Here is a 246,613-nt window from a genome sequence, read left to right as displayed (position 1 = left end):
TCATTTTTTACTTTATCATGGGCGAGTTCAACAAAGCAAATTAATTATGCATGGGCAGGAATGAGCAGAGACTGCGTGTATTCAGTGTTCAGGCGTGGCAAATTGCAAATCAGTACGCCTACAGGACGGCCCTGTTTGGTGTAGCATAGGAAAAGTCTGTATAAAAGTGCAGGAGCTCGATGCATCTGCTGCATTGCACCAGATGCAAAATGGCTGAACGCTTGTGGTGCACAAGACGCCTCCATCACAGCTGATATGAGCCGGGTACCCACACTGCTGCCGGAGCCTGGGATGGTATCCACCCGACATGCCAGCTCTCCGGCTCCCCCCACCTCCTTCTTCTTTGTCCCAGATTCGCCGCAATGATGTCATTGAGTGGGCCGATCACGTGGCTGCACGACTGCCGGTCTCCCAGCTCGGGTTCTGTCCTGTCTGAGGAACTGAAATTGCCTGAATTGCATTTTATGTGAACATAACGATCGCACCGAGACATTTTGACGTGCGCTTTAGCAAACGTTCCCTCTGCACTCACAACATTGAATCCCTGCTCTTTAATCGTGCATTTGAGAAGTGGCTCGCTTAGAACACAATGAGTGGGCCTACTTTCCATGTTTACTGCTAGCCTTGACAACAGTCCTCAAAGCAGTACGGACCCAAAACTTTGCTTATTGTGAGAACGGCCACCGCATTGTGGGAGCTATCATCATTTACTGTAATTCAGTGACGGCTGTACTCACAGTGAACTGCAGGGGATGAAAGGGAAGGACAGGAAGCTATCATGGCACTCAGCCAGCATCTCTTGAGAGAACATTCTCCACCCCTCCTGCTCCTCCTCCTCCTCCTCCTCCTCCTCCACCCCAGCAGCTGTAGGACAGGGAGGGTCTGAGCAGCTGCTCCCCAAGAGGAGCGAGGGAGGATGGGAATGCTGGAGAGATGGGAGTGGCCCGTCATGGCATCAGACTGACTGCATTGCATCCTGCAGAGAGAATATGATACCCAGCAACGATACAAAACACATTTTCCACCTGTCACAGCAGAGTCCCGCTGCTGGCTGTTTTAATGCAGATGAAGGCAGAAGCTTGTGATGGTCGTATTTACATTAATCGATGAGTTAACGCACTGAAAGATTTTGATCTTTGTGTATTTTATGTGACTGGTGTGATGTTTCATGGGTGGAGCAAGACCTTGCTGGAATAATCTCACAGTACCCCTGGTTAGTGGCCTCCTATCGTGATATGTTTTGGTTTTGCAAATCAAAGAGATTCACTTTGCTATCAGTGAAACCCAGTAAACTCCTGATTTCTTCCGTGACACGCGTATAATGGAAAACTGAAATAAAATGACTGAGTAGATTGAAATTATTCAGACTTTGGGGCATTTTCTTTCAGCTGCTGCCTTCTGGGATGATTTTCAGTTCAAACACTCAGTCAGCAGTCAAACCATTTACTAAAATGTGACAATTGCTCTGCGAGTATTGTATCATGTAGGTGTAATGGCAATGAACGCAGAAGGGAAAGAGTGAAAGAGAAAGGAGATTGGACAGGAAAAGGAAATAGCACATTATCAACCAACACAATCAAAGATTAAGCAAATGGGGAATAGAGAGAGAAGCATGAAGACAACAGCAACACACACACAAAAACAATGTTTTCAAGCAAAAACAAAACAACATTTAAACAGGTCAGTGCATCCTTCCAAAAGTTATATAGATGTATGACATGAAACTCACTTTACGTTCACTTCAGAAGCACACAAGAAAAAATGAAAATTTAATGAATTTCCTTATAGTGGGAACTGAAGCAGGTCAGGTAACACCAAGAGGAAGCAACATGAAGACAATGGAAATGTGTAGAATAAAGAAGCAGAAAACATATGGAAAAGACACATAAAGGAAAACAAGACAAAAGAGGAGAAAACTTACAAAAAAAACAGCAACTACAAAACGAAAACAGTAAACCAAGACAGCTCTTTTTTAGTTAGTTGTTCATTTGATTGTTTCCAAAATGGCTGAGCAAACAGAGGTAAACCTGAGCTGATTTCACTGTGATTGTGGCTGCTGGTGGCCTGCTGCAGCGGTCAGTAAACTTTACTTTGCATCTCAGATTCTCTCATTTTGTCCAATGGGACAACCGTAGTCATGGAGTTTCCTTTGTTGTTAACAACCAAGCAAACAACTGTGTGAGAGTTTGCTGGGCTGTTCTCTGGGCCCGCTCAAGAACAATTTATGATCTTCCCCATTACAAGAATTTTTAAGACAGACACCACCGGAGCTGCTACGCACATCCACTAACATTACCGTCTCCAGAAAGAATGAGCTTCTACGTGCCCTGATGAGCTGTGTGAACAAAGGAGCTGACCCACATGGCATTCATCTCGCCCCACAGAGGCCACACCCCATCATCTCTACACGACAATTTTTGGTTTTAGTCATCAGTTTTATAAGAACACGTGCAGTTGCAGGTAAGAGCAAGTGCATTTCTTCACGGACCCAGGACATCAGGGTGAGGAACCTTGAAAACGAGGTGGCCGAGACGCCTCACGTTCCCCCCACAGAGGCAGCTGCACTGCAGCCCGTTAATGCTGTCATTTAAGCTGGATCACGTGACTACCAGATAAAGGCGGTCCGTGTGGATACCAGGCTGTATCCAGGCAACTCCGTTATTCATTTCCTAGCAACGGTTAAATCTTGGGAGGATGGCTGGGGGTTGGGCGTCTGTGGCTGTCTGTGTGACTGGGCAGCTTGACCTCTTTTATCTTGGATAGACTGACAATAAAAGCTGAATTCTTGAAATAAAATCAATTGCTACTGCTGTTCACAGCCATCCTGTAAACAAAAAGATTTTCATAGAATACATGGCAAACTGCATGACTTATGGTGGTCCGAGCCAAAATGAAAATGCACCAGAAATATAACTTATCCAACAGAATGTACCTGGAAACAGGCTTCAAACTGGCCTCCTTCTGGCATTTTGCATGAACTGGAGGATCATATTATAGTTTACTACTAGTATATTAACCTTGGTGGAAATTTTGTTTTACTCTGCAGTGTGAAAGCATCAATGCTGGGTAATGGTAAACAATTAGTGCCAATTTGGAGGAAGATGAGAAGACTGATTGTCTAGGATAAATAGTTTTGTACTGATTTTGGCTGGTTCAGGTATCAACTGTCTGCTAAGACTAAAGAAATAATTAATGTGACTATGACTGTGCTATATTCTCAAACTGCACCCTGTCCTCATCTCTTTCGTTCTGCACTGTTCTGTTCATTCAGTTTTAATTCATAAGTCTTTACTGTGGTGGCACATGTAAACTGCTCTCTGCGGGGCTAACAGGGCCTGTCTGGTACCACCATGCTGAAAATTACGCAGCATTTTCCTCACAATGAGAGGCGCCATGCTTCCAACACAGCAGGAGGATGACGGGATTCGGGTGGGGTCTGGGAGGCGGTCCTTGGAGCGAGAGAGGCTCTCATCCAATAGAAAGCAGCGGACGGCTTCAAACTTCAAACTGACAGGTAATTGACCAATAGCGGTTCAGAAGGCACCGGCACGAGCTCTGCACTTGCATATATACCACTGACCATCCTCATGTGCGCCATTATCTCTTACATCGACCCCATAACTGTCGTATTGTAAGATTTTCCGTGTAGGAGCTTCTGAAACCTCTGTACTGACAAAATGGTAAGAACTGCTCTGAATTTTAACGAACAGCCATATTCCGGATTTACATAGTGCTTCCGCTTTTTAGGGATGCGGCTTGTTGGGATGAGGGAAGGGACCGCTGGCATTAGTGGCAAAGTGGAAATGCGGTCCAGAGGGTCAGTAAAACTGTTGCTCACTTTATTAGCTTCAGACGTGGACGTTTTAATCTGGGAGGTTATAATCTGAGAGGTTTGGTGTTGGGGCGATGTCCTCGCGTTCTGGGATGTTGGGTGGGTAAGTTAGTTTACGTGGCGGGGAGACAGAACAAAAGAGGCTTTCAACAGATTGCAATGCGGACAGACTGAATAACGGTAATGTAATGTAGGCTCCGGTCCAGCCGCCGACTCTGCGGTATTTTGTGCGCTCCCTCGGCTGCTGTCATCGCTGCTCACGATTGTGCTGCCCTGAAACGTTAATTCGACGCACTGGCATGGAGGATGCGCAAAAGTAGTCCTCTTCAGATGTCCCACACCCAGAGGAACCCTGTCCCTGGGGACAGTGGACGAAATGCGCTGTCAGCATGGCGCAGGGTATTAAAAATTCATGCTAGTAATGGACACCCAGTGATGTTCTGACAGCCGGTGTTACGACCAGTTTTATATTCTCAGATCAGACTGCAGATTTTGTGTGCGGGATGGAAGAAACCAAAGTTAATTGAATGCACGTGAATTGCGAAATAGAGTTATGAAAATGTATGTGAAATGAGAAGTAGAGTGATTATTTATTAAGTGATTTGATTATTTTAAAGCCGGTTTGGTTAAAACGGTGGTGATCAGATGAAAACCGACACATTTTTATCATTCTCCCCATCTTCGATTCATAATACATTATTGACGACACGAAAATTGCCATTCATCATTGAAGGAAAGTGGCCTCAAGGATTGAAATAAAGAAGTGGGATATGTGGGGTTTCAGCATCACTTCTTATGTCTCTCGGCAAATTTAAGGTGAGAACCAGGTAATCCATTTGCTGAATGTAGACTCATATTAGATCTACAAAACCCGATTTTAAAAAAGTTTGTTCCAACTTTGGTAAGCTGTGACCAAGTGAGCAGTTACCACAAACAAAATGTCAGTTGACACTTTGTCACTCTACGCTCACATACAATTCATCACTTTCATTAATTTATAAGAATTTTCATTACTATTTTTTTTTTCTTTTTTAAATTTTTTGTTACCTCCACCCTTGAGGACACATTCCTTAAATGATGAATGGCAGTTTTATTCTCTGAATGACGAATCCTGAATTGAAGACAGGGTAAAAGATAAAACATGACTTTGTTTTCATCTAATCACAGCTGTATTATTCAAATCATTATTTACTATCAATGAATCCAATTTATCACTCCATTTTTTCACATTCCTCTTATCCCTCTATTTCCCCACTTGTATGCAGTTTTATGACATCAGCTTTTCAGATTTTTCAGATTTTATTTTTTTTTTTACACTTCATGTTTTCACATAAAATTCAACAAACATCATTTGTTGCCAGATTGCAGGGTTTTCTGTTGGTCAGACTCTGAGTGTTGGTTGTTATTGCAACTGAAAACTGAATGAAAAAAGGAAGATAACCTTTTTTTCCCCCTTTCCACAGCGTGAGTGTATCTCCATCCACGTCGGCCAGGCTGGTGTCCAGATTGGCAATGCCTGCTGGGAGCTTTACTGCCTGGAACATGGGATCCAGCCGGACGGACAGATGCCCAGTGACAAGACCATTGGAGGAGGAGACGACTCGTTCAACACCTTCTTCAGTGAGACCGGAGCTGGAAAGCACGTCCCCAGAGCTGTTTTTGTGGACCTGGAGCCCACTGTCATCGGTAAGTGTGATTCCATGGAGCTGAACATCAGTTAAGGGAAGTTGAAGTGAGAGGTCTGCTAAACGTAAACCACAACTGATGCAATGTCTCTTCTTGTCTCCTCAGATGAGGTGCGCACTGGGACCTACCGCCAGCTGTTCCACCCTGAGCAGCTGATCACCGGCAAGGAGGACGCAGCCAACAACTACGCCCGTGGACACTACACCATCGGCAAGGAGATCATCGACCTGGTTCTGGACAGGATCCGCAAACTGGTGGGTAAATTCAGAGCCGAACAGGTTGACTGAAAGTTTTGTTTCGGAAGATCAAATGAGATGCCATAACGGTTTCTTGTATGTGATCATTGTGTATCCCTCTCTGTCCTCAGGCTGACCAGTGCACTGGTCTTCAGGGCTTCCTGGTTTTCCACAGCTTCGGAGGTGGCACCGGCTCCGGTTTCACCTCCCTGCTGATGGAGCGTCTGTCTGTCGACTACGGCAAGAAGTCCAAGCTGGAGTTCTCCATCTACCCAGCTCCCCAGGTGTCCACCGCTGTGGTGGAGCCCTACAACTCCATCCTGACCACCCACACCACCCTGGAGCACTCTGACTGTGCCTTCATGGTGGACAACGAGGCCATCTACGATATCTGCCGTAGGAACCTCGATATTGAGCGTCCCACTTACACCAACCTGAACAGGCTTATTGGTCAGATCGTGTCCTCCATCACTGCTTCCCTTCGTTTCGATGGTGCCCTCAATGTTGATCTGACAGAGTTCCAGACCAACTTGGTGCCATATCCTCGTATCCACTTCCCTCTGGCCACTTACGCCCCTGTCATCTCTGCTGAGAAGGCTTACCATGAGCAGCTCTCAGTGGCTGAGATCACCAACGCCTGCTTCGAGCCAGCCAATCAGATGGTGAAATGCGACCCTCGCCACGGCAAGTACATGGCTTGTTGCCTTTTGTATCGTGGTGATGTGGTACCCAAAGATGTAAATGCTGCCATCGCCACCATCAAAACCAAGCGCACCATCCAGTTTGTGGACTGGTGTCCCACTGGTTTCAAGGTTGGCATCAACTACCAGCCACCCACTGTAGTTCCTGGTGGAGACCTGGCCAAGGTCCAGAGGGCTGTGTGCATGCTGAGCAACACCACTGCTATCGCAGAGGCCTGGGCTCGGCTTGACCACAAGTTTGACCTGATGTACGCCAAGCGCGCCTTTGTTCACTGGTATGTGGGTGAGGGTATGGAGGAGGGAGAGTTCTCTGAGGCCAGAGAGGACATGGCAGCTCTGGAGAAGGATTATGAGGAGGTTGGTGTTGACTCCATTGAGGGTGAGGGAGAGGAGGAAGGAGAAGAATATTAAGAGGCATTAGTTAAACGAAAACTTTATGTTACGTCTTCTTTCTTAAATGCATTCCAAACAGAAATGTTTCTGTCAATAACCAGTTTGGCTCTGCCCTTAATAAAAAATGTGACCTGATTGTTTTGTCTGTTATTAAATCAGCTATGTATATTGAATACATGATCGTACAGAATTCTAACTTTTAGCTATCCCATGTAATCAAGTTGTAAACTTTACAACACCAGTCATTTATATATTTCTTTACTGAGTGACTCTGTATACAGTATATACAAGAGAAAATCTTTTACAGCTTGTCAAAGTTGAAGCTATGAATCCTCAGCTATAATGCAACGTGCATGGAAGAAACTTTCCCATTTCCCACTGTTTGTGAATGCGTCATGATGGCGCGAAAATAGTCAAAAGAGAAAACGGCAGCCAACCGGTGTTCCAGGGGAAAGCGATTCATAGTAAATACTGAGATATTGACTTTTAAAAAACAAATTCAGCTCATCGCGGCTGAAGAAAGTTATTTTGTATAGCTGAGGTTTGGGTACGTGATACAGATAACGATGTGCTGAGATTAGCAAAGTAACATTAACATCACTAATGCTTTCCGTGTTCTCATTAAATTGCTATTGACTGTAGTTTATCGATTGTAAGTAATAGAATGATTTAGACGTTTTGGGGGGCAGTATCAACCACATAATTGGGTGCAAAAACACTTGAGAGTGATTTTCAGTTATTTCAGCCGGAACTTTGAATGAGCATTTAGCTTTGTGAAAGCTGCATGCTAGCTTTTTATCCTAACTAGCTTATACAGTAGATCCGCATAGTTAGCTTCTGTTGTCCATTGGTATTACGCTTATAATATTAAGCGGCACATTCTAATATAAGCAGATCGTCAATCATAATATGACCACGTCCATGAATAGTGTGCCTCAGGGGAAACACGTTTAAAGAAAGTAAGACATTGAACCCCAAACTGACCCTGAGGCACATCGTATTTAACAGAAGACCAGAGAAGAGAGAATCAAAGCGGATAACTTCAGTCCGTCCGTGGCAGCTGAGAAGAAAACACGTCTTCTGAAGCTGAAACAAGAGCAACGTGATGCATCTGAACGGAACTAACATGGAGCAAGGCCACGACGAGCTGCAAAAAGTTATCAGCAACATCTTCAGATCTGTTTGAAACATACTGGGAGCCTGGCTGAAGAGGTCAGACTCGGAGTAACGTGATCCCCACCTGGAGTCCTGCAGTCAACTTATTGATTTCCGGGTTCAGGCAAGTAAAACGACTGTTGCGATAGTCCTGGTGTAATCAGATAAATGCATTTTGCAAAATTAAGACGAGTCTCTTTTTTGGAATTGTTTTTTAAATGGTAAAAACAAAACAGCAAAGCTTTGCACCGTGCTGCTTAAAACATGATGTTATTCAAGAGGGAACCAGCAGGTGGCAGAATGCGTTTTGCCATAAGCTGGGACCTAATGGCAAAGATCTCTAATTCGTCTAAGTTCAAGTGATGTTCAGTTTTTCACACTGCAAAGACATTCCAGGACAGGTAGGTGCTCTCCTCTGCACCTGGAAAGCCATCACACGCCCACCTCCCACCCATTTCCAAAGCACATAGAAACACCTTTGCTGCAAACGGTGGCTGTTGTCTCTCTGCAGACACCTGTTTACCTGTGGACTCTTTCTTTTCTTTGAATTTGCCACAGACAACCACGCCCGCGCTGAGTGGAGCATCTTCGACGCTGAGGCCAAAGGGCCCAGCGCCGGCACCGAAGCCGAAGCCTGCGAAGAGGCGTTGACAGCCAGCGTCTACGCCAGAGCAGAACTGGGCAGCGCTTCAGCCTCTGTTGGCCCGGCCAAGGCCACCATCGGTCTGTCCGCAGACACCGGGGTCGCCGTCAGCCTAACACAAGTCGAGGCAAAGGTGCTCGGCACCGGCATCTCCTTTGGCCGTAAAATGGGCATTTCTCTGTTTGGCAGTGGGATTGAATTCAAATTATGGTGAAATTAAAGCTCACTGTGAATGTGTGACGAGAAAAAATTAAATAAAAAATGAATTTACAAAAGTTTGCTTTTGCCTCATGGCCCACCATTAAGTTAGAGACAAAGTTTGAGTGTGGCCTGCTGTGAACCGAGTTTTCCGCTTTCTACTGCTTTTTGATAGCCGGTAGTGAACACAGAAACAGTTTTTGTCATACTGAAAGTAAAAGCATCGCCTCAGCTGTACCTGTGGACTCTTTCTTTTCTTTGAATAGTCCACAACTTTCCCCGTCTGCTGTTGCTCCAGCCCCAAGTTGTTTGAAAAATGTTTCTGGCATCAAATTCCAAATTGGCATACTTACAGAAAATCAGTGAAGTTAATAAAGTCAGACTTCTTATGTCAAGAAGGATTGGCCAAAAATGGTCACATTCTGTTTTATTAATGTGCTACACAACATCCTAACTTGTATGGAAACGAGGTTGGAGATGTCAATCTTTAGCTTGTGTAGCTCAGCTTCAGTTTCTTCAGCCAGTGAAAGACTTTGAAGATCTAGTTGCTTGATATTCTCGTGAGAATAGATGCAACTGGTATGAATGAATATTTTGTTAATATGTCGACATTCCAATTAAAACAACCTGTCATGTCTGTCCTTTGTGATGAATGATGCTTATTGCATGTATGTTTTTCTCTCTCTCTCTTTTATTCTCTCTGTCCTGTCTACCTCTTCTTCTCCTCTTTTACCCGGCCGACTATCAGCAGGATGGTTCTCCCTTGTGAGCCGGGACTGGGTTTTCCTTGCCACTGTTTGCTTGCTTGGGGGTTCAGGCTCTGGGTTTCTGTAAAGCACCTAGAGACAATTTTGATTGTAAAAGGTGCCATATAAACAAAATTGAATTGAATTCATTTGGATGGTTGTGATATTTTATGCACCATGCCAATACTTTTGCTGCCTTCTTGTTCTTCTTCTGCGTTGAAAGATCCTTGTGTCCCTGAACTTTGTATCTTGTACTGCACTCATGAATGTTTCACCTCCGTTGGACCAGTCATTGTGTCATATCTCTGTGTCGTGGAGACTAATCTTGAAAGTGAAATCGAGGAGACAGATAGCGTCAACTCATAACCTTTTATCTCAGTTTGCTATTTATACGCCACACTGGGTGGGCGACCAGCAGTTAAGCTGAGTCTACGCAGCTTAGAACATCTAGAAAGCAGGCAACCTCATTCAGGTGAGAAACCAGCATGTGACCATTTGTAGGTTTAATAAGGAGTTTCTGTCTTTATTAACACAATTATATGGGTTGACCAGTGATGAACAAATCCTTTCTTGTCTGGATGTAATCTAATATAAAATGTAATTTGCTGTAGATCAGCACTGAATATTTCCAGAGCTGTTTTTATTCCACTGGTTCTAGTCTGCTGCTGACGTTTCCTCTTTTTCCTTTCAGAATAAACGACGTGTTCTGAAGATGACAGGTAGGCAAACATCATCTCGAAATGTAAAATTAATATTGAGGACTCACGAGGACACAGATGAACTTTTAATAAACTCAGAAGTTTAATTTTAATTTAGATCACTGGGAATGTAACAAAGAGATGCCAAACTAACTAATCTAATAGACCTGTTGTTAGAACTGTGGACTGTTTGACACATTTCTTGTTTTTCCTGAATAAATAAGCAATTAACGATGTTTCCTGTCTCTGTCTTTCAGTCCCACCTGAGGGTACGTACATTAAGTTTCAGGTGTAATTTCTTTTTCACAACACAGGACTTTTGGTTATGATGAGAATTCTGGACTCAGGTGTTGTTATTTTGTGAAAAGTTGTAATGTTATGAGAAACAAAGACGAGGTATTGAGAATAAAGAAATTTACAGTGAAATACAGTAAACTGGTCTTTGCTGGTTTGATAGTTTGGTGAGGATGAACTGGGCTTTGAAGTAAGATCTGGAGAATTGTTGAATATATAACAACCTCAAAATCTTGGTCTTTAGGTTTATGTTTAAAAATATAAACACGTACATGAAAAAATTCTGCACGCTATACAAAATGAGTCGACATGTGGTCTAAAGTCTCCGTCTGAAACGCTTGTAGCCGCGAAGGGATTCTTAATGCCGCTTGCGATGGTACCCGGGATGGAGGAGCGGATTAAAAACCTGGATCAAACCGGTAAACCTTCTGTGACTTTTACAGATTTCAAAAGAATAAATAACCCCAAATAAACAAATAACAAAGTTTTCTTTTTTTTCTTTCAAACCCAGATGATGGGGGTAAGTAAATTGTTTTATAAATGTTTTTTAATCAGTTCTTTAATATTAGAAATAAACAGGAAGCGAGAGCATAAATAAAGAAATAACAACGTCCCTTGTTTCTTTCTTTCAGTCCAAATCACTGAAGGTAAGTAAATTACTTTGCTTTTTTAAAATACTATAGTAATAGTCTAATAATGTTTGTTGGAGATTTGGGGAGTTGTGTGTTGATAGTTTGGGAAAAAGTTGTGATGTTATGAGAAAAAAGGTCACGAGATGACGAGAAACAGTTTTATGAAAACAAATTGCAAATTGCAATAATTTGGAACCGAGCTGAGGTTGTCCTACACGGTCTTTGTTTGCAGTGCTGAAAACCAGTGTGACGGTCGTACCCGGGATGGGGTCGGTGGTCGACACCATTAACCGTCCCGGGAAAGCTTTTGCCACAGACAACCACGCCCGCGCTGAGTGGAGCATCTTCGACGCTGAGGCCAAAGGGCCCAGCGCCGGCACCGAAGCCGAAGCCTGCGAAGAGGCGTTGACAGCCAGCGTCTACGCCAGAGCAGAACTGGGCAGCGCTTCAGCCTCTGTTGGCCCGGCCAAGGCCACCATCGGTCTGTCCGCAGACACCGGGGTCGCCGTCAGCCCAACACAAGTCGAGGCAAAGGTGCTCGGCACCGGCATCTCCTTTGGTCGTAAAATGGGCATTTCTCTGTTTGGCAGTGGGATTGAATTCAAATTATGGTGAAATTAAAGCTCACTGTGAATGTGTGACGAGAAAAAATTAAATAAAAAATTAATTTACAAAAATTTGCTTTTGCCTCATGGCCCACCATTAAGTTAGAGACAAAGTTTGGGTGTGGCCTGCTGTGAACCGGGTTTTCCGCTTTCTACTGCTTTTTGATAGCCGGTAGCGAACACAGAAACAGTTTTTGTCATACTGAAAGTAAAAGCATCGCCTCAGCTGTTCCACGCCAGCAACTTCCTGTTTCAGCTCAGCTTCATTATGTTGCGTTGACATTAAACTTGTAAGCATTTGAGTAATGTTTACTTTCTTTTCCTTTTACAAAACATCGCGCAGCTTGCAGTGGAAGAATGAATGTTTGAAATGTATGAAGTGTTTTCAAGCTTTTTTGTTTCAATCAGTAGCCACAAATCTGAACATCTTAAATTAGTGGAATAAAACGATCTTCAGACTGTACAGCTGTTGTTTTTTGTGAGCTCTTACTCGAGTCCTTCATTCATTAACTCATTATCATTAGTTCAACCACTACATGTGGAGTAAATGTAAAGTCAAGTCAGATCCCACTCACAGCTGCCCCCTTGTGGTCAGCAGAAAACACTCACTCAGTGAAACAGCACAGACAACATGATAACAGCAGCTAAGCAGGTTGGGGGGGAATTTGCAGGAAGTCGAAGCGCATTTCGCAGGCAGGAGTGTGTGTTACCCTACAAGCCAAAAGGGAACCACGACGGGGAGTACAGCCGAGGTCCTCAAAAGTTGACATTTGTGGTTTTGAAGGGTTATCTTTAAAATGAGTGTGGTGCTCCGACCAGCAGGGGGCGCTGTCATTTAGTGATTCTCTGCTTCTCCGTTACGGACTTCCTCATAACTGCAGAGGACGTAAATACACCGGCACGCTGTTGCCCTGCCTCGTCTTTATTCTCCTGAATTTCAGGTCAGTAATGTGGCAGAAACCACATAATATCAGGTAGAGAAATGTAAACTAACTATCTGAGCGCATGGTTTGTCGCTAACGTATGGTTTTGTTTGGCTCAATGAATTTCAGTGAACTACACTTCAGAGCTAAAGCTCGTAAGTTATGCTAGCAGTTTATTTGTTTCATCAGACGCTGTGGCGCGCACGTTTCCTCCCCTGTGAAAGTATGTACGGTTAGTAAAAGCCTGTGTTTACTGGTTAGTTTAGTTTACTGTTTGGTCCCCCGTGTTAACCTAGCATGTAATGGTTGCAGTGACGTGCGGTGAGGTTCATGGCTGGTGCGGCACTGACTTCATCACAGTCAGATTTACAAACATGTAAACCCAACAGAGTAGCTTATTCACCCTTTGACTGGCAGCATTTACCGGGTTATGTTTAACATCTCATATCGGCACTCTGAAGCAACTCCTGCTTCGATTGAAAGTCCAGTTTAGAAAACTGCTTGAGTTTAGATATGTAATCCTCCATTTTGAAATTAAGGCCAGACGACAGGAAAAAAATAAACGGATGGCTGCACTTGACTTGTTAACTCTAGATTGTAGCTTGCTGTCACTTATTCTGCAGTCGATTAGTCGCAAGAAGAATCCCTGGGATCACGAGTGCCCCCTACCGTGAGGCAGGAGAACTGCGTGCCTTTTCACGGCCGTTTAATGATTGCTCAGTACAAGACACACGTTACACACATACAGTTGTTGACAAAACACTGTACATTATATACACTATGGACATTTAGTTCATATAGCAAAAGTGTTTGAACATTTTAATAGCGACATACAGAGAGACAGCGATACGGCCTCACTGCCTAGCATGCCAGCACAGTTAGCCGAGTCATTGCGCAATCCGCGGTGAGGCTCCCCGCACGTCTCTTCTCAGTATGTGAACGGTAACGTGACAACTCAGCGATTTTTAATAATAATAAAAAAAAGAATCAAAACTGGTGACGTTAAAAGGAAAATAACGTAATACTACAAATCACTGGATAAATATAACCATTTAATTTATTTTTTCATTTTCCATTTTTTTCTTTCCCTGATGACAGGTGAGGCACGGCCTCTCCTGCCTCACCTGCCTGCACGTCACTGAACGGTTGGGTGCTCGGTTAATGTTGAGATATTTGAAGTAACGGTGTTATGAGTCCGTTAAATTGAATTCTGAGCACCCTATGCAGCTAAGTGCTAAACTGTTACCGGTAATGAAAGTTTGTAAATGCATTCAAACCAATTTAATGGATATTTATACCATGAATTCTGTACTTCGTATTGATGTAAACATGTATTCTGTATATGGAGACTCAGTTTCTTATGGGTATTTGTTTGACATGGAAATTGAAATACATGTTACATGACATTGATCATAAAACACTGTCTGTAGATTCTGGAAGGGAAAATGTGCCTATTCAGGGAAATAAACTAAACTAAATAAATTTAATAAACTTAACTGCAGAGAATGCAAATACATCAGTACGCTGTTGCCCTGCCTCACCTTTGTTCTCCTGAATTTCAGGACATTTTTCTGTGCATACGGTGCCGTTTCGGCGGTACCCGCTACACGTGCAGGTATTGGACATGTGTGTAATCAGGATGATGTTGAAACTTGAAATAGCAGAGGCTTCATGGAGTAGATAAGCAAAGTTTGTGAGGTTTATTACAGTCTGGATTTGTTTACAAAACAACAAAAGTGGAGTCCATAAAGTACTGCGATGCTCTGATTTTCAGTTCCATTTTTACACACGTAGTCTCCCATGATATCACAGTACGGTACGGTACATTCACTGTATGCAGCTTTCGGCAACAGAAATACACCACGCAGCCACACACATTAAAATGTTGTCTTAATTTGTTGATCAACGCCTGTTGTTAATGTGGTCTTACACACACACACACACACACACACACATCTGTCTCAGGGCTGCATGCGAATGGCTCCGTCCAGTCTGATGACCTCTCCGTTAATCATGGGGTTCTCAGCCAGTGATGTCACCAGGTGGGCGAATTCAGCGGGGTCTCCCAGGCGTGACGGGAAGGGCACCTGGCGGGCAAGAAAGGAGCGCACCTTCTCAGGGAGGCTAGCCAGGAGAGGAGTGGAGAACAGACCTGCAGGAGCAAAGACAGCATTCAGACTTTAGACTCCGATTGTTTTCAGTCAGCGTTCAAATCTCGTCGAAATACCGTTAATGTCCACTAACCGGGCGCTATGGTGACGACCCTGATGCCCATGGGAGCCAGATCACGTGCTATGGGGAGGGTCATTCCAACGATGCCTCCTTTAGAAGCTGAATATGCTGCTTGGCCAACCTGAAGGTAAAAAAACAGGGAAGGTTAATTAAAAAAGCTAATTTAAGCGATCACAAAGTGGTGACTCTTATCTCTGACCTGTCCATCAAAGGCTGCCACGCTGGCCGTGTTGACGATGCAGCCTCTGTGCCCGTCTGCGTCGGGCTCGTTCTTCCCCATCGCGCCCACAGCGAGGCGAATCACGTTGAAGGTTCCTGCAATGTTCACCTGCAGAACAACACACGGACCACTCGCATAGCCACAGTTTTTCATTTTATTGGCTTTCTGAGCCGTATGCGTCTGTTCTTCTTACATTGATGACACGCTGGAAGTCCTCCAGGCTGTGAGGGACGTCCTTCTTAAAGTTGTAGGTTTTGAAGGCGACAGCGATGCCGGCACAATTAACCGCCAGGTCCAGCTTCCCGAACTTCTCTCTGGCCAGAGACACCGCCGACTGCACATCAGCCTCCGACGTCACCTAACAAATCACAAGGCCTCTTTTAGCCACAGGACCCTTCTGGACATCACATTAACGGGTGTCCTGGGTGATAAAACGGGTACGAATTGAGCTGCAGCTACCATTTATTTTCATTGTCGATTAAACTTAAGAAAAGCATTTTAACAGGTGGAACTTGCAAATGTTTGACATTTCTGCTCGGAAGTGACTGAAACGATTAACTGATTATCAAAATAGTTCTCAACTGATTTTCTTTCGACCGACTGCAGCTCTACAAAGGCCTCACGTGAGTAACGGGACAGGACCAGAACTTGGACTGTCAGCATAAAGCAGGTCCACAGAGGCAGTGAAAGAACTGGATGGTGTGTGAGAGAGAGAGATCTACTGACTGGGTTTACATTACACCTCCAGTTTGATCGGTATTATGGATATCTCTCTTGAACCAGGCGGGAAAGACAAGTTGTGACAATCAAACCCACAACCCTGAGGACTCAGCCCCTCAGCTCGTGAGACGCCTGCCGACACCAGCTGAGCTGTCTGGTAGCCCAAATAAGTCATCATATTTTAGTCAAGTTTCTCCTTACGCATTCAGTTATTTGTTTATGGCAGGCGTACGACATTATTTGAGTTATTAAATGTTTGAACATGTGTTTCTAATAGTAAGCTCTGCTCTGTGGCATCAACACCGCTGCTCTCTCCTTCCCACTGACGTTTGCCACAGTCCATCGGTCTAATCTACGATCGACGTAGCTTGAATTGATCTGTATGGAACTGCTTTAGCAACGACTGATTTGTCAGGGTCGTTAGTCCCCGCTTTCCTTAACGTGCAGCATTGGAACGAGGCTCTGATTTGTTATGTCTGCTGAGCTTTGGACTCACATCTGCAGGAGCGAAGGCACAGCGGTCCCCCAGACTGGCCGCCAGAGCCGCTCCATCAGACGAGGGCAGGTCCAGGATCACAGCAGACGCTCCGTTCTGCACCAGACGCTCCACGGTGGCTCGGCCCAGACCGGAGGCGCCACCTGTCACCAGGCCGACCATACCCTGCTCAGCATGTGCACATCAACAGGGGGAGGTGGGGGTGGAACAGGAAACAGAGGACAATAAAAAGAGGAAAAAACACAGGTCACTGAGAAAGATATCAATTTAAAATGCAAAGGCAAAAAAAAAAAACCAACTAATTTGAGAGTTGGACAGGAAACATTCTTACCCATGTGATATCTGTGTTTGGAGCTGAGCTATGAAGTTGTGATGGACATTTTCACTATTTTATGACATTTTATAGACCAAAGGATTGATCGATAAAGTTACTGTCAGGTGAAACAATGCAGGAAATGGCCCGAATTGTTTGTAAAGACTTCAACATTAATTTTCACTAAACTGCTTTTTATTATCTGAGGTAGAGTCATTATAAAAACACTTAACAGGGAGGTCTGTGAATTAGACTCACAGTTGAGAGTGGATAAACGTGCTGTTGCTGCGTGTTTTCAACTCTCTGAACACACGGTTTTAAATCCTCAGTGTGTCTCCGCAACATTAAACACTCCCCGTGGAAAGTCTGAACCCTGTTGTGTCTGACCAGCAGGGGGTGGTAGCGACACGCCTTGTCCGCAGCTGTGCATCGACAGATGCAGAACAAGACGACGGCTGCCGGAAAGTGTAAACTGGATTTAGCCTGTGAATATTCTCATTCATCCAGGTCATGGTTATCTCAAGGAAATTCAATCGAATGCAACTGGACTTAGTTATTTGTCTTTGAAGACTTTGAAGACTAGTCCCAGCCTAGTCAAGCGAGCATGAACTGATGAAGCCTCTTGGATGAGAGGTGAAACGTCTTCAAAGACAAATAACTAAGTCCAGTTGCATTCGATTGAATTTCCTTGAGATAAGCTGGATTTAAAGATAATATTTAATAACAGGAGGGAAAATGCACTTGACGCATCTGGTAGACTTCAAGGATACACAAAATGCGTTTTGGTGAGAAACATTCATGACTAAATAAGCAACAATTAGTATTTAGGAGGAAAGACTCTGAGTGAGTATTTATTAGGAGTGTACGAGTCAAACCTTAGCTGAATTCCTTCATCACGACTCGGTGGGATCATTTCAGATTTGAAAATGTGGCTAAATTATGACTGGTTCGGTGAAACGGCATCACGATTCGTGGTCTTTGAAGTTACGAGTACCGCGCAGGAGCTCCCACTGATCTCCACTACAGCGAATAAAGTCAAAACTAACCACCCGGAGAAGCCAGATAGCACTAACGACAGTGTAAGAAACATTATTTCAGTGTCGATGTAACCGCCACCAGAGGTTAGCAAACACGCAGTGTGTACTCATTGATTCCCAACATGCTAGCTGCACAATCGAACTTCTAAACTACGAGGAACGCAAACTAACAGGGAGGAAAATGGTGCATTTATAAAACCCTACACTCATTAAACGCGTCACATTCTCTCACAGTTGGCGTTGCAAGTGGCGCAGTGTGCTCTGCAGATACTTTTATCTCTTTCTTTCCTCACCTTGACACACCGAATGTTCGCCATGTTGGTTTGGACATCGGCCCTGACGTCACACCAAAGATCGTGTATTTGACAGAGGAGTCGGCGACTGAAGTCACCAGACGTTTTTCTTCTTCTTCGGTTTGTGAATCACCGCCACCAGCTGGTACGGAGTACGCATCGGAACTCTGAGTTTGTATCATTAATAATTCCATCATTTTCTTGTAATTTATTTACAATAAATTACCTCGTCATCTGAAACGTCCACCCTATTCTCTATATTACTGCATGTATAATTAATCTTAATAGAAAATAAAGACTCGCTACAAATATTACATTTTGTATGTAAAAACCTGCAACGTAACAGTTAAAAATAGTGAATTGTTACTAACTTACTGTTTATATTACAAATGAACACAGTATTTATACCCTGTGTTATGACAGTAACGTTGAATTAAATCTCTAAACTGTATTTGTATTTGTTTACTGTAATCTGTACAATACTGTAATCTTGGTTTTTTTCAACGATTGGTGACATCTGAAATACATAGTGTGAGAACTCCCATTTTTACTCCTCTTTGATGGTGGTAGTGGTTTGGGGGGGTAGCCCCGCCCACTTCGTTCTGATTTGACAAATCGGCGAGCCCTTCAGAGAACGCCCCCTCCAGGCATCGGCTGATTCGCAGAATCAACGTGAGGGGGTGTTGTCCAATCAGGACAGCTCTGTGGCCCACCGAGGTCAGTTCAGGCGACCAACGGATGCTTCAGGTGGCGTTTTGCGGCCCGTTCACAAGGCAGACTTACACTTCTAACAAGTAAAAGCTGGAAGCCAGTCAGTGTATGTAGTTTAGAACACGAACATATCGTATTACTGTTATCATTATCTCTACATAATGTAGAGGTTACCTTCATCTGACTCAGGCTAAAGATCACATTATGTTCAAATATAGCACATAGCAAAACACATAAAGAGTATTTACAATTATTAAAGATGTATCTTTTATTTGAAAGTGGATGGATGTAAAAAAAACAAAACAGAGCATTTAAAGAATCGAATTCTCTGACGTTTCAACTTTCAAATTAGAGGAGTTTGTGACAATGTTGCAATAAATTCAATGAAGATTCCTGGAACAACTTTACCTAAGATAAGATAAGATAATCCTTTTTTGATCCTCAGAGGGGAAATTCAAGTATTGCAGCATCTCAGGACAGAACACATACAGAAAACAAACAGGGAGCAAAAACCCTAACCCTACATACATACAGTAAGCTATAGTGTATTAAATACTACAAACAACTGTATATGCACAAGGGTAGTACTACTTCTGTCTACCTACTTCTGAGATGAGCAAAGAGAGGGAATAAAAAGTAGAGCTGCACTTAATTATGAATCTGTTCTGATGAAGCGATTCATCATCAGGTCCATCTGACAGTCTAAAACCCAAAGATGTTTGATTTAAAGCCTTTCTGCTTCATCAGTGAATCATTTCAGTCAGAAACCCCAGTCATTCTCTGGCTGCAGCTGTTCCTGTACCTATTAAAAAATGTTTGCTGCATCCCTAACTTAGTTTAACGGTACAGAAGAGGGGAAAGTAAATACTCACACTGGAAGAGCTGGAATCAGTTTAAGTTTTGCCAATCAAAATAACTGCAGATTACAGATAACTGTGCAGATGCTGCCACACTGTGAAAGGCAGTAAGTTGTATAGTTGTATCTCCAAAATAGGGGTTGCAACATCCCACACCCCACAACAACACAACTTACTACCTCACCACAGCACAGCCACAGACACACCTGCCCCGGCACACTGTATAAACATAACGGTGATCAAAAAATCTGTTCCATCCTACAGTAAGTCTGAATCTTAATTTTGAACACGTACAACTGAGCTGCTATAAGATGAATATTAATAATAATAATAAAAAAGACAAGCGCTGTCTCTGGACACGTGTCCAATTTGTCAACAGCCAGGGACACACCAGAACGGTGAGATCCACAGTGTAACCAGGGAAATGAATCCAACATGTAATATCGCAGCACTGTTGTCACCGTGGCAACTGAAAAAGATGGAGATAGGCTGGCAGTCTCCGTCATGTAGGTGATGGTTTGGTTGCCGTGAGAAAGACAGTAGGCTGTATAGTTATCTCCCAGATCTGGTGTGATCCTAAAACTATACAAACTACTACCTCATCCCACAGCTCCCCTTCATCTGTGGAGGCCAAATCACTTACATTTGTCTTTGCTGTTCTAAATTCAAAACCCATATGTGTCCCCCAAATATGCCTGCTCATTGTGGTGACACATATCTGACAGTGGAAGAACGAGTGAGTCACAGTAAGATGTGACAGAAGAGCTGCCCAGTCTTCAGAAAATGATGTTTCCTACTTCTCAAGAGGTCCCCTGTCCTTGAGGAGGGTCTCCATCTCCAGACAACCACCTAAGGCACAACAAAAAGCACACTATGAAAGGAGAAAGACATGACGAACCGGCATCAGCATCTGCACACATCAAACGAGCCAACAGCGATCACCGAGCGACGCTAACAGTTTCTGCTCATAGCCTGTACCCTAAATCAGGTGAGGCTAAAAGGCTAACCTGGACACCAGCTCAGCCTTTCAGGCTAGTTAGCTGTAAAGTTCAGCCAAAAAGCCCTTACGACAATATCTATTATATGAGAAAACACGTAAAGTAACTTCTGCAGCTGCAGCGTAGTTAATTAAGCTTCTCACTGCAGCACCAGCAGCCCGCTTTGGAAGCCAGCTAGTCGGCTAACCAACAGTGTTACCACGCTAGCTGACAGCTAGCTGGAATTGGCGGTTCTCGACCTCTCACTCAGTCAGGCTGTTGTCACATCCGCCGTCCGACACGTCCTCACAGGCCCGCCGCTGTCAGCGTCCCTCTGTGTACGGTGCTGTTGTGGCCGCAGGAGCAGACTACTCGTACACACTATCGACCTTTCAGAGCAAAAGTATCGCAGCAAGATGTTTCGATGCCTCGCTTCACCACACCAAAAATCACGTGACCCCCCGCCTCCACCCCCCCACACACAAAAAGGCCTGGCCACCCCACGCTCGTGTCACAGAGCTGTCGCGCCGATTTTGAATGCGATATCGTGTTGATCTTAGCCTGTTTTCATGAAAAGGGCTGCACACTGTGTTTACTTGTGGTTTGGTTTATAATACAATACAATCCACTGAACAAAACAACTATAGTTCAAGCAGTAAAACCAGTTAAATTCGGACTGTTTCAACACGGACTCAACATTTAATCCACACGAATACAACCGCTTTGCCAGCAGATGTCGCCATTTTGACATCTTCGAAAACATTTCCAGAACAGTTGCTTCAAGGCGATTCCGTGATTTCTTATTGTATAGCGACGTGCTTTCCCCTAAAGCCGTCGTCTGTTTGGCTGGCAGAGCGAAGCAGCGCGGTTTACCTCAATCCTTTATGGGGCCCCGCGTATCATCCTCGCTATCTTTCCATGGAGGGGAAGCGGGTTTGTGCTAGTTAGTGGTTGGCGCAAATATCTCGAGATTTACGGGCCCACAACGAGACTTCAAGCGCAACCTGACAGAAAATTTGACGTTATAAAGTCAGGGAACGTTGAAACCAGGTTGAAAGCTGATGTTGTCACACTTTTTACGTATCTAAACAAAAATAAAATTTTCTTGTACATTAATCGATTTCCTCAGCCAAATAATTAGAACAATTATGGTGTCCAATCTGCCCTTTACCTTTCCAAAAGAAAGCCACGGTAAATCTAAAAAAACAAAAAACAAAAACTGCACTTCTTTTTTTACTAAAAGAATAAATTTTATTTCAGCACTGTAAGTCATTTCCCAACCAGTACAAACATGACTGCCATCTTTGTCTCTTTCTGAACCTTTCCTCCCCTCCCTCTGTGAGATCAGACCACCAACAGCCAGACATTTTTTTCCTAAAAAAATAAACAAAAACAAAATAAAACAAAAAAAAAAGCTTTCTTTTTCTCGTCTTTCCACAAACAGTCTGGTGCTTCCATAATGCTAACAATGATGACAAATTATACCAACCATAATTTTAACAGCAATAATGATGATGATAATATTTCTATAATATTATGGATAAATTTGAACCCTTTTCGCTGCACAGGTAGTTTGGGGGTGGCCCTGGGTACTGAAGTACATGTAGGGGGTACACATGTGGGTTTAGGGCGTGATTGACCAACTTGCCCACAAAGATCAACATGAGCCCTTTACTGGGACTCAACCATGGGGGTCTGGGGGGAAGAAATTATACTGGAGCTTGGGGGGGGGGGAGTGGCAGTGTAGAGAGAGACAGACAGAATAGGGACCTTTATTCAAACTGGACAAAATGCTCTGAGAATCCTGCTAATAGATCAGAACACAACTGATGCCTTTCTACATTCTGTATGACAGACAATAACACTGTTTAACATGTACAACACTTCATAGTACATTTCCGATCTGGGACTTTTGGGTCTCTTTACATCGTCGAGCCCTTTGTGCAGGCAGTGAGACAGGATACTCTTATTTCAGCAGTCACAGAGAGGCTGAATTTTCCTCATGTCAGTCTCAGCTTTTTCTTTTTCGTTTTCATATAGACACTGGAAATGATTTTTTATTTATTACAAAAGAAAGCTCGGAAACACAAGTGTTTGAGGCCGCAATGATTATTTTCAGGACAGATTAACAGTTTTGACTGTAACATGTCAAGAAATAATGAAAAATATTTGAAAACTTGAATAATATTCAAGTTTTCAGTGCTGCAAAGTGATGCCCTTAAATAACGTATTTTGTCTTACAATCCAAAGATATCAAATTTACTGTCAAATAAATGAACTTAGTTATTTTCATTTTTGATTATTCGTTTGGCTTTTTTTTTTAAATGTCAATTTCCTGAAGCCTGGTGTGCTGGATTCAACTTTGTTTTATTCACACCATGCAATATATTCAGTTTATCATCACACTGGACAAAGAAAAATCTAGGATTTAAAATGACAATCAAAATTGTTGCAGATTAATTTTCTGTCAATCGCAGCAGCTCTGATTTGCAGTCAACCCGAAAAACTCTTCAACAAAAAGGCTGTAGTTACAGACTGACCAATATTTTTTTAATCCATTTAAAGACTGTTTCAAGTCTTTCTTTTGTTTTTGATTTTTTCCCAAACCATTTTCTCCATTTTACAGATCAATTTTTTCTTGCTTGCACTCCAGTAATGTGAAATGCGAACAAGAAAATCCACACTTTGTCAGATCTGAGGAAAATTCTGCCACTTTCGACGGCCTCCGTGCCCACATAGAGAAGAGACTCAGCGTAGCAATAAGTTTCTCTATCAATCAGAAAAATTAAAGGCAAGTTTGATAGAGCACAACAGGTAGGTGTAAAGAAAACTGCAAAAGAGGGCGCCAAAACCCCAGCACGACTGAAAACAAGTCTGTCTGTGTCCATCCTTCCTTCCTTCCTTCCTGTGTGTTCGTTCGCAAGCTAAATTCTGTCAACGGAGAATTTACATGTGAGCGCGAGAGCGAGGAAATGTGACGGTGAATTTACCCACAATGCCTCGACCCGGCCTCCTGGCTCCACAAAAACACACTTCCTTCCTTCTTCCCTGTCTGTCTGCATCTCCACAACAGCCAGTGTTTTAAGAAAACAAAACAAAAAAAACACCTGTACCTCACAGACTTGTCAGATAAATCACATGTGCTGCAATGTCAAAATATATATAATCATACTCATCAGAAAACTTTACTCGAGGAGGGGGGGAAACCATCGACATCAGGGGCGGGGGGGCTGTAGGGACTTTTAAAGGGGAAGGGGGGGCTGTTAGGTGTACTTTGGTTCTCAGGTGTTTACAAGAGATATTTTGCTGCTTTGTGCAAGGGCGCGGAGTTCATCTTAGACTGAGAAGTCCACCACGAAATCGTTATCAGGGATATTATGGGAAACGTAATACTTAGTGCAGACGATGATTTTTCAATTCGGAAAACGGGCAATATTTACTTACGTACATAATAAACGGTGGTCTAAAGATGCCATATAACATACAGGTAAGGAAAATCGCAATCATTACAGTTCAAATCTCTAGGTTGGCTAAGCGTATTTCAGTACTAACTGAAGCAATGGTAGAAGGATTAGATTAGAAGATGTAATAACATTAAAAATAGTAAGAAAAAACACATTTGCACAATTGAATAAAACCGTTTTGATTTTTTTTTCTGATTTTTTTTTTCCAGACTCTGGCTAGATACATACAGAACGTTAATATAACCTTTACTGTTAGTTGGGTTGATTAAGGGGCGGGGCAGCCCACAGAGAAAAGAGAAAACGGCCAATAGATACGGTCCTAAGGGCTAAAGGAGAGGCGGAGAGGGAGGGTGGCGAGAGTGAAAGAGAGAACTGAAATCCAGAGGGGGAGGGGGGGGTGTAAAATATCTGAGTGTGCTTGTGTGTGATTGCTTTTCATGAAAATCAGTGGGCATGGTTGGTGTGTGTGCGTGTGATTGTGAAAGTGGCTGCATGTACGCTGTGAGGAAGATTGGAGGGCAGAGAAAAGAAGCGAATGAACAGTTTTGGGGGGTGCAGAGAGAAAGGGGGGGGGGGGGGGGGTAAGAAAAGGTGTCATAGCAGGAGGAGGGGGGGGTTAGGATAACAAGCATAAAAATCACTGATCAAATATCTATCAAACTAAAACAGACAAGGACAAGAGAGGGACACTACATCATGTATTGTGTTGACTTTTTTTTATCCCATACTAGCTACTGTGTAACTCAGGGTTTAACATCTATGCATCTGTGTGTGTGTGTGTGTGTTAATGCGTGTGTGTGTGCGTGTAAATGGTTGATTGTGTGCCTACCTGACACTTCTAACATGTACTTTTGAATCCGTCCATGCAAACTTGTGGGATCTGAAGAGTCAGTAGAGTTGTGTTACCAAATGATCTCTGATGAACTGACGAGCACTCCACTGGGAACTGAAACTGCACAAAATCACTTCAGCACAAAAGCAGAGAGAATGCTGCTGGTAACAAATGCAACTGAATACCTGTCTGTCGTGTGTGTGTGTGTGTGTGTGTGTGTGTGTGTTAGGCGAGCGAATCAAGAGAGGGCATCGTATACCAGATCACGCTCTGGCTCGCCGCAGAAAAGCCATCTTCTAACAATGTACTGTTGCGATACATATATTTGTACTAATGTCAAAAGTTGAAAGCAGTTAAGTATATGACTCCTAGTAATTCTAGACTTAGTATTTCGGCCAGTGGAGCTATATTCTCTAGCCTAGTCTTGGTGTCCTGTGTATTACAGTCCTGTGTTAAGCCCGACGCTGTTCCCTACTCTTAACCTATGAACACCTACAGCATACGTATGCTCAACCCTACCAATAGCGGCTAACGAGTCCAAACCCCTGGTTTCATTTGCTGTTGGTGTAAGAGACGGCGGCACGGCCCAGCCCCGTGACGAGGGGCGTAGGCCTGCGCTCGTGGCTGGGTGAACTGTCGGCATTTCACTGTTAATGGTTGAGTTCATAACTGAGGGGATGTCTGACGTGACTACATTAACACTTACATACATAGTCAGGGTTTTGTCTTTCAAAAATGGCATTTCAGAAGAGCTTTTTCCATGTCAATTTTGTGGCACAAGATAGAGCACAAGTCATCAACATAGTAAGAAAATAAGGTGCTTCTTGTTGACTTGCCTTTTGTTTTTTACACAGTGAGCTCATTTCGACCTCTCTTGGTAGGTTTATAGAGATTATTACAATGTTCATGGCCAGCATCTCTCAGCCAGTTATCTGTCAGTTTACTGCTTTTACATTTGCAGTTGTGCTACCAGTAAATGGTAAGTTGTATTTCCGTAGTCAGATGAAATCTACTATGGGGGACACATCTCATTCTCTACAAACGTAAGTGCTCTAATAAAACAATTCATTCTCTTAGAAGTCTCAGATTGTGAGCGGTACACTCAGGTCCGCCATGAGGCCTCTCTCTCTCTCTCTCTCGCTCTCTCTCCTGTCATGTGATCCAACCCATAAAGCCTCTGCCATGTCGGGCTGAGGTGCTTCAGGGCAGGGAAGTGCTTCCTGCTGGTCTAAAGTGACACACCGGAGCTCTGCGGGGCAACAGCTCTTTGTGTTGTTCAATCACCACCAGAGGGTGGAGGGATCTTTGAGGCTTTGTTGCCACACCCCTTTTCTATCACTGGCTGCCTCGGCAGGCTAGCCTTATTAAAATACACTTTGGATATAACTTTGTAGAAATCTAAACTGATTCCTAGGAATCCTTGACGTGGAGAATCAGGAGTCCTTACAGCTTCATTGCAAAGTTCTCGACTGAACGTGAGGCCGGTCTGTGGGGAACTCTGCTGCGCAGCAGTTACCCAAACCCTCAACATTCATTTCACTCAATTCAATTCTCTTTTCTTTTTGGCCTTAACTCCAGAAGGTGCCTCAGAGATTTTCGTTTCTTTATCACCTGGTAGAGGACTGTCCAGTGTGGTTCAACATTTTTTAAAACAAAGTGCTTCTTTGTCTGAAACCACTCTGTTCACATTCTGACGTCTCTCGAATAGATCTCTACCTTTAAATGTAGTTCTACAAGTCATAATGATTTACTTATGCGCAGGGGGACACCCCTCACAGACTGTCAATTCACCTGTATAGGGGCTTGTTCAAATTCATTATATTTAAATACAATATTAAGTGCTTCTGTTGGGATAGTACAATCAAAGCTTTGGGACAAAGGGACAAGGGGGGGTGGGAGTATAATATAATAATGCACTTTCTTTTGGAGGAGCGGGGTAATATCTTGCATACGTTGGGGTTTAAGGTGCATAAATTCATGGGGTCTCTTAGCACAGCTAAGCACTAGGCTATGCTACAAACGTCAAAGTAAGATAGCGCGCTAATATCATGGTGGTGCAGAAGTGCTCCTGTGGATAAAAAGCCAATCAATAAAAGGGTTTGTTGCTAGTAAGTATACTAACACCGTGTGTTTAGCAGTGCTGCTAGCCTGCAGACTTTGGGGGACGAGGGTCACTGCACAAATCCAGAGTCAAGCTCTGAACAACTCTCAGAATTCATGTAAGACACAAACCTCACACAAGATGGCTATGGCAACAAACCACATCAACACACAACTACCGACCATGGTGACCAGGCCTAGATGCTGTAACCATGGAAACCACATCCCATCTGTCACCGTAACCGCAAGTTTAACATCTGTGTGCAGAGTTTCAAACAATGGGACCATTAAAAACACAAAATAGGAAATTCAAACTGTACAGATACCCATACATACTAGGGGGCTCTTTAAAGTGGTGGGTCGTAATGGTGGGGGGGGGTTAAGCTTATTTAACTCTGAGTGCGGGAGGGAGGCGTTTAGGATTTTTGAGGGGTGGGGCGCTTACAGACTCATGGAGAAAACCTCTTTTCATAAAACAATGTAAAACCACATGAGAAAACTAAAAAGGAAGTAACAGCTAGCTGCTTTAACCTATCACATGGAGCAGCAGGGCAGAGGAGGAGGAGCCTCACTCCACTTCCTGCTCCGTGTGATGATGTGTACAGCTAGCAGACGGGGCTACAAAAACAGGGAAAGGCAGTCGAACACAGAGAACTCTCTCAGAGCAGCGCATCCTGGGAGGGATGCCATCACTCCTCCTTCTGTAGTGCTCCGTCTGACGGGCAGTCGTCAAGGCAACAGGGGGCCTCTACTTCTACCCCCTCTGATTGGTTGTCTCTGCTGGCTAAGGCACACGGGATTGGCTGGGCCAGGGGGGCCAGCTCCAAGGGCTGGCCGATGGCGGAGGCTGCTGAGCTGCCGTTCAGCTGCTGAGTCGCGACCTCTGGCATGGAGCCCGCCTCCTCTGAGGGCTTTGGGGGAGTGCTGGGTGGGGGCGGTGACGACGTCTGGAAGAGGACAGCAAGAATTTTAACAGAACAGCAGGAGACACGATGGCAAGCAGGGACGTGACAGAGAGGAAATTTATAGCTGTGATGTTCTCTGGTGATCATGCACTGACCAAACTGTGTGAAAGTTTGCTGCTCATGTTGTACCTGTGTTCTGTTGGCAGGTGTCTTCTTCACTCCCCTCGCTTTTGCTGGAATCTCTTTGCCCCTCCTGCAGTGAAGAAACAGAAAGATGTGTGGATGTGGAACATGACCAGTGTCCTGCTAACCTACGTGAAGTGAACACATGCAGGATGTTCACTTCAAGTTCAGCAAGCAGCAAATCCCACTTTACTTTGTGACAGCCTGTCCAAAAGTCAACTCCAAAATGTAGTAATCAGTCAGTCTTTTCCCTGCTTCTTCTACGATTCTGTTGCAATTCACAAAGTCTAAAAACAGGTTTCTGTAATTAAGTTGTGTATTTATGTAATTTTGATGGAAGATGTAAGGTGGAACTGTAAGGTGGACGAAGACAAAGCATTTTGTCAGTGGGCATTATTGAGCAGCCGATTAAATAATAAACATAAAACATAGAGACCACATCAGACGAAATTAACACAGGCACAGGGTAATGACAGCGGGTGTGTAATGAGATCTGCTGTATATGACATTTGAAATGAGGGACAGCAGAAAAAGTTTGAAATAACAATATTATGTCATATTCATGTTATCTAAACCAGCTGCAACTGTGCACTATTGCTCGTAAAATGGGAAAATGTCATAATGTGATAAAAATGTGGCTCCTGTGTACATTTGGCACAAGATGCCTACAAATTGATTAACTTTTACCCACCTTTTTGTACATCAAGCTGTGAGTTAAATACAGATGAGTCAGTTTAACCTCAGGACGTTCCCACCTCTACAAAAATACAACGCAAAAGCCCTGTGGTGTGCCGTCAATACTGATACTTAATCAAGTGGAAGGTTTTCTCAAATGTACTTTGTTAGCTTGCTAGTTAATGTTGGTTGTTTGATAAAGTATAAAGTATTCATTTTAAGGTACTGCCAGTAACTGCAATGACCTCCAGGCATAATTTGCTCTGCCACTCGCTGATCTGAGAGTGAGGAAATCTTTTCTTTGAGCTCACTGCCTCAAGCAGTAATAAACAACAACGTATTTGCCACTGAAGAAATCCAAATTAATATTAATGCACGCTAATGCTAATTGCTATGACTAAACAGTGTTTCAGTGTTTTGAGTGTGTGTATTTGGATTTGTGCTCAGTGGATCATTGTCACAGTGACAGCATGTGTAGTGTGTTTACAGCTGTGGAAATCTGGTGGTTTGAAAGGCAAACATGTCATTAGCTGTAATCGATTAAAAGCAGCTTACTCACCCTCTCCCTGCTCCCACTGACACCACCTGCATGTTGAACCCCCCTCTCCCACGGACTGGTTTGTTCCCAGCCCACTGGCCAACGACCATGCCAGCGATCTCCAGTTTCCCTCCCTGAGGGGGGATGGACTGGATGCCTGAAGAAAGAAGAAAAGAGGCAACGACTGACATCAACACAACACCAAAAAATGTTTGTTTAGGTTTAGAATGCAAAGCGAGCACATTACATGCTGAAATGCTGCTTTCACCTAGTGTGTAGTATAGAATTAGGACAAAGAGGACAGAGTCTACATCCAGTTTAAACTTTTTTAAACATCTAAAATATAAAAATATGCAAGAGAGTGACAAGCGAAACTAGAGAATCACTATACCTGGAAAGGCTCTGGGTCTGTGCTGTGCAGGGTGATGTGGATGATGTGGGTGATGATGAGGGGGCATGCCGCCCATGGGCCGAGGTGGGTAGAGTGGAGGCATGGGGTAGAAAGGGGGCACCATGGCAGGAGGGAGGAAGGCAGGAGGTGGAAGAGGAGGGGGAGGAGGAGGAGGGCGGGACAGGTTGATGCCTTCGAGGATTGCCTGACGCATCTTCTCCACCTTGGACACCAGCTCCTCCTGCAGAGCAGAAAGACAACAGAGACTGAGCCTTTCAGCTATAAAGTTAACGATATGAACGTACCACACAGACCTTCAGGTCAAAGACATCCACGTTAGGTTAACAGGCAGTAAATGTGATCGTGAATGGCTGTCTGTCTTTATGTGTCAGCCCTGTCAGTGACTGGCTACCTGCCCCGAGAACCACGGACGGGTAGAGCTAATAGGTGGATGGATGACTGTTACTTACTTACTCATTTCTGTCACATGATTACTCACACTCACACACACACACTCCATACCTGCCCCTCACACATGTCCAGCAGGGCAGCCCGGTCGCGTGCAGCCCGGGCCAGTTTGCTCTGGAACAGCTTGCCGTCAAAAAAGCCCCAGGGACAGCAGTGTTCCCATGGTAACGGCTGGCCGCACACATCATTGATGAACAGCGCTGTGTCAACGCCGGCCATAAAGAGAGAAGCCAGCTGCACGCCGCGGGCATCCACCTTCTCTACCTAACAGACGCATACAAACATGAAATTACAGCACATTTAAAGTGTAGGCAGCACACAGATATGAGTAGTAGAAAAGCTAAAGGAAGTGAAAGAAATAAAGAATAGTGAGTGAATCATGAGATCCCGAACACAAGGTGTGTGGGCGCACACCTTAGATCTTGTCTCACGGGAGATGTGTGCAACTCCTTGTTGGTTGTAAATCAAAGAATTTTGCTTGTAAAACCAAAATAAGAGTGCAGTAAAATTAGAATATCCAGCAGCTGTACCACAGAGCTTGAGGATACATTAGTCTGTGCAAGCAAAATTGAATAGGAACCACAAAAAAACTGAAAAAAAGTACAAAAACATAATAATTGTGCATAACACCTGTTATCTGTAGGGGGAAAAATACAAACGATGAATGATTATCCAACATTGAGGGAGTCTAACCTTGAGCTCCTGTAGCTGGTCAGGTTCGTAGAGCTGGCTGGAAACAGCCTGAGCCAGAAAGGCATCTAGCTCATGTCTCTGGAGGATCCTTCCCCCAGGCCACTGCATCATATACCTGTGAGAGAAGGAAGACAAAACTCAATTTAGAACAGGAACACAGAGCTTAAGTATACTGCACAAACACGGGTGTCCACGCTGTGACTCTCTCCAAGGGCCACAAATGTGGTTCTGAATGGCTGTCAATGCAGAGTGTGATAGCAGCTTCTCATGGCAGGTGAAGTCTTACTGCTGGCTCTGTGATGCTCTCCGTGCTACGCTGAGCAGTGGTCAGTCAGCATCCCCTGAGCCTCCATATCACACAGGAAGGAGTAGCTAAAGCTTCCTCATTGTTCTCTTTTTAAATGGCAGAGAGGGTTCAAGCTGAATTTAAGGGCGTAGCTGCCCTTTAAAATTAGTTGTTAGACCTGTGCATTTCCTGCTGTGACAGTGCAAAATGCCTGCTGTGAAAAAGGTCAGTTAGATGAGATATGCTTGAAACAAAGCCTAACCAAGTTTTGTCCTAAAATAAAGACACCGCTGATTAAACAAATCAAAAAGTGTACAAAGTGACAGTTTTCTGTGGATTGACAGAAAGACTAACAGATCTCCATATAAGAATTTGCATCCACCATCTCTAAACCTCCATGTGAAAACCCCACACTTTACAATTTTTCATATCATATATTCATATCATATCATTTTTCAATATCATAAAGCAGCAAGTCTGTATATTTGAGAAGCTGGAAAATTCTAGAATTTTTGTCTGTAAAGTGGTTCAAGTGATTAGTCAATGTAAACTTAACTAAAGCGAGCAGTGGTGTAGAGCACCATCATACCTGAGCACGCAGCACATGAGCAGCAGATGCTGTGGGACCTGTGCTGGGTTAAGGAGGGCTGGGCAGTCAGAGCGCAGGCAGGCCAGGAAGGCCCTGGTTCTCCTGGAGCGGTCCTCACTGGCACGGCCCAGCCACAGCCGCCGAAGGTTGGGGCACGTCCACTCCCGGAAACACAGGGCCGGAACCAGCTCTGGAGTCAGGGCCGACTTGGCCTTACCGCTGCTCCACTCTTTGATAATCACTGGAGGAACTGCAACACAGAGGCAAGAGACGCGTGTCAGTATAAAAACGGCTGGACAATCTAAGAATAAATGTGAATATTTTTACAGTCCTTATACACTCAGGAATGATGACTCCGTCTCCCACATCATCCTAGTCAGTCCCCTCTACTAAGTCCCAGGACCTACCTTCCAGGGGAGCCCTCTTGCGGAGAGCAAGCCTCTCCAGGCGGCGGTGCGTTTCAGCCAGGCTGAAGAGGACGCCGTATGCATACTGTCTGGCAGCACGGAACAGCAGAGAGGCAGGAGGCAGCTCAGAGTTACACTCATCCTCTATACACACTGGCATCTTCATCTCTCCCTGAGGGGTGTGACGGGTAGAGGAGTCGGGACAGAGGGAAGCGATTAAAGAGAGGACCAAGAGCTCTGACGTGGTTGCTATATCACCTCCATCGCCATTTTAATAATTTCGTAAATGAAGAAAATGTTTTACCTTGGTCAATATGTGGAAAATCTGAGGGTACATCAGTCCTCTTCTGTGTCTGTGCTCGGCTACACGAAGAACCTCAGCACTGACCTAAAACCAACAAACAAACACGGTGACCAAATGCAGCTTTTCTACATGTACTACAGCTGTGTTGTTTAGTCTAAAAACGCTTTTTCTTTTCTCACGGACACATACCTGAGGCAGAGGGGGTGTGGTTATGTCCATGTGACTCCGTGTCGCCATAGACAACAGTGACGGAATGTTTGACCCGCTCCCGTTGCCTTGGGAACCGTCTCCAGAGGCTGAGCCCCCCCTTCCAGCAGGATCCTCCCATCGAGAGGGCTTGTCCGTCAAATGGCTGAAAGAAAGGGTTCATGGGAGTGTTTAGTCATCCTGGAGCAGGCATTTGTCGAGTGTACGTGTGCGTGTGTGTGTGTACACAGAGTTTCTGCAGAGAAAGGATTCACTCAAACACACTTTGCACAGATGCTCACTTTGTTTCAAAGGTTCACAGAAACATAACACACTCTACCACAAGTCCAAAGCGTCCCTTTCCTGACTTTTAAACCTTATTTTTGAATCACTGACATGTCAACAAAACACGTAAAAAGTCACTCTTATCTTCAGTAAATAGCTTTCTCTGCTGCTCCTCGAGTACATGAACCCCTACTGGAGGAGGCTGTAGTCCACGTCCTTTAATATCCAAGTCCAATCTGATACTTTAATTTGCCTGAATGTGGACTAAAGTTGTATGCACATGTAAGGTGTAACCTAAATTTAGCTCCACATTTTACAAGCTACTTGTTTCAAATACAGGATTAATTGATTGGTCAAAATCAGCTCCATGTCCATCTTGTTTGTATCAATTTGAAACCAGCCATGCATGTAATCTTTCTCTCTGTGCATTTAACCTCACACTGCCGATGTGACAGCATTTAATTTGGATTTGTACTGTGTTGAAAAGGTTTTGGAAATGTTACTGGATGACTTTTGTTTTGAGGTGCCTATTTAGACATGTCACCAACATCACTGAAAAGCACATCTGTATATATCACAAAAGTCTCTGTTTCCCAGAAATATGATGAACCAGAGTGTAAAAGCTAACCTCTCTGTTTGCACTTACATCTAAATAAGGAGCTAACAGTTTCTGTGGTGTAAACAGAACATTTCTCTCTCTGTCTTACTTTGTGTTGCTGTCGTTGGGTTCATCTCCATCTGATGATGAGGAAGGAGACGGAGAGGGACCAGACTGAGTGCTGGTGTGATGATTGGGTAATCGACTTCCCCCCTGAGTGGAATCATATGGAGCTGACCAATCAGAAAAGCCCATCTTGCCTGTCAGTGAGTCGTTGCAGTCCTGGGACGGCGGCGGCGGGTTCTGGAACAGAGGGGTGGAGCCAGGTCCATATGGAGCATTTTGATAGGGTGGCTTTAGCCCAGGAACCTGGGGGAGAGGGAACTGTAGGAGGAGGAGTGAGAGGAGAGGAGAGGAAAACGGATTGGCAAAGGAAGAAAAGAAGCATAGGAACAGACAAGAGAAGAAGCAGCACAGGAGAGAAAGAGGGGAGGGAGGACAAGATGTCTCAGGGACGGGTTCTAATACTGTCCTATTTTATTTCAGATCAAACTAGAAGCATCCAATCAAGAGCGGTGAGAGGATTTAGGATGGACAGAAGTGCATCCCCCTCTCCCTCCCTTTGGCCAGTTTTCCCCTAAATGAGCACATGCCACAAAGGGATTCCAAAGAGCAAAAAACTTAATCCACATTGCTGCATGCACATTCATGCAGAGCAGAGAACAAATTACACACACACACACACCAAAGAGGACAAAGGATCACCAAGAAATCTACCTGATTCTTTCCAGGCTGCATCGGTCCCATGTGGCCAGGTGGTCCCCCAAACGGATTGGGTCCAAACCCAGGTACTAAACAGGGACACACACACACAAAAAAACAAGGATGTAAATAGATTTTCTTCATAAATGCATATCCACTAAGCCAAAAATGATTATATAATGATGTCGGCTATTGGTTCTATTTTCTTAACGTGTTCCCTAAGCAGTTCGCTACTCACAGATGAACGAGGAAGGCCCCATGTTGGGCGAGCGTGGTTTGGAGGCAGCTGAGAAATACTCCACCGCTTTCTTGAATCGCTCCACCTTGTCTTCCATTCGAGACTGGAAATGAAGCAAAGAAAGCATTATGTTGTCTGCAAGTCGATTTAATTTGGTGACACTGGCTAAATAGTAAATTAATATCATGGACTTCATCTTCAAATTGTCTCTTTTATCTAGCAATCAGTCCAACACCAAGAAGGATATTCAGTTTAGTTTCATACAGAGCTGCCACGATCAGCTGATTAACTGAGTAGTTGATCAAAAGAAAATCACTCCTTGCTTATTTTTATGATAGTAAATGAAGAGTCTTTGGGTTTTGGGCTGCCGGTTGGACAAAGAAAAAAATTTTGTCGACTAAATGATTAATTGATTAGCTGTGAAAATAACCAACACATGAATTAATAATGAAAATAACCACTAGTGGCAGCCCTACTGTGAAACGCGACAAAAAAAGACACAAAATCCTTACCATAACAAAGAGGAATTACTATGATACTTTCCCTCACAAGGAAGAGGACAAAAAAGATGAAACAACTACGAGACTACGGTTGCAGTCGTATTAAGTTCCGCCTTGTTAGTGTTATCTAAAAAAATTACAGTTCATGTCATGTTTCATCTTTCTCTGGACAAAGTATTTTGTGAAATGATAATGAAGCATGACTTGAGACTATTATACATGTGCAAACACACATTTTAATGTGTAAACCAGTGTAATCACTGCAGCAGCTGCTTCTGATGAAGTGAAACTCGATAACCACGTTAAGTACATGGATTTATATAAGGTGTGGTGTAATTCACTGGTTTAGCCCTGATGTGTGAGGAAGTGCACATGCTGACTCAGGTCTTGTGTCAACAGTAAAGACTAAGGCTGAACGCTGATCGCTGGAAGCAGTATCAGCAGATCCTGATCACCAATTAAAATGTTCTTTCTTTACTGTAAACTGCAAAAAAACCCAAAAAACAGAATTAAGACAATAAACGGTCACAGAATTTCTTAAGACAGAACTTGTTAAAAATTTTGGGCCTCAGTCTTTGTCTTGAAGCCGAGACTCGACGACTTGGCCACTGCTTCTGTCTGCTTACTTTCATCTCTGACATGTTTGGTCAAATGTACACACTTTACACACTGTAAAGTGTCTGCAACTCCAAGCTCAAAGTACTTTTACATCCAAACTATAGCACCTCAGTACATTTACTGTTAACTTTTTGTGTTGGCACATTAAAATACAGTTCAGTGTTTAATGCTTCATGTTCCTCTGAATACAAACTCTCATTCCTGCTGTGTGTTTAGCTCTGCTGTAAGCAGTTAGCTCCCTTAGCCAAACACACTGCAAGGCTCTGCTGCTCACCAGCTGCTAACAGCTAACTAGCTCTCCTCCTGCTGACTTCAACATAGATTTGTCCCCTCGGATTGACTAGCACAACATATTAGCGAGGTCCTGACAGGAGCCATTTGTGACTGAGGGAATAGATGGAGAATGCCACAAAAACATTTCACAACTCTCATATGTTTTGTAGGGCTCATGCAGAGCAGCAGATCAGAGATGATAGATAGAGAAACAACATGAGAAGATGTGCGCTGATGTGGTCAACACTCAGTTCAGTTTGTCATTTGATGATAGTGAGTTTGTCCCATTCACATATTCTGTAGTCCGGTTGGCTCAGGATTCTGTCGGAGATAATGGGGTCAAACCCTGCAGTCTGCTGTGGCATTTTACCAACGCAAAGAGAAACTGCCTTGCATGGTCATCTGATCTTCATAGAGACCATTAATCAAATTATTTCTAATGAATATCAACCATTAAGGTTCTATGGTTGATCAACCGAAGTGCCCTTAGTACCGACCTATTTATCCATCAGCAACAGGTATACAAGGTCGAAAGTATGCTACTAGCATATCCTTTATGGTAATCCAATAAAGCGGTTGACAAAATCTAAACAGTAGAAATCACTGAAAAAAAAGTCAGCGTGTAGTTATATCCTACCTGTGACTGTTTGAAGACATCTCTGGCGATGGCGTCGAGGTTTCCCAGGTCTTTGATGGAGGAGACGTACTCTGAGACGGCTTTGATCACCACCTCACAGGGCGGCAGCACCAACTGATGGGCTCGCACCTGAAACAGCAACCGTACAAAAGGTCCTTTTAATCCACATATACCCGGCTGGCTGAGGAGCACCACTATGAAAGAGATGTTTATCTGTACCACTTAGCATTTAATTGAATGGAAGTAAAATAAACAGATTACTAACTATTGTACCGTTCAATTAGACTACAAGCAAAAAGGACTGGCTATCTTGTCTTCCTTACGGGATTGGATCAAAGCTCCAATAGTCACATGACACGTTCTATTAAACTGCAGGATCCATCTAGGTGGGGGTGTAACGGTACATAAATTCCTCTCAAATTGTTCACTGCGGGGCCTTCAGTATGCGACTTTCTTGGTTTGCTGAACCCTGTGACCCAAACAGTTGGTGTCAAAATAGTCTATTTATGCCCATGTACTCACATATGAGGAAAAGAAATGTTTAGAGCTTTACCCAGAACATTTTCACAATGTATATCAGCTGTTGCATGTTAGTTAGCTCACCACAGTAAGTATGGCAGCTCCACTGTATGACTGCGCAACAGTTTAACAGTTTTTTTACAATGAAAATGGACAAAAATTTACGTCAAACTCAATGCCGTCAATGTTCAATTGATGTCGGTTTTGTCTTCGCAAGCACTGCAAGCACTGCAAGCACGTTGTTTAAAACGGGACCACTCAAATGTGCTGATAAGCTGAGAAAGACAAAAACAAACTGGAAGTCGAGTCCTCCTCCACATGCTGTTCAGCCTATCACGGCAGATTCAGATCAAAGCAATAACTAAGGCCATGAGAGCGTTTATCTCTATTGATATATGACTATAGACACTATAAAAAATAGAGGATTTAAATACATCACAACAACAGCTTGTGATGCCACTTGATAGTATCATGATCGGTTATGAAAAGGGCATCCTCAAAAGGCTCAGTCGCTCACAAGTTCACCACTTTGTGAAACACCTGATTGTATAAAGGATATTACTACAAGGGCTTTCTCAGTATTAGAGTATGCTACACTTTGCAGAACACTCTGGACTGGGACATATATGGTACCTTGAGAGAGGCCAAAGGGTGCTCTGGTCCCAGCAGACTCCAGTGAAAGGCAGCCAGGTCCTCATCAGGCAGAATATGATTTCCTGCATGAGAAAAACTCTTTCAAATGTTTGCTGTGTCACTGAACAAGGACGAGACACAAAGAGATGCCAAAAATACGCCTCATGGGGGTAGGTAGTGTGCTTCAGTGACAAAGCATCAATAAGAAAGGTGGAATACATGTTGGATTTGGAGCCCCATGTTTGTGTGTGTGCAGGCTGATGGTTTTGAGAGTGAGCTGCTCCTTACCCAGCAGAGCAGCAAAGCATGGCAGGTGCTGTGTCTTGAGCCCGAGCTGCCTGGCGGCCTCAGACAGCAGGTACTGGTGTGTGGTCAGGTTCTTGCCATTCCAACTCAGTTTGAGCGCATGTGAGGAGAAATAGGCGGGTACGTTGCAGAGGGCAAACTCAGAATCCTGAGCAATCAGGCCAGCAAATCCAAAGTCCCTGTAGAGAGACAGCACTTCCTGGTGGTGGTCCTCCAAAGTCTGTACAACCTGTGGCATGCAGAGTGGACAAACTCAGCCTGCTGTGTCAGAAAAACACAAACTCTAAATGGAGTTTTGAACACAGCACCTCCTTTAGAAAAAGTTTACATCCTGGCAGGTCATTAGTCTGAATTGGCGCATGTCAGATTCTGACTTTAAAGAGGCACTGATCAGTAAATAAATTGATAAGTATATAGACAGAAAATAAATCTGCGACTATTTTGTGAATTGTTTAAACATTCGTTTATATTAAAAAGTTGAGGAAAAATGCACAAATGTATCAAATGGCTAGGAAAATAACTGACACATCAACCAATAGTAAAGATATTCATTAGTAGCAATTCAAATGAGTAAAATATGTGCTGGCATCAGTGAAACTGATGAGCATTCACACGTTAGCATTCACTCAAGTAAACTCAATTTACAATGAATATAGGAATCAGAGATGCCCAGTGGTGCTGACAACTGACAGATTTTGTGTAGCAACAATATAATTTGTCTCCATGACCCATGAATACAATCAGTAATAAACCAATCTGCTTAAAAAAATACATCAGCGCAACAAATCACTTCCAAATGACAGGTAATGCACAGCCAACATAACTGCTTCAGAGCCCAACTGGGGGGTGGGGTGCATGTATTTGTGACGGAGGAAGAGCAGGGGGGCTTCACGATTATGCCAGAATTGTTATGTTACTATAGTTAATAAACGTTAGTATTAATCAGCGTGAAAACTAGATAATTAAGGCAAGTTACTTGATTAAAAATCTATTTAATGTCCTGGTAATCAAATCTCTGTCATCAAATGAATGTAAAACAGGGCACAGAAGGCAAGTTTGATTATGAGAAAACTGTTTTGTGACAGAAATGTTATTTTTCTCTATTTTTCCTCACCCATAACAAGCCTGAAACTATTAACCAATTTGAACAAGAATACAGACAATCACTGCAGACAGACAGACTTAGTGTTTGTGTTTGCGCAGCTGCACAAACAGGAAAACCAACGACTTGATCTGTCTGATAGTTGCCTTATAGACTTATCACATATGAACATAACTTTTATAAATTTTAACTTTCCTCCATGCAATTTTTTTTTAATTTCCATGCAATTTTTTGCCAGCTAGTCCATTTCATTTATTGTTATGTTGTGTCGTCTTCTTTTATGTTTTATTTAGGTTATTTTAATATGTGTTTCATATTCCAATTCCAATGTGTGAGTATTCTTCACAATCAAGAATCCATTGCTCTTGAAAGGAGGTACTTGCATTATTATGCTATAACATGATCACTATACTGATAGCACAAGATGGTGATTGATCTTTAAATGACAATATGTATAATAATTATTTCTGGAACAATACATGACCCCACAACAGTAGCTAATGCCACCAGCCCGGCAACGACTTCAGCAAAAGTGTGATTCAAGCAGAGGTGAGATACTTGAAGTTGCAGAAAAAGGACTGTTTTTCAGAGTACAGGTAGGCCAAACAAGTAAGTACACATGGGAGCTGTGAGTAATGATGCTGTACATGCACAAGGAGCATCAGAATGTGTTGTACTGTACCGTGGGTGGGATTTTTCAATCCTAACAAGCACATTCTTGTACACTTTGGCATTGTGGGGTTTTTAAATACTAGCATGCAAGCAGATGGAAAGATAAATCAAAGGCAAAAAAGAGAGACAGCTAGCTTAAACTGACAACATTGAGTCACATTTCCTTTCAGATCAACAGATCATTTGAAGTTACAAGATGTCTGCTTTGGAGATTTAGATGACAGGTGACAGGTGACGTCTTGTTCACCTGACCACATTCTATATAACAGGCTAAAAATAGAGAAAGCCAGACGTGATGAATAATAGAAAATACTACATTTTATATCAGAGCAAATAGTCAATAGATTAGTGATAAATGTTTCCAATTAGCAAACAACTGAGATGCACAAAATAAGTCATTACCAATGCACCACTGTCAGTGGCTGGGGAACTATAAATAGTCCATCCACTGAGCAGTTGTTCAACAATGCATGACAGGTTCATTGGGTTCATGTTATGTAATATATAGGCTAGACTGGGTCATGTTTTACAATAAGTGATTCTAACCTATCTTGAATAAGGATGCACGCAGTGGTTTAGCCAGCAGCCCGTGCTTCATACATCTAAAAAAAGGTGTTGCACTGGATATACTCCTCCTCCCAGTAGACCATCCCAATTACATCCAGGAGAGCAGAGCAGGCCCGCTACAGGAATCAACTAGACACAAATATCTGCTGCTAGAGACAGGCAAAGCAAAACAGCCCACTTGTCAGCTCAGGTCTGTGTTTGGGTATATCACTTAACAATACACAAATTCCAGATGCACTCATTCCAGTGGTTAGGGCTGGTAGTTACACTTATTCAGCAACTGGAAGGAGTTAAAACGGCGCTGACTGATGTAAGCTACTACATGGGCGTGCAAATAAAGAAGGGGCAAGTGTTAAATGAACAGCATGCCATATGACCACAATCAAACAACTTCACACATTGCTCACCCGCACTCGGAAACGGAACATGGCGAGGCGAACACAGTGGCTGAGGCAGGCCGGGGGCAGGAACCATGCCCGTGGAGGCGGGGTGGCCTTGCTGCCGACGTGGTTGACTATCAGCTGTGCCGTCTGTCTCTGGCTCTGGGCTCGCCGCGCCCACTCGGGCCAGCGCTCCTTCCCCAACGTGCCGTTGAAAACCACGACCAGTTCCAGGCCACCCTGGTACAAGCACGCCTGTGACAGGGCAGCCAGGTAGCCTAGCATGGCGTTCCATTCGCCCCCGCACACCCAATCAGTCTGGTAGCCGCCGTAGAGGCGCTGCAGGCCGGAGTCAGCGTCGATTAGGATCCTAGCAGGCGGGGGCGGGGGAGGCATGGGCCCGGGGTGATGTGGGTGGTGGTGTGGGTGATGATGGTGAGGGGGCTGGCGGGCCGCGGTACGGGCAAGCTTCAGTAGGTCCACCGGGACTGCGGCCCCGGGACACCGCTTCTCTAAATACTCTTGAAAACCCTGCACTCCCATGACGGTGTTGTTGAGCCTGTGTGTCTGGCCGGGAGTGGGCTCTGAATACGTTCTGTACGCCGTGTTTGTAATGAGATGTGGGGCGAGACTGTAGCTAGCTATGCACTTCGGGCAAGCTAACTAGTCTCCGATGTAGTGACTAACTGTAGTTTAGTTGACCCTGCAAAACAAGTTATCCGTCACCCAGACTAGTGAAATGAGTCACCATGCACTGCTGTACAAGCGTGTCTGCTAGCGTGACTTATAGCGAGATACCGAAGTGCCCAATTTCTCAGTTTTGGTCGTGGGTGCTCAGTTTAGTGTCCATCCCTGTGGATTTTTGGTTAGATGCCAACAAGGCCAGTGTAGCTACCTAGAACCAGAAAAAGTTCAACATTTTTCCTGCTCCCATAATTTGGCTTTAACATAACCAGCTTCAAAAATGTAGTTGGCAGCAAATAACGGAAATGCAGGAAGGTGGTGGATATTGTCGTGAAATGCCTACAAAACAGTTCTGTTCTGCTGGTTTGTGCACATGAAACAGATGCAATACTGCGCATTAGTTAGCAACCCACAGGCTGGATGGCCAGTTCGCGGACATGATGTTAAACCGAGCAGCTTGCAAAACCTTTATTTCTATCTGACAGCTAAAGTATTTGACATTTATTCTGCACTATGACGGGGATATATCAGCACGTGTGTAGCGGTAGCTTGCTGGCTCGCAGGTGTCAGAGTTACAATTAAAACAAACTAAAAAAGCTCAGTGTCTGGCTGACTGGCTAGCTGAACTAACATTTGCTAACTGTGTGGCTAGCTGTTAGCTCCTGGCAGGGGTCCCCGGCGTGATTTGACGCGTCAACTCCCGAAGACAAGTCCGGGGTGGACACGACGCGGAATGAGATGGATGTTTGACGAAATAAAAGAAAAGTAACTAAAAGAAAAGAAAAATAAAAGCCCGATGGTGCCTCCCTCGCTTTCTTCCACACTCACGGCTTCATGTTGCAGAGGGGAACATTACTTCCAAGCGACATCAGCCATCTTGCGACTTCCTCGCGGCCCAGTGGAGTGGGAGGGAAGGCGGAGGGAGTGGAGGGAGGTGGCGAGACCGCGGGGGAAGCTGGGAAATGTAGTCTAATAACGTATCACGTCCGACCAAGACAGGTGTAGTGAGAAAGACATCAAAAACTACAACTACCAGCATAAGAAAACGGACGGTTGAACGTGGATAAAAAGCTGGAGAGTAAAATTTCTCCAAGTAGCCCACAAGTGATTGAGATATAAACACAGTAATTTGTCTATCACCCATCTCGAATGCTGTCACATCAACGTGTAAATATTCACAATAACGCCAGCCGACTGCTTTATGGTTGTTGTAGGCGGATGCCGATGGTACAGTCTCTGCCTTATAGAAGTGCTTACTTAACAAATATATCAGCATACGTCAACGTTGGACGTATAGGTAATAAGAAAACAATAAGTTTTAAAAAACAAACATGAATTAGTCGTTACTTGCTGAGGCATGACTGAGTGGTGTAACAGGTAGAATGTCGCTGTCCCGTTCATGTTATATCTTTGTGGGTATAGCGCCTCCCTGTGGCTCGGCTCAGTGCTCTTGCAGGAAAAAAAAGTGCTTTGGGAAAATGGGGAACAAACTAACAAGACCACCGGGCCCTGAAGACTGTCAGTGAGGGTTGCCATGGCGACATGACGCGAGCTTGAAGGACTGCGCTCGTTTTGGTGTCTCCGCATCCTCTCAGAATAAAACTGCATCAAATAAGAGTCTCTTTATGAATGAGTGAATGTGCATGTGTGTGGATGAGGGAGTTGACAGACGAAACGGGATTAACGGTGAGCGCGCAGCACGCCCCCGTGTCGCCCATCCATCCGCGGTGAGTGGAAACATGACGGCCTGGTCTGTGCGGCTCCTGTCCGGAGCCCTGAAGCCCGTGTTCAGCAGCCGGTTGGCCCGGGTAGGAGCGCTCTCTGAGTTCATCTGCAGACAGCTGACTGTTAAACAGACTTTCAGGACTTTCGAGTGGCTGAACGTTTCTAGTTATTTGACATCACAGCGGCGAGTGCTGCTAAGCTGATTAACTTTTACTTAGTTGGCTAACTGAGCTAGCTTGGTTTATGTCGCTGTCCCTTCAGCACCACTGTTGGCCACTTGTTGTCAGCTGAAAATCCCTGCAGAGAAAATTTACGACTACTTAAACAGTATTCCTCTATTTCTCCCGAGCGAGCGAGGGGAGGCTGTAAATGGACACTTAGACTGTTCCCTGCAGACTCATAAATTATTCAAAGACTAACGTTAATACAGCAGCACTTCCTCTAGTGGTTGCCAGTTAACAACGTATCCCCCATCTGAAAGGACTGATGTGAAAATTCTACAACAAAACTGCTACGTGCTCATTGAATTGATAATGAAAATAATCATTATAACCGTTAGTCGGTGCCTAAAATCACATTGTAACACTATTGTAAGCTCCTGAAAGCAGTGATAATATATGAAAGTCAAAAGAATGACAGAACTTGGAAATCTTGGCTTGTGATTTATCACTTCATTAATATCTTCTCTGTAAATAACCGCCCTTTCTCTGGATTCACAGGCTCATGGTGCAGCTCCATGTAGTCAGAGACACAAGTCCACTTACACCGTAAGTTGTTCAGGATACAACAAGAGTGGCTATGATTTAAGAGGATACACCCACACCTTCCTATAACCCAGCACCCCACTGTTACACCCCAGAGGGAATTCCAGTCATGTTTTTACTGCATGTCCACGGGAAAAGCAGCGTTGTTTTGTCTCATCTGTGTGTTTTTGATGCCTCCGGGAAGCTGCAGTTCAATTTGTGTCCTCTGTCTTTGTCCTACTAACCTCCCCTTTCCTTTTCACCCTCCCTTTTTTCTCCTCTGTTCTGATTCCCTCCTTCTTCCATCGACCCACGCCAGACCATAGTGAGTACGGCTGCCTTCGACATACACACGCCCAGCGGTGTAGCATAAGTGCTATGTTAGACATTATTAGCAAAGTAGTTTTCCTCAGTAGTTTTGTAGCGGATGCTTTGACTGGATTGTATGGAGAGGAGTTTGAATGCATATTCATTGCAGCCTCCACCGGCTCGGTACGGAGGCAGACACACCGTGACTCTGATTCCTGGAGACGGTATCGGACCCGAGCTGGCCAACCACGTTCGTGAACTGTTCCGGTGAGGATTCACACATCCTGCACATGGCACACACACACACACATGAACAGACAGACGGTGTTTGAGTAAAGACTGTAACCAGCTCCTCTCTGTCATACTGAAGTACTGATCCCCATCTGTTCTTACCACCAGGTTCTGCTGTGTGCCGGTGGATTTTGAAGTTGTCAATGTGGACTCGGCTGTCGCCTCAGAAGATGACATCAATAATGCCATAATGGCTATCAGACGCAATGGGGTTGCACTGAAAGGTAAGTATTTTTAATTGTGTGAGAAACATGTTGCTTTGCAAGGGCCCGGAGTAACTCGGCCTAACTTTTTTTTTGCTTATCCAGGTAACATTGAGACCAACCACAATTTGCCCCCGTCCTACAAGTCCAGAAACAATCTGCTCCGGTAAGTCCACCATCTTTCATCTGTCACCACTTTTTGTTTTTCTTAATCTTAATGTCACCAACGTTAAACAACAGCTGTTTCTGCGACGGCCTTGGTGATCAGCAGAGACTTCAGTCTCCATCTTTGCTCCTGTTCGTCTCTCTCTGCAGCACCACTCTGGATCTGTACGCCAACGTGATGCACTGCCAGTCCCTGCCAGGAGTGAGGACACGTCACCGAAACATCGACATCATGATCATCAGGGAGAACACAGAGGGGGAGTACAGCAGCCTGGAGCACGAGGTGTGTTATGTGCTTTACTTTGATGGTGAAACACATGCAGCACAAAAACAAATCCAGCCTCCTCGTGACTCCACGCCGTCTCGCTTTCTCTCTCGTCCCCACAGAATGTGCCAGGTGTTGTTGAATGTCTGAAGATCATCACCAAGACCAAATCTCTACGCATCGCTGACTACGCATTCAGGACCGCTCGGGCTAAAGGACGCCAACGAGTCACTGCTGTACACAAAGCTAACATCATGTGTGTTTATTGTGGCTCAAAGACTCCCGTTTTATCTCTCTTTTTATCCATTTCTCCCTCTCTCCATCAAACACATGATACATCTTAGTGCGTGTGTGTGTGTGTTTGTTGGAGCAGGAAGTTGGGTGACGGCCTCTTCCTGGAGTGCTGTAAGGAGGTTGCCAGCGGTTACCCTGAAATCACCTTCGACAGCATGATTGTGGACAACACCACCATGCAGGTAGCTACAGCATGTCTGCACCCCGCCACAGTGTCTATGTCTCCACCATCATTGTGTTCAGTGCCTTGCATTTCTGCTGCTATATTCAGTGGAATAAAAAAAATAGCCGAGCACACAAACTTCTTCATGAAAAAACGTCCTGACATGATGTTTTATGTGTGTGTGTGTCAGCTGGTTTCCAGGCCCCAGCAGTTCGATGTGATGGTCATGCCCAACCTGTATGGTAACGTTGTGAGCAATGTGTGTGCCGGGCTGGTTGGCGGACCGGGCCTGGTGCCTGGAGCCAACTACGGGGAGGACTACGCCGTGTTTGAGACGGTGAGGGGGTTCAGAGAGAGGGAGGAATGAAAGGTGACATGAGAGGGGAGGAAGGGGGAAGACTGAAAGAGTGAGGACAGCACAGAGGCCATATGATCAAAAGAAAGCAAGAAAAGACTTGGATCTCACACCTGTATTGAGTTGAGCAGCAGCAAATCAGCACTGCGGCGACGTCGCAAATAAGCCGAAATGAAAGCTGCAGCAGCCCCTCGTGTTTTCATTTAAGAACCCGACATGTTGTCCTGCGTGCAGGGCACCAGGAACACCGGGAAGAGCATCGCTAACCGTAACACGGCTAACCCCACGGCAATGCTGCTGGCCTCCTGCCTGCTGCTGGATCACCTGAAGCTCCACGCCTACGCCAGCATGATCCGCAGAGCCATCCTCTCCACCGTCACCGAGACCCGGGTGCGCACCATCACTGCCGTCTCTGTGAAACAAAGAAAGCAGATCAGAAAATCAATCGAACGTATTTCTGGTGTCTCTTGTGCAAATTTCCACCCAGTGATGAATATTTTGCTCACAGTGTTGTTTTTTGGTTCTCCAGCTGCACACCGCCGACCTGGGAGGCCAAGGCTCCACCTCTGACGTGGTCCAGTCCGTCATGAATGCCGTTCAGAGCACCGGGCCCCGGACGCTGAGCATCTAGAACAAGCACACGTGAACATGCTCTGCTCAGTGGGTCTTCTGTGCAGTTTCACACAAACAACAGCAAAGAATGAAACTGTTTACTCAAACAGTTTGTATGTCTATGCAATAGTTTTCCCCTCGTCTGAACCCAGAGGGTCTCCTCGCCTCCCGGCTGTTATTTAAAGTTTGAGCACTTTATTTTCCCTTCATACTGTCTGAGTAACACCCAGTCAAAAACCCATTTATTATTTATTATGATTATATATTACGTGTTCACTCATTTGAAATTTAACGAAGCAGGACTGTTGTTTGTCTCCTGAAACACAACCGTCCTCCCACTGAATGTATCGGGCAAAATTGACGTCAGATAAAGCTCGTAATGTTCATTTGTTTGTCTTCAGAAGTGTGTGTGTGTGTGCGCTTAAACAAACACAATGCATGAGTGCATGTTGCACTGGCTTGTGTGGACCACAGGGAGGCCTCACTGTCACAGTTAACCACCACATTCAGTGAAACTTCACTCTCTTAACAACTTCTTTGTATTAGTCGAGCCAGTTGTGTTTTTATCAGCATCAGGCATAATAATAATAAGTTTATTGCACACTTCATGCCAAGACGCAGCCCAAAGTGTTAAAAGTGTTTAACAGGGTTAAAAACTATATTTAGCAGAAGACAAGTACAAAAAATGCACAATAAATAAAATGTCTGATATCAACAAAAACATTAAACCAACAGGAAGAGTGAAATAAACAGCAAAATCACGTAAGAGCTTAAAGTGGAAGTACGCCTCATGGAAAACCAGACTCTGAGTCTTTAATTTCTTTTTAAAAAATACTGAGGAAGTTGATCCAGAGGGAGGATTTTCCACAGTTTAGGGCTATAAAAACAAAGCAGCGTAACCAGATCTCCTGCGGGCAGCGTTGGAGAAGAAAGGCAGCAGATCTGAGAGCTCTCACTGGAACGTAAATGCAGTCACTGATATGGGAAGGTGCTACTTTTCATGACGCAACATCAAGTAAAACAACGTTAAAATCAATTCTGGGCAACAGGAGAAGCCAGCGCACTGAGGCTATGATTTATTAGCTCACATTCTGGCTGCGGTTTTCTGGATTATTAAAAAAAAAGAAGCGCAGTAAAATTGTACTAAAAGCACGTATCAGATTTTTATCATCGCTCTGAGTTTTAAAGAAGGGGACCTAAATATCTAAATTTGCCAAAATGGCACAGTCCAGGTGCTAGCAGTGATAGTAAAATCAGTGGCAGCAGCAGTTTAACACAAGCAGTAGTGGTACTAGTAGTACTGGTATTCCTTGTGGTACTGGCATGAGCAATAGAGAGATTACTACCAAGAGCTGCAGTACTTTTAGCACTATTTTTACTTTTTATAACTCACTTACAAACTTAATGTCAGTAGAACTCTTTGCTTTTATTTATGTGTGTGCTGCATACATTAATCGAGTAGCTGACAGCAGAGAGGTGAACACGGGCGTGTGTGTGTGTGTTCATGGTAATGAAGGAACATGTCAGGCTCGGATATTTTACTGAAGTAACAATAGCAACAGTGTAGAAATACATTGAAAATGTTACTGAAGTACAAAAAGGTTCAAATATCAAAATACACTGACCTTACTTTTAGTAACAAAACTAAATAAATGAAAAAATGCACATTATGTTATTAATATAATTAACGATTAATGATTGATCACTGTAATGCAGCAAATAATAATTATATTAATAACATAATGTGCATTTTTTCATTTATTTAGTTTTGTTACTAAAAGTAAGGTCAGTGTATTTTGATATTTGAACCTTTTTGTACTTCAGTAACATTTTCAATGTATTTCTACACTGTTGCTATTGTTACTTCAGTAAAATATCCGAGCCTGACATGTTCCTTCATTACCATGAACACACACACACACACACACACACACACACACACACACACACACACACACACACACACACACCATCCTGCTGCCTGAGCACCAAACGTGGATTCATACGCAGGTTAAAACAGTCCCTCACAAAGGCACCACCATTTAGGAAACTGTTAAGAAAAAATATTATATATTTGCATAACCTTTTCCTTTAAAGATTAATTTCTTCAGTCAGAAGAAACACGCTCGAGTGCTGCAGACAGACTGACACTTTGCTGAGTTTGGACTTTAAACAGGATTTGTTGGAAAATAACAAACGTATCACCCCATCTTTTTCAGTACCATCTGTGCTGGAGTTTGTGTCGCCTACAACTAATTAAACCCCACTGATCAAACTTACTGGCACTCAGAAACCACTTCACAGACAGCAGAAATCTGTTTCATAATAGAAATTACAGCAACTGCAGCCGGCGTCGCGTGTGTGCGTGCGCGCTCGTGTTTTTGTGTGTATGTTTAAAGTCGCTCGGCGGGCCCCTCGATAATGAGGGTCTTCTCAAAACGAGGGAGCAATCGAGGGGAAGCAAACAGATTACCGCACCGTCAGGGAGGGAAAGACAGGAGGGCAGAGGGGTGGAATGCAGGAGGGACAGGAGGAGGGGAGGGGAGGGGAGGGGAGGGGAGGGAGGGGGGTGAGCAGGGGGTGAGGAGGAAACTCTCCTCCTGTAGCTGCCTTCTCTACATCCCATCTGTCACAGCATCTGACACTGGCTCGCCACCTGATGCAAAATCACACGTACACACATCAGTCTAACGCGCGCGCATGTGTGTGTGTGTGTGTGTGTGTGCGTGTGAGGCCTTTGATCGTTCTGGGAGGCAAGCAACAGAAATCTCATTTGATCTGCTGCTCCACGGCCCTGATGTGGAGCTCGCTTCACTTCTGCGCTGAATGTGGATCAAAGTCAGGCCGCAGACAGCAGCAGCGTGGTTAACATCTAAACAATCAGCAGGAAATTACATTTATTCAGCCCGGGCATCACTTCCTTTGATCAACACACCCACTTCCCATTCGAGTGTGCCCCTCTCTCACACTCTCTCTCTCTCTCACCCTCCTTCTTCCTCTTTTCATAAATCTGAGAGAGGAGAGAAGAGGGAGGGATGTGTTGATGAGGAGGGGGAGGAGAGTAGAAAAAGGGAGGCGATGGGGAGACAGGAGTCATGAGCTGGCAGAGGTCACCCTCAGAGCAATAAGCAAAGAGAAAACTCTCTCTCTCTCTCTCTCTCTCTCACACACACACACACACACGCACACACACACAGCATGGATGCAGCTCGTGTGTGCAACAGCAGATCAGGTTTTCCAGGCTCCTACGGATGCTTCACAGGACGCTGAGGGCGAGGACGAGGTGAGTAAGTCGTCTTGTGCTTCGCTCCTGATTTTTCCCCTCTCTGCTTTCTGCTCAAATGGGAAGTTAAAATGTGTCGAAGCAGCTGTGGAGGTTACAGGTGGAGGCTTGGAGTTGGGTGGGGGAGGATGAGCGTGTTAAAGCCGAGAGAACAGCAGCAAAGAGCGGTTAGAAATACTCTGAGAGGGAAAACAAGATCTGAGATTTTTGTTTTGTGAAAAGAAAAGCAGGTATTGATCAGCAGGTGTCCAGTCGGGTAATCGGATTAACATAACCAAGAGATGTCAACACACTCGGCCGTGCGACTGTGGACTCGAACAGCAGCTGATTCAGCTCAGGTAGATGAGGGAGATGGTTTGTCATTTTCTAAACCTTTCTATAACCTCATCAGGTTTGTTTTTTCCAATCAAAAGCAGCTTCAAGAGGACTTGTGTTTAGAGGCAGAGTTGGGGTCAGAAGTTGTTTTTCAGGATAAGAATCTGAGTGCACTGGAAAGCCTGTTTTGTGTAAACACACACGGACGATACTGTCAGCAGCTTCCTTCTGTTTCTGCTTTTCCTGATGACAGCAGTGAAATGTGTACTCTCAGTACTTCTAAAGTACTATCAGCAAGATGAACTCTATCGGAAGTAGAAGTACTTGTTCTGTAGGGAAAAGTCCCTTGTGACAAATAAATTATGATGTGTGACATGTCACCCTGCTATCACTGACGCACTGCGAGCAGCGTTTTACTGTTGAAGCTGGGCGACAAGAAACTGCTGTGAAGTTGTGCACAGTCTAGTGGTTCCCAGCCTGTGGGTCGGGGCCCTCCAAAGGGTCACAAGATGAACAGGAGAGGGAAGAGGAGAAAGTAAAGCACTGCTACACAAACTTCTATTCATATTCATATATAAGTTCTTGTTTTAGAACATAAGCTTCAAATGATGACAAGGAGCCCCGACTTGTGCTTTTCACAAGAGGTTAATATAATCATGTAATGTGAAATCTTCAGTTGCAGTGGAGTAAAAACTACAAAATCTCCTTCTAAAAGGTGGTGGAGTTTAAAGTACCACAAAAAGGAGACACTTGAGTAAAGTGCAAGTACCACAAAACTGCCCTCAAGTACAGCACTTGTGTAGATGTGCTCCGTCCTGAAGCGAGTGCAGCAGTTTGAGTGCCGCTGCTCAGCGTTGATCTCTGCAGACTGCCGGTCAAACGACCGGCTGCCCGTTGGCACTCAGTACATGATCCCACATGAGGGGCCCTCTCTGCAGGCCTCTGCAACTGTGACTCTGTGTGTGTGCTGAACTGTGAAAGTGTGTGAGGCACCGCTGTAAACATGTTTCACTGCTTCACAATTGATGTGTTCATGGAAGTTTAACCCCACACGTACGGCTGTCTTTGTACTGTGTGTGTGTGTGTGTGTGTGTGTGTGTGTGTGTGTGTGTGTGTGTGTGTGTGTGTGTGTGTGTGTGCATAGCGAGCTGGTCGTTAACACTGACGCTGTTTCATAATGACTGATGTCACGGTTTGTCCAGTCTCTCCGGCACTATGATCGAGGGACACAGACAAAAGACGTGCTTGCATTGTTGATTGGCATTCGCTAATTGGGTACAATGAGTCAACAGGGACTGGTGGAAAGCAGCTAAGTACATTTACTCAACTATTGCACCTGAGTGCATTTTTCTACCAAAGTTCTACCTTTTTTTCTACCTTTTATTCCACTGTGTTCACTGTGATAGCTGCTGGCAGTGGTGGAAGAAGTACTAAAATAGCACTTAAATACTACCTTATTGAAGTAAAGGCATGTTATTGAAATGAGCAAAATGTACTTAAAAGTACTCTCTGTATTGCTGCTGCATTAATGTGTGAGTTGCATTTTACTTCTCCCTCCAGTCCGAGCTTCAGCTTGTGGAGATGATGAATGTGCAGAACACTGTAAGGCTGTTCACTTATCTCCTCCACCTCCTCTTCTCCTCCCCCTTCTCCCCTCCCAGCCAACATGTCGGTGTCCGTGATAACAGACTCATACCCGTCCATCGACTGGTCGGTGGTCTCTGCGACCCCGGCGGGTGCAAACGTCACGGCCTGGGAGCGCGATGCCCTCCTGGCTGTGGCCGAGGTGGTGGTGCTGGCGGTCATCTTCGTGATGGCGCTGCTAGGCAACGGGCTGGTGCTGGTGGTGCTGCTGAGGCGGAGACGACACCACAACCCGCTGCACCAGTTCATGCTCAACCTCTGTGTGGCTGACCTGGTGGTGGCGCTATTCCAGGTAACACACACACACACACATAGATAACGTGCACCTCCTCCCTGCATCTCACTCCACCCTTCCTCCCCCTGCTCTTCCCTCTCGAGGTGTTGCCCCAGCTGGTGTGGGATGCTAAGGGCCGCTTTCCTGGCCCGGACTTCCTGTGTCGCCTGGTGAAATACCTGCAGGTGCTCGGGATGTTCGCCTCCTCCTACATGATTGTGGCCATGACGGTGGACCGGCACTACGCCATCTGCTGCCCCCTGCAGGCGCACCGCAGCGGGGCCACCCAGCGCTGGAACAGCTTCATACTGCTGGCCTGGGGGCTGTCGCTGCTGCTCAGCCTGCCACAGGTGGGGTGAGACAGGTGGGGGTGAGACAGGTGGGGAGACGAGGCATCATTCTGTGCGAAGGCTTCGGTATGCCGAGGGTTTGATGATTGAAGTTAAATAATGTACTTTAATGTAAACATAATAATGTTTTTCTTACATTATGGTATTTCTGTCTTTTACATATTTTTCCGCAACAAAAATCAACAAAATGTGAAAAATATAACTGTGGGGGAATGGCAGCTCACACATGTTGTTGTCCCTCCAGGTTTTTATCTTCTCCCGCTCAGAAGTGGCTCCAGGCATCTATGAGTGTTGGGGTAACTTTGCTGAGTCGTGGGGCCTTAAAGCCTACGTGACCTGGATGGCCCTGGCTGTCTTCATCCTCCCTGCCCTCATCATCACCGTCTGCCAGGTAGAGAGCAGAGAGACAGAAAATAATGTGATGTGATGTGATGGTTTATCAGGGCTTCACTGGACGTCTCCTCTCCCTTTTCGCTCAGGTGAGAATCTTTAGGGAGATCCACAACAACCTGTATCTGAAGTCAGAGCGCCGCCTGTCCCCCGCCTCCCTCCCTCCCTCCAGACAGGACAGCCACAGAGGAGGAGGAGGAGGAGGAGGCAGAGGGAGGTCCAGTCTCCCTTTGTATGTTTCACCACTCATGTTCAACAACCCTGTGAGTCACACCAGCTTTGACGCTGGATCCACCTATCAGCACCTGCCCATGGGTCCGCTCAGGTCCGGCAGCGTCACTCCACACTGTGATATTCACAGCTACGCTCCCGTTCAGCCCCGTAAGAAGCACGCAGACTCATGTTTTCCCTGTTTCTGTTGTTTATCACATGATTATCTTTCAGATTTTCTTCAGGGTCAAAGGTCAAAAGCAAGCACCCTGGACTATAAAGTCCTCTACTGGCCTGTCAGACTGCCGTGTGGCTCTGGGGATGGCAAAAACATTTTGGATTGAGAAGTTTGTCGTGAACAGTTTCGGAAAACAAGTTTATTCACGTTCACTTTCTTTCCAGGAGCCCAGGAGACGGTTAGCTTAGCGTAGCATACCCGGAGTCTTGTTGTTACTGTGAAGTTGCCAGGCAACCAGCGGGCATGCCAGGAAGTCACTGAGCCCATTGAAGAACAAGTCAGGTGTTTAACTGCCTGTAAAAACACAACTTGTCATTTTGACACTTTAGTTTTAATATGTTTTTGACAAACCAGACGTAAATCTTGAAGTTTAGAGGTGCTGGCAGGTGGATTTTGTTACATTTGGACGCGGCCTGGCGAGCTGTTAGCCTTTTGGTTCCACTTCGTGTGCCAAACTAACTTAATGGCCTTCTGGCTGTAGTTTGGGGTGCAAGAATGAAAGTCTGTGCGCAAAAGAAGCAACTGAGCGAGTTTATATGCATTAAGTTTCTATTCAAAGGGAAAGTCTGCGCATTTCAAACTGAACTTTAACTGCATCTGCCTGGCATCAGGTGGAAATCGAGACGACTCCTCCCCACAAAAAGTCACAAAGAGTCAAACTGCTGATTCTGCATGTCACATCAGTGTGACTGTGACTGTGACTGTGTGTATGAATGCATACTTTAAGCAGTTTCTAAAGCATATAACAGACGTTTTACAAAAGCTGATATTTCAACCGTGACTGAGGATTTCATGTCAAGGAAGTCTCAAGTTGATTTTCACAGGCAGGAAACAGAAGATCAGACACATCATAATTTAGTGTATGTTGGTTTGAGTACAGCTGAGCTGCAGCCTGATGTGCTGCCTGACCCTGCGGCGCCCCCTGCTGTCTGCTGCCCCGCACCCAAAGCCCCCCCTGCCCGCTGTGGAGAAGTTTCCGCCGCCATGTCAAAGACCGTGAGGATGACGCTGGTCATAGTGCTCGTCTACTCGCTGTGCTGGGCCCCGTTCTTCAGCGTCCAGCTGTGGGCTGCCTGGGACCCTGATCCGCCTCAGAACGGTGCGCGCACACACACACACACACACACACACACACACACACCTACATCAGTCACAGGAATGGCAAGCATCCAACAGAAGGGATTTGTGTTTTTGTGGCATCTCACTGTTAAGGACTTTTAAACTGGGAGCTTCTGCTGGTGACTGGGCAGCCAAAACTTATGTGACAACTATAGTTTAAAAAATGAAGAGTGAGTGAAGAGCTTTTAAAACACGGGTCAATATTAAAAGTGTCATTTTTAGGCAAAAGAAACATTTCACAGTTCCAGCATCTGAACATTTGCTGTTTTTTCTTGAACTGCAGTAAACCAAATCTTTGATATTTGAATTTGACCAGCGTTTTATCTACAAGCTGCCACCATTTCCAAACCTCTTCCTGTGTGTGTGTGTGTGTGTGTGTGTGTGTATGTAGGTGCTGTGTTCACCCTGCTGATGCTGCTGGCCAGCCTGAACTCATGCACCAACCCCTGGATCTACTCCGCCTTCTCCAGCAGCGTGTCCCCGGAGCTCCGCCTGCTGCTGCTCTGTCGCTCGCACACACAGCGTCGAGGCTCCTTACCGAGCGACTCCACCACCACACACACCTCCAACTACTGAACAGCACACGCGGCCGCAAGGCAGCCGTCGACCGCTAAGTGCGATCACGTGTCGCGTTTGCACACTTCCGAGTGGCACGCGACAGAACTGGAGGGATTACTTTTTCGCGCTGATTGTTTCGAAAAGCAAAACGCTTTCTTGCAGAGTTAGATGGGTGAAGATCGATACTGTTGATATCTGTCCATCAATCAATCACAAGAAGCTAATTACAGCCAGATGATTAAGGTAGCTTAGCATGAAGACAGGAAACGGGGAAACAGCCCCCCCTCCCCTCCTTTCTTTACGTCCCTGCTGCACCATTTCATGGCACCAAAGCCCACCTACCAGCTCTTCTAAAACCCATCAACACATTACGGAGGGTTTTGTACTGGACTATTTCTTGGCTTAGAGGTAATCAGCTGAGGCTCTGAGTGGTTACTGCTCTTATTCAAGAAATGGTTGAGCATATACAAAAGTACACCAGAAAAATTATTGTTTTTACTTTTTTTTTTTTTGCGTGAATTAAAGATGTAAGACACCTACAGCTTATTTGGCTCATGAATATCTTGTTTGTTCAGCTGTGGTTTTAGATTACATGGCAGGCCAGCAGTGGGCGCTGCAGGAAAACGTCCTTTTCTTATACATTGTGTTGGGGTCATGCGCCCAACTATTTCTTGGCTGGTGTTTGTGCTGGCAACAGCAGCAGTAAAATGGGTAATTGTCATTTTAGCACTTAGCACTGTGTTTGTTTTTGTTTACTAATTAAAACAAGATGTACCGTGTCAGTTAGCGAGCTTTTGATGGCGTACAGATTTGGCTTCCATTGGACAGTGAGATCAAACTTAACTCTGAACTAAGGTGGGTCTGGAGTAGAGGTGAGTCCTGCCTGGTCCCAGTGAGACCAGGAGCTCTGAAGGTTTTAGCCTCCCTTCACTGATTATCAGTCAGTTTTAGAAATGACTTGAAGATTAAAAGCAGAGGCAGACTCAAGCTGTCTGTTTATTTTTAATTTCATGTTTTACATTTCAGTTGCTTGTTTGATTTGTGTCACATTTTAAGCTGTTCAGCACTTTGTAACTCTGTTTTGAAAAGTGCTGTGTAAATAAATTTTTTTATTATTGTTATTATATTGATTTCACCACACAGAAGCAAATAGCAAAGACCAGGATTGTTTCCACAGTGTCAACTTACTCCTGTATGTAAAATCAGGTAGTTTAAACTGCTGTAATAAATTTTATAATATTTGAAATGAACGAGTTTGGGTGACTTTTCTGCATCCGACTGCTGATTCAAAATCATTTCCTTCTAATGTTTTTGACAGAACAGAACAAATGCAGTTCAGTTCAAGTTTTGTTTTACAAACTGTTTATTCATTCACTCACCAGTCATAAGAACACTTTAAACATACAAAACATAAAACATCTGTGACCAAGTGACCAAAATAAAAAAAAGTCCCGTTGTTTTGTTTTTTTTTCCCCCAGAAACTTAACACAAGGATTTGTTCACCTGTTTTTCTTTTTTTAAAACACAAAAGGTGCTGTGGTTATACAGCAGCATTTTCAAAAAACACCTGCACTGGAAAACACCAACATTCAGTGTTTCAATGAAACGGTTTCATCACAGTCCTTCAAAATGTCCGCCTTTCCTTTTCAAACACTCGGCTCAAAGGCAAAATAACTGAAGGTTTTAGTCGATTCTGAGCGAGAGAAAAGTGTCGGCCTGCTGAACGTCAGGATTTGTGGACAAGCTGACACAGCAGGCGCGTCTGCTTCATACATGGACGTGTCCATTAACCCGAAGAGACATTAGTTTCAAATTCATGTCCACAAGCAGGTGGACACTGAGAGTCTGACAAGGAGGAAACAATTCTCCCAATGACACCAACAATACTGTCAAAATAAAAGAAAAAAAACGTAATAATTTGTAACCGATTTGAAAACATTTGGTATGCATAATTAGCAAAAGTCCTTTCCAACACATTCATTTACATTTTCACTAAACAGGACATGACTCGGTGGTGGTGGTGGAGGTGGAGGTGCCTCTGAAGAGGGAACTCTTGCACTGAACTGCTGCTCATCAGGGAATTTAAAAAGTCAAAATTCATCCAGTTTTCTTCAGATTAGGAAAGATAAAAGTGGTCACATTCCTCACTTGTTTTATTGTCAACAAACGCCACAAAAAGATCAAAACCAACAATGTGTTCGTTCATCTCTCAACTCTCTCTGGCTTCCCTCCTTCTTCACAAACCTGAGAAAGTGACACATCCGCTGGGGACTATTTTCTGCTGTGGATGAATACACATTAGCGAGTGCTAGCAGCAGCAGGACGATGTAAGTGGTGGTATGGGTCAAAATAAACCACAGTCTGTGTGTGTGTTCATGTCACCCACAGCGAAGGTGATCTCATTGATGTGTTTATAACTGCCTGATCTGGAATCAGTCCTTGTTGTTGTATTACAAACTGAAACCCCGGTGTGAAATCGTTAAACATGGATAAGCTCCGACGTCTTCAGCTCTGCTTTCACTTACTGGAGAAATTAAGGAAAAAAAAAAGATTCCCTGTGAATCATTTCTACATAAAAGTCATCTTCCATAATTTAGAAAGATGACTGATGATGATTTAAACATAAGGATTAGGATCCATGACTGCCTGAAGGGTCAATTTAATTCTCACGACAGAGAAAGTGCGTAGTGTCTGTTATCTGTTGGTGTTGGTCTTTTCAGGGGTTTGTTGGCAAAAAGAAAAATAACCTTTGTAGTATTTGTTATAAAGCTCAGGATGGGCATTACTGCAATTTCCACAGATGATCTCAGTCTGCATCTTTCAATGAAAAATCAAAAAAAAAGGTCAACTTTCCTATAAAATGACTCACTTTCACATTTGCAAAAACGCTTTTCAACAAGTAGTATCTCCAAGAGTAAAACATTACAGCAAAAAAAAAAATGAACTGTTTAAAACCTCCATTTATCTTCCCTTAAGAGAAAATAAGGAAATTTAATTCGGGTTGACTGCGACAAACGTCAGCCGCCGGACCCGGTTTGCCCCGGCAGGAAACCCGATCGCTGATCAATGCGTCGGCGATCTTTTCTTTTGTTTTTCCACCAAAACACGGTGGATGTGATATGACACACTCTGCACAGTTTAGACACAAACACGTTGATACTGCAGTGGCTGAATTTCCAACAAGCGCAATAATGAAACCGTCTGCTGACAAACACACACAATCTCTCACTCTCACACACACCACACTTTTTTTTCCTTCTAAATACATGAAAACCCATTAAAAAGATTATTTGTTGTCAGATTGTCTTTACACGGCAAGCTAAAATAGATCTCTTTTGGAATTACAAAGGTTTGCTGATATAACTGAAAACTACAACGTGTTACGTTAGAAAATACAACACTATGGTACCGCGAGTCCTGCAATCCTCAATGTATCGTGTGTTCTTCAGAGTGAGATTTAGTCCCGTTATCCGGGCGCACGTTCACGCCCGGCAAACCCATCGATCAGGTCCAATCACAGCCTCTCATTCCCCTTAAAAACCAGCGTGTGGCGTCATTTAATACTGCGAGTGGCCTCACGCTGCTGCTTCCACAGCAGGAGGACCCGTGTGAGTGCTCGCGTTCGCGCGTTCGCGCTTCAACTGACGTGACCGCGTGCACGATGACGAGCGGCGCCGGTTGGAGGGCGTGTCATACAAAATTACACACAGAACAAGTGCACACATGTTTATGTACAAGCGGCGGCTCCTACGCTGCAGACCTGGTAACCATCTAGTCCCTCAGTTCTTCAGCTTCCCCCTTTCATGTCTTTTCTCCTTCACTAGAGGTTAAAAACTTAACACATTAAAACAAAAACAAAACACACACTCCATGTGTGCAGCAGTGAGATTCCAGAGTTCTTTTTCCCAAATTTTACAACTGATTTTTTTTTTGTTCTTCTCTGCATTAAAACCTGGAAACGTCGCCGACTCCACACTCTAACATGTGACCAGGAGCATGAAGAAGTATGAACGTGTCCAGCCCTTTAGGAGTGAAGTGTGAAAATCTCTACATAAGGTGATAAAACTAATTTGAGGCTGAGTGTGTGTGTGTGCGTGTGTGTGCGCGCACACGTGTGTGTGTGTGTGTGTGTGTGTGTGTGTGAGGCTCTGAACCTTTATGGCAGCTCAAGACCCTGAGAGCAAAGTCCTCATTAGTTAACTGGATTTTTATCTTACAGTCTGTCTGTCTGTTGTGCGTCTATCTGGTGTTTATATAAGCCGTGTGTGTGTGTGCGTGTGTGTGTTCGTGCGTGCCCCTGGAGGACTTGAGTTGACCAAAGGCACGTCAAATACCAAACCCGGAGGCCTCAAGCTGCTTGGCGAAGCAGCAGGTCTCACTTCCTGCTCACTGAAGTTTCTATGGCTCCAGGATTGTGTACCCGAGTTTTATCTTTCTACAAAGTACTGAGTAACTGCAGCTTGTGTGTGTTGATGCGGTGTGTGTATATATGTGTGTGTGTGTGTGTGTGTGTGTGTGTATGCGTGTGTCCCTTAAATTTTCTACACCGTGTCCTCGTCCATCCTGACGACTTCATCCATAGTGACGGCGGCCGGCGTGTTGTTCTCCTCCACGTCCTCGTTTGATTTTGACGGCGACGGGGGCGCCAACATGGCTGCGCGCTCCTCTTTGGGCTCCTCCCTCTCTTTCCTCTCCTCCTCTTTCCTCTCCCGCTCCAGCAGGCGGTAGTTGATGCTCATTCCCACAAAGAGGATGACGCTCGCGACCATGAGGATGATGCCGGAGGAGATGTAGGTGTAGTCGTAGTGTTGGTAGTAGTTATAGAAGCTTCCTGCAGGTGCACGAGAGAGAGACGATTTGAACTTGTTACTGTCTGGTGTTAATAATGTCCAAATGACGCAGAATCTTTTAACTCTGAATATGTTCCTATGTGTAAAATTCACTTCAGTTTTTCACTTATTAGACAAACTCAAACTACTGGATTATTTATGAGCCTCCTTTTAGAATGAGAAACACATTCTGAGTGCATAAAGAGGTTATGAACTTCTTTTTAAACAACATGTGAAACTGGTCATGAGAAGCAGGTGATTATCAGTTAAGGGCAGCGGCTGAAGAAAGATACGTGTAATCAATCCCCATCTATCTTTAACTTTGTTGTTCACAAGATGTTAATATCAGTCCTCCTGTTCTGTCAAGTTTTATAAATCATTACTTCACCAATTCAATGTTTCAAAAAAATTGTGGTGTGGGTGTTGAAGTGAGAGGAGGCAGCCCTCCCCTTCCCTCACGTCTTACCCGTCAGCGGTGGGCCCAGCAGCACTGGCCCACACTCCACTATGGTGACCAAACCCACGGCCGAGGAGAACCTCGTAGCTCCCACCAGGTCCATCAGCGTCTCGAACAGCACCGCACTCAGCCAGCCAAAAGCGAAACCAAAGAAGATGGCGTAGACCACAAATCCAGTGTAGTCGACCGACAGTGGCGCCAGAACGTGACAGACTCCGTTGTAAAGGACGGCAGCTGCGAAGAAGTACTGTACCCTTGGCCTGACCCACTTGGTGTTGGCCAGCATGCCCATGGAAGGTCGGGCAAACATATCAACAAACGCCAGAATCGAAAGAAGGAAGGCAGCTTTTTCTTTGCTGATGTCCTTACTCTTAGCATAATTGGAGAGGAAGACGAGCGGAGCAAAGAGGCCGAAGAACATGATGACGTTGCCACTCAGGTACAGCAGGAACCCGCGGTGTTTGAACAGCGTCAGGTCGATGAAGGAGTTGATGGTCTGCAGGACCGTCTTCTTAGGCGCTGAATCGCCGACCTCTGAGTCAGGCTTGGGCGGCTGCGGTTTGGGTCCGATGGGCCGCATGAGGGAGCCGGCCACGCAGCAGTTTAGCAGCAGCCCTCCCAGGATGAGGAAGCTGCCTCGCCACCCAAACTGGTCGTACAGCCAGGAGTTGAGAGGAGCCAGTGTGGACAGAAACACAGGGCTGCCCGCCATAGCGATGCCATTGGCGATGGGTCGACGCTTGTAGAAGTATTTACCGATCATGGTGAGCGCCGGATTCAAGTTGAAGGCCAGTCCCAAACCTGGAGGGAGGAGGAGCAGACAAGTTAGAGGAAAAGACCAAGACAAAGTGATGACAAACAAAACTGTGTGTTGGTCATGTAGGAATGTGGGGAGAAAAACATCACGAGAACAAACGCAACAAAGAGCAGAACATAAAAGTACAACACAATGTAGAAAATGAATTAAGAAAATGAAAATGAATTATCCTGCCTCCCTGCAGAAACAGAAGTCTCTGCATGTAAACTATTAATTAAAAATCTATTTGAGAAAAGAAAATAAAAGTCACTTTATTAACCAACAGACTGTATGAAGTGCAGACAGCAAATTAGCTTGGGTGAATAAAACAAGGTGTGCTGGTGAAGGGTCATGTGACCCATTTTAATGCTGATGAACAAATAAAACTGCTTTAAATCTGGCACAACACAACAGCTTTCAGTAAGTGCAAAATCATCTGAACGACGAACGATGGATGAAATACTGACCTCCCACTACTCCTATGAAGAAGTAGAGCTGCTCCACAGTGTTGCAGAAGGAGGCAGCGAGCAGTCCGGACCCTGCCAGACAGCCACCGACTATGATGATTGGTCGACTGCCAAACTTGTTCACGAGGATGCTGCTGATTGGACCTGGAGACGAAGAAGAGACAGTCAGGAACTGACTAATTAAATCTAGTAAATAAAGACCACAGCTGACTTAAAGTGCACAGTATGTGTTACTGCAACATGTACACTGCTGTACATGCAGAAACGAAAAATGACTGCTCGACCAACACTTTTGATCATTTCAGTCAAGTAAAAATGCCCCCACAGGTTGCTCAGATGGGATGATTTGAAAAATGCAAGTGGAAAAAAACCAAACAAACCTCAAAACATTAGCAACAGCCAGATGACTGTTAGATATCTGAAAACCAGCAAAAACATTTAGGTCTAACAAACTGAGGTACATCATGATCACATCAGCTGAGCATTTCAACAGCTGGCCACCAGGTGGTGCTACAGGGGCACAAATAAAAGTGGAACAATGACTGATTGTGTAACAGCACGGGTTACATAGATGTTGCACAGAGGAAGAAGGGAGGAAAGGAGGGGGTGAAGAGGGGAGGTGAGAATGAAAGAGGGAGGGAGGGAGGGAGTGCACGGCGGTGCGAGGTATGGCATGGCACACATGGACAACAGCAGATAAAATGTAAGGAGACACGAAACAAAAGAGACAAGAAGAAGAAAAAAGAAGGGAAGAAATGACAAGAGAGGAACAGAGGACATGAGAATAGGAAGAGGAAGAAAAAAGAGAAAAGAGAGAAGAGAAGAAGAGAAGAGAAGAGAAGAGAAGAGAAGAGAAGAGAACAAGGGTCAAGTTAGGATGGAAGAAGGGAGGAGCAGAGAGAAGAAGAGAAGCAAAGAAAAGAGAAGAAGAGTGGAGCTGAGTCAAGGCGATCCACGTGTCTCAGCTTGCGTGCCAGCCCCTGTCCATGAATGGGCCCTCACATGGACGCAGGCTGACGGACTCGGCTGGACGTGAATGCAAAGCAAAGGCCTGCAGCGACTCTGTGAGCAACTATTCTTCATGAACAGCCAGAAAGCGAACCACAGGCCGAACGACTGGATACCACGAGCAGAGACGAAGCGAATCGATTAGCCGCTCAGCAGAAAAATGACAGAGAACTACTTCAGAAATCCATTAATCAGTTCAGTGAATCGACACAAATGAAGTATTTTAAAATGAACTGAAATGAAATAGGATCAATACTCATGTCCATACGACAAATGTAAGGCTGGAGCCAGTTAGCTTAGCTTAGCATAACGATTGGAAACAGAGGGAAACGGCTAGCCTGGCTCTGCCCAAAAGCAAGTAAGAAAAATAGGCGTACTTTCCAAAACAGCTCACTATTCCTTTAGGAATCTCAACTACTTCAGTCAAGCTGCTACAGATGCCTACACGGTGAACGTTACACCTTCGTTCTTCCTCTGCGCACTAGAAAACAAACTTTGGACTCCACAGGCCACATCACATCCTACAACTCGCATTAAAAACTGCAGTAACACAAGTTCTTTTTCCACCGTCTGTTTTATTTTATTTTATTGTTTTTAAATAATCTCTGGTTTCAGCCCAACTTAAGTGTGACAGAAGCTAAGCCAGCAGATATCCAGAGGTACCGATAATACATTTATAAAATAAGACCGATCTCACAGTATCTCTTCCAGTATGTCCCCTCAACCGGCATCCGGTCCCTCACAACCTGCCAGGGCCCTGCACACAGACCACGGCAGCTTCGCCCTTGACACTTGGCAGCTGCCCACAGTGGCCAGGAGGCTCTCCGGACGCACGAGCGCTCGCTCACGTACTCTCGAAAATACCTCTCTGGGACACCTAGTTTTTGTGTTGCGTCTGTCGCTGAGGGTCTCGCTGGCTGGCACAAAACCCGCCTCGGTGGGTTTCCAGCACATCGGGCACACCAGACCACAGCAGGACTGAACCTGTTCGAGGACCGCGATGGATCTGCATCCGCTTGGCACTCACGCACACATAAATAAATCAGTCGTGACAGTCTTTGTTGCTGTCTGGCAAAACACAAAGAGGGCAGTGAGGAGTGTTCTCACAGATATTATATAAACGAATCGTTCTCCCCCTCCCTCCATCATTTGCTCTCTTTGGCTCCCTGAAAGAAAGAACAACACTGACTTGTCCTCAGTTTTACACTGACACAACATCCACAAGCGAGGCAGACATGTCAGGAGTGAACCCAGCTGTGAACAGCTACTCCTTATTCTAATTTTAGCACAGAAACTTCTGCTTCTTGCTATGCCTACATGGTGAACGTCCCCGATTCTATTCGATATAACCATCCCAAACACCCAGTGCTTTGTCTCTGTTCACGTCACTGGATGGCAAATGTTTGTGTTCAGATTTAGCGGCCAGCTGAAGTGTAAGAAGAGCATCAGCTGGTGATGAGTCAGGAGAAGAGAAGACGCACAAGAGAAACAGCTGATAGGATCTGCATCACAAACAACATCCGTCCATGTGAACTGAGCCTTTAAAGACGTGGTTTGACATTTTGAGGAATATGATTTATCACTTTCTCGCAGATCGATTGCTAAAGCCAGGAGGCCATTAGCTTAGCTTAGTGACTGGAAACGCGGAGAAGCAGCTAACCTGGTTCTGTCCAAAGGTAAAAACACCGGTGCAACAAAGCTGGACTCTTACTGGGGATGTTGCATTTCATGGCTCACATCTAAACCCCTAAACACCTCAGATCAGAAGTTCGACCAGGAAATAGTTCGGCACATGACTTCCTGTAAAACAGCAGCTTGACATCTTTATTCTTCACTTTCTGCATCAATTAAACCAGTTAAATATATCGTATTAATTGGCGAGCTTACCGAGGCAAACCGTGTGTTATGTGAAACCTTAACTATCTCCTGTAGCCCATGATTATGTCTTTCTCTACTTTAACCTTAATGTTAAAAATCCCTTTACAGTGAACACTGTGGCCTTTACCTTTATTAAGTTCAGTTCAGTTTGGGTTATGGCCCCCGAGTGCGATCTGTGTGTCTGTACTGGAAACCATATCTTTAAATGTAACTTTAACAATAAAGTCATGAATTTTTCCACTCATTTACTGAACTGCAATAAATCCAAACTCACTGGCTCACTTCAGGCTTATTCATATCAGTATCATGTAACACTGAGGACTTATTGTATTAAAGCAAGCTCATATGAGCACTCATGCAAGAAACTCTTTCATACACACACACACACACACACACACACACACACAAAGAGTCTTCCTTCAGGCTTTTCCCCCTGAAACACAAGAACAGAGAAATCCCTCAGATCACAACAAGAGTCAGAAAGTGAAGTCTTGCATTAGCACTCCCACTCTGAGGCTGAAATTAAACCCTGATAGTGAAAATAAAGTACCTCAAAAGTTGAGGAAAATGTTTGCATTTTGTTTTTGTTTTTTTTTATTTAACTACACCTTGAGCATTAAAGCAAATCAGGAGCAAATGATGGAGCAGTTTCTTAAAAACAGCCCTCTTGTTCACCCCCCCCAACCTCCGTCACAAGATATTTTTTGCTGTAGGAACTATGGCCAAGGAACCAAAATGGGAAGCAGATTTCTCATGGAAAAGAGTGGAGGAGGGGATCCATAACTCCTGCCAAAGGTGCAAACTTCAGGGAAATAAGGGAGGCCTGACCGTACGACCGAATGGTCAGGCCTTCCCTGAAATTACTCTTGTATTTCACGGCACTGTAGCTTAACTGTGAAGCAGTTTCTTCCCTTCAAAGTGTAATAATGACATTGTTCTGACAGCTCGCACAAAAGTGTTTACGCGCATGCTAAATAAAACAGCAAGATTCAGCATCCTGTTTATGTGCCACCAAGTTGTCACAAAGAACCAAATTTAACCTACTCGTAGTTGAGTTGAAAACGCTGAAGGTTCATCGAGCAAGCAGCTGAGCTGAGAGGGAGTCTCGAGTTTATTTTTTCTACTCACTAAACTCAAAGTTCCTCTGAGAAAGAGTCACAGAGTCCGTGTGCTTGCAAATGACCAAAAAGGCAAAAAGTGGTGCACAATTTGACTTTGCTCCAGCGGGTGTGGACAAAGAACATAAGTTGCTCGAAAGCACATTTACCTAACAAATGGTTGTCTTTTATCAGGTATTTAAGGGTAATAAACAGTATGAAGTATCTTTATATCTAATATATCCTTCTCTGACACACTCCTGATCCAAACCATTGACTGCATATAGAAATGGATGAAATGAGAGGCCCTGAAAGTGGAGCCAAAACATCTGGATGGCTCCCTAGTGGCTGGTTGCAGTACAGCTCATCAACCCCTCCCTCTTCATGTTAACAGATGGGACATGAAAACTAAAATTAAACTAAAAACTAAAAGCACACGTCAAAAAACACTTCTCCCAATGATGTTTCCTGTCATTTTAGGTAGTTCTTAACATACTGAATGGACTGATGTCCATTTTTCTGGTAGGAAGAGTATTGCGACACCTGCCCATCACACCAACAGGGACTTTAATGACGTCTCATTCTAAACACACAGACAGCTTTGCAGCTCTAACAGCTTCCACTCTTCTGTGAAGGCTTTCCACAACATGTTGGAGTGTTTCTGTGGGAATTTGTGCCCATTCATGCAGTAGAGCATTTGTGAGGTCACACACTGATGTTGGACCAAAAGTGCGTTGTGCACTGGGGCACAGTCATGCTGGAATAGAAAAGGGCCTTCAACAAACAGTTGCCACAAAGTTGGAAGCATAGCATTGTCCAAAATGTCTGAAGCATTAAGATTTCCCTTCACTGGAAGTTAGGGGCTGAGCCCAAACCCCTGAAAAACAGCCCTATCCCAATACTTTTGTCCACATTGTGTATTTTGCTCTTTTTACAGCTGAGTTCAAATTCACAGTAAGAGAAGTGCTTCACTTCCTGTTCCTATGTTCAGAGCATCCTGTGCATTTTCATCAGGTTCACACTGTTAGTCAGCAGCCAGTAACGTCACCTCGCCACTGTAAATAAATACGTGTGTGTGGGGTTTTTCTGTGGAGTCAGTGTGTGTACGTGCGCTACTTCATGTATAACCAGTGACTAATTATGGTAACTACTGCCCTTTAGCGTCCTACAACCTCACTCATACTCATATGGTACAAACAGGCACAATCTTGTCAGGCGTCGTAACTGGTGATTTAGCTGAATTGCGAAACAGAGGAAACAAAAAAAAAAAGAAAAAGAAAAAGAAAATGACTCCAACATCTGGGTCCTGTTACGTAATTTCACTCCTGCCCTCAGCAGTTTCCTCTCCCAAATGCACAAACCTACTGAACGAGGTTGAAGGCTGGCATGCAGCTCTGAGCAGCGTGAAGGAACAGATGCCATTTTTAGATATGAAGATATGCAAAACTGACAGAGAGACAGAGAGAGAGAGAGAGAGAGTTTGAATGAGGAAAGGCGTCACTTTGTGTCCTGAGACACAAGAAGAGAAAACATGATCCGAAACCTCACCTAACCTGAAACTGGATCAGTCTCTCTGTTTAGTCCTGCATTTCCATGTAAATGGGCAGACTCTTGTTGCAGCGGTGCAAATGAAAGGGTCACCGAGTGCACAAACTGCCTGCTTTCAAGTGATTTTACAGGCACAACTTGTTCTTTATTTCAAGCAGCACTGCAGACCTGCTCTCCACAGGAGCACAGAGTTCACATTTGTGTTGTTTTAAGTGAAATATCCTGACGATTGTCGAAATCGGGTTCAGACATTCAGCATCTCCTCTCAGGGTGAATTATACTCATCTGATCCTCAGAGATTCTGTCCAGCACCACCACCAGGTCAAAATTTCAATTTGTCTGATATTATGCCAGTGTTATGGCCAGGACAGTCCCATCAGTCTCAGCTGTGCTTCATGTTTACAGCCAATTAGCAAATGTTAGCATGCTAACAAGCTAAACTAAGGACAAGTTAAACACACCTGCTGAACATCAGCACTGAGCTGCTGCTAACAATGATTTGCAATACTGATGCATGGGCGAATTATTTCTCAATAGTAAATTAGTCATCTTTAGTAAATCAATTTAAACTTCAACTGAATGATTTATCCTAAAAAAGTCATAAAACAGTGAATGAAAAGTGTCCATCTGAGCAAAGAAAATAAAGAAAAGCTGAAACTTCCCACACTGCAGGAGCTGCACACCGTGATTGGGTGTTTTGGCTTAACAGAAACAGAAAAATAACAAAAATATACTTTGACAACACCTTTATTTTTTTGTAGAGCCTCTTTAGGTGAATTGTTGAACCTGCCTGTGTTAATAAACTAATCGTTGAAACCATTTTGTTAGCTCAAAGCAGCAGACTGCAGACTTTTAGCCTTGTTGTGGGAGTGCAGTGTGGGAATTACACATGTTGCAACAACCCAACAACTTTCATAAAAGCTGTTTGAACATGCGAATAAAATGTTTGCCAGCGGAGCGCCACAAGACCGTACGCTTGGGTCCACTGCATCCCAGCCAAGGCAGCAAGTGCAGATTCAAACTGCGCTTTTATTTTGTCATTTTTTTCCCTTTGATTTGTTCTTTGTAATTTAGAGGGACTACAGCAGCACAAACACCTTCTAAAACCTGCTTTCATAGCTCACTTGGCAGCACTTAAAGAAACCGTTTCTCCAGTTGTCCCCTGCAGCCTTTTCAGCAGCGAGTGCTGCTCAAACTGTGGCTGAAATGGAGAGATGGCAGGCTGATAGCGTAACAGGAGGCCTGTGTTTGTTTTTGTTTATCTTCAGTGATGATAAAAAGGCACAGCAACAAGAAAACCAAGAAGTTAAGCGCTCACAAAAGAAAATAAACGTGCCCTCCTGAAGCCATCCGGTACAGACACAAAACACTGAGGTCGCTCAGTGTGCAGAGTGTATAATCCACTGCAGAGAGCTCCATCGCTTCACTGATTAAAACATTCTTACATTTTCGCGCTCTTCTTGCTGTAAACTGCAGCAACGATCACAAATGCTTGGATCTCTACAGCCTCTGAGGTTGTTTTGGTGTTTTACTTACTGCAGGATCCATCGACTTAGAGCTTATGGCTGCGTTCAGGACACTCTGCACCTGCTTATGTCAGTTATTAAAAGTTAACCTTTTAAATGTTGCTGTTAAATCCTCAGACATTTTCACGTTTGAAAGAAGGTGGTGCTTAAACTAAAAGAGGATTCTTGGTACAGCTTTCTCAGAGGTTAGAAAAGGAAACGTTTTTTAAAGGAACATTCTAGATTCAATCCACCTTTGGTACACGGAGCCCGAGTTTGACTCTGGAGGCTTCGCTGGGTTTATTCACTTGATTTAACAACTTTTTGGAGCTTTTAATTGTTAAGTGCGGGCCCTTTCATTTGGAATCCAACAACTACAAGTCACGTCAAGACAACATGGGCTCAAACCAGCACCGCGACAGTCGAGCACAACAATACGACCTGATAATAAAACAACAGAAATGCACAAAGACTCTCCTGTCTGTCTGAATCTAAAATGTTGTGTTAAAGTGAAACATGACATGAATGAATGAATGTTTCCTGTAATAATGAAGAAAAAACATTTTCATACACACACACACACACACACACCACTCACCTCCAGCATACATGACAGCCAGCATGATGGAGGAGATCCAGGACACCTGACTGGGTGTGGCATCGAAGATGACCTCGATGTCTTTGAAGAACACGGTGATGGATTTGGGGAAGGCGTAGGAGAAGCCAATGGAGATGAAGGCTCCCAACACCACCGCCCAGCCCCAGCCACCCTCAGGAGGGGTGTACCCCACAGGCCCACCCAGCGCTGGAGGCATGTCTGCTCACGAAGAAGCAGAAGAAGGTGGAAAAATGAGGAGGAGAAATTAAATGGAGGACAGCTGGACCAGGCGCACTGGGATCAGGACTCAAGGTCTGTGGGAGAAACAGAGAAGCAGAGAGGGAAAAAAAATCAACATAGATGTTGCAAAATCTGCATTTTTATCTAGTTTTGTGTCAGCTGTGAGGTGAAATATGTAGAAAAAGGGGGGAGGACAGGAGTGCAGCAGTGGAGGAGAAAGATAAAAAAACCCATAACATTCACATTTGAAAACATTTCTTTCGTCGCAAAGCCAAGTGCTGTCATGGTGAGAAAGAGCATCTGTGCTGCACTGCATGCCAACAACCAGCAGCAGCTGGCTGATTTACCTCAGAGACCAACACACAAAGATTAGATCATGAGAACTAATAACAGGCTCAACTTTTGGAGAAACATAACCCGACGTCACATAACCAACTGATGAGACTGGCAACAGTCTCATCAGTTGGTTGTTGTTCAAGCCGTTTAAAAGTTTATTTTCTATCACGTGGCTTCATGCCTCAAACAACATTGTGCTGCCAGGAAACTGCACCAGCACAAATACTCTGTAAACTTGGAGCAGATGGGAAAGCTGACCTGAAAAATGGATGCGATCCAGGTGGAGTTTACAGACCAAACGATGACCCTCACCCAGTTGTGTCTTCCCACACCACTGCACAACCCAGCGGTGCTGCTGCACTATATGGAGGTGGTAAGGAGCCGTTCCTCAGGGTTTGGGCTCGGCCCCTGACTTCCAGTGAAGGGAAATCTTAATGCTTCAGCACACCAAGACATTTTGGACAATGCTATGCTTCCAACTTTGTGGCAACAGTTTGTTGAAGGCCCTTTTCTATTCCAGCATGACTGTGCCCCAGTGCACAAAGCAAAGCTCCATAAAGACATGGTTGGATGAGTTTGGTGTGGAAGAACTTGACTGGCCCACACAGAGTCCTGACCTCAACCCCATCCAACACCTTTGGGATGAACTGGAACGGAGATTGTGAGCCAGGCCTTTTGGTCCAACATCAGTGTGTGACCTCACAAATGCTCTACTGCATGAATGGGCACAAATTCCCACAGAAACACTCCAACATGTTGTGGAAAGCCTTCACAGAAGAGTGGAAGCTGTTAGAGCTGCAAACTGGGGATGGGATCAGGTGTCCTAATACCTTTGTCCATATGGTGTATTTTTCAACTTAACTGCATCATGTAAAAAAAAAAAAAAAGACATCAAAAAATGGTGTTTCCTGGTGCTGACTTTCCAGCTTGATGAACCGGTTCTTTCGCTGTAGTCTTGCTGGAACTTGGCTGAAGTTACATTTAATTTGTGCAGTTTGTGTCAAGTAAACAAACGTCCCCTGAAGACAACCAACTCACATCCTGGAAACCAAAGTGTTGACCTAATTATTTTAGTGACAATTGCTCTGACAGCTAGAAATTCCCACGTTTCCTCAATGAGTGTAGTCGACTCAATGCCCTCTTTTCCATTCAGTGCCGCACATAACCGAGCTATTTATGGACGGCTCTGACACCGGCTCTGCTGCAGATTGGGCCATTTACCTTACATGGACTCTAGGTCACAAATGTCCAAAACGCACAGGCACAGTTCACACTAAACCTGAGCAGTCATACTACATCTGAATAACTCTATGTTGGAAAACACTAACAGAGGATTCAGTTAACCTTGTGATAATTAATGAACAGCCAAGGCGGGTGTCTCCCTTACAAGACATTTAGCCTGGAACAAGCTGTAAACAGCCACGCTCTATTAGTTATTACACAGAGGGCCTGTGACTGTCACTGGTTAACTCCTCACAGCTTCTTTCCTGTCTCTTCACCACAGAGACCAGCATCTGCAACCAAAACAGACATACATGTGGCAGTTTGAACTTGACACACGTTACATATGAACTGCAGGAGGACACATGTGTAAGTAAGCTTCTGGCCCTGCTTTTGTCCAGAGAAGAAGAAGAAGAAGAACAACAACAACAACAACAGTGAGACAGACAGACGACTGATTAAAGAGTCTTTGGATGCTGTCCTGTGGTTTTTGCTAATGCTGAACTTTCAGTTACTGCCTTCCTTCCAGGAAGTTTCGGTTCATTCCTGTGAACTGTGAAAATCGACGTGCAGCTGAGGATGATGTTTTTTTAATTTCCTGTTCCACTGAAATGTGCGAAATGACTTGAGAAAACATCTGTTTTCACAGGACGGCTGAAGATCCCTCGTTTGCTTTGGCCGTCTGCAGGTGATACGTTCAGTTCGCTCTTTAAGGACGAGACCCTCCTCTGAGCTGGATTCATAGGAAACAGATGGCAGTGAAGACCAAACTAAGGGTCGATTCAAAGGCCAACACAATAAGGACAGTTTGGAGCAGGAACAAACTGATGGTGAATTAATCAGCCGAACAAAAAAGGTTCAACGCTGCCAGTAATGAGCGATCTTTATCACAAACTGGATAACCGTTCATCTAAAGGAAAAACACAAACCTCCAACTCCAACCTACTCCAAAGATCTAGAGGCAAGTAGTTTTTACTTTTTGACCTACCATTATCCCTTGGAGGTCGGTGGAGGCTGCAGAGCGATCAGCCACCATCAGAACCGAGTACCACCGATACCGGTAGTTTACGTCTCCGTCCACCTCGACGGAGAACACCATGTCCAACATGATGAGATGTTTTCTGTCATCGAAACTGAATGTCTTAAAATGTTTCTGAATTTGTTGAACTGTGATACTGCATGTCCTCATGTCATTTCAAGTCCATATGAACTGGACACCGTTTGGTGCAGGACTCGAGAACAAATCAGTCATGCAGACTTTGACCTGCACTCAGTGATGTTTTTGCTATTAACAATGAATTAAGTGATTGGTCAATAAGGAAGGGCTTTCAGTAGTATCCCACTCAGAGAGATCACCTGACTCTGTAGCTCTACACAGCCCTCAGATGTTTTCCAGCCAACACACAAACTGTGTGTCCCATGACTCTGCCAATGACTCCCATACAAAACCATAGGCAGCTTATTACAGCAAACGAGGTCTGACTGTATTCTGGTTGCTAAACAAGGCGGATTTTACTCTTTCACAACTCACTTCTCATAAGATTGCACAGCACAACGTCCGCCTGAGCGAGACTTTCCAGTTAAACAAAAAAGGATTTTACTCTCTTAACAAAAAGGTCTGACTCTGTAGGGGTTTGCTTCTTTAATGTTGTCAGACACTCAGAGTACCAGTCTCAGCCTGTCATAGTCAGCGTTGCCCCAGAGGATTACGTCGCAACCACTGCATTCGGATGACGTGGACCAATCATTCACACACCAAAAAGTGCAGACACCTCAGCTTTAAAAATACCAGAATTCCCATTTAATTTGCATGCTGCTTTGCCATGTTGGTTTGGGTGATTTAAGTCCGACACCTACATGTCGTTAGTGCGTAAGAGTTATCAGATCAGTACTTAGTCTTGTCCTCAGGTAAAGAAAAGACAGAGTCTGAACACGTCCCTGTTAGTCTGCACCCTGCAGAGGACCAACTGAGACAAGTTACATTACTACACACACACTCAAACAGTGCTGTGAAATGAGCACGTGCCACCATTCCTGAAAAGGAAGCCTTCATGTAAAGGCCAGTACAGTCCAATCTCATCTGGTTAAAAACAATTTGATCTCATAACACTGTTGTACAGCTAAACACGAACTCTTGAGTGCACACACACACACACACACACACACACTAACCCGCAGACACATGGTGAAAGTGAAAGTGACATATTTTGTCATTGGAGGGAACTCACTCCAACGAAATTCGTGCTCTGCATTTAACCCACCCAAGTGACGTGCACACACACACAGCAAACCCGGGGCAGTGGGCGACCGCGTGCAGCGCCCGGGGAGCAGTGGGGGTTAGGTACCTTGCTCAAGGGTACCTCAGCCATGGACACCGGTACGGGGAATCGAACCAGCGATCCACCGGTTACGGGTCCGACACCCTAATCGCTGATCCACGACTGCCCCTGAAACACTGCAGATGTGAACCCAGTCAACTCAGAGCGAGTACTCTTCAGCACTCATCTTTCCCCCCTTTTTAAAAACAACCCAAAGTTTTTCTTCCTTCTTTTCATTTCGTGTGTATTACTTGTATGCTGTATTTCATTTACAGTGCATTACAGAGAAGGCTTCTCTACAGGGTACACTGTGCACCCAGAACTCCAGGTCAGAGACGCCAGACTGTACTGAGCAAATGCAGACATCAGTTTCTGTTGCACTTAGGACCGACAAACAGTCAAAACACATGATGTCAGAAACCACACAGCTGGCAAACACCGCAACATGCACGAGCATCCGGGCGGTTGCGCTTCCCCAGACTCGTCTGTTCTGCTGGTGTCAGTAAACACCCTTCTGCATTAGCAACTACAGAGTTGACAAACACACGGCACAGACTTGTGCATGAGCCCCGACAGCCCTTTGAGTTGGCCAGCCTTCAGCATATGTTTGGATGGATCCTGCACCTGCACAGAGATCGACAGATAGAGCAAATAACGTCATGTCAGATGGGGAATCATCATTTTCTGTTTAACCTTCCTCTCAAACACCAGATAAGCAGCTGACCGCCCTTGAATTTTTAAGAGGGTGGTGATTAAATCCAGCCAATTGTCACACTGATCAAACACTACGGCTCTGAACTCTGATTATTAGAAGATAATGAGATAATGACAGGACATCCAGCGGCCACAGACGACCGGCAAACACTTGCCGGCCCTCTCAGGTTGCTCACAGATTGTTTGCCACACAGTCGCTCCTCTAGTGACCCCACAACCATGCATGCTATCCCAAGCTTGTGCAAACACTCATCCATTTCTCCCTCCAGCTGTCACCAAACCTTTGATCTGCTCCACTGAAGCTGGAGGAACAAATATATTAATGCGCGACTGACAAAAATAAGTCCCAAACCTGCTAAGCGAACCATTCGGACGCTAAGCGTCGGGTCCTGACCTCTGCTGCAGCGTGTCCTTCCTGTCCTGAGGAGGAATGTGATGACTACAGGATTAATGCCGCAGCGAGTCCTCCTTTAGCTCGGACCCGACCTGCTCAGGACGAGGTCCAGGCTGTTTTAACTGAAACATGGAGTACACATCTGGCTGCCCAAATCGATCACCCCAATTGATCAGTTAGGCCAGGGATGCACATGTATTTAGATTTAAAGCCTGTTGTACCCCCAGGTGTGCATGAACTACAGAGGTGCTGACTTTCTTTTTTAAAATACAGAACACTGTTATCTCATTGGTATTGACCTTTAAAAAAAAAAAAACATAGTCTATGAACAGAAAAATAATCAGAATATATGCTTATTTTAGATGCATGATGCCGCAGTTTAATAAATGACAAAATCAAATAAACCAGGATGCTGGATTAGACCATAATATTCGAGTTCCTCTCTTTGTTATGACCAGTAAACAATGCGCATGCTGTACCTACAACACAGCGAAGCAGCAGATTCACTGCTGGGCTCAGCGGTCTGATCGCGCATGTTCACGTGACCTCTTTTTAGGTCACGCAAGAAAACAGGGCAAACACACAAAGTCGCCCATGCAGGCGTTGAATGAACTTTTCATGTAATTTGTTTAGAAGCCCTGGCTGCAGTCATGTGTGCAGGTGTAGCAGAACAGGTGAGCTTGGAAAGACTCAAGATGTGATCCTGAAATCAAGTTAATGAATGTTAATAAAAACTCAAAACGTGAACTATGAGAAGAAATATAGTAGTGACAAAGCGGTGCTGAAAGCTCTAACAAAAGCCGGTACTGAGGCTGTAACATGAGCTGTCGTAAAGAGAACCTTAATATCTGATTTTAGCTTGGCACACAAACACACCAGCCACTTCAGATCATTTTCAAGCAAGCACAAAAAAGGCAGCTTGTCAAACCAACCGAAACTCATAAATGAATCCAATCTCCTCATATACCTGGCTTTAGGTCATCTGACCAACCTGCAACCTCGTGAGAGACTGACCCAGGACCAGGCGTCTGTCTGAATGAACCGAGAAGTCATCCAAGGCTGAAGCTGGCACACAAAAACCAGCCTTCTTGATTAGTCACGAGACGGGGAAGGAAGTAAAGGCGCAGGCTCAGGGTGCACGGCGAATCAGAATTTAGCAGAATTCACCAGACAAGATAAAGTTATGCTTCCAAGGAGACGACCAAAACACAACGTGACAACAAGGTGAGAAGTAATTTATTATCAGACTGGTCCAGAATGGCAAGTGTCCAATCATAAGTGAGTAAACATAACCACAGGAATGGAAGGCCTGTCTGCACCTTAGCAGCTTAATAGCCTACCACTAGCAGAACTGCAGTAATCCAGCAGTACTTGTACTTCTAGGCCCACGTAGTAGCACGTGATTAGCCAAATACACGCCTCATTCACTGCAGTACAGTTTAGGGATGTGCATTGATGTTTGGCTGTATGGAGATTTATGTATTTCGTTGCTTTACCCCTTGATGACTAAGTTAAAAACCTCCCATTTAAACACCGGGGACACTGGAAGGGCAGGTCTTAGCGGCGGGTCAACTTCTGTGCTTCAAAAGCGTCCGGTCCAGGAGTTTTTACACAGAACTGGCACCGCGGAGCGCAGCACGGGCTCGAAAACTGTTTAAGAGTTTTGCATGTCAGACGCAGACAGGACCCACATCAGTCTGACCGGCGGTTAAAATGGAAAAAAGACAGAGATGGAATGTGATATGGTGTTTGGTCTTAATGTGAAGCAGGCTTCACCAGTGGGAATGGATTTATGTTTCCACCAGTCTGTGCTGGAGCTCAGCGCGGCGTGTGTGTGTGTGTGTGTGTGTGTGTGTGTGAGAGTGAGTGAGGGCCCCACCAAAGCAGGACAACTCCTGAAGGAGTTTATCAATGAGGCCATTCATTCTTCACCAACAGACGCTCCCTTTACCAAAGTGGGTCGGTTACCTGAATCCCTTGAACAACACATAACAGCTTCAACAGACGAAAACGTATAAATTTTACAGCAAATGTGCCTGAGGTTTGTTCTGCAGTTTTTACTGTTTCTGGAATGACTGCTGGACCTGCTCATTACGGGGTTCAGCTCCAGGGTAAATACTGTCACAACAATGATTAACGGGCGCTTTGTTTACGTCTGTCTGGCCTGCTGGATTTCCCATAATCACCAACGTAGTGCATGTGAAAGACAGGATACTGAAGGCACTCTTAGAAAACCTGTGATGAGAGTGCAGGGAAGGAAGAAGCAGAGCAGGGCTTTTCATTCCTCCCATGAATGAAGGGGTGTGATTTTACAGTCATCATGACTCTATAATTTTTTCCTGATCGCTAATACAACACACACACAAAAACCCCATGAGGAACGATTACAGGACCTATCATAAAACCTGTTTCTGCACACTCACTTTGCTTCTGTTTGGCTTAACGCCTCACCACTCATCCAGTTAAAGCCCTATTACTGAGCTTTATAAATTTGCTCTCAACAGCTGAATGGCTGCGTAAAACTTCCCAGTTTAGCACCATGGACCACTCAGAGTCATGAGCTAATGTTAACGCCGCTTCGTATAGCCTTCTCACACACACACACACTCCTGTAATCCTGTATCATAGTCATACATTGCTCAGATATGTGCAGCTATGCCTTTGGTGCACGCACACACAGCGACACGCGTGGAGACCAGCTGCGGGCCACTGAACTCGGGCTTCAACACAGCGTTCCTCTTAACGTCCAGACTTTGACAAGCTCAGCGGGTGTGTTCAAGTCTGCTCAGTCGAGTCAAAATTGCCCCCGACTCGTTTTAATCTCGGTGAGATGTGGCGGGTTGCGTTTGGGATTTAATACAAATGAATGAGCAGCAGCGTAGAGCAACAACTTCAGACTCAAACTCGCCCCACATCTGGTTCCACTTGTGGCTTTCCCTCGTAATCATTCCCACACATCTTTTCACCTACATACAGTAAGACTGAACACACACACACACTCATTTGCTGCTCCTTCCTCTAAGCTTACAAAATCTACAAACCACACCCACTCATTCACCGACTGTGTCCATGTGGGTTAAATCATTAACTCTAAAGCTGCTTGTCTGATCATTAATTCCAGATTGCACAGTTTTCACCGCTGCCCACATTTACACACATATCACTGATGCCCGTCACTCAAACATCAGTGGGATGCAACGAACAGAAAAGCCAGCCTTGGTGAAGGTGCATTCGTGTCAAGAAGCATTTGAACTTCCCTCAATGGCAAGCCAACAATGAGGCAAAAACAATAAAAGGTTGCACAATATGGCGTACATTTACTGCAAAGTGAAAACCAGATAAGTTTGTTCAGGAGCAGCAACTGGACCCTCTTAAACCTTATTCTGCTAACATAAAACCCTTAGAAGTAAATGTTTTTACACATTTAACTACTCTTCTTTCCACAAATGATGTTTTAGTGACACCCAGAGGGAAATATTCAGCTGTCAGTCCTCCACACAGGTCGGAGTTCAGAAGCCAACCCTCCCACTCCTGGATGTGCTGCATTCAGGCACCAGCCAAAGTAAACTTCAGCAGGGTGAGCGTTTTCGTGGCACCGGGTCCTGTACTCGTCTTTCCACACGTCGCCCTGTCACTGTAAAAGAGAAAACGGCAATCGCTCACTTTCTGCATCCCGACTGCAGAACAGATACTGAAGCGGCTCTGGCCCCTTTTCGAGACGACGGGGACCGCACGGGAGGCAGAGCGTGTGGCTGTCGTGCGGTCATTTCCACTGAGCCCTGACCCTCCGAGAGCCACCGTGTGAGACTCATTCAGCTCTGCGCTCCGAGCAGACAACACGTTACAGGCCGCGGTCACATGGACTGGACCACACCGAGTGGCTTGATGACCATCTCCTCTCCCCGGGGGTGTCCGTAAACTGACGGGTTTGACCACACGTGAGCGACCTTGTCCTTGTGAGACAGGACAGCACCGGCCTGTCAGTCAGATGTGGACGGGACCAGCTTCACTTCACATGACATGTGCACAGCCAGCGCCAGCATCACGCCACGGCCGGCTCAAAACTGATCCCTAAAACCTGTTTTCTTAAATCAAGCGCGCCCTGTCGCGGTTAGAAGAGTTAAAAGCGGAAGCGGAGAAGATAAACTGAACACGAAGCTAATGGAGTGAGCTAATTAAAAGTTAGCTGCTCATTCAGCCCAAGTTCGGATGTGAAGACCCAAAAACAGAGCCGTTTTATTCAGCCGCAGCCTCTTTGTGTCGACATGCCGCTCCGGGGCGGTTAGTCCACCAGCCAGTCACTCACCGTGTGTGTGTGTGTGTGTGTGCGGCGGGTCGCCTGCGTCCGCTGCTGGGGTTCGGTTAGGTTCGGTTCGCTCCGGTCCGGTGTGCGCGACAGTCTCCCGGCGCGTCCTTGCTCCTGACAATGGCTCCACGCGGATCCACCAGCCGCTCGGGGTACCACAGACTGGACAACTTCTGGGATGTGAGGATGATGACACTACAACCAACGCGCATGCGTACGACAGTGGAAGAATCTGACTAAACGCACGAGCGGGGGCGCGGGGGCGGGAGAGACCAGAAAGTGAGGCGTTCACATCCAGAAACCGCTAAACGAGTGTCGAGGAAGCATCCAGGTGGGTAGAAATACTCACAGGAAACATGTAAATACAGTTACAGTCTTGTCTTATTTTGTCACAAAAGTAGTTTTGAAGCTGAAGCCGTGAAATGTCTCAGTCATTTCCACGTGAAAAAATCATTTAAATCAGTCGCTGTTTCTATGTATTGATGGATACTTCAGAGGGTTTTTTATGTTTTAAAATTTATTAAAAGTTCTCAATATGTCTTGTATGTCAAATACCGGTATTTATTTGAAGTGAAAGTAAAAAGTAATAATACTTCTGTCTGAGATGTAAGCAGGGCATTTACATTAGGCTACGTGATACATTTTTTGTAGGCCTAACAAATAGATAAACAAAATGGTGATTTTGTAATTCTGATCAGGAATTATTATGAAAAAGCAGAGATTCACCTCCAGACACACGACAGCCTCGGCCATTTTATAAAACCACTGTTGCAACATGTGTTTTAGCTGTCGTACAGCTTGTCAGGACATGAAGCTGCGATCTTACTTTGCTGCGCTTACGTCAAATAACTATTGAGGTGAAAACAATTTGTACAATATAATCTGTAGTATACACCACTGCAACAGGCCACTGCGACAGGTCACTGCGACAGGCCACTGCGACAGGCCACTGCGACAGGCCACTGCGACAGGCCACTGCGACAGCTCTGTGGATTTGCATTGTGCTCTTCAGTTCTCCTCTCCGACCAATCCATCAGTCAATCACCTTTCCTCAGCATTTACAAGATCAAACCAGCTCTTAGCATGGCTGCCACATATACTTCCGGGTCATTTCACTCAGGTAGGTGCAACTCATTCCCTAATCAGCCCTCACTGCACACACTGTTTCACTTCCTCTGTGTCCTGGCACGTAACTAAGTTGGGCTTCTGTGACTTCTTTCCAGCCTCATGTCTGTTGCCTGTATTCTGCTTATCTGAACATGTGGAACCAGCCAGTGTTTGACCTTTGGCTCTTTATGGATTTGTTTGCCTGTGTTGGACTGCTGCCCTCTGGATTTGACCCTCGCCTGCTTCACAAGCTTGTGTACCTCCAGCTTTTGAACATTAAACCACCGAACTGCACTGTCTGTCTCCGTCGTCCACCTTGCTGCTAGCTTGTGCTCACCGCCTGAGACACAATGCACATTTTCTCTGTTCTTTATGAATGCAAACAAATAATAATTTGCCTTAATCATGTAGCGTTTTTTTTTTGTTTGTTTTTTTTTGCTCAATGAGCTTCTCAAAATCAAGAGTGCTTCCTCATTTCCACAAGAATATACATGTGGAAGATCCTTCTCTCTCGAGTAAAAATAGACTTCGATATAATTTGTCCTGCCGTTGCCCTCGTTGTACACTCTCACAGCATACAAGTCTTTCTCAAACGAAAGCACAGTTCACTGAATTAACATTCCTCCTCCTCCTCCTCCACTAAAAAAAAGAGAAAATTTAATAAATCACATTACTCTTGACCCTGTAACTGTAGGAATGTGATCGACCCGCCCTTGTAAGACATGCAATACCCTCAGCGAGAAGACGAACGCTTTGTCCCGCACTTGGGAGGTGATGCAAGCGCCTGGAACGGCTCTGTGCTTCTGCTTAATTACTGCAGCCATCGCCATCTTCTGTCCAATGTTTCCAGCTGACGGGCTATGAGGTTGCTTTTGGCACGGCGGGGTGACTGTCCTTAATTGGGATATTCACTCTGTTCCTGCTAATGAGGAAGAGGAGGAGGAACAAAAGGGTCCGACAGCAGCAAAAAAAAAGTTTGGATGAGGACACTTGTGTCTGTCTGTGAGCAGTCCGAACCGTCCTTATGTCCCATGTCACAACCAAATAGCCACAGTTCAGCTCTGAGAGGCTCCTGTCAGGTCCGTTGGACGCCCTCCAGCGGATTTCACTTAAATATTTATCTGCCCCGGTGTCCCGCAACAAGCAGGACGTCTGAGACAGTTTGCCTAATGGGTGTCTCTGTCCCTTCACGGGGCTCACTAAGACAATAAACAGTTTAAGGGAGATGTTTTGTTTCTTCATTCCAGCGGGGGAAGAGGAAAAACAAAGAAACGGGGGAGGCCTTTCAGAGAAGAAAAAGTGAGGGGGATGGGAACTACGGTGAAAAGTGATAATGAGAAACAGATTTTGTTTTGGGGAGGATTCAGCAGGACGTTTTGGGGTGTTAGGGATGCCATTTTAGCACCCTGAGAACAATGTCTCCGTTGCAAGTATTATATTTTGTTTGTTTTTTAAAATCAAAACCAGACAAACTTTTAGGCCATAAAAAAAATAAACCTGCTGGTGCACAGAGTTCATTTTGTCACAACACACATTAAAGCAACAGACAGACACATGCAGATAAGGAGAACAAGTATGTGTCAGTCTGGTCCACACCTATCACAGGTGCAGTGTTTGTTTAATTACGTAAGTACATTTCACTGAGTTCATAATGGCCTCCGTGTTTATTTGAGGTTATAAGAAGTTTTTGTGCAGAACAACAGAAATACCAGCAGGTCTGTGAAGCTAAATGCTGACAGTGACAAACAAAATGCCAAAGTTTAGTGCTACCATTTTGGTTTTGCATGCTAGCTCGTTTTTGCTTTTAATTAACAGTAAATTCAAAGTAGAGCTGAGTCAGACATGTTGCCAGAAGATTGGACAGACGGAAGTTACGACCTGATGACGAAAGACGCTTTAAGCTAAATGTATATGCTAACCTTCTTAAAGTGACGGTGCTAACGTGCTAATGTTTAGCAGATGCAAACGTTAATATGTTCACACTTTGGAGTTAATGGACGTTATCATTAGTTTTGTGGACATTTGGTCATCAGCTGTCGTAGTTGTACTGTTTGTTTGTGTGTGTACGAATTCAGTCGTTTTTCTTGCATTGTCCCAACGCGTCCTGACGTCCACAGAGTGAAAGATTAGAGTTTTTTATGGTCAGTGCTGAAAACTGGTCAAACTCCCAGTATTGACCTGTTTATCTTACTCACTGTGCCGCTGAACTCTTTGGCTTCCCTCGCTTTCATCCTACCGATAGTCTACGTACATTTTCAAAGGCCCTCTTACCTTTGTCCCACTTACGTCTGTCCACCTCACCTTTACGAGGGACTCTCAGTTTAATATCTCTCAAACATAAGATAGCTTTTCAGAATGCACTCTAGAGTTTTATCTCTCTGGGGTCGAGGCCTGATTCTCTCACCGTACGTGTCCTGCAGATTTTACTTCCTGTCATCAACTGCCTTCCCTTTTAAATTTTAAATACAGACAAATTCAGCTTGAGCTGAAGTGCTGAGACACAGAAAGAGTAAATCCCTGCACACTGGTCCTGCAGTGTTTAGTTTTCAGCAGGTTTGACCACGTGTCAACTGTGCCGTATATTTTAAGAGCAAATAATGACTTTGGACGTCCTAGTGATGGAGTCATTAACCAACATGATTTTTAAAAGTATGTCACATGTCATCGCCCCAGCTCTCTTCCTGTCTTTCTTCTCTATATACTCTCATGTTATCAAAAAAGATAAAAAACAAGGATAACACCTTGCATTTCAGGCATCTAATCATAATATATTTGAAGTTTACTTCTCAGAGTACATGGAAATGAGCAAGTAAATTACACAGTTCTTAAAATATTAATATCCATTAAAAAAGCTAAAATAGTTTAAAAAAATAAAGGAGCTGATTCACAGCAGGAGCTTTGTCATCCTCAGCGAATGGGTGGGAACGGTGGTGGAACGTGAAGAAGCTCGAGTGATGCACTTTGTACTTTACTTTCTTTATTGCTTACTTTATTTTCCTTTCATGCTGCTTTATGCTTCTTCTTTACAACATTTCAGCGAGAAATGCGGCCTACATTTTACCCGACTACACTCATTTTGCTGCTGATTTTATTTTGCTATTCTTTAATTAATCATTTATTTCAACAGGTTGTCTCACTAAAATCTTGTTCACAAACATTTACAGTGTAAACATGGACAAAGAAAATTCACATACCTCTGAAAAGTCAAATCAAGATTAGTGCATTTTTCAGCTAATCCGTGACAGATTTTATGTAACAGTTTATTTAACTCAACACATACAGAAACTCTTTAAATCCTCCAGCTTATCAGAAGCACCAAATCTGGAGATACAGTTTTTCCACTCACTGAGATTTTGGAAACACTCAAGTCAAGCACACCTACCTTTAATTTGTACTGCGGTACTTGAGACAATGCTCTTAGTTAGATTCCACCACAGCTTAAAATAAACACGATTGACTTACAGAGACAAGTGGCTCCGAGACATTTCAGTGTCTCAAAATGCTCTTAGTGGACATTATACATTCAGGCATGAAACCACGCTGTCATTACTGCACCATACAAGGCGATGAAGAACTATAGTTACCGAACGCAGCACAATTACCCCTGCATTCCTGGTTTTTACCCAACACTGGTTTCATGTGTTTTGTATCTGCCCTTGAAAAGAGCCAAGAAAAACTGAAAAAAGCAGCCTGTTCATCACACATTCCTCCAGTTACTCCAAGTACGACAGATCGTGTCATAAAACTGACAAGATGTTCGTTATTTGAAGCAGTTTGGTGAAGAGTGTGACCTGTGCTCAACCAAAGACATGCGAAGGGATTTCTGAGGAGGATGGGAGGCTGAGTGTTAAAAAACAAAAAAAGGAGGTGGGGGAGATGAAGAGGGTCTCTGGTCTCTGGTCTCTGCTGGGTCTTAACTCTGAGCTGAGCTGCTGTTTGACACATAAGTGAAATGAGAGACTTGGACTGAGGAACTGAAGAAGAGACAGCGTTTTCCTCCTGAGCTCAGGTTGCTGGTCTCACTGTTAAAACACATCAGTCACACCTCTCACGTCTGATCAGTGGCTGAATACTGCATCCAGCAGCTGCTGAGATGATGCAAAAACAGGACGCACATTTAACAAGCACAAAGTAGATGTGCAGAGTCATATGACGAACAAAGTATGTGGCCTTCTCGGCGTGCGCGATTGTGCAATGCAACAAATTAGTGAAAAACAAATAAGACTTGATCCAAGGCAGACGAAACGGGTTGCCCGGGACAGTTTGTCCAGATGAGACCACGATTATTCACAAGCGATCAATCTTAGACTTCTGTGGATCAAACCCTTGGACAGACAGGCTTTCCTGTTTTTTATTTACAATCAACTTTATATGCCCTGAAAAAAGAAGGGCCCCCCACATTAAAACCATATGCAAACTCCAGGCATGTTTTTTTTTTCACCAATCACAGCAGAGGTGGAGCCATAAAGTCCTACTCCTCCAAAACTAGGTCATCAGTGTGAAAAACGAGCCTGCTTTTAATTTTTTTTCGTTCCAGGCTTTTTCCACTCGAGAACATGTGTGCACGCATGTGAGTTGGTCGCCTGTCCTCCGTGTCTTTATGTGGACACAACCTTTTACTCTTTGATGTCAAGGTCCTCAACCCCACATGCGTGATAAAACTGCAAAACACACACACACACACACACATACATGTAGATGCACATAACAGCCCACGCATGCATTTCCACACAGACAAAAGCCCACATGTGCAAACCAGATTTGCTTATGTGTTCTCACGCAAAGCACATTCATTCTCCATCATGTAATGTGCCGCAGAGAGTGTATATAGTCAAAGTTGGGTTAACTATGCAAAAACTCACTTCCAGTACAAATGTTATTTTTGGATGACTGTGGCATATTTGAGAGTTCAGAAATGTAGTTTAAGTTTGCAAAACAGAAGAGGAAAAAAAACCTCCTTTCTGCTACATGTTATATGTGCATATCTGGACAAACAATTTTAACTTACAGAATACATTTGTTTTTAGGGGGAGTGCAATGTTAACAATGACAGGAAACTTTGAATCAACAGCTCCATCGACAGTGAATGGGGTATTTAAAGTACGATAATTTAAAAATACGATAATACTTTATATGTCCTTTCCATTCTTATTTGCTTCTCATCCCTTGAATTAAGTTATGACCAACATACTGTATGTCCTGACCGGGTCATTCTGCAGCTGAAATATACTGCTCTCTGGTGGACAATATGTGACACATCTTTTTATCGTTACTGAGCTGGCATACTGTATACAGATACACTATATAGACAAAAGTACTGGGACACCTGACCATCACACCAACAGGGACTTTAATGACGTCTCATTCTAAACACACAGACAGCTTTGCAGCTCTAACAGCTTCCACTCTTCTGTGAAGGGTTTCCACAACATGTTGGAGTGTTTCTGTGGGAATTTGTGCCCATTCATGCAGTAGAGCATTTGTGAGGTCACACACTGATGTTGGACCAAAAGGCCTGGCTCACAATCTCCGTCCAGTTCATCCCAAAGGTGTTGGATGGGGTTGAGGTCAGGGCTCTGTGTGGGCCAGTCAAGTTCTTCCACACCAAACTCATCCAACCATGTCTTTATGGCGCTTTGCTTTGTGCACTGGGGCACAGTCATGCTGGAATAGAAAAAGGCCTTCAACAAACTGTTGCCACAAAGTTGGAAGCATAGCATTGTCCAAAATGTCTTGGTATGCTGAAGCATTAAGATTTCCCTTCACTGGAAGTCAGGGGCTGAGCCCAAACCCTGAGGAACAGCTCCATACCACACCTGAATTGAATGATAAAGAGATGTGTCCCAGTACTTTTGTCCATATAGTGTATGTCTGACTGGGACATTCTGCAGTTGAAATATACTGCTCTCTAGTGGACAAAATGTGAAACATCTTTTTATTGTTATTGAGCTGACATGTACAGATATCTTTAAGATGGTGTAAAATTTGGCTGACAGTATAACCTTTATGATGCACCTCCCCACTGAAACTGTGAATATTTTGTTAGCTGTTGCTGCTGTATGAACATCAGCAGTCTAAAGTCCTCATGTTGTTTTTGTCTCGCTGCAAAGTGAAATTTATAAGCAGAGAGGAAAGAAGAGGTGGGGGCTGTTGGGAGGTAAAAACACTATAAAGGAAGGTCAGCCATTTTCTGTGTGAAGGGCGAAGGGGTGATGTGTGTTAGGCATGCCTCAGATGTCTTTTCCCAACACAGGAATTTCATACATGTGTGGAGGACAGGACACACCACCGTCCTGATTATGAGGCCGTTGGATTCTCATCATGCCTGCACAGGAAGCTGAAAATCACTTCTCTTCTTCATCGTCAAATTTCTGTCCATGTTGTACACCACGTGTCATTTTGTTTAAGGAATAAACCTTACTGAAAAGAGAAGGAACAAAAGATGCTAATGATGACTCCGTCCTCTTCAAATGTCCCAGTCAGCCATGAAAGTGTTGCTGTGTCCTGAATCCACTCAACAGCCTAAAGCCAATGTCTGATTGACAAAGCTGGTGACAGTGCGCCGGTTTGCACACCTCCGGGATCCCTCAGACCAAACTGAATGGAATGCAGCCAATAGCCATCATAGGGGGCAAAGTGATTTATTCTCTGCCAGGCTTATGAAAACATTGCCGCATGCTCTCTTATCTGCCTCTGTGTGAATGTAACCCAAGTGACCAAGCAGACTAAATATAACAGTGAAGACTGGAACTGCAGGATGCATACTTATGTAAGTATGTAGGAAGGCTAGCAGGTATGTGGAATGACAGAGACGGTCAGAGGTCGCTGTCTGCACTGAAATATCCTGATATACACTATACTGACACTAATGTGAGCCTTTCTAAGCTAAGAGACTGCTCTTTGTTGACGCTCCCTTATAGCTGAAGGCCGTATACTCCTCATGTATTCATCTCTGCAGTGCTTATTTTTGCACTGTGTATTTCATGTCATATTGTTAATAATTACTGGTATTTCCCGTTAATGTGATTTGGCTATCCAGAATCTGTGTGTAGAGATTAATATGCACCAGTCCGACTGGGACACCAAATCTCCGGAAGATCCTACGTGCTAAACCTGGCTGTTTTGATAACCGTGAGGTTTGTGTCTTAAAAAGCTGCTTAAGGGGGAGGTTTGGTCATGAGTTTTTCTTTTTTAGTAATTTGATCTTGACACACCTTTAAGACTGACGTCAATGCGTTTGAGGCCGTAATTTATATGTTTAATCTGTAAATAAAAAAAAAGAGCTGTAAAAACAACAGTGTTATCAGCTAAATGTCTTTAAAGAATGAAAGTGTCTGTTTTACTATCGTATCCAGTGAGTTTGTATTAATATTACTGTGTGTCTGTTGCACTTTACTGCAGTAGATCATTTCAGCTACTTTATACAGCACACTGTTGGCTGCAATGCATTGTATTCTATGAGATCATCATATGTTTGTAGTGTGGCTGTCATGTGACGATGCAGCTTCCAGCTAACCCAAGAAGATTTTTGAGGATTTATTTAGTGTAAGGATTAGGAGACAATGCTAGCAGCCAACATGGAAAAAAAAAGACACAAGGACGACAGAAGGGGGCCCTCCTACACAGGAGTACAACCCTGCTGAGGGTCTACAACAGGGTATGAGTCAGTGTTAAAATGCTGGGTTCCTAATAAAACACAACGTACCCATACAATAAACAAATTATCGTGGGAGAGAAAATAATATGTGGTTTTGTTTTCTACAGCTGAGGGGAAAACATTAAGTGTTGCTAAGACCACCCACTCACACATACAGATGCAACAGTGAAGGCAGCCCCTTCAAGGTTCTCGACCTCGTGTAACTTAAGACCCACTTTGGATTCAGAGGAACATTCAGAAGAAAACATTCACAACATAAACACACAATAAAGGATAAACTTGGAACACCTGCTCAAGTCCATCTAATTTAAAAGTCAATACAGCCTACACTGACTGTTCGAGGTGCTGTGAAAGGTCCATGTGGATGCAGATCTTTAAATCAGAGAAAGTAAAGCATTTAGTCGAGTGGCGTGTGCACACATGCAGATTCAGATGAGTTTCAGGCCGATGTGCATATGTTACTCAGCCCCTGAGTTTGTTCACATCTGCACAGGAAAAAACTGGCTTGGATGGGAAGTAAATTATTTATGTTCTGTGATGGTTGTGGAGTTTTATCCTCAGTCAGGAGGGTTGGGAGCTAAAGTCAAAAAACATTCCAGGCTAAAGGCTGTATGTCGAACATTATGTGAAAACTCATGAATGAGGATGATTATGGTGCAACTGAAAACAGTAAAAACTGATGCTTAGTCCAAGGTTTTCAAAGTGTGTTAGCGTTAAGTGGGTAATGTTAGCTTGTTAGCTTGTTAACTTGTTAGCTAGTTAGTTTGTACCTGAGGACAGGACTCGACACGCAGTTTGAAAACCACTGTGAGGTAGAGTAACGCTGACCTAGCCAACATGATTGAGGAACATATTTTGAGCTAATTTAAATTTAAATTCTGGGAGGGTAAAAAAATAGCATTAGCCCATTGTGGTACTGCTATGTAATGTTGCTCTTCAACGCTGAATAAACTTTAAATTGCATTTGCATTTCATTTTACACTGCACACAATTTGGCGGTCAGTTATTTTATAACCTTTTTAGCAACTGGATGAATATATGACACTAGTGACTGTCAGGCAGTGCTCTTTAAAATCATTCTTTGTAATGTTAATAACCCCCAGGCATGGAATTTATGTTCACTACATGTGCTGTTGTGGCCCCTGAAGGTTCTTTCTTAAAGTCACAGCAGTGTGAGTCTCTGACAAACTACCTGTCGCTGCTCAGGTGAGTATGAGCCACAATGAAAGACAAAAGAAGCAAGTGTGTGACAAGGAATCAAGCATTTGCAAGACCAATCATCGTTAAGCACTTTGTGTGTCGAGACAAGACGGTGAGTCAGTATGGTTCACCTGAGCTGTACCTGTCTTACAGCCTGGTGGGACCACCTGTTTGCGGTCTGCTCCCTCCTTTCAGGTTTATCTATGTTTAAAAACACTGTAAAATGACTAGAAGAAGAAAATGACATCTGCTGTTTTCACATCTTTCAGCTAGTTTTATCCTCGACGAGTAAAGTCTGTACTCCCCTCTAAGTCATACCCAGGCTGAAGATGTTACAACACTGACTGAGCATTACAAAAGTCTTTGAGCTCCTGAACATGTTTACCTTCTCGCCATCTAAACTGTGATTTTCTCCGTGTTGTTTGGGATATTGTTTGATTAAATGACAGGCTGATTGTATTTTTCTGTTTGAACATGTCGTGTGTATCCTCTGGCAGGAGATGAACGCTGAAACCGGTTTCTGTGCTTGAGAAGATGACCGCATGCTTATGGTTTGGTAAGAGAAGACTCATCCTTCCTCTTTCCTAATGACGCTGTGAGTCACGGCCCGGACGCTCGTCTGTGCTGATGACTGTGTCCCTGATCGAACTGTGACATTTCTGTATTTATCTTCATCTTTAAAAACCTGCTGGTCCATGCAGAAACTTCCAGCTTCGGTTGACAGCTTAAGTTGCACTAAGAAAGGTGAGTCGAGGATTTGAACTGGACTGTGATACTGACAGCACAGATGGAACTGATCATTATTTCCATGATTGATTTATCCACAAATTATTTCATGTGAGAAAACACAACACAGTTTCCCAGAGCCCAATGTGATCTTCATGCGTCATGTGTTGTCCAGCAGCCCACAGTTTTCAAAGATATTCAGTGTATTTACGTACATGAGGAACAAATCCACTCATGAAATTTAACCTCTGCGCCGTCCACTGTCATATGCTCAAGTGCTTATGTTTGAAAAAGAAAGAGAAAGAAAACTCCTCCAAACTTTCCAGCACAGCAGCTAAAACAATCAAGGTGAAATAGAAACTTACTTTTGTTTTTAGTTGGAAATTGTCGGGAATTTTCTGAGGTGAGATGAGGAAGCCCAGCAAACTGATGGAGGTGATGGAGCTGAAAGCCTTTAGGGATACCACAGAGCTGGAGGCTAACGATCCCAGAGGGCGTCATTGTTCCCCCCCTCGAACATGGTGGGAAAGTGAAGAACACAGGCAGAATATGTTTAATGATGATGATGATGATGGAAGTGAAACAATCAGCAACTGTTTGTTCATTCATTTAAATAACTTTTCAAGTAAAACTGTCAAACAGGTGACAGTTTTTGCTTCTCTATGTGACAACTTACAGCTTAATTTCTCTTCTCTTAAGTTGAATATTTTAGTGTTTTGAACTGTTGGTCAGAAAAGATGAGATACATGAAGATGTCACTTTGGACGGCAGGATGTCGTGCTTTCAGCATTTTCTGATGATTTATGCATTAAGATCCATTAACTCAGTCAATTAATGGAGAAAATAATCAACAAATTACAAATGAAAATAGATTAGACCGGCGAAACACGTCGCGTCAGATGCATTTTCATCTGCAGTGGTTGCTGTTTAACGATGAAATTCAGGTGCCAAAATGTACTTTACAAAAGGGTTTTATAAGTGACCCTTGGTAAAATCTGTAAAAGTTGTAAAGTGTGAAATTGAAACTATTTTCTAAAGATAACACGAGGCTTAAGCAGTCTGGAGTTTGTCCAATAAAAGTTTCTTCCAAAGTTGCTGTGTTTTTAGGACAACATTTCCTCTTAGCCAGATGAAGAAGAAGGACAATCTGTGCCAAAAACAACTCGAGTTTGGCTGATGCTCATTTGATCTGTGCAGGTCAGACTGCTGAAATCTCGTTTTAGTTTCTGAAAAACCAGATCTTTTAACGATTACAGTTTAGGTGAAGATTCCTCTTTTATAAACAAAACTATCTCATCTTTAATTACATCTTTCTCTCTTTAACCCGCCCACACCTTCTTCTTCTTCTTCTTCTCCTCCTCCTCCTTTCAGCCAAGATTGTGAATGAGTCACATCCTCTGAAGTCTTGACCTTGTGAGAAAAGTAAGCAGTCAGCAGTCTGCAGTTCACTCAGCTTCCAGGAATCCGGCGTGGGATTCCCCACACCCCTCTCCTCCCCCTCTCCTCCCCCTCTGTCCCTGCTGTTCGTCTGCCATGCTGTTCAACACTGGGCCCTACAGGCTGCTTGTCTCACATACCTTCAGGTTCACGCTGGGCCCTGCTGATTGGACAGCGGGACAGAGAGCTCATACCTGCCAGGTGGAGGTGAAGGCTGCTTCACGATTGGCTGACAGGAATTAAATGGAAGCCCTGGGGCTCCTCCTACTTCCCGGTCTGCTCAAAAGCACAGGAGGCAGCAGCTGAGGAGTGAAAAGAGCAGGAAATAGAGCAGCAGCAGCAGCAGCAGCAGACGACATCTGAAACACACCAACGTCAGGGACTGAATCGGCTCGCACACTCACGGGTAGGTGGTTCTTGTTTTGTACAAATGACAGGTTTAGTTTGGGTGGAGAAACTGAGCTTCTTTACAGTGTGTTACTCCAAACTTTGAAATCAAGCATCCGAGTGGTCTTTTCATCTTCAACATTTATAATCAGGCACCTGAGGCACCTCGTCGGCTTCTCCTGATGTCGGGGAAGCTTGTTGATACCGTGACACAGGACTGTAAAACCTGGCTTTGCATGGCCTGCACCAGTTTTACATGCTGCTTTGTTTGTAATCTAAACCTTGTGACAGTGAAGATGTGAATCGAAGTCTGGAGAGAGTCTCCGTTTGTTCTTTGTTTGACAGTTGTGAGATGCGAGTTTGGAATAACTGATGGATGTTTTTAGTCATTTGTCAAGCAAAATGTGAGGATGTGCTGCTTTTCTCTGTTTAACAGCTCTGTAAACTGAATATCTTTGGGTTTTGGACTTTTTATTGCATAAAACAAGACAATCGAAGACCTTCAGGAAATTTTGATGGGCATTTTCAGTCTTCTTGACATGTTATATGCTCATTTGTCAGCATCCTACAGTGTGTGTGATGATCATGTAAGCCATTTTTTTTGTCTTCTTACATGACAGAATTTGCTGATCCTGGACTCTAATAGATTTGGGGTATTTTTCAGTATTTTTTTTAATATATGTATTTTTAGGCCAAAAGATGAATCACTCATGAAAATAATCAGCAGATCCATCAATGCTGAAAAGGTACAAATACTGTATCAAACTGCCAGTTGTGAATCTCACTTTGACCATCTCAGTGCACTTAACACAAAAGTGCTGTAGAATTTAACAAGTTCGAACTCGGCAACGTCCAACAATACATCCACCTGCTGAGTGACGTCGAGCCGATGAGTCGGGACCCTGGAGGCTCTTGTCGTCACGTCACCAACTGGCTCATCGACCTCATTGTTAAATTCACCCGGAGCGTGTAACTCACAGATGACAGTTATTTGCTGTAAGCTGACGGCGGCGCTGCATGCGTCTGCTTGTCCTCGGCCTCGAGGCTGTGAAGTTGCAGAAGAGGCGAGCAGGTAGAGGCTTGTGTGTGTTGTAAGAGTGTTTTTTTGGGGTTTTTTTTTTTTTTTTTGTGATGCAGGCCTATCAGTTGTCTTGTGTGCTGGTACTCGCCCTGGAGGCTCAGTTAGAGCAGAGTCACACAGGGAACAGATGGTCAATGGCTGTGTGACGCGCTCTATTGACTTTCTGGCCCACTCAGTCGGGGAGCCAGTCCATCCTGCAGTGGTGACACAAAGTCAAATGTGTAGTCTGCCTTAAAACGTATTGATTTCTGGGTGAGGTTTTGTACTGATAGACCAGTCTGCCTGACATGTCTGATGTGAAGCCTGTTTAGTGAAGAAGACAACAGTGTGGCATTTATTTAGCAGCGTGAGAAGGGCGTAATAGAAATTTAAATCTACAGGAAAGGTTTTTCTTCTCAAGGTTAAATCAACCAGCTGAATTTTATTTGCATTTCTGCTTTCGTTTGTCTCAACAGCCTCCTTCTCTCCACATCCTGTCCTGTCTCTGATATTCGACTGGTGTTCCTGGCAAGCTGACAAGACCGATTGATCTCTCAGACGTGCAGCAAAGATGGCCTCCGTCGCTCCGTTCAGCCGCAGGCAGTGGGCGTCCCAGTCGCTGAGGGTCACCGCCAAGGAGCTGTCCATCGTCTCCACCCGGGGTAAAAACAACGCCATCGCAGAGCGCTTCTCCAAGTAAGTCTGAGCTCGGTGTGTCTCTGTGCCTCTGGTTTCCACCATGACTTTAATAATTCACCAACAGCCACTCAGCAGATAAGCCTTTCGTGTTAACCTGTCGGCTCACCCTGTCGTCTCCTCTGCGCTTCATCAGAAATGAGATCATGAGTCTTCATCAGAAAACCTTCTCCCAGCTCCTTTGACTTTCGTTTTGCTCTTTTCTGTGATTATCACCCCATCAGCCCCAGCCGGTTATTCCAGATGTGCTTGTGGCGTATGCAGTTCAGACTTTACTGTGGTGACTATGGAAGTGCACCACCGACCAGTGCTTCCCCTCTTTTACCTGCTCAACACAACATATCAAGTTACTCATTTGTGAATGGAGAAGGTGGTTCTGCGTTAGGAGGTTTAATCTCTGTACTTCCTCCATGTGGCCACTAGGAGTTAGTGCTGCTCTGCTTGTGGGCAGTGTGTGTTAGGCTTCCGGGGTGTAAGAAATGGTCTTTCATAATGAATAATTTTTCGGAACAGGAGCTCACTGAGACTTTTGTCACAGATCTGGAGAAGACAATCTCGCAACATGCAAACATTAAACGGAAGAGAAATTTCTCTCCGTGTCTCTTTAAACTCTTCCTTTAAGCAGTCCGAGCAGCAACTGTCATATCGAACATGATGAATCCATTGGGACCCACTGATCTAAAGCTGAGGAACAGCAAGTCATTGATCTTAAGCTGGAGTCATCTTTAATTCACAAGTGGTCTTGCTTTTGGCAACCAATAATGTGAATTTCCAGTCTATTCTTCTTCTAATCCCAGTGTCTACATACGTACACATTTCTAAGCTGAGCTAAGAATGATTTAATAAAAATTCTTCTTAAAAACTACTTTCTCCCTCCTCTGACAGACACAAACGAGTTGATGTAACTGCATGCTTGTCAATATCCACTCATCATCAACCACTTCCTGCCAGATCCTAAAGCCACAGGCTCACAAAAGGAAGAAGAAAAGTATAGCAGTTTCTGAGTGTGTGCAGGCATCTTATGTATTTTGTACCAAAAATGTAGATTTTTTTTTACTTTTTTACTAAAGGTTTACCATATTCTACAAACTCTCTTATTAAAAGCTAAATTGGAGCGTAAAATCCGTAAATAAACTGTCCTCTGAACTGGAGTCCATCCGGCGTCTTCACGTGAGGCCCAGCAGAAACACTCCCAGTTAGGAACAGAGAGACAAAACCCGACAACAGAGTCTGGATAGAAGCTGAGATGGACAGAAGACTGGATCCGCTCTTCACTTCCTGTGTCCTCTGTGTGACCTGACGTGGGCTGAAGATCTTCCATCCAGATTTACTGGAAAACATGAAATCATCCAATGTTTTTGAAGAGGAGCAGGAATATTCCATATTAACTCCCTGGGTGTGGACCAGCTGCTCCTGCTTCTTACTTTGTCACAGTATGTGATGGTGGTTTGACCCTCAATTTTACTGTCTGTCCCCCAATTTGTCCCCACCAGGTACCAGATGGCAGCAGAGGAAGGCAATGCAGAGAAGAAGAAAGCGGTGGGTACCACACTCAGTATGAAACATGTCCGGTATCCACACACACAGAAGTATTCATGTCCTTTACACAAGTAAAAGTATCAGTAATGAAATACTTCATCAAAAGTAACAGTAAAATGTACTTAAGATATTAAATTGAATTTTTTCTTTTTTGTTCGTGCAAGAAAATAAAGGTACCTGACTTGTGGGTCTCCACGGTAACTTCACTGCATTAGCGGATTTTCATCGTTGTGTCTTCAAAATGTATTCAGTGTGTTACTGCAGCTGGTTGAGGAGCTCCACCTGCCCAGACGTTACCTGATGAGATGTTTTGTCTCAGGGCTGTGTGGGAAAACACACACACACACACACACACACACACACACAGGACTTGGCTGCTCATCAATCAGGGTCATCATCACAGGGTTTGGTGACTTCGTTTAAATCCCAGCATGTCTTCACAGAGATTCAGGGTGATGCCAGTGTGGGAATGCAGTGCCAGACCTGCAGTCTTTATAATAATGTGATCAAATCCTTCATGTAAAATCAAAGCAACCGTAGCTGTCAGATAAAAGTAGTGGAGTAAAAAGTAGAAATCTCGCTTGTACTTCTGCACAGTACTTCTCCTTCCTTTCATGCTGTACAGACCCTGCTGGTCCACTCGTTATTGTTACATCTTTAATGAGTTGAAGGAGACCAGTCGGGGTTAAGAGCTTTTTAGCCTTGTGGGTGCGTTCAGTGTGTTGTGATCGTTCAGTTGATGTTTCAGTGTGCTGGAGACTTTGTTTGCCAGTGGGAGTTTAACATTTTTCTGCTGTTTTAGTAGAGCTGAATGCTGTGTTGGATGGGATTTTCTGTTATGTTGTGCTCCTTCAGTCCACCACTTTGGTCCCGACTGAAATGTCTCAACAACTGCTCGATGAATTGCCTTGAAATTTTGCTCAGACTTTCATGGTCCCCAGATGATGAATCTTATAGTGATCCTCGGGCCTTTCCTGTCGCACCAGCGTGAGGTGGCACCTTTGACTAAAATATCTTAACTGTTGGATGCACTGCCGAGAAACTTGTATAACGTCACTCTGATGAATCTCTGCAAACGGATATCCGTTTGAAGGCAGATAAATCTCTAAAAAGCTAAATCATCATCAGACGATAGCCGACTCCGCTTCTTTCACTCTCCATGTGATCTGCTTACCTGCATGCAACCAAAGCCCGCTCACCTGTGATTGGTCAACGCCACTCCACACACACACACACACATATTTCTGTTCATAGACAGAGTATTTCCCAGTCTTTTGGGGTTTTTCTTTCCAAGGCTTTTCTTTGTTGTCCCTCCTGTCAATATATGATTGATCTGTAGCCTTTTTTTTCTGGCATCCAGCAGACGGGAGATGAGAGTGGAGACGGCCTATCAGGAGATTAGTTTATCCAGGCTTTGTCTTTGGGAAAAGTTCAGGCTTCCAGCACTCTCTCTCTCTCTCTTTCCCTCTTTACTGGACTTATTTTCCCTCGTTCGCTCACTGATGGTCTCTGTTTCTGATTTTCTGTCCCTCCCCCGCCCCTCACCCCTCACCCCCCTCTTCACTCCCTCTGCGTTTCCTTCCCTCTGTGTTGTAGGGGGTGGGCTACTTAACTTCATGCTGCTCTGATCACTTCTCAAGACTCACACATCTGGGACAGCTCGAAGCATTTCCAGCCGGCCGTTGGACACACTCCACACACTTTAACACACACACACACACGAACGCCAACTGGACGGTCGGGTCTTCAGCCTCTTTTCTCAGGTTTTTAACTCACTGCTTTGGAAGTTTTTCCCCCAAGTCTTTCCTGCTGTGTTGCTTTCTGTTGTGTATCCAGCAGATCCAGGTTCAGTTGTGCATGCTGAGCAGCTCTTTGTCTTGTTGTGCTGTGGGTTGTGTTTCCTCGCTTCACAGTCTTTTCTCCATCTCTTGTAGCTGAAGGTGTTTGCTAGCATGAATGCTGACATGTAGTTTAGCCTGAGAGTGTGTGTGTGTGTGGACAGTGTTGTATTTTTTACCTTCATTCAGCAGTTGGAGGATCAGTTGGTGGCGAGAGTCCAGCACTGGTGGAATTCACTGAGTAAACTAAAAACAGATTTGGAGAGCAGCTAGCATCCCTCAGTGTTTGTCTTTAGAAATAGTGAATCATGTTCATATTTTGTGTGTGTGTGTGTAGTTTGCACAGTAAGCGTCAGACTTCAGCTGTGAAGTCAGTTAAGAATGAGTCGATTGACAGGAAATCAATCAGCAGCTGTTTCAGTGCAGCATGTGAAAGACAAAACACATATGGAGTTTGAGAAGCTCGACTCGAGTTTCAGGGATTTTGTAAAAGATGTTTTTCACTTTTTTTTCTGGCATTTCTCTGACAAAATAATCAATTAACCGTTTTTCATTCTTACTTCAATGTCTTATTTAGTCATTAATTCAAAAATGAACTTCCACAAAATGTCAGTTAAAGGTCTCTTTGTCTTGTAGATCCACAACCTTCTGGCTTAAACGCTTAGTTGTGCTTGTTTTTGTGAGTGACAAACAATTAATTGGCAACTATTGAGGTAACTGATCCTTAGTTTGATCACTTTGGAAACTAAAATGACAAATGTTTTATGGTTCTCTAATTTGATGTTTTGTCTTAACATGATAGTTATTTCAAGGATTCAAGGATTCAAGGAGCTTTGTCATTTCACACATTAAAAACGAGATGGAACGAAATTAGTTTTCCTGGTATAAGCCCAATAACCTACATATCTTCAGGCTTTTTAATTTAAAAGGAGCAATTTCAAGATGCAGATGACAATTTTCTGCTCTTTCCTGACATTTTATAAACAAACGACATGATTAATTGAGAAAATATCAGCAGATTTATTGACAATGAAATAATTTGTCAATAAATCTGCTGAGTTCTAGTCCTGCATCTGATCTGGGGCCAACTGCACATGCAAATGTTTGTAGAATGAATTTAAACAAGTGGAATTGTTAAATTGTTTGATTTATCTGAAATTCTACGACATTTTCACCGTGTGTGCATTTATTTTTTAGGTCTTAAACCCACCTTAAATCAGTCAGGGGTCCTTGTCTTGTGGATCTACAGCATGATGAGTGTAGAGCTGAAACAATTAGTTAATTAGTCAGTTGGCTGATAAATATAAAATAAATAAACTACTTGGGGCTGATGGTTCTGATTAACACTTTGTTGGTGTTGGCTTTCATGAGACAATTTAATCAATAGTGATGATTTCCGGCCTCATCGTTTAACCAAGCCGGGACCTCTTATTCAAATGCATTTTGGGACTCAGCTTGTCATAAATAACAGCCGAGTGTTTACTTTCTTCTGCAGGTTGTGGAGCCTCTACCCTCCACAGTGCGCAGCGGGAATCTGAGTGTTTTAAAGAAACGCTGGGAACAACAACAACAGACCCAATCGACAGGCCCCAAACCTGCACCCACAACACAGATCAACAACCAGTCCGACTGCCCGAAAACCACCACCTCTCGAGACCTGGACACTGAGCCGGAGACGCAGGCTCCCTCTGAGACCGGCTGCTACCAGCTGACTCGACCCGAGGATCTGACCGACATGGAGACGAAACCCAGCCCAGAACCGGAGGGGCAGGAGGGAGCCGCGGCAGCAGCTGAAGTTCCTGACTCCGAGAAGCCCAGCGTTCCTCTCAACAGCCTCAAGATGATGTTTGAGAAGGGGGAGAACCTGACCAACAAGGCAAGTCATGTCAGCATCTCGTCATGTGTCCACAGGGTCATTAGAGCCCATCAGGTGTTTTCTCTTCCACGTCTTTGGGGCCAAAAGGCTGAGTTAGCGGTCTGAAATGAAACTGAAGACCGTTTCAGATTCTTCAGACAGAAAAACTCACAAGTAGCTTCGGTTGTTTAAGTAAAAAGTCTGCTTGTTCTGAAAGAGGTCACATCCCTCCAGAGCCGTCATGCTGCGAGTCACATGGTGCTGCCTCACTCGTTCATCCTTCACCCCAACACACACACACACACACTCAGCTGACTGACTTGCACATCCTTTTGGACAAGCATCATTGACTGGAGTTCATTGGCCCCGGGCAGCTGATTGTTTTCGTTCAGCATAAAAGTGGAGGCATTTAATGTCCAGTCATGCATTTGCTCGAGGCGTGTAAAATGTAAAGTGCTCACAGCCGAAGTGTGACACGCTAACAACGGCCACGCTGTGTTTCCTCAACACAGAGCAGCTATTTATGACAGGAAGAGAACATTACAAAACAATATGAAGCTTAAGCTACACTATAAATAATTGATCAGAAAAATGGCAGCATGGTCTTTAAAGCTGCTATAATCTAGACTTTAATATGAACACTGCATCACATGACTTCATGTGTCTGAAAGGGCTCACTTGTACTGATGAGCACTTTTTAAAAAAATAAAATAAAATAAAATAAAAAATCCCCATTTAACTCTGCTGCTCCCTTCAGCTCAGTGGAACTTTTTTGCATCTACTAACTCATTGTTCTGGTCGCAATGTTTAGACTTTAGACTTTTAGCCCCCAAAGGTGGCCAGAAAAATCAGTTATTGCAGGTTGGAGCTGTTGGTTAAAGGTTTTGACTGTGGCAAATTAAGTATGCATGGTTTTTCTCTTTTTATGCAGAACTAGAATGCTGCAGGGTAGGACAAGTCTGGTGATGTTCTGTATTTGTGTTATTGGCAACAAATACAATGGAGAGACCAAAAAAACAACAACGAGTGAGTTCGTGTCTCAATACTTGCCCAGTTCCCTACCCTGTTGCTTTCAGCACCAAACCTATTGGTTTCTCTCAAAATTTCAAGTTTAAGTCGGATATTTTCCAAGCCGGGTTTCTTTGAATGCCTCCTTCTGTTTCTTTGAGAATCTGCCTGAGTGGACGTTATGAGCGGCAGGTACGAACAGCCTCATTAGAGAAGTTCAGTGAGCCGCTTCACTGCCGAGCCAATTCCCCAGGCAAACTGCCACTCCTTAACAATTTCTGCTCGTCTATTCCTGTAAATCTTGTGAGCAAGAGCGAGTCTTCCAGGCAAACAGACCCAAACGCTATCCGTCACCAGTCATGCAAAATGCAAAATGCTCATGAATTAACATGTTGAGTTTTGTTTATTTGTTCTGTACCAAAACCCAAGTGTAAAAATATTAAATTGAGGTTTTGCTAATTCATCATGTGCTAAGCTTTATATTTACTGTGCAGCTAATACACCTTCAGATGACGACTTATGTGGGACATGTCACCCTTAGCAACAGTCACTGATGTGTTTTTAATAGAATCAAGTTTGAGCTGTCAATAAGATATCAGGCTCTGAATGAACAGGTATCTCGGCTGCCTTCACATTGTACGAAATTTGCACTTCGCGACGCAGGGAGTCATGCAGAGGCAAAGCACAACGAACGAACACGTCGTCATCTTTAACCTTAATGTTTCTTACATTCTTCTGCTGCAAAAACAAACCAGAATTTCTCTGGAACAACCTGAGGAGGTTTGCTGTTGCTGAGCTGCCGCTGAGCTTGGGATCACATCCCCCCGTCGCTGTGCACGCCTATGTACGTAAAGAGCTACCTTTAGCTGCGGCTTTAGCTAGCTTGTAATCTGTATGTCTGTTCACAAACCTGGTAGCTCCATCAGACTTTCCATTTTGCATTATTTTTCTAATCCCATCACTCTCTTCCTTCCCTGCTCCCTTTTGGCTAACTTCTCGTCAAACCCCTTTATTATTTGTAGGATTTGGTTTTGGTCTTTTTTTCATACGACTTGTTGTGAATAAGATAAACACAAACCAGCACCAGACTTATTCTTTGTCCCTGTGATGTTTTTATGTTGAGATTTGATGAGATCCAGTATCAACAATTGAGTGGCGCTTGGCAAAAGAGCGAGTCTTAACCAGAAAACACAAAAAAAAAAAAAAAGGTTCTGTTATAACAAAGACTTTGTTTTTTTTCCTCGCTCTTAACTCAACGCTGACCTCCTGTGTGGGCTGTGTGAGATCAAGGAGAGCAGCAGGGAGTTGGAGGGATCTGGAGAGACTTTTACTGCATGTTGCATAGCTGACTTACCAAAGGAGGGATTGTTTTAGAGAAATCCTGGAACAGCACTCCAGGATCTGTACAATTCTGAAGACACAGAATCCAGAGGCCTTTACAATGGCGTCCACTGTAGGGCTGAGGCCGGGCCTTCTGCTCCTCCTTTTGTTGAGCTCCTCTTCACAGGGTGGATGATGTCATGGTGCAGGCTGGTGGGCTCATGACTGCAGACAGCTGATCTGCACTCTGCTCCTCTTCAGACCATCTCCCCTCGGGCCGTCAGAGCTCTCCTCCTCCCCTCCCCGCCTCATCAATCATCCCTGTTGTCCACTTCTCTGCTCTCTTCAGCCCTCCGTCCTTCTCATCTGCTTTCCCTCTCAACCCCTCCTTCCTTTTCCACACATCATCAAAGACCTCCACCTCCACACTCTGCATAGGAGGGGCTCCATCTAGACTGAAATATCTCAACAACTGCTTACTTGGTTTCAATTAAATTTTCTTCAGACATGCATGCACCCTGGAGCATGAATCCTAAAGACTTTTGCTGATCTCCTGACTTTTCCTCTAGCGCCACCAAAAGGTTTCTATTTGTTGTCCTGGGTGAAATTAAACCCTTGGATGGATTACCAGGAAATTTGGTTCAGTCATTCGCATCCCCGTCAGGATGAACGCACGCTAAGACGCTGAACCAACTCAGCCATCACATTAATATGTTGACGTTCTTACAGTGACAAAGCTATTTTAGCCTGTAGCTCAAAGCCCCGCTGTGCAGCCTCACAGGGCTGCGAGCATGGCGGCAGACTCCCCCAGCCCATAAATAACCCCCACCCTCTCCATCCACCCCCCTCCTGGCTGGGTGAAGCGTGCAGTCATGAGCCACTCTGAAATTAATTGACCCTCACTGTGCCTGCAAACCAAGCCCTCCCTCCCACACACACACACTCACACACACTCCCACACACTCGGCCCCAGCTCGGCCCCACCTATCCCCCCCGTCCCTGCTTTACTCCCACCCCCTGCACCAGCTGCTCCTCCACCACCACCCTCCTGTCTCTGCCTAATGACTCCACCCCATATGCCTGCCACCCCATTCTGAGGCTGGGGGGACAGCAACAAAAAAACAAATGCAAATACACAGATGGGTGAGGGAGTAACGGCACGGCACACTTTGCCTCCCTTCCTGTCATCATCCCCACCTCCATCCGGCCGCACCCCCTGTTGAACAGCCTCCTTTGGAACACCTGCTCCATGTCGCCTGTCCTTTTCCCACCCAGCCTAATGTTCCCTCCTCCTCCTCCTCCTTCCTCTAAACCATCTCCAGAGGCCCTACCCCACATCTCCCTTGTCATAAGCCAGATTGGGCTGCTCTGCTCAGTCTGTGCGTCTCCCCTCCAGAGCTCACTGCTGGATTCATTCTGAACTCCCTCCGAACTGGCTTCACCTTCCGGTCTCTCCGCCGACTCCTTTTCTCCGCTCGCCTGCACAAGAGGTAGCTATGAAGTTTCATTCAGACGTTCACATGGTGCTCCTTGTTTTCTTTGTTTAGCCCCTGAACGGGCTCCCGGCTTCACTGCTCGGCCACACACCGTCTACTTTTACTTTGTTCTGTTTTTGTTGACGTCTGTTTGATTCACTGAAGCTGAAAGAGGTCTTTCATTAAAGTGCCTGCAATGAGAGCGGCTTCTCAAGGCCCACTTCACGGGCTAACTTTATCAGTGGCTCCTTTCATCTGTGTCGGGTCACTTTCAGGGGTGTTACTGTGTGACACGGGTCGGGTGTATTACCTTATTTAAAGGGCTTCTAACTTGTGCTGTATGTACCGTCGTCTCCCGTCTTTGCTTTGTTTTGGTTGGCCTTAAGGTAAGAGGAGGGTTTTGTCTTTGTGTGTGTGTGTGTGTGTGTGGTGAGTTCAGGGACAGGGTGGAGTCATGAGAGGAATTGTCAGTCTGAATGAGAGCTTTAATAGTATCAGGATTAGTGGCAGATTCTTTGTCTGGCCCACTGATCAAGCCTCCTGAGACCCAGCCTGGCCTCGTATGGCCCGGCTGCTTGTTTACACCCCTTCCTCATGTACACACACACACACCAGTCTCAGACACCCCCTCCCCTTCAAAGCTGCAACTCCGGTTCCTAGGAAGATAATCCCCCCCCTCAGGGATATATGATGATGATGATGAAGGTTTCTTTTGTTGGGCTTTTTCTCTGTTCTCCAACGCCAGACACAAGCCCACTTCCACTCTGAGTGCAGAGTCAGACTCGCTGTGTGTATGTGGTCATACATGTGTGTGTTATTAATGAGTGACTAACTCAACACTGGCTCAGACTTGAATTTGGCAAAGACTTGCGCTCAGGTGAACTCATCTGTGATAGTCTGGCTCATCATCCTCTCCTGACAAGAGTGAAAGTTTAGCACAGGGCTGCAAGACTTAGAAAGATTAAAGCTGTTTTTCTGATATTTTCATATCAGTTTTTATGACTGATCAAATGACTGCACGTCTATGAAAGCTCTCACTTGTACGTTAATCCACAGTGAAACAGCACAGTCCTGCGTAGTTCCCCTCAGCCTGCCGAACTGTTTTAGCCTCTTTGAGCTCATTTTTTGTTTTTTGTTTTTTTTCCCCAGGTTTTGGTTGACTCTCAATACGTTTGTGTTTGGCCACGGTCCACTGTACACTATGTGAGCAACACCAAACAGTGTGAAATGTTGGCGACCAGCTGAACGTAGAACAAAACAGCTTACGAGACGGGTATTTTTCTCAGGTTGGTGGAGACACTTTGGTCAGACAGAGCAAAACCATAAAGATGGACGACATGAGAGCCCCTCAAAAGTGAAGCCAAAACATCTGGATGGCCCCCTGGTGGTCAGCTGCAGTACAGCATCTTTACGTATGCCAATGACCAAAACCAACGATACTTTAGTCCATCTTTCTGTATTTTTCCCCTGTGGCTCAGCTCCAACCTCGCTGGTTCCTGATGACAACACGTCTTTAAGAGTGGGTCACAAAAAGGGCAAAATGATTTTCTGAAACAGCCGGTGAAGAGTTTAGCTAACATTATCAGACAGGAGGAAATTCTGCATTTGTTGGGGACTATTTTCAGCGGCAGATTAATACACTTTGGTGTTCGACTGAGTTTTTCTGGCAGCAGAACAGTGCGCAGGTCCTCAAATTTCTTTCTTTTCCATCTTCTTCTCCAGTGGCAACTGATGAGTACAAACTTGTCCGAACCACACATGTTTGTTTTTCAGTATGCACCTCAATTTCTGCTGCGTGTTCTCTTGCGAAACCTGCTGAAGTTAGTCAGTCAGGGCGCAGCTTCATCAGGCGTGTGAGCCAGAAAACGACCTGAATCCACAGCACGCACAGAAGGAGCAGTACATGTAAATCACCTGAGTGATCAGCGTTGGGCCGAAGACGTGGGCCAGTCCTCTGCGGCTCTTACAGGCCAAAAGCTAAACGTGTAGAAGCTTCACAGTCTGACCTGTTGTGTAATCTGTACTTTAATTGACCGGAGGAGACTGGAGAGTCGAGACTTGTCAACTGACGTGACTTCACCAGATCCACCAGAAGTGTAGAAGCGTTTTTGTTATTTTTTATTTTAAATAACAAAAGCTCCTGCGATGTTGGAGGGGTGACGGCGACACAATTGATTGTTTCTTTAGTGTCTGACACACATCAGATTTCTGAGGCCAAGTTTTAAGAGGAGATCCTGGCTGAATGGATTCTCGGGTGTTTAAAAGGAAGACGAGACGTTTTAGTGTGAAGCCACAACACAGAAATGATCAGTTAGTTTTGTTTTGGCTGGCGGCTGAGGACAGACGGGGTGTCTGTCTGAGGCTCCGTCTCTCTGAGCTCATAAGGGGATTAAAGTGGTTTGGACTGGACGACCACACACACACACGCACACACACACACACACACACACACACACACACACACACACACACACACACACAGACTTTATCTGTGATTCTCTCCCGTCTTTGCATCTCGCTCGTCTCTCCGCACTTTGATGTTCCTGATTGACTTCCAGCCTGTTTGCTCTCCTGGTTGAAACATGTGACCATCAGATGGCCAAGTGAGTGTGTGTTTTCATGTTAAGCAGAACACACTGAGGCTGGTGTGTGTGTGTGTGTGTGTGTGTTTTGAATTGTTTTATTTCCTGCATGTCTGACAGTCGCTATGTTTGTTTTGTTGCAGGTGTCCAGAGAGCAGACAAGTAGAGGACACAACAGTAACGCTGCCAACATGGACCAGCTGCTGGGAGGTACACAGTCTTTCTTTTACACATTTACTAGAGGGATGAAAGGAAATATCTTAAATTAACCATTATAACCATGTTAATGTTGCTATGAATCAGACATCGGCAGTTTGCGCTTGTCATGTCAGCTTCTATATGTCAGTTTCAATGATATTTACTTGTAGTTGAATAAATAAAGTTGCAGTTTGGAGTGATGTTCGTGTCCACCTGGTGAATGCAGTATTCACTGCGGGTCTCCACCAGCTCCTGAGGGAAATGTCCCTTTAGTAAGGAAATGTTCACCAGCTAGTCTTGAAAGCCTCATTCAGACAGTCGGATGTTGTGGTGACGAGCGCAGGGCCGTGCAGCAGTGGGAGAGTGACTGGGTGGAGTCACCGTTTGGTCAGTAAACTCCACTTGATTAGCGTCCAGTTCGTAATCAGCTTGACCAACAACACCGTTGACCAGCTGGTCTGATTGCTGGTGTATGTGATTGGCCAACGCAGCGTGATGTGAGGTTACGTTTCTCCAAAAGCTGACCCTGTTCGAAATTTTTGCGCCGCAGCCTAAACGCACCACCCACACTCAAAATGACTGGGATTACTGGTGTTTTTGCCGTGACGCCTGATTGGGTGTGAAAGAGGCCTGACCGAGTCTGGCTGCTGTTTGAGCAGGTAGAGCGCAGAGGCTTTGGTCACTGACAACAGCTGCCTGGAAACAAGAGTAAACCAGTCACAGCGCTCTGTGGTTTCACTGCTACGAAAGACCCCCCCTTTCAAATTGCAGTCCTACTTTCCTTTGAAAAACAAACGTGCTGTCCAGCCTTCCTCCTGATGGATGACATCCTGCTCAGAAGTGACTAAGTCACCCACTGCTGGAGAACCCCTGTGATCAGCAGACAGGAAGAGACAAACCTCTGCTTCCCCTCCACGCTGCACATGACTCCTGACCTCGTGTTCCTGTCCACAGCCTGCATGACCAACCAGCACATTCTGCACTCCGTCTGAACTCGGATGGGTGGAAAAACAGGATCCGTGATCCTCATCGGGGTCGGCCGTCGTGTGATGCCGAACTCACAGAACGCTCTCAACAATAAACGGCCTGTAAGGGAAAAATGCCGATGAGCGCGTTCTGCATGCGTAGATTTGAAAGCTGCATCAAACATTTAAAGAAAAAAGAAAAAAACAAAACATCTCCGACAAACCTCAACTGTGATGTGCTTCCACATGCAGGCTCAGCTGTGCTAATGAAGATCTGTGGTGGAGGTTTAATTTTGACATTTTGTGTGTGTTTGTGTTGTACCAGATGGAAGTCTTGCAGAGTCCACTCCTCTCCGGGACAGGATGGCCCTCTACCAAGCAGCCATCTCCAAGCAGGAAGTCCCTCCCTCCTCAGTCAGTGTGAGTCTTCACCCTCCAAGACAACATATTTCATTCCAGCAGTTTTCTCCTGACACGTGGCCTCCAGTTTGACCAGTGCTAAACGCTAAACCGCTTTAACTGCCAATATCCGACTTTGCCATCGCAACTGAGACTTCTTTAGCGTTACGCCACTTCTCTGCCTGGCACTGAAGCCTCCGAGGTGACGTCTTTGTCCTGCAGTCAAATCCAATCACCCAAACTAACTCTGGAGCGAAGACGGCCAGGAGGCATCTCATCGCGGTGACATCCGCAAATAAACAGGCCACAGGCAGCTGAGACTGTCAGTGATGATGATGATGATGATGATGATGGGTTAATTATCACTGAACTTCCTGTTTTGTTTCTCGTCCGTCCATCAGAGTGATCAGCTGGACAGTTTCAGTGGGAAGCAGCAGAAGGAGAACGTCCCTCCCTGCACTCTGGACATGGTGAGGACAAAACTGCTTATTCATGTTTTCTCTTGTAAACTCGATATTCCACGTGATGGGTGTTTGTTTGTCAAGCCCGTAGCCACGTAGGAATATGTGACAGTTTAGTAGAAACGTCCTTCGTCCTTCACGTCCTCTCTTCTTCTGTCACAGAGTCCAGACTCCGAGCCAAACAGCAGGAAAGTTTTCACCTCCGAGAGCAACGGTAATTTACTTTTCCACATCTTCATATGACTCTAGACAAAAGGAATTTTCCCCTCTAATGAGAACTTGGCCGTCATTAGAGTGGATGCTTGGGTGTAGGTAATGGAAAACACCTGAAGCAGATTATTCTAAATCCATTTTAAAAGAGTTTTTACAGTTACAGAAATCTTCAGTTTGTAAACTCTATCGTTTAGTTTGTGGTTTGTTTCTGTAAACATGGAAACGGCTCCATCTAGTGTTCAGAGCACGTCACAACCTGTTCTCAAACTGGTCTCTTTGTGATCCCACAGGCTCTGCTGCCAGCAGCCCTGCATCCTCCAATCAGAGGGAGTCTTCTCAGCCCAAGACCTCCAAGGTGAGTCCCCACAGAAACACAGAAGGTGCCCAGTAATGCTGACGTGCGAGTTCATGAGTTTTACTGTGTGTGCGCAGAGCTTCCGCCTGCCCGTCAGGGAGACCTGTGTGTCGTGCACAAAGACTGTCTATCCTCTGGAGAGGCTGGTGGCCAACCAGCACGTCTACCACAGCTCCTGCTTCCGCTGCTCACACTGCAACACCAAACTCAGGTGAGGACGACACAAAATGTAAACATTATGTTTTAAAACACTGGAGGTTCCATCTAAAGAGGGTAAAAGTAAACTGAGGATCACTTGTGTCTCTGACGCAACTTGTTTGAAACAAGTTCAGAATAAGCATGTATTTACAAAAATCAGTTGATGAGGTAAGACATTAAATACAGTCTTCAATCATTGCTCACCTTGTTATAGGATTTTAATTACATCTTCATTTCTCTTCCCCTACTGGCCAGCTTGGCAAACTACGCCTCCCTGCACAACAGCGTCTACTGCAAGCCGCACTTCTGCCAGCTCTTCAAGGCCAAAGGCAACTACGACGAGGGCTTCGGCCACCGGCCCCACAAAGAGCTGTGGGAGAGCAAAGGGGAGAGTGGTGAGAACTCGCCTCAGACCAAGCCCAAGACCCAGAGCCCAGTCCCGGGCTCAGACATGGACAGCCCCACTGTGGAGGACTCCCCGCTGGCTAAAGTCAATGTGCTGACAGCCACTATGGAGGCTCTGGGACAGGGATCATCAGAGAAGGCTGACAGACCCGCTGAGACCCGCAGGCTAAAGATCTCCTGGCCGCCACGAGCAGAGCTGGAGGACACGACCAGTCGTGGCGGAGGCCAAGCCATCACAGATGGGGGCTCTGCCAGCAAGCCCATCAGGCCCAAGTGGCCCCCAGAGGAGGACTCCCCCTTCTCAGCCCCTGAAGAGGCCAGAGAGACGGCCTGCCTGCGCCGGAGCTCCTCCCTGAAGGAGCGCAGCTTGCCCTTCACACTGGCAGAACCAGCCAGCAGCTCTCCTGCTCCTGAGGCCAGAAAACCGAGTCCGCCTCCTCCTGCGGACGACCGAGAGCTCAGTCCCGAACCCTCCAGCATGGAGCTGCAGCATGGTGGCCAGTCGTCAGACAGCCAGACACCCACTGAGGACAGCTGCGTGGACGTTCACACCAGCTCGGGAGAGGAGGAACAGGAAGGGGAGATGAAGGGTGAAATCATGTCAGACCATCAGCTCACCAAAGAGGAGGACGACACTCCGGATGTACAGGAGGAGGAGGAGGAGGAGGAGGAGGAGAAGATGGAGGAGGAAGATGTAGGTGTGCTGGAGAAGGAGACGCCAACAGACATCTCGTCTGCTGAAGGAGAGGTGGAGGCCAGCCGGTCGTCTCAGGATGTGGGCTTCTGGGACAGCGAGGAGGTGGATGATAAGGAGGAGGAGCAGCAACAGGAGGAGCAGGTGCTGTCTGTGGAGGAAATGATCAAACGAAACCGATACTACGAGGAGGAGGAAGAGGAGGAGGAGGAGGATGTATAGACTGACTGATATACAACGGACACTTTAGAAGACTTCTTGCCATTAACTCTCTTTTAGCTGTTTTCTTCTTCGTAGCAGAGTTGCTGCAGTGTGAACTCTTTGTGCCTCTTCGAACACTTTTTGAAACTTCTGAAGCCATTCCCACGAGACCTTTGTACAAGACGTTTGGAGAACGTGTCGCTCTGACATCAAATGGCAGGAAATGAATATTTTTTTGAACAGGAATGTCTGAAGACTTTCGTAATTTTCTATCAGTTACATGTTTCCTCTTACAGCTAATGTAGCTCTCGTCACCGGAGTCACGTTTAGTAAGAAGAGACGAGATGTGCTGACGGAGTTTAAGAAGGCGAAGGCCAGCGCTTTGTTCTGTCACTGTTATTCCAAAATAATGGCTTTGCTTAGTTTTCAACAGTTTCTGTCACTTTTCTTTTCAGTTGCCATTCTGTATGTATCTTCAACTAAAAAAAAAAAAAAGACTTTTGTTCCTTTGTTTTATATATAATAACTGGAAAATGTTGTTTTTTTAAATCAGGGGACCAAATATCTTAGATTGCTACTGTTTAAATAAATTGTTATATACAAAACATTTTGTACATTTTATGTATTTTATGTGGGTTTGATTATACTGAACAACACGGTCTTAGCTGATGTGAGGCGTCAAAACATTCGTTTGTGCCAAGTCAGATATATCAGAGCAGGTGGAAAAGGCAGTTTGAACGCTACACAGAAATCCAAAACCTTTAATTACCATAATTTGAATACAAAAGTTAAATCGGTTACTTCATCGCAAGACGGAACACGAACGCCTGGATCAAACTTCATGTCAATCCACCCAAAAGTTTCAGTCACGTTTCAGTCGGTCAGGCGTTCAGCCGAGATGTTCAATGTGCCGACTTTTACAATAAAGGAAACCAAAACAGTTGGAAAAAGTGGCACCAAAGTCAGTCAGACCAAAACTGGTTGAAAAGGTCCAAACAAAACATCCCATTACTCTGTTAAATTACTGAAACTTTTATTTATGATCATACATGAACTGAACAAGGCCGTTATAGTGCAAGTCAACAAGGTGAGGAATAATTACAGGAGTCCCTGGTGAGGAAAGTCTCTACAAACATTTTAAATCACATTTAGCTCTAATTTGGTTGAACTGTGAAACGTGGTGTAAACTTCAATGTAAGTGACTTTAATACCCTGAACTTAAGACGTGGCCCGAATGTCCACATCAGTGTCTCGTTAGCATCTTTGCACTGTCTAGCATCAGTTTTTACAGTCCAGGCTCTAACAACCTGAACTTAAGTCTCTATCCAGCCCTGCAGGAGAAGAAAGACACGACAGATTCACAGATTTTCACACGTCCTGCAGACCTGCTCAGGCCACCTTCACTGTCTCTGAAACAAACGCACGAGCGACAGCTAAAAATCTCCAGCGGATATGTGATTTAAAGGACCAGTTCACCCAAACGTGTAAATTCAGTTGACGCATGAGCGACGCGGTTCATCTTACAGAAAGCTGAAGTGTGCACCTGATAGGACCTCACAGGGCTGCTCATGTTGGAATGGAGTCGTACAGATGTGGGAACTCGATGATCGTTGTTTAACCGATTCAACTGATACGGTATAACAACGCAGATATCAGCATTCCCTTTAGACAAACAGAAGAAGAAGAAGAAAAATAATCATCACTGTGAACGGTCTGTGTGGGAACCAGCTCCCACCGACACGAGGCGACAAACATCGACACGGTCTGTTTGGGTCAGCGGACTTCACTGAGTCTTCAGAGGATCCGGATCCTTCGCTTCCTTATACGAGTAAAATCAGAAAAATAAAAGACGTAAACGCAGAAAAATGTCTACTGTGACTGTACTACATCTGACCTCTGATCAACACGATTCTGACTCCTGCATTCACGTAGAAGCAGGAGTTTAATGTTGGAGTTGGTTGAGCTTTTTCTGAAATATTTGATATGCACCTTTTGATTATTTTCTGGATTATTCTCCGCTGATCGATTTCTCCATCAATCAATCGATTGTTTGATCTGTAAAGATTTTGAAAACAGTGAGAAACGCCGTCACAAATAACCAGAGCCCAAAGTTTGTTTTGTCCAACCAAAAGCCCAAAGCTCAACATTCAGCTCAAGTCAGCAAAAACAAAACGAGTCACAGGATAATCACAACAGTTTCCAGTTAATCCTCTGTCAATCAATGAATCCACTTGAACAATAAAAGGGTACTTCAGTACACAACCGGAGTAAATGTACACAGTTACAGTCGCGTCTCTTAAACTGAGCTTAAACAAGTGGACAAGCGGACCAGGAAGCACCAAGCCTGTGGTCAGCTGGTGATGTTCATCTGATCGAAATGTTGCCGTTTATGATTTACTGAGGTTGCTTACGAGGTGCACAAATCAAAAGGCAGAAACAATTCAAACATCACGGAGAGCTGAAAGAGAGAAACAGACGGTCAACTATTAACGAATCAATTTATCCTTCTAAGCAAATTCTCAAATTCCACTTTCTGAGTTGTGATGATTTGCTGTTAGCTTTCTGTTGCGGACTGTTGATTGGACAAAAGAGACAACCTGAAGACATTTAACAGCTGTTTTTCACAATTTTCTGACTTTCAAGACCAAACAACCAACTGTGACATCATCAACAAAGTAAACAACCCACGGGGGTCTCTAAAAACGAGTAAAACCCTGACAAATGATGGATGACTCAGGGTTTCCAGTGATCTGATTGGCCAGTGGCCTTTGTGCTGCAGGCCTCTGATGCTGCTGTGCACACACACAAACACATCACTCAGCGTTTTCTAAACACGCAGCACACGCAGCAACCACACACACATCACTGTTTTCATCCTCACAAAGCATCCAGCGGTTAAATCTACATCACATATGGCGTCGCAGAGCAGAACTTTTCTTCTGACCACAAAAGGAGGTTTGGGGTTTTTTTGTCTCTTTTGACTTTTGGCTCGTTTTAACTTTCTGGTTTAAAAGTGAGGGAAAAGAAAATTAGGAAGAGAAATAATCCTTCATATTGAGGGCAAACATGCACAGCGAGAACAAAGTACTAAAACACAGTACGAAGCAGCCGATGCTTCGCTGTGATGTTGGCTGAGTAAAACTTTCAGTCCAGATGTTATTATAATCAATATATTTCAATTAGTTGAGTCTTTTTATATATATATATATAGAAATCTTAATGTCACACACTTTTAAACCAGTGTTAGTTGTAATTTTTCATTTCGTTTCAGTTATCTATCATAACCTTGCATCAGACTGCATTAAACCAGAAAGTGTCTCTTTGATTTTGTCCGCCTGCTGTACTCATGTTTGCCCTGAAAGTCTCCCAGCCGGCCTTTCACGGGACCATCTCACGTTCTCAAAGTGCAAAAACGAATCATTCCCTGAAGATAAATTTAAATGCGTGTTTACCAGATCCCGTGTAGAAAATACGGCGTACATATTTCATCTGTGGGCTGGCTCCAACATCAAACTACAAAACACTCAGGAAATATATTCATCCACTCTTTAGGAAATATCTGATCTGATGTGAGGCTGTGATTACCAAACCTGTAAAATAACATCATACAAAATGATGCATTTCTGGAATAGTGAAACAGATCCACTGATCACTTCCAGCCAGCTGTGTGAGAGCAGCGAGTGAGGTGGGGCAACAGCAAGTCCCCGATCGCTCACAGGAGGGCAGCTTCGCCCAGAGAGAGGACAGGGAGAGGGAGGACGAGAGGAAACGAGAGAGGCGAGGGTGAGTGAGGGTGTTTTCCCTGAAACATAAACCGCCAACCAACTCAGCTGGCCTCGCTCTGCTTTGCTTGGGGTCGTGACAAATGAAATTAACAAAGTGTGCCAGCCCTGTTGAGAGGGATCTGACGGCTCAGAGTTCCAGAGAGACGCTGCATGCAGGAGGAGGTTAGACGTGACGATGATAGCAGTACAGATTGCATAGAATTAACAGTTAAATATCATTTTAGCCTCGAGGTGCGGCGGTCTACTCCTGCACTTTGCATGCTGTGGCCCACACAGCCCACGTAGGATCCTCTCTGTCTCTCTGCTACTGTGCACAACCAGGACGACAATCTGGCTGTGACTCTGTGATAAAATGCACAAGTCTTATAAATTAAAGCCGAGGCAGTGTCGAGGAAGACGGCGTGCATGTGTGCGGCTGAGCTGAATGTGTTCTGGCGACTGTTAGCTGCATGCTAGGCTACCGTGGGTGAGCTCTACAGCGCAGCCAGCAGTCTGCAGGGCGTCACAGTCCACGCTCGCAGCTCATCCACTGAGGGGGTGCAGATCCACCTTCACCTTCTCTCCGCTGCTCAGCATCCCCACGGTGGGGTAGAGGCCTCCAGGCGGGACCACCATCTCTCTCCGGCCCATCAGCTTCCCGTTCCTCGTGAAGAACACCTGCAGGACCACCGGGGGGCGACAGTGAGTTACAACACATACGCACAGGCAAGCATTTCACTGTAAATCCACTGATGGAGCATTGGAGCAATTAGTCATGAAAGAAAAGTCTTTTCATAATGACTAAATGGAGTACAAACTTCATTTGAGAGCACTCAGCGTGCCGGTTGTAAACAGGAATTATGTGCAGTTAAGAAATATTGTTAAACAAACAGGTGGCAGAGTAATGTCTGTCTTTTTGCAGGGGAAAAAGTCAATGTTTACAGTACATGTCTCTACTAAATCAGCGAGTGATCAAACATTATCCAGCTGTTCTCAAAAGAACATCAACAAACTTTTCAATGCTAATACCGAGGGCTTCTTTCCAAGTCTGAGAGCAAATATGGACACACTAAAACAACAAGCGAAGTACTATGGAGTGTGTTTCTTCAATAAATCAGGCTGAGTCACATTTCAAACATTTACTGTACCACCCACTCGAAAAAAGAAAGGCTTAACCGCTATTCAGTTACAGATGAAGGGTGAGTGAAATGGCAACAGGCTTCGTTGGCTCGGACGCCAACAGCCGCCGACACCCGCGCACACGTGCGGGATGAGCAGTGCGCTCGGGGTTAATGTGTCCTGCTGAATAAATATCCACAGACCTCTGGATTACGACTCGGCCTCACCTACCGCCACCCACTTGGGTTTCAGTGCTGCACGCTCTCACACCCGCTCAGTGACCCCCCCGTCCCCCCACCCCCTGCAATGACGCGCCCATTAATCGAGCAGCTGCGGGAAGAAAACCGCAGACAGGATCGATAATCTGTTAATTGTGAATGTCTTTTTTGTTTTTTTAAGAAAAAATGGCAGAGATTCATTTCTTTTCAGGTTTTCATACTCCAGTTAGAGGAAATGAAGCATCTGAAGACGTCACCTTGGACTTTTGGTGGGCTTGTTTTTTAATGAAGACAATAACCTGTAGAAGAATCAATAATGACGATAATTTACAACTGCGACGCATTTTCTATGTGTTGTTTTTATGGTCGACAAAATCCCTGGATAAACGAACACTGAATGTGTTTTCACTTCCTCCATTACCACAAACACAAACACTGTTGTTAATAAACTCATTAACGACTGCGCTTCTACAGAATAACAGCAGCTTGACCCTTCGGTAGGTGAAGCACCTGAATCGACTGAATTCGTGTTGCTACTGGATGTTATTTAGACGCGATTGGCAGCGATGGTGGCTTCTGCCGCAGGTTATTCTTCACGCCAAGTAAATTCCTGATCTTCACCCAGGAGGCTGCTTCTTGCCACTTGGATGCTCAACAACAACAACTAACAGCAGGGCTCATTATGTCAAAACTCCACTATCATCTCCCACGATCACAGACTCATGTGTTATTCTGTGACATGACACCTTCCATTAAAAACATTATCAAGTTCACTTTCAGATCCAGAACAAAAAGGCAGGAATGCAAAGCAAAAATTTAAGTAATCCCTCATCGCAACAGAGCCAGAAAGCTTTACCCTTCAAAAACACACAACCTCCTCCTGGGACACACTAACAACCACTAATTTACATTATTACATCTAAAAAATCCACCCAAACCCCACTGACCTGTGTGTGTGTGTATGTGTTTCACTTTTCTGTGTGGGTCAGTTTTGATTTTGTTTCCACACAGGACTGATTTTGTGTTTGGCACTGCTGTCCACAATGTGAGTTTGGGATGTGCTGCAGCACAGAAAACCAGTTTTCACTGACAAAACTCAGCCTGCTGAATTTATATCATGTGTTCTTTTACTGTTTGAAGCTGCACTAATCGATATTTTCAGAAATGGACTGACCGCATGTGATGTGAAGGGAGTTTCTCCCTCAGCTCTACCAAACACTGCAGTGTTTTTCAGCTCGGTGCTTTGGTTTAAAGATTGGCTCATTGCTCTCATTAATCCAGTTTTCACCAACTGCAGCAGGCAGTGGGGAAAAAGTTTTCCTTATCCAAGTGCGCACAACCCACACAGCAACAAACGAAAGGGGGGTAACTCTGAGAGGGCAGCTACCACCTGCTGGGAAGCTAATCTGTTAGCATCTTTGCTCACCACTGCCAGCCGGGAACAGCCAACACTATTGTACAGATTATACTGGCTGAGTGCTTGAGACTTTTCGACAGAATTTTTATGATAAATGTCAGAACATTTCGGTACAACCTGGTAGTGGCGTCTAGAGGTGTTGCTGCAGACATGCAACAGACAAACATCCCTCATCTCACCCGCCCCTACGGTGGCCGCTGAGAATGCAAAAGGCTCCATGGCCAGCATTTGGTTTGACCATCCTGGGCTATTGTAGAAACATGACGATGCACGTGGAATGCACTGCTCTCTGTAGATATGGAGGGCTCATTCCAAGAACTCTGAGTTTCAGGAGGTTACACGCAATCCGAAAACATTTCAGCCCCTAAATCCTACACACTGAACCTTTAAAGAGTTTAACAAAAAATTCTGCAATGGTAGAAATGTAATGCAGAAACTGGAAAATAAAAAATGTAGTTTTCACAATCTGTTTACCTAGAAGCTGTGTTTGCGTACATGTTCCTGGTGGATTAAGTCACATTTTGGTGGGAGGTTCGCTTCGGTCTTCATTCAAAGCGTCGCTAATCAATATTTTCATAGTAAAAATGTATCATATGACGGCACGTAAACAATATGAAAGGTGATGCTGGTACAGAAGCTACAGAGAATAACGAGCTGAATGTGCAGCTCCACTTGCCCTCAGTGGCTTTCAGATCATCGCTCTCGTAGTGGTGAACACATCGACGGCCGTCAGGAGTTAATGGAGACCAAATCGGAGCCAAAGGGAAACTACATGCTATTACACTCATCATGTAGACACAAATGCGACTATGGTTATTGGGGGGGTTGGGCTCGTTACGCCGCCCCCAAGTGGCCAAAGAAAATCAGTCAATGTTCAAATCATAAAAAGCTAATGAACCTAAAACATGCACAGTTTAAACTTGTGCAGCAACAGTTAACACCGCTGTGTTGTGCTTCTGAACGCTCCTCACCGTGACCTTCCTGCCCTCTTGTCCCTGCTCTACTTCTTCCCCATCCTCCTCTTCCTCCTCTTCCTCATTGAGGTACAGAATGTTCTGGATGCCTGCGTGACCCGAATGGACCTCCAGCCGATCCCAGTCGTCCATGTCACCTGAGGAAAAAAAGGAAAAAACCAGAGCTGAGCGCATTTCGGTTTACTCGCTGATGAAATACCAATCCACAGAACTCAGTGCAGAGACAGCGAAACAAGTGAATTAATGCCACAATCCACCATGTTTTGTTTCGTTTGAGGAAGTCAAGATGCGCTGTCTTATTCCGTCTTTTTTGAGGGTTTTTTAACCCTCCTATAAATTCTTAGGTCTTTTAAATTACAAAATTGGATTTTAGACAGCTATTATTTCCCCCTCTCTTCTTGTAATTTTCCCCGAAACATCACATCACCCCCTGAGCTTGTGTCACCTGGCGCATTCAGAGAATTTCTTCAAAATTCACAGAACCAAATTCACTAAATAAATAAACTGACTTGGCAATTAAATACCAAGAAAGACAGTGCAAAGAAGTGAGTTGGCAAACAACCCAACACGTTTAGTCCTGTTAATGGCCTAACACAGTTAGATCTGCTGTCTGAGCTGCTGCCTTATTCCGCCTGTAAGTACGTAAAAATCACAGGTTTATTATTTGAAACGGATGTAATGAAACCACCTGAGAACAGGAAAGCCTATATTTGTCTCTCCTGGAAAAAAGGGGGGATTGTGGGGGGGGGCAAGAATCTCCCTTTTAAGTGGCTGCTGTGTTTTCCGTGTGGGGGATCTTGGTTTACATCCAGTTTTCTTTCCCACAGGCAACACAATGGACTCGGTTAAGACTGAATCTTGCCGCAACCGCCTCATGCTAAACCACGATAAGCAGGTTTAAGAGCGAAACCTCCCACAGACACACCAACCACTTTAATGAGTGACAGTGTAATCACAGTACCTGAACCCTGAGCCCTCACCTTCTCCGTCCAGGATGTAGTCTCGTGGGAACATGATGCCGCAGCCCATGATGTCACCTTTGAAGCAGCGAGGACCAAAAGCGTCTCCAACCCCGCTGCCGTGAAAGAGCTTGCCGTCATCTGTCAGCGGAGCGACAAAGAAATACTTCAGCTATCATTTCATTGACTGGCGACCAGTCCAGTGTGGACTCCGCCTCTCGCCCGCTGTCAGCTGAGAGAGGCTCCAGCCCCCCACCCCCACCCCGCGAACCCGATGGATAAAGCAGTATAGAAAATGGATGCATGGATTATTTCATTCATTAGTTAACAAAGCATTTGTGCCCAATACCCTGTGAACAGGGTTTTCTCCATGACCAATGAAACCTCTTCAAAAGCACACAGAATGCAATTTAAGACCCATTTCAAGAGCATGTATGACTGAAAACGAGTCCAGTCCTTCCCAGCTGTGCATAACAATAGTTGATGTGATGTCAACCAGATAAGCAGCAGAAAATGAATGGACGGATGAATTATTACGAACTGATCAAGTTTTTCCTAGAAATCAATCACTTGCCCATTAAGAAACTGCTGTAGCTAGCAGTACTAACAGTTTGTTGTTGCTAACCGAAGCTTCACATAAAAAGACTCAACGGTCTCCAGCACAGGCGACCCTCACAACGAGCCCAGCTTCAGTGTCTAAGTGTGTGATGTCTGACAACCCACGATGAAAAATATTTTAGAACCAACACTGCTGCCTGCCGCAAGCAGGAGAAAATATTTCAGACTTTTGTAAATCAAATTTCAGACTTCTTAATGCCTTCTACGGCCTTCTTCTGAGGAAGGCTGCAGGACTAGAGAAAAGGTCTATTTGGCGTCTCATTGCTGAAGTTCCAAGAAGTTGCCTAAACTTTGTCTCTTAATGTGTTTACCACAGCGAGCTACATGTGTACATACAACACTGTGCTAACATTCAGGACATCCTGACATTCCAATCAGATGATGATGTGTAAAGGTGAAAGCAGCGCTAGTAAAAACACTTCTCACAAAAAAAAGAGACATCAGCATCCCAAGGAAATCATCAAAACAACACACACTACACTCGCGAGAGACAACAATGGAAAAAAAGGGCAAAAGAAAAACACCGCAGAGGTAGCTTGCAGACGAGCTCTCCTCAAGCGAAGCGGCGTGCCTGCTGCTGGTAAATATTTATGGAGTTGTCATGGGACCCGTCCCCGGCTCAGGATACTGTTTAAACAATCTCTATCTGAGCACCGGGAGGGAGACGGAGACACTGTATCATTACGGCTCCCATGCGGGCCCTTGTCACAACACCACACACAAGGCAAACAGAGGAGCTACGCTGGAACAGGCACAGCACGACTAAAAATAGCAGGACAGGACTTTGGAGAGTGACAAGGGCTGGCACTGGAGGTGAGCGGGGGGAGGAAGTCCAGGTTTGGGCCTAAGGATGGAGCTAGTTCACAGGGACAGGAAAGTTAGGACAAGTCCGGCGAAGCGTCGAGAGCCAGAGGGAATCATCAGAAGAATCTCACACAGCTGTTTGCAGTTTTTATTTAGATTATTTTATGGGTTAACCGACTCCAACTACCCGAAAAGCTTCTGATTATCATGAGAACAGATCTGTTTCCTTAAGACGTGTGTCAAAGTGCAAAAAAAAAAATTATTTTCTGTTTACGACTGTCACCCTTAATGAGAACTAGAACTAGGCGGCACTTAATTTGAAAAACTCAACAGCAATGTCCCTTTCCAGAAATCATGATATTCTCTCAAAGGTATCATGTTGATGAGAACAGGATGGACAGACAACCTGAAAACACAAAGACTTGCCACCAGCATGGAGGAATAAAAAGAAGGAAAAAAAAAAAGGACAAGCAAGAAAGTCGAGATATGCTGATGGTCCGTCCCATGTTAAGAAAAAAAACTTTTAAAGTTTAATAAATTATTTGGAACAGTGACTAATAGGTGATAAAAAATTATTGGTTACACAGTTGCACAGTAAACATTTAAATGCTAGTTATATTAAACTGGATTTTGCCTGGCAGTTATGCAAGGCTATTTTAGTTTTTCTGCATACAATAACATGTTCTGTTGCTTCTCTCAAGTGAGCTTTGCTGTTTAAAAGGCTGGAAGTCAAGACACAGGAAGTAGGGTCAATTTGGATCTCAGCTGTGGCGGAAAATGTTAAAGTTTGTGTTGGAGGCTAAGAAGTTTTAAAATTAGCACGGAGGTGTCGACCAAGGTTGGGCTCTGCGACTGGTGAGAGTGTACGCAGCAGAACACGAGTGCTGGTGTTAATGCAAATGTCAAGATCATAAACTGAGGCTGTCGTTGGTAAAGCCAACAATGTTAACTACCGTGACCCGCGGGATCCAAATGTAATTCCTAGCAGCAAGAAGAAGGTGAAAACCGGAGCCGAGTTTAGGGTTTGGAGCTGGGCCCACAGGAGGAGAGGGCAAGGCTCTGTGACTGAGCGACCAGCTTTGTCTTAACATGAGCTTTTGTCTGGAAAAAACTGGGATTCCCTGCCCAGGGAACAATGACTTCACAGACTCCTAAAACATGAAAAATTAAAACAAAAATATTTATGTTCTTCCATGATTTCACCCACTCACACACACACACACACACACACACGTGAGTTTGCACATGTTCCTAAACGTTTACTATGTATTCCAAACAATATGTTGAGCTGTTGATATATAATGTACAATATACTTCTTGGCCACGTTTGCTCCATTTGAGACTCCAGCTTATAAAGAATGTGAACAATAAATTTAACCTCCAGTTAGACCAAGTCCAGAATGAAGACAGGCTGCATGAGGAACATTTAGGGGGTCCATGAGGAGGAACAGAGTGCACGAAACGGGTTACAGTCTTCTCTTTTAACTCGAGGGTGAATGGTGGCGCTTGCATGATCTGTGATTTTGTGTTTGTTTGAGAAGCTGAAATTATAACACAGATGGACAAATAAAAGTATTCTGATAATCAGTTTTTAAGTGGCTTTCCCAAACATTCTCTGGTTCCGACTCCTCCAGTTTGAGGATTTGGTCCTTTGTCTTCACGCGATCATAAACAGATTTTCTCTTGAGGGAAAATAAAAGTGCTGTGAAAACATCTCTTACAGGCTTTGGGAAAGTGTTAAAGACACTCAATATTTGTTCCCTCTATTATGAGATTTTATAGACAAAACAATCAAGTAAAACACTAACTGATGACACAGACAAAGAATGGGAATGGATGAATCATGACTAATGAAAACAAAGTAGTTTGATCACCAAACACGCTAGTATGAAGGTGATGAACATACACCAAATGTATGTACACAGAGTGATGGATGCATTCCCTTTAGAGCTGAAGCTATCAGTCGATCAGCAGAAAATTAACCAACAATTTTGGTAACTGATTGATAGTTTTAATCATTTTTCATGTAATAAAACACCACAAAGTCCAGTTCTAGCTGCTCCAATGCCAAGAGCTGCTGCCTCACTTTGCTTTCTATGGCAGTTAAATCTTTGTGTCTTTGTATCTTTGTGTTTTGGATAAAGCATAAGAAAATGCCAGCTTTTGCTTTGGGAGAATTGTAATGCATTTTCTTCTACACACCAAACACTCAATTAATTTAGTGAATAATTGAGAAACTAATCTACAAATTAATCAATAATGTAAATAATCTCTAGCTGTGGCCATAGTTGTGTGATGACATCTACTGTAACGCTACACATGGTCTGGGTACATTCCTGGGTACATGCTAAATTGAGATAGTGGTCAGCACATTCAACAGACACTCTTTGTGTTTGTTACAGACACTATGTCATCCAAGCCCATTTTTGTTCCATTAGGTAAGAAGGTAATATAATGCCCCTGCACAACAAGTCCGTATTGAATATTTGTTTTCACAGAACCTGAGCTGGAATCAGATTAAACCCCATCACTGATATAGAACACATGAATATATAAACTGAGCCCCATTACCTCAGGCTGGCTTGTTGGTGATGGACAGATAGGGATGGCGGTGCTGGTGGGGCACCACCTTCAGCTGCGAGTGTTGAGTCATAGCACGTGTGCGTCACTAATGGGGGGTTTGGAGGGGGTGACAGGGTTAATGAGGCTTACTGAGGAGCACTTACTGGTTGGATGGCTGCTTGCTCCTGATAGGGCCCATAGGGGCTCGCAGCGCCCCACGGCCCATTAACTTGCGGAGCCAACCCGAGCCAAAACGCAGGATGGAGGTCCGCGCAGGGCCAACGCAAACACACGCGGTAACACCAGCTCAGGCCAACAAACTCTCAAACTATACAAGCTATACAAAGGAGCGGCGATATGGTTGGCAGGCTTTTTTGTATATATAACTGGAATATATCGGGAGTAAAATCACAACCTTTAAAGTCAATAATACACATCACATGTGATCCACATCAACACTTGTCGCGTGCCCAATACAGTGCACCATAAATCAGTGTGACAGAAATAGAACTCAGTTGTCAAACTGCAAAGAATAACTCAGAAAAGGAGGGCTGTGGCGCTGAATCATAATGTAATTTATCTATTTGCCTCCAGGCTGCATAGTTTAACTCCAAAATCTATCTACAGCCACTGACAGCTAAAGCATTACAAACACTCACAGTGTGTTGAGGAACAGCATGAGGTTCAATAAAAATATTACAAAGAGCTTCAACAGTCTATAGAAAGCTGAGGCCTGCCAACAATATCCATTGGCCCTTTGGATACTGAGGTCAAATACAAAAACAAACAAATTTAATAAACAGAGGTACCATGTGTCACAGAAACACCTCTTCACAGCACTCTTGGCTCACACTGAGCAGGAAAACCAAGGTAACAAAGCAAGCCATTCCTTATTTAAGCAATTTCTGCTGTGGTTATATGACCCAGGGTATATAATACTGTGTATACATTAAGTCTGTCACTCCGCCAAATAGCGTCCGCATGCAATACTTGAGGCTCCCGAGCTGTTCAGCGAGAATCTTGGATGCGTGGAGGAGCAAGGGGAGTCATGAAGAAGAGGCCCCGGCTGTTGATTTTAAGTAGCTGGATCAGAGCCTGCACCTTAACCCAAGCATGAGAAGGCAAACCTCATACGCACAGCGTGGAAAACCACATACATCATTTTAGTCTCTAACAAATAAGATTAATGGGAGCTGTGCTGGGGCGTGCACATTTCTGTGGTGTCCATCGCACAGCAGCCAAACCAGGCAGACCGCAGCGCTGGACCTCTGGGACTGGCATGGTGAGCCCCTGCGAAGGACTGGCCTCGTCTGTCACTCAGCAATGAGGCATCGTCCACAGACCCCGGCAGGATGCGCAACATTAACTGTTATTATTATTATTAATGCACCCTAAGTATAAATGGAATCTGCAAAGGGATATGGGGATTTAGGACTGTAAACATCAGCTCGAAACATGAATGGAATGTGCGGAGTGAACAAGAAAACGTGTTTTGATAGCTGATTGGAGGTCAACTGGAAGAAAGTATATAAACCTTCACATACACATTTCCTGGTGGCAGCACATATGACACAAAGTGGCGCATGAGTCACCCAGAGCAGCTGAAATCCCCTGTGAGAGAGATGAACAATGGGATGCTTCAGACCAAAATAATGCAGATAAAAGCCAGCGAGCTCCTAACTGCTTCGGTCTGATAACGACTAACAAGATCTTGACTGTGACAGTGGATTGTCACATAAAAGAGCCGGCTACCTACTGTAGCTTGTACGGTGTAACAACAACGACCTACCAAGCTGCAGCTTTTCTTATATCACGGCAGCAGCGGTTGATAGCTAATCTCTTAGCACTGATAGTGAGGGGTGCTGAGGCCTGGAATGGAAGCTATGGGTTTTGTGCAGATGCCTGTAAAGATAATGTTCACAGGCCTGTCGTCACAAAGAGCCAAGACCGAACGTGTGTGTGTAAGCAAGGGAAAAAAAAGATAACTAAACTCAGATATTGAGATGACCAAAAGAGAAAGAGAAAGAAAGAGATGGAGATGTGATCCTTCTCCTCTTTCTGATGTTGTTACTGTCTGTTTAATCTGCTTTTTGTGCCTTTTATCTGCCCACAATCCCCCTTGATCTCTGTCGAGCTAGGCACCTTAACATCCAGCTGAGACGGTGCCCTGTGATGTTTGCATCTAAAAAGGCAGCAGATACAGTAGATGCTTTAGAGGAAGTCTATCAGATTTATTTATTTCAGTCAACCAAGACCACAGGGGGAATTCCAAACTCACAAAGGAAATAACACACCATCTTCCGTGTGAGACTGGACAAAAAGAGGAAAGGGGCTTGAAATCTCACCTGCATGGTACGCCACTGACCCTCTGCTCCATCCTGGGTGCCTGTTCCTGGGGTAGTCCTGCACAAACACAGACATTACAAGGGTCACAAATACACATTTCAGGGTCGTGAATGTAATTGGTTTTAACCTACACATCATGAAGAGTCCAGAGTCTGCAGGTTTTGTTCAAATAAAGAAAATCCGCACCAGTTAGTTACCAGACTTATGGCCCACGTCGAGGCAGTGTTTGTTTCATAGGTTTTATATTTGTGAATCTTCCTTTGAGCAGAGAAGAGCAATTTAAAAAAAAGAAAAGTTTTGTAGAAAACATTTTTGGTGGATGTGCCGGCTGAAAAATTCTCGTTGGACTGAATCGTTGGGTCTGACAACACAGATGTACAACAGCTTAGAACTGGAATGCTTGGTAACTATCTTAGGTTAGCTGGCTAACAGGCTAGCTGGGCTTTCTAACAGCTGCAGCTTACATTAGAGCAGATAAACCAAGGCTTCTCAAAGTGCTGCTGTGAGCCAGTGGCGACCTTCAGCAACATTTTGTGAGACCCCCTCGAACATGACATGAAGTTCACAAATTCTATTATAATTATTCCTTTTCAATACTTTCTGTCTCAACTGTGAATACCCTTCTCAATTAGTGGCGCCAAACTGTGTCCCCCGACAAACATCTGTTGGGCCACAAATGACATTCTGTGAAACTACTGGTCACATGGCAACTTGCGGCAGCTCACGAGTGCCCTCAGTGCTGGTGCTGTGTTTCAGTAAATGACTTGGAAGTAAAAGTCACCCATAAAAACATTGCACAGGCGAGGAGAAAAGGACGTTTCAGGAAAGATGTTTCAACTCCTCCTCTGACAGACCTCAGGGTGCAGATTAAGTGATCTGCCTTACCTGCAAACAGGTGTATTCGGTGCTCAAGGGATTTTAATATTAAATTAATATAATCAAGTGATGGGTTTTGCCCTGAATCACATGCCCACTCCCTATATCGTTCATTAATTCGTTCTTCACACATTTGCAGACGTGTTAGAGAAAAACGCTAAACCTCCGAACTCTTTAAATGCTGTGCATCAGTCTCACTACAGCCACATGCACATTGCTTCAGCACGACAAAAAGTCCAAAGTCTCTGTCAGTCAACTCTAAATTATAAGTAGAAAGCCAGTAGCAGGTTGACATCGCATTATGACCTGTGCAGTCTTAAACTGCGTTGTATTCCCGCACTGATGTTAACATGCTAATGAGTGCGAGTCTGTTTTGGACATCTGTCAGCATCAGCTACTTCTCTCGGAGCTAAGGATGAGTTTGTCTCTCCATCTGTCTGCATCTACAGTATGTATGCCTTTCTCCAGGTAGCACCACGCCAACAGAAATAACTAGAGAGCCAACTTTTGGATAAGATCAGAGTATGACTCAGAGGTAATTACCAGAGATCTTTATCTGTCTTCTAGGCTGCACCTCCATTACTGTAGAAACAAACTACTGAACAAGAGAGGGAGGAGGAAGGCAATGACATTACGCTCCTCTTTTATCTCTTGGTGGGCTACATCTTCTAAACGCTGTGCTGTTTCCTTCTCTGTTCCTCTCCCTCACTCTCATTTCTTTTCAACTAGTATTAACAGACATAAAAGGCAACCAAGAAACTTTCATTTTCATCTCGTCTCAGGTCAAAAAATTTCAAAATCTGGCCAGGATGACGTCAACAGAGGAAAAAAGAGTCAGCCTTTGGCGAGTCACAGTAAAGGGAAATGTTCTTTTATCCAAACACAAGAACAGACACTGATGACTGACGCAGAGACTGAAGAGGCAATACATTACTCACAAGCAAAATAGAGCCAATGAAACTATTACTATTAGCACGTGTGTGGAACAGAGAAATGAGCAACAGGGACAGTGCAGAAAGACAGTTTGGTCGGGTCAGGCAGATAGAGTGCAGCATTTGAGGACAGGACATCAGGGAAACATCAATGATCCTGTCTGACAACCCTACTGGGGCTTGAGGAACAGGAAATGGAGATGGATGGGTGGAAAGCGAGAGAGCGAGAGGGAGGAGGACAGAGTGAGACATCAGCAGAGGAAGACAGAGAGACATGGAGGAATGCAGCTACTGCTCCAAGCCTGAAAACCCTTATTCTGCCAAGTCTGCTCCTCTTCCCCCTCGTCTCAACCACAAACTGGAGGATTCCTCTGGCTGACTGGCATGTGGGCTGCATCTCCACGAGCAGGAGACAAGCACTTGGGTGTTTTCTCCCTGACTGATGATCCACAGGCACGGATTTGATTTTGAGATTTTGAGGGGCACTCTCAAACAGGACAACATTAGCAACGACTAAACAAATAACAGGTGGATTTATAGTGCTTTAACGTAAACCGCAGACATGTGTCTGATAAATGGATCAACTATTGACGAGTCCATCATCTCCAGTTCAGAACATCAACTCTGTGTGCTCCATTCAACAAATAAATATGGCGGGTTATTGAGAAAACTGAAGCAGAAGAAATCAAGAAATCACAAGGAAGAAAGAGGCTTTACAGACCCCCTGTCTCATCCCTACAATTAGCACAGTTTCAAGGTGGGCACCCAAGATTAGTGTTCATCAGTTCAGTTTCTGACCACTTGTGAAATCTGGTCACAACCTGCCCCTTTGAGCTTTAAGCTAAGCAGCTCAAAAGGAACAGTGGCAGAATGAAATAACGTTCTGATATTACATATTTCCTAATCATACTCACAATTTTATGAAAGCATTGCTGTTTATTTCCATGTCTTCTACATGGATCATTGGCTGGTAAGAATGCAGACTTTTAGCAAACATGCCTGTAGCCATCATGTGCATATTTAAGACAGTTTATACAACATTCTGGTCTTAATACAAGTCATCTGGAAACAATAAAAAGTCAGCTGCAACAAGCACTTTTTCAAAAAACTCATGTTAGCTTGATTAGCTAGTTAGCTATCTGCTCAAATATGGTGGTGACAGTTTTCATTTCAGTGGATATAAATCGATCGTTCCTGCTTCTAAAACTGCTCCTTTTACCTCTGAAATCATGAACGCAAGGCAGGCAACAGGTGGGCTTAGTCAACAAGCAACAAACAACACAGTTTTGTCTTCAAATGTATTTGACATCCTATCACATCTTTAGAATCAGAAAAGACTTTATTGCCATGTAAGTGAAGAGGTTTCACATTACTAGGAATTTGTCTTGGTGATTGGTGCATACATAGAACATAACAGTAACATATAATCGAAGAATAAAATAAAATAAAAAATAAAAATAAAATAGAGTAAGGTAACACAAAATAAAATAAGTGAAATAAATACTTTTCTGGAGGTAGTTCAAAAGTAAGGTAGTGCAGGGTGGAGTATAGTGCAAGTGGGTGAGGTAGACAGTGCAAATGAACAGCAGGTGGACAGTGAATGAGCAAAATCAAATTTATTTAGCATTTAGGATGTTCAGACTCTGACTGAACATACTGTTTTATTTTTCACTCAAATCTAGTTTTTGGACATAAACTCTGTAAAGCAGATTGCACTGTTTTGCGGCACTCGGAGCAGCAATCCCAAAGAGAAAACAGTTTGGGATTTTTGTTTTTCAGATCTTACCTACACCACTTCTCTATCACCACATAAAGGAATCCATTTAGGTCAGGCAGCACCGTGTTAACCAGCTGGTTTGCTCTCTGATACTGTAAACAGAGTCAACACCCCCATTGGCCTGCAGCAGTCATCAGAGAAATGTAAGCTGCTTCTAAGAACAACAAACACTGGCGTTGTGTCCACAGCACGGCGGAGCACAGGCCTGCAATATCAGATCCACAGCTGCCACACAGGTGTCATCAGAGCAGCCTGCATTTCCACACGGTGGCAGAGTAAACAAGTCTGAAATAGTACAATCCGAAAGGTGCGGGCCGAGCGGGGGAACCGTGTGGAAGCAGATACCCATCATCTGCAGCAGTTATCAGTTATCACAGTGGCATATCGCAGAGCTGTCTAAAAATATAACTTAAGCCATGAATTACAACGGATGTGACTGTGTGTGTGTGTGTGTGTTTGTAGGGAGGGAAAGTGGTGTGTTTCTGTTTGTACGTGCCCACACAACCTCCCCTATAGGGGTTGGGCAGAAACTGTGTAGGAAACTAATGCAGGTCTGTTTGTATAACCTCGTGTCATCAGGCTTAAACCTCTGGCTCCTCACACGATAACGACGACTGTTTGACATTAGCTGATGATCCGACTGGAGTGAGGAGAACAACAGCTAATCTGTGTGCATATGTTTGGACACGTTAATCATTTTTGTATGGATGCTGGTGAACATGCAAGCCCTTTCTTTACACAAACACATAAATTACTACATTTGCTTCGTTTTTGTTCGTCGGGGCGGCTGCGGCTCAGCAGGTACAGTGGTCGTCCACTGATAGGAAGGTTAAGTGGCTCGATCTTGCTCCCGGTTTCTCCAGGCCAATGCACGAGCCAGTGCATTCCTAATTTCCAGTCCCAAGCCCGGATAAATGGGAAGGGTGAAAGGCCTATGCCAAATCAAATATGCGGATCATCAGATCTCCACACTGGCCTGGGTGGAGCAGATGGAAACAGATGATCCACTGTGGTCACCCCTGCAGGGAGCAACTGAAGGACTAAGGAAGTTGTGTTTGTTTAGTTACTGAATGAGTGGCAGAAAAGATGACAGGACTGAGTGCAAACCTAGCGTTGAGCTTTGCAGTGTCCTACTCTTACACATTTTTACCCAAATGCAACCCCAAAAATCACCAGTGGTCAGATCAGATTTCCTCATCTTATTTACATGACCCCCAAAGTACCTACAGATGAACTAATCAAATGACCGAATCACTTAACTGTTGGAGCCCTAAATTTGAATCATACCAAGTTGCACATCGTATACTGTTGCTTTGCTGGTGGTTCTGAAGATTCGTTAGCCTCCCGGTTAGAGGAACAACAAGCGCAGCAGTGAAGAATTGTTAGTAGAACTGCTGCATCACAGGAGGAAGAGGAAGAGGAAGAAAGCTGTTCCCAGGACTCAGTCCCGGGGCATACCAGGACAGAGGAAACACTGCCATTCCAGTGTGCCGAGCAGTTTGACGTTTAATTTCTTGTTTGTGTGCATACTTTTAGGTTAGTGTGTACAGCTTTATGAGCGCACTTACGTACATGAATGGAGAGTGAGTCAACACAGTCAACAGAGACAGAGGGTCATGTGTGAGCTGAGAAAACCATCAATTTCATTCAGACACAGATGGCTGCTGTCCCTTCAGTCCTCCATCACATCCGTGACAGCTATCCATCCACCTTTCTCCCCTACCTGCTTCTTCACGTCCCTGTCCTCCCGCAGCATTAAGCTCTTTTTCTTTCTTCTAAGACTTTTGGTTTGTTTTTCAGGACATGAGGGTTTTCCTGCTGTTTTCCCCGTGTTTAAAACATTCTGAATAGCTTTCCTTGATTTTTCTACCTCCTGCCTTTCTACCCCAACCCCCCACGCTCCCATCTACCAGCGACACTCTTCCACCCCATAACTGAGCCTTGATCTCTCTTTGTCCCACAGCCTAGCAACCGGTGTGTGTACCGGATGAAAAACAACTGCGCTACCAAGCATATGCATGCTGTACATTCATGGAGACCCTTATCTTCAGAGGAATGAGAGAGGAAATGAGAGGTCACGACAGGTCTAGGAATTGCAGCAGGGTCAAAACAGATCTTAGATTACAAAATACACAAAACAACAAATTTACCGTACACACAAAGCAAACTTATCACATAACACAAATTCCTCAGACTTCCCTGTTAGGCAGGAAACTGCCAACAGTGGCCAGGGGGCTTCAAATATTTACTTCCACCTTTTTTTAAACCACCTGATTTGATTGTAACGTGTTGAATCTCGACTTTGTCTTTATTTGGCATCTTTGGCATTGGGAGGAGTTGGCAGTCAAGTTGGCGGCTCTGTGAGGCAGCGCTTGAGCTAACATCAGCATACCAACATTCTCAACATGCTCATGTTTGTTAACAAAATTTTTGCCATGCACACCATCTTACTGCTAGCACATTGGCAAAAACTGCAACTGAGGCTGTAGTAAAAAAAGACATTTTGACAAGATGATGGCAGAGGAGGAAAAATTAATGTCTGTCCTGTATTTAATGACAATCTCGTAGTTGCACAGACATTTCAGTCAAAACAACCAAAGATAACCTCATGGTGGCACAAGAGGGAAAAATAAGAAGATCTCCACATTTTGTACCAATCCATCCAATATTTGTTGAGAAATATCAGTCGAGACCAAAGGAGCGGATCGACCACCATTGTTAACACAAAAACCAAGCAATAAATTAAAATCCTGTTTTTCTAGTGAGGTGACCAGGTACTGCAGATGATAACACTGGAAGACAGAACAAGCTGACAACCTGGGGGAGAGAGAGTTTAAAAGTGAAAAAATTGCTTACAAAGTAGAGCATGAAGTCAGCAACCACAACAAACAAAAGAGAGACACAGACAGAGAGACAGACAGGCAGAATCCGACAGTCTGCGTTCCATAAATGAGTGGATTTGTGTTCGCATTCAGGACTTCTTTCTTTCCACAGGATGCTATGTGAAAAAGGCCAGCATGCAAACTTGTGACTGCTGTTGAGTAAACAGTCATAACCCAAGCCCTTCAATTTGCTGCTTTATCACCTCTCCTGGACCTAGGCTTAATGTCTTTATAATGAAACCCAGATGCAGAGAGAAAAGCAGTGGAGCAAAGCGAAAGGAGAGGAGAACTCCGAGGAGGGTTTGGAGTTATCACCACGCCGTGTCTTCCTCACCCGTGAGGGCAGCGTCTGTATGTGTTTAACTGAGAGCATGTGTGTGTACATGTACTCTTTATTTCTTTGCTCCATCAGAGGATATTCTTAGTTTGTATCCAAATTCACAGAGAATATTTATATGATGTACGTAACGTGGACGAATAGAGTCAGTTAATAGTTCTGCAGCAGCACTGCAACCACATGCCCCCCATTTCGAGGTCCCCACATCATGCACTGACCTATTAACTTGGCTTGCGTTCACTATGAAGTAGTGGTCACGATTTTCTTTCTGCGTGTTCTACAGACAGGATGACCACTCTTACACACTTAGTCCTATTAGAAGGATGAAAGTAGTGCAGCGTGGAAATTGATGGTGTGTCTTCTAGTAACAAGGGCTCTCAGATGTTGGTGCCATGATTACATCTAAAATCAGTTTATTCTCTTTTTATTTTACCCAAAAAGTTCAACTTTGAGGGTGAAATATGGACAATACTGCTTTTGTCAAAGGGGGTGGGTTGACAAGCAAGCATATCTGTGAAGATATTACAGGCATTACTGATTTATTGTTGTGTATTATTGTTTCAATGTCAGGCGGTTGACATCAACAAAATTTGCCTCAGTAAACAACTGTAATGAGGTGGTCCCCAAAAAGGATTTATTAATACTGCAAAATTACATGGCTTGGATGAAGACCTGTAAGTAGGGCATACACATCCAGTGTAAGTGGATTTCTCCTGCTCAGCCTCCCCCCTCTCTATGCATCTATAGCTCTCTTTGTCTAAAATGATTCAGTGAAGCTGTGCATCCCTCAGTTCCTGTTTCATATAAATTTCCTCTGAGACCTTGAAAGATGTTGTACAAGTTTCATCTTTTATTTTTGTTATTAAAAGGAGCAGAGTTTTGACCCTGGGAGAGACAGTGCTGGCAGCTCTCCACAGGCCTTGGCTTTGGCAGTCACTAATATTTCAAACTCATAACACTTTCAAGGCTAAACTTACAGGGGGTAAAAAACTCACAAATCATGAACCCATACTGTCGAAGAAATAGTTCCTGAGTCAGAAGAATAATGTAATGTGAAAAATGTAATGCAAATGAGTTTTGTGAGAGAATCCATCTCTCAGAAAGCAACAGACATTTATACAAGTTTAATCCTGTCCTTCACGAGCTTTGTAAGGAGAACAGCCCTTGTGTAACCGCTGAAAGATCCTAAAGTATTACTGCTTATACTTTATATCCTTGCATTTAACCCTTAATATGTTTCAGCCTCTCAGTGCCCAGGCATCTACAGGTTTGTCTGTTTTATCCTTCAAAGCAGAGCTCCAGTGCTAATGCAGAAATGGGAACCTCATGTGCATTCTTTGGAAAAAGAAATAAGGGCTCAAATGAGAGGTGTTAAAATTTCTCTAATTGTATTTTCCTCTGGGGGTGTTTCATCTAAAATAGGCCATTAGATCCAAAGAGAGAGGCTAAGCTGCTGGATAATGGGAGAGAAAATAAAGCTTATGACATTACCACTCTGTTTACCACTAGTAGAGTCTATTGCACAAAGTTTTTGTCCTCTAAAAAGGGCTTCAAGTGCTTCAAGCCATATCCTTTCGCCATACATTGCGATTTACATGTTCGTGGGGGATTCTTCCTCAAGAACTGAATTCAAAATTAAATGAAGAGTACTCTTGCGCTTTCATTAGGAGAAGCTTTTAACATTCCCAAGACATGGCCTGAGGAACATTTTGCATGCGCTAATTACCTGCTTTATTCCTAAATTAGCTTTTTGTCAAAATTTTCCATCATTAGTGTGTTGTTAACTCAACAAGTTGTTGACCTATAGGCACCAGAGGGGTGGTGGGGGGGTACGCATAAGCAAGCAGTATGGAAGAGTCGGCCAGTGTGTGGTTTATTTATGCAATCTATATCCCTTGAGATCATTGAGCTACATTGCCTAATATATAGTGGTGTGGAAAAACAGGAAAAGGGCCAAATGAAAAAAAAAAAACATGCTTTTCTGTTGAGCGTAGGTGTGTGTGAAGTCTTTTCTTAAAAGGCTTACCCTTCTTGCCAGTCCCAGGGCAATGTAGCACTTCTCCCCAGCATCGACGATCTCCAGTTCATAGTAGTGGCAGCGGGTGGTGAGTGGCTGGCGGGCCTGGGCCAAACCCACGTCCATGATGCTCTTTCCTTTTCCAACATACTCCAAGAGCTGAGAAAGGGGATAAACAGAGAGGGCGAAAAAAGAAGTATGGGGGTTAATGTGTTAATAAATCACCCATATAAAACAGGGACTGATCATGTTCAGATATAGACCCACCCTTGTTATTGCAAAGATATACTCCAACCATAAGGTTCATTCATCCAGAGACAGATAATGATCACTATCCAAGATGACGACATGTTGATGATCAAGCTTTCACAACACACAAAAGTATCCACGATACAAGAGTTAGTATGCCTCAGAGGAAATGAATGTCAGATTATCTGTAGCCGCCCTCCACACACACCTTTTGGCTATGAGTACTAAGATGAGTAACTCTCCCCTTACGAGTCACTTCACAGGACAGTTCTAGAGACAGCAGCGCCCATCTGTCCACCATGTTCATCCAGACTGAAATATCTCAAAAACTATGGCACACATTAGGGATGTGTGTGATTAGAGCACCAGTCGTTTAAACATCGCTATGCTCGCTAGTGGGCACCAGAAATACTAGCTGGTTATTAAACTAATTTTTATTATCCTATTAATGTCCATGTAAGAGCCATGTCTGGTGAGTATTTTCTTACTATTAGACTAGTCGACTAATGTAAGTTAAAACTTCCATTCCACTTCCCATTCAAAGGTCAGTGAAATTCCTAGTTAGGAGCATCCCTAGTATGGTGATAGTAAACTGGTATGACATTTTGTAGAGATTCACAGTCCTCTTACGATGAGTCCAACTGACTTTGTTGAACCCCTGACTTTTCCTCTAGCGCCACCAAGTGGTTTGGATTTTAGTAAAATGTCTCGACAACTGTTGGCTACTACTGGCAAATTCTGGCGTTTTAAGGAGCTTTCTTTCTATTTCTGGACATTTTTGATGGACTTCAGAGATAATGTGAAACTGTAATTGACACGGACTCTAAAAATGTGCTCATGTCTGTGTGTTATGATTTGACTGAGACATTACCAAGAGCGGGGGATAAGGGGTTTGAAATACCTTAAAATCTTCCATGAGTTATGAGTCACAGCCTCTGCCGAATGTGTTGTGTAAGAAGACCAAATCAGCAGCCAAGCTACAATAACTGACTTCCCGTTGTTTTTAGAACACCTGCATGCACCTGTCCCTTTTTCCCCAGACAGCATCTTTGCCTCACGGCTCTCCTTCTGCATCATCTAATCAACTCTCCCACGCTACCCTGGGGAAATTACACCTCACAAAACGTCCTTCACTGGATGAAACATCGAAGAGTTCATTTGTCCTGGTAAATCTTTTAACATCTACAAGCCGGATTGCCACAAAACATAGTAAAGACGTTGATGGTCAATGTATCCTACTGAATTTGGTGAGCACTCTAGGCACCATGAATATGACATTTGTGGTTTTGAGTAAAATAATTATTTGATGGATTGGCATGAAATTTCATGTTTGCCACAAGATGAATTTTAACAACTCAGTTAATCCCTTAATTTTTCATTGATCTCCATCACCAGCTCACTTTTTGTTAAAAACTTTGTCCAATACTTTGGTTGATGGCCAAATACCTGCATAACTGGTGACGATCCCGTCAGCCTCAGCTGAGCCTTGAGTTTAGTGCTTATTAGTTAATGTTAGCAGGCTAAGACAACTAAGACGGTGAACATGTTTCACATTATAAAACATATAACTTTTGTTTATTTTGATATGTACAGAAAACAGCAGCACCACGAATCTGAGAGCAACCACTCAGAACATCTATTACAGCTACAACAATTAGTTCAGTAACTGATTAACTGATCAAAAGAAAATCAGATGCTGTTAAACTGCCAAAGTTTTTCTGGTCCCAGCTTCTTAAATGTAAAAAAAATGCTGCTCAATCAATAGCAGCACTTTTGCCTTCAGGTGTGGTGGAACAACAAGCATTTGTTTCTGCCTTGACATTTTCAGTATAGACAGTTACAGTTGTCATTTAAGTATCCTGACTTTCTTTGTTTTCGCTTTAGTTTATTCGGTTATTCAGGTGACAAGGTCTGCAGGCCCAGCAGTAATGTTATTTGCAAGCGGTAAAGTCGAGACGGAGACAAAAACTGGAAGACACAACAGATCAAGCTTGGGCAGGATCCTTGGCCCATCGTTGTTGTTCCATAGTTGAGGGACTTAACCATGTAACTAGCTTTTGCAAGCGTGTCCTAAGTGAGTGGGCAACATGACAGATTGACACCCAGTGAAACCCTCACTGAACCACCCATGGTGACTATCCTACAAGTATCAACAGCTACTTGAGATTGCATGTACAGCACAGGATGACAATGCAATTACTTTCAGGTCTATTTTGGTTTTAAGCATCTAAACAGGTGAGGACGGGTGGGTACAGGTGAGTAGGTGGGCAGCTAGGCAACCACAAAGCCTTTGGGCTGAGCGGTGTTTCCATGCCACAAGTGCATGTGTGTGAATGTGTGAGCATGTGCACAGTAAGGAATACGCCCCCAGTTTGAAAGGCCAGGATGACAGACAAGGTGGGGGTGGACAAAATTACTGTGTTAAGCCTTTATGTTTGCGTGTGTGTTTTTCAGTAGCCAGCCACTTGAAGGACACACCTGGTGGGAACAGCTATTCAACACCGACATCATAAAAAGTCAAATAAAAAAAAAGTCAAGTATCTCAATCAACTTATTACCATTTCCCTTTTTGTTATTCCCTGTTGCTTAGTGATGCATCAAACTGAAAATAACTCAGAAATGAAGCTGAGCTGGTCAAAAAGTTTAATTTCAGTTTCCGAGCTTGATGACAGAACTGGCTGCTGAGAGCACTGCTTGTATAACTCAGGTGTAGATCCAGTTAAATGCCAACTCTGGTTAGTTTAAAAAGATCATAAAAATAAGTTGTTGGTAAATGCATGCAGCATTCAAACCACACCCACACAAAGGAAAATAGAGAAGCAATACCAGAGACAAGACTTTTGTACATACTGAACAACTACGATGGGTTACATACAACATATTTCACCAGGTTTAAGTCTTCCAAAACAGTGATGCATGCAAATAAATTTGTAATCCCAGATGTAATTCATTAACATAAGGCGCCCTGAAAAACCCAACAGTCCAGCCAATGACCTTTTGTTAAACGTCATTCCGGATGTCTCCTTTTACAAAAAAAGTTTGTCATATCACCTCATTTAAATCAGGTGTTCCTGTTTCTCCATCAAATACTGGAGGTCTCGGTTCAAAAGTAAAACATTAATAAGCTTAAATTATTGATTAATTATTGATATGATTTGAATGAAAGGGAGGTTCTGATTCCTATAAGTGTGCAATCCATCTGAGAGAAGACGTATGGAGACGTCTGGAGATGTTGGAACTACATGAACACTCATGGTTGCAGGTCTGGCATCACATTACTCACAGAATTATAATTAATTAGCAACTATATCTGGACGAATGATGTATGGCCAAAAGCTCTTGTAAGGTCACAGCAACCTTTGACCACCAAATCTCTTCTTGAGTCCAAGTGGATATTTGAGACAAATGTAATGAGATTCACTCCAGGTGCTCCTGATATCTCGGATCATCTCCGTCTTCACTCTGACATGTGATAATCTTGACTTTTTGCTTGACTTCACTGGTTTCCAGATTCAGACAATTTCTAATCATCATGATTTATTTGATGGACCCACTTAAATGTCTCTTTGTCAATTAACCAAAAAATCCAAAATCCAAAAGCAATATATGTTTCCTGTTACCTACTTTTTCCATTACACTGTGCCAATTTCCAATCAAAGTTATTCATGCACAGAGAGGCAACCTTTCATATTAGAAGGAGGCCATTCTATAAGCTTTTCCACAGTATGCTCAAAGTGTAGGGTACAGTAGACGTCCTTCACTTAAGACAAACATGGGAAAAGAAACTTAATGTATATTACATGTGGCCAACGGGATGATGCATGGGAGAGCTTAAGCGCCTGTAACAGAATAAAAGCTATTCAACTTAAGATTTTACACAGTGCTCATATATCTCCTTCCTAACCCCATAAGTTTGTTGCCGAGTTTTCTACTCGTTGTCTCAAGTGCAGTAGGGATGGCTAGTCTCACCCTTGCCTGTGGTCTTTCTGGAAAATAGAGAGGTTTTGGCACCTTACAAAGGCAGGAAATTAATAAAATCTTAGCCATTAATCCAGAAAGTGATCTGTTATACATACTACTGGGGAGACCAACTGGCTTTATTATTGATAAATATCTTTATAAAATGCTCACAATCAGTGCAAGAAGAGTCAAACTTCTAAAATGGATAACAACTTGAATATGTTACACTACTTCACACGCATACTTCATTCGAAAGATAAGACTATGGGAGCCTTTTATAACCCCAATTAGACTGGATATTTCTACTTTTCTGGATTAAACAAAAAAATTGCATTTAAATAGTGCTAAATGGTCTTCTTTTGGTCATAATCCCACAGGATTTTTTTATACATATTTTGAAGCTTGCATCACTGACATTCATGTTTGTTAGTGTTCAGTGATCTTCTTTCCTACCTTTTCTGGCACATTGCAACTCTGATTCCTTGCTTGTGTCTTTGTGTAAACAACAAAAGAGGGACCCAGTCAATAAACATTGCTCCATTACACTCCTGGTGGTCAAAGACTTTTTGATTTTGCCATTTCCCATGTCAATGTGCCCGTGTGTGTTTTCATGACAAAACGTAGTCTGAAGACCAGACAAGACTCGTAGAGGATTCCTCACAGTGGAAACTGTCATGTAGTCATAAAAATTAATAATTCAACAAAGTTAAATTGATAACTACAGTTGGGTACCTGATGTCTGTTTATTTTTGTACTGTTAAATGTCCAATAGAGCTTGTAATTAAAACAGCAACATCCTGTAATTATAAATTACAGAACCAACTGCTTCCCATGTCCTATTGGGAGGAACTACTGCAATGTATTTTCACACTAATGGACACAAAACCTCTTGACAATCCTGACAACAAACCGTTTTCCTGTACGACTCTGCTGATTAATTGTTGAGATGGATAACAGTATTAGTCTCCACCTTCTTAGCTGCAGACTGCCCTTTGTGTTTTTGTGTCTCCTCATCCTGCTGCACTTTCATGCCTGGACAACTGCTGTTCTTTTGGGAGAGGAGGAAAGAGTTTCGGTGTGATGAGCACTCAGTCACACCTTTTTCTGCTTCTTGCTGCTGAGTAATGCAAGGAGGAGAGAGAGACGGTAGTGCAGAAAAAGAAGACACGTAGCCTTGAGCAAAGCATGCCTCACCAAGATAGCTGACAGTCTCTCTCACTCCTATAGTTCAGAGTGGTGAGAACGGCGATGGTGGTTTGCAAGACCATGTTTTGTTGAGCTGCTGCCTGGGAAACAGATGCAACGCCCAGAGAGTCCTGCCAGTTTCCTGTCAGACCTAATGGCGGAACTTAAAGAAAGGTGAAACCGAAATTAAGAGACCTTTCTTCATGGTGTGGTTCACACTTGACATCATGGAAGAGCTGTTATGTGATGACTTGTCTTTACTGAATGCATAGTTTGTTTCTTTCTTTACAATTTTCTTTTTCGTGGGTTTGCTTCTCTTGGGTGGGCTGTGGACAATTCGTTTTTCCATTGTCTGTTCGATTGTGGTTGTTGTGTTACTATTTTTGTTTTATTTCTAAAAAACTATAATACATGCATAAAGATGTGAATGATCAGAGCCAAATGCACTTCTTGGCCTCGTCCTTGTCCGGAGGCTGTGATTCCCTGCTCTAATTCAACTCTCACTTGGGTTGATGCCCTCCAGTAGTTAAGCCTGACTTGTCTATCAGTCATTTTTCATAAGGCAACAAAGATGAATGTCTTCATGGACTGAAAACCACCGTCACAATTCTACAGCTGGTTACAGCCATTCTGTCTTTGCTGTTTTTTTAATGAGCTAGCAGCTAGCAGGTGAAGTGTGTGCTGAATGCATCCACTGGTGCTGAACGATGTTAAAATTACTCTACCTAAACCACGTCACCTCTTTGTTTACATTACCCTGGAACACACTACATTAGCTTGTTCTTTTTGAGTAATAAATCACCCAAACCAAACTGCTAAAACACACTTACTGCCTATTCATTAAAAGTTGTGATATTTTTAAATATCATAATTGCACACATGTTCAAAGTCTATAGGAGGCTTAAAAGGTTCAGGCAGCATATTATCAGTACATTTTTATATGTCAACAAATTTTGTGCTATTTTAAAATAGTACATTCAAAACAAATTACTCACCCATTAAAGAGCTTAAATAACTTTCTTGTTCAAGCGTGTAATGTGTCATGTGATATCACAACTGACTACTGTGGGGCTGACCTCGTTCACCCGAGCTAGTAAGTTCAAAGAGGCACATAACATCAAAACATTATTCAAAACACAACCCCTAATTAACATAGCACTGACACAGTGAATAAGGTACAGTGAGGTGAATGAGTGTTTACTGTTATTTTTAAGGCAAGATGATGTGGGCCTGGATGCATGCAGCATGCCTTACGGCAGCATCCCCACCTGTAGCAACACTGTATTTAAAATTCTAGCGAGTGATTACCTTTATGTTCACTTAGTGACCACATATGGTATTACACACTGGCAATAAATGTTTGAATACTTGGCAACCGCCACAAGTTATTTCACAAAACAAAACCCTAGAAGAGTAGACGTACGTAGTCACTTTGCAGGTTTCATCAATCAATCGTCCCTCTGAGATTTCTGCTGAAACCTGTGAGAACCGAGGACCCGCATTGTTGCCCTTCACTGACACCTCATCACTTGCTGGCCAAGTTAAGCTTTTCATCACCTTTTAATACACTCCATTTATTATCACTATTACCACAGCTGGGAAGATGTTGCCCAAATTAACTTGCTGCCCTAATGCCAGCACATATTGCCACTAGGACTGATTTATTTCTTCAGTCGTAATAAGTTACAATCTCATAGGCAGGTTGCCACCCTCGAAAAAGCACATTACTTTTGGATGAGTGCTAAAAAACACCAGAGAGAGGATGCAATGCAAAGATGGCAAGAAAAAAGTCTATATATTATATATATATTTTCAAGTAAGAGTCTGTTTCTTTCCCTGAACACAATCCTAAAAGAGAGATTATGCAAACGTCTTACAGCCGGCCACTAGGTCCAAAGCCTTCTGGCTGTGTTAAACACTGAAACACTGTTGAAAGCACATACTACAACAAAATTATTTTTCAAAGACACAAATTAGCAGCAAGCTGAAAAACAAAGACAATGAATACATTAAATTTATTTTATTTTTCTTCTCTAAAATCCCCCAACTATAGCACACTATAGTACATATAATTCTTCCGCTCTCTCTCTCTCTCTCTCTCTCTGACAACGTTAAAAGCACAACTGCTGACAGGAAAAGCTTTGTGTCTCCCCTTCAAAGACACACATACACAAACAGTTAATCTACACACACCTCCAGGGAAACACAGCATACAATCAGCTGTATGCGACACATATGGCGCACAAATCCAGCTGTGGGCTACACCAAACGTCGCGGCTGACGTGCTTTAGGGTGCAAGTTTCGCTTCGTAATTGGGGAAGGGCATCACAAAAGTTTTTAATTTGCTGTATTCTGGTGAATTTTTATGCACAATGTCTGCATCAATTTACAGTGGAAATTTCTTTATGTATAATGAAAAAACAAAATTCAGGCATCAGATGACAATGCTTTCCCGTCCCCAAAGGCTACGCTTATACATGCACCTCCTCAAAAATGTAACTACAAGTCTGGACTACGGCATCCATGAGAACTGTGACAGGTCAGCTTGGGCAACTTGTGTTTTCTGTTTAAACTTCCTGATGCTGTCGGAGATTGAAACAAATTGGACAAAGAGTCTCAGTGGTCTTCTCCTTTTCAGTAACAAACCTCTAACAAAGCCAATGCTCTGCACACCTTCTGTTCACTGCCGATCGCCGCTCTGTACGAATGAATGAACATTATCACAGCGACCGCATGGCAGTCTCGTTCAACGAGTGGGTGTGTAGTCCATCGTCACTCTATATCAGAAAGTTGGTGAAAGAATGTAAACACAGCTGCTGTGGGGAATATAATTAAAGCATGATACAGCCTGATCATGTACAACACAGGCATCTAGTGCTGAGGTGGAGATAACGGGTGAAATCTGAGCTCGACTACCGTTAACCCCTTGGGTTGACTATAAATCCAGCTTTACTGCGGACATCTTGTGCGACTCGGGTCCACAACCTCTGGCAGAACCAGCTGGCCAGCCTCCGCTCAGTCCATCGACTTTCCTTGCATAAAGTTATTTGTAGTTTCCTCTTTTCTCACGCTGCTCAGTGCAGAAAATTGAAGCCAACTGTGATGGTGCCACTGCTAGCTCTGGGAGGCTGCAGCGACAACAACTTGATGGGAACGTTGTGAACTTTCATCCAAGAGCAGTGTCATGTTGGGATCCATGACTATTGTTCCCAGAGGAAGGAAGGAAGGAAGCAGGCAACCTTAGAGGGGCGTTGGTACTACAGCTGGCTCTGGCAATTGGAAGAGGTACAACGAGGAGCAATAACCATTATTACTTGACAATGATCGGTGTGGTTCAAACTCCCATAAACTTAAAGAGAAGAAGAGATGCTCTGGAGAGGACAGTGCAACGTGTAGCCAAGTTTAAAAAACTCTTGTGCACCTCTATGGCAAAAAGAAAAGTATTAAAAACATACATCTTGAAGAGTTTTAATCTGCACATGAAGGCGAGTGGAGGAGAGAGATGAGAGATGAGAGGAGGAAGAGGAGGAGGAGACAGCGAACGTGAGATATGTGCTGTGAGGGAACGCCAGAACACTTGGGAAAACCGATAACTGCAGACTCAGGTGCTGTCCACTTACTTGTCGGCCCGCTCATCCGCAGCTGAGGGGATTAAGTTGGTGGGCATAGCGACTGCTGTGACAACAGGAAGCAAAGGATTGGAGGTTCGTGTTCGCACTGAGCAGCACGTACGCAGTGGAAAGCCAGCCAAATGTCTCCTCTCAAGAAAAACAGCAGAGCAGGAGCATGGTGGCAAGCTACAAAACACATAACTCATGCGGATTACAATCCAACATGTTGTGTTTGCCAAAGTCACCTTCAGCTGACAGTCACAACAAAGGCGGAGAGCATAAATTTCTTAATGTATGTGCAATGAAGTAATCTTATAATATGAAGATGTCAGATCACTTGAAAAGGAACATTAAATTTATCGCCTTTAAACAAATGCCTTGAAAACTAAAGTCAATCAAATCAAATCCTTCTGAAATGATGTAATGGCCTTTTCCAGTTTGTCACTGTCATGTGATTAAAAATGTGTTCTTTCCACTAGTAACAGAGTGAATTACTAACTAAGCCTGACCTCTGATGGTTGAAAGGTACACATTGAACCTGCTGGTTGTATTCAGGTGAGGTCCCACACCCAGCTCTAAGGTACCACTAAATAATAAAGCACTGTTTAAAGCTCTAATTTGTGCAGCTTTAGTTGCTGTCAAGCACTCTGTAACATGTTTTAAAGGATAGGAGGTAAACCTATCATTTCTGTAGGTGCAATAACAGACCCGAAAAGAGGAGCACTGTTGGATAAATTCCATCCAAATGCTCCTGATGTCAAACCTTTCATTGAAGACAGCTCGAGCGATAAGTTCAAACATAACTTCAATCACAGCATGAAGTGGGCGTCTGTTTCGGAAAGTAACCTTAAACAGTCAGAGTCCCTTACCAATTTGGGTTTATGAAGCTACTCAACAATCCAGTGAGCAGTTCTGATGGAGCACACTGGCAGCTTTGTTCTTGTTAAATGCTCTCTCTTCACCAATGACAAGGCCTCCTGCTGCCCACATCATAAGGCTGCAACTTCTTTAATTAACTAACTTATCTATTTCACAATGTCATTATTTATGTCTCTGTAGCAAAAGTGTTAAATCTATGACAGTGCACCACAGCTAGCCCTGTGTAAGAAAAACACTGCATATGTATTCATTATGTCTGTTCAGACCAAGCAAAAAGCACATTTTAGGAGTAGCACGGCTGCATATGTGCTGAATGGAGAGATTCAAATGGGCACAGAATAATCCTGGTTGGCACAAACTGATTTAAAGACAAAAAATGCATCATTTGATTAATTACATGGAAGGAAACTGTGAATCTGTGAATCGAATGCCACATTAACAACAGCAAGTTAAAAAAAAAATCACTGCACTACAAGGAAGTATTTCAGTTTACTGTACTAAATGATGGGTGCAGTGGTACATAGCCTACGTTCTCATTATGTGGATTCCTTTGTTTAAGATAAATCTGTCATCGTTACAGAAGGGGAAAACAAAAAAACGGAAGCCTGGTCTTTTAATATGTCCAGAAATTCAACTTAAAAAGAGACATCTGCTGAACTTGGCAGCTTTATGTGCTTTCCAAAGTAAAATAAAGTTTTGTCATCTGGACTGACGCATCGTGGCACAGCTTTTAATATGGGTGGTGATGTGACTGCTTATGACTCAATCAGGACCTTAATACACCTGTTGGCAATGATAACAGAGTCTTTTAATCCAACCTCATTTCAAAGTGCACTGCATTCTCCATCACAAAGAGTCATAACATCAGCACATTTGAAACTGGTCCTTTATCTGTCTGACTGGCAGTTTTACTCATCATCAAGTGTGTAATTATTAAACTATAAAGCAAGGAATGTCTGTCTGTCTGTCCATCTGTTTGTCCTCTCAATAGCTCGGCAACCGTTCATCAAAGGCGTATTGCTGTGGACCGAAAGACACACAGCGTCAGCTTTGGCACATGCAACATGTTCAATATTAGTTAACAGGGAGTAACCAATCAAATATCTGCATACAGCAGTGGGGGCAGAGCTTCAAGCCTTGACTTAATTCAGTGAGTTAGATACAGAGAGATGAGACAAGGCTATTCACCATTCAATTCAAATCATTATTATACTATTATTATTGTTAGGAAGAAATAAGGTTCATCTGGATGAGGCCATTGATGGCTGAAACTAAAATAAGAACTGGGAAAAGACAAGAATGTGTTTCTGTTAGATTGTATGCAGTGCAATTAGTTTGTGTATATCAAAATGACAGCTGCACAGGCAGCTCCGTAAATTTGACAAATAAAAATACAAATGTCAAGAAAGTATAAACAATTAAGTATAGTTAAAATTTTCCTTCATGTCGTAGCAGCTGTACATATTTGACCTTTATTGTTAAATGAGACGTACAGTTATGAAACAGATACAGATACAGAGGCTGGTTAACAGACAGTGATTAAATTAACACGGAGTGAAGAGTCGTCACACTGCAGAGGTAAACTTTTATTTCAAGTGTTGCTGCTCTTTCATAGAGTTAATAAGTCAGAGTATCCGCTGCTTTGACAGGCCTCCCACATTTATGTTTACATGCTTTCATCACATGCCAGTGAAACTCTTTATGAGCAAAGCAGAGCCGGCAAGGGCACAGTCTTTAGATTAAAATTCACTCCATTTACTTCAGCTTTTCATTCGAGAACCATGAGGGCAGAGTATTCATTACCCTGAACAAATGACCTTCGAATGAGTGATTAAAAAGTTTAAAGGAACAAAAAAGCAAAATAAATGATGCTCAAAGCAAAATGAGGGAGGCCAGAGTGAAAACAGGCCCTGAAAAGGATCTTCGAAGTTTTTCAGAGCTGTTTCAAGGACAACAAAGACCAATGATGCAAATGCAAAACATATACTAATATATAATGAGAGTGTTATGAAACACATACGTAGATAGATCAGAGTAGGAATATTTGGCAAGGTAGGTGTGCGGGATCAGATACCCCCCTATCTAAACAGCAGTGCAGCACCCGTCACCCCCACCCCCAAACTATTGTACTCTGTGAAGCCTGCGGCTTTGCACTTCTAAGTTATGCTTCATCAAAAGTATACCAGTCAGAAAAGTCATCTATCTTGCAGCAATGTTTTCCATCACCATGTCACCATCCCCCCCTTAACAATCAGCAAGGACAGCAATCATCCAGAACAGTTATTATCTACACTTAGCAAATAGCAACGTATAAAACGATTACATTGTTTTGACTGAATGTTCGCAAGGTGCTATGTTGCGTGAAACAAATCACCAAGGAGCCAGAGAGGCGTAATTCATCTATTACAACCCAACGATAAATCTGTAAGTCATCAGAAAGCACCGAGACTGGAAATATCTGTTACATAGCCGTACATGTGAGAAAGAAGGAAAAATTTTCCGTGCCCATTAAAATATAGTCAACAGCTATGGCACAAGTCAAATGTCAATGAAATCTATCGGAGTTCTGTTTGGATGGTGCCAACAGTAAGGGAGCAGGGGAGTCAAGACGAGAGGAAAGGAAACCAGGAGTGAGCAGGTGAGGAGAGGAGAATAAACAAGTGTAAAGGAGATGAAAAGGATAAAGGGGTGAAAAGAAGGATAGAGGAGGAAGAGGGGACACAACAAGAGAGCAGGGGAAACAGTTAGGGATGAGAAGAAGAGAGGAAAGGAGTCAAGGACAAAAGAGAGGAAATAGAGGAGAGGCTGTGAATATTCTCATTCATCCAGGTCATGGTTATCTCAAGGAAATTCAATCGAATGCAACTGGACTTAGTTATTTGTCTTTGAAGACGTTTCACCTCTCATCCAAGAGGCTTCATCAGTTCATGGAACTGTTCATGGCATGAACTGATGAAGCCTCTTGGATGAGAGGTGAAACGTCTTCAAAGACAAATAACTAAGTCCAGTTGCATTCGATTGAATTTCCTTGAGATAAATAGAGGAGAGGGGAGTTCAGTTTTCAAAGATCCAAAGTAGACACTTGGAAAAGTTGACGCAAACTGAGACAGTTTCAGCACTGGTTAAAACCACACAATGAAATGAATTAGAAGTCAGAACCATCAGATAGATTAAGTGAGACCACCTTGTGGCTCATATAACGTTCTGCCCTTAAAGCATAATCTTACCCCATACTAATCCTGACTTCTAGCCTTCAAAACAAATCTCCTCTTTCCCTATGCTTCTCCTCCTATCTTTTCATTTCCTCTGCCTCACTTTCCTTTCTTTCTCTTGTTGCTCTGCAAACAAAATTTCCTCTGTTATTGCAGGAAGCAGCTACTGCTACCACTTTATCCCACGCCCTTCCCCGTCCTCAGAGTCTAAACCAAATCCTTGCACTTGTCCAGACTTGACAGTCTTATCAGTTTTAAGTATTAAAACCTCACAATGATGACCACATGATGGATCTAAGGCTAGATGTTAGCCTACTCAAAACCAAAGAGAGAAGGAAAAAAGAAAGAAAGAAAGAAATCACTGCTGGACTGCTGAGTGGACCGGGCACCCCAGCTGTGAAAACTTCCAACCACATGAGAAAGAGTAAAATATTCCTACAAGGCCCGTTACTACACTTAGTGAATTTTTACAACCCAATAGACTGCCAGGCACTTGGCTTCAACACATTTCATGCCAACGCCACTCTTTGGTCCAGAAAAACAGAGGGAAGAGACAGACAGAAAGACAGAGAGAGCAAGACTGCCGGTTGAATCATCCTTTTCACCCACAGCTCTTTGCTTTTATTACCTCAGTCTGCTTTCGGGAAAGCTGATATCCTCTGTGCTCAGTGTGTGTGTGGCAGATGATTGTGTGCCACTGCGGACAGACACGTTTATCACGTAACCACATATGGGACCCACACACCCTGGCATCCCTCTGTCAATGAAAGACTGTTCTTGTAGTCTTGTGGTTACTTTCTGAAGGTGGAGGAAAGGGAGGGGGGTCGATGAGAGCCTCACACCTTAACACAGAACAAAGGTGTTACAGTTCACTACAGTAAAGCGGTGAGAATACAGCATTGTGATACTGCTGATAATAGGGATGTTGCCAACAATGAATTCCATTCAAGTGGCTAACACACACTTACTGAATCATAGTTTAGTCTGTGTGTCTGAGAAAACAGCCCTGAACTTGAACTCTAACCCTACCAGGCTAAATATCAGTAAGTATTAATTACTGCATGTAACACTTGGTAAAGAAAAAGAGACTGAGAGTCTAAGAGCTCTGGGTGATTTGAGCTATCACACTAACTTTTGGCAAGAATATTGTGTACCATGTTCAGCTTAGCTTGCTAACGATTGCTAATTCACAAACTCAAAGTGTAGCTGGACAAAATTCAAATCAGAATGACGACGGCACCAGATGAAAGAGTTTCTCCTGACGGGCACGTGAACATCTGCATCAAATCTCATTTCAGTTCAATTCAATTCAGTTTATTTATATAGCGCCAATTCACAACAAAAGTTATCTCATGACACTTTCCAATTAGAGCAGGTCTAGACCAAACTCTTTAATTAAATTGTAATACAGGATTCACGCAACTGAATCCATTAGTTGTTACACATCTCACTCAGACCCTCAAATGTCAACCCTCAATGTGCAGATAAATGAAGGCAGAAGTCAAGCTATCACTAAAGTCAGTACGTTTTGTCTTCTGGGGACTGTGAATGTCTACCAAATGTCACAGAGAGACGTCCCAAAGTCCAACTGACTGTGCCATCTTAAGGTAAGGGAGATTGAAGCTACCTAAAAATTAGCAGCATCACTAAACACACCAAAGCACAGCTGTGATACGGAGACAAATCAACCTGAATCAAAGTGCGGTCAAACTAATCAAACCTCAACGCGGGTGATGCAGCAGGAGCACAACGACATTTTGTTTTAACAAAAGGAACAAAAGAAATCAAGATATACGAACAAATCTTTCCTACTTTTCTACAAATATGAAAAGCAGTTTTAGCCTCACCTTACTTGCTGCATCTCCACATCAAAAGCTGCTCCGTTCTGACACAACTCAAACTACAAACCTGATCGGGCTTGCAGGAGGTAATTACACAGAATGAACAGAAAAATTAAAAAAAAAAAACGCAGACTATAATGCAATCAAATACATTAGTCCTGTAATCCTACATTTATTGTTCTTTGATGTTTGGTGCTGTGTCACAGATGACGAGCCAACTCGATTGTAACTTTTTGAGGCTTGTGGTGCTGTTGTGCTAATCATGTTGATGTTTTCTAATTCTTCTTTCCTTCATATATTTTGATGAGCTACACGAAATATCAAGAACACCTTACGCTATAGTGCAGTTCGATATGACACTGGCAGCACATAACCGAAGCGGTGACTTCACCAACGCTGAACAAGGCGATATTCATCGTGGGGCTAAACAACCATTTCCTTTTCTCTGGTTCTTCAACCTGTTTTAAATACAGTGTAGATGAGAAACCTAACCATAGACCATAAACATGACTCTAATGGTAATGTTGTTCTATGTCAGGTGTGTCTGTCAGGATATTCTGGAGTAATTCTGTGTCTCTGAGGTCAACATTCAGCCAACAGTGCCTTAATACTTTGGGTGTGGTTGCATGTTTGATAGACAGAATATATGAGAAAACCAAAAGAACTTATTTGTGAGAAACAGCTTTAACTGAGGAATAATGACACGGCACTATTATGACTGCAATTAAAATGATTACAATGTGGAAACCACGTTGCCACATCCGGCAACGAAAAGCTAACTGAGGTTCCTTGCATCAGACCAGGCTGGCAATACCAAACCTGATTTATCTGTAGTTTTATCCATAGATAAATAAGTTGGTGTGTTACCCCGCTTGGGTGCCTAAGCTTTGCAGGTAGGGCAGATTTGCCAAACTGTTGCATAATCCCAGGTTCTGATGTAGCAAAGAGGGAATGAAACTCCTCACTGTGAGTCTGCTGTTTATCTTGATACTGAAACTGTTTTCTCCAAAACACGGAGGAAAATCCCAGAGCTCATGACATGAAGCAATCTGCAAAAACACTCTAAGGGTGACCCAAATCCAGTCACAGCAAGATCGTTCAAAGACAGAGACAAAATAATTTGAATTCAAGCAATTGCGTCTAGGGCTTTCCCTGAATGCTAGTGAGCAATAAGTACAGCTGTCAACAAAGAGGGATTTGCAAAAGAACTGGCAGTTGAAGGATCTTGTAAGAGTGCAAAACAAACACGAGGAACTGGCAACAACCACACAGAAGTGCAAGCAATGGAAAAACCACACTATAATAATAATATAATCTGTCCCATTCAAAAGGAATATCATGCTACAAAAACAAACAAAATACATGTTTGTCTTCATATACACTGTCTCCGTGATCACGACACAATAACCCTAACCCTAAATAACTAGTTGGCACTCATTTCAACCACTAATGCCCTGGTATACTTCCAACATTAAGTTTAATAGTTCTGAAAATAGTTCATTATGATTAAAGGACTAATCATTTTCTGAACAGATACTGAATTTTATGTCTAGACTTGACCTCCAAGTGGAACACCATCAAAAATTAGTGGGAGCGGGTCAGTTGTAAAATTCCTAGAGCTAAAAGGAAGCATCTCTCCGGGGCAGCTGCTGACAGCTGAAGACTCACCCCGACTGGACGGCAGGGGAGAAGGCTGTACCTGCGTCTGGCTCGAAAGAAGTTCAGCCGAACTTGCTAAAATCCAAACCAGCGAAACGAGTCGCACTGTTCTCAGTCCAGACTCGGTTTGCGAAAATGTATAATCTGTTGCGTGGTCGACTTGGGTTTTTCGTGACCAAATAATCAAGTCACTGTTGTTTAGTGAGCAGCCCTAACCGACACACTTATGATTTAACTAACTCGTATTTCATTAGACAACTTCGGCTTGCAGTTGTATTTGTACTTGGGAGTGTACATAGCCATCAGCCAGTTCACACTGGCATTTAAAAACTAGTAAGGGTGACTCTAAGGCTGAGTGTTCCTTTAGCCGTAAGCAAAACAACAGGGACCTTTTTCTCCTTCTTACCGTGCCGCTCACCCTGATGTCGTAAAGCCGCCCCCATTCATCTTCGTGGCTGTCCACCATCATCATACTGTCATCTTCGTCCAGGAGCCACTCAGCCTGCAAGTCAACCTTCACCTCCTCCCCCATGGAGTGCATCCCTACAGCTGGGAACAGTCCCTCTGCAGACACAGGAACCTCCACAGAACCAACCTACATGGGAGAGAAATGTAAGGAAACAATAGAAACACAGACAACCATGCTATACATACAGACGGTTCTGCTCATGCAGAACTGGTACTGGGGCATTTTTGTGTTTACATATTGTTGCACTGCAGACTGACATTCAGATTAAAAACACCTACCTCTTTGCCATTTTTGGTGAAAAAGACCGTTGTAAAACCTGCTTCGATATTTTCAGAGTGTATCCCACAGCCAATGCGGTCACCCCGAGCACACTTTGGCCCAAACTGTTGTCCCACAGGATTGCCATTGTAGAGCCTAGAAAGAATGAAGAGATAAAAATATTCATAACATAAAAAGCTAGCGAGTTCATGCTTTAAAAAACAATAACCATTCAATCATCATTCTTTTTACAACTTGAATGATTTGTTAGTGAAGTGACAGCATGATTCCCACGTTCAAGTAATTCAAAAACCACATATGATTGACCCTAAAGCTGAATTTATACTTAGAAGGTTGTGGCAAAGCACCAAAGCCTGTGCATGTAGGCTACACTATAGATAAAATGCACCTCCTCAGGGATATAACTGAAGTGGCTGCGGAGGGAGCACATATGGACAATATGAACCGCCGCCGGTTAGCTTTCTACTTGTGTTTTCTCCTGCAAGTTTTCCATCTTGCAGTTGGTTCATGGTTAAACCACCTTTTACACAAATTCATGTTAATCAGAATCATATCAGATTAATGCTATATGTAAATCAATTGAGCAGACCTTCTCCTCAAACCACATAAATAATTAAAAAAACATGACAGATCGTGTCTTTCTTTCCTCTTTTGCAGATGTCAATCCTCACACCCAAATTATCACAAGTTTATCTGGTTGTAAACACTTCAACCTCAAACTGGTCCAGTTTTAATGCAGGCCTGTGCATACAACTATGATACGTTAAATATGAATGTATTTATTCTCCCACTCAACATGTATTCTGTTAACAGAATAAACCTTCAAAATCAGACAAATAAACTCAAAATCTCTCTAATTCAACAAAAAAGTATGATAGATAGTCAAGAAAAGAAAGGAATGGTAAAGAGAATTACTGCTGCAGTTATGTGTGGATGCAGCATCAGAGGCCACAATCCATTTTCTCAAACCATGCAAGAAACCAGTGCTATAATGCAGAGTATAGATGACTGTGGTTTGACTTACTTGCCGTTGTCAGCGTGGTAAGCTACAGAGTATGGCAGCCAGCCAGGCTGGTGGTCCAGCCTATAGAATTTAGGCACGAGGCCCACAGCAATGGTGCCCCTCACCCCTGTGTCCACTATTGTCACCTACACAAACAGACACACAGAGACAGACAACACCAATGAGCTACATAAACCAACTGCCATAATTAGACCAGGGCTTTACAGTTATTTATGTGAGATAAATGAAATCCTTCTTAAAAAAAATAGCATGAATTTAGCAGAGAACCACCATGAAATACTCGACTCAGGAAAAGAAGTCCTCTAGTAAATCTCTTCCTTTCTTAGCCCTCAGTCTGTCTGGCAAGTGTGGTCTCCTAAACACTCTAGTCCGACTCCATGCACAGCCGTCCAGAGTGGAACAGTAGCAGTAGCAGTCGGTGCCAGTAATATACCCGTTTTACTACATACCATGGTGAAATATTCTGACAAGAATGATACTGTCGTTCATTTCTTAACACTGTTTTCCTAGGGCATCACGAACACAGCACAATGTAACTGTGCTGCAGTCCATCGCCATTTTGTTCCAACTTCCTTCCAACGTTTTAATGCAGCAGGAAACACTTGGAACAATGTTTCTGCACTCCAGAAAATCTCACAGTCAGGTAGTGATCATAATCCCATAAAAATCCCTCAAAAATCCTGCACACTGAAATTTAATTCATGAATACACCGACTACAAATCTGAAGACTGAACCATCGTAACCAAAATGAGTACAAGTGATCAACACAGTGATCAAGATTGTTGTTTTTTTTTTTGTTCAATTAACACGTACGAAAACATGGCGTGCAGGCAATCAAGGGCGTGCAATTTAAGAGACGCTGAAGTGCATTTAAACTAATTTCCTGCCAACAGTCTTGAGTTTGAAACAATCCAACTGTGCTGCTTTGTATTCGCAGAGTCCAACAAAGCTGCAACAGACAGTTACACGTGATAACACTGTAATATTTTTGGCCACAATAAAAGTACCGTGAAAATATTATAGAGGCGCATCTCTAATGAAGAACACTGGCAGCTACAGGGGAAAACCTCACACTATCACCTCCCCCTGCCAAACATAAAGCCAGCCAACTAGCTACGCACTATCAAAGCAAAATGACACACAAGAGGTGAGAAGTAATGCAACAAAACACAGGAGAACACCAGCAGACCCACCCAGTGCTGCTCTGTCAGTGACCTCTCAAAGCCATTTCTCATCTCATCTAAATCATTCCTAGCACGTCCCCCCCACCCCCACCTATCTGCCTCCCTCATTTTCTATCTCCCTCCTTAGCCCAGATCCTCAATTCACTGCTCCTGCACAGCAGCTATCAGCACATGTGAAACCAAACTTATTGGGTTTCCAAAGCTAAAAATTCCAGGCATGATTCCTTTGCAGTCTGGCACTTCAGGGATAACACTCTATACCCGTGCTTGGTTAAATAACCAAATTCTTGGCCTTCACAGGTTACCACTGCCACACTTTAAACTCTTTCAGTTTTATTTGTGTCTGTGTGATACAACAAATGGTTACAAAAACATGTGAGATGACAGGTGAGATTAAGACAGAGCAGGAATTTGCTCACTGATGAGCCGTTAAGTTATGCTGATATAAATTTTTCGAATAGATCCATTAAAACAAGTGGAACGCTGCAGATGTTCAGCTGGGCTTGAAGAAGATGACACAAAGCTGGAGAAAGTGAAGCAGCAGTGAGGGAGGTGAAACGGAGTCTTTGTGAAAAGCAGAAGGAGGAGAAAGGCAAGGATAGCAGTGACGCATACGCGGACAGAGGCCTGACCTTTGTCAGAATAAACGCTCCCAAATATTCAAGATATCTGGGAAACTGACAGCATGTGCGTCACAGTGTGGAGAATAATGTAGCATAAAACTCAGGGTAATGGCAACACTAAAATCCACTTGTTTGAATGTCAGAGAGATCCATCAGGTTCCAAATGTTTTTCTCATTTTATATAAACACTGTTATCTTGAAGTCTTTCTTGCTATGGAGGGGAGAGGAAGATCTGGGGGTCAGATGAGAGTCGACGTCACATTTAAAAGAAATGTCACATCTGGCCCAAATCTAGGACACCTCACAGCCATGATGAATAATGTCCCAGCACATAGTCCGCCTGTTTAAAGGCTTACTGAAGCAGATCTGAACTGTTTCAATGTATGCCTGAGATGGTGCTACTCATCTAAAAGAGAAAAACAATGTGAAAAGAAAAGTGGAAGAAATAAATCACTTGCAGGAGAGCTCACTAAAGCCACGAGACTCTGACGCTGTCTGGCTCTATTTGCCGCTCAGCAGGGCTACATAGGTTCCCAGGATAATGTATAGCCTAAAAACCCAGACTAGGAACTATGCCTGCCTCACCTGCCGTCTCTTAACCACACGTCACAAGGCCTGCTTTGACATGCACCATCCACAAACAAGCTGGCTCATAAATAACACACTGCAGAACTCTGCGTGCAATTTATGACTGAACTCTTCCAATGTTCCTATACTAAATCACCAAAATATTTTTTTCCTCGTACTCTTCTGAATGTATGAAAACTACTAGGTTTTGATACACAGGGGCACCTCGCATTTTCTAAACGTCCAACAGTTGTCAGTCTGCCTGCCAGCAGGCTGAAGAGCACTATGCATTGGACTAATCTTTGTGCTCAAAGATACCACCTAACCCACACCGTGTCCCTCATTCCAATGCAGCTAGGACATTTTTGAGGTAGTGGTTTTGCACTGTTGAACTGGGACTGTAGGGGGGCACACAGAATTTAATATGAAGTTGAGAAAATTGTCAGCAATGGGATTCCAGGGGATAAAATTGTTGGCTGGATGGTAAAGCAATCTTGGGCACACACAGGGACGACGGTATGTGGTAAGCCTATCATACTGTGAATAAGCCCCCACCCCCCGACATTTAAAAATGAGCGATTGTGCAAGGGATCAAGACTCTATTTGTTTTTATAATGATTACCATATAAACTGAAAAGTAGAAGAACAAAACTTGGGGCACAGCAACACAATTAAAAAAAAAAAAAAAAAAAAAAACGCTAACAGAACCCAATTACAATACTGTCAGAGGCTGACAGCATCACTATCAATGAGTCTTACCTCAAAGTAGCAATTTCCTTTTGATAAAGGATGGCCAGCCACATAGCAACCCACCTCTTCAGAGTTCCCTTGGTAACTAAAGAGAAGAAATTATAGGTTAACAATAGGTGATTTCTATTAGGTCAGATCGCTGTATGCACGATCAGAAACACATGTCGAAGAACAACCTCATCTTTTTGAAAAACTGACGAAAAACACACAACCAGTATCACATGCACCAACATGTGCAACAGAAATGAAACAAAAATATGTCCCCACTACTATGACGCAGATGAAAGCCAATGCAGAATTGCTGAAGATCAACCAAATGAATTAAACACGATCATTGGCTACTACTGTTTAATAAGACATGAGGATCACCTGCTTCATATAAGAAAACTAAACTAACAAAACTAAATTTTGTAAGGGAAGGGAGGTATGCAAGGATTTCCTGAGAAATCCAGCTCATGGTTAGGAAGCTCTGCATCAGCATGCTGAATGTTTTCCACAGCATCAAGCAGATGAATCAAATGCCGACACCTTCAGAATAAGGAACTACATTTGCAAGTTATTATTATAAAACAAAACTACATTGTAGGTTTCAGCTCTTTATTCAAACAAAAGTAGTTACCAAAACTGTGCCTGTGGATTTCATGTAATGGTGACCTTGAAACAAGCCTCTACTGACAATTAGTTGTTGTTTTGTTTTTTTAAATCCTGGTAGGGTTGCAAATTTCACACATTTTACAAAATCAACAATTACCATGTTTCAGTTAATTCATTATTAATCTGGGAAATAGTAGATAACAATTAATCAATTAATGATTAATCATTATCATCCATAGTCAGTGGTTTTGAGGAAAGAAACAAAAAAAAAGGACTTTCTTCTCATAGGTCAAACACCTTGTAGCGAGGAAGGCACTGATCTGATCCACTGTACAGTATCTTATCACTGTAGATGCTGACCTTGTTATGTTTAATGGCACTGAAACATATTTTGAGACAAATTACTGTGTTTCAACCCTACCCACAAGGTCATTAAATCACTTTAATCCCCACTCATGCAAGTTCAAGACCTAAGGCTAACCTGAGTATGTCTCCATCTTTCTGCAACCTCATATATCGCTCCTGCGCAGGACGTCCATCTCCAATATCTCTGATTCGACGCCTCAGATTCAGGAGGCACCTGTGATGTAGTACGTTGATATCATCCATCTGAACGAAGAGAAAGGGACAGTGGAAAAAATGGCTTTTACCATAAGTTTGGCAGGCTGTGCAATGTTTGTTCTGCAGTGGCTGTCTGCAACCAGAGAGACAGAAAAAAAAACAGCTGGGAGGAAATGGAAACACCGTGACATTATTATGTACCAATTAGTCAGCTCCTCTCAGGCATGTTTTCCTGATACATTTATGCAATAGTAGCTCAAAATTTCAGACCAGATCAGAGTTTTTATTTATCTTGTCTTATCAAGATGAGGTCATGATAAGAGTGCTGAGGCATGTTCAAAATATAAACAGTTGGAACCATTGCATTTTCATTGTCTTCACATTGATGTTGGTTGAGAACTTGTAAGACTACAGAAGCTTTGCTATTCATCACAGACAGGAAACTGCTCTTGTGGTTATGTCCTAAGTTTGCGTCATATTTTGACTGGAAATTACTTTACTTTGTTTACTAGATTTCCTAAATGGGCCTTTAGATAAAGCAACTCATTGATGCATTTAAGCATGCAACTAATATGTTTCTACAATTCAGGTTTGCAATACATGTTCCTAGCCTTTTTACAAGATTATTCCGCATTTGTAGCTTGTCAATTCATGTTTCTATATAGATTTATTCTTCTTTTGTACACCACTGTTACTCTAATTTTTCTTTTATACATGGTTTAATAATGAACTTAACGGCTCTGCATGTTTATGTAACTCCCATGTGACATAATTATATGCGACTTAATTCTGTGCTGCATTTCCTTTAGGCGACGAGTTGATGATTTAATTCTCTCGTGTGCCACAGAAACGCCCATTTACAAGAACATACAGGTGACTAAACGCTGAAGCTGCCGTAATGCGTTGAGAAAAATGACGGTATCCGGTTGCTTTTGGTTTGAGACGTCGTTTGTCGACGTTAAATAATGTCGTGAGGGCATAGCGAAAGCCCCATACTCACACACCATGTCTAATCTCTCTCTTAAAACCCCAATTCGAATATTTTTCCAATGGCAAGGACTAATAAATCAGTCATCAAACAAGAAAACGTGAAAAAGCCGCAACGAGGGAAAGTGGGCGTGTCGATGTTTACATCTAACGCTGTCATGGTTTGCAAGCTAGCTGTAACCACCCACCGCTACTGAGAGAGCTATTTTATGTTAAGCTAGCATGATTGTTCAGACGGTTAACTTCTGTCATGTTAACTGGAAATGGGTTACATAATGTAGTGTTTACTGAATAACTTTTAAAAATGATGGTTATTCATTCTTCAATTGGTCACGGGTAGTCAATTTACTTACAAAGCTGGGTTAACACCATTAGCTAGCGGCTAAAGTGATAGCTGCTTTGCTTGAACCCGAGGTTCGGCGCAAAGCTAGGAAATGAACAGAGAGTGTTTCTAACAGCAGAGAGCAGAACAGTGATTTACTGTAGGTTTTATTATCGATTAGCCAGTCGCTTACCTGTTATCTAGGCGGTTAATAAGACACAAACTCACTTTTGTCCATCAGCTATCCATAGCTCCACATAAAACTTTGGAAACTGGAGTTCGGCGCTTCCTAGTGACATCACACGCTCGTCACCGAAATAACCAATCACATCGAACTATGAGAAATGGTGACAAGCCATTCAGCCTATCCTAACTCTCCAACTGTGTGCTTGCTTATGCGGGTTCTATTTTGAGGGTCAATAGTGAGGAATTTACCCCCATGTAAAGTGACGATAATATTACGTTCACCGTGAAGAATCTTTTAAAAGAAAGTCAACCTTCTTTTTGAACCAACATGTGGTCAATTTCCTGATCTTAAACTGAAATATTACTTACAAAATCTTGAAGGAGGTAGGTGTTCATCTTAACAGAATGTCAAGGGAACACCACTCAACAGGGCAGAATTGAAGGTTTGTATGCGCTCCGGTTTCTATGTTAAAAGCAGAAGTAAGAGGGGAGAGACTTTCTGAGCCAGCTGGGATAGACCTGAGCAGCGAGAGCATTAGGGGATGAAGAAATTGTGTGGCTGGAGGAGGAAAAATGAAAAACCCAGGCTGGCGTGGAAAAGAGAGTTCCTGTTGGTCTGGTGTGTGTCTTGGAACATGTCTCCTGATATGTGGAAACAGACTAGCGCTGTAGCCCACTAGCTGATGGGAGCAGAAGACAGCAAGTGATTTTTGCCCTCCATGCCAAGAAGAATCAGAACCACAGGCGGCTGATGGCAAAGCAGATGTTAGCCTCTTGTATCCCTGAATTCCAGCAAGTACATGCCAGTGGGTATGTCTGTGTGCTCACTCATGTCTGTACTACTAGCACAGGAGCAAAAGACCCAGTGTCATGGAAACAACACACAGCACATTTTGTATGTGTGTCTGCAAACATCCTGCACACAGCAAGATATAGCGTTGTTAAAACAAAGTCCATGTTCTGTTTATGCTCTGTGAAATTCTCACTTGTTTCTTTTGTATCATGCAGGTGTTGCCTCTGTCCACAGTGCACCCACGGCAGCAAGGCAACGTCAGATAACGCAGGAGTGGGACTCAAGATAAGAGAGGAATTCCTCAACACGCTACCTACCACCAACCTCTACCAGGGATCTACATGCTCAGATCCTTGATTTTGCTTTCAATTTCCCTTGATATGTATACAGCTGTTCTCAGGGTGCTTACAGTAGTGCAACTAACTAAACCTACTAATTAAAGTACTTCTATTCTTTTATAAATTATTGACTTATCATAAACTAATCAGAATTGGAAGTAGGAGAATGTATCATGGCGTATGAAAGTATTTTTAACTACAGCAGTTTCAAAGTTAATTTTAACATCTTTAGCATGAGAACTGTGGAGCTCTGACAGATTTACCATGGCAGGATCATGCCTTCTGTGTTAGTAAAAGAGTGAAACACTCAGCAGTGATCTTTTGAAGATGGAAAATCCTAACCGGCTGACGGAACGATGGATTGCATTATTAGCACTTTGGCTCTGGCTTGTCGAGGTGCATTCCTGCAAAAGTGAGTCCTCCCCCCTTCTCCTAATTATCCAGATGATTACTCTTCCAATTCAAACAACTGGTGCGCAATAGCCTTCACTCCCCTCACACTTCAACATGTGATGTGGTCCGCGAATCAGTTAATGTCTGATAGCTGCTCAAACATAACCTAGAAGTCTCAGTAAAGGGTGAATTGCCCTTCTTGTACAGGCAACGCATTACATATCTGACACAGCAGTGATCATGAGGCAAAGTTTCAGTTCACGTATGCAACATAAAGTCATCTAACATCAGGATGTTACACTGCTGTTTGGAGATAAACATGTCTGAAAACTTTCAGGATATCACTGATTTAATATCTTTACTGACTGATTTGTTTTGCATTACCCCGGTACCAGCAATCTCTGAAGTTTAATATATGCCATGCATTTTTGTCACTCAACAAAAGAGTATCACAAGTATAAAACTAGCATTACACGTTTGTGCAGGGAATATTCTCTGTCTTAACCTCGTACAGAATCCGGGCAGGAGAAATCACACAACTGTGCATTTACTGTAGCGAATGGCATTGCAGTGGCGAGGCTGATGGAGGCACATATACATTTGTATTTGTTACCATGGCAAATGTTATTCCAGAAAGGTCTCTGATATGGGGAACAAAGTGCAAGAAGCTCAACATGAGCACTACATCTGTCATGTTAGAGAAGGAGGGCTACGTGTTAGTGTATGACAGGATTGGGTGGGGAAATTTTGATAATTTCTGAAAAGAACATAATCCACCCCCCACTTGCTCTTTCCCTCCCTGCCCCCCCATTCTCTGAGTCCCAGCCCCTGAAGGTGTCATAACTGTGCTCTCTCTCTCTCTTATTCTCCCTCTCTCTCCCTCTCCCTCTCTCTCTTTCTCTCTCTCTCCCTCACTCACTCACTCACTCACTCTCTATCACCGCCTTTCAGATCTTTAAAAGCTGGTGCTTTGCTGTGTCTCTTTCGATCTCCATTTGTCTCCTCTGGCACTGCAGGGGACTCAACCGGCAAAGCACCAAGGAAAGCTCCTGTATAGAAACGGGAAGAAGACTGAGGAAAGGGGAGAGAGAGAGAGAAAGAGAGAGAGAGAGAGAGAGGGAGTGAGAAGGAGAAATATACATCCAGAAATAGCATCAGCCACATTTAACTGACAGAGAGTGACAGAGTGGAAAACTGAGACCTGGACAGAAAATGCCTATCCTTTCTAACTTAACAACCATTGTTTTGTTGCTGATTGCTCACTGCGGATCTTGGACCGGGGCAAACCGCTTGGGCCCCTTCAAGGTCTGTCCCTCCTGCAGGGATCCACTGGGGGCAGGTCGGCCCCCCAGAGACCATAATGTTGCCGGCAGCACATCAGTGTTGGCCCAGGGAGAGCCCTGTGGTGTGTATACCCTGAGCTGTGCCAAGGGGCTCCGCTGTGTTCCCCCACCAAGGGAACACAGCCCCCTCCAGGCTCTGTTGCAGGGAAGGGGCATTTGCGCCAAGCACAGCAGGACTAGTCCCACTGAGAGGCCCCACCCCACAGGTAAGATACTGTATACACACACACACACACGTGCATTAAATATGCACATATGCACACTTGCATGCATGCGCCTACAGATGCACACAGACACTGCAGGTAGGCTAGATGTGTGCACCACATATGACTGTATTTACAGTGTGTCTCCTGTATTGTTGTGAATTGCATGTGATGCTGTGTCACTCACCGCAAAAAGAAAGGCCATTTAGCCTGTGACATTTAAGCCTGGATGCATTTTGTGCAGCACAGATGAATTTGCAAACCTCTAGCCTCCAATACTGCTCAGCAGTGCCTCTGGAGTCACTGTGATAAAAATGTCATTTGTCATTACACTCCTTTTGTAAAGCACTGTGATGTGTTAATCAGAAATGTTGGCAAATTTGCAAAAAAGAAGAACCTTTTATTTCGTCCTGGGGTGTTGCAACAGTGTGTAAGTGAAGAAGCACATTGCTGCATTTACATGTTTTGTGTAATCTAGTGTATCTCATGCATGTCAGTGAGGGTGCATGACAATGATCTGTCTTAGAAGTCAGCCTCTCTGTAGAGAATTAAGAATGAATTTGAAACTATCTCAGTGTCACCTACATCCTGATCAAGCTGCTTTTTGTTGTAGTGATCTCCATCTACTGTTCAAACTGAGATACTGCAATTAATATAAAGGAAATATACTGACAGAAATTAGGTCTCTCATTGAATGACCACCCCAGATAGATCTCATGTCAGTGACTGCTTAGTAATGTACTGCACAAAAAAAGATACATCAAAGTGTAAATTTTAAACATGTAGTGTATATTATAAAATGGCAAAATGTGACATTGGATGTGGTTTGAGGTGAATGGCTACGATGGTTTAATGTCACATTCTCACGCCGGTGTGTCATTTCCTCTCAGGTCCCCATCCCTCACACAGTGGTGACATTGAAAGAGTAAGTTCCTGCTCCTCTTTTACAGTCTTTAATTGGTGAAGCTAATGGATCATCACCTTAACGATCAAAATTCTGAGCTGCTTGAAGCATTTCATGTAAGAAGATTGTATTACTATACGTCATATGTGATGAACAAGGCTGTGTATCAAGCTGCTTTGTATTATTGACATTATTGCCATGGATCCTCTGCTGTTTGGGGTGTTGCAGTGGCATGTACACACACTCTGCCCTGAAGCCATGCATTATGGTGCATGATGTGTGTGCTGCTATGCGGCAGAACTAATTGAGCATGATGTGAATCAGGAAAGTTTCAAGTCAACGGCTGCCACCACAGATTTTTCACTTTTGCGAACCAGCTGATCTGCAGCATTTGAACTAATATGTATGTCATCAACAACAATAGACACATAATTGACAGGGATGAGGCAGTTGATTCCACAAAGTGACACAAAAAACGCACAGTCACTTCAAACCATTGAGTGACCTGAAAAGCCAAAGCATTGTGTAACAATATGGTTATATAATGTTATACAATATGTGACATCTGATATATAAATATACACATTCTCTGCTACTGGCTCTAATGCTGCATCCCTGTAGATAATCCTTTGCAATCACTGTAGCTGATCAAAGAGGATTTCTGCCAACACAGTCACCTGAGGGGAGATAGCAGCTTGCCACTGCCACTCTGTAGAGGAAGACGGCTTCTCTGTGTTTGCCTCTGGTGATGTGTGAAATCACACTTGGTGTTGCTGGTTTCAGGCACCCTGCCGCAAGCTGCTCAATACTGTCCTGAGGGGTCTCGAGCTGACAATCATCCAGTCTGACCGTGACATCTATATTCCCAACTGTGACACCCGCGGCTTCTACAGGAAAAAGCAGGTAGAGTCTTCACAGTCACCTGACACATCGTGAAACATGTTGTGGGAACTTTGCTGGCTGTAAGCTCTTGTGATGTGATGCTAAAATGTGTCTTCTCTGCACTGACTTGTCACTGTATGTATTTCTGGGGGAGTGAGAGCTGCACTCCACTGCAGCTTTCTGTTCAGGAGATTTGCCAGTGACCACAGGGGCTGAGGATAACTGACAGTTTTCTCTCTCTGAGCCTCTCAGCTGTGAGCTCAGAGAGTCAGTACTGCGCTATGATGACATATCATTTTCTCTCTCTCTCTCTCTCTCACCACTCTCTCTTCCACTCTCCCACTCAATCTCCGCCCTCCTTCCCTTTTAAAAATCTCCCTCTCTGTCTTTTAATCTCACACAGTGCCGCTCCTCCAAGGGCATGCAGCGTGGCCACTGCTGGTGCGTGGACGAGCTCGGCACGCCCGTGCCCTCACGTGCCAGCGAAGATGGTACCTTACCATGCGATGGGGAGTGAGGGATGAGTCTGTCCTAATGCTCTGAGCCTGGAGGAGGAGGAGGAGGAGGAGGAGGAGGAAGAGGAGGAGGAGGAGGAGCAGGAACACAGGGAGAGGGGGGTGGCTTTAGCATGTGCTAGACACTGCCTGGACAGGAGGTAGCAGGGATAAACCACTTCCTACGGATAAAAACACACCGCTATCGTTCTTTCTAGAAGCAAAACACACACACACACACACACACACTCTCTCACAGTCCAGCAGCAGCAAAAATAACATCTGCCTGAATGTTCAACAGTTGCAGCAGCGTCCTCTGCGTCGTCTGGCTGCGTGCTCACATTAACGCTCCGTGAACTGCCTCAGTGATCCAAGCGGTATTAACTCCCAATGGTCTCTGTATTCCCTCGCTCTTGTCCCGGCTTTCTGCTAGATTTTGATTTCCCTTTTTACTTTAGGATAGCTGACACTGCCTGTGTTTGTTCTGATCTCAGTGGGCTGAAATACTGTTACGCGGGTGATGTGACACAAACGTTTGACAAATGTGTCTCCCTCACCGTCCTCTCTCCCTCTCTCCAAAGATACACTGATATCAACACACCTAATTGACAGAGATTTTCTTTTCTTTTCTATTAATTTATTTTTGACTCTGTATTTCCATCAAGTTCTGCTTGAATCTTACAGTATCTTATATATATGTCAAGTCAGAAAAAGATAGTCGTATGAATATGATCCTGGATGCTTCTGTTCATTTTATTTGTCAAAATGGCGTTCTGACTGCTTATTAGTTGATTGTTTGTACATATGTTGAAATTTTGTGGTCGACTGTGTGTTCTGAAGTGGCAGACAAAAAGCTTACGGCTGTTACCCTTTTCAAAAAGTTGTAAGGCATATTTTTATACACGTCAATATAATATTTTATATATGAATTGTTGGTTTATTTAATGAACTACAGTACAATGCCATGTATTTTTATATTGTCAGCAGTTTCTTATTTAAAGACAGAGATTATTTTATTTCATGTTAGGGGAAGTGTTGTGCTTTAAAGGCACCTTTATGGCTAAACTCATCACATTCATCAGAGCTCTATTCAACTGCTGCACATCTTATGGTTATATCTCATGTTTTTAATTTACTTTTTTATTTATGCTTTGTTTGTTTGAGAATTGAGACTGTCCACTATTATGTTTTATTTGGGCACATCATACTACAAATTCTGATTTCACTAGAGGAAAAAAAAAAGATCAAATTTGTTATTGTTATGGTATGTCTTTCCCAAGTCCTTGCAAAAGTCATGAAATTGTGTGCTATTAAAGTGTGATTAGAATTTATCTATTTCTGAACAATCTCGTTGTGCCATTGTGTGTGCCGTGATGATAGGTCCATGCACAAAGGACCTGTAAGATTTGCAAATATGAAAATAAAACATAATGATAATAAAAATGGAAAAGAATTAAACATATATTAATATAACAACTGCTGTTTGGCGTCTTCTGTCTGAAGATGATGACTTTTATCAACCAGGAAAGCTTCACTGAGATGAAAAATCTCTTTTCAAAATTGCTTCAAGCAAACACAACAAACATAAGACAGAAAACCCCGAATGAGTGGTGGAAAGTAACTAAGCTGACCTACATTTGCTTATCTTGAACACATTAAACATATGCTTTACTTATACTGCACTACTGCCTTTTAGAAGGAAGTATTGTACTTTTTACTACATTACATTAATTTAACAATGATAGTTAATTTACAGATTCATGGATGATTTTATCTTATGCAAACCAAACGATAATCTGACTCATGATATCAGGGTTAAGTTCACTTTTTTGAGGCTGGTGTGTGTGTGTGTGTGTGTGTGTGTGTGTGTGTGTGTGTGACTGCAGCAAGTTCGATTGTTTGAACTAAAACTGAAGGAGGCGTCAATGACTACTGGGTCCAGTCCTTAACAAGCCTGGACTGGATCAAGGGGCCTCACAGATCAGGACCCTATCCCGTATTCAAAACAACTGCAAGACATGGCAGCACCACCACGTGCTTAATGTGATCCAGTTGACCAAGGCAGGAGCAGAGTGTGTGTCATACAACAGATGACCAAATCAAAGGGCTTATCAGGCAGAGGAGGAAGGGAGGAAGAACTTTTACTGGCAAGAGAGGCTGAGAAAGCTGAGGGGAAGGCAGATTTGAGATTTCTGAAAGATATTTTGTGTTTATGTTGGCTGATAGAGATGTGACTATCCACAATGACTGCCAGGTGGTCAGCAATATGGAAGCTGAGGCTGGGGAGTTGATGTATTGTAAGACCAAATCCAGGATGTGGCCACAGCTGTGAGCGAGGAAGTTGTGCAAAGTTGAAGCATTGTGGCAGTTCCAGGAATCCCGTGACAGATTTGCAGTCAGTGTCATCACTGTGGACACTGAAGCCAACCAAGAGGAGAATGGAAGGTGAGATGGCACACAGCTGGGGCAGAAAATCAGAGAAATCAGAGAGAAATGAGATGTTTGGTGTAGGGCAGATAAACGAGTGGGACCAGAGGGTTTGAAGGCAAGGTGTTCGAAAGAATGAGCGTCAGGGATGGAGATGGTGGCTGTTATAATGTCCTTCCTCTTCACAGCAGCAACAGCACCTGCCTGCCCCTCAAGGCCAGGCTTATCAGTGTTTGCATGAGACTTCTGCACAGTCAGAAGCCTTGGGCGCTTGTACTTCAGGTTTCTACCAATCATCGAACCAGCATATGAACAGGTTACTCTGTGTTACCGAGTAGAAAAGCCTCGTCTTGAGGCTTAATGTTCGTATCCATTTGGCTGTGCCTGTGAGAATCCCCTCTGCAGTCACAGTAACGCGTCGCCAGCAGTGAAACAGAAATTACACATTAGAGCACATTAGAGTCACGCTGCTTTCCTGCCATTACTTGGCACATAAAGGATCATTTCTCCTGCTTCGCAACACAGGGGCCCGATACATGCCTGTTTCCAAGGTAACCACATAGAATATCCCATTTGTCCATGTGTAATATGAAATGAAGGCCTTGCAGAAAATGAAGGAGGAATCATGATCCTTTGTAGAATCACACCACCACATGTCCTACTTCTCTGTGTAAGGTGGCTGCGCTTGCTATTCTTGGAGATTCTTTTCTGTGCATTGAGCATGAGATGAAGCCAGCAAGATTGTCTATCAAACACGATGTATTTTGTGTCACCAGATTGAAAATTGCACCATTATGATGTTGGTAAAGATGGAACATTTTTATTTCATAATTAAACATTTAAAAAGATGCAGATAGATCGTAGTCACTCAAGTCTCTGGGGCAAAGTTTACAAAAATGTGCAGATGTTAAAGCTGAAGCCGAAACTGTTAATTGTTAACCGTTAAGTATTTCCATAACAGATACTTCATTTTGTTCTCAAGCAGCAAGTTAAGTCCTCAAGAGGGTCAGGACCAGAGATCTGAGATGTCTTCACAAGAGATGCTCCCTTTATTTAACTTTATTCATTTATTCACTAGGGCCAACACACATCAATAAACATCAATATAATGTAAATGTTTTAGATTTTCTCCATGGGCACGCTGATGTTATAAATTAAAAGAAACAGGCAATATGTATGTAAAAAGAGCTTTTCACATAGAGAAAATGCATGTATGTTTTATGAGAAGCAGTGCTGCATTCACAGACTATTGGAAAAATTGAATTTCTAATCCAATAGAGTGACAACAGGCTTTTAGTTTGGAGCACTTGCTTTAACAGTATGTTGACACATTTACGTAGAACATTTACAAAGAAAGGGTCATGTAAGAGTAACTTGTTTTTGTTGACGTCACGTGGTTTAACTTTTCACCTTTAAAGTATCAGCCACAGAGGTTAGTGAAAGCTGGTTCTTTAACGTCTCATAGCCTCATGTCAAAATCACAGAGAGGATGAATTCATTATTTATCAAATACACAGAGTCCTTTTTCCACGCTGTAGCATATCCATATACCTGAGTAAATGATAATAATTTTTCATATTATGAATGTGGGCTGTAAAGAAGGAAAATAAGTTGAGGTAGTTAGTTGCTGAATATCACTAAAGCTGCAACGAGCAACATTTCTAACATCAACACTAAATAAAATGACTCCTGGCAATGTGCAATGTCTGCTACTGAAGCACTCTGCTGCTTTTACACACAAAGAACATCAGGTTTGCCTTACTTGGTCTGTGAAAACAGCTGCATAAAGTCTTCTGCGTCTCTAGAAAAACCCTGATAGTGTAATAGTGAAGTTATCGGGAGTTTCTCAAGTGAAGGCTGGTGATTTGAAGTATGAAAGATTTTATCAGTCAAGGGAGGGTCTGATGAAAGAAAGCATTAAATAAAGTTAAATTTAGGATCCGTGTGTTTTTGGAGATTAACACATACAGGGAGACATAAGAGTCTCCTGCACAAGTCCAACAGTTTAACACCACAACGCTGCAGCTCTAAAGACAAAACCAAAGCAATGCTGCTTCATATAAAACTGTGGGCTGCTTCTGTGAGATGTCTGTGCAGGTAGACCAAACGATAACGTTGTGGCTTTGTTTTGGAGTCATACTGCCCCCTAGAGGTTAAAAATCTCTTTGGACATTCACAATGAAAGCTCATACATGTTCATACATCTGCATTCCTTTGATTAAAGCAGGACACAAACACACTATTGAATAAATCTTCTTCGGTTACCCTGTGTGGTTCACTAACTTTAACTGCCTTATTATTGGTCTACTCATCATTAGTGTTACACTGTCAGCCTTTGTCCTTTGGTGGAAGAAGTATTCAGATCATTTGGTTTTAAAGGAGTAAATTACTGCTTTTGTGCTACTTCTGTTATTTAAAGAAAACCATCTAAAACTTTTAAATGGCCCAAACAATTCACAGGTTTTCATTAAGGGCCACAAGCCAACGAGGTCCATATGGGAGGCACGGGTTCAGTTTTTAATCTTAATCATCTTGGAACCAAGACTTATTAGTGAGCGCAGCTGCAAGATAAACTAAGTGTAGTTAAAAAACAGGCTACAAAAGTTTCTCTTAAATGAGAAGAAATACGTACTTCATAATTATGTTTAACTAGAGTACCTGAATAAATGTACTTTTGAGATACAACATCCGGTTTGTAGAAGAAAACAGTACGCTCATGTCTTGTTCAAGGGAAATTTATTCTTAAGAAAATGTTATTTGATTTATCCCCAAAGATTTGCGTAGGAACCGCAACGGTGTGTGACCAAATCACTGAGTGACTTACGCAGTGCTGATGTCACGCCGCTGATGTCTGTCGGGTAAGAAACGCTCTCTCTAACTTGAATGCACCATAAAACGGTGATTCACCCACCTGACCGGAGGTCACCTGACGCGACAGTCTTGATTTCAATTGGCTCCCACCAACTGCCAATCGCAAACTCAACACGTGGTTGATAATAACATGGGTGGGCTCGAGGGGGCGGTGGTGGACTGTCAACGATTATTTGGAAATATGAAGCTACGCACGAAGAGAAGTTAAGTAATGATTCATCCCGCAGGCTTAAACGTTAAACTAACCTTCAGAAAAATCGCGTCAGTGTAGCATAACGCAGCGAGAACTCGAGCAGAGACCCCAGACTGTCGTCGTCGCCGCCGCGTCGATGTGAGCGACCCGGGGTGGAGCAGCGAGACAAACATTAGCTGGTTTAGCTTAGTAACGTTAACGGTAGCCATCAGGAAGGAGTGTCACCGCTCGCGCCAGCTCACTGAACGGGGACGAGGAGAGCCAGTCTGTGATCATGGCTTCCCTCGGTAGCTCGGGGGCCACGTCCAGTCCCATGGTAATCCTGGCGCCCAAGACAAAGACGAAGAAGAAGCATTTTGTGCAGCAGAAGGTGAAGGTGTTTCGAGCTAGCGACCCCGTCCTGAGCGTCTTCATGTGGGGCGTCAATCACTCGGTGAGTCAGTGGAAGCTAACGTTGCTAACGTCGACGCTGAGAGTAGCCTCGGCGTATCTCTGTCGTGCAGGGTTAGTTAGCCCAGTTAGCAGCAGCGTTAGCCAGCTGGTGTTACACCAAAACCTGTGACCGGTCAGGTTCTGTGACTCCGGGTCAGCTGTAGACAAAAACCCCGGTGCTTTTAACGGACATCGACAGGTGGAGTGCTGCTAACCTATAGCCACACTTAAACGCTCATGGACAAATGTTTATGTTGTTATGATTTTCTTTTCATTTTTAAAGTTTATCTGATGGCAGGAAAATGCAGCACAACAAGTCTAACATAATTCAGCGCTGCACTGAGGTGTATCTGATGTTTGACTCCATCTGCAGTTGATCGACAGAAAATGAGTCTGCAGCAGTTTTGAATTTTGAGAATTTGCTGCTCTTTATTTTTTTGAATCATGGCCTTGTGGAATATGTTAAGTTTTTGGTCAAAACAGCAGTGAAAAGCACTCTGGAGGATCAGTAGTTTGCACATTAATTTTCTTTTGGCTAATAGTTTTAATCTTCTAATTACTTTTCCTGTGCTTTTATTAGTTGATGGTGAAAATACAGGTTTGCCGCTGTCTTAGTTTAATGTGTTAAATGATTGTCTTGTCTCAACTACCTTCGGTCTTTCAGATCAACGATCTCAACCAGGTGCCTGTCCCTGTCATGTTGCTGCCTGATGATTTCAAAGCCAACACTAAGATCAAAGTCAACAACCACCTCTTCAACAAGTAAGACACAAAACTGTGTGCAAAGTGAAGGAGGTTCGGTTGAAATGCAAAAAAATCAAGCAAATGTCTTGACGGCTTCGTATACGCTTGTGCATGTCTGACAAATTCCTGACTTGTTTGACTGCCAGTTTGCCAGATGTTTTGGTTTTCTAAGAATTTGTCAAAGGATAGGTGAAACAGCTGTTTTCATGTGTTCATTTTCCACTTTCTTTTCCCTCTACAGAGAAAATCTTCCAGGACACTTCAAGTTCAAAGAATACTGCCCTCAGGTCTTCAGAAACCTAAGGGAACGGTTTGGTATTGAGGATCTGGACTATCAGGTATTGCACTCATACTGGTTGGTGTGCAGATATCCTGCGTGCGTCTCATGTCACTTTTGTTGGCTGATAAACATAAATAAAAAAGGCTTGTATCTGGAGGAGCTCATTTTCATAAGTAACGATGATGGTCTCTGCACTTACTGATGTGTTCTTGGTTTCCTGTTCTCCAGGTTTCGTTGACCCGCAGCCCCCCGATGAGGAGTGTAGATGACCAGGGAGAAGGTCTCCTCCTCAACTCCTACGACCGTACGCTGATCATCAAGCAAATCTCTACCGAGGATGTCGCAGACATGCACAACATCCTGTCTGAGTACCACCAGGTAAGTTCTGGGTGGTTAAGGGAAAGATCTGGCAATATTCTAGGTTTGTTATTGTCAGTAAATCGCAAATCAAATCACACATCACAGTTCTGTGAATTGTGATGCCATTTAGTTACAGTAGTAGTTATTATACGCACCTGCTAAAGTTTGCGGTGCTGATGTGGTTACAGGTGGATGTCTAGTTGTGACTTTCACAGTCGCCCCTACAAGAGGAAGCAGAAAAAGGAGCTGAATGGTTTGCACTTTAGGTTTGTGTTTGCTGATGAGGGATTTGTATGTTCATAAGATTCGAAAAGTCTGCAGATGCTAATTTGTTCAGTCTGACTGCGTTCCAAATCCCAGTACTTTCAGAACTACTGCAGCTGCTTTTACAAAGTGCATACTGTTGTGTGCAGTATGCATACAATCCTGATTTTACCCTCTGGCTCATAAATCCATCACAGTCCGTATATTGAAGTATTAAAGTGGAAGTGCACACCCACCCAAAGTCTGCAAGCTTCCTCCCAGCACTTTAAAAAAAAAAATGCAGTCCTTTGCAGGACAGCCAATGCAGGGGGTGTGGCCTTGTGGCCAGGTAGTGTGTGACACAGCAGGTAAGGAGAGACTGACACTTGAGCTGTCTGACACACAGAGCCTCGTTCTGTGTATTCGAACAGCCAGCTTATGGGATTGTGGTGTCTGATGAAAGTCCGGTTGTGCATCTAAGGCCGTAAAAGCATAAGTCCAAACCACTGCACTAAAACAATAAAAGAGGGTTAGCAGAAAATTGTTAAAACTTAAATTTACACACACACAGATTATGTTTGCTTGGATTTTAATCAGGCCCAAGAACTGTGTGAAGAAATGGTGTTTATGGATCCCTGAGTAAATGACGGATGTAACTAAACCTCCACATGAGCATCTCTCAATCATGTCTCCTCCCCCTGCCTTCTATTCATTCAGTCACCAACTATGGCGCCGTGTGCCCTACTTAAAACATCATCTCTCTGACCTTTGTTTGGACCTTTTGTAGCTAAAAACTCCAGAGAGCATTTTGTCCTAAAATGAGCTCTACTTCCTGGGGGGGATGCTTTTTGTGCCTCATAGGTAAGGGACGTTGACCTAAATATGACTATTTTTAGATTTGCTGGGAGCAGCAGAGTGGTGCAGTGAGTAGGGACACGGCTCCGCACCCGAGAACGGCAAACATCAGTCCTCGTGAACTTTCTTTAAGATCCCAAGTGTGGCCTTCAGGTGCTTCCTCGTGAGCTGAACCTGACCGCTGAGCTCTCCTGTGCCTGTCGACACCAAGGTTAGCTGACCTTACAGCACTGCTGTTGGTTTATTAAAGGGATTCAAATGTGCATATCAGCACATCTGTGTTTACATAAACAGTAGATCAAATTTGCTGGAAAGATAAGAGTGAGGTTTGTTCCTATTTGGTTTTCTTTCACATTTGCTGCCCGGCCTGGTGCTCACGCTTGTGCAGTCGAGTCTCGGTGGTGCTTGAAAACTGGGTCTCACTTCGGGCTAAACATACAGAGTCATTTTTTGGCTGCTTTGAGCTCTGACTGGAATGTGAAGCCTGTGGTTCCACAGCCTACATAGAACCGGGAGGGAGATGGGGAAAATGGCAGCTCTGTTTCAGACTGTTTTTTAATTCACTTGGCCCTGAATGAAGTCTTTGTTGTCGGAGCTGCTGCGTTGGTTTCACACGGTTTCTTTCATGCATCATGACAGCTTGCAGGTTGCAGTTTGTTGTCAGTTTTCTTGCGGACATTTGGTTTCAGGGGTGCATGTTTGCCGAGCTGTTTTGCATTCAGGTGTGTAAAATGCCACCTCCTCCCATCCAAAACACAAACAGAATGTTGACTGCCATGTGCCTCCTCTAATACCCGTTTAGTCGCCAGCTTCTGCTTTTCGCTTGTCAAACACATTCAGCTGCTTCCTTCAACAAGTTGCTGGTGCAGCAACCAAAATATGATCCGGATCAGCTTACCTACTGTTTTCACTGGAGCTCCTGACTAATCCTGAAGCACCAAAGCTCAAGGATGAAGCTGGTCCTCTGAACCAGGAGGATTAGAAATGAATAAAAAGCAGTGTGTTTCAGGGCACACTGAATCATCACACTGAAGGGTCTTTATATTCAAAGTGACCTTTTAAAAGATGTCAGCCTCTGTACCTTTAAAACTGTTTACTGTCTGATAAACTTTTGCTGTATTTTGTTTGTTCAACTCAGATTTCTTGTTTCTGCACCTTCCATGCAAACTGTTTCCTCTCTGCAGCACATAGTGAAGTGTCATGGAGAAACCCTGCTGCCACAGTTTCTGGGGATGTACCGGGTGAGCGTAGATAACGAGGAGGCCTACCTGATCGTCATGAGGAACATGTTCAGCCACAGACTGGTGGTGCACAGGAAGTACGACCTGAAGGTGAGAAGGAAGTAAACGGTCTGACCTTTTAGTCACATCAGCTCTTTGTAGTTTTTATTTTGAAAGGTGCTGCTGAAATTATTTAAAAATTTTATTTATTAGAACTATCATGTAATATGCTACATTAAAACTGGTGGGTGGGGGGCACAAAATCCCCCCTGAGGTCCTGTGACCCTTCTCCTGACAAGTCAGAGCTGCTTTGGCTGCACAAACAGGTGCCTGTCCCTTTTAAAATAAAACAACAGAAAAAGGACCCACAAAATATCAAGCAGGCGGTTTTAATGTTGTGGCTGATTGATGTATGATGTATGAAGTATAACACATAATTCAGTCTAACTCACGATGGAGGGGGAGAATAGTGTGAGACACTGTTTGTAGCAACAATATCTCTAATGGTTTGTTGTTTGCAGGGCTCTCTGGTGGATCGTGAAGCGAGTGATAAAGAAAGGGTAACATTTCACCTTCTGTTATCTGTCTCATTTCATGTTACGACCAGCTGCCTCTTCCTGATCCCACATGTCATATATTTTATCCCTCCAGGGAAAAGAGCTTCCTACCTTCAAGGACATGGACTTCAGGAACAACATGCAGAAGGTGTATGTAACCGAGGAGCAGAAGGAGAAGTTCATGGAGAAGCTCAACAGAGACGTGGAGGTAGGCGACATGCTCAGTGTCTTGAGATGTGACGCCTCGCTGTTGTTGCGCTCTTCTGCCACAGAGCGGCAGCAGCACATGAAGCTCCTGTGATGCCATTTTGGCAGCAGAGGGATGGATGTGAAATTCATCTACTAATGGAGGAGGTGAATTGAGATATCAAAACATAAAATGATTAGTCGATTAAGTAATCCATGGATTAACTGGTGACTATTTGGATAACTGTTCCAGTAATTTATTGAGTGAGCTTCTCAAACCTGAATATATTCAGAATTGCTAAAACTTTATTGTCTGTTGCAAGGCGACAGAAATTTGTCTTGTTTCAAAGAATCAGCTATCAGTAAATTAACAAATAGTCCTCTCCTTTTGCCACAGTTTCTGGTGAAGCTGAAGATCATGGACTACAGCCTGCTGCTCGGCATCCACGATGTGGGTCGGGCCGAACGGGAGGAGGAGGCGGCTGAGGAGGTTTCCAACGAAGAAGAGGTGGAGGCGGAAAACGGCCTGGCGCCGGGCGCCACAGTGGGCTCTTATGGCAACTCCCCAGAGGGCATCGCTGGTTACATGTCCGCCTGCAAACCTCTGGGGCCCGGGGAGTTCGAACCGTATGTGGACGTGTACGCACTCGGGAGCTGCGCAGGTGAATACTCACACAAAATAAGGGCATCCAAGTCTGAAACTAAATTTGATTTGTGATTGATTTTGATTCACTTTCCAAGATGAGATGTCAGGAATTTGTTGTTTGCAGCTCCTGAAATGTAAGGCTGCTTTTTTCTGTTTCATATCTTTGTGAACTGAATAGTTTCACAACATTTCACAGACATAAACAATAATCAGGTAAATGGGAGAATAGGTACATTAATTGTTGATAAAGTCAAACAAAATGTCAAAAAAGTCTTCTCCATATGTCCATGTCTTATAATATGAGCTCCACTCTCATTGTCCCGGTCAGAGGGCTTCAGAGTGGGAGGCAGATATCACATTGTTAGTTATTGCATGAATTATCAGCAGGAGGTCTCTTAGAAAAGACAGAATGTTAGAGATGGTTCAGGAGAATTTTACTGTTCCTGGTGTCAGAAACTAATAAATGAGCTCAGGACAGACCTTTCATGCATTTATTGTGGTCTGATGTTATGCCGAACAGGAATATTAGGCCATCGAGGCTCGGTTATTGGGTGTCTGTGGGATCAGATGACATAATCACGATCCCATTGCCATCCAGGAAGGAGGGTGAGGAGTTGCCATTTTCCAAGGCCCACAGTCTCAGACTTTGAAAAGCCCTGAATGAGATCATCTGGAACCTGATGATATCATTTTGATATTAATTTTTTTTAGAAGCAGCTTTAATCTTTAATTTTAATAGTGTCAGTGCAGACCAAATAACACGACCCTGATCGCTCTGTTCGCCTTCCACCTCAGGGGCCCCTCAGAGGGAGGTCTACTTCATGGGCCTGATTGACGTACTCACTCAGTACGACACGAAGAAGAAAGCCGCTCATGCAGCCAAAACTGTCAAACACGGGGTGAGTGGCTGCTGTCGGGTTGTTCGAAACATCCAGTCACACCTGCGTGGAAGGCAAACATTTGATGCTGATGACCCGTCTTCTCTCTGTCTCTTTGCTGCAGGCTGGTGCTGAAATCTCCACAGTCCACCCCGAGCAGTACGCCAAACGATTTCGCGACTTCATCTTCAACATTTTCGCGTAACGCACAGCTGTGAAGGCGGCCATACGTCGATAAGTCGATCCGACTGAGCGCTAAAAGTCTATTTTACCATTGACCAAAAACAGTATGCGCACACAGATCGTTATTTAAGTGGTGGTCTGTGGCGAGACTGCTTACGTTGTAGCAATATAATATACTACTTCTTATGCATATATTTATTTTTAAGATTTAAGGAGCATTGTGTCTGACATTAAGCACTCTTAATGGGATAACAGTGATAGCAGTGGGGCACATGGAGGCAAACTGCTGGTGATCAGTTTCAAAGTGTTAAACCACATCAGTGAGAGATCAAATATTCAAATTTTGTTTTTTTCAATTTTCAGTTTTGTCTGGTACCCCAGACATGAACTAAACTTAAAGGAAGAAGTTTAAAATGTTGGGAACATATTTGCTTTCGTTCCAAAAGTTAGGAAGAAGATTCATAACACACTCACCTGTTAAAGGTACCTTGTGGAGTCTCGTTTGGCTGACCGAGGTGGGCTGATTTATCGGTCCTTGCAGACGGTCATTATCACAGTCCACAAAGCTTGTGCCTGCAGTCTGACGCTGGTTACTCTGAGCATTAACTCTGAACTCGAATTTTTATTGAACTGAAACGACTTCTTGGTAAAGCAAGAACACGGTGACGGCTTCACTTTATTGTCCGCTTTGACAGTAGGACAACTGAAAACTGACAGCATATCATACATGACCTCACTAATTAACCATCCCCTCCCATTACGTCCGGCATGTTACAAACTGGGGGGGGTTAAGTGCCTTGCTCAGGGGCACATCAGCTGGCTAATGGAGGGGGAGGAGAATTGATTAATCACTCCACCAGACCCAAATTTTCAGGGGGGATCAAACCGGCGACCCTCCTGTCACAAGCTGCTTCTCCAGTCTCTGGGCCACGGCCGCCCCTCTGCACTACATGCAAACATCAAGAATTCCACAGGAGTACTTTTTTAAATATGAAGCCACAGGGGTATCAGGAGACTAGAAACAACCCGCTTTTGGCTCAGTCCAAAATGAAGTCCACCGACCGGCACCTCTAAAAACGACAGTCTGTCGTTTGTGATAGTTCATGTGCACAATTTGTCATTTCAGTTTTTGTAGGGAGTAAATAAATGAGATATGACATGTTAATCGGTGAGCTTTAGGGGTGCTTGTAGGTGGATTTTGTCACCTTTGGACAGAGCCGGGCTAGTCTTTATGCTAAGCTAAGCTAACTGTCTGCTCACTGTGGCTTTGTGTTCGTATCGATCTTCTCTCCTAACTTAGGTAAGAAAGTGTTTCCCACATTGTTAAAACTTTTTCTGAAATCTTAGAATAAGGAATATCTCTATATAGTGTGTATTAAAATATAACGGTAGTCTACACTTGAGGGATTGAGGGTTATGTATCTACTGAAACAGGCCGTCGAAATGTTTCGAGTGCCAAATATGTGGCATCAAAGCTTTATCCTGGCAGGATTTGCACTTATCAAGTTAACTAAATTGACTCTGTTGCGACAGAGCAGGTAAATGAAACAATTTGAACGGACCAAATCCTGTTTTCCACCACAGTTTCTAAATTATAAAGGATGTGTACAGAACAGCCTCGGCAGTGGAAATGGTAAATGTGAAGCATTCACATAGAAGGAGCGCCATGTTTTTCAGCCTGTAAACCCGCCTGTAAAGAGGACGTGACCTGAGCTTCCTTCACCCGCAGGGCTGCGCCGGCGTTAATGAAGCGACTTGTCCGACTTTCGGGATCAGTCCTGCCTTATTAGTGATGTGTTTCTCTTGACATCAGGACACTTCTGAAAAAGAGCCCATCCATCATTATTCTGGACATAATCCTCTTTGAACATGGTGTGGTGTTTTGTGCTTTTGAATGTGCTTTATGTGACTCATTGTGATAGGATAAGATCTAGAGAAATATAGCAATAGATCTATGAACTGTTGTCTGTGTATTGTAATTTGACATTTAGTGATAACCAGGGTGCTGTATAAAACATTGTTGACAGTAACACTACATTTCAGTAGCTTATGCAGAGGGCCTCGACACAGTGATGTGATCCGGCTTTCCGTGTCACACTCGTAAGGCAGCGCGGACACTGTACACTGTGTGTGATGCCTCATCCACTCTGTGATTGCACATGTTGTATTTTTGCAAATCAGCTTTTGGACCAAAATATATTTTACAAAGAACTACTGAAAAGTCCCCGACTCATCATTATGTGGAACATGTCTGTGTGAGAGTCTGAGCACCAAGAGTGTCACTCAAACACAATCGGCCTGTGAGCAGATGCCTTTAACTGCTGCTCTTCTTTTATAACCGTGTGAGCATAAGTCAGTCGGTTCGGTCCACCATTTTGGTTCAAACTTAAATACCCCACAGTCTATTGGATGGATCGTCATGAAATTTCATACAGACGTTCTTGGTCTCCAGACGGTGTCTCCGCTGACTTTGATGATGAAATGACTTATACTTTAGAGTGACCAGCAGGTTGATGTTTGTGGTGCATAGAAGTGGCGTTTCTTGACAGCTGTTGGATGGATTGCCATTAAATTCGGTACACACACTTCATCACAGCACAGTCTCACATTTAGTTCATGTTTCCTGTCCTGCTTGCATGGCTGTAGAGTCTGTTGTACAGTAAATTGTACTCTGAGAGGCAGTTTAATAGTTGGGTGTTGGTGTTGGTGGGTCAGAATATCAGGTGAGCTGCAGGTGTCGGTCAGTATGGTTGTTTTAATCCAATCCTAGATAACACGTGAGGGTCAGGAACAGCTATTTGTCTCACTCTTTCCAGAAGATGTGTTTCTGCTGACCGTTTCCTTCCTGTTTGATCAGAGGAGACAGAATTTGCTGACTGGTTCCTACTCGTTTCACCAGAAGGCTGAACACTTACACAATAGGACTCAGGCAGGATGAGCAGTGAGACAGAAGAAGGCCGTCATTGAAAGGGTCATTAAGCCACAAACTGCTGATGTTCCAGAGGAACGGCACATCCAGGGAGCAGATCCCACTAATCAGTGTGACTTGCAGCCAACACAAACCTTCCTGTGTCCTCTGTGCACATCACGCTGACCTCAGTCATGACCTTAACGGTCCCCTCGAGCGAGGGCACATGGTGGGCGCGCTCACCAGGAGCGGCTCCGGGTTCCTCGATGGCATCATTTCATCATGGATAAACACTCAGTCATCACCTGCACAGGCTGAAGCGAGGCCAAACTGCAGCTCACTTTGTGTTGGAATGATGTGATAATGAGGATGTGTGTGAGTATGGCAGGGTTAAAGAGCCCCCTTCCTCAGCGAAGTTGATGCGCCTCAGGCTTCCCACCTCCCCAACACTTTGCCCATCACTCACCGAGCTTAGGGGGGCTTCCTGGCATTGTTCTCAGCTATGCGGTGCCTGTTATTACCATTTCTGCACCATTTCTTCGAGCCATTAACATGCATACAGGATCATGCAGCATAATTTGCTGAGGAAAATTTGTGGTCAGCGACTCACTGACCTGATTTGATTTGATTCAGGTTTTTATAAGCCTTAAGCAGAAATCCAATTTAAGTGGGACCCAGTTTCAGATGGCAGAAATTTGGACCGGTGGACCATCCATGCATATTTTGATGGTGGTTTTGCTGGTGGCTCCTTCAGTGACACGAGCTACCTCTCAGCTAGTAACGTTAGCATGTCAGGCTCCTGGCAATCTTGTGCCTCTTCAGCCTGACTGGGAGCAAATTGTTCATCACATTTTTTATTTGGGTCTGAGGACGTCGCCAGCTCCCTCTTTGTCTTCTGGCATCCTGATTTATGCGCAGGTCCTGCTATAGTAAGGATGTTCACTCCAACATTAGCTAGTATTTGGTTTAGATCAGTACATTTCTCACATTGACATATATAAAGATGGACAAAGCGTCATTTGTGATTAAGAACTAAATATCATCCAGTTTGAAGTAACACATTTGGAATGAGAGTGGTGATGTTGATGAAGGAACACTTGAGTTCATTAGACTGGGTAGACTGAGTATTTTGTAAGGAAAAAGTGTTTATTATGTGTCAAGACTCCTTTTTGTTTGCTTAATGAGTATTGAATAAACATTTTGGGAAACACCCACAATTAATAGACATTCACTTTAGCTGTGTGCCCAAGACTTCTGCACCACTCCCCACTACACACTGAGGATATCCTGTTAGATCTGTGTGTGTGTGTATGTGTGTTAATGACAAATGGGAGGGTAGAAACTCCAGGCTGCTTGATAGTTCAGCTATCACTCCACATCAGAGCTGGAAGGAGTCATCTGGTGTCCGCAGGCTTCACACAGAAGACGTTTTGGCCTCAGGAGGGATCTGCCCTCTTCATCTCCAGCACACTCAACATCACAGCAAGGTAAAGTCCAGTTCTCTTTTTGGAGATGTCACAAATAGTTTCTGCCTTAAATTTCTGCTGCAGGCTCCAGGCTACATTGGCCATTAACAGCATAAAACACCTGAATCTCCAACCAAACTGTTGGTGGTCGAGGTGCATTGTAGGTAATTAAAAATGCCAGGTTTTAAAAAAGGAAGAAGGAAGGGTGGAATAAACACAGACAAGATCTCCGCTTCCGCTGCATTGATTTTTATCCTTTTTAACTTCCAGTGCAAAGCCAAAATCAGCAGGGTTCTCAGTTCAGGCATCTTATTTGTACTTTCTGATCTGCATGTTTCTAGTAACTGGTTGCACTTTTAGTATCTGCCTCTCAGAATGATTTAAGTCACATTTCAGCCCAACACCTTTGCCTCCCTCCTCCTCCTCCTCCTCTCGTGTTTCTGTTATGTAACGTCTGGAGACATAATCAGATTAACCCCAAAGAAAATCTGAACTCCGTCCAGATATGAAACAGTTTTCCTCTGCTTTTCACTCTAGACCATGAGCACTCACGGACACAACCACTCGCTGGACTACCTGAATGGCACACCGTGGTTTGTCTTCGAGTGCACCATCGAGTTGGATGCAAACTATCGGCGCATCGCCCTCTTCCTGCTCTATCTTTTCATCTTCGTGGTGGGCCTGCTGGAAAACATGCTGGTCATCTGGGTCAACTGGCGTCGACGCCACTCAGCCAGTGGGGTTCTCTTCTGCATCATCAACGTGAGCCTGTCGGACCTGATGGTGATTGTGATCCTTCCTTTCTTCATGATGGAGGTGACCATGGACAAGGTTTGGCTGTGGGGCCGTTTCCTCTGCAAGGTCACCAACCTCATCTATGTGATCAACTTCTACAGCAGCTCCTTCTTCCTGGCCTTCATGACCCTGGAGCGCTACCTGTCCCTGACCAGACCCACATTTCCAGCCTTCTTCCCTGTGGTGGGCCGACGCCGCTGGGTGCTTTGTGGAGGCCTGTGGGTGTTCTCCTTGTTCCTGGCTTTGATGGAGAACGTCCATGTGGATCTTCTAGAGTGGGACGAGCCAGGCTGTTACATGATGCCGGAGTACAGCTTCACCGAATGGTTTGTCTCTGTGTCTTTCCTTTGCCTGCTCTTCCAGTTCCTTGGCCCCGCTGTAGTCATCATCACCTGTAACGTGCTGATCGCTCGTGCGGTTAAAACTGTGCCGGACGTGCAGGACCGGCGGGACGTGTGGCTGGTGCACGTGTACTCCCTGGTGTTTGTCATGTGCTGGCTGCCGTACCACTTGGTCATGTTCCTGATGATCATCGACGACCTCGACCCCTACGTCTTCAGCTGCAACACCGTAGAAGTCCTCTACTTCTCATTCAGCGTGGTGCAGAGCCTGTCGCTTTTTCACTGTGTCGCCAACCCCATCCTGTACAACTTCCTCAGCAAGAGCTTCCGTAACAACCTGATCAACACTGTGGTGAACTGCATACCCAAAGAGCCAACTGAGGTCCAGGTGGGAGCAGGGACCCAGTCCAACGCACCCAACGGCGGCGGGGGAGACCCTGCAAAGCAACGCAAGTTAAGTAATGCCAGCACCAGCGACTCTGACGTTGGCTCATAAGAAAGAAGGTGAGATAAGAAAAGAGTTGAAGAGCAAGACGATGTTTTCTAAGCAAAGAAAGATTTGACAGAACTGAACCCAGTGTTGATGCTTCAGAAAACCGGAGGCGTGGATTATACATCTCACTGTGGTCATGGACTCGCTGTGCTCTTTGTAACAGATGGGCTCACCAACACCTTCCTCGAATATCCCACCTCCTGTTTTGTTTTGTTTTGTTTTGTCATTTTTAAATCATGTATCTGATGAAAGTTTTAAACAGAGGAAGGCAGGAAATGTTTCAACTCCCACAGGAACTCATTGCAACTTCTGGGAATAATGGAGCCGCACCAGGAATGAACAAGTCTGCCGTCTGTCCACTGACAGACATACGAGCAGTCCTCTTCAACACATACACGTCTTACAAAATGTAACTACATTGTTTTATTTCATTAAAAATCTAATCATAGCTCACTAAATGCTTATTTATCTGTTTCTGGTTGCTGCTGTAGTGTGCTGTAACATGGTCACCTGTTAAAATGCAATAAAACCCCGTCAATCACTGATGAATTTCCATGAACTTCATGATGAAAAAGCTTGGGGGACATCCAAGTTTTAATGTATTTATTTTCCTGAACCAGATTACTGTTTTTTTTTTTGCACTTTAGCCATCTCTGTCCTCACACTTGCTGTTGATCTTAATGAGAGTTACTTCCATTTCTAGAGTTTTTGTCCGGGGTTTGGGTCGCCGGGATCCCCGTCCACAGCTGCCGCCCAAACCACATTGCACCACCCTTCTGAACCCTCTCGCGGGTGGTGGGCCTACGAGAGAGCGGGCCCACGTCGCTTATTCGGGCTGTACCCGACCGGGTCCCGTGGGCGGAGACCCGGCCACCAGACGCTCGCCTGCGAGCCCCTGGCTCCAGGGTGAGGCCCCGGTAACGCCAATCCGGGCGACGTACACATGCAGCAACAGCAGTAATGCGGTCGTTTTACCGGCCCGTCGTGGTGAAGAGAGAGCTGAGCCGCAAGGTGAAGGGACGCTGGAGGGACTATGTCACTCAGCTGGCCTGGGAACGCCTTGGGGTCCACCCGGAAGAGCTGGAGGAAGTGTCTGGGGAGAGGGAAGCCTGGGCATCCCTGCTCAAGCTGCTGCCCCCGCGACCCGGTCCTGGATGAAGCGGAAGAAGATGGATGGATGGATGGACTTCCATTTCTGCATCCGTCTGGTTTGTGTCATGTTGAACAATTAAAAAGATAAGCAGCCAGAGAAAGGAAAAGGGGCCGTCTGTCCACAGATGGCACAATAACAGGAAGAGACCGGGGCTTTGACAGGGCAAAGGTCACAACCCTCCGGAAGCAGGAGGTTCGCAATACTACGCACAATTCTGCAAGTTCATCACTGAAAATCTGATGATGGATGGACTTTGTGGTGCGGGACACTTGGAAAAATCATTAAGGGGCGATGATAGTTGTTTCTCGAGGCATTTATTATTCATTCTTTTCAAAAACAATATTTTAAAAAGGTCAACATTCATAGATACCTTTAGAAACAGATAAGAAAATTTTTAAAGGCATAGAAAATAATAAATAGTTGCACTGTAATCATAAATATGAGGTAAGACACAAATATTACACAGAAATGTTAACGGGCACTTAAATATGTTTTCACAGCACAACATGCTTCACATGCTCACTGCAGCATGTGACTAAACATCAGAAACACGTTTTTATGTGTGAAAATGACAGACGAGGCTGCTCATGTTGTATCTGTGGAGTGAAAACTTTAAAAAGACACATAGAAAAATCTATTAGTGATCGCAAGTATAGGAAAATAATTTCTATGCTACAATGAGGTGCTACTTTAATAACAGTTCAATTATCCATGGCTGACATAAAAACCTATACTGATATTTAAGTTATAAAGTTACAGACTTGTTCGGAGTAGACAAACACAAGCAGAGCATGACAGTCAACAATCCGCCAGCTTCTCTTCTGTCACTGACACAGAACAGGAAACGCCGCCACCAAGTGGCTGCTTTTTACTTCAGTTCAAAGAGACGAAACCTCCAAGCAGGTCGACCGTGCGAACAGCGTCGGACGGATAACATGTCCACTACACTCTAAAAGTCTAAGTCTATTACAGAGCTGACACGCTTAGTCGATTAGCTGTAATCTGGAACAATATTGTCAATCCACTCACTTGCTTCAGTCATTGATCGACAAAGAAATGCTTGCTGCAGCCTCTCAAACATGAGGATTTGCTGCTGGGACTTTTTGAACTTTGTGACGTTAATGTATTAGACTTTGTGCTGTACTTAAATTGTACAAACTAAAATTTAAATCAATTAATACAAAAAAACTCCAGAACAAACAAGCAACCAATGATGGTAATAATTGTTGGTTGCAGCCCTGGTCTTTTATATGCACTATGTGGTCCACGACAACCAGACACAGAGGAGGCGTCAGAGAGGCAAAAGGGACGAGGAGAGAAACACCAGGCCCATCAGGTGTCCACAGCGGGCAGCGGTTCTTTAGAGTGATCGTTGTACATGAAGGTCTGCTCGATGTTGAAGTCCGGGGGCAGGTGGTCCTTGTGCAGCTCCATATGTGACGACACCAGCTTCAGCGTGGAGAAGTAAAGACCGCAGACGGTGCAGCGGTACATGAGAGCGCCGGCGTGCGTCTTCAGGTGGCAGATCATGGTGGAGCGGCCTCTGAAGAAACGCAGACACACTTTGCACTGGTAGGGCTTCTCCCCGGTGTGGATGCGGAGATGGTAGGTGAACTCCCCCGAGTGGGCGAAACGTTTACCGCAGTAGCGACACCGGTACCATTTTCCACGGACGCCAGCTGCTCCCCCGTCCTGCCCTGAACTCCCATTGGTCAGGACCCCGGACGGCAGGCTGTTCACTGACCCTTGAAATAACTTATCTGGTATACTGAAGCCCATGCCGAGGCCCAAACCCAGGTTGCTCATTTTAACAAGGCCACCAGCCTCCCGTGGAGAAGAGGAGGAGCAGGAAGTCTGAGGGCACTCCAGAGACTGGTCGGCTTTACGTTTGCCCAGCCAGGCCTGGCCCCCAGCACCTCCACTGCCGCCCAGGGACTCGGCTGTGTGCAGGCTGAGGTGGTACTGAAAGGCGGAGGAGGAGCGGAAGGTCTGTGGGCACAGGAAGCAGTGCAACTCCTCCAATCCTGCCGCACCACCTTCCCCGACTCTGAGATCCCTCAGCTGCCTCTCCTTAGCGGCCGCCTCCTCGGCGTGTGCAGTCATATGTCTGTCCAGCAGGGCGCGCTCTACGAAGCAGCGGGCACAGTGTGGGCAGGTGAAGACGGGCAGAGAGAGGTGGGCGAGGCCGTGCCACAGCAGGGAGCACAAGGACAGCTGGGGGAGGTGGCAAACACCACAGCTCAGGCTCTGCGGGCACACATGGCTCAGCAGGTGGTCTTTGACAGACTGTGAAGGAGACCAGAAGCATCAAATAAGTGTGAGAATCTCATGAGAGCAGCAGGTGTTCCCAGTCGGGTAGGGAAGAACTCCATATTTGTATATTCTGTCAGAGGTCTCTGTGTGAGATCACTTTTCTGATGCTAATTATACAAGCAACAGAAGCAGCACGCTGCATGTTTTATTTTACACAGCTCAACATTTGAAACATAAAGAAACACCAACATAAGCATCCAAATTAAAGGACCATTCCGCACAGTCTGGTCTACAGGCTGTGAAATAATTTGCATCACATTCCTTATTTTTCTCGTTTTATTATTTTATTTATTTTATATTGTTGTGAATTTTATTGTGCTTCGTTCTTTGCAACTCTTCTGAGAATTGCATTGTAAATAAAGTTTATTAGGAGTTTCATTGGTTTATTATCATCAATACTGTTACCAGAGTCAGCAGTTAATGTATAATGTTTTTTGCAGCTACAAACTGGCGTACCCTGCACCAAAAAGAAACGCTAACCTGGAAGTCCCTGCTGAGGGTTTTGGTGCACACGGCACACTGCAGCTCGGGGCTCAGGCCTTGGCCGCTGTTGGTCAGCGCCCCCTGTGGTATCGTGTAACAGGAGGCCGTCTGGCGGTGGTGGCGCAGCAGCTTGTTTTGGCTGCAGAACTGCATGTGGCACATGTCGCAGGTGAAGAGTTGCACGCCGACGTGGGAGAGGATGTGGGCGACGCCGGCAGCGCGGTCCGGGAGCGAGGCCCCGCACACTCTGCAGAGCCCGAGCTCCGTCAGGTGGGTCTCGGCGTGTCGTCTGATGGCAGCCGGGTCTGCTGGGAGAGGCACTGAGCAGGCTTTACATGACAGCATGTTTCCTGTCACCTGGAGGAGGAGGAGGAGCCAAAAACATTAATTCTGTTGTTTGGACTCGCATTTACCTGAAATGTTTTGGTGCTGACAAATACAAACCTGGTTGCCGGAGTTACCTCCCTCTCCATTCTCCACACACACAAGGTCGTCTTCATCATCATCCTCATCTCCCTCCTCCATGAAGTTCTCATCATCGCTCAGCTCAATGATCTCGCCTGCCAGCTGTCTCCACTGCTCCTCCTCGGTTCCCTCCACAGCCCCATTGCCTTGCAGAGCCTCCCTCTCCTCCTCGTTCTCTCCCTCCTCCACCTCTCCAAACATCAGCCTGCCATCCCTCTGCACGTCCACCACGCCGCCCTCCACGGGTCCGACCTGCAGGCTGCCGAGAGGCTCTCCCGAGGACGACGTCGGGTTGCAGGCCTCAGGTCCGAGCTGAGCCGAGGAGTCGGGGAAGGAGCAGGAGTCAGACGGTGCAGCGTCGCCGCTCTGGGGCTGAGAGCTTCGTGTGCTCTCAGAAACCATTCGTCTGTCTCTGTCACCATCCTCACAGCTGCCCTCTGCCTCCTCCTCTTCCAGCCCCTGCTCAGTCTTCAGCTGGAGCACCGGACCCGGAGGCAGCACGCTGATACACTGACTGGAATGGCTGCTGGTTAAAAGACCGTGTCCTCCTGGTGGTTGATGATCTGCTGCCGTCTGGCCGTAGCCGATTTGAGACTGGACGTCTTCTGCCTTCAGGTCCAGAGACAGAGCCCCGGCGTGAGCTTCACGACCATCCCTGGCTGTCCTGGCTTGGAAGAGAGGTGAGGGAGGGGCAGCAGACGAAGACAGAGACGAGCAGGAGGTGGCGGAGGAACATGCAGACGATGCAGATGCAGAAGCTGCACTGACAGCAGCCACTGTGGACACAGCGGCAACAACCATGCGGGAGTCCAGGCCGAGGTCTCCAGAACTGCTGGCTTTACAGTTTGCAGACACAGAAGCTTGCAGGTCAGGGAAGGTGGCGTGACAGGCCCTCACCAGTTCGCTGACGCCCAGCCTCTCCGCCAGCTCATACAGCACCCCGACATCTATGAGATCAGTCAGGATCTCCCCCGTGTAGACAAACGTCAGCACCTTCTCAAAGTTGGCCGGGGAGATGAACTCCAGAGAGAAGGAAGCAGTGGACGGGGCTGGAGCCCGGGCGAACAGGTTGCGGAAGTACGTCCCGGCGCAGGCCAGCACCGCACGGTGGGCCGCGAATGTGCGGTTGCCAACTTGTAGGAACACATCGCAGTATCGACGTGATTGTCTGCAGCGGTTGAGCTCGGCGAGAAGGCTGGCAGCGTGTCCGGGACCCTGCAGGCGGATCCTCATCCCTGCTGCTGCAGCTCCTGGCGTCCTCCAGTCAAACTACAGCAAGAGACGAGATGGTCAGAGCAGAGGAATATGTGGGGTACATGGTCCCACCGTCAGCGGTTTTCTTTCTTTCAGAGTCTTGCAGTTCTTTAGATTTGAATCAAGGCCAGAGAAGTTTAGCTAACTCTCACTGGGGCTGCAACGAAGTTTTCATTACTGATTCATTGGTGCTTTGAGTCTGGAAGACAGTCGGTATTTGTGTCTTTTTGCGTCGCCTCTGTGACATCTTTTATTAACGTCTTCTTATCTCCGACGGGCAGCACTTTCATACACAAATAAACTTGCCTTATAACGCATCAGAACGGATGACAGAATCATCTTATTTTACGTTAAATCACCTCCACTGCACTGAAAACTCCAGTTTTCAGATCACATGACCTCGACATAATTTCGACTTCAACCACAACGCATTTTGGTCCAAGTTGAACATTCAGAAAATACACTGGCGTCAGATTTATATTTAAGAACTTTGTTGTAAAATCATTAGAGAAATGAATTGGTAAACGAAGTGTCGTCGCAGACAGGGATGGAGAAAGAAAAGAAGCTCAAACAGAAGAAATACATTTCAGCGATCAGCTTTGTGTTGCTCCTGTCTGGTTTAAAGATTTGTATTTATGTTGTTGTTTTTCTTTGCAGCAGCCCAACAAGAAGCTAACGGAGCTTCGCCAGATTTCCCGGACAGGTCAGACACATTATGGCAACTCTGTCCACTAACAGGTGAAACAAACAGATTTTTTACAGATTTAAACGTTTGAAAAATCATCCCGTTCTTGGTGTGATTGAGTTTGATTGAGTTTTTCACGACTCACCCATCGAAATGCGTCTGAGGGCGACAAATGAGCTCCTCTTGTGTTGTGCTTTCAAAACGGATCGTAAATGTTCTAATCAAAACCCCTCTGATCGTCCGTCGCGTCTTGGTGACGTATGTCAACAAAAGGACGCTGCAGGCGCCCCCTACAGTCGGCCTGCATCACTGCAATGAAAAGACTCCGACAAGCTGCGGCATCGGCAGGACTCGTCACAGAGACAAAGACACCGACTGAAACCCACACCCTCAGTCTGAGTGACACCGAGTCTACCTGTTCGTCTGGTTCAGGGTTTTTTGAATTCTCCATGCGGTCCTGATGGCCTCTTTGCGCACATGCTTAAACAAAAGATGTCACAAACCTGACCCTTGCTTCTGGCCTGTTTCTGCTCATCACTCCATAGCAGGTTTGACAGGATAGTGTTTTTGATTATGACGTGGTCTCATGTGGTCTGAAAACAAAGACAAACAATGACATTTTCCCCCGTTCTTCTGTTTTCATTTAAAAAATAAAGCTTCCACAAATCTGTCGTTGGTTTTTAAATCTTAATGCTTCAGCACACCAAGACATTTTGGACAATGCTATGCTTCCAACTTTGTGGCAACAGTTTGTTGAAGGCCCTTTTCTATTCCAGCATGACTGTGCCCCAGTGCACAAAGCAAAGCTCCATAAAGACATGGTTGGATGAGTTTGGTGTGGAAGAACTTGACTGGCCCACACAGAGCCCTGACCTCAACCCCATCCAACACCTTTGGGATGAACTGGAACGGAGATTGTGAGCCAGGCCTTTTGGTCCAACATCAGTGTGTGACCTCACAAATGCTCTACTGCATGAATGGGCACAAATTCCCACAGAAACACTCCAACATGTTGTGGAAAGCCTTCACAGAAGAGTGGAAGCTGTTAGAGCTGCAAAGCTGTCTGTGTGTTTACATTGAGACAACATTAAAGTCCCTTGTCCCAGTACTTTTGTCCACATAAGGTATTTCAGTCAGGACCAACACTGCGGGCCTCCTACAGGCTGGTGTAGCTGTGAAACAACAAGATGGGCCCAGACATGCAGACGCAATAAAACACAACAAATGATCATCATAATGCTGATTAAAAAAGTTTATTTTATACCAGTAACCATTTCTTGCAGCTCATGGGGGATTCTCACAACCCACAGAGTGTCAGAGGCAACACTGACACCTGCGGCTCTTCATACTTCACTGTAAACCCATTTGATAGACCTACACAACAGTAATATGAAGGTAAATAACGTCAGAGTCTTTACGCCGCCGTCCGGTCATCCCAATGAAGACTTTTAACAGACAGCTACATGTTTACGTACGTAAAAGCATTTGTTTACTGGCTTATGCTTTCATGACATGTAGGAGAATAAGAAATTATAAGAGACAATGAAAAAACAAACATATTTTCAAAACTACTGGTAAAAATCATTTACAAAATCGAGTCTTTCATTTTCCATCTGTGTCTTAGTTACAGTTTAACATTAAGTATGTAGTATAGTCACATTTACAGTATATTAAAACGCCATATCTTTGACCTGTGAGAGTAACACTGACATATTTCATATTCCAAACCATTCATTTCTCTAGTCTAAGCAGAATTTTCTCAGCTGATTTGTCACTGATAAACAGTTTATATTGGCTTAACTGACCTGCGACAGGCACACATAACTAACAACATGACATACTGTATTTGTAAAGCCAAAGGAAAAAATCGCCGTTTTGGTCACAACAGTTTTGAACGAAAGCAGCACCCTGTCCGTGTACTGATTCTGTCACAAACGAGACCAAACAGCCGTCCGACACTCGTCGTCGCTTTTCATCATCATCATAGCTGCATTATTGCACTTCACCTGGAGGAAGTGAAACAGAAGCCGTTTGAGCGTCTGCTCTAAAATTACAGAGGACAGCTACAAATGTCTACTTGAGTCGTTTTGAAATGAGGTCAACAACAACACAGTATTTTCAGCAATATAGATCTGTCATCGACAAATTGAGTGAATATTGCTTTTAAGTTGTTTTTGATATGTTGTTCAGTCTTCACAAACTGTTTTTGAATCCTTAGTTCTATGCTATAGTCCTGTCACCACGCCTCTCCAGAGTCAGCGCTGCCCGTGTCCACGTTTTAAAAGGCTTCTCATCTTCAGCTCGCGCTACGACACCCGCTTCCTGGAGCTGGTTCGGCCCAGGCTGGCAGTGCTGGAGCGGCGGGAGAGGACGGGCGTGGCGGTGGGAGGGGACGTCTCGTTGGGACAGCCGTGTTGGAGCAAAATGTCGATGCAGCCTTTGCTCGCTGATTTCCTGGCTATCCTCATGGCTGTCTGGCCTTGGTTATCTTTCGCTTTCACATCGATTCCGTACTGTGGGGAGGGGAGGAAGAGATAAGGTTTACAGATTCAACTCAGAGTGTGTGTGTGTGCGTGTGTGTGTGTGTGTGTGCAGTGAAATCTGCTGCTGAAAACCAACAGGATTAAGTGCACTTCCTTTCAAAATCAAACTGTTGCTACACTTGTGGGTTTTCATTTAGTTATTTACAGTTTTATTTTGAGGGGTTCTCTCCTAGTGTCCCATCTTGCTTTAAACTTTTTCTGTTTACTGTTGTCTGATGTCAAATTTATGTTATTAAAACTGTCCTTTGTTGGAGTTTTTTAGCTGGCTTGCTCTGTACTTTTGGAGCAGCACCTTTGGCCCTACAGATGGATTACAAACCGGGTTCAGCCGGTTACTCTGAGGCCTTAAGAGCCTCAGCTTCACTGCACATCGACTTCAAACTTGATAGAACATTTACCACATTTCAGTACAATATGTTTAATATTTGCACAGTAGAGGCGCATCCAACTCCTCATTTTAAGACTATTATTTGAGTTTGTATTATGCTCTGGATTATGTATCTGGACATGTGAAGCTCTTATTTATGTATTTATTTATTTTAAACAAAAAGTTAGAGGAACCACAGGAATTAAACTGAGAACTGAACTGAGAACCAAAAGTCCCTTCCCACCACCACATCTAAAGACCAGCTTAGATTGGGCAAAGTAGAGAAACAATTCATAGAATAAAGAGGAAACGACATAACAGAATTGGTATTATTCTGAGTATGTTTACTATATTTATTATCTACGCATATTTGCATGTCTCCGATGTTCTTAAGAACTATGGGGATTTTCTCAGCCCTGTTAATACTCAGAGGGCGGACTACGAAGACCCAAAATCAAACCAAACCCACCCAGACGAGCAGCTGGGTCATGACTACGTCTCCCAGCTGACAAGCAGCGTGCAGGGCCGTGCGAGGCGGCGAAGGTGAGCCGGCCGGCTGAGCGTTGATCTGGTCCTTGGTGCTGTGTGCCAGGAGGAGGAGCAGTCTGGGCAGATCTCTCTCAGTCACCGCAGACAGCAGCCACGCCGGCACGCTGTCCTCTGGAAGCTGGGGCCCCGGGGCCGGCTGGAGAGCCGCCACAAACGCCCGTTGTTCATACTTAGCACGAATCCACGACTCCCTCTCCTCCCTTGTGGAACAAGCACAGACAGGAGGTCCGGTCACATCCAGCAGCAAACACAGTCTGGATAACTGGAAGCCCTGACGTCTGACAATTTATTGTTATACAACTTCGGAGGTTGTTTGTTGAGGTTAAAAAGTCGGCTGACTGCCATATCTCATGGGTTTCCCACCAGCACTTGAATGCAGCAACAGAAACACTTTATTTTATCATCAACTGTGAACTCATCCTGTGAAGCGACTCGTTTTAAACACACGTGAATGACCTGAGCATGTGAATAAACACTGAATTAAAGTAATCATGAGGATTTATTCACGAGTGTAATCATAGAAAACTAAATAACTTCAAGTTATCAGTAATTCAGTGACTGTTAACGCCAGTTATGGATGATTTATAGAAGATCAATGGGTGACAAATACATTAATAAATAACTGATAAAGTTTGTTCAGTTTGATTTGAACACCGCAGGGGCTTGAAGTGAAATCTGTCTGGAAGTGCACCCACAGCTCTACAACAGCTGTGGTGCTGTAGTGGAACGTGGACCTGTACCCACCGGGTTGCATTGGGTGTGGGTTTGGTTCTGCCCTGAGTGCAGCTCTCCCAGATGCTGTTGGCCATGTGGTTTCCGATGGCAGCCAGGACTTGTGTGAGCTCTCCGGGCCAGTCGTCCAGGTCCAGCGAGCGAACACGAGACAGGTGAGTCCCCAGGTTTCGGTGGATCCCTGAGCACTCGATGCAGATCAGCGCACCCAGGTTGAGACTGGCCCAGGTGGGATCTGCAGGGCAAGAGAAGGAAGAGTGGTGATGAACTGGCACAGGTCACTGAGCCCAGATAAAGTGTGTGTTAACTCTGGCACCACTGCAGGCTGTGGGTGGTGCATGAAAGCAGGATCATCCTCCAGAGGAAACCGACTGCTGGGGGGAAAGACGCCAACATGTAAGAACTCACTTGGTGCTTCACAGTCCACACACAGACTGTTGCCTTTGGCATTGCGGATGGCCTGCAGTGCTACGGCTTCGCTCTGGCTGCTCCTCCGAGCCTGAAGAACACACACACACACACACACACACACACACACACACACACACACACACAAATATGCTTCAGTAAATTATTTGCCCACACAATTGCTTGTCACAAGAACAAATGCTATTTGAAATCCTCTAAGTAAAAGCTTAGATTATGGCACATAGTATAGTTACATCATATCACATGTTGTGCCCATCAACATAAGAAACACTGCACCATGTGTAGACACTTTCAAGTAAACAAAAGGGGTGTAAAAAAAAAAAAAGCTTCGTCAACATAATTCAGAGCTGTTTAATACACAGAAGCTTCTGAAAACGTCATTACAAATTTTGACGGGTCTCTATGGACAAGAGACTCGTGTTCACGTCAGGAAGGGATGTTAACGTTAACGGCGTCCTGATCTCGTGGGATCCCGTGTGTGTGTGCACCTTGTTTCTGCCACTCTCACAGGACTGCAGGCTGGCCAGGATCTGGCTCTCTATAGCCGACACCCACGAGTCCCTCTCCTCCAGGCTCTGAGCCTCAAAGTGCCAAGTCTGCCCGGTGAACGACACAATGATGAAGTCTGCGTTCTCCTCCTCTGCAAGCAAAACAAACTCAAGTCAGATCTGCAGGAGTTGGAAGACGACTAATTTGCCAGAGACTGATGTAAAGGGCGTAATGAATCCAGACGGTGGAGAAAGTACAAAATGCAAACTGCAAAACAGAGTTTGATGGAAGGTGGGAAAATGTTTTTAAAGTGAAAATAACTAAAATGAACAACCTTGATGATAATGTCGGGCACACCAAAGAGGAAAACAGAGGAAAGATATGGTTTGTAAACCAAAGCACAAGCTGAGTCAGCTCCATCGCCCCCCACCTGTTACCTGTCTTATTAATGTTTCTCAAGCTACCAAAGCTCTTTAACTTCCACATTTTGCGTTTGGCTGCAGAGCGAGAGATAAGCGTAGGAAAAGGAAACAGAGAAAACAGAGAAAGACAAGCACAAGTGTTAAGAAAAGGCTGTTAAGAAGCATTCAGAGAAAGACAAACACCTTCGCTAATCTAAATCCTCACCAACGTAGAAACGCAGAACAGGGACAAGCAGAAGGAAACGGGAATATGTAAAAAATGTAAGAATAACATGCTGTCCATCTTCAAAACAATGAAAATATTCTTTAATGTTTTAATAACGCATTCATTTTCTACTTGATTTTCCAGTTACTGTTACTCGTTGTTCACTATACTATTTGCATCCTTAATATAAGTATAATTATACAGTTACTGACAGAAACAAGTCGATAAACAAACACACTAAAAAGTCTATTTTAATCACACAAAAGCAGTCGCAGTTGAATCTCTGCGGTAATTAAGTCACCTTCAGCCTGGCCGACGGCTGCATCGCCTTTCTGATTCATACTCTTCTTCCTCCTGTTCTTCTTCCTGTCGCTCATGGGAGACGACTGGCTGGTGTCCTTTGCAGAGAACGGACTGGCTGCTCCTTCCAGGGCATCTGGATTTGGTGCAAACATGATGAATCGTACACGTTTATGACAGAAGCAGCACGCAGTCTTAGCGGAGCTACAGCCAACGTGTTTTTAGTTTGGTTTTCTGTGGTTCTGCGTACGTACCAACACTTTGTGCTTTGGTGGACAATGAGGAGGGGCAACGCTGAAGTCCTCTCTCACCCCCATGAGGTGACAAACCACCAGACCGGTCATCAACCACAGACAGGGTGGCTGGACACAACTGAGGAACTGAGAGCGAGAGGGGAAGTGAAAAGTTTATATGCTGTGTATGATAGATATATGATGCGCAAGAACAATTTCCTCGTCGACACAACACCACTGTACCATACTCAGCGGTGGAACAAATATACAGGATATTTGCTTAAGTAAAAACTGCAAAACACTGCATTACTACAGGTCAAAGTCTGCTTTCAAATTTTTACCTCAACTCAAAATCCACAAGTAGGAGCAACAATGAATATCAAAAATAAACAAACAAATAAAACAACAACAGCAACAACGGTACCTGTACTGGCGTTATCAGCGGCCGTCAGCTCTTTACCCAGCCCATTAACTCCAGGTACAGAGCCGGGGGGGACAGGTGAGGGACCCGCTGGAGCCACGGCTCTTGGAGGACGTTTCCCGGGAACTTTAACCGTCACACGCAGCAGGTCGATTTCCTTTCTGTGGATATTCTGTGTGTAGTCCTGAAACCGAAAACGTATCACACATACTGTAATACCTAAATAAAAACCAGTGTACCATAAATAACAAGTCGCTTATGCTAGCTAACGTTAGCAAACTTCACGCTGATGTAGTACGATCAAGTTCTGTGCTTAAACCGATTATTTCATACTCTTGGAACTTCATACGTCCACTCTACTGTATTTCTTATGACATAATTTAAAATATATTTTTGTTATCTTGATTTGAAAGATTCACTACTGTTTGGATGATTCGAGTCATGAGTCATTTCTAACAGGCACATTTGCGATAACCTTTGAATGACAGGACCACTTTCGCACATGTGCAGAACGGATCGGACAGCCAGAATGGACCAAGAAACTCTAACAGGAAGAATTCCCTCTCTCTTGCACTTATGTATGGGGCCCGTGCGAGGTGTTCCAAAATGAATGGGCGCTTATGCAGCTGTGGCCCCAAAATGTAACTCTAATGGTGTAAAAAAAAAAGAAAATTCTATCAGTTGTGTTTTCATTTAGCCATGCTTCCAACGTCTGCTGTAGCCATCATTAAGTAAACGCATAAGAACTATAAACACAAAACCAAAACCGTATTACTGTGGTTACGTTTACCCAACGATAGTTGAATTTAGCCTACCGTTGCTACTCATAAATCTTTAACCGACCAATCAGCATTCACTAGCAGAATGCTAGCACTTTACGGGCAAAAATGCCCTGTAAGAAACACGAACGGCCTTCAGTATTTTTTCTTTTCAGTTCTAAAATATATTTCGCTTTTGATACTATGTTTGCAAAAACTAAAACAAAGTTTGGGCGATTTTGTTCAAAAGTAGGTGTAAATAATTATTTTAGTCACGTAGCTCCATTCACTCCCATTCATTGAGGGCGACCTTTGCAAGTCACGGTCGGTGAGCTGCTGCTAAACATCCAAATGGCACAACAGTTACTGCTGTTTAGCAAAAGTTGCACGGACTCACTGTTTAGATTTTTCTTTTTGTCTAGTTGTTCTTTAAGGCAGACAAATGTCCCTGATCACTAGTCCAGAAAACAAATGTGGAATCACTCGGTGATGTTTCGAAGCAATTATAGGGCTGTTAAAGAAAAATGTGGCCTGTACTGTACACCACTGACGCTAAAAGTGTAGTCAAATCTAAAAATGTGCAGATGTTCTCCCCACAGTGAAAACTCATTTGGCCTTCCGCTGAGTCTTCGCTGTGTTTTACTGCCGTATTGATTTTGTCTCGTGGTGTTCTCTTACACTGGAGCTGGAGTGGTAAGACAGTGTGCCGTTGTTGGACAGCGTGACAAATTTCTTCTTCCACTCCTTATTCAGAGAGCTCCCACTTCTCTTCCACAGGATGCTCTGTCAAAGACAAACAAGGTCACTGCGCTCGCACAAAATGAATCTGCCTAATTTTAGAGCCCAAACACAACAGAGAGAATCTCTTCAAGGTGTAAAGAGTGGTCTGACAACAGTAGCTGAAAGCACAATATTAATAGATCACCCTTGAGAAAGGTTGAAAAAGAGGAAACAAATGCTTTTTGTGCTGTTTATGTAAGATGAAATAAATAGACAAGTACATTTCTGTTCACACCTTCTTGCTTGAAGAGGATATTGGCACAAATTGTACTGCAAGCACGTCAATACCCACATCACTGAAAATTCAGTTTATTTGTTGTTTGTAATGTTAACCAAACCTGTTTGATGGGGACACCCCGCGTGCTGCTAAGGTCTGCTTTACCATCACCGGCCTTCTTATCTGCATCGCGGTTCTGGAAACAAATTGAACAGCAGGAAAAGAACAGAGTTCAGAAAGAGCTGGGGATCTGAGCAGAGAGTCGGAGACGGAGCCAAATGGAGTGAAATGATTGTGAGAGATGACAGGTAACTAAAAGGCGTGAGACGCCGGCATCGCGGCAACAACTGACCTTGAAGAGGGAGGGCCGTCTGGGGATGTTCTTCAGAGAACGAGAGTTGACGCTGCCTCCCCCATCTCCCTGTGCAACTCGCAGGTCTCTGTGACCCACCACAGGGGTGGAGGGGAGGGAGTAGGTGTAGCCGCTACTCGGGCCATTAGTGGCCTGAGAGGAGGAGGAGCGAGGCGGGGGAGGAGAGCGGGATCGGGAGGTCAGGCAGCAGGGGCAGATGGGAATGGAGGTGTGAGGGAAGAAATGGAGAGAGTGAGAATGTGCTGAAGGATGAAAAACCGGTGAAACAGATTCATGAAAAGTGGGTGATGATCGACAGCGTGAGTTTTTCAGTCGTCGATCATCGTGAACACGGGGAATGAGACACTCATGGAGCTGAGGTGGATGTGATGCACAGTTGTGGTGTTGAAAATTACATTTCAGTTTGATGGATGATTTTGACTTTTTAATGCATGTAAGTCTTCCTCAGATGAAAGCTTAACCACCAAAACCGCCCGGACAGAGCTTCACATTCTTCCTGTCGTCTTTTCAAAGCACATATATATAATTTATTATATATAACATCATTTTGTTTTCATGCAAAGATGTAATTTTGCCTCTTTTATTCATCAGTTGTAAAAAACGCAGAGAAAAGTGGATTATTTTGGCAACAGGAGAGCATCAGGAGCAGAAACAGTTCAGAAGGTGTGGAGGTGAACGCAAAAATAAAAGTACTTTCACTCTGAAGAAAACAACAGAACGCTTTAATATGTGTCCTGTTTTCATCACGTCTTATGCAATATCTGTCTAGACTGAAGAACGACAGTGTTTACAGTTTAACAGAGGAACAATAACAAGTTTCACACCTGAAAACGCTCAGCCCTCTGATTTCAGTGCATTTGTAAAACTGAAATCTGATGGCTCTTGGTAAACAGGATTTTAAAAGCTGCATGTTTGAGCTTGAAAAATTGATTTTTTTTTCTTTTGTCCAGGCCTTAAAATAATTTCTATGAATCACAGAAACAGTTACTACAAACAGCTTTTGGATGTGAAAGGGAGTTATAGGACAGAATCTGCTGTGATATAAAAACACAGCAGGCTGAACAGAATTTATTTGGGAAAAACGAATTATTGGATTTCGGTCAATAGAAGTGATTTATGTTGTAATAATAAAAGGATTTTTTTAAGAGGTATTGTGTTTTTAGGAAGAGTGGGTCAATGGTATAAGCCTAAACTACATTCATTTAGGATGGTAAAATATTCATGCAGTACTGAGAATTAAATTGTGTGTTATTTATCTGAGAAGTGAAGCTCTTTATGAGATCAGGTAGTCTTTTACTAAATGTGTCTGTTTCATTTTGTTTTGAATTCTGTTTTGTTTTTCTGTTTTTATTTTGGCGCAAGAAGCATTCAGAACTTTTACTTGAGTTAAAGTAGAAATTCCACAGTGTACAAATACTCAGTGACAAGTAACAGCAGTTCCATGTATTACCTTCAAAATGTACGTAAAATACCAAACGTGAAATACAATTTTAATTACTTTCTATACCTCTGATGGTACATAATGATTGATTGTGTTGTTTTTAAATAATTTAGTAACTAATATTTAATAATCTAGTAACTAAGTGGCACAAAATGGAAATTAAGTACAGTGGAAGTAAAGTACGAGTACCTCAAAACTGTACTGTACAGTTATACAGTACTTGAGTAAATGTACTTAGTTCATTCCACCACTGTAGAACAGCATCAGGTGTGCAACACTGAAACCTGGTGACTGTGTTACCAGAAGATGTTTCGTGTCTTGTGATCCCATGTGGGACGGGGCTGTCAGCAGGTGGTACCTGGCCGGGGAGCGACGCCGATCCGGGGGTGGAGCCTCCAGAGTGACTGGGAGAGTTGGGAAGAGACTTGCAGGCCTGCAGCGCCGCCTGCTTCCTCTGAGCTACGATCTTCTGGGCGGCTGCAAAACGCACAGTGGCCATTAAAACCATTGGCTGTACATTACACTGGTTTTCCTCATGCTGGTGAAACACACACACGCGTGGCCGGGCGACTCACCCTCTGAAAACACTCGGTCGACGTTGAACCCGTAGGTGGCACAGGTCTCGTAAAACAGCGAGTGACGCACATCGATGCACAGCTGTCTGGCTCTTTGATCCTCGATCACACGCGGGTTGGTGCTACTGATTTTATCTGGAGAAACAAGAGCAGTGAATAGAAAAGTTACGACAAAGCGATCCTGCAAAGAGTCAATGTCACACAAGCGTGTATTCTTCTATGCTAGGCTGATTATTTTCTTTATGGATTAATATGCTGGTTGGAGGTTTTACTTGAGAAATGACTGAAATGATTATAATCAGCTGATGGACTAATCGACCAATCATTTCAGTTCGGTTTGTTTTTTAACAGAAATCTCTGGCATGATGTCCTGGTGTGAATACAACCCTCATTTCCCTCATGACCCCACCAGTTAGTTTGTTTTTATAGTTAAATGTAACCTGCTATACGCCTCAGACGTGCCGCCGCAGCATCAGTAAAACCTTTTGCCAGCTGTGACGGTAAAGCTGCTGATGTTTACACACATTCCTGACAACAGCCGATTAACCTGATTTCCTAGAGCCACTTTTCTTTCCCATCATATGAATATCCTGGAGCTTATTACATATGAACAAATTCATTTCTCTCCATCATCTCTTGATGACCCAGTAGAAGTGTGTGTTGGCGGCAGCGTCAGGATGTTTCTGAACATCGTCCATCACTCCATCACCTGTGTGTGAGCAGCCGGTTTTTGGGATTACAAACAGTATTCTACATATTATGCCTTTAAAAGACTGTTGTGCGGTTCTGTGTGTGAGTGAAAAGTTGTTGATTACACTTAAAATCATCAGTTAATTTCACTTATTTTCTCAATGGACAAGCTTAACTGGATTGGTTTTAAATTGGACAACTCATGAAACAACTTCAAACTAATTATTTAAGTTCAGTTCACTCACATTTGTGAGGCAGCGGGCAAACTGAACCACCTTAAGAGGTTTCACAGCGATTTACAGGAGCTCAGAGTGGTTTACTCCTAAAATAATCGTACATGGCTGCGATACGAGTGCTGACCTTGGGTGCCGACCACTATGATCGGGATGTCCGTGCGATATGCATTGAGCTGGCTGTAGAGCTGGTAGAGCTCCTGGAAGCTGGCCTCGTTCTCCAGACTGAAGACCAGAATCACTGCATCAACCCAGCTGCTGAACTGCAGGGGGAAGAGGATGATGGATGATCAAGTCTGCAGGCGTTTCAGTTTTGCATACTAACGACCGTCTCTCTGCCTCTCCCTCTCAGTCTGACTTTCACACACACACACACACACACACACACAAAGAAACACCTGTGCATCAGGTGATCCAGCTTCCTCTCGGATCAGTAATAAATGACTCTGTCCGTCCACCAGCACTTCCTTTTTATACCTGCCACCTGACAAGGACAATGACAGTGACAGACAGCTTATTCAGCAGCGTGACAGACAGAAGATGAAGCACATCGGGAAGCGGAAAATAAACTCTGCAATTCAGAAATAATAATAATAATAATAATAATAATAATAATAATAATAATAAAGACTCGTCAGCAAGCAGCCAGGAGTGTTTTAATTGAATTGTTATATATAAACCAAAACACAATCAATAGTTTCTTACCGTCTGGCTTCTCAAGTGCAACATAACTGCCTGTGATGTATTTGTTGACCAGTGCTGACTTGCCACTTTTTAGATTTCCCAGAATGCCCTGAGAAGGAGGAATGAAAGACAACACGGTGAACTGAGTTCAGTACAGTATGATGTATCATGTACTACAATGCCCAGACTGAATTAAAACACATTCAACCAAACTCTTAGTTTACTGAAAATGTTTTTGTTTCATTTAGTCAGAATTTCTGTCTTCATTTGCTCTGTTGTTTTATTCTTACATGTGTGGACAAAGCAGCAGCATCATATCATAAAAGTAGTCCCGCATTCAGATTTTACACAAGTAAAAAATAAATGCAAAAGTACACATAAGGGAGACTGGATTCTTGACACCATATTGTTTATCCTATTTTTATACTTTTCAGTTTTCACCTTTCTTGGTCGGGAACACGGCAAGTGTAATGTCTGTAAGAATAAGAATTTCCCTTCAGGGATAAATAAAGGAAGGTCCAAATGTTCACTTTTTGTTGACAGTGTTTTAAATGTGTGAATTAATTCTTACATTTATGATTGACGTCACAAGGCAGCGTTATGCTGGACAAGAACACAGCTGAATTGGATTGGATCAAACTGTGCAGGTGTACCTACCTGCTTCAAGAGGAAAGAACTGACCCACAACTGACACAATATGAGCACATTTTTGGGTAACTCTGACATAAAACCGAGCTGTTGGGTCATAGTTTGCACTCCGGACTTTTTAAAGCAACATCTGTGATCAGGTGACACCGTTATGGATGTTCTGCTGCAGGTGTTGGTCTCACCAGTCTCAGCTCTGGGATGGATCTGCTCAGGGTCCACTCCTGGCTGTTGGCGATATTCACTGCAGAGAGACGGACAGAGACAAACAGTCAGCGAGACACGCAGGGACGGAGACTTTTGATTGTGTACATCAAAAGAGGGACATAACTGTATCACACGACTGCTGTGTGACTGGTCGCCACACGCGCACGTGTCACCTACAGGTTGTCTTAATGAACACAACCTTTAAGTCACGGTGGGGGGTCCAACGAGGTGCAGCCACAGCACTCGTTATCCACTCTGCTCCCCTTGTGCCATAAATGATGTAGAACTGAGTGGTGAGTTAGGCCTTTGCTGAGTGATTCACTGTAGCTCAAAGACTCCTCTGTGGATTTATTTATGCTGTTCTTAAGTTGACGTCTACAGACGTAAATGTCGCCAACCAACAGTCCAATACTCAAAGATATTGAGTTGACAATGATATAAAACAGGAAAAATTCGAGACAATGTTCAGCATTTTTGTTTGAAGCAAAAATGTTATTTTTTCTGCCAATTGACTAATCGACTAATCCCATCTGATTAGTTGACGTGCCTGCAGCAGAACTGCGAGCGTTTGTGTGTGTGCTGCAAATATCACATGAACAAGCGCAAAATAAAGGGGCACGTCCCAAATGTGATGTGATGCCCACACCCAAACACCCAGCTGCAAAGCGAGAAGAGTCTGATTCTGAGAGAAAAAAGCATCCACTGAGCAGCCAGGTCGTTAGGGTTTCTGACACAACAATCCTGCAATAAATTCTGCCTTCATGAAGGTTCTAAACTTCAGTTTTAACTGTTTTAAAGAGGTGCTGATTCAACTCTATGAACATTTTGGAGGTTGCAGTTTGTTTCTATTATTTTATCCACCCCATTTAAAACAGCAAAAGTAGGCTAAATTACCGAATCGTCTCTCTATATAATGCAGCAGAGCTCAACAGCACCATCAAACTGCATCCTCCAAAGTGAACCTTCAAGACTTACTGACGGCCTTTTGTCAGAGACCACATCGGTTTTAGCCAGGTGTACCTAATAAATTGACGACTGAGGCTGCCGTTCTAGCAGCTCCATGAGGCTGCATTTGGGCACAGTGGTGCTTTGAGCTAAATGCTAACATGCTAACAGCTAACATGCTCACATGTTAAACATGCTGATGTTCAGCAGGCATAACGATTAGCATCTTCACCAGCATTCTGATGTTTTCTGATCCACAGCTGGTGGTTTTGTAGCTTCGTAGCAGTAATTAACCTTTCAGTTTTTAAAAAATATCCACAGATCATTCAGATCAGAGGAAGGTGACCAGTGCGGCGGCTTAAAGGGACAGTTCATGTGAAAATCAAAAGGGACTATTTTCTTCCTGTGTCATGGTTCAGATGGAAGCATGAATCCACACATGGAGGAGAGGACAGATAACATTACAGCTTAGCTGATCAGGCCATTAATGTTTACATCCTGCCCTCTTGTCCACGAGCAGACGTGGACAAAGAAAATAGCTCCTACACAAAACTGCTGTTTTTTGGTATTTGAGCACCATAAGTGAAATGCCATCTAGTTTCTTTTTTTAAATTATTCTTTTGGGCTTTTGCCTTTTATTCACATAGATCAGCTGAAGAAATGACAGACACACAGCAAATGAGCCACAGCAGGAGTCAAACCCATGGCCACTGCAGAGAACAGACAGCCTCGGTACATGAGTCACACACTCTACCAACTGAGCTACAGGGAAACCCATCTAGAGTCATTTTAATGAAGGGAAGACAAATACCTCTATAGCTGATATCCCCCCAAAACTCTGCAACTCTGCACCAAAACTGCCCAGACGCATAAACAGCACCACAGGTAAGAGGAGAAGTATGCATGTTTGATTACGGGGGTGAACTATCCCTTTAAGTTATGATGTAATATGATCCATCTTCCTGGTTTTACTCGTGAAAATTCTGACCCTCTGATGGTGTTTGAGGATCACCAAAGTCAGTAGCATTCAGATCAAACCTCCACCACGGCACGAACAGAACTGATTTAACAGGATTAACACGAGGAATAAAACAGAGAAACGACACCGGAGGAGAGCAGGGGGTTTTTGGCAGACTGTGCTGACAGATATAGAGCCTGCTATCCTGAGTGTGAATGTGCGACGTGTCCTTCAGCGACAGATGATGATTAAACTCGAGCCTGGTTCTAAATCTATGGAGCGTCCAGGCACAGATGCAGCCGGTGAGGATGTGCTTCAGAGGAGAGAAAAAAGGGGCTTACATATGAGCCCACCGCTGCAGGCAGCTCCCAGGGAAAAAGGGCAACCACACACACACACACACACACACTTTGTCCATCTTTGTCTTACTGACTCAAAGCTCTCTTTATGGCCCGCTCCTGTTGCCAAAAGTGATCAGACAGTGTGATCCTTCTGCTGCTGCGACACACAGATTTCTACAGAAAGCCAATTATCCACACTCCCTGCTCCAAACCAGTCACGTGTGCTCTGTTACAAACCCCCACATGTAGCCTGTAGCTCACATCCAAAACTGCCAATTCTCAAACTTAATTCTGCATTTGGAATTTTGTCAGAATCCTCTCAGAGAGTGTGTCAATGCACACGCACACACACACACACACACACACACACACACACACACACACCTCCTCCACCCCTCTGTTTCATCAGACTCTGCCTCTGTAGCAGCAGCGGCAGCAGAAGCAGCAGTCCTGCTGGTTGCCATGGCAACACTTCCTCCTGCCCAGAGTCTGTGTCAGTGTGTGTGTGTGTGTGTGTGTGTGTGTGTGCGTGTGTGTGTGTGTGTGTGGCGAGAGGCAGGGCACGTCTCACTACTCGAGTGAATCCACAGTGTGCATGTGTAACAGTGTGAATACACAATGAGTGAATGAATACATAAAACACACACTCGCTCACTCCCACTGGCTGACACTCACTCCTTCTTTGAGCAAACATGTTTGTGAAAGGGATGCACTGTTGTACGCCGCAGCCGTGGAGGAAAAAGCAGCGACGGCGGCAGCGACAATCCTAAATCTCAGAATGATCTCTTTTTGACATGATGGACTTTAAACCGAGTGTCTGACAGAGACAAGAGAGTCAGCGATGGGGGGAGAAAAGCTCCATATAGTGGCAGAACATGTAGTGGGTGGAAAATCAAAGACCGGATTAGAAATGTTCTTGATTGGCTGTGCAGCATCCATGCTTCCCCCCTTTTTTGACGCTGCTGAACAAATATCGCCTCATGTCTTTCCCTCTCTTCAGCTACAGGGAAATAAAGCCGAGGCCAAAACCAACGAGAGCGGTGCAGCTCTGAGCCACCAGCTCCTCTCCCCTTCGGCTTCATTATGGGGTTTAAACCCATGCTGGGAACGCTGCTTAAGCGTGTGTGTGTGGTGTGTGTATGTGTGTGTGTGTGTGTGTGTGAGCGCAGAGATTACCCCTCCAGAGGTGTGAAATCTGCCCGCACTCTGAGGGGGATTAGATTAAGGCTGTCCAAGATGATTCTATTGTCGGTTCTCAGATCAAAGAACTTCATCTGTCATCAGTTCGTAGTCGCACATGGCTTGGGGAAAGCGTCTATCGGCACGTGACAGTATCTTGGCCTGTAAATGTATTCTGTGTGTGGGTTCTTCCTGCCCCACCCACGCTCAGTTTAAATGGATGCCTGTGCACAGATGAAGGTTACACTCTGGTAATTGTCTGGTGAGGAACTGAAGACGAGATTGTGTGTGTGTGATTATGATTTGTTGTCATGAAGGCAGTCAACAGGAAGTGGGTGTATTTAGAGGTGAAGGGGTGACAGTGATGTTATGTGTGAGTATGTGACCTCCTACCTTCCTCCTCACTGGAGTCTCTCTGTATATAGACAGGAGGCGCCGTGGAGGATGACCCCGCTGCTCCCGAGCTGCTCTTTGTGAAAATGCCACTGATGAACTTGAGCATCTTCCTGTCTTTAGCGGAGCCTCGTTGGCCCTGCTGGCCCTGCTGGGCCTCCCTGGCCAGCCCCAGGTCTTCAGAGAGGCTGTTCAGGTCACTGTTATCCAGTGTGCGGCTTTTACCTTTGCGTGCCGGCTTCGACGCCTGGCTAGCCGGTGCAGGTAGGGAGGCCGAACCTGTCTTTAGCCTCTCCTTCCTGGGGTTTTCTCTCATCACTGCAGTCATGCCACCTCCAATCTCTAGAGGTATTCCAGCTTGGGCTTCATCCCGCAGGTCCCTCCATCCATCAGGCCTGCTCGCCTCGGCCCATGAGGCCCTGCAGGGGCCTGGCGAGCGTGTCGGCACGCGGCAGTCTTTGCGGTCCAGGCTCTGTGCCGAGGTAGGGCTGCGCTCTCTCCCCTCCCTCGAGTCGCGACCGCGGGTGGCCACACTGCTGTGAGACTTCAGCAGACTCACAGGACGCTGTCCCACCGGACGAATAGGGAGACTGGTCCGGGTCGGGGTTCGGCTGGGCTCCATCACCACCTCTGTTGGTGCCGTTGGGGTCAGTGATGGGGACAAGCATTGTTTTGCCTCAGGGGTGGGAGGTGTCTTCTCGACTCGTGCTGAATCACTCTCTGCAGACTTTGTCTTCTGAACTGTCATTCTCTCAGCGGCTAAGGGGATTGAGAGGTTGCACGGTGGCTTTTCGCTCCCCGGACTCAGGACATCAACAGAGGCGAGTGGTTTATCTTTCAGAGGGCTGCAGGGTTTTCTCTCTCCATCTTTGAGTTCATCAGTTAAGTTGCCCTTTTTCAAAGCAGCAGCATCCTGAGCCCTTAGCTGCTCTAATCCAGCTCCACTCTCAGTCTGTGCAGGAGCTTCACCTTCAAACTCCACGCTCACCCTGGCCTCTTCTCCTGCTCTTCTTCCTGTTCCGGCTTCCACCTCCTTCCCCTGGGCGCCGGGCTTGGCTTCCCCTCCATTCTCCTCCACAGCCTCTACCTTGACCAGGGTGAGGGAGATGAGGTAGGTGGTGCGTTGCTGCAGGGCGCCGCCTCCGCTCATGTGGTCAGGCTTCAGTAGACACACAGCAGGTGAATGAAACCAGACAGAGCGACATGAACAACTGACAGTCTGCCAGCGTGTTGGGATGTGAAAGAACCTGACAGCACGACTGTGACACAAAACTTACAAGTAGGGAGATTAAGTTTCTCCTTGGAAGACACAACAGCAGAGGGGCCGCTGGTTTCATCCATGCCCCGAATTTCTTTGTTTTTGGATTTTAATTTTAGTCACGAATTTCTTCTCTGACTGCAATTTTCATTTTTCTGGGATACAGAAAAGAGATCCACTCTTCCTGACAACCTTCAGCACACTGTCAGCGCAGTCCAATCAGCTCTTTTGTCCCTTGAAAACACCCAATTAAAATCCATCCACTGCATATGTGTGCAGCTACTGGGGCAAATAAATCTCCATTAACGTGTCTGATGCCTCATTCCTAATTATTTACTTGATCTTATTTTCATGCGCAGCAACTCCATCCTAGATGGTGCTCAGTCCGTCCTCTTCACTCAGAGCAGCAATCTCGATTCAACACAGAACAAACTGCCACGCATCATACGTCATCAAGCATCAACAGCAGCAGTAACCTGAAAAGGTGAAGTCATTAAAAATGCATCAGTGTCACCCTAAAGCAGCATGGCACTGTACACCCAGAGCTGCATGCAGTCCGGTCCAGATCATGGACTCTCGTTGCAAGCCACACATGTGTGATGACAGCAGCATCCACTCAGAGAGCGCGGCAGCAGGAAGGCAGGCAGCCTCATGGAGACGCACAGGAAGGACACTGATGAGGGCTGAAGGGGATCAGAAGTCCGGGCGGATATCTGGAGATGCATGACCGAGTCAGGGTGCGTCCGGCCATCACGCCCCTCTCGCCGTCTCCCGGGCAGCCTGTGTCCTCTGAGCGCATCAGGCGTCGAGCATGACAACACAGCACCGACACAGAGGAGGCGCCGAGGCGAGTCACTCCTCAAACAGCTCACCGACCGCCTCTGAAGCCCGCCGATAGAGAGACCGTCACGCAGGTTCAACGAGTCCAATCACACGCACACACACGCACACCCTCACGCATGCACAGCTCGTCTCCCTCACGCCCTGCGCTTCTCTCGAACACACTGATAGGAATCTCCAGCGTCCCTCCCTCTACATGCCCCTCCTTGTTCCAACAGGCGATCCATACAATGCAGAAGGATCCTGCTTCACTTCGTTCCTCCTTTATTTTCCCTCTCTGCTTCTCCCGCTGCTCCTCTCAGACTGCGCAGGGTCCCTGCTCTTTATTGCTCATCCCTCCCATCCCCATCGCCTCCCTCCTCCATCTTTCTGCCCGCGTGCCGGAGAGGAGACGGGCGGGGTGGGGTGGGGGTGAGGCAGCGGGTAACGGTTGGTGGTAAAGCAGCAGTGCACACACGAGCCGGACCTGCTAAGTGAGGGGCGACCGCAGGAGAAAAGATCAGCGGCAGGGAGAGGGAGGAAGAAGGGAGAGGCGAGGAGGCAGGAATGACAAAAAAAAAAGATGGATGCATGTTTGTGGAGGAGAAAAGACACCTGGGCAGGATGTTTGCTCCCTGTCTCATTTATACAGCTGCCAGAACAGTTTCATCAAGATCATCCATCTGTCTTCGGTTGTCTATTTGTGTGTGTGTGTGTGTGTGTGTGTGTGTGGCTCCTCCTCAGTAGGAGGCTTGGCTTGTTTGTTGCTAAGGTGTTACAATCTTCCTGGCTCTGGTGGCACAATCATCTCCTCCTTGTCCTTCCTCCTCCTCCTCCTTTGGTACACTCTGTGTCGCAATCTTACCCAGGATCCCTGTATCAAAATGGTGTTTCTCTGTGTGAGTGTGTCTGTGTGTGTGTGTGTGTGGCGCACATGTGACTGAATGAGATTTCCTGTGAGTGTATTGATCTGTAGTCTATTGCCTACTATGGCATGTGTTCATTAGCAGAAGTGGCTAAGCTCTGGGCTCACAGCATGAGCCCAGCAATAGCATGAGAGGATGAGGGCATATTGGACATCAATGGCTGAACCGCAGAATGAAAAAATAATGTAGTCCAAGACACACTCCAAGTCCAACACCTGCTCTGTTATGTGTGGCCAGTATGTGAAAAAATGTCTTTAAAGACGTACATGATTAAGATACAGAAACTCATCTTTCACTAAAACCTGTTTGTTACTGCTAAGGAGTCAGTTAATTGGTTGATTAATATCTGTATTAATCAGTTAATCATTTGGCCAATACATCTTCTTAGAGGCCATGTCAAAAAAACCAAGTGATACTCAGTTTGCTGTAATGAAAAGACAAAGAAAAGCAGCAAATTCTCACATTTAAAAATGTTTTTTGGCTTTTTTTTCCTGAAAATGTACTTTAAAGTCTTATCAGTATTTGAAAATTCATTTTCAGTCAGTTAATCACTTAAACGTTCCCTCAAAAATGCAACCAGCATGGACTTTTTATTTCTGAGTGAACTGTACCTTTAATCGACTGTTTTTTTTTTTTTTTAAAAAAACCAAATATGTATATATAATAAACAAAAGCACAAGAGGAGCTGCTGCAATTAGGCTTTGTGCATCAACAAAAACACTGCAGCAAACATGATTACACATCCATCGTTTGAATTATTACCAGGTGTAATTTCATGTTAATTACTCTGTGATTAAAAATAAATATCCTTGATGTGAAATCAGAGGATGCCTGTCCCCACAGTGCACCACTCTCAGCCTCCCACCATCATCTCATAATACACGATCTGACTGTCCACCTGCTCAGCCCGCTTCCCCCTCCCTTCTGCAGTCAGTGAGAGGGCAATAACTACTCCCACTGAATACAAAAGACCTCGGACAAACGCCTTTGGCTGAAGGGGGGAAAACACACGACCTGGGAGCAACGGCAGCGCAGAAGAAGAGTCATGAATTTAGAAAAAGGCCGGGGCAGGGAGAGCTTACAGAGGGAGTGATGTTACGCGTGTGGAAAAATCCCTTTTTAACAAGTGTGAGGACATGACACGGCTGTGCGAGTTAAAGCGCACGTCAGCTTGCTGTGGTTTGAAGTGCTGCACGATGAATCCAATTATGTTGAAACGGATACCCACATAAAACGCTGAAAATCAGGTTGACTTCGGGCGGATACTTTTTAGAAAACACACTCCCTCTCTCTGGGAAGAGACTCACATGCATGCAAACAAGGCTCAACACACACACACACACCGGCAGGCGCTGTCAGATGGACACTGGCCAAGGGCAGTGGTCATGCTGGGTGATTTTTCATTTCTCCTTCACTGTGAGCTGTCCCCTGTATCTTCCACCCCCCTCGATCTCTCACACTGCTGCCGTGCTGCAGCGAACACTTTACCAGATTCACATTTAAATGTCTTCATTTAGCTCCACCTCACCCTTCTGTCCCTTTCCATCTCCCCCTCTCTTTTCCTCCCATGCTCTCCTTGACGCTGCATCAGTCGACCACATCGCCCTCGCTCATTAGGTCCAAAGGAGATGTGGTTCTCTTTTTAGCACCAGTGAACCCTGCACCCGCAGATCCAGGCCCCGTGGAGGATACGCTGCTTTTGATCCTCACTACAGTGTTGAGCAGCCTAATTACACCAAAAAAAAAAAAAACCCACTTCAACCAATTTTTTTTGGGGGGGAAGCCTCTCAGGGCGTTTCAAGACCTGCCAGATCCTGAAGAGACCTCAAAGCTCACAAAAATCCATCAGGGAGCTGAGTGACCTTCAGGTCACAGGCAAACAACGGAATAACAAGCTAATGAATAAACTGATTAAATCAAAAGGTAAGCTGGTTGTTTCTTAAGGTTATTCCACCCAGTCTGAGCTCAAAGTACGTTTACATAAGTACTGTACTTTAGTGCAGTTTCGAGCAGTGTTTTCAGAGTAATAAATATGATGCATTATTATGCAGATAAAGATGTTTCTGCTGTGCCTCTCTAGACATATACATGAACATAAAAGTAAGCCATAGACATGAATTAAAAGTATAAATAAGACACAGGTGCTCCACCATGAGTCAAAGTCCTGCATTCATATTCTTACTTGAGCAGAACATGAGAACATGTCAACATGAATCCTTAACAGTTTGTTGTATTTTATAATGTTAAAATTAAAACATTAATCCAGCTGTCACATAAACGTAGTAAAAAGTACATGTAGTGGTGTACAAGTGTAAAATAGGAGGGCATAGTGAGTATTTTCACTTTTGATACGTGGAACAGATTATTTTTACACTGTGGAGAAAATATGAACACTTCTTCCACCTCCAGTATTCTGCTTCTACAGAAAAAGGTGGCAGATAATTAACAAAAAACAAACACGGTGACACATTGAGTCACATTCGTAAGAAACGCTGGGAAGTAGAGCTATGAGGAAATGCTGTAAAACTGATCGGTTTCACATGTAAGGGCCCTGTTTGTCTGAAAGGAAGTGGCTTTGAGGGCAGTTGCAGATTGGCAGACAGGAAGTAGGCCGCACAGCAGGTTTCATCCTGCTGCCATGGCGATGGCTGCTGAGGGATGTTGCCATTGGTTGTCCAGGGTCGGGCTGATAAATGAATACCACTACATACCAGAGGCCAGAGGGTAAAGTTATACTGTATGAGTGAAATGAGAATGAAGATGAACAGCAACAGACACAACTGACAGAGGAAGCACAGAGGAAGATATCAATCACCTCCGCTAACATGTCACCTCCCACAGCCCGCGACTACTGCTGACGATGAGGCTGAATGAATTCACTGTCTGAATTTACAGTTTTCATTTTAAGTTTCCTGTTTACTACATCATAAAATGCATCCCGAAACACACCTCGCACAGAATTCTGCTAACCTGTCGGTAAGAACTGAACCAGTTCAGCATAAAATTGACCAAAAAAGGAACTGCTTTCTCCCACAAATACAGCAAACAAAAGCCCATCACGAAGAGGCTCAGCGAGGATGAATGAGCTTACCTTGAATGCTGTGGAGGTAAACTTTAAGGCCCGAGCGCAGCTGCTGATCGTCGACTCTGTCAAACTGCTTGGAAAGTCTGTTGATCGCACTCTGGAGGGATTCATACCTCTTGATCTCTGCTTTTATTGCAGTGGAGGTCGCTGATTTACTGTTGCTGTTCATCCTGACACATGGATCCGTTGTAAACTGAAGCAAAGTGTTCGCTTCAGCCCATTTGAACTCCCCGCTGCTGGTTCCACAAAACGAACACGAACTCGAGACACAAGAGGAGCAGAAAAAGAAGTGATGGCGGCCACAATGGCTGCCGCTCTCTCTCTCTCTGTAGACCACAAAAACTCACGACAATGTGCGTTTCCTCTGCAGGTTAACTGAACTGAAGAGTTCACTTCCTTATTCTAAACCCTTTTCTTCTCTGCACAGCAGGTCTGACTGCTGCCGAGGCCACACAGTTGAAAAAGCGTCTGCTTTTTGCCTCGTGTGAGATGCTCTACAGCCACTGGTAAAGAGACAATAATACAAAAACATTATAATCTATAACAATATAATCATAGCAAGTGTGTTTTTGTTTCATATTGGCACACTGCGCCCTTAGCCGTGACACATCCAACTGCTGTCAGACATGACATACAGAGAGGATTACATGATTCATTGCAGTTATTATAGCACATGATGAAATGAGCCAAAAATATGGTGAGCTGAGTGATGTTCTCATCACCATCAGATAGTCTGCAGCCAGACCTTTGTGACCAGGCCCTCTGTCTCCGCCGACATCAGCAGCTAGCATCACCAAAGTCCACATTAAGGTGAGGTCACACGGACTAGAGCTTGGGCCTGTTGTTGTTGTAATACTCACACATCTGCAGGACAGGTTACAAGTGGAAGAAACACTCAGATCTTTAACAGGAATGAAAAAGGCAATACCATACTCTAAAATACTCTGCATCAACACATATGAAAGCGGTACGACTGCGTGTGTGCCATTTACTCAGCAATGACGCCAACTGGGTCAAATATACGAGTGAACAATTGACTGTTGATGACAGAACAGAACGTTTCTCAGTTTTTCTTTGCCCTGCTGTATCACACACATCTCCCTGATGTGTCACCAGGCCTATTGTGTAACGCCGTCCTGTCATCACCACAGAGAGCACACACACTGCCTGCCCATAACACCCACCACACTGACGCTGGGAATTCTCTCTTGCGTCTACATTTTTCTAAAACATATTTACTTAGAAATGTGACTCAAAACAGATAAGAAGAAGAAGAAAAGGAAATGGCAAAATGGAATAAATTTAATTTCAAATTAAACGACATGTTCGTGTTTTGGTGTGCTCAGGTAGGAGTTTATAGACATGAAGACGGTAAAGGTGGGTTTATTGATTACTGACATACATTTTCTTGACAGACAAATACCAAATGTTGAGTATTTAATTTTCTGTGGAAAAGATTATTAAGGTCATACACAATACATTTCTCAAATAGACGAGTTGTTGACACGTCTGTGTTTTGACAGGACAAACAATGAGGGTCAACAAGAGTCTCTCTGCTGCGTTTTGCTTATCGTTTACATCACTCGATTGCTCAACATTTCCTGTGCAGAGTGATGTTTGTACGACGGTCTGACAGCAGAAAGCTGTTTCATCTGCAGGCGGATGGAAAGTGTCTCTGAGCTCACCTTTCATCTGAGTTCAGCACATGCGCTGTGGAAAAACTGAACCCTCTAATGCACGGCGTTAGACGGTTCTTGTGTCGAGAAGTCAGACTTTTGAATTATTTGCGTAATCATTGATTTTATATTGTTCAGTGAGGTTGAATTGTGGCCTGGCTGTAACCTAATTTTAATAATTAATTTCAATAAATAATTTAATTCAATTCAGCTCTTTAATGGAAGCACCGAGTGCCTTTTTTGAGTCCAATCAGGGACTATTATGAGGTACAGAAACAGCTTGCGGCCCACTAATTGTTGCAGCTTCTGTTTTATCCCCAGCACGATGACGTTGGCCGACACCCTGACGTCACATGCGGCGCTGACGTCACCAGAGACGCCCTCCTCACTGACCAAAAACATTCGTGTGCAGGCGGTAGCGCTCAGGAGAGCCAGACATCGCTAATTGTTTTAGTCTTATTCATTAGCCTGACGCAGCCAACAGAGGTGTTTCGAATATGGTCTGTGGCGGTTTCACCTGTTCCAAAAATGCGCTTTGTTCCCTGAATGTGGTTTACATGGTGAGTGTACAAAATGGATCACCGGGCTAAGTTGAGCTAGCCACACTAGCTTAGGCTAACTAGCTCCTGAATGAACTAGCGTAATGTTAGCTGTCAGTTTAGCTACAGCGCAGACACATTACTAACGATTTCGCCTTTTGTTTCACATGCTTCTGTTTTCTCCTCGAGGATGACTGTTGGTATGGACTCGAATTTGTTTATTAGACATTTAAGAGTTAGACATTTTTAGTGTGCCTTAGCTAACTAGACAGAAATGTAGAAAGTAGCGTTAGCCTTTAGCCTGCTAGCTATCGCCATTATGTTTAAAGGAAGATGATTGCGCCAGCTGACCTAAAATGTGAAATGGACGTGCTTGAGTGGTTTATCTCCCACTTCGTCGGTCTTATCGGTCACCTGGACATGTCACGACTGGATTCAGTCAGCTAATGTGTTTGTTTGTTTCTCTGTGGCAATCAGGAGAGTTGTGATAGTCAACACTTTGGCTTCAGCTCAGCTAACATGAACTCACTGCAGTGGTTAATCTGATATCATACACATCAACCTTTCTATACTTTATGTGCAAGTGAGGTTAGGAACAACATTCCTAGTAAATATTAACCATCCATAAGATAAAACTGGGAACACCGAGGGGAGGTCAGACTTTATGGTGGATGTCAAGGCTGTGGTTTTGTCGTGCTGGATTGTATGAGCTTCTAACGTGAAGTGGGCATTTTCCCATTAATTCTGATAGCATCAGACCAAACAATTGATCGATTAATTGAGGAAATTAAATAGATAATTCAACAAGGGAAACAAGTGATAGTCACAGCCCTGATATTGTGGTAGGATGATTTTAATTTAGTATCTAGAGAAAACATAAATGTTACCACACCGCACTGAATTGCTGGATTACTGTTGTAAAGTCAGCTGAGTTTATAACTAAACTGAATAGCGAAGGCTTCGTAATTGCACTTCTTACCTTCGGTCTTAATACTTTACAAACGTGCCAGGTGTTGCCATTGTGACAGCCGTAGGAGTGAACCTTGCATGGCATCGCTTGCCTACCGTTGTGGCGCTCTGGGAGCCACACTGGGACAGTAAGACCGAGAGCTTGCTGGGTCAAGTTGCCTCACTGCTGAAATAAACTCATGAAACATGACCCACCCGGTCAGAAACCTTTGGAACCTGTACACCTTCCACCAGTCATGTTGACAACTGAGTCACTGAAACTGTCATCACTGTGATGTAGTGAGTGTGAGGACATTGACAGCATTGCAAGAAGACAAGTAAAGGCAAGAAGGACAAATAGTAGAGCCTCTCTGGGTCAAACATGACAATACATCTGTCATGTTTTGTCTTTTCCCCACTTCTGCATAAGTAGGGTTGCAGAATATGTATTTTTTTGTGTCAGCTGACAGTTATCTCCCTCTTATGGTAGATACTGAGATATCCAGTACTTTCACAGATTTACATTTAAAAAAGACCTGAGGGTACGAAAAGCAAAGCTGGATGATTTAATATTCTAAAGCTAAAACAAGATTTGTTGTCGTACAACTTGTAGACATTTTCAAGTTGAATAACTTGAATCATAAAGTTCCCAAAGACCTATTAAGTGGTAATCACAACTTGGTGCTGTGACATGTGATGCCTCAGTTCCATCAGACACACGCTGCCTCAGCTGACTCTGGTTAACTTCCTTCCCTCTGCTCCCTTTAGCTCGTCGGGCTGCTGCTGATTGGAGTAGCAGCATGGGGGAAGGGGTTCGGCTTGGTGTCGAGCATCCACATCATCGGCGGTGTCATCGCAGTGGGCGTCTTCCTGCTGCTCATCGCCATTGTAGGTCTCATCGGAGCAATACACCACCACCAAGTCATGCTCTTCTTTGTATCCTTTCCGCTTGTCGGTGCTGACGCACAAGTGATGCACATTTGCGTGGTTGTGTTGTTGTTGTGTGTTGCACTTTTGTTGTGTTTTTGCGCTGTTTATTTCTTTGACCTCGTGCTCGCAGTACATGGTCATTCTTTTTATCGTTTTCCTGTTCCAATTTGGAGTCTCCTGTTCCTGCTTGGCAATGAATCGTGGGCAGCAGGTGAGCAGTTTTAGTAGGTCTGTTTTAACTCTCACCCAAACATCTGTGTGTGCATAAATAATTGTATTAATATTTTGTTATCATTATTATTATATTGAGAATTTCCCCACTGCAGGACTTATAAAGGTTTATCTTATATTACTGTTGTTGTTATTTCCAAGACATTAGCTTAATTTTGTTTGTCTTATTTGCTTTTCCAGGAGACCCTTCTGAACTCCACATGGGGAATGTTGGACAACAAGACCAAGATGGATCTGGAGAGTCAGCTGAACTGCTGTGGGCTTCTCAACGTCAGTCTAACACAGTTTGATCAAGACCTGCAAAGCTGCCCTGCAGTAAGTCTTAAATATATTTTTAAATTTTCATCATTACATCCACCATGACAAATCATTTTATTTTATGACAGAAAATTAACAGCACAGGAGAATTCACGAACAGAGTTTCTGTTTCCTGGTCTGCAAATAAGTGGAAATAAAACCGTGCACTTGTATCAAAACAGACAGTGCAGTTTCATAGTGTTCAAGCATTTCCTTTAACCAAGAAAAAATAAAAGTAGGCCATCCTGTAGTCCTCAGAAAAGCTCCTCTTAGCTAACTCTGGCTTAGCTCACAAACCGTTGACTCTTACTGAAGGCTAAAGGCCTGTCCTTGTTTCTTTCACTGTAGTCATGCAAAAGCAAGGGTTCCTGTTTCACCTGTGGGGATATGATGCTGAATCATGCAACGGAGGCGCTGAAGATCCTTGGGGGCGTGGGACTCTTCTTCAGCTTCACGGAGGTGAGTGTCCAATTCGCAAACCTGGTAAACATCCACTCATTTAATCAATCAGTCTAATGTTTTTGAGAAACAAGAGAAATACACCGGCTTGAGTTTAACTTTGCACACTAACTGGACTGATGACTGTATTTAGACAAATGAATAAGTGTGTTTCCATTTGCACATGTCTCCCAAGGCCACTTCCATACCGTCATGGCCAAATGTGGGTTTATCTCTGAGATTTATGTTGAGCAAACCATACAGGAATCACAAGGGAGGCTTTTTGATTTCTTGTTCTTCCTAAAGAGTCACGTCAGCATTTAAATGGTAAAAATCGCGGCAAAATCCTTTCATTCTGAGGAAATCGTCTCAATCAGTGGACAAAGCAAACACATGCGGACATTTTGAGTTGAGTTCAGCTTGGGGGGACTTGAACTCATTCCTTGTGAAATGTTGCTTTATGAAAAAATATCTTTTGTGTCTAAGATGTGGTAGAAGAATGTGATTAAGGTTTTCTCATATTTCGTATACACAATACTGTATACAACTTTTAATATTACAGATTAAAGTGTGCTCGGTTTTGACTGTTTTCTCAGTGTTTTCTTACTTTTAGACAAGTTGCTTGATCTCAAGTTTAAACATCAATGAAATTAGTCATTGGGAACATCCACAGTCACCACGTCAGCAAGCTTTTAGTGCCACATATTTCACAATGGCATGCGGATGAATTTTGCATCTCTTGTTGTGGACGCTAATCTTTTTTTGTTTTTCTTTTTCTTTTTGTTTTTGTCAATGTTTTGTTAACAGATCCTCGGCGTGTGGCTCGCGATGCGCTACAGGAACCAGAAAGATCCACGAGCAAACCCAAGTGCTTTCCTATAGTCAGTCCCTTGCACGCAGTGCGGCGCCGTAGACACAATTTCAGACACACTGGTACACATAGCGTTACGCACATCTAGATGCAGACACTCAGGCATACAACACAGAGCCACATCAACCACAACAGCACAGAATGGACGAGCGCACGTAGCATCTGACAAACACTAAAAAACAAAACACACACTCCTTCACCTGAGTCTGAGAATCTACAACAGCCTGTCACCTGTTCAGAAATTCTACCCAAGCTCAAGCTGGAAGACCTGGATACTTATGTATGAAAGGATAACTTGTGATACCAAGAAGTGTGACTTGTTGGTATCGCGACCCAGCCTTGATTTGAGTACCAGATTTCCCGATTGCGGCCTGCTAAGTTTTCCATGTAGCAAGCGATGAGACATCTCTGCATGTGTCCCACGCCTGCACAGGCAAACAGCCTCTTTGTTGTTTTTATTCCTCACTTCAACCAAATGACTGTGCCGTGTTCGACGAGTAACCTGTATGCACCTTGGAATTTTCCTCTTGACTCTTAACGTAGTGCCACCGCTTAACGACAAATATATTCCTCTGGTCAGTGCTGTCGGTGATGTGTACACCTGTATACCCACACGTCCAGTGTGTAGGAGGTAGTTGTCAGAGTCAGCTGTGGAGAAAAAGGAGGCACAGACTGGACGTGTGTTGTAAAGTAGTTTTTGAATTGTGTTTAAAAAGTTGTTGTTTCCACATGCATCGATGCCGGGGAGGTTTAACAGGATCGGGAAGCAGGAGTAGATTTTAGGTAATGTTGTTGCTAGTCATTCGGGTTCAAATATTTATGAACTGTAACTGAGCCAACTAACTTTTCACAGTCAGAGATGTTAGTATGCCAATGGACTGCAGCCGTGATGTTGTACATAAACTTGTAGAAATCATTTTCGATGGGTTAGCCATGTAGTTGCCCCTCTCGGCGAGAGGTTTGCCTGCATATTTGAGGTCTCCGAAGGCCGCAATAATCCACCCCTCCTGTTCTTATTATCTTCCTTTGTGTCACACAGTGATGTTGCTTAGTATAGATTCTGGTAGTGGATTCAGGTACGTATCATTACCTCCTGTGTAACTGGATGAAATCACAATAATGTAACTAGTAAGTGCTGTTTGATTTGAACTAATTGGGTAAATTTGGCCAAAACTGCTTATCGCAAACTCAGTTTTGTTTTTATAGTGTTGATTGTGAAAGTGTGCTGTTGCTTGCAATTGTTTTCTTCTTTTAAATATATTTTGAAATAATTATTTTGTGGAATTATTGTTCTCTGTTGCCATCAGCTTCCTTTTGTTATGTTCATCAGTGTTAAATGCTTTGTAAAGACTTGTTAAGTATTTTCAGGATCTATTTAAGTTTAGTTTGATGATGCACATTAGGCTAACGGTTATGTTGTAATTTTGTAATGGCGAGCTCAATGTTGGACATTTCCTGTTGACAAATCTCTGCTCATTAATTCTCTCTTTTAAGATGTGTTCTCTCTTTTGAATTGCTTTTAACTTAAAGGACTAACATGAACTATAACTCCATGTCTTACTTGAGCCTCTCAACCTGGCTGATAGGGATATGCTGCTGCTGATTCTGAGTTTTTGCTGGTGTGAGCAAACACTTTCACAGATCTTAAGCATCGTTATTCCATATATTACACCTCAGTTTGAATTTGTGTGCACTTGTTCTTCAAACGTATCTTGAATTTTTGAGACTTAATTTTACAAATAATAAAACCTCAAATTGGAAACTGTTTACCTTGAGTCATTTTGAGTGGTGTAGCAATTGTGTTTGTCTGGAGGTAAATTTGAACCTTGGCAACAAACTACCTTGTGGAACAACTCTGTACAGAAGAAAAGTATCCAAACAGGGATTTATGGGGCTGTTTTTCAGTTGTTGGCCTCGGCCCCTGACTTCCAGTGAAGGGAAATCTTAATGCTTCAGCATACCAAGACATTTTGGACAATGCTATGCTTCCAACTTTGTGGCAACAGTTTGTTGAAGGCCCTTTTCTATTCCAGCATGACTGTGCCCCAGTGCACAAAGCAAAGCTCCATAAAGACATGGTTGGATGAGTTTGGTGTGGAAGAACTTGACTGGCCCACACAGAGCCCTGACCTCAACCCCATCCAACACCTTTGGGATGAACTGGAACGGAGATTGTGAGCCAGGCCTTTTGGTCCAACATCAGTGTGTGACCTCACAAATGCTCTGCTGCATGAATGGGCACAAATTCCCACAGAAACACTCCAACATGTTGTGGAAAGCCTTCACAGAAGAGCGGAAGCTGTTAGAGCTGCAAAGTTGGTGTAGATGAGATGAACTTTATTGACCCACAGCGGGGAAATTCACTTGTCATGGCAGCTCACAAGAACAATATTGAGTGCAAAAAGCAAAAGTGTGCAAAACAGTTTCAAGAATAAAAGGGGTTTTAAGTTAACAGTTTTAAACAAGTTAAAATAACAAAATGAATTAGTTATATCACAAGCAAACACTGTACAATATACTCCTATACAGACTATATACATATCAGTGTAATGGTCAGGTGCCCCAATACTTTTGTCCATGTTGTGTATGTGGTCAATGAAAATATGGTGCATTTTTTTTTTTTTAGCTCATGTTGCCAGGAAGGAGGACGGTTTAGATGTGATGGCACCAAAGATATGACACCTTTCACCACATGATGGCAGTACAGAGTTTGCAGCTGCCAATTCATTCTTCACTGTTGACTGTTAGTTCAGGGTAAATACCTGAAGACAAGCAAGGAATTTATAAACGGCAGTATTTTTTTTTTCTGGTGACTGTTATCATAAAGATTGATTGCAAGTTGAAGGTGGATGGCATCGACATGGCAGCTGTAAAATTAATTCACTCGAGCAGTAGGCTTTGATTCCCTGCGATATTCCTTCAGAAGGCCATTAATCCGTTCAGCTGGGATGGGTCCAGTAATGTGGGGGTGGGGGGGCAGTGAGGGGCGAGCAGAAGGAGAGCTCAAGTACACTCTGATAGGGAAACAGCAGCAGCAGCACACATGGAAATTATCCTGATACCTTTCAACCAAGGTTGTCCTAAATGAGGATAAACTGCTGCTCTGCCCTCATCTTAATGGCCGACGGCAGACTGTCGCCATCACCGACGTCCCCCCCGCTTTAAGCAAGGCGTGACCTAATCTCAGCTGTTGGTCCAACCTGCCAGGGAGCACCTGCAGCTTCATTTTCCTGAGGCGCAGGAACATTTATGTAAGTGAAATGTGCCTGGTAAGGGCTTTGGGTCCTGAGTGTTTCCGGGTGCTGAGAACCGGCATTTTGGGGACTGCGCCACATACTGCATCCCCTATCCTGTCAGCGTGCTCTCCTGAGGGCTCGATGCCAGTCCCTACCCTGTGATGCATGTCCATATGCCGGGTGTATTAGCTCGGAGAAGCTGTGGAGAATCGCACCAACAGGGACGGCCATCTGTCCACTTACAGATATAGCATGAAGGCAGGATCTTAAAACATTTGGTCCATTATATCGCAGCGCTGTGATGAATGGGTTTTACAAGGGCTCGTCCTATAGGCAGAACTAATTATGTATGGCCTCTCAGCACGGCGCAGGATAGAGCAGCATCCAGATCAGTAGGGACGGATAAATAGTTTCTTATAATAGTCCTATTTCCAGAGGTGACAGAAATATTCAGATCTTTTACTTTCACAAGTAAAAGTACTGCATTCAAAGCTTAGGTTCTTTACATCACCTACATCACAGCTTTACTTCCATACTGCGTTTTGCTTTTTAAAAATTGAACACGGAAAAAAAAGACAAAACGAAGATAAAAATAAGTTGGATAAACCATAAATTGATCTTGAATAGTGGAATAATGTGTGGAAGGTGTTGGTGATACCATAAGCAGGTGCAGTCACTCTAACTCAGGGCAGAGGCTTTCAGATCAGGGCTGACACAGGCTGCGTCACACATATTGTTATTACTGTAACAGGTTGTTAATACTGATGCATCAGTGCATTAATAGCACTTTACTGTTGTAGCTGGTGGAGGTGGAGTTAGTTCTAACAACTTTATAAAGAGGGACACAAGATAATTTTGTGAGGTCTGGAGATAATGAAGTTTTGTGACAAATCTGAGTAAAGTAAAAGTACCTTGAAATGGTAATTAGGCCTAATTAATTAAATGTTTAGTTGACTGCTTCTATTTGTGGTAATTAAAAGGAGCGCCCTCCGACCTTTTGCCTCGGCAGGTGAGGGTCACAACCCAAATTCACATAGGCTTGCTCGTTACATCAGGGTTCACATCGCTGCTGATGGGGTACCTCCACTAAACACAAGGACACGTACCTTTAAGATTGTTCCACACCTTTCTGAGGAAACGTCATTCAAACGGTGCTCCACTTCTCACATGGGGAATGTGTTTTTGTATTTTTTTTATTTTTTCAAGTAGCTACATCTAGCTACTTCCTCCACTGACAACGGAGGTCTCCTCTGACACGGGGAACAGGATTGAAGAGGATTGCTGAGGACGAAGCGGTGGGGTTTTAATGGGCCTATATCTGGATCTGAATTCTTCTCACAGCTCTGCGAGGACAAACAGGAAGGCAAATCATTCTCATCAGTGATGAGAGACAAACAGGTCAATATGGCCTATCAATAATGAAACAGAGCGGGGATGCATGTTGTTAGTCCTAGGATGGAAGGGCAGTACAGGTTATGTAGAGAGCTAATCAGAGCATTCAGGTCTGAGGGTGGTGTTTCACTTTAAAAGTGGGACTTCAGTTTTTCACACGGCCGCCTCCGTGGGAGTTGAAGGATGGGTTCATATTTTGTCATGTTTGCAGTAAAACTACACTCACGAGACACATGTACACTGAAACGGTTTACGTGAGTAAACCAGAATCTGGACTTGCAAAGACAGGCTCTGTTTGCACCTCAGTGATTGTTTGCCAACATTAGAAGAGTCGGACCAAACCTGATTTAGTTGAATGGTTAAAGTGAATGACGGACAAAGCCTCTGTAGTCTGGTGTCTTTTTTCTTTTTTAATGTATTTAAAAGCCTACTAAAGCCTAACATCAAGTAAATATTCCTATTACTTTATAGTGAAAATGTGTCATTTATGTTGTATGTAATATTTAAAGTGGAAAATTATTTAATATGACATCCACTTTTACAAACAAAACAAAAAAAACAAAAAGCCACTCGGGTTTAACTCCATCCTGAAGAACACATTCAGGACGTGACGGGTGGAGCTGACGAGGCCGCCGGAGCTCATCTGATGGAGTCGTTCGGGTGTGTCGACAAAAAGTGAAGCCAGGGCTGTAGATGATGAGGAAAATGAAGAAAATGTTTTCAAAAGAAGTCAGAGGAAATGGAGGAAGAAAATGGAAGCGAGAGGAACAGAACGCGTTGAGGAATTCAGGTTTACAGAACATTAAACAGAAATGTGACTTCCTGGTGAGCAGACATGAAATCTTCATCTTACGAACCTTGGAAAAAGCAGAGCGTTGAGTCTTTTGGATACAGACGGTATAACATACAGACTTTTTAAAACGATCACCTCATTAGCACTCACCACCAACCCCCACCCACCCCCACAGAGAGCCATCACAGCAAACCCCTCCCACACAATGTGCCATCATGTAATCTTACACTGCACTTGCAGAGCAGATTATTAGTTTATGCTGATGCGTGTTGGACAAATCAGATGTGTGATCAGGATGAGCTTAATGCTCTACTGTTATGACAGTCATAAGTCCATAAACAACCGATAAGGAAACTCTCACATCCCCCGTCTGATCACTACAAACAGCTGAACACTGTCCATTTATATAGGCACATATACATAATGTGTGTACTTGTATACAGGGGGACGATGCGTGATAGCTAAGGTATGGTACTGCATCTCAAATCAAGTGTTATACTTAAAATAAATCCATATCTATAAGAGGCAGAGTGTGAAAAATCAATCACGATCAATGTGACTGGGGACTCGGTGGAAAGTGTTGCTGTGGAGGGGAATGCAGAGTGTGGCGACTCAGGTAATAAGGCAGCTTCTTCTCTGGAAACTGCAGATTAAAGTGACCTCTGGACCTGCGCCTCTGATGTTCCCCTAATTACCTTGTCTCGCTGTCCTGATAAACGACACTGAGACACTTCGTTCCTCTGCTGTTTACGGCTTCGTTTACAGCTTCAAACGCTGACGTTTCGCTCAAAGTTTCCGGCGCTGTGCGAACAGTGTTTGGCTGCGTTGCTGTCTGTGTTGAGTTACTGGAACAGGAAGCTTTGCCTCAACAATGGGATTCAGTAAAAATATGAAAAGGTGGCACATCTCAAATATTTACTTGTCTATTTGTAGATGCCTTCTTTCCTCTAACATGCCTGGTTGTTGACTCTCTCGTTCCCCGTAGCCTCGTTTTCTTCCTCTGCCCTTTCATTTAGGCAGCAGCGGGAACCGGTAAGTATCTCACTGGTATGTAATTCTTTCAACACAATTAGACTGTAAATCATGGGCTCTGTTAGGAGTATAAAGTCACACTGGATTGATTTAGTAAGTTGTAATAAACCTATTTATAGAGCACCATTCAAGAGGAGACATCACAAAGTGTAAAATGTAAATCAACTTCATTGGCAGTATATATACTTCTGCATTTAACCCACCCTTGGTTGAATACACACCCAACATCCAGCGAATTACACACACACACACACACACACACACACACACACACAGGAGCAGTGGGCTGCCACTGTCAGGCACCCAGGAAGCAAATTAGGGGCTAAATGCCTTGCTCAAGGGCACATCAACTGGCTAATGAGAAGGGCGGCTAATGTGACCCTCTGGTCACAAGCCGCTTCTCCAACCTCTAGACCGCCCCCAGTTAGGGCTGGCCTAGGCCGGCCTCTACTTATGCTGCTATAGGCTTAGACTGGGATCTCCCATGATGCACATGACTTCTCTCTTCTTCTCCCTCTCTTTCTGCACACATTTATGTCCCATTAATGCATGTTACTAACTATAATAAAATACAAAAGACTAAGAAAATATAAAACACTAAAAACAAAACTAAAGTCCAGACAAGTTGGCTTTGGGAGCTGCAACCTCTGAAGCACAGACCACATCAGTCTGAAATTAAAATGTGTCACATTGTGAAAAATGTCCTGGTGTCACAATTATGACTCTAAAATAGTGAAATGTACACTGTATGTGCACATTATGTATTCACATGTGGGCTATATGAAATAAGTGTTCAGACCAGCGGAAATCCAGGCACTTTAATGACATCTCAGGATATACAGTCGTGTTTGTAGCAACCAAAACCAGGTTAGGGTTTTGATCCAGAACAGAACCCTGACCCGACCAAGTGTTTTTGTCAACTGAACATAAAGAACCGTAACGCTGAAATGTAAAGAATGTTTCCATTGTTTTTTATACTGCCTTAAACTCATTTCCTGTAGCCCAATCCAATTCTTATCCCAGTCGTGACTCAGTTTAGTGCATCGGTTCCCACCTCTAAACTGACACAATTTAGACCACAGACCCCCATCTCACATGACCGGGTCCCCCATCTGATAAGAATCCCACGAGCAAAATAGTCCCAACCCCAGTGTTATGTGTGGATGTAATCATAGTGGAAATAAATCACGTCGAGTCCCCACATTGTGTGAAAACAGACTGACGTCCCCACGACGTGGACAATGCAGGTCCGGCCTCAGTCCGGTTCGTAGTTGGCGGGCTCCCGGTGCACGTGTCCGCAGCGCACACGTCAACGCAGGGGAGATCAGCACCCCGGACAGCGGCGGCCGGTCAGTAATAAAGCAGCCGGAGCTCCTTCCCTGCCCAGCTGCTGGGAGGTCGGGAGAGCCTCATCACCCACCGGAGACGGATGGATGACCAGGGAAAAACAACGATTTGTTTACGGCATGACAGTCAGGGATTTTTCTTCTTCTTCTTCTTTTTCTCCTCCCCATTCCGGAAGTAGCTGCTGCGTCGGTTCAATCTCCAAGCCGACCATTTCGAGGAGGAAAATCAGCGCCAGCAGTATCATCACCACCATCTATCTGATCCAATAATCAATGCCATTACTGCCGTGTAATTGCTCTCGGATGCGAAGACATCTCCGCGCGTCTTCCCGTTTTTTCCTCCCCACGTCTCCGATGGGAAAAATCGCAGGGTGCCTTCATTATTCCGCCTCTCTGTGACATTTTCAGCGTACCGTGTTTTGGCTCGCGACGAAATGCTGATGGACATCGAGCGAAGACGGGAAACATGGGGGCTTTCGGGTGTTTTTGTGCTGCCGTGTTCCCAGCTGTAGTCTCCTGAAAATGCAAATGAAAAGGGATTGTGTGCCGATCTCGACGTGGATTGCCGGGACGAATGGCGCGGATTGTTCGTGGATCAAGCAGAGGCTTCACAAACAGGAGATGAAATAGCGAGAAGGGAGGGAAAAGATGATCTGACGGACGCTACAGTGAGGAACAATAAAGAAAATAAATAACAGACCTGTCGCCTATCACACCAGAATCAAACCTCCCATTTCATCTCCCGCACCTCCTTTATTTTTTTCTTTTTGGATTATGATTCTTGACAAGAGTCCCAGATGTGACTGTGTGGATGGCATGTCGTTGTATTTTACATCCCATCTCCTGTTTCCTGGCTCCGTGTCGCTCGCTCTTCCCCTCGTCCACTCTCTCGCAGTCTTCTGCTTTGGGTAGCAAAACATGTAGGCTGCTTTTTTTTGTTGTTGTTGTTGTTTTGTTTTGTTTTTCTTTTTGCTGCAAGCCCCAGTGCATCTGAAACAGAAAAAGCAAGGTGTCTTTGAGAGCAGCGCTGAAGAGAAAATGGACCGTGGAAATGAAAAACGAGGGTTTTTTTGGGGTGCGGTGTGGAGGAAGCATCTACACGGCGTTTGCTGAGTTGTTTGAGTAATGAATATTGAAAGAGTGTGTCGGCCAGCTGAAAGGGAAAATCTTTCATCCGCATTGGCTTAGACACACATGCCATCAGTGGGGCGAGAGCCTTTATTTCTCTGGATTTCCAATGAATAAGGTCGTTGTAGTGTTACTGGAAATACTACAATAAAAATGAACGCATCTGGTGTATGAATCATAATCATAATAATAACAATAATTATTATTATTATTATAATAAGAGAAAGGGAGGATAAAAGACAAAAACACTTTATTTATTTCAGTCTGACGGATTCTGTGTGTAGCCAAACATGTTCAAGTATCGGATCCGCATGTTTTTTAATGAATTGAAAGTCCTGGTGTTTATGCGATCCGATTCGAGACAGTCCGGCTCAGACACAGACAGACGGTCCACCACCATGCGAGGTCTGGGGATGGGCGGCTGCGGCTGGCCGCCTTTCGTCGACTGCCATTCCCGGGATGACGAGGAGGAGTACTACGGCAGCGACCCGCGGCCCCGGAGCCTGGCCTTTGAGGACAAGGAGCCCAAGCTGCAAGTGGGCCTGGACGCCGTGTCTCTGGCCAGCACCGCCAGCAGCATGCGGACCCCCCAGTGTCGGATCTGTTTCCAGGGTCCAGAGCAGGTAGACACGCAGCAGGGACGTGCTTCCTAATGCTGATGCCACGTCCACAGCCTGTTTGTTTGTTTGGCGTTTTCTGCGCTCTAAACGTGAGCCCTTTTGCGGTGCCGTGGAGCCATTTCAGCATGCATGCATTGTTCCAGGTCAGCAGGGTTTTTAGCAAGTTGTTTTGAACAGTCACACGGGGTTCTCTGTTGTAATCAGCCATTTTGATTTTTTTCCCTTCATACAGCAAATCACAAAGGCTCTCTGATTCAGTGGAGCTACTACAAACCTCCTGTCCTACATCTCTCTGTCTCCCACCCACCTTCTCCTCAGCTGCCTCATTTGAAAAACACAATCTAACCTGAAGCCTATAGGCTGTAACCACGTAAAAAAGAAACCCAAAAAACTCAGTTCTATTTTTATGGCCCAAAATCATAAATTCATCACAAATTTCCCCCATAGGGCTCTGCAGTCTAGACGTCTTGGGACACCTCCTGCGATTTAAAGGCAAATGCTGTGATTTTCTTCCTGAAAAGATGACTGCTCACTGATAAATGACACTGTTTTTATAGCTAAGCTAATCAGTTTGTGTGTGTATGTGTGTGTGTGTGTGTGTGTGTGTGTGTGTGTGTGTGTGTGTGTGTGGGAAATCTGAAATCCGGCCAGCATAGCAACAAAGAAAGTTAGCCAATTAGGTCTGCAGAATGACAAATGGACTGAGAGGGACTGAATATGCATGAGTCACAGTCGTTTTGTAAATGTAAATCAACTGTCCCCCGTCTGCATGTGTCATAGGACAGGATGATCGACTATTGATCATATGACGATCGCTGTTCCCGGCCAGACAATGGTGAGGGTAAACGCCAAGCTAAACAGATTTATCACCTTGTTTTTGGTTCTATTTCTGTTCCCACCAGAACCACCACCACCTCTGCGTTGCTTGACTTTTCCAGAGTCAGAACAAAACAATAAGTTGTGTGCCTCTTTGGTCTGTGGCCAAATGTGGATCTCACCAGATGTGCAGAAACCTGTGCCGCCTGGCTCGGCAGGTAGTCCTGAAGTCTGAGATAATTAGAGGCACTGTAAATCCTGCTGGAGCACAGATGGATATTACCATTTAGTCACTTCCCTAAGATAGGCGTATAGCGTTATTACAGCCCATGTGCTAATTTCTGACATCTGCCTTAGAGTTTCTATTGTGCGACACGGTGAAGTGGAGAGCCACAGGACAGGAGGATAAATCTGTTCGGGCTTCTTTTGGATAGAAAGTCATTTGATGTTACGGACAGGGATCGACCCCAGTCAAACATGTTTCTTTAATAAAAGGTTGATGTTTCGGGCTTTGGGCTCTCCGGCAAGGTGACTCATCGTGCAACATGGCTCTGAGCTGCCTCTTTTAGCTACAGACAAAGAGCAAGCAAACAAAGCACTGAGGGAAAACCCTGAGACCACACTACTACATCTGCTCCTCGCTCTGATACGAGCTGTTTTTGCCTCCACGGCACTCAGTTTTGTCGTCCATGCGAAGGTAAAGTGCCTTATACCTCCTTGGTCGCAGGGTGGGGGAGCACACGTTTGCCATTTTATTGTTATTTCATTATTCAGGCGGTCACAACAGGCGCCGGGATCATGTCGCTGTCAGCGGGCCAATTACCTACAGACATAATCACCTTGCTCTGTGGGCTGCATTCAGAATGAATCCTTATTAACTGTCTAAGGCGTCAGTGTGTGGCACGGTACAGTAGCTGGGCCACTGATTCCACTTAACGCTGTCTGCATCCACAGAAGTCGTGCCAGAGCCTGCTGGAGGGGCCGGCCGTGTTGGGTTCGCGTGGGAATCCGTGTTGGAATGAGGAGGGGCGGCGGTGGCGGTGGTGGTGGTGGTGAAGGAGGAGGAGGAGGTGGTGGTGGTGATCACCCCTGCCTGCCCTTTTCACTTGTAGTGCCCAACAGCGTGTTTCCACTGTGACACACAGTGTGGAGCTCAGGGGGCACTTCCACGCCGAATTTTTAGTCTAAAGGTTACGGCTGAGGAGGAACACCATTTTCTTAGTCATACGAGTGACACACCAAATTAACACCTTCATGCTCTGTGAAAAGGCCTCGAGGGACAAAAGAAAACACAACGGCAGAGTGTTTGTGTGCAGTGAGCAGCCTTTATGTGTGTTGGAAAATGTGCCAGTTGTTGCTGAATGATCAGTATGTTTTTCTTATTGTCAGCAAATTCCAAAAGTCTCACATATTGTCTTCCTTTGCTCCGTTGAGCTCCGTTGTTGCCGTCCAGAACCGATTAAAAGCTTGCGTTGTCGCAAATTAAATGACAAAATATTTGTTCCTGCCACCCAGAGCGGCACATGAAAGCGTTTTCTGATCTGATGTCACCATTGATGGGACGTCATCGCTTGTCTGTGCCTTCAAAAACCATTACAACTCGCAGTTAAAAATAAATCTCTTTAATGATGTGAAAACACTCTGCTTAGAGTTGAGATTAAATAAAAAAGCCTTTTCAAGCATTCGCATGTTTTAACAATATACGCAAAAAGAACAAAAAATACACATACAGTATATATGTGTTCTTATATCAAAATCTAACCATGTTTTCTTCCTGTTAAAGAAAACATGGCGGGTGCTTGAACCAACCACTTTCAACCAGCAGTATCGTAGCACCTGCCCATCAATCAATCCTCCAGTTAGCATGGAGCATCAGTGTTCGCCACCTCACATCTTGTCTCGTTGCCCCAAAAATGCTGTGGTTACAAGCCCTCTGGCTATGATTTATTCACTTTGAGGACAGTCTGTGACAGACTACTAGACGAGGCATTTTACGGTGGACTGCTTCAGCAGCTTGGCCTACACGAAGGCTTCGTCTAACCTCTCTCTCTCTCTCTCTCTCTCTCTCTCTCTCTCTCTCTGACGGATGCAGCCATCCTGCTGTAGCTACGCCCACTTTTCGACGTACCAACATTCAGACGAATGTTGACTGTCAATAGGTATCAGGAAACGAACGGCAGACTCTCATGTGAAAATCAGCCGTTCGTCCCCCTGACACCCCCCTCCTGTCGACTTCTTTAATGCTTTATAAAACCGTCACCTGATTTCATAATTTCCTCCAGTTGTAATTTCTACGGCCTTCTACTTTGTTTTTGGGACTTTGCTGAATGACTCATGGTGTTGTTCTGCTGAGGAAGGACAGCCTCTGAAGCACATTAATGGGTGGTGTGTTCCTTCACTGCACTGAACACTGTGTACTGCAAATACTCACTATTGATCCAAATGTGTATTAATCCGCGGCTGAAAATAGTTCCCAGGAAATGCGTTTGAATAATGGTTTTTGACTACTGTGACCGGCTGGTTTAGGAGATTATTTAACATTTACTCCTTCAGATCACGTTGCTGGTTTTGATTTTGTTGACAGTAACATCCATCCATCCATTTTCTATACCGCTTATCCGTCAGGGTCGCGGGGGAGCTGGAGCCTATCCCAGCTGACTACGGGCGAGAGGCGGGGTTCACCCTGGACTGGTCGCCAGTCTGTTGACAGTAACAAGTATAGAAAAACTCCGGCCGTGTCCTTTAAACTTTTTTATGTAGGTTAATTTCAAAAAGCGTCTTGTTGCTTTCAAGTCGACGCACAGTACATGTTCCAGCTTTATCTGAGTACATCCTGCTCATCCAGACGTGACCTTTTATGTCTCATTCTTACTCTCCGCGCTGCCTTCAGGTACAAAGGTTGACTCTCAAGTGGGAGAGTCTCAAAATGAAAAGGATGCCTTACATGCATTTTACACACACACACACACACACACACACACACACACACAAAACCAACTTCCATCTTCATTTAGTTAATTGCAATTGGATTCAGTCAGATTTGACTTACTTAAGTAAACTTCACAGGTTTTTGTTTGCCCCCCCAGCGTCTTCAATTTTAAGTTGTTACTATAACTTTCTATCTTTGAAAGAAAAATAACGTATCAAGTCGTTATTAAATATATTGTATTACTTAATAGTGATAATTAGATGCATTTGCAGATAAAAGTCTCTTCGGGCTGATTGTTGCAAAAATGGGCTCTTATTCATCGTTAATGGAGCAGCTCCAGAAAACGTTCCTCCTGATTTTCGGTTTAGACGAGACATAAATTTATACAATCATCACATTTTCCACTTAAACGGCTTCTGTTCGAGGTAATTGTTTAAAACCTTCGAAGGTCTTTGTGTTTATTTTGTCCTAGTGGATGACATTAGCGTTCACACACACAAGCCTGAAAATGCTCCCGCGTGATACACACACTCACACACTCCTCCAACGACAGATTGACATTTTAGACGTGTTTGCTTTCATATGGTTTTTATTTAGTTTCTCGTATACTTCTGACCTTCTCTGTGTTATCTTTATAATGTCAGCAGGCAAGTTATTTTAAAGTTTATGAGTGGCATGTGGCTCATCTGCCAAAACCAATCTTTTATGCAACGGGACACTTGAAGTCTTTTATTATAAGTGGGAAGGTCAAACGAGCCAGATGGGGAACGACAGAGTGCAGACGGACAGAATAAAAACAAATGAAGTACTGTTTATCCCGGCGCAGTACTCTGGTGCACAAGGCAAGTATTGGTGACAGTAATTCTGATTCGAGTCACCAGTTGTAAACGAAAGATTTTGACAAAGAAAAAAATGATCTGCTTCCCATTTTTTTAGATTATGTGTACAGCATCTTTATTACAGCATCAGCTGAACCTGATCCTCCTCCTTATAGTGTTTATTGCACTATTTTAAGTTATTAGTAAGCAGTGTTGGGCCGCGATGTGAGCTCTCCCACCTAACAGACAGTCAGTGATCTGTGTGGGTTAGCTGAGAGATGTAAGTTTGTTATGAGGCTGGCTGAGTTCATTCAGAGTCTGTGTGAATCTGCAGGCTTCAGCAGCTCATCTCCCCTTCACCTACAGTACCTGCCCCTGCAGCTCCATCGCTACCCGCTGAGTGCCGACCATTTCACCAACCGGGCCCCAACATCGAGTTAACCAATGGTTAACGCTGATATTCCTCCCCTTGTTGTTTTAAAAGCTTGCACAGTTTAAACACGTCAAAATTTCATCAATAAAACAAGAACTTTGCAGACATCTGATGTAAAACGTGCCGTCAGATTTCAAGCTCTTGTGACAAAATGGATGTTTGACGCTGAATGGTGATGACAGTCCGAGTGTGGTCGTCCTGATTGTGCCAAAGATGCCAACAGGCTTCAGGTGCTGTGGTGCTGAAGAGACTGTGGGTTACTAGGAGGGAATGGGGAGGTCCGAAAAGGCTGTTATTTTGATTTTTGTAAAAAGGAGAGCAATGTTTTTTTCAAGTAATTATATAATGTTTCATTTTATCCCTTGTGTGGTTTACTACAGTATAAAGAGATCAAAAGGCCTTTCATGTGTGCCACCTGTGACAGCAGCACTTTGCCATAAGCAGAGAGCAACAGTCACGTTTCTTGTGGATTTCATTTGATTTGACCTCGTGCAGAACTGCAGTAAAATGAAATGTGTCTTAGCCTATAAGGTGAGACTTTGATGCAGGTTCACACACACATTCCAGTTTTTCTGCTAATCGGTGTTGAGAGGTGAAGCTGCTTGTTTACGGTTAGCAGTGCAGTTTAAATTATTTATGCTTTGCCTGTTTAGTTATTAATGATTGAGGGAAGAGTTCATCATCGTGGGAAATGCAGTTTTTCGCCTTCTGGTGGACAGTTGGATGAGACAATTGATACCAGGCTTGTCTGTCAATATGAATCAGCTTAGCTGAGCATTAAAAACTGAAAACAACTAGCCTGACTCTCTCCAGAAGCATCTCTAAATCTAACAAAATAATATTTTATATCTTGTTTTTTTAACCTGTTCAAAAAGTGTAAAAATGTCAAGCTGGCATTTAGCTTTATTTAATGAAATAATACAAGAGAGGTATTGATTGTCACATTTAACTTTCAACCAGAAAGCGAATATGTGTTTTCACAAAAGGTCCATTTAAAGTTTTATACAATTCAGAATTGCTATATTAGCTGGAGGAAAAAGTCTAAAGAAAATATTTTTTAAAAAATAAAAGATAACACAGAAAACTGTTTTGAAAATAATCCTAAATAATATTTGTTTTCCGCTGAATTCGCTATGCTGTTTTCCTTGCCTGTCCTGCAGGGGGAGCTGTTGAGCCCCTGCCGCTGTGACGGCTCAGTGCGCTGCACTCATCAGCCCTGCCTCATCCGCTGGATCAGCGAGAGGGGCTCCTGGAGCTGCGAGCTCTGCTACTTCAAGTACCAGGTCCTGGCCATCAGCACCAAGAACCCTCTGCAGGTAACATCATCTGCAGCACACACACACACACACACACACACAGTTGTGTTTCCATCACTTCTGGGGACATTGCATTGACTTGCATTCATTTGCTGGAGGCTTAACCACCGTAACAATAAACATTACTTGCCTATTCCTAACCTCAATCCAGCCTTAAAGCAACTCTGAGTTTTGTCCCCATAAGTAAGGTGGGACCTCGCAATGTGAGTGCATAAACAGATGTTTGCCCCCAGACTACAGGAATACGCATCTCCACTGTGTGTCCCCAGTTCCTGTTTAATATGCCACACACACACACACACACACAACAACAACAACAAAGTAGTCTCACCAGGAGTTACATATTTTAACAAACTAAGGAAAACAAGCCTTCACACTCAAGAAGAAGAATTGGAGAATCTGAACTGAAAGCCCCTCCAACACTGATACTGTACCCGTTTGATGACTCAAGCTGGGATTCAACTTGCAAACTGGCCAGAACAGCATGGCTCAGTTCAGTTTGGTCTGGCTCAGGTTCCCCATCAGTGTCCTTATGAAGCACATCCAGCACTCTTTTAGGCCAGGATTCAGGGTTTTGGATAAACACCACATGAAACAGGACAGTACATGTGAATATGTAAAAGCCTTCTTGACATGCAGGTAAACACAAAAGCCGTCATGCTCCGTGAGGCGTAATTTACCGGTTTCAGTCAGGCGTGCAGATTTTATCGCATGCTGCTGACAGAGACATTTCTTAATAACATATACAACATAGAAACGCCGCGGCATCAGGCCCCTCACTCTTTGCTAGAACAAATCTTGGGCTGTCACTGCGGTGTGAGGACTGTTTACCATATTGTGCTGACACATTTTGCTTCTGCGTCACCGTCCTTCTGCCCTCCTTTTCAGGGCCGGTGCTCCAAAACCCACTGAGAGGATGGCATGTATGTGTGTGTTTGTCTGATATGAGAAGAATATAAATGATGTTAAAGTCTATTTGCGAGTGGAAATCCGTGGAAGTCAGGGCGATGAAGGGTCATAATTGAGTGATTATTGTTTTTTGTATTGAATGAAACATATAGAGAGGCGTCCACCATAGGAAATGTCAGGGGAACAAATAACCCAGGATGTGATTAGCATTGGCTGAACAGAGTGATGTGAGTGTGTCTGGGAGAGAACCAGTTTACTGACTAGCATCTGACTGAAAATCAGCCCAACAAGAGTGTTTAAAAGAAAAAAATATCAATAAGTAATATAATCTTTATTTTGAAACCATTATTTTGGTTTTGTGACATTATTTCTTTTATGACATGAAATTACTATGCTTATTTTTATGTTTGTAAATATATATATATATATATATATGTATATACAAACATATTTGTACAAATGTACAAATGTATGTATTTTTTCGATCTAAATGGGCTCCAAAATTCACACACATTGAAAGAAAACCAGAATCTTCGGGTAGAGACGGACGTGTTTTGCTAGCAGATGCAGTGACACAAGGTGTTCTTTGAAACGACCGCAGACCCTTATGACGAGAAAAAGCCGAATATTCCTCCGCGTCGTTTCTTCTTGTGTTAAGTTTGTCCTCGGAAAGTTTTTAACAATCAGAACTATGTCTTTAGTTACAAACTGCTTCTTTATAAAGTAGTAAAAACTCTACAGCGACATTAAACTTGCTTCAATAATTAATATTTTTTGTGATTTTCAATATTAAGGGACAAAAAACGTTACGAAAGTTAGGATAAAATCACTTTACGCGTACTTTTATTTCTTATATTATTCTGTTTGTGTGCATAATTAGTTAAAAATGTTTTTTTTATTTTGCATTTTTTACAGCCTTGAGCTGTTATAAGTTCTTATTTTGTGATAAGCGTGAAATAAATTCACGCTTTTATAGCAAGCTGTGTCATCTCTCATGTTTTAGGCTCCTGAGAGCTTTTGCTGAATGAATAAAATGATAAATTGAGAATTTGTGCTGAAATGAGGGTTTCCCTGCATGTCGGTCCAAGAGAAAAATGTTTCTGCAAAATTTAACCAAAATGAACCTGGACTGTGGATTCAGGACTTTTACTGGTAACCAAATGCTTATATTGTTGTATTGGTACTCACTAAAAGATGCGAGCGCTTCCTCCACCGCTGACTTCGTTTTCTCGTTTCCAGTGGCAGGCCATCTCTCTGACGGTGATAGAAAAGGTGCAGATTGCAGCCATCATTCTGGGTTCGCTTTTCCTCATTGCCAGCATCTCCTGGCTCATCTGGTCCTCCCTCAGCCCCTCGGCCAAGTGGCAGCGTCAGGACCTGCTCTTCCAGATCTGCTACGGCATGTACGGCTTCATGGACATCGTCTGCATAGGTAACGACAGACACCAAAATGCTGGTGTTTATAAAGGGCTTCAGCAGCAGCAGCAGTTACAGGCGGATGGTGTAAGAACATGACATGAAATGGCAGAAGTTCTGGTAAGAGAAGACGAAGGGGTGCGTTACGCAACAGAAAGAGTGGCAGGATGTGCTGTGCAACAACGCAAAAATATATTAATAAACATAGGTTGCATTATGCAAGGACAAACGAACGCAGTGATATAAAAACATGTATTCAGTTCACATTCTGTTGGTTGTTAAGGTCATACAAAATTAAGCAGAAACTAAACTAGAGAAGCAGATGGTGCATAGGTAGGCGGTGACAGCTACACTTAAAAACAAAGCAAATTTTGATGATGTTGCAGAGAACAAGTGATTTCTGTGTTCTATCAGCAACCTGGTTGACTGTTCTTGCGTGTTTGTGAGTTGCCAGTGGAAGGCAGCACTGTGAACAGATGGCATCAGATATCTGCACTGTGACTACTGCCAACTGTCTATTCTCATCCACAGGCGAGATGGAAAGTTCCTACCTATGATGCTGGTTGCAGAGCCTTTTAGCATAATATTTGATGTGAAGTAGTGGGAATTCGTTGGCTTTAATGCGCTGTCCTTCACCCTGTTTCTTCTTCTTCTTTCTGCCCAGGCCTCATCATCCACGAGGGGTCGTCAGTGTATCGAATCTTTAAACGATGGCAGGCCGTCAATCAGCAGTGGAAAGTACTGAACTATGAGAAATCAAAGGACTTGGGCGACCCGGTGAGCTCGAGCAGCAAGGCGGGGGCTCGAGGCTCTCGCGGTAACACTCACGGCCTGGCCAGCAGCAGCGGCGGGCGACAGAGCAGGAGGTTAAGAACTATTCTGAACCACCACTGTGGATACACCATCTTGCACATCCTGAGCCAGCTGCGGCCCAACGACCCACGGATCAGCGCCGCCGCCAACCGGGAGGTAGTCATGAGGGTCACCACAGTATGAATCGAACTACGCCTGATGGGATACCTCGTCTTTGTGTCCACATGTAAATGAGAGGACGGACTTATGGACCTTATATTAAACAGTAAAGACTCGTGCAGGCCGCCGGAGCCTGCGAGGGCCCGGGTGGGCCCAGACAGCACACGCTGGAGGATTGAGGATTCCTCCTCTTGTTTCATATGACAAAAGGAAGCCAGATGCTTCTTTTCAATAATTAAAGAACTGATGAAAACAAGAACAAAAAAAAAGCATTAAAAGACATCAGATGTGACATGTGATGGGAGGGAGTGTAAACAGGCTTTATAACTTAATCCAAGATAATGAGACGTTTTTTCCAGTTCAATATCAGGATGCACAGAGACATTTTTCTTTGGTTTGATCCTCTTGGTTTGATTTGTAACTATTCTTTTCGTTTTTTACTCGCTTTTGATTTTGTACGGATGTATGATTTTAGAGGAAATCATGTAACTCCATAAATGCCAAGCTTTTCCAGACAATTATGTATAATGATCTTAAAATCTCAACAAGCTAACCGATGCTGGGAAATAGACCGAAAACTGAAACAAACCACCGTGAGGGAAACACAGAAGAGGCGACGACTGAATAATAAGTCATTACAAACAAAGAAAAAAAAGACATAAAAAAATACGAAAAAAATAAAACAATAAGATTTCAGTGACACTTAACCTTTCTGCAATAAAGATACGTATGTACATTTCACAGGGAATTTTTGCATGGGTATATAATTTTATTCTTCATCACATAACATAAGCACATGACAAATTTGCTCTATTTCGAATGGTGCTTGCCAAAATAAACACTTTAAAAAAAAACATCTGATTTCATTGCACCAACTTTTTGTCGACATGACAAATGGCAGTGTGTTACAGCTATTTCAGCTAAAATACAGATTGTTGCTGCTGTGTGCTGATTCAGATTTGATAATGAGTAAACCATTGGATTAAAAATGGGGATCGGATGATCTCTTGCTCCCCAGTCTCACGCAGTCTCTTCTTTATCACACCCGTGGCTGAAAGCATGCATGGCCTCGCCGAGTCTTGTTTTCTGGTTGTAAGGAAACACAAGGGGACTTTCGTTATTTTCATTAGTTTTCATCTTCTTTAAATAACCAGTTAAACTGGCTGCGACTCTGCCTCAGGTCAAATGAAGATCAAAGATCATTTGATCAGAGTAGAGCTGCAATGAGACAACTGATCAGCTCTGATAATCAAATCTTTCGAGGCTGCTTGTCTGTCTTACCTCTTCATAAACTGAATATTTTGAATATATCTTACCAGACAAGATGCTTCCCGGTAACATTTTGGGCTCACTGAGGCTGACATTTTGCACTACTTTCTGACATTTTATAGACTTGAACAATGAATTGGTTAATCGACAAAATAATCATTAGCTGCAGCTCTTCTACTTTAAACAGAAGAGGTTTCAGACCATAAATTTGCTACTGAGCTCACAGGTTATGACTTGTTTACAGTTTTTCCATACAGGCTCTCTGGACACACAGAAATCCCCCAAACAGTGTCAACAAAAGTTTATTATACAAGGCGCTCTGTGCTTCCAGCTAAATGCTAATGCTAACATGATGCTAACTGAGCTATGACAATGCTAACATGCTGGTGTTTAGTCGGTACTTCAGACTGTAACCGTGTTGTTCTTCAGGTGTTTAGGGCCACTAACAAACTATCTTCTCTCAGTACCAAAATGATAGTTCATCCACAGATTGTCAAGACATTTCACTGAAAAACCACAAACATGGGCTTCATAGGAAAAGTCACTCCAAGCCACACGCTGAGGTATTTAACAGCGTAGCCCTCCAGGTGGCGCTATAGGAAACGTCAGGGACCTTCAAAATCACAATCGGGCCAGATCGTTTGTACCAAACTTCACTGACTTATTTCAGTGTGGAGTGGCAGAAGCCCATTCAGAGCTATGCTATCCGGCAAGCTAAAAATGAGCTTTTCTTTAGACGTTTTAACATGTCCATAAGACAGGAACAAGTGTGAATAAAATTAAAGATGTCTGAATTGTACTGAGCTTCAGTCGGCTCGCTGTGTCACAGTGTCGTGACTCGCGTGGGACAGCCGACGAGACCGCAGCCATCTTTAATGTACTTAACAGCACCTGTGCTTTGTATCACTGCGAGCCACCGGTGAGCTCCTGCATTTTCAAACCAGACACTGTGAGTAGCTTATGTATGTCAGTACGAAAACTCCACCTGGGTGGAAATATGTCGCCCCCCGGCGGCCGCTCCCTCTCTTTCCACCCAACTCAGTGTGACACCGTTTATTTTCTCTGAGGGACGTTAACATGAAGCACGCTAGAGGGCGCACAAGTAGCTGCAGCAGGATGGAGCGTCACACAGAGATGTCTGGTAGGTTTTTTAAATCTTTACATTTCTGATGATCTTATCATCTCTCCCAATTGAACATAGAAATGGAGCAGAAGGCAGTTGTCCAATGGTTATAAGGATTAATTTGTCAGATACGTCTGTTAATTTTGGCAAATAACAATCTAATTTTGTGTGAAATCAAATATAGCATGTTTAGCATCGATTTAGGAAAGTATTCAGCTGAAGAGGATCCCACCCCCTCCTTTCAGGATGTAAAGAACACCAAAGCTGTCATAACCTGGTAGCGTAGTGCGTTCATATGCTGTAAATTTGGGAAAATATGTTAAATGGATTTTAAGAACTCACCCGGAATTCAAAACTTTTCCCAGTTCATGTCATGGATTTTCTCGTTAAAATCAAGTGAAAACTTTGCTTTTAACATATATAATCTTATACAGCATGTGCACCTATCTATTCAACCTACTGGTACATATATAATAATTGTAGATTGTACATTGTTTTTAGATGTGTGTCTGTTTGTGCGAATGTTTCTATGTATAAGTATACTGAGAGCAACTTAAAACCGGACTTTTATTTTGAAAGGAAACTACCAAAAATCTTCCCTAGAACACTAAACGTAGTGGATAACCAAGTTTTTCTGCCTTTTTTCTTTTTTAATGTATTTTTATTTTTTAAAAAACTGTCTTGCTTTATTTTGATATCTTCAGTGACTCCCGTTTCCTGCCAGGATCACGCACAGAAACAGGAGTAACAGGTTCACTTGTTAAACATTGCAGGTCTTTGTGACTTTGTCCCCAGGTAGGAACCCCCCCCTCCCGGTCCTCTTTCCTTACCTGTCCGGTGAGTCAACACCTCCACTGGGAGGGATGACGTCCAACCTGCCGGATATTCCTGCTCTCCATAAACCGCCGGAAACAACAGCGGAGCGAGGAAGGAATAAAAATGAATTATGTTATGACCGGAATGCAGCTCACATGTCTGCTGCTTGTTTAGTCTGATTAGTCTGGAATTCCGCACAGTTTGAACAGACGAGTTTTGCCACAATAGAAGAAGAAAATGTTTTCCTTCCTGCGCTCAGGTGAGTTCTCCGGCTGCTGCCATCGAAGTGATTTCACTTCTTACCTTTAGATCCTTCTTATCAAATGTTAACGCGTTATAACATTTTAATCAGTTGTGGAATGTAAATCAGTACTTTTACTCATGTTTTGTACTTAAGTAAGCTACAAATTCGAGGTACTTTTATGCTACTTAATGCTTCTAAAGGATTTTTTTTTTTTTTACTTGACTACATTTATTTGTAATAATTTTGAGGTTTGGACTGTTGGACAAGTTACGTGTTTTTTTCCATTTTGTTTCCAAATTGTATTTTTACAGTGTGGCATTTAGTACTTTTAATCAGGTAAAGGATCTGAGTCATTTCTTTACAACTCACAAGAACTCTATTTTGCTGTGAATGTTGTTTTCCTGATTGCCAACAGGATCAGAGACCCAAAAGCCCCACATTTACTTCAGATTAGTTGCGAGTTTGTTGAAGATTTTGTGGAATTAATGGCTGAGCTGTTCAGTTCAGGTGAGCAGGAGCGTCTAAAAATGTCCGAAAAGTGTCCGCCAGAGTTTAAACTGAAGTAGTTCAGTATCCACCGCAGAGCAGAAATACTCTGTCACGAGGGACCGCAGCAATAATATCACATCCACAATTCAAAATTACAGTCGTTTTTTCTCAGAAGTTTCCCATAGACAATAGCCAGACTTTAAATAACTTTTTTAATGTTTTAAAATTAGTTTTTTGTTTGTTGTTTTTTTTAATAATAATAACATTTAGAGCACACTGAATACTGCAGTCAGTATGATTCACCTGAAAATCAGACTGTGACACCCCTGACTGTTACTTCACAAGTAAACATCCTTCATTCAGAATAATCTCAGAATCCCAGAAGTAATAGTACTCATAGTGCAGAACGGCCCATTTCAGAGTAATATGTATGTAATATAAAAGTACTTTGCAGAGATCAAATGTTCCTTTGTCCTGTAGGGGCAAACAAACAAACAAACAAATATTATTTTATTTATTGATTGTTCTATTGATTATTTTTCCAGATTAATCAACTGATTAATCTTTCTCGTGTTGATTTTGAAGTAATGAAGCTGCCTCTGACTTTACACCACATGATCAGCTAACGTGCTGATCATCCGCACACGTTTTCCTCGTGGTTTCCTGCGTGTGAAGATTTCAGTTTTGTGTTCACTGGGATCATAATCCCAGTTTACGTACGTGTTTCCCTCCAGCCAGAGACCCCCCTCCTGAGAACATCCACATCTCGTCTCTGCCTCCCAGTGTTCCCACGGATCAGGACGCGCCACAAACTGGAGGACAAGGTAAGCATGTTGTTTTGTTTGTTTTGGATGTGCGTTTCCCAGAGTTGATTTGCGTTCGATTTAAATCCTGGTTAGGTTCAGTTTTTGTCGTTTCTAATGACAGCCAACATGTTTACGCCGTGTCTGAGCAGGTGATGTGCTGGAGGAGAAGGCGATAATCCAGACCACACACACACATCGCGTCTCCGCCCCCTCAGTCTTCCTCCAGAAGCAGGATAATGACCCTGTTAACAGTACTTACTTTGACCAGAAGATCCCTGTTCCTGAGGGGGACAGTGAGGTAATCCATGAGTCCATGACAAGAATCACATTCACTATATAGAAAAGTATTGGGACACAGGACCATTACACCAACAGGGACTTTAATGACGTCTCATTGTAAACACTCAGACAGCTTTGCAGCTCTAACAGCTTCCGCTCTTCTGTGAAGGCTTTCCACAACATGTTGGAGTGTTTCTGTGGGAATTTGTGCCCATTCATGCAGCAGAGCATTTGTGAGGTCACACACTGATGTTGGACCAAAAGGCCTGGCTCACAATCTCCGTTCCAGTTCATCCCAAAGGTGTTGGATGGGGTTGAGGTCAGGGCTCTGTGTGGGCCAGTCAAGTTCTTCCACACCAAACTCATCCAACCATGTCTTTATGGAGCTTTGCTTTGTGCACTGGGGCACAGTCATGCTGGAATAGAAAAGGGCCTTCAACAAACTGTTGCCACAAAGTTGGAAGCATAGCATTGTCCAAAATGTCTTGGTATGCTGAAGCATTAAGATTTCCCTTCACTGGAAGTCAGGGGCCGAGCCCAAACCCCTGAACAGCACCATGAAGATGTCTGTCTGGATACTTCTGTCTATATAGTGTGAATGGGATGCCCTGAAGAAATTACTGTGATGGTGTACTTTGATTTGATCAAATTTTAAAGGAAATGCTCAAAAATTTGGTAAATATTTGCTTTTTTTCTGTGAGAGGCAGATCGACAGGAGACTCATACTGCTGTGTTTGTCTCTCCTGTAGAGGTGGATCAGTTTCCGTAAGCTGTGGGCCTTCACTGGGCCGGGATTTCTGATGAGCATAGCCTACCTGGACCCAGGGAACATCGAGTCTGACCTGCAGTCTGGTGCTAAAGCTGGATTCAAGGTAAAGGTTATTCTCATTGATGACTGCTTTTTTCTCTCTTAATTGATTAACTGTTTGGTCTACAAAAAGACAGAAATGAGTGAAAAATGTCCATCACAAGTTTAAAGTTAAATGTTAAAATAATGCTGAGAATAATCATCTGTGAAGAACACGTCAACTCTGCACTAAAATCAGCTCGACATCCAGGAGTCTCGTTATCCTGCAGGGCAAAGTTGAACAGAAGTGAACTTTGACCTGTAAAACAAGAAACACACACCTGAATTCATCAGGGCTTTCATGTAAAGTGAATTCAGATTCACAGTGTGACTCTTTTCACTTATGTATTTTTCTGTTTCTGCTGTCAGACAACAGAATGGGTGAGAACTCAGTCATTCAGAAGCTGCTGTGGCCGTAAAATCATTATTTCATAATCATGACATCGTCTGAGCGAATCGACGCGAGTCCGGGTTAATTAGCAGCTCTTTGTAGAAGTTCTGCTCGCAAACATGCGGATTTGAAAGCAGGACTTGCAGGCAGAGCCGCTGAAAGCAGTCAGTCATTTACTTGGTGATAACTGGTGTGCTGGTCAGTGAGGGCATCAGGTGACTGGGAATGACGGGAAGACACTGAGGGCAAACCCAGGCCAGGTGTGGGGAGACGGCAGGTAACTGCAGTGACAGGAGGGGTTAAAAACTGGGAGATGGGCAAAAATCTTCAGAAACAGCAGAGAGGATCTCGACATATGCATGTATGTATGTACATATGCTGACATTCCCAACATGTGATCTCAGAGAAGGTTTGAGGCGACAGGAAGTCCCTCTGAACTGTACTGCTCAGACTCTGACCCTCACTGAGCAACTTCTGTCACTGTTTTACAAAGCACCAGCATGTGCAGATTTATTATGCTGGAAACACTGGGTGGGAAAAGCACAGTTTTACTCTGAACTGAGGGCCGAGCCGGAAATCCAACTCTCGAAGAAGACGAGAAGCGTTTCTGCAACATCTGAGTAGTCGGATCACATGCTTGTGCTTTCTGGTTCCAATCTGTACTGCGTTTCCCTCAGAGTAACAGATGTCAACTTGTCCATTCTCATTTCTACACGTTCACAAACTTCACAGGGTGATTTGACCCTCGTTGATTAACTGGTGATGACTCTGTTCTCGTCCCGTCAGCTGCTCTGGGTGCTGCTGGGAGCCACCATCATCGGCCTGCTGCTGCAGCGGCTGGCGGCCCGGCTGGGCGTGGTCACCGGGATGCACCTGGCCGAAGTCTGCCACCGCCAGTACCACACTGTGAGACAGTCCCAGCTGCTGATGACTCTTCCCTTGTGTGCATTAAACATTTACAGCGTTCATTGTACATTAATCCACTGGGGTTGCAGCAGTGGGGAAGTAACCTAAATGAAAAGCGATTAAGCACAAGTGGACCTCGTTTACTGTAACCACCTGCTTGCATAAGCAGCACTGAGCTCTGTTGTTACGGTAGCCATAATCCTCAGATTATATGATCCAACAATTCAACTGTGAGCCGTGAGGATAAACTGAGGGGAAATGTAAAATCTGTTCATATTTACAGTTAAACCCAGAGTGACTTTTAATTCATTATTCATGTGAATATGTTTCTGAGTCCAGCTCTCTGATTCCCCAGCACCCTAAGAGGAAAAGCAACTGCTAACCACGTGGCTAAAAATCACGTGACCCACCCTTTGGGTGTCGGGAGCTGCGCAAACAAATAACGTTCACAAAGAGACGCTAATCAGCAGCTGATCGAATCCACGTCTCAGACAGCTGTGGCTTTGAAGTAAAATATTTACTTATACCTGAAGCCACAGTGAAACGTGTAAACCAGTTTCATCGGACGTGTAATGAGAGCATGGACGAAGTGTGACGCAAACACAGCCACAATCACACTGAGCCAAACTTCCTACAGCGCTGCTTAAAATCAAGAGTGTATGATGTTTTATCAAAGTAGTCGGTTAACAGTTCTGATGATCGACTCGTCAGTCTGTCCCTAAACTGCACCGTTTGAGATTACCTTGGAAATTTAAAAGAGGTGAATTCGCCTTCATTTGCTAATAAAATTCATCATGGCTCACCTTTGCTTCCATAACAAAAAGATCACACAGGATTTCAGTTTTTTCTGTTTCTGAGCGTTCACCTGTGTGACCTGTCCAGGTGCCTCGTGTCATCCTGTGGCTGATGGTGGAGTTGGCCATCATTGGCTCGGACATGCAGGAGGTCATCGGCTGTGCCATCGCCTTCAACCTCCTCTCCGCCGGCAGGTGACGTGAACGTCCTTTCAGTGGCTGGGAGTTTTCAGATCGTTTACTGTAGTAAAAGTACTAACGCCATAAAATATAATATGAAGTTTTTAAACTGATCAGTTACTCGTGTATCCATGTGTTTGCTGTTGGAGTTGGTGGATGTGGAGCTCGTTTCAAAGTGTTTTGTACAGGACTGCAGCTCGTGATTATTTTCATTCTGGATTCATCCACTGATTATCATCATTTCCATTGATTCATTGATCGTTTGGCTTGTAAAAATACAGAAAGTGGTGAGAAATGTGGTCACAAATTCCCGAGCCCAAAGTGACACCTTCCAACCAACAGTCCAGAGCTCAACATTATTAGAAACACACTGGAATGATTAAAATCACATTTGTGTCGTCACATTTTTTACCTGAAAAATGTCTTGAGTGATTGACAATAAATTGTCTATTGACTAATCGATTAACCCACCGATTGCTCCAGCTGTGCCACCAAACAGTAAAAAACACAAACAAAAAAACCCAACAAAAAAACTACAGTATTTCCCCCCTGAACCGTAGTGGAGCAGAAGTAAAACAGAAAAGTGCAGTACAGTACTTGTGCAAATGTACTTAATCGCCTCCCCCCGCTGCAGCTGGGACCGACTCGCCGTTCGCTGAGTGTTTTAAAGTGACCCCTGCTGTGCTGATTACTTGTGTGTGTTTGCTGACAGGATCCCGTTGTGGGGTGGCGTCCTCATCACCATCATCGACACGTTTTTCTTCCTCTTCTTAGACAAGTATGGTAGGTCGTGTTGTCTTCTACTTCTCCGTCGCAGTACAGCGAAGTGTTTCGCTGTAGTCACGATAAATCACACGCCCTCGTTTGTTTCCCCCGCAGGCCTCAGGAAGCTGGAAGCCTTGTTTGGTTTGCTCATTACCGTCATGGCCCTCACCTTTGGATACGAGGTACGAGTTCTTTCATAGATGCATATGTGAGTGGATGTGTGTGAAGTCAGCTTACGTTATGACGTCCCATCACAACTTGGTCCGCTCCCCATCAGTATCACCTCTAGCAGCAGAAGGCTTGATGAAAATCTTAAAGGGACAGTTCACCCCCAAATCCATTTTCTATATCCGCTTAATCGTGCAGGATCACAGGGGGCTGGAGCCACCCTGGTACACCCTGGACTGGTCACCGGTCAGCCACGGGGCCGACACACGAGACAGACAATTACACATGCTCACACACTCACACCAACGGACAATGTAGAGTAGTCAGTAACCTTATTTGCACATTTTTGGGACTGTGGGAGGAAGCCGGAGAAAAGCCACGCAGGCACAGGGAGAACCTGCAAGGTCCGCACAGAAGGGCCCAGATCTCGTACCCAGCACCACTGTGCCCACCCCAAAATCAAAACTATGTGTTTCCATTCTTACCTGTTTATAATTATCATAAATATCTAACTTGATAGTCCCAAGATGATCGTTGAGTACAGATTCAGAGCTAACAGGTTCACGGACACGAGTCTCATTTTCTATGTTTTCCCGTGGATGCTGTTCCAATCCCGCCCCGCCTCCTCTGTGCCAGTACGTGACGGTGCGTCCAGACCAGGGCGAGCTGCTGAAGGGGATGTTCGTGCCGTACTGCGAGGGCTGCGGGCCCGTTCAGCTGACGCAGGCCGTCGGCATCGTGGGAGCCGTCATCATGCCTCACAACGTTTACCTCCACTCTGCTCTCGTCAAGGTGCGATCGGCCGCAGGGTAGACACAGCTTTCCCTTCTTTCCCCATTCAGCTTTTTGTGAAACTGTATGAATGCAATGTGCAAATGTTCGCTCAGTCTCGAGAAGTGGATCCGGCGAACAGGAAAGAAGTAAGAGAGGCGAACAAATATTTCTTCATCGAGGCGTGCATGGCGCTGTTTGTCTCCTTCCTCATCAACGTGTTTGTGGTGGCCGTTTTCGCCGAGGCTTTCTACGGACGCACTAACGAGGAGGTGGTGAGTATCTCTGCAGCTGATCTCACAGGAACATGTGTTTGGCTGCTGTGCTGCAGATGTGTGTGTGTGTTTTATTCCAGCACACTGTCTGCAATCAAACAGGAAGTCCTCATTCACATCTGTTCCCCCTGGACAATGAAACTCTCGAGGTGGACATCTACAAAGGGGTACGTTTGTTATTACTGCTATACTGCAGCTCAGCGGCTTAACTTTAGCATTTAAGGTCAAATTTTGTTGACGGGTGAAATCGGTTTGATAAATTTAAAGTCTTCAAGTATTGGACATGAGAGAGACGTCCACACTCAAAGACTCACGGGCTTCGAGGTTGGGTTCCCACAGCGTCTGCATTTCTGCAGACTTTGTTTGAGGAAATTACCCACAGTTCATAGCGTTGTGACAGGAAGCGCAGGGGTACCAGAGGAAGCCCAAAAGAAGGTTAAATAAAAACAGAGATAATCCAGACCATGGTGCTCGTGAATATACAGTTACTTTAGTTTTTTATGCACAAACTTTTCTCAAGTTCTACCAAAGATCTCAGCTTTTCTCCTGCAACTAAAGTCTCTTAAATCGCTCAGTTTATTAAATGACAAAAAGGACCGCACTTTTTACCCTGAAACCTCTGACCGAATACGTTCATATTTATGTGCACTCTACTTCTGTCGGTGTCTTTGTGTGTAATTGTCTTAATTGTCCCTTTATGTCCATCATATTAACTTTCCTTGCATGTGCTGCTGTTGTTGCCTGAATTGGCCTTTTATCCTTCAGTTGGTCAAACAAAAAGAGGCACGTGGAAGCAGAGTGAAGGGATGAATTCTGTGTTGTGCTGCTTTGTGATGTCCCCCTCTGGTTTTACTGAAGCACTGACGGCCTTGTTGTGTCTGTGTGGGTGCTGCTGCAGGGGGTGGTGCTGGGCTGCTTCTTCGGCCCGGCGGCTCTCTACATCTGGGCCGTGGGGATCCTCGCCGCCGGTCAGAGCTCCACCATGACGGGAACGTACTCGGGTCAGTTTGTCATGGAGGTCAGTGGAGGAATCTGCAGCGGACCACACACACACACACACACACACGCACGCACACACACACACACACACTGCTCAGACTGTCTTCACTGTCCATCGGCTTCATCACAGTCACACATCAGTGCTCTGCCTGCTTTATTGAAACGGTCGCGAACGAGTGCGTCTTCCTTGTAAATGTCACATGCTGACGTGTTGTCCCGCCCTCAGGGGTTCTTGAACCTGCGCTGGTCGCGTTTCGCTCGGGTGTTGCTGACCCGCTCCCTCGCCATCACTCCCACCCTGCTGGTCGCCATCTTCCAGGACATACAACACCTGACGGGCATGAACGACTTCCTCAACGTGCTGCAGAGCATGCAGGTCAGTCGCACTCGCCAACATCCCTCCACCTTCGGCCTTTCATTGTGGGGTTTTTTTTTTCCATTTTTATTTCTTTTTTATTTAGCAAAAAAGCAAATATTTAATCCATCTGCCAAACTGGAGTTTTAGCTCTTAAGCTTTAGTCCTAATATAATTTCTTGTTTCCAACTTTTGCTATTTCAGATTGTTGCAAGCTTACCATAAACATATTTAATTGAAAAATATTCAAATTCAGATTAAGTCACTGAACATAAACCCTTCAAACCAGTAGCAGCAAAGTGACGCAATAAATACCCAAATAATAAAATGTGATAGAAATTAAGAAAAAAAAAACAACTAAAAACTAAAAAACACACAAAAACAGTGAGACTCACGAGTTTTAATCCCACAGGTGAGAATTTAATGGGGGCGGAAATAAAAGAAAATAAAATAAAACATTTGATAAAAAGGAAAATCCACATTTCAGTTTCTCATATGTAAATACAGTAAAGAAGCACCACACTGCAGAAGTACTCAGATAACATCACATGCTCACTTTTATACTTTAACTTGACTTTAACAGCTTGCAGTCAGAACAATCTTCCTTTTAACTGGGATGTGAAATGTCTTTCTGACTGCTGGTTTCTCCGTGATTAACACGTCCTCATTCCTCTCTCTCAGTTGCCATTTGCCCTCATTCCCATCCTCACTTTCACCAGTCTGCCATCTCTCATGAATGA

The 246,613-nt window shown here is 44.1% G+C and overlaps 16 protein-coding genes and 4 long non-coding RNA genes across 32 annotated transcripts in view; 12 read left to right on the top strand and 8 right to left on the bottom strand.

Moving 5' to 3' along the window:
* Positions 1 to 3,524: 3,524 nt before the first annotated feature.
* LOC124063159 (tubulin alpha-1A chain) lies at positions 3,525 to 6,983 on the top strand. The gene is made up of 4 exons (XM_046396523.1): positions 3,525 to 3,680; positions 5,296 to 5,518; positions 5,624 to 5,772; positions 5,886 to 6,983. Exons 1-4 carry the CDS (start codon positions 3,678 to 3,680, stop codon positions 6,864 to 6,866), a joined length of 1,356 nt encoding a protein of 451 aa, XP_046252479.1. The 5' UTR covers positions 3,525 to 3,677; the 3' UTR covers positions 6,867 to 6,983.
* A 5,316-nt stretch (positions 6,984 to 12,299) lies between these two features.
* On the top strand, positions 12,300 to 14,264 carry LOC124063163. The gene is made up of 2 exons (XR_006844063.1): positions 12,300 to 12,760; positions 12,932 to 14,264. It is a non-coding gene; the product is annotated as an uncharacterized LOC124063163 (long non-coding RNA).
* A 155-nt stretch (positions 14,265 to 14,419) lies between these two features.
* On the bottom strand, positions 14,420 to 18,198 carry hsd17b10 (hydroxysteroid (17-beta) dehydrogenase 10). Of its 2 annotated transcripts, XM_046396525.1 has the most exons (7): positions 17,599 to 17,900; positions 16,742 to 16,769; positions 16,411 to 16,575; positions 15,388 to 15,552; positions 15,174 to 15,302; positions 14,987 to 15,095; positions 14,420 to 14,894 (listed from the first exon to the last, which is right to left on the bottom strand). In XM_046396525.1, exons 1-7 carry the CDS (start codon positions 17,634 to 17,636, stop codon positions 14,704 to 14,706), a joined length of 825 nt encoding a protein of 274 aa, XP_046252481.1. In that variant the 5' UTR covers positions 17,637 to 17,900; the 3' UTR covers positions 14,420 to 14,703. The 2 variants fall into 2 exon arrangements, with proteins under 2 accessions (XP_046252481.1, XP_046252482.1); XM_046396526.1 differs by lacking the exons at positions 16,742 to 16,769; positions 17,599 to 17,900 and adding an exon at positions 18,054 to 18,198.
* Positions 18,199 to 21,826: 3,628 nt separating this feature from the next.
* On the bottom strand, positions 21,827 to 42,316 carry fam120c (family with sequence similarity 120C). The gene is made up of 17 exons (XM_046396522.1): positions 40,737 to 42,316; positions 37,971 to 38,217; positions 37,683 to 37,765; positions 36,531 to 36,659; positions 34,503 to 34,605; positions 34,280 to 34,353; positions 33,612 to 33,886; positions 32,623 to 32,785; positions 32,434 to 32,517; positions 32,130 to 32,301; positions 31,723 to 31,972; positions 30,848 to 30,962; positions 30,209 to 30,418; positions 29,687 to 29,927; positions 29,317 to 29,452; positions 28,089 to 28,152; positions 21,827 to 27,941 (listed from the first exon to the last, which is right to left on the bottom strand). Exons 1-17 carry the CDS (start codon positions 41,250 to 41,252, stop codon positions 27,684 to 27,686), a joined length of 3,120 nt encoding a protein of 1,039 aa, XP_046252478.1. The 5' UTR covers positions 41,253 to 42,316; the 3' UTR covers positions 21,827 to 27,683.
* Positions 42,317 to 42,908: 592 nt separating this feature from the next.
* LOC124063937 (isocitrate dehydrogenase [NAD] subunit gamma, mitochondrial-like) lies at positions 42,909 to 47,156 on the top strand. 2 transcript variants are annotated; one of them, XM_046398106.1, is made up of 12 exons: positions 42,909 to 43,120; positions 43,838 to 43,885; positions 44,181 to 44,186; positions 44,340 to 44,437; positions 44,570 to 44,685; positions 44,770 to 44,830; positions 44,980 to 45,112; positions 45,217 to 45,350; positions 45,468 to 45,570; positions 45,742 to 45,888; positions 46,141 to 46,296; positions 46,436 to 47,156. In XM_046398106.1, exons 1-12 carry the CDS (start codon positions 43,031 to 43,033, stop codon positions 46,535 to 46,537), a joined length of 1,194 nt encoding a protein of 397 aa, XP_046254062.1. In that variant the 5' UTR covers positions 42,909 to 43,030; the 3' UTR covers positions 46,538 to 47,156. The 2 variants fall into 2 exon arrangements, with proteins under 2 accessions (XP_046254062.1, XP_046254061.1); XM_046398105.1 differs by having other exon boundaries at positions 42,920 to 43,201; positions 46,436 to 47,155.
* Positions 47,157 to 49,638: 2,482 nt separating this feature from the next.
* LOC124063862 (vasopressin V2 receptor-like) lies at positions 49,639 to 56,145 on the top strand. Its single transcript, XM_046397945.1, has 7 exons — positions 49,639 to 49,801; positions 51,778 to 52,052; positions 52,139 to 52,384; positions 52,629 to 52,775; positions 52,864 to 53,155; positions 54,103 to 54,321; positions 54,733 to 56,145. The coding sequence occupies exons 2-7, from the start codon at positions 51,783 to 51,785 to the stop codon at positions 54,915 to 54,917; spliced, it is 1,359 nt and encodes a 452-aa protein (XP_046253901.1). The 5' UTR covers positions 49,639 to 49,801; positions 51,778 to 51,782; the 3' UTR covers positions 54,918 to 56,145.
* A 226-nt stretch (positions 56,146 to 56,371) lies between these two features.
* On the bottom strand, positions 56,372 to 78,795 carry LOC124063022 (monocarboxylate transporter 1-like). 2 transcript variants are annotated; one of them, XM_046396223.1, is made up of 5 exons: positions 78,615 to 78,795; positions 69,083 to 69,397; positions 61,449 to 61,592; positions 60,195 to 60,986; positions 56,372 to 59,730 (listed from the first exon to the last, which is right to left on the bottom strand). In XM_046396223.1, the coding sequence occupies exons 2-5, from the start codon at positions 69,297 to 69,299 to the stop codon at positions 59,441 to 59,443; spliced, it is 1,443 nt and encodes a 480-aa protein (XP_046252179.1). In that variant the 5' UTR covers positions 69,300 to 69,397; positions 78,615 to 78,795; the 3' UTR covers positions 56,372 to 59,440. The 2 variants fall into 2 exon arrangements, with proteins under 2 accessions (XP_046252179.1, XP_046252178.1); XM_046396222.1 differs by having other exon boundaries at positions 69,083 to 69,396; positions 78,612 to 78,794.
* A 28-nt stretch (positions 78,796 to 78,823) lies between these two features.
* On the top strand, positions 78,824 to 80,147 carry LOC124063023. 2 transcript variants are annotated; one of them, XR_006844038.1, is made up of 4 exons: positions 78,863 to 78,942; positions 79,500 to 79,530; positions 79,583 to 79,731; positions 79,835 to 80,147. It is a non-coding gene; the product is annotated as an uncharacterized LOC124063023 (long non-coding RNA). The 2 variants fall into 2 exon arrangements; XR_006844037.1 differs by lacking the exon at positions 79,500 to 79,530 and having other exon boundaries at positions 78,824 to 78,942; positions 79,570 to 79,731.
* A 10,837-nt stretch (positions 80,148 to 90,984) lies between these two features.
* On the top strand, positions 90,985 to 109,192 carry lima1a (LIM domain and actin binding 1a). Of its 2 annotated transcripts, XM_046397871.1 has the most exons (11): positions 90,985 to 91,144; positions 92,662 to 92,881; positions 94,375 to 94,420; positions 97,754 to 98,134; positions 104,642 to 104,708; positions 105,987 to 106,081; positions 106,462 to 106,530; positions 106,684 to 106,735; positions 107,025 to 107,089; positions 107,167 to 107,300; positions 107,543 to 109,192. In XM_046397871.1, the coding sequence occupies exons 2-11, from the start codon at positions 92,757 to 92,759 to the stop codon at positions 108,606 to 108,608; spliced, it is 2,100 nt and encodes a 699-aa protein (XP_046253827.1). In that variant the 5' UTR covers positions 90,985 to 91,144; positions 92,662 to 92,756; the 3' UTR covers positions 108,609 to 109,192. The 2 variants fall into 2 exon arrangements, with proteins under 2 accessions (XP_046253827.1, XP_046253828.1); XM_046397872.1 differs by lacking the exons at positions 90,985 to 91,144; positions 92,662 to 92,881; positions 94,375 to 94,420 and adding an exon at positions 96,034 to 96,183.
* LOC124063825 lies at positions 94,089 to 95,054 on the bottom strand. Its single transcript, XR_006844159.1, has 2 exons — positions 94,598 to 95,054; positions 94,089 to 94,349 (listed from the first exon to the last, which is right to left on the bottom strand). It is a non-coding gene; the product is annotated as an uncharacterized LOC124063825 (long non-coding RNA).
* A 411-nt stretch (positions 109,193 to 109,603) lies between the features above and the next one.
* Positions 109,604 to 156,487, bottom strand: spryd3 (SPRY domain containing 3). Of its 5 annotated transcripts, none has more exons than XM_046397876.1 (11): positions 156,340 to 156,487; positions 154,758 to 154,885; positions 153,692 to 153,767; positions 150,558 to 150,682; positions 149,533 to 149,668; positions 149,204 to 149,380; positions 132,199 to 132,348; positions 123,368 to 123,425; positions 117,060 to 117,179; positions 116,077 to 116,216; positions 109,604 to 113,029 (listed from the first exon to the last, which is right to left on the bottom strand). In XM_046397876.1, exons 2-11 carry the CDS (start codon positions 154,883 to 154,885, stop codon positions 112,895 to 112,897), a joined length of 1,245 nt encoding a protein of 414 aa, XP_046253832.1. In that variant the 5' UTR covers positions 156,340 to 156,487; the 3' UTR covers positions 109,604 to 112,894. The 5 variants fall into 5 exon arrangements, with proteins under 5 accessions (XP_046253832.1, XP_046253830.1, XP_046253831.1 ...); XM_046397874.1 differs by having other exon boundaries at positions 149,192 to 149,380; positions 156,340 to 156,486; XM_046397875.1 differs by having other exon boundaries at positions 149,192 to 149,380; positions 156,375 to 156,480.
* A 2,303-nt stretch (positions 156,488 to 158,790) lies between these two features.
* On the top strand, positions 158,791 to 163,155 carry igfbp6b (insulin-like growth factor binding protein 6b). The gene is made up of 4 exons (XM_046396375.1): positions 158,791 to 159,405; positions 160,293 to 160,327; positions 161,090 to 161,209; positions 161,592 to 163,155. The coding sequence occupies exons 1-4, from the start codon at positions 159,069 to 159,071 to the stop codon at positions 161,703 to 161,705; spliced, it is 606 nt and encodes a 201-aa protein (XP_046252331.1). The 5' UTR covers positions 158,791 to 159,068; the 3' UTR covers positions 161,706 to 163,155.
* Positions 163,156 to 167,087: 3,932 nt separating this feature from the next.
* On the top strand, positions 167,088 to 175,971 carry pip4k2ca (phosphatidylinositol-5-phosphate 4-kinase, type II, gamma a). Its single transcript, XM_046396374.1, has 10 exons — positions 167,088 to 167,606; positions 168,270 to 168,367; positions 168,591 to 168,687; positions 168,858 to 169,007; positions 171,272 to 171,418; positions 171,829 to 171,867; positions 171,959 to 172,072; positions 172,448 to 172,712; positions 173,492 to 173,595; positions 173,699 to 175,971. The coding sequence occupies exons 1-10, from the start codon at positions 167,448 to 167,450 to the stop codon at positions 173,777 to 173,779; spliced, it is 1,254 nt and encodes a 417-aa protein (XP_046252330.1). The 5' UTR covers positions 167,088 to 167,447; the 3' UTR covers positions 173,780 to 175,971.
* A 1,897-nt stretch (positions 175,972 to 177,868) lies between these two features.
* On the top strand, positions 177,869 to 180,305 carry gpr182 (G protein-coupled receptor 182). The gene is made up of 2 exons (XM_046396373.1): positions 177,869 to 178,152; positions 178,669 to 180,305. Exons 1-2 carry the CDS (start codon positions 177,976 to 177,978, stop codon positions 179,761 to 179,763), a joined length of 1,272 nt encoding a protein of 423 aa, XP_046252329.1. The 5' UTR covers positions 177,869 to 177,975; the 3' UTR covers positions 179,764 to 180,305.
* A 905-nt stretch (positions 180,306 to 181,210) lies between these two features.
* Positions 181,211 to 186,415, bottom strand: LOC124063640 (zinc finger and BTB domain-containing protein 39). 2 transcript variants are annotated; one of them, XM_046397491.1, is made up of 4 exons: positions 186,259 to 186,415; positions 184,154 to 185,443; positions 183,707 to 184,066; positions 181,211 to 183,199 (listed from the first exon to the last, which is right to left on the bottom strand). In XM_046397491.1, the coding sequence occupies exons 2-4, from the start codon at positions 185,405 to 185,407 to the stop codon at positions 182,246 to 182,248; spliced, it is 2,568 nt and encodes an 855-aa protein (XP_046253447.1). In that variant the 5' UTR covers positions 185,408 to 185,443; positions 186,259 to 186,415; the 3' UTR covers positions 181,211 to 182,245. The 2 variants fall into 2 exon arrangements, with proteins under 2 accessions (XP_046253447.1, XP_046253448.1); XM_046397492.1 differs by having other exon boundaries at positions 184,154 to 185,585; positions 186,259 to 186,408.
* Positions 186,416 to 187,350: 935 nt separating this feature from the next.
* agap2 (ArfGAP with GTPase domain, ankyrin repeat and PH domain 2) lies at positions 187,351 to 209,705 on the bottom strand. Of its 3 annotated transcripts, none has more exons than XM_046397107.1 (18): positions 209,317 to 209,705; positions 199,385 to 199,443; positions 198,576 to 198,663; positions 198,269 to 198,354; positions 197,998 to 198,133; positions 196,948 to 197,082; positions 196,731 to 196,849; positions 194,911 to 195,063; positions 194,680 to 194,754; positions 194,240 to 194,344; positions 192,807 to 192,987; positions 192,404 to 192,529; positions 192,151 to 192,285; positions 191,222 to 191,373; positions 190,713 to 190,803; positions 190,317 to 190,539; positions 189,493 to 189,772; positions 187,351 to 188,626 (listed from the first exon to the last, which is right to left on the bottom strand). In XM_046397107.1, exons 1-18 carry the CDS (start codon positions 209,477 to 209,479, stop codon positions 188,420 to 188,422), a joined length of 2,514 nt encoding a protein of 837 aa, XP_046253063.1. In that variant the 5' UTR covers positions 209,480 to 209,705; the 3' UTR covers positions 187,351 to 188,419. The 3 variants fall into 3 exon arrangements, with proteins under 3 accessions (XP_046253063.1, XP_046253061.1, XP_046253062.1); XM_046397105.1 differs by lacking the exon at positions 209,317 to 209,705 and adding an exon at positions 203,223 to 205,473; XM_046397106.1 differs by lacking the exons at positions 187,351 to 188,626; positions 189,493 to 189,772; positions 190,317 to 190,539; ... (1 more) ...; positions 191,222 to 191,373; positions 209,317 to 209,705 and adding exons at positions 191,384 to 191,719; positions 203,223 to 205,473.
* A 1,623-nt stretch (positions 209,706 to 211,328) lies between these two features.
* tspan31 (tetraspanin 31) lies at positions 211,329 to 217,002 on the top strand. Its single transcript, XM_046397358.1, has 6 exons — positions 211,329 to 211,546; positions 213,242 to 213,409; positions 213,534 to 213,614; positions 213,815 to 213,949; positions 214,280 to 214,390; positions 215,177 to 217,002. The coding sequence occupies exons 1-6, from the start codon at positions 211,484 to 211,486 to the stop codon at positions 215,249 to 215,251; spliced, it is 633 nt and encodes a 210-aa protein (XP_046253314.1). The 5' UTR covers positions 211,329 to 211,483; the 3' UTR covers positions 215,252 to 217,002.
* Positions 217,003 to 223,004: 6,002 nt separating this feature from the next.
* On the top strand, positions 223,005 to 235,135 carry march9 (membrane-associated ring finger (C3HC4) 9). The gene is made up of 4 exons (XM_046396179.1): positions 223,005 to 224,790; positions 230,944 to 231,099; positions 233,248 to 233,440; positions 234,089 to 235,135. Exons 1-4 carry the CDS (start codon positions 224,458 to 224,460, stop codon positions 234,418 to 234,420), a joined length of 1,014 nt encoding a protein of 337 aa, XP_046252135.1. The 5' UTR covers positions 223,005 to 224,457; the 3' UTR covers positions 234,421 to 235,135.
* A 9-nt stretch (positions 235,136 to 235,144) lies between these two features.
* LOC124063004 lies at positions 235,145 to 237,748 on the bottom strand. The gene is made up of 2 exons (XR_006844033.1): positions 237,619 to 237,748; positions 235,145 to 235,482 (listed from the first exon to the last, which is right to left on the bottom strand). It is a non-coding gene; the product is annotated as an uncharacterized LOC124063004 (long non-coding RNA).
* The window catches only part of LOC124062999 (natural resistance-associated macrophage protein 2-like), an 11,485-nt gene continuing 2,596 nt past the window's right edge, over positions 237,725 to 246,613 (top strand). Inside the window, exons 1-14 of the mRNA XM_046396177.1 lie at positions 237,725 to 237,863; positions 239,072 to 239,161; positions 239,293 to 239,441; positions 240,172 to 240,294; positions 241,447 to 241,566; positions 242,449 to 242,555; positions 243,253 to 243,323; positions 243,420 to 243,487; positions 244,110 to 244,265; positions 244,361 to 244,519; positions 244,600 to 244,686; positions 245,418 to 245,537; positions 245,745 to 245,894; positions 246,555 to 246,613. The exon at positions 246,555 to 246,613 is cut by the window's right edge and continues 15 nt beyond it. Of these exons, the coding sequence (XP_046252133.1) occupies positions 237,842 to 237,863; positions 239,072 to 239,161; positions 239,293 to 239,441; positions 240,172 to 240,294; positions 241,447 to 241,566; positions 242,449 to 242,555; positions 243,253 to 243,323; positions 243,420 to 243,487; positions 244,110 to 244,265; positions 244,361 to 244,519; positions 244,600 to 244,686; positions 245,418 to 245,537; positions 245,745 to 245,894; positions 246,555 to 246,613 (1,481 nt within the window). The 5' untranslated portion in view covers positions 237,725 to 237,841. The remainder of the gene's footprint in view (positions 237,864 to 239,071; positions 239,162 to 239,292; positions 239,442 to 240,171; positions 240,295 to 241,446; positions 241,567 to 242,448; positions 242,556 to 243,252; positions 243,324 to 243,419; positions 243,488 to 244,109; positions 244,266 to 244,360; positions 244,520 to 244,599; positions 244,687 to 245,417; positions 245,538 to 245,744; positions 245,895 to 246,554) is intronic.

Source organism: Scatophagus argus, chromosome 8 (genome assembly GCF_020382885.2).
Source record: "Scatophagus argus isolate fScaArg1 chromosome 8, fScaArg1.pri, whole genome shotgun sequence".
Classification (NCBI taxonomy): domain Eukaryota; kingdom Metazoa; phylum Chordata; class Actinopteri; family Scatophagidae; genus Scatophagus; species Scatophagus argus.
This window is presented reverse-complemented; position numbering and strand designations above follow the sequence as displayed.

What these genes read in the sequence shown, in the direction of transcription:
- LOC124063159 (XM_046396523.1), top strand. An exon ending in CCTGGAGCCCACTGTCATCG is followed by an intron (nt 5,519 to 5,623) that starts GTAAGTGTGATT and finishes TTGTCTCCTCAG; the next exon opens with ATGAGGTGCGCACTGGGACC. An exon ending in TGGACAGGATCCGCAAACTG is followed by an intron (nt 5,773 to 5,885) that starts GTGGGTAAATTC and finishes CTCTGTCCTCAG; the next exon opens with GCTGACCAGTGCACTGGTCT.
- hsd17b10 (XM_046396525.1), bottom strand. Translation starts at nt 17,636, where the DNA reads ATGATCCCACCGAGTCGTGATGAAGGAATTCAGCTAAG. An exon ending in GTGCCTTCGCTCCTGCAGAT is followed by an intron (nt 15,553 to 16,410) that starts GTGAGTCCAAAG and finishes GTGATTTGTTAG; the next exon opens with GTGACGTCGGAGGCTGATGT. An exon ending in GGTCGTCACCATAGCGCCCG is followed by an intron (nt 14,895 to 14,986) that starts GTTAGTGGACAT and finishes TTGCTCCTGCAG; the next exon opens with GTCTGTTCTCCACTCCTCTC.
- fam120c (XM_046396522.1), bottom strand. Translation starts at nt 41,252, where the DNA reads ATGGGAGTGCAGGGTTTTCAAGAGTATTTAGAGAAGCGGTGTCCCGGG. An exon ending in CTCATGTGCTGCGTGCTCAG is followed by an intron (nt 30,963 to 31,722) that starts GTATGATGGTGC and finishes CTTCTCTCACAG; the next exon opens with GTATATGATGCAGTGGCCTG. An exon ending in TGGACATGTGTGAGGGGCAG is followed by an intron (nt 29,928 to 30,208) that starts GTATGGAGTGTG and finishes TCTGCTCTGCAG; the next exon opens with GAGGAGCTGGTGTCCAAGGT.
- LOC124063937 (XM_046398105.1), top strand. Translation starts at nt 43,031, where the DNA reads ATGTGCATGTGTGTGGATGAGGGAGTTGACAGACGAAACGGGATTAAC. An exon ending in CAATGGGGTTGCACTGAAAG is followed by an intron (nt 44,686 to 44,769) that starts GTAAGTATTTTT and finishes TTGCTTATCCAG; the next exon opens with GTAACATTGAGACCAACCAC. An exon ending in CCACCGTCACCGAGACCCGG is followed by an intron (nt 46,297 to 46,435) that starts GTGCGCACCATC and finishes TTGGTTCTCCAG; the next exon opens with CTGCACACCGCCGACCTGGG.
- LOC124063862 (XM_046397945.1), top strand. Translation starts at nt 51,783, where the DNA reads ATGTCGGTGTCCGTGATAACAGACTCATACCCGTCCATCGACTGGTCG. An exon ending in TGCTGCTCAGCCTGCCACAG is followed by an intron (nt 52,385 to 52,628) that starts GTGGGGTGAGAC and finishes TTGTCCCTCCAG; the next exon opens with GTTTTTATCTTCTCCCGCTC. An exon ending in TCATCATCACCGTCTGCCAG is followed by an intron (nt 52,776 to 52,863) that starts GTAGAGAGCAGA and finishes CTTTTCGCTCAG; the next exon opens with GTGAGAATCTTTAGGGAGAT.
- LOC124063022 (XM_046396223.1), bottom strand. Translation starts at nt 69,299, where the DNA reads ATGCCTCCAGCGCTGGGTGGGCCTGTGGGGTACACCCCTCCTGAGGGT. An exon ending in GGCTGTCATGTATGCTGGAG is followed by an intron (nt 61,593 to 69,082) that starts GTGAGTGGTGTG and finishes CTTCGTCTCCAG; the next exon opens with GTCCAATCAGCAGCATCCTC. An exon ending in GCTGGGCCCACCGCTGACGG is followed by an intron (nt 59,731 to 60,194) that starts GTAAGACGTGAG and finishes GTGCACCTGCAG; the next exon opens with GAAGCTTCTATAACTACTAC.
- lima1a (XM_046397871.1), top strand. Translation starts at nt 92,757, where the DNA reads ATGGCCTCCGTCGCTCCGTTCAGCCGCAGGCAGTGGGCGTCCCAGTCG. An exon ending in ATGCAGAGAAGAAGAAAGCG is followed by an intron (nt 94,421 to 97,753) that starts GTGGGTACCACA and finishes TTTCTTCTGCAG; the next exon opens with GTTGTGGAGCCTCTACCCTC. An exon ending in CACTGCAACACCAAACTCAG is followed by an intron (nt 107,301 to 107,542) that starts GTGAGGACGACA and finishes CCTACTGGCCAG; the next exon opens with CTTGGCAAACTACGCCTCCC.
- spryd3 (XM_046397874.1), bottom strand. Translation starts at nt 154,885, where the DNA reads ATGGATGATATCAACGTACTACATCACAGGTGCCTCCTGAATCTGAGG. An exon ending in TCACCAAAAATGGCAAAGAG is followed by an intron (nt 149,381 to 149,532) that starts GTAGGTGTTTTT and finishes TCTCCCATGTAG; the next exon opens with GTTGGTTCTGTGGAGGTTCC. An exon ending in ACATCAGGGTGAGCGGCACG is followed by an intron (nt 132,349 to 149,191) that starts GTAAGAAGGAGA and finishes CCCCTTTCTCAG; the next exon opens with CTCTTGGAGTATGTTGGAAA.
- igfbp6b (XM_046396375.1), top strand. Translation starts at nt 159,069, where the DNA reads ATGCCTATCCTTTCTAACTTAACAACCATTGTTTTGTTGCTGATTGCT. An exon ending in TGAGAGGCCCCACCCCACAG is followed by an intron (nt 159,406 to 160,292) that starts GTAAGATACTGT and finishes ATTTCCTCTCAG; the next exon opens with GTCCCCATCCCTCACACAGT. An exon ending in GCTTCTACAGGAAAAAGCAG is followed by an intron (nt 161,210 to 161,591) that starts GTAGAGTCTTCA and finishes AATCTCACACAG; the next exon opens with TGCCGCTCCTCCAAGGGCAT.
- pip4k2ca (XM_046396374.1), top strand. Translation starts at nt 167,448, where the DNA reads ATGGCTTCCCTCGGTAGCTCGGGGGCCACGTCCAGTCCCATGGTAATC. An exon ending in TGTGGGGCGTCAATCACTCG is followed by an intron (nt 167,607 to 168,269) that starts GTGAGTCAGTGG and finishes TCGGTCTTTCAG; the next exon opens with ATCAACGATCTCAACCAGGT. An exon ending in TCCTGTCTGAGTACCACCAG is followed by an intron (nt 169,008 to 171,271) that starts GTAAGTTCTGGG and finishes TCCTCTCTGCAG; the next exon opens with CACATAGTGAAGTGTCATGG.
- gpr182 (XM_046396373.1), top strand. Translation starts at nt 177,976, where the DNA reads ATGTGTGTTAATGACAAATGGGAGGGTAGAAACTCCAGGCTGCTTGAT. An exon ending in ACACTCAACATCACAGCAAG is followed by an intron (nt 178,153 to 178,668) that starts GTAAAGTCCAGT and finishes TTTTCACTCTAG; the next exon opens with ACCATGAGCACTCACGGACA.
- LOC124063640 (XM_046397491.1), bottom strand. Translation starts at nt 185,407, where the DNA reads ATGAGGATCCGCCTGCAGGGTCCCGGACACGCTGCCAGCCTTCTCGCC. An exon ending in GAGGTAACTCCGGCAACCAG is followed by an intron (nt 184,067 to 184,153) that starts GTTTGTATTTGT and finishes CTCCTCCTCCAG; the next exon opens with GTGACAGGAAACATGCTGTC. An exon ending in CCCTCAGCAGGGACTTCCAG is followed by an intron (nt 183,200 to 183,706) that starts GTTAGCGTTTCT and finishes TCTCCTTCACAG; the next exon opens with TCTGTCAAAGACCACCTGCT.
- agap2 (XM_046397105.1), bottom strand. Translation starts at nt 204,372, where the DNA reads ATGAGCGGAGGCGGCGCCCTGCAGCAACGCACCACCTACCTCATCTCC. An exon ending in CGGCGTCGCTCCCCGGCCAG is followed by an intron (nt 195,064 to 196,730) that starts GTACCACCTGCT and finishes TCCTCCTCTCAG; the next exon opens with GCCACTAATGGCCCGAGTAG. An exon ending in CTTACCACTCCAGCTCCAGT is followed by an intron (nt 192,988 to 194,239) that starts GTAAGAGAACAC and finishes TTTCGGTTTCAG; the next exon opens with GACTACACACAGAATATCCA.
- tspan31 (XM_046397358.1), top strand. Translation starts at nt 211,484, where the DNA reads ATGGTCTGTGGCGGTTTCACCTGTTCCAAAAATGCGCTTTGTTCCCTG. An exon ending in CCCTGAATGTGGTTTACATG is followed by an intron (nt 211,547 to 213,241) that starts GTGAGTGTACAA and finishes TGCTCCCTTTAG; the next exon opens with CTCGTCGGGCTGCTGCTGAT. An exon ending in TCTTCTTCAGCTTCACGGAG is followed by an intron (nt 214,391 to 215,176) that starts GTGAGTGTCCAA and finishes TTTTGTTAACAG; the next exon opens with ATCCTCGGCGTGTGGCTCGC.
- march9 (XM_046396179.1), top strand. Translation starts at nt 224,458, where the DNA reads ATGTTCAAGTATCGGATCCGCATGTTTTTTAATGAATTGAAAGTCCTG. An exon ending in GCACCAAGAACCCTCTGCAG is followed by an intron (nt 231,100 to 233,247) that starts GTAACATCATCT and finishes TCTCGTTTCCAG; the next exon opens with TGGCAGGCCATCTCTCTGAC. An exon ending in CATGGACATCGTCTGCATAG is followed by an intron (nt 233,441 to 234,088) that starts GTAACGACAGAC and finishes CTTTCTGCCCAG; the next exon opens with GCCTCATCATCCACGAGGGG.